Raw genomic sequence first — 223619 nt, forward strand, 5'->3', positions numbered from 1 at the left:
AAGGAGGAGAGGCTTTTTATTTTTTATTTCAAGATGGTCGCCATGAATGTCAAATATCAACTGGTTTTTTTCTGCTGCTGAAATACACAAAACATTAATGAAACAGTTTGGTCAAGGCATTCAGACAAGACATTCAGATTTTTTTTTTTTTTTTTTTTTTTGCTGAGATCATTTAAAATAACCCTTTTTCAAAAAAAAAAAGAAAACAAAAATGTGCATAAAAAACTTAAGAAAAAAAATAGATGTCCTGTAAAAAGGAAGCGGGCGGGGACGCTAAACATTTCTATTTTTCTATTTTTACTTGGCCTAATATTATTATGTTTTGGGTATTTACACACCCACAAAGCCTATTTGAGAATGCCGTGTACAACTCTAATGTTGGTACTTGGTGACCACAGTTGGTAATTTAATCCTTTTATACAGTCAAAAAGTTTTATCTTATACAAAATGACATGTTCTCTAAGATTTTGTTGTTTTCGCAATCTTTTGTTACCTGCTGACTATGTAGACTGTTTTAGAACTGCATTGGTGTGTATCAACTATATATCAGTTAACATATTTAATCATAATCTTGCACTTCTTTGGCCCCCCCCCCCCAAATTTAATCTTTGCCCCCACTTGCCCCACCAAATGAAAATGTCTAGTTACGCCACTGAATCGGACTACGTAGTATGAGAAACGTTTCATGCAGAAATGTTTCTCACTGTTTTTAATTCCTCACTTTAAAACCACATTCATTTGAAGGGTATTAATTCTGAAATATATATATAGGTTTTTCTCGGCCAATTTCGGAAAAAGAGCAGCCAATTTAACCGTCAAGCTATTCTATTTCGCGCGAAATCAAATGCTACTGAAAAGGGTCATTCGACTTCGTTTTATGATTAGTCAAATGTAATGTTGAGTCATTCGATTTAGCAAAATAATCATTCAATTTAACAATTCATCAAAGTAGCATTCAAATTCGTGGCGCTTCTTGAGGCGTCTGTGTATCGAAAAAGAATGACGATACACTAAATTGAACATAGTGCTAAAGGAATTTGGCTCGACTCAAAACGAAATTGAATGGCCGAATTCTGAATTTGAAACGCAGTAACAACTAGAGAGGCAAAACAGCTTTAATTCGATCGCATGAAAATGAAATTGGCTGCTCATTTGCCAAATTTGACCGAGAAAACCTATATTAACATGTAGCTGCAGTGCATCTTACCAATTATGGTCGTTATTTTATTTTATTTTTTTGCGTGATCACCGAAGGTATACCTTCCCTTTAAGGTGTGTACTTCAATTCCTTAATTTACGTTGTTGGAAAATAAACTATAATTGTTTGTAGCAGTTCTTCTCAACTGAAATACGATTCCAATTCATGTTTCTTTCATTTTCACTGTCAAACTTGATATAAACCGAGGGAAGGGACCGTAATCATTTGAAGCTTCTTTTCGTGTGAACACAAGTTTGGATGATATATTGATAAGGGAATCAATGTGTGGTAAAGAGGTTTTCAACTAGTGGTTTAAACCCAACGAGGCCTGGTTCTTGGGTTCTTGATAATTTTACCGAGACGAAGTCGAGGTAAATATTATCAAGAACCAGGCCTCGGCGGGTTTAAACCACTAGTTGAAAACCGATTCAACACACTTTGGTTCCCATTCATAAACACCTTTTTGGTTAAAAGGCGTAATAAAGTAAGAAACTATAAAACTTGTCTGTTTCCGAGTGCTTGAGCTCTGTATGTTTCCACCTACATGGTATGTTCAAATGCGACGTCCGTACGTGCGTGTTTTCTGGTTCCGTTCATGCGCATGCGCGTATAGTCTTGATGCATATTCGCTGGTTTTCCTTTCACACACAGCGCGGCCAACTCGCCGACAGCGCCTGCAACAAGAAACGTCTTGCATCAAGACTAGTGCGGAGTCTCCGCTCACAAGCGGTTATAATCACTGGTCATTACCAACGGTTTAAACACCCCCACATGACGCGCTCTCCACCAATAGCAATAGCGAAACTGTATGAGGTATTTATGAATGTGTGTTAAAAGGGTATAATATTCAAGCCACTGGACACTATTGGTAATTGTCAATATCTATCATCTCATATGCATAAAATAACAAACCTGTGAAAAATTTGAGCTCAATTTGTCATCGACGTTGCGAGATGATGATGAAAAGAAAAAAATACCCTTGTCACACGAATTCATGTGGTCTCAGATGCTTGATTTCGAGACCTCAAAATCTACTTCTGAGGTCTCGAAGTCAAATTTCGTCGAAAATTACTTCTTTTTCGAATACTATGTCACTTCAGAGGGTGCCGTTTCTCACTATGTTTTATATATTCAACCTCTCCCCATTTCTCGTTACCAAGTAAGGTTTTATGCTAATAACTATTTTGAGTAATTACCATTAGTGTCCACTGCCTTTAAATCTGCGAACAATAAAAACATCTTCAGCAGGAGGAGTTCGGGGAAACAAGATTAAAGGAGATACCAATAAGACGTAATAAGTAGGCCCAATGTATTATTATTTAATTTTTTTTAAGCCAAGTATTCACAACCACCATTGTTTTAATATTCTATATTTTGAGGTTTTCTTCTTTGTATTATCATCCTTGGAATGTCAAGGTCCATTTAGCAGGTAGTGAGTGTTTGCAGACGTCTTGACTTTACTCTTGGACGTTAACCATCTTATATTGACCCATCAATCAAATACAATTTCAATGGGTCTCGTCACAACATAAATAAAACCATTGCTAGACGTTAAAGGAAGGGTATGCCTCAAAGACCCTTGACACATTCGGTAATTGTCAAAGGCCAGTCTTCTCACTTGGTGTATCTCAACATAGTTATGCACAAAATAGCAACCATATGGAAATTTGAGCTCAATCTGGTCATCGAAATTGCGAGATAATAGTGATAAAAAAACACCTTGTCACATGAAGTTTTGTACTTACAGATGATTGAATTCGGGACCTTCAAAATATAATTCTGAGGTCTCAAAATCAAATTCAAATAGTTAAGTGGAAAATAATTGTCTGCTTTCTCGAAAACTACGTTACTTCAGAGGGAGCCGTTCCCACAATGTGTTATACTATCAACAGCTCTCAATTGCTTGTTACCAGGTAAGTTTGTATTCTTACGTTTATTTTGAGTAATTACCAATAATATAAGAGCACTGGGGAGCTGTTGATGATGTTATTAATCATTGATAGTAATGACTCATTTGAAGTTGATGTGTAGTTTCGAGAACAAGTAATTTTTTCAACGAACAACTTGAGAAACAAATGCTTCAGGTTCAAAAAGCCCTTCTCATCATAAATCTGAAAGCACACGAATCTCTGCCGCAATTGAATGTTTTTTTTTTCTTCTTTGCAACTTCGATGACCAATTTAGCCCATCACATTTTGACTGATTGTTATGTTATGCACGCTTTTTGTTGGGATACACAAAGTGATGGAACATATGCAAGCATTCCACAGGCAATGGGTTCGAAGCCGACCCGAGCATAATGCCATTTTTTTTTTTTTTTATTTTTTTTTTTTTGGGGGGGGGGGGGGGGGTTGGGAAAGGTGGGGTGGTGGAAGGACGGTAAGTACCAAGTATAACAGTGTTTTGAAACACTCTAGGAGTATGGGCAAGAGCCGCATAATGTTGTTTTTGTCCAGTTCTATTAGATGCAATATATAAATATACATTTGAATACATTTGCCAAAATAGAGCATTCTGTACTTTTTGAATATGTCTATTTTTCCAATTTCTTCCCCACCTCCTGTTTTGTTTTTCTCGACAATGACGTCGCTAATATGTCACCACAATTTGAGCTGGTTAAAAGTGCAGTACCTGAAGCCGACAGGCAGCACCTATAGGCACCTATGACACGACAAACTTTTAAATGGAAAATAACCAAGTCCAGTTCTAAGACTTTTAATACAAAAAACATTCCGAGGGCTCTAACTCGATTATTACATATGTAGCTCGTGATGCCCTTCAAAACAGCTCCACAAATACTTGCATTTAAAACCAGCATAAATATTTACAACTTGTTTAATACCCAATTACAAACCAACGATGCGTAGCAAAAGGCAATTAAAACCAAACTTTATGAGCGCAATACAATTAGTGTTGTGAGGCACGAAGTACATACTCAGGTCATTATGTTCTTCAAACGACATTGTGACGTCAAAGCCACTAGGTTTCAGGGTGTGTGCGTTCATGCTTTTTGTTGCTTCTCTTAATTCAAGCTGATGATATCCGAAGAAAGACAGCACAAAACTCTTATATTAAACACAACACCCCAACCACTAGCTTACAAACAAAGAAGCGAACAAAAAGACTTGCGTTTTGCCTGATTTGTTTTAATGGTTTTAGGTACGTTGTGCATGAAACAAAACACATTGTTATAACTCGGTAACAAACTGTGAAGTTTGATTGGTCGAAAACCAATCATGTGACGCGCAACAAAAACGCAAGTTACATGGCTCGACGGGCCGGGTAACATAAAAAGTGATGTACACCGGTGTACATCACCTTGATCGTTCCCAGCATTGGTCGATTTCGCGCTGTGTACGAAACACCCGCGGGTTCGAGGGAATTATTTCTCGTTCGTCTGCTTATTAAACAATGAATAGTCCGTCGTAATAATGTTTGAAGATGACAACAGAACTTCGAGAAGAGGAATAACAATTATACGAAGGTATAACAAAACAATTGTTGCACGTTGTGACTGGGGTCCATGGGTTTTGTACACCCTCGAGGGAAAATGGCACCCTCGGCTTCGCCTCAGGTTCCATTTTCCCCCTCGAGTGTACAAAACGCCATGGACCCCGTCCCAGCGTGCAACAATTGTATAATGTCCCAGATTTACATTGAACATAATAAGCAATCCCTCGATGTTGAGGAAATGTTCTCCACACAATAAACTAAGTTATTAGGGTTGAGGTAGCTGGTGCCTAAGGTGACTCCGTCGATGACTCAAAAGTCCGATCCGTGAGCCACATACTCTCAGGCAGATGTCACAGGTTGTAGTTATAGGGTGGGTTGGACCATGGAGATGTCTCTCACGTTCCCTCTCCTGTCGATGATGACGCTTAGCTGTTGCCTGAGCTAGTCGATTCATTTCAAAACTAGCCGTGCCTCCGTGTGAATTGAATTAAATCTTATGTTCAGGGGGAGTCGTTTCTCACAATGTTTTGTACAATCAACAGCTCTCCCCTGATCATACCAAGTAAGTTTGTATGCTAAAATATATTTTGAATAATATTATCAATAGTGTCCAGCAACACACCAACCGTTTCGGGTTGTTTTTAAGTGCACCAAATTTAATAAACAAATGAAGCAGCTTATAACACCATAGTGCCCCATGATCGAAGGTGCAACGAATTCAAAATAAAACATACGCATAACTGATATCAAATACAGACATCAAAAATACAAAAATGCACAAATTAATCAAACATCTAGTTTTTGAACACAGGAACCTTAAGCTTTATCTAGAACAAAGAAAAATATTCAGCATGAACGTGTTATCACAGAGTATCCCTAAAACAGGTGAGATTTCTGATTGATAGACCCAAGCGTATAAAAGAAGGTGTACTCAATAATGTTTTGGCATCTTCCTAAATCATCCAAATGCATTCGTCGAAATGTTAATGGTTTGTTGCTTGGTGTGTTTCTTACACCAAGAAAGTACAGAATGGGGTGGATTTTCTTCTTTGGTGTAAAAACATGATTTATTTAAAGACAGTGGACACAATTAGTAATTGTCAAAGACCAGTCTTGTCACTTGATGTATCTCAACATATACATAAAATAACTAACCTGTGGAAAGTTTAGCTTAGTCGGTCTTCGAAGTTGCAAGATAACAATGAAAGAAAACACCCTTGTCCCACGAACGTGTGTGCTTTCAGATGTGTGATTTCGAGACCACAAATTCTAAATCTGAGGTCTCGAGATCAAATTCGTTGAAAATTACTTCTTTCTCGAAAACTATGTTACTTCATGGCAGCCATTACTCACAGTGTTTTATACCATCAAAAGCTCCCCATTGTAACTCGTTACCAATTAAGTTTTTTTGCTAATAATTATTTTGAGTAATTACCAATAGTGTCCACTGCCTTTAATTGAAGAACAAGTCTAACATTGTGGGTAATACCGATTAAGAATAAGTGAAGGTTTGATTTGTCTCTCATCCCTTTTTAAATTTCTTATTTTATTGTTATGTTAATTAGGCCTTGTACCAAATATTGTGTTTTTTAATTTACCTATTGCGCATACATGCAACACCGAGAGAAAAATGCAGTATAGGGAAAACCTCAGCACCTATTTAAAAGCTCAGTTGGTGGAGCTGCATCTGCCCGGAGTTTCATGGGTCTAGGGTTCAAATCTTATTGAATACCATTTTCTCTTAACCCATGTTTGATCGTTGATTATTCTGATTTTCCTACAGTACTTCCTTCACAAAATTCTTCTTAAAGCAGACTTCTGAAAAACAGTCAACTCACTGGCAGTTTGGGAATTCCTTTGCTCCTTTTCCATTTAAAAGTACATGATAAATTACACATGCTTACACACGTAATTGGTTACCTCGTCCTCATGCTCTCTGCAAAATGAAGAATAAATAATATAAACAAATGGAGGTTTTGTTTGTAGAGTTCACTACCCGGAGATGGAGCAATGACTGTCCAGCCACAGTAGGTGATTCATCATCATCTCTTAGACCATCTCTCAGGATGAAGCATCTGTGTTTGCAAAGTTGCGGCCCAATCTCCTTAAAGACACCGGACACTATTGGTAATTACTCAAAATAATTATTAGCATAAAACAATATTTGGTAACGGGTAATGGGGACAGGTTGATAGTATAAAACATTTTGAGAAATGGCTCCGTCTGAAGTGACGTAGTTTTCGAGAAAGAAATAATTTTCCCCGAATTTGAATTCGAAGCCTCAGAATTAGATGTTTGGGTCTCAAAATCAAGCATCGGAAAGCACACAACTTCGTTTGACAAGGGTGTTTTGTTTTCATTATCTCGCAACTTCGACGACCGATTGAGCTCAAATTTTCACAGGTTTGTTATTGTATGTATATATGCCGAGATACACCAAGTGAGAAGACCGGTGTTTGACAATTACCAATAGCGTCAAGTGTATTTAACTCTTTCTTGCTTTCACTCCCTCGAAAGTGAGAAAAGCCGTTTTCTTCATTGATGTCATTGCCGTTGTCGTTGCCGCTGTCATCGTTAGCGTTGTTGTTGTCGTCGCTATTGTTGCTGTAGTTGTAGTTGTTATGTTGTCATTGTCAATGTCGTTGCCAATGTCAACGTTATTGCCATTGTCGTTGTCATAATCGTTGACATCGTCAGAGCCGTCGTCGTTGTTGTTACTGTTGTTGTTGTTTATTTACTACGATTATAACATTATATGTTTGTAAACAAGCCCGTTTTCAGTTTGTTTGGTGACATTTTCCTAAAAATTCTGACTAAAGATCTATATTGACTATTGAGAAAGCATGGGACTCGGTGCGACGGGGAAGAATATGATGTTATTACACTCCTCTATCAGCAGATTGAAAGAGTCTTGAAGGGAAGGCTGATTGCCAAGTTTAGCTCACGTTAAGGTGAGAGCGGCTTGGCGATGATGGAGCAGAATAAATAAATAGCATGGAGGTAACTTGAATAATTCATGGTTAAGAATATCAAAGGGTAGAATACATTCTAATGATGACGGAGAAGAGAACAACAATGATCGTATGTACACCACCATGAGGCCATAAATCGGGGTGGTTTGATTGTCATTATTCCGTCCAATTTAATTTAAGTATAATGCCTCAGTTACTTTCAAATAATTGCATTAAAACTAAAGTCACACATCCTGCCAAACGTACAACGTTGTGCATGCAGCACCATTAATAATGTAACACAGGGAGATAAATTTAACATTTACCTTACTTACGAAATGTAATGTTAACCTTTTTGAAATTCCAAAGAAAGCATAGAAATAACAAACATTGGGGCCAAATGCTTTAAAATATTAAGAACTACACACTGGGTATTACATGATACATTATTAGATATTATCATATCATGAAGTCATCGCCCAATATTTAATACAGATGTTTCACGGCCGATGTTGTACTTAATACTGCGCGATGTCCATGTCAAAGCGCTGCTTGCCGTTATAGCACAAGAAAATGCATGCTAACCTTCCGGTGCTTACTGCACAAAAATGAATGACGTAAAACAGAAATCCATTGTCGACGCTCAAGATGGCCGCCTTATTTTCTTGTTAACCTGTGAAACACGCTTACACCTTAGCACATTGTTTGCCAAGCACGAACATTTGCTTACCGTTAAGATGCTCTGTGCAATTGGACCCTGGTAGCGTTAGCTCGGATATTTATTTATTTACTATTGATTTTAATTCTTCGGACAAAAAAAAGAAAACAATAAAACAAGCACACGCCGTCCAGGGAAGGGCAAAAGTCAAAAAGCTGTCATCAAAAAAGATGTGCCCTCCCAGACCTAGCTCATAAAAAATACACATTTATATAATTATCTGCCTGGTTCAAGAGTAATTGTAACGAAACGTCGTCGTATGTTCTTGGAGTCATAAGTGACTCATTGTGACCCATCCTCTTCGACCCCTGCCTGGGTGTGACCCTCCCTGATAGTTGACTTGCAGGCTGAGGTCAGGGACATGCCTGTCAGCTCCAATTCTCAATCGGCCCAGTGGAGAAGCCCAATTGAGAACCACATGCACACAGGGGACTGGATGGTGGGCTGAGGTCAGAGACACGCCTGCCATCTCCGATTCTCAATCGGGCCGGTGGAGTAGCCCAATTGAGAACCACATGCACACAGGTGACTGGGTGGTGGGCTGAGGTCAGAGATAATAATGCCTGCCATCTCCAATTCTCAATCGGGCCGGTGGAGTTGCCCAATTGAAAACTACGAGCACTTTCTGTAGACAATCAGTGGCTTCCTGGTCGTGCTCTCAAATAACTACCAGGTTAGAATCTACCCAGATACGGGTCCCTGTGTAGCCTTACAATTTTCGGGGTTATTAAGAATCGTAATAAACCTGGGTCAATTTACTCAAAAAAGGGTCAAAATTGCTATAATCTAAAATCCTTTTACGAAATCACTTTCCGGTTCAGCCTGACCCTTGAAATGTTTCACATACAAAAATGGTTTCATGACCTGTAACAATAAACAGTAAGCTTTCAGACTGAACTTATTAAGCAACGTGTTTTTTTATTGACAACAGGCTCACTTTAAAATGAATTCATCTTGTTGTGTTATTTTCTATATTTAGCAATACCCATGGTGTCAATTTTAACACTATTTGTTAAGGGGACTACAGTGGTCTTACACACGTGCCGATTCAAGTCTCGCGCGTATTTCTGAACATTGCGTTTGCACCAAAGTGGTACTACAAATGTTGGAATATAATATGCGCGAGACTTGCACGGTATGTACCAATGACAACATAATTTAATCTGTAGTTTACAAAACAGTGTACAAGAAAGAAATTAGTAAGGGGGTTGTGAACGTGCATCAATCTCCTCTTGTAAGGTTTGGAGGTACGAATGAGATTTTTCATTGATTACGTTGCCTCAAGGTTTCTTCCCCACTCGTTTTGCTCTACATTAACTTTAACCAACTGTAGACATTACCTACCTGTATGCCATACACACTACGCCGTAAGGCCCAATCACATTACCGTGTGTATACACTGTGCACTGATTTTTATAAACCACGTACCCTAAGGGCAGAGTATTGAAAATTAAGGCCAGTGGAAAGGGAAGGGGATACATCAGTTCCGTATTAATATCAGAGGATGTAATCTGAAAACAGAGGAGAAGGTAGACATTGAAAAGAGTTTTGCAATTTCGAAGACCCCGAGGGGAAACAGGCTGCGTTTGAGGTGGTGAATATACAATGCGCACGATGAAGGCGACAGAATCAGATGTGTTGATGGTTCGGTGCAGTATATGTGTGTGGGGGGGGGGGGGGGTGGGGGTGGGGGGGGGGGGTAAGAAGCAAACAAAAACGAAAGGGGAAATAAGCAGTTTGTCACAAAACATGGGAGTTTTCAGAAATAGGCCCACATGACCTTTCTAACATAATAAGATTGTATAGCATTTTTCCAATGCAACTGCGTCATACAGGCTTTACACATCATTGTCGTTATTGTGGGGCTGCGCATACGAATTAAGATCGGATTGAAACATGTAGTAACCTTCATAGGCCTTAAAGTATTTTTATCATTTTTTTTTATTTGTAGCATGGGGAATATATTCACTGCTGCGCATACGTGGTGCTCTATAGCAACAAGACAAGATTTATAGCCTTGGCTAACGGCTCATTAAGCCTCAACATTTTGCTCTCAAAATATTCGTAACAGTGTAGCTATACTGCTGGATGCTATTGAATAAATTTCATAAAGCTGGATACCGTAAGCAAGGGTAAATCCTGGCTATCCGCGATTAGCACACTAGTGACGTAACAATGCAAATCCAAGGTGAACGTGCGTGCGCGACGAGTTATGCTAACTTTAGAACTCATGGTGTTTACATTTTGAGCATACTTGCATTTTTCTGCTAAACTAAGCAGACAAAGAAATGGTTTACCGGCAAAAAGCTTTTTTGAAGAGATTGGTCCATGGAACCGCGTTATGAACTAAATTCCAAACCTCGTTAGATCGAATCAGGACCCCAGTGGGGAGCAAAACAGCCATTTTGATATCAACGTGTTATGGTGAAGCTGATCATATACCAATTATTATTTTGGGTCACAGTCTTGTGACAAAAATCTGTTCCCATCACATCCGTTTAGTTTCACCATTTTTGCTTCATGGTTTCACTCACCTATATACACAAAGTATTAAAATAGTCTGAAATACGGAAGTATAACTTATTACGTCCGGAGAGCGGCACTCCCTCGACTGCAAGCAGCGACGTTCGCTTCTTATTTGAGTAAATGAATCTGAATTTCAGTAAGTTACTTTGTCAAGTGGGAAAAAGAGAAGAGCTTGACGAAAATTCAGACAATAAATGGTGTGTAGACCCTTTAATGTCAGTAAAAGTGTTTTCAATTCTACTGGGCTGATCGATCGGGCAGTAGTTTCTCAGGATTCTGACTCGAGGGTGCAAACTGAAAAGGGAAGCACGGGAAGGATGGCCTTGGGCGTCTCACGGAATCAAATCAAGGTGTAGAGTGAACATAGAAAGAGGTTAGGGTCGAAGGCAAGACGGGAACAAAAGACAGACCTCAACATACAAATTCAATTCGTTCCTCCAATTGTTCAATTGGCTCTCTGTGTAATAGCGTATATTTCTAGTGCATACATGCCACGGGATGTGCTCCCTACTTGCGATGATATTCCTTACCTTCAAATGGGAAACCACTCAAAGCAAAACCTCAACATGATGTCTACAACAGTATAATTACTAAAGCAATACAGTATGAGGTATAGTATAATTTAGGTACACAATGGTTCAACAATAAGCAGCAATTTTAAGACACATTTCGGACAACTCATTATCCAGAGGGACTCCTCCAGACTGGGCACTGGGTGGTCTGTGGAGGAGGCAGAAGTGGCAGCTCAAGACCTGTCTATTTGGAAGCTTCGAATCAGTCAGACAGCCGGTCTAATGCATGATGCTAACCGATGATGATGGTGATGAATTTAAAAGTGGTGTTTTCATTAAAAATCAATTTCCACATCCTATAAATTATAATAATACACTAATCTATCGGAGAAATCATTACTGAGCCTCAAGTTGAATTGAATTCTGTCCAGTGGTACATTTCTAGAAAGCAGTTTTCTACGGCATACTGAATTTTATTGGATTACCAAATTACACCTTATTGCCAAATATACAGACAAGGTTAGCAGTGAGAATATCTGTTGTACAGTTTCAATGCGGCTTGGACGTACTTGCACAAGCAAGACTCGTAGCACGTACTGCAGTAGTGTATTTTTTGTATGGAACAAATGTTCAAGGTTAATTTATTTTCTCCCACGTGCATTACAATTCAGCGTCCTGCCATATCTCGTAGGACATTTTCAAGTTTGAGGCAATCTAAACATTGTAAAATATTACAGAATTTTAGCTTAATTGCTTTACTGGCATTGTTTATCTTGCCATAGTATAGACCTCCGACGCAAGCCTTACTCACCGTGGTTAAAGGAACACGTTGCCTTGGATCGGTCGAGTTGGTCTTTGAAAAGCGTTTGTAACCGTTTTTTATAAAATGCATATGGGTAGAAAGATGTTGTAAAAGTAGAATACAATGATCCACACAAACATGCCTCGAAATTGCGTGGTTTTCCTTTTACCTCGTCGACTAAGACGTCGGCCATTTATGGGGGTCAAAATTTTGACTCCCATAAATGGCCGACCATGTTAGTTCGCACAGTAGAAGGAAAACCACGCAATTTCGAGGCAAACTTGTGTGGATCATTGTATTCTACTTTTAAAACATCTTTCCAACCATATGCATTTTATAAAAAACGGTTACAAACGCTTTTGTTTTGACCAACTCGTCCGATCCAAGGCAACGTGTTCCTTTAAAGGGTAAATGGTACAAAACAACCCCGAATTGTTCATTTGGCTCAAAAACCTACCTCATTAAACTGTTTTAAATTCAATGGGGTCGCCATCTTGCTTTGAGGCTTAAAGACAGTGGACACTATTGGTACTCAACATAATTATTAGCATAAAACCTTACTTGGTGACGAGTAATGGGGAGAAGTTGATGGTATCAAACACTGTGAGAAACGGCTCCCTCTGAAGTGGAGTAGTTTTCGGGAAAGAAGTAATTTTCCGCGAATTTGATTTCGAGACCTCAGATTTAGAATTTGAGGTCTTGAAATCAACCATCTAAACGCACACAACTTCGTGTTTGCAAGGGTGTTTTTTTCTTTCATTATTATCTCACAACTTCGACGACAAATTGAGCTCAAATTTTCACAGGTTTGTTCTTTTTTTTGTGCATATGTTGAGATACACCAAGTGAGAAGACTAGTCTTTGACAAGTACCAATAGTGTTCATTGTCTTTAAAATGAAAAAATATAATTTAGAAAGACAACACAGCACAAACCTACACTTTAAAGACCAATGTTGAAGCAATCACGTATTAACATAAAGCTCGCACCATCATTTTTTCTCTTTAAAAATCTATGCGTCAAATCACCATCAATAGAATCCTTACTCCCAATATGCTTCATATTTTGATATAATCCACCCCTTTTCAGCACAAAAAGAAAATTTAAATAATATAAATGGATCGAGGACAACCTTGTTTTCCCTCTACCGTGTTATGGTAGGTATCTCTCAATTTAACTCCTATACTTGTCCGCTATTGGATATTGCAGCTGCATCAACAAGGGTACCGTAATATACCTCAGCATGCGAGGTAGACAATGACGTTACCTTTATCGATGTTACGACATGATGAAGTTCGGCGCTTTGATTTAATTGAATTTGGGGTCACTGCAAAAGCAAGACGGACCTATGCTGGAAATGGAGATGGGGGATCGATGGGCACATTGCATAGGTCTCTAGAGAATTACGCCAGGATTACCCGGTCATTTACAAATGGGTCTGTCCTGTGCGGGAATGATGTTTAGAGTCGAGATTCTAGCTCATGTTATTAAAGATGTAACCTGGGAATAAAGCGAAGATATAGTGGTGGGAACTCAAACATACCATAAGCTTGTCGAGCATTTCACACATAATTGGAAACCACAGCAGGTGCTGCAAGCGATGGCTAAAACGGATGAATACTATATTATTTTATATGACCACTTTTATTAAATCGAGAAAAAAAAAACTGAAAAAGACAATCCCGTTTAGCGTGAATTGATGTCTTTTTGATTGTCAATAAACGTCGGCAAATTGTTCCCAGTGGTACCCATTTGTATAGTCCAGATAAGGCATGGTTACATCGCTACAGGTTGGCAGCAGTGCCTTCTGTAGTTGAATCATAAAGCGTTTGATGTGACACCATCACCTTTTAAAAATGCCCATCAAGCTTCGACTCATGATGGTGTACGAATTAACGAAGTGTATCGCCGAAACAGAATATTTACACATGGATATCCTTACTATTTGTATGCAAAATACAGCTTTTGGGATAACGGAATCCGCTCTTCAAAATATTCCGCCGGGCTCTCATGCACTCCCAGGACCACTCTAAAGTTGGTTACCCAGAACTTTCATAACTCAAACGAACGATATTATAAACTGTTCCACATTGTAATTTCAGCCACCAAATGGCCAACTTGCCAACACCAATGTTTCTTTGTTCAGTTGTATAAGCGCAGTTCAAACAATGTCATGTTTTGGAACATTGCGTGAACCAGGCTGCCATCTGCCGTACGGAGATCCGGAAGTGCCCTTTCTATACAAAATCAGAAAGTCGTCTTAAAGGATTTTGGTCCTTTTTTTTGTAACATAAAACACTAGGTACACAGGTTAACATCAAACTTAAAAAAACGTTTGAAGATACTGACAGTAGAAAGCGTACCATAAAATATTATTTTTAGTTGCTGAGGCGCTGTAGTGTTTGAGAAATGAGTAAAACAATGTCATGAAAATACGTTTTTACATGCTAACATAATTTCCATGACATTGTTTTACTCATTTCTCAAAAACTACAGCACCTCAGCAAGTAATATTTTCAGGGAAGCTTGTTACCACCAATATCTTCAAACTGTGTTAGTTTAATGTAAATATGTGGACATTGTGCGTGTTGTCTCACAAAAAGTACATAGACCCTAGATATGCTTAATCTTGGGATAACGACACCCTGAAGGTATGGTGTTGTGATCCCAAGATAACTTATCGTAAATGCCCTCCATTTTCCAACCCGAGACAAATCACCGGTTATTCCAAGTCTTGCCACAACTCAAACTTATAGATTTTATGCATGTGGTGTATTCACAAACCCACAAACCTCACCCGGCGGCACTCCAACAACGAACAGTTCAAAACCTACTTGTATACTCCAAATTAATTTGGAAAGTAGGAGATCATTTATCTCGGGATGTCGACAGCTTACTTGCCTGGTGTCGACATCCTAAGACGTCGGGAAGGCGAGATCTTACCTTGACTTGTCGTCATCCTGACATACTTTATCGTGGGGTCGGTAATGGTATGTACCATCTTCCACAACTTAGCGGGGAACTTGCTTGTGAGCACGTATATTTCACGTTTCAAAGCAAACAACTAACATGGTTATTATTATTGTAACCTGGCAACCGTATAAAAGCCAGTGGACGGTAATTACTCAAAATAGTTATTAGTATAAAATCTTATTTGGCAACGAGTAATCGGGAGAGGTTGAGAAAACAATGTAAGAAACGGCTCCCTCTGAAAAAACGTAGTTTTCGAGAAAGAAGTAATTTTCCACGAATTTGATTTCGAGACCCCAAAATTAGATTTTGAGGTCTCGAAATCAAGCATCTTAAAGGAACACGTTGCCTTGGATCGGTCGAGTTGGCCTGGAAAGGCGTTTGTAACCGTTTGTTATAAAACATATTTCTTATCATTAGCATTTCATAACAAACGGTTTCAAACGCTTTTTATAGACCAACTCGTCCGATCCAAGGCAACGTGTTCCTTTAAAGCACACAACTTCGTGTGACAAGGGTGTTTTTTAGATCATTGCTATCTCGCAATTTCGACGATCAATTGAGCTCAAATGTTCACAGGTTCGTTATTTTGTACATATTATGTTGAGATACGCCAAGTGAGAAGACTGGTCGTTGACAATTACAAATAGTGTCCGGTGTCTTTGAGCATGAAATTGTGTCTTGAATTTTTACTCCGACCGAATACATATTTTAGGAACCGGTAAGCCATTATAAGTTCGCGAAGCTCTATGATTCCTATATGGTTTGCTTTGTTTTGTTAATAAAGTACAGTTGTGTTATTGTGTTCGAGTAGAGGCAATATACGGCATTTTACCTTGGCTTAAATATTCGTAAGAATAATTTATTTATCAGTTTTATTACTGAGATTATTGTCAAGGTAAGGAAATTGAATAATGTTTTCTTGAATACCATATACTGAATCCTCCTGCATTGGTTGGATTTAATTCTGTGGAAAACCAAATCCAACCTTGGGGACAAACAACTGTTCGCCCTTTTACGTTGTGATTACTCGTCAGCTCCCTGTTACTCATTGTGTGTGATTTGTTCAGGATCATAATATAGGAGCCATGTTTGCAATGCTGTCAAGTACGTGCTTTCTTCAAGCAGGGATTTAAAATGTAGTGACTGTGTCACGTTCTTAATTTTCCCTGTTGCTGATTTCATGACAAATGTAATTACTTGTGCTTGGGCTGATATCCCTTTACGATGATGACCATTTGCACGGCGATGTGCCAATTTCACTATTGTGTTATCAAGAACTCATTAACTAATTATAACATAGGTTTGCCGATATAACATAGGTATGCCGACAGTATAACGGTTTTAACCTACATACAAAGTTTGGACCTGGGCCCAATTTCATGGTGCTGCTTAAGCACAAAAATTTGCTTACGCAACAAAATCCTTGCATAGTAAAATTAGATAACGACTCCATTGCTAAATACCAGTCACAAGCACCGTTTATGGCATGAAATGTTGGCCAGATAGCATGTTTAAAATAAGCACGCTATTTCCGTGCTAAGCAATTTTATGTTTGCTTAAGCAGCTCCATAAAATTGGGCCCAGAGAACAAAATAAGTCCACATGATGTAGGGACTTAAAACACTGTGTGTGGACTTACGCAGGTCCATGCTGCTTTCAGAGTTCCAGATGAAGATTTTCAGAACAAAGAATTAATGTCCACAGAGTGCCTGCAACACAAGGCTGTGTGTGACCGAGGTAGTGCTTGCGAGTTACTTTTAACATCGTGTGCGGATATGAACATTCCATCTGAGCAATACACCCAGGAATAGGTTGAATGTGTATTATGGAGTGGCTCCCGAATCCCTACGAACTGCTCCGGAGAAGAAAATTAGTTTAGCGTGTACGACCTATTTACCATTTTGTTCGTCTTTTTTAGATAACAAATTACTTCTGTAAATAGAAAACGGTTTTCTGACATATCACTAGCTTCAGGAGCGTGGTATATCTTTGGTAAAATACTCTTCCAAACGAGCAATGGAGAGCTGTTGATACTATAAAACATGTTGAGAAACGGCTCCCACCGAAGTAACGTAGTTTTTGAGGAAGACGTAATTTCTCACTCAACTAATAATAAAATATTTCAGCTGTAGCCTTTTATTATGCCCCTGAAAGCGCACAAAGTAATTCAACAAAGGTGTTTTGTCTTGCATTGTACCCTTACAAATTCGATGAACAATTGAGCCCAAATTTTCACAAGTTTGATATGTTTATTTTGGGATACACCAAGTAAGAAGACTGGTTTTGACAACTACCAAAGGTGTCCAATGCCTCTAAGATGAATCTTAGTGCTCTTCGGCCCCAGCCACATGCGTGCTACGATCATGACGACACTGCCCCTTTAAGAAAATCCTTGACCAGGCATTAGTGGAAGACCATCCTGCGTTATCCAACCGGAAACATCGTCAAGTACCAATTGCATTAAATTCCTACTTGACAACATTAATTGCAGATTAGCTGTATAAGAGCCCGATTCTATTTGATCTCAAACTGAATTTGTCGTATACTGACATTGGAATGGTAAGCTAGAATAATGATGGTGTTTATGTTATGTTGAATATAACTAATTTGGGTACGTCTATAAGTATTTTTATTATGTTTTGTGTCGTAACACCAAAGCAACTACAGGAGAGGTAAGACAAATGGGGGAAATATTAACAAGTATGGAAACATGTTATCATCAAGGATAACAAATTGGATCAACAAAACAGACTTAGCTACTCTTTGTGCAACCTTCCTTTGAGTTGAAGACGGGGGGCGCCTGTTGTTCAAACCATCTTGCATGACAACAAGCTGGTATATTTATTGTGATTTTAATTGGAAATCACTGCATCGAGAAATGCAACGGAGATGACAGCCTTTTTATGTTGCTTTACCACTGTGACGTGTTGTTCACTGAAGATTAAAACTTTAAAAAAGCGAGAAATCACGAAATCAATATATGGAGGATGAGGTTTGCCTTTGCAAAAAGGGTTTGGGGAAATCTACTAAAAACTATTTTTCCTTTTTTTTTCTTTTTTTTCTTTTTCATTCCTTATTAATGTTTTCGTTGATGAATTGTTAATGTTTAACTCACTGGGTATCGATCTTTACTTAAAATAATGTGATGTAAAACTTGCAAGATATTACGTGGTATTGTTGCTACTGCCTCTGACTGATGTTGCCTTCAGTGTTGTTTTCATTGTCGTCGTTGCCATTTCCGTTGGTTGTTGTTGTTACATGTTGGTGCTGCTGCTTGTGGTACTGATTTCGTTGTCGTTGTTGTCGTTGTCGTTGTCGTTGTTGCCATTTCTGTTGGCTGTTGTTGTTGTTGTTGCTGATGCTGCTTGTGGTGCTGCTGTCGTTGTCGTTGTCGTTGTTATTGTCGTTGTCATTGTCGTCGTTACCATTTCCGTCGGTTGCTGTTGTTGTTGTTGTTGTTGCTGCTGCTTGTGGGGCTGATTTCGCTGTCGTTGTTGTCGTTGCCATTGTCGTAGTTTCCATTTCCGTTGGTTGTTGTTACTGCTGCTTGTAGTGCTGATGTCGTCATCGTTGTCATTGTCGTCGTTGCCATTTCCGTCGATTGCTGTTGTTGTTTTTGCTGCTGCTTGAGGGGCTGATTTCGCTGTCGTTGTTGTCGTTGCCATTGTCGTCGCTGTCATTACTGTTGCTGCTGTTGTCGTTGTCGTTGTAGTCATTTCCATAATTGTTCTTCAATCAAACAAAATGTATTGAAATTCGTGGTATAAATTAGAGAATGGATTGTATACCTCGTAAACGGGTAAAAAAAAACTATAATGAAAAATTCCACGTACAGACAGTCCATTGCAACTGAAACCTCGATCAGAAATAATTTGTACTCTGGATTAGTTCTTGTGAAGAACCCTTACAGCCAGCAGGTGTTCTATACCGTCATCAGTGCCTCCGGGCTACACCCATTCCTCTCCATCCGCTCTTGCACAAACAAAATACTCCCTCATCACTTATCCTAACGCTAATGTAAGATTGCAGGCAGGTGAAATGACCGGGACTCTAAAGCTCAATAACAGGATTATAGTATAAGATGAAAACCATGACAAAATTAAAGACATGCTACATTCATGTCGAGATACCGTTTGCATGATGACGTGTTGGATTCCAAGTGATTTGTTTCGTTGCTGAGAAAAGTTCTGTTTGACCTAAGAAGTTACTTTTTGTTTCACATTGTCCAATTACGTTAGCTAAACATTAGCTTCTGGTGAGCATAATTGTATTATAAATTACATATATAAAGGGACTTTTACACTCTAATGGCCTGGGCAACTTATTAATGCGAGCCGAAACACGCAATGGTGATTGATTTAACAAGGGTCTTGATTGTTATTCAATCTTGACTTTAACACTATCTACTACGGGGTTATGTCTCTGAAGTGTTGATAATGGGCCTATCTGCTTTAAAGTTTGAATATGATATTGAACTTTATGTTGGAAAATAATACATATTTCTAGAATCACAAAAGTCGGTTATGCTTACTTTATTTTAAGCAAGTCGCCTGAAGGCCACTAAAGGTGTGGGCTTCAATTGTTGTTGTTTTTGCCAAAGGCCGTTGCCACCTACTCCTAGGACTGAAACAGGGTTACCCCTTTTACAGTCCATACGGATGTAGGCTTTGGTATCATCAATCCGAAGCCTGGCCGGTAGAGCAGAAAGCACTACCTCCCCAATTTTACGTAGCAAGTATCATGACCAGGATTCAAACCCACACTCTGCTGATCAAACACCAGAGCTTGAATCTGGTGCTCTTAACCGCTCGACCACGACACACCACGAAAACAATTTACGAAAATAATTTGCGGATGTTCATTAAAATTAAAGTGCTGACTTGCCCTGGTAGAACAAAACAGTACCGAACTATTTAAGGAAACTGTCACACCATTTTGAGATTTGTATTGTAAGATATGTTGATAATCAATGTTCAGTAAAGCTATAACCGTGCAATAGTGCAATCGTAAAATAGTGAATGTGTTCTTGTGCCATTTGATGCACTTTGCCTCTGTTGCTCACACGTCGACGTTGTGCAGACATTGAGGTATAGGTTTACTCACCAACCTGGAACAATTTTTAAAGTCAGAGCACATTACGGCAAGAAATAAAAAACACATTAACTACCAAGTGTGGGCTACATCTATGGCTGACTGCTCTACGTTACGCACAAACGATTATGACATCCGAGCGCGTCCAAGGGAAGCGTAGAAGAGAACATTGTGCCCGGGGTTACGCATCCCCTGATTTCAATCGGGTCATTATGCCTGTACGCTCTTATACACAAGATCTTGTTTCCATTTTTTATGCCGTTCGATACTCAATCAATCGACAGGCAAGAGAGAGGAAGAGGAAGATGGAGAGAGTGCGACGGGTCTTTTTAATTTGCAGCGGAGCAGGGGGCACATCTCAGTGGGGGAGCGTGCCTTGCTGTCAGGCATCCTGTGCTGACCTGACCCCAACAGCAACTTAAACCGCGATGTCCCATGAATTCACCTAATGGGGGACACAGTTTGAGCACGGAGTAGACACACGTAGACGTGCTAGGGTACCTACTGGGGAAAAGTGATAAAGGTCACCATTTGATGTGTCGCTTCTTTACCATCTTACCTCCGTCCGTAACTCATCTTCAATTCAAAAATAAAAGCCTGTGCGTGTGTCCATATACTCTATGGTGTGACATACGAAGACAGCAGATCACATGGCATATTATGATGAGCATAGCGTCTCAATATACGGGTTGCATTCTAAGGGCCTTGTCACACGAGGCAACTTTTGCAGGCAACTTGCAGGCAACCAACTGCAGTGAGTGCTACAGGACCAGTTTGGAAGCACATGAGTCAATTTTCAAACAATATCTTACGATACAAAAAAAAAAAAAAAAAAATGAACATTGAAATGCGAATCGGTTTCCTTCTTGGAGATTGCCTGGAACTGGTTACCTGTAAATTGCCTCGTGAGACATGGCCCTACACCATCACAATTGTTTAATTTTCTTCAGATACTGATAAAATTGCGCAATTCTTAGAATGTTCACGTGATAACAATGTCATCAACAATAATAATGTGGGAAATGCATGTTATGCAAATCGCTCGTCCCCAGTGCCTTGCTTTAACCAAAGGCGCTGGGATGGGCAAACGTATCAAGCACTTCCTGGTCAAGAAGCTGCCCCAACGGTCATAGATAGACTGGCGCGCTGCGGCCGAGTATAGTCCATATGCGCATGATCGGCGCGCAAAGGATTCTGGATGAAATCCTCGTCCAAACAACACAGGCAACCATTGTGGCTTGCTGGTTTTAAAGCAATGCAGTGCACAACTATAAGCATTACATGTAAACAACAACATGGCGTTCACATTGGAAACTTAATTTGTTTACTAATTGTACGCGATACGTTGCATTGCGGTATAAACGTTAAGAAAGGGCTATTGGCATAATTGTGTTTACAACGGTACTTTGGATTACACGGTGATTGTAATGACATACTTGCATAACGTGTACATCATACCTTGCGGGGGTCATTTGAGTTCGTAGTTTTGCTACACTCTGGGTACCGTTTTCTTGTTTCATTTTCACAGGAAAGTTCCAAGATAATGAGAATGGAGAAACTTTCTACCTACTATTGATTCCTAAATTCATTGATACTGAACGTCTACATGTTTACACGTCTGTGTCCATCCATAGTATGCTAGGGCACGTAAAAGGAACAAAGTGCCACAGGGATCGATTCTTGGCCCGCCACACTAGACTTAAATAAACGGGGCCAGTTGTGTACAGTAGAATTGAGTTTGGCTGCTTCCAACGTCCATATCGAGCACTCCTTGACATTTCGAATAGGTGTGTGTTCTGATTAAAAGAAACGTGTTCTGGCATCAGTCGACGACACCTTGTTATCTTTGTATGTATGAGTATGGCAAAGAAGCCCAGAAGGGACGAACTGTGTTTAAAGTATAAAAATGTGACTGGGTGAAAATGTTCATCAATCCACTCGGTTGGGGTGTTTCAACAAGTGATCGAGGGAATTCCCCGTTTTGAGAGAGGTTCATGATTCTAACAAAAATTACCACGAAAATGCGGCAATGTTGGTGTTTGTTTTTTCTTTTTTTCTTTTTAAATGTAAAGTGCGTTTTGGCGGTGCAAATCGATCAAGTACACGTATACAAAATGTACTACTAATGTTACGTGAAAAACCTTTACAGCCTAAAATGTTGAATTGGCGCTTTGTTGCTATAGTAAGGTACCATAAACAAATCGTTATTCACATAGGTGTGTGCCATACATTTTACATGAACAGCACACGAAATAAATGTAAGTGGTCTTGCATAATCCATCGATACAATTGCGGCGATAAGGTGTAGTTGTCGTTTCAAATCAGTCAATTCTTCGTCCACAACGAGTGCATTGCTTGCGGGGAACTCCATGACTGACATCAGTAAACAAAATAGAAAAACCTACCTATAGGCTTCGATTCATGTCAAGTGAAGTTTGCTGACCGGGTTTCGCTCAGCCCTCGTGATCTTACATCAAATTTAAGGTCTAATGGAAAGGGAATCAGCCGGAATACAGAACGGAGAAATCTGAGCGACATTTCAACGTGTCTAATGAACGCTACGGGGGCTGTTCGGCACCTCGCTCGGCGCAACTACGACGGAGCGATCCACTGCTGACGCTGCACACGGCACAAAACTAAAAAATATCCCCGGGCTTCCAGCTCGGTAAAAGGTACCGGTGCCACACGATCCTGGACAGCGTGGTTCTGAATTATATTACCACCGGCGGTAGAAAAATAATGTCAAATTGAATAACTTTTGTTTTTTGAATCAGCAGTTTTTATCCTGTGTCTGTTGATATGATGATATTGCAAAACTATGTACATATTATTATTCCCATGGCTGAAATGTACTACGTGTTGGTACAGACCTGCTTGAACGAAAATGTCAAGTTGTGAACTTTGCTGAATTTCATTTTCATGCATAAACACACGCAAACCTCTCATTTGTTGTCAACGAAAATTGTATTTATGTGAAGTTGGATTAATGTATTCAGCAGCGATACTTGATTTTTGAAAAGTTCACACCTGGTAGAACAAACCATGACATTTATATCGATGTTATGTATTGTTTGTTATACTCTTTCTTGAAACATCAACAATTTCAAGCTGTAATCGATTGCAAATCTGCTCAACAAAAAAATGTGTGAAATGTTTATTCAAATGCAGTGATTTTCCTTTAGTATGTTATTGTAACAACAGTTTATTGTTATTTTGGTTCTAAAGGAGGGTTAACAAGTGATTTCGGATTATGGTCCTATATTCAGCTTGGGAATCATAATATTATTAGATTGAGTTGTCCACTGAAATGGCACACGGTCCTTACCTGAGTAAAATTTCAATACAAGAGACGCATTGTTGCATTTAACTTTCCTTCCATTCACCATAAAAATAGAGTCAACTTCAAACTGGTAACTTTGTTTTCAATCGGCAACAGTAAAGGAATAAAAAAATCGGATAACCTATAATTCACGCATGACAAACCGCATCCGAATCAAAACACATTAACTCACTGCCGAGTCTCGCCTTTACCTGGATGCGAATAGTTACAGGTTTAACATACAAATGACTCTTCATACGTCAAAGATGAAGGGTAGAAACCATGGGCAACCATTTAGTGGCGTGTGGCACATTTATATATCGATCCGAGTGAGGGGGAGCTAAAGTGAATTTGAAGGAAAACTGAAATATTCTAGGACTTGGAAATGACAAAGCGCAAGTAATTTGATACAAATTGAGAAGTGAAGGTGAGAGACTATTTTGTAGTCAAATACCGTTTCTCCACTACCTTCGAGTCGCAAATATTGTCGCTATACGTCTGAGGTTGACGCCATCTTCATTGTTGAATATCAGCATGCTCATAGTCGAGTATCAAGGCTTATGTACTAGCGGTGCTCTAGTCGACTACTGCAGTCGAGTACCAAGGCTTATAACTAGCAGTGTTCTAGTCGACTACTGCAGTCGAGTATCAAGGCTTATGTACTAGCAGTGTTCTAGTCGACTACTGCAGTCGAGTACCAAGGCTTATATCTAGCAGTGTTCTAGTCGACTACTGCAGTCGAGTATCAAGGCTTATGTACTAGCAGTGTTCTAGTCGACTACTGCAGTCGAGTATCAAGGCTTATATCTAGCAGTGTTCTAGTCGACTACTGCAGTCGAGTATCAAGGCTTATTATGTACTAGCAGTGTTCTAGTCGACTACTGCAGTCGAGTATCAAGGCTTATGTACTAGCAGTGTTCTAGTCGACTACTGCAGTCGAGTACCAAGGCTTATATCTAGCAGTGTTCTAGTCGACTAATGCAGTCGAGTACCAAGGCTTATATCTAGCAGTGTTCTAGTCGACTACTGCAGTCGAGTATCAAGGCTTATTATGTACTAGCAGTGTTCTAGTCGACTACTGCAGTCGAGTATCAAGGCTTATGTACTAGCAGTGTTCTAGTCGACTACTGCAGTCGAGTACCAAGGCTTATATCTAGCAGTGTTCTAGTCGACTAATGCAGTCGAGTATCAAGGCTTATGTACTAGCAGTGTTCTAGTCGACTACTGCAGTCGAATATCAAGGCTTTTGTACTAGCAGTATTCTAGTCGACTACTGCAGTCGACTATCAAGGCTTATGTACTAGCAGTGTTCTAGTCGACTACTGCAGTGGAGTACCAAGGCGTATGTACTAGCAGTGTTCAAATCGACTACTGCAGTCGGGTATCAAGGCTTATATCTAGCAGTGTTCTAGTCGACAACTGCAGTCGAGTATCAAGGCTTATGTACTAGCAGTGTTCTAGTCGACTACTGCAGTCGAGTATCAAGGCTTATTATGTACTAGCAGTGTTCTAGTCGACTACTGCAGTCGAGTATCAAGGCTTATGTACTAGCAGTGTTCTAGTCGACTACTGCAGTCGAGTATCAAGGCTTATTATGTACTAGCAGTGTTCTAGTCGACTACTGCAGTCGAGTACCAAGGCTTATATCTAGCAGTGTTCTAGTCGACTACTGCAGTCGAGTATCAAGGCTTATGTACTAGCAGTGTTCTAGTCGACTAATGCAGTCGAGTATCAAGGCTTATGTACTAGCGGTGCTCTAGTCGACTACTACTGGTAAAGAGTAATGGGGGAGGTTGGTAGTATAACACATTCTCAGAAACGGCGTCCGCTGAAGTGGCGTAGTTTTCAAGAAAGATGTTATTTTCCACGAGTTTGATTTCGAGACCTCAGACTTTAGAACTTGAGGTCCCAAAATCAAGCATCTGGAAGCACACAGCTCTGTGTGACAAGTGTGTTTTTTCTTTCATTGTTATTTCGCAACTCCGACGACCAATCGAGCTCAAATTTTCACAGGTTTGTTATGTTATGCATATGTTGAGATCAGCCAAATGAGAAGACTGGTATTTGACAAGTATCAATAGTGTCCAGTGTCTTTAATAATGCCGTGTTATATTGCTGTAGCTGCACCCATGTCCAATTTAGCAACGCTGCATGGCTTAATAACTTGTAAATAAACGGCTCTGTCATTGTCAGTGAAGTTAACATACATAAAGCTATACTCGATATTATACAGATTGACATGTTTTATTGCGTGGGGTCTATTTCTGATTATTGTAAATTCACAAAGAGAGACTTGGTAGATGGTTAACGAGATGGAGCCTCGAGTCCTTAAAACAACATACCGTTCAAGCATTGGGGGGGGGCGATTCTTTGGTCTTATGTAAATGCTTTATTAAGCGTGAAGGAAATAAACTCCTGCGGTCGATGTTACCAGACGCTAGGATTAATCCTATCGCGAGTTAGGACGAGTAACCCGTCCTTTCTTAGTATGGGTTCAATTCGTCCCAACGTCTTCGGATGCGGAACTGAACTCGTCCTAAGTTCTAAGATAAATTATAAGTTAGGAAGAGTTTGGACACATACTACGGACACAGGCTTGTAAACATGTAGACGTTCAAGTGAATGTTAGAATCGAATGTAATCAGAAAAGTGTCACCGTTCTCACTTGGACTTTTGATTTGATTTGCCTATCTTGGGACGGGGTGGGGGCTGAGGCGTTTTTGTTGTTCGGGGATGTTTTTACTTTTTTAATTTGCTTTCTCTTTTTTGTTAAGGCTGTAATGTTCGTGTTCCGTTGCTTAGGCTGTACGATATTTTGTTGACGCAGTGTCTTCTCACAAATTCTGCTTACTACGTAACACACTTCATATTTGTAAGCTAAACTATATGTTTCCCTCAAATGTTTTCCACTCAAACTTCTAGCAACCCGCGGAGAAAGTGTTGCAGGTCGATGGCCGTCCTCGGGCACGCAAGACCCGCTAGGCCCCCTGCAGGACACGGCACGTCACGCTGCTGCCAGATCACCACGGGAATGTGAACATTGGACATGTCCCTATAAAAGCCATGCCATTGGAAACGAGCTTCTACGTGACAGGTTAACGGGGCAAAATGGATGTTTTTTAATCAGAGATGTCACAATCTTGATATCCAGGGAAGGCAGGGAGCGAAATTACTATTTACTGCGTGGGGGGTGTCATGCCTGGTGCCGATGGATTAAACAAGGAGTGAAACCGCGGTCATTGGCTTGTGTCATCTATCATTCCAAGGCAGTCACCTTCGAGATTCGAAATAATCTTACGGGAGGACGTGCTCGTTGTACACCTCGTTCAAAGTTGTGACTGTTTTCCTACTAAATCATTTGCTTTCAAACCTTCATGCACTCAAACGTCAAATTCATATTATGACCTATGCGTTTTGTGTAGGTTTAATTTGAACAATCGATCACGAGCTGCCGTACCACTTGCCAATACTTCCCTTCATTCTTTGCAGTGTTTATCTTTGCTGTGCAACCGAAATTTCTTGTTAATTTGGTTGTATAAAGGTGTAGATGGTCTGTTTTTGTGTGTGTGTGTTTTTTTTTTTTTTTTTTTTTTTTATTCATTTAAACGATCAAACATGACATTTTAAACCTGAAATATTTGTTACGTTTTTTATTAAATGCGCAAGTATTTTAAAAATGTTTTTTCAAGAGATTAGGGGAACTCACCCCCCCCCCCTAAAAGGGAGCCTTCGTTTGCATAAACGTGACGTCATGTCGGTAACCCGAGCCGTCGGGTCCCCTGGCTCTGTGCATATAGAGACGCGTGCACTTGGTACCGTACATTTACAGGGGTGTTGTTTAGTTTGACAGTTTTCGTGAACAATGCTAAACGACGTCGCCGAAACTAGGGAAGTGTTAAACTGTTTAAGGGGGCACTTCTGATCAGCTGAAAGTACAGTTTTGTTAACATTCCCTAAAAAATACCCTTTGTCAGTGCTCCTAGTATCCCATTGGGGCATGTATCTTGTTTCTATTAGTCGTCTGACGTGATTGTAAAACAAATACAACGTATATGTGCCAATGACATGCATAGTTCTTAAATGAACACATTTTTGACTCCAATAAATGGCCGACCGTGTTAGTTCGCAGAGTAAAAGGAACACCACGCAATTCCGTAGAGAATGTGTAATCTTACTTTTAAAACGTCTTTCTAACCATATACATTTTATAACAAACAGTTCGACCGATCCGTGGCAACGTGTTACTTTAAACATTGAATTTATCCCATTTTAAGCCTATAAAATGGAAACTTTAAATTTGGTAGATCCGGGGGACACACACATCGGGTCGTGCATCCCGCACCGCCCCCCCCCCCCCCCCCAAATCCTCTCTCCCAAGTTTCACCACTGTAAGGCGGTACGTAAATGAGTGCAAAGTTAAAACGTTTTTTATATAATGAAGTGCAAAATGCAAAGCCTAATTGATCACATTGTAGATTTCATTCCCCAAAATAGCAAAGTTCATTACAAAACTAATAAACGTGTTGGTGTACGCACAATTCCGGATTGTCCGCACTTACGTAAGCCTTTGTGTACAGTCCCAGGCTGTCCGAACACCCCAGATTGAACCCTAAACAAGAAACCATGCAAACATTTCTTCACAGGTTTTTTTTTTTATTATTCACTTTCTCAAGGCATAGAATTAATGTGTGAACTAAGTTAATAAGTTGATTACAAAACTCAAGTGTGGGCGAAGGGAACAACCCCGGATTGTATACGTGCGCCCACACATAATAGTTCTGTCGAACCCTCAACCCGACCGAAACCCTGCAAACTTGTCTTCACATTTTTTTTTCTATTCACTTTCTCAAGGCATAAAGAGGGATACACATGCATGTGAAATGGAAGCTAGTCATCACAGAATTAATGTGTGAATTGTGTGTGAGTTAGTTGATTACAGAACTAACGTGTGCGTGAAGGGAACAACCGGATTGTATACGTGCGCCCACACATAAGGTCTGTTGAACCCTCAACCCGAAACCCTCCAAACTTTTCTCAACAATTTTTTCGATTCACTTCCTCAAAAGGATGAGGTACACGTGCATGTCAATTGGAGGCTAGTCAATGTCAGCTGCCATTTCTTCCCCTCTTCGTCTTTTTATCGCGTTCTACAGTCTAATCAAATCACGCCAGCACGGATCGATGTAAATTCCATTTTGCCGAGCCCAGACTGATCAAAGTAGTACCATGGGTGTAATGAGTTTTACAATTGACAAATTCCACTCAATATAGACAGACGTTCCCCAAAATCACGTGCGTCTATTCGCATCGATTAAACGGAACGTACGGATGGCAGCCCCAGTTTAATGAAAAAAGGGGCGAGAACTAAAACTCATACGTTGGGGATGCAAAGTATAATAACACGATTGATTAAGGAATTTGTATATGCTGTATTGACTACATCAATCTCTTTGTTTGGTAGGCTCGTTTGTTGTTTGTTGTGTCAACAATACAGTTACATTGTAATTATTACTGTTTCCTATAATATTGTTGTCACTAATTGTTTTGATATATTATCTTTTTATATTTTTATTTCTTTCTCTTTTAAATAAATATTAAGAATAATGTGGTATTTACCATGCTTCACTATTATATATATATATTATTTTTTTTAATTTTTTTTTTTTCAAATTAAAACTAAAATTAAAATTGATGAAGTGATGAAGATGATCAAATCTTGTTTGATTACCTCCTGCAAGCTGGACCCTCTGCCATTATCTGTTTTTAAGGAGTGTTATTCTGAATTGCTGCCAGTCTTCACAGAGATTATTAATAGATCTTTGTCTTTTGGTCATTTCCCTGATCATCTTAAGGAGGCTTGCATCCTGCCACTTCTGAAAAAGCAACATTTGGACCCAGAGTGTTTGTCAAATTATCGTCCTATCTCTAACTTGATATTCATCTCCAAATTGATTTAACGTGCTGTTGTTAGTCAACTTCATGACTATCTCCATGAAAATAACCTCCATGCTAAAATGCAGTCTGCTTATCGTCCTTTCCACAGTACTGAGACTGCTCTTGTTCGTGTGTATGACGAAATCTTACGTGCACTGGACAACCATAAGGAAGCAATCCTCGTGCTGTTAGATTTTTCAGATGCATTTGACACTATCAACCATGAGCATCTCATCCAACGTTTATCTTCACGCTATGGAATTACTGGAACTGCCCTTAATTGGTTCTCTTCTTATCTGAACAACAGAACCCAGCATGTTCTCATCAACAATGTTAAATCAGATCGCCATCATCTCTGGTGAGGTGTTCAACAAGGTTCCGTAGCTGGGCCACTTGAATTTATATTGTTCAGTGCTCCCTTGCAAGACCTCATTGCTGCCCATGGTATTATTAGTGTTGCTTACGCTGACGACACCCAGCTTTACATTACATTTGATCCAGCTGATCGCGCTTCTGCCATTGCAAAAGTTGAAGTGTGCATTCAAGATGTCAAATCTTGGGCGTTGTCAAATAAACTTGCTTTGAATGACTCTAAAACTGAGATTTTATTTTTGAGATCTCGTTTCGCAAAAAAGATTTCTCCGCCAACAGTACAAATTGCCCAGTCTGTCATTGAACCATCTGAATTTGCCCGTAATCTCGGTGTTATTATGGATTCATCATTGTGCATGAGTAGACATGTTGATAATGTTTGCAAAGGAGCTCTCATGGCTATTAGGAAAATATCACAAACTCGCCGCTACCTGGATGAAGCTACTACTCTTCGTCTTGTTCATGCCTTCGTCACTACTAGACTTGATTCCTGCAATTCACTTCTGTATGGACTCCCCGATAAAGATCTTGCTAAAATTCAACGTGTACAGAACACTGCTGCCCGCCTCGTTTCTTGTCTGCCTCGTTCTCACCATATTACCCCTGCCTCGTTCTCACCATATTAATGCAATTGCATTGGCTCCCAGTTAAGTTTCGAACAGTTTACAAAATTCTTCTGTTAACTTTCAAGGCTCAAACATGTCAGTCTCCTGCTTATTTATTTGAACTTGTTCATCATTATTCCCCTACTCGGACTTTACGATCATCTCAACAGTCATTGCTTTCTGCTACTAGAGCTTCTTCCATTACGCCGCACCGTTTCTTTGGAATAGTCTTCCTGTGCATATTCGCCAAGCTAATACTTTACAATGGTTTAAGTCCCTGTTGAAAACTCATTTGTTTAAAGCTTCTTTTTTGTAGTTTGCCTATTTGTATCTTTCTCTAATTGTTTATTTTATTGTTTCTTTAATGCGCTTAGAGGCTTTTGCATTAGGCGCTTTACAAATGTCTTATTATTATTATTTTTATTATTACTGCTTGTCTGTCAGCAGAACATCATTAACAAAAAAGTTTCTAAAACGATCTAGTAATGACAAATTGATGAGTGGGTTATATCCATTGATCTCCATTATACTGACTGGATAGGACATCGCGTCCAAACGCAGGCCGCGCGCGTATTTTTTCAAACGGGTGAAGACCGTTCGTCACACGAAATGCGTTGTACACTTTTAAACAGAGAGAGATGTTTTCGTCCTTTTAATTGTCATTTGGGGATTAATACAATTGGAATTGGATCAAACAAACTAAAAATGCTGATGGTGAAGTCGTGCGCGGCTGTCAAACACCGGAGGAGGGAAAACTGAGTCGGCAAAGGGATTGTCTTTCCATAAGTAAGTAGGCCTTTGCATTTTTTTTTTTTTAGCGATTCATATTATTATTATTATATCTAACGTTACAAATATTAGGCAGGAAATTTAAACTCTATTTCATAAAAATAATTATTATAGGCCAAGTATTTGTTATTTTTACCGAGCAATACTATTTTTGTTTTCGCTCCGCTCCGTTTTATGGAATCGACGAGGACGGGAAGCCCGGATTTCAAGAGATGTTCGTCATAGCATCAATAATTAAAAGGTTCGGGAAAGCGACAAGTATATGCGAATTATGTACAGACGATACAAGTTCGTTGAGAGGATCAGTCATCTCGGAAATAGCCGACTTCGTTATTTGTGACCAAAATAAAAATATTTATTTCTGGCGGAACAATAAAACGGTTTTGGAAGTTTTGCTGTTAGGTGTTTTTCAATTAACATGATGAATAGAAGCTTAACAATAACAAGTTAAATTTGTTAATTGAGTCAACTCTCAATTATCACATTGTATTTTGTTTTTATCTTTCTTGTTCTTTTCCCTCGATTTTAGCGAGTATGTAGTTCTCACTCTAGTCTTAGTTTGCATCGGCCTACTCGATTTTTTTATTGTAGGAGCGACTGTTGTTTTGTCTTGATATGGTTTGTTGCCATTTTCTCAATGAACTGAAAGAATAAAAAAAAAAAACATGTACCTGAATCCCAATACAGTTTCTAGTCCGAGTTTTTGTTTAGAAATTTAAATGTCATTATCATAATACTAATAGGGCATTTGATAGACACGAATGTAAAGTTAGTTTGCTTTGATGCATTTCAATCAGAAACTTTTTCCCCCATTTATATTCTCAATTTACAACTTTAACTGACACGACAGACTCAAACCCGACCAAGTGCACATTAATTTACCCGTTTGAAGGAATTGCGCCGCCATTGCTGGGCCGCGTGTTTTAATATGCACGCAGCATAGCGCAATGTCCTATCCAGTCAGTATAATGGAGATCAATGGTTATACCACAAACTGAACATGGTACAATGTGAAAGGGTGCTCATAAAAAAAGGTGCACCCAACCTTTTTTGTATATTATTTAAACTGACCTCACCATCAACCACTCACACCCATGAATCAGACTCAGAATCATGTTTCATGTCTGAAATAACTGTCAACAGAAGGAAAGTAAATGTTCATAATTCATAACTTATTAGTTATACGTTTAAAATTTATTGTGAACTACGTGAATTTGTCTAACCAATACTCGCTTTCGAAAGAAAATGTCATAAACGAAGCAGAAATTTTAAATTATTGTGCCTTCGTCTTTTCCTTCCCATGTTTAATGGTACTAGTACAAATGCATAAGCGTAGCTCTTATATATATCTTCGCATTCCGCTTCAAAATTAATAAAAAATTACATAAACTATTGTTGTTGCTGTTGAAGTAAGGACATACTTAATGTTTGGAATGTACTATTGCAGGTACTGTAAAACACTTATGCTTACCAAAGTCCGTTTAATTTATGTTTGCTCGTTGTGATCAAAAACTACGGGAAATTGTATTATGTACTTTCTGTCTGATCTGGAGCTCATTGTTATGCATACGTCTAGTCGCTCCATAAAGGAACACGTTGCCTTGGATCGGACGAGTTGGTCTATAAAAAGCGTTTGAAACCGTTTGTTATGAAAAGGATATGGTTAGAAAGATACTTTAAAAGTAGAATATAATGATCCACACAAATTGCCTCAAAATTGCACGGTTTTCTTTTTACGTCGCGAACTATCACGGTCGGCCATAATTTTGACTCTCATAAATGGCCGACCGTGTTTGTCGACGAGGTAAAAAGTAAACCACGCAATTTCGAGGCATATTTGTGTAGATCATTGTATTCTACTTTTACAACATCTTTCTACCCAAATGCATTTTATAACAAACGGTTACAAAACGCTTTTCAAAGACCAACTCGATCGATCCAAGGCAACGTTTCCTTTAATTTATTATCAATTTTTTGTTTGGTGCTGTCGTTGTTTTGTCGTCGTCGTCATCGTTGTCGTTGTCATTGTCATTGCCAATTTTGTTACTGTCGTTGTCGTTGCCATTGTTGTCGTTGTCGATGCCGCTGCTCAATTAATGTCAATCGTCAATGGTTTATGAAAACTATAAAACTTAACCCATATCCGCCTAAGCGTTTTATTTACAAAGTGGGCTGTGTATTATGTGCACAAGCGCCTGCCTGCACATCATACACTTATTGTTTTGGTTGGGGGTTTTTTTCTCGCACGTCCGGAAACAGTTATCTATTAAATAGTGTATAGAATCACTGGAATGGAATCACTCATTGATAGTATGGAATTATTGACTGCGCTGAGGGGCACAGTTAAAATTAAAGGCCCAAGGTGATTGCAAAATCCTGACTATGCCCGAAGCGAAGCTGCGGGCACAGTCATGGTTTTGACAATATTTCTGTTATATACCGAATAAAGATTATTCTAATCAACAACACTCTGACTACAAATGTATACGGTGAAAGGTCGTCTGCGAAAGAAGGTCGCACCGTGACACGGAACGCTAGTCCTATCATATCATAGTTGCGTTATTTTCAGAGCGGGCATAGTCAATTGACTATGCCTAGGACATAGTAACTATGACGTCATATTGATAGAAAAAGGGGGCATAGCTATTTCCATGACTCTATTTTTAACCAATCAGATTAGAGGATTATACACATGAGGTATATAAAGACGATCATTACATGGTGTTTCCGGCAAACCTTTACTATAAAAACTCATAGTTTAAAACAATATTCAACTATGGAAGCTCGTCAGCTTTTCCCGACAAGGAACCCCAGGGCGTTGCAACCAAACAGGTCCCTCGCTGCAGAGCTGGAACAAAAACTGTTTGGATATTATTGCATTACGTCTGGAATATTGCCAGTGTCAAGTATAGTTAAATGTAACTGAATAATAGCCAAGGATTTGTTACCATCATAACCGTGAACATGGCCGCCATAACGTAATTATTGATGGCTGACCCAGGCAATATGCTTTTATACTTCCAAATAAATGAAATGCAGTTGGAAAAACACAATGCAATTAGACGACCAATACTCAGCTGTTTCCGGAGTGTACAAATTCATTTACTCTCACACAAAACATAAATCAAATGAAATTCAAAACCTTACTCCTTAATTAAGATGTAAAAATACATTTAATCAAAGTCTCAATATACTTCTTACAATTGACAATCAAATCATCTATTGCTTGCGTCAGCCTTTGCTTCATTTAAAGCTTAAAGGCAGTGGACAATACTGGAAATTACTCAAAATATTTATTAGCATAGAACCTTACTTGGTTGTTGGGAGAGGTTGATAGTGTAAAACATTGTGAGAAACGTCTCCCTCTGAATTAATGTAGTTTTTGAGAAAGAAGTAATTTTCGACGAATTTGATTTCGAGACCTCAGATTTAGAATTTGAGGTATCAAAATCAAGCATCTGAAAGCACACAACTTCGTGTGACAAGGATGTTTTTATTTCATTATTATATCGCAACTTCGACGACCGATCGAGCTCAGGTTTTCACAGGTTTTTTATTTTATGCATATGTTAAGATACACCGAGTGAGAAGACTGGTTTTGACAATTGCGAATAGTGTCCAGTGTCTTTAATGTAACATATGCCTATAGTATGCCGGTTTTGGCATTGATGCTGCGTTCCATTAGGCTGTTCAAATTGCAGCTGGTACCACACTCTAAACTCTCCCCGGGTCAGAATTAATCCGGGTATTCTAGGTCACCATGACCCTGATTCATTTTGGGTTTAGTTCAGGGAAAGACTTCGTACAGGCCTGGAGCCTTTCTCGCTCATTTGAAAGCACATAATTCTGTGCAAGGAGTGTGTTGTTTCTTTCACTATTTATTGTAGCCTCGGCGACCAATTGAGCAAAAATTCAAAGATTGGTTGATTTATGCAAAATGATGGGAGAGACCAAGTGGGAATAGTGACATGTCCAGTGCCTTTGGTTTGATTCAGCAGTTGATTGTAGTCTTGAAGAAAAACCTTCGGTAATAATCATCTAATGGCAGACTTTTCGTGACTGCTAGCGACAAATTATGTCTGTCAGCGTGACAAACTTTAAATTCACCTTGGACATAAAACGTGAGAGCGGTTATCACGTCCCAGTCTTTCTCAGTGAGTTATAGTATCATGCATGCACTTGGCCTTCGGACCAACGGAAAGAAACAACAAGACGGCAAGCACGTCCAGGGCTGCATGGATTGAAACTATTGCAAACTGATACATCCTCCGGACGCTCTTTGTATCTTAAGTAACGACTTAAAGATGGAGAGGCCGGGCATTCATCTATGGGTGTTTTGATGGAGAATGCCCTTGGACGTACTTCCCCTCGATTAAACTGAATCTCAGTTGCAAATCACGGGAAGTAAACATAATTTTATACTTACAAATTCAAACATCTACATTTTGTAGCGGGGTTTTAAAAGTAATTACTTCTAAATAAATAAATATGCTTGCAAATATATAAAAATGGTATTCGCCAGCAGTGAACTAATAAAATAATATTGATAAGCAGCAGTATCGACACAATTTACGACAAAATAATATCGAGAACTCCCGATGAAAATTGTAAACAAGATACATTCGTTATTTATTATCTTGTGATTCAGAATACATGTCAACTGGCTCCTACAGGAATACTAAATTACATACACAGTGATTGGCTCACAATGGCATCATGAATATATTATAGACTTAAAGGCAGTGGACACTATTGGTAATTACTCAAAATAATTGTTAGCATAAAACCTTTCTTGATTACGAGTAATGGGGAGAGGTTGATGGTATAAAACATTGTGAGAAACGGCTCCCTCGGAAGTGGAGTAGTTTTCGAGAAAGAAGTAATTTTCCCCGAATTTGATTTCGAGACCTCAAGTTTAGAATATGAGGTCTCGAAATCAAGCATCTGAAAGCACACAACTTCGTGTGACAAGGGTAATTTATTCTGTCACTATTGACTCGCAAATTCACCGATTGAGCTCAAACTTTCACAGGTTTGTTATTTTATGCATATGTTGAGATACATCGCCTGTGAAGACTAGTCGTTGACAATTACCAACAGTGTCCAATGTCTTTAACCAAATGCATATTTTACACGTACAGTCTTCAAATAAAGACACATCGGCAGGTGTTTTAAAAAGGGTGAGTTATTGACGGGGAAATCGCCGTTTTAAAACCCTTAAATATGGGCTGTTAACATTGAGTCATGGAACATGTTATTTACCTCATTGACTTATTCAAAGTACAATGCCCTCTGGGATGGGAAAGCCATTGACAACTATTAAGACTGGACTATTTCAAAGCTAAAAAGGAGTCGTGTGCAAGACTTGTGTGGGTGTTGTGGTTGATCACCCATACTCTTCGTGCACAAGTGCCGACCTCGCAGTAGAGGTTTTTTTTTATATATATCAGAAAACCAGAACCAATACTCGATGAAATAGCATCATCGAAAACCAAACAAATCACCGTGGTTATTTCGATTGCCCCAATCAATATAAGCCGACTAAAAATGTTGACAATATTATATTAATATTAACTTCTGATATATTTTGTCTTACTCAACAGTGCTCCACCTTGAATTCGATGGGTGTTTTCAAAAAGGTTCTGTTCGTGTTTATGTGGTTGTGTTTAAAGGAACGTTACAGACTAGGTTTTTGCTAACATAACATTTGCTGGCAGTGTAACCACTTTATGTACTCCACCAAATACATAAACTGACAAACCTGTAGAAGTTTGAGATCGATCGGCCATCTGAGAATAGTGAGAAACGAGAGAATAGTGAAAGACCGATTACAACTTTTGCATTGCATCGATGCCAAAATAATAAAACGCTCACTGAGCGATAAACTCCAAACGAGAAGTTAGATTATTAATTTCTCATCAAATATGACATCATCAGACAGAAACATTAGTTCAAGGGATGTTTTCAACTATCATCATCATTAGACCGTGTAAGTTTTATGTAAATCTGTGATCTTCACGATTTTGTTTCTTACCAATTCTGTAACGTTCCTTTAAGAATGAGACTTAAAGACACCGGGCACCTTTGTCATTGTCAAAGACCAGTCTTCTCTCTTTGTGTATCTCAACATAAAGCATAAAATAACAAATCTGTGGAAATTTGAGCTCAACTTGCTGTCGAAGTTGCGATAAAAGAAAAAACACCCTTGTCACCCGAAGTTGTATGCTTTCAGATCCTTGATTTTGAGACCTCTAAATCTAATTCAGAGGTCTCGAAGTCAAACTCGTGGAAAAAAACTTCTTTCTCGAAAACTACGTTACTTCAGAGGGAGCTGTTTCTAACAATGATTATTATCAACAGCTCCCCATTACTCGTCACAAAGAAAGCGTTTATGCTATTAATTATTTGAGTATAGCAATATAGTGTCCACTGCCTTTAAGGATACTGAGTTAAATAAAACAAAACGTATAAAATACAATGCTCTGGGCATATGGGCAGATGCAAACAAATTATAACAGGATTACTGTGTACAACAAATATTCTTAAATAATGTTTTGACAAATAGTGTTAAGTAAACAGTATAGTAACAAACTCGATAATCAAGCGCGTCTCATCCCGTGTCGGACAAAATCAATCCAATTTCCTGCAAGACAGGAAAGAGGAGAACTATTACTGAGATTTATGGCGTCAATGATGAAGACTAGCCTTGTTGTATCGCTCATATAAGACCCCAATGACGTTCATGGTGTAAGAGGGGTATGTTTCCGACACCGGATCTAGTAACATACACCAGAGACACCATCAATCTGGAAACATGATGCGGAAATTTGTCGCGCAAGTTAATTGGTTTGGGTTGAAACATTGCCTGAAGGCTGCGGTAGTTTGCAGCGCAATGCGTTTTTAGAATCTAACATTGTGTCCTACGTGGGTGTTAGTTGGAGATTAAGGGAACCCAATGCTCAAGTTGTCACCATCGCTTCATCCAACCGGGATGTTTTAGACAAACTAATCCATTCTAACGTTTTTTGAAGTATTAGAAGAGTTAGTTTTTAGAATTACAAATTTAGATTTTAGATTTACATTTACCACAACATTTATTCAAAATAATATTATAATAAAAATACGAATATTATTGCCTCTAGCTACCGGGCAATTTTGGTGATAAGACACTGCTCTAGAATTGCAAAGGTCGTGCGTTCAAATCCCACCCGTGTAATAAGTCTGTGATTGTTTTCACAGAGCTCGGGAAAGTACTGAGTATGCAGTGCTAACAGTAACACACATCGGTGTGAATATGAGATAAGCCAAAATTAATATTCTTTATCCCCGATGCAAATTTACATCTAATATAATAAATAATAACAAAGCAGTATTTATATAGCGCAAAAATCCACCTAAAAAGACCCCAAGCGCTTTACGGATTAAAGATGTAAAACAAGAAGCCATATGCAAATGAGTATAAAACAACTATAAACAAACACATGAGTTTCATTATACTCTTTAAAACTTACAAATGCTAGAAAGGGGTGATTTGATGAAGAACCCAAGATCAAACAGTAAAGCACTACATTGAGACAGACAATTAAAAAAAACAATTAAAAAATAATAGTTATTAACATACAGTGGACAAAATCAATTTGTCCTTAGTACCAGGCTTTTCAAAAGCAATAATACAAACTATTAAAAATGAATATATTAAAATAAAGGCACATAGCTAAAAGTAATGGGCAAAAGTTAATTTATTTTAGTACCAGGCTGTTCAGGAGCACTGAAATTTATCAATTATTAACAGAAGAATAACTGAATTTATAGTTAAAATTACTATAGAATTTATATGAACAAATAAAATTTAACAAAATTGTTCCATCAAAAAGGGGAATTTATAAACCTTCGCAAGGTAACCATTCATTTTTGTGTTAAGGTAGGGTAGGCTATATATTCATGTTCTTGTAGCAATGGTGTGACTTATTTGAAGAAAGAGAAGGTTTCGGGTACGGTGGTTAATTTGTTTAAAACTACAGGGTAAATAATTTGCTCTGAGCGGTGGCGTTATAAAATTGGTACAAGACAAAGTGTTATTTATATTTTCTTGTTCGCACTTGCATTAAGCCCAATGTCAATATTTGTCTTAATCATCAGTGTCTAGTGTTTGGTCAATTTCTGGCGTTGATGGGGTATTTGCAAGACAGTGGCATCCTTACAAGCCAAGGTAATCGATGGATCAAAATGTTTACTATGACAGAAAATCAAGTCGGCAGTGTTTGATCAGACTAACCTAGGGAGACTAATGACCTGCGATGGTTATTGTTCAAGGGAGCGTCTTGAGATTGCAAGATGCGTTCGGTTTGTCTCAGGAGAAACAAATACTTCTTGTGCAATCCAAATGATGAAAGAAATGGAGAGGCATGAGAGCTAGTATTGTTTGAAGCTGTGTGTTGTGTAGATAAGTACCAACAAAAATAAAAATAGATATTTATTTTTCGGGTATAACCATGTGTACATCTCTTTTGATGAAGTGTTGGCTTATAACAAGGGCCGTTAGGGTCGACGTTTCAGACAGTGTTCCTCCTGAAGAGATTTGGTTGTAAGTTCACTGTGTGCCTATAGTGTATTCTTTTAGGTACGAATGTTGGTGCCAAAGTCGGGAGGTAGAAAATGAGGTGTTGATTTACCTCCACACCCTGACAAGTTTAGAGGGGGGTAAAAAGTTAGACGGTGTCCGAAACGTCGACTTCGACTACAGCTACGGCTAGATCGCGGGCATTTACCAATTATTCAACACTGGCAGACGCATGCTGATCTAGAGCTGAGCTGTTGCCGAAGTCGACGTCACGGACACGGCCTTGGTGATCATTTGAAGTGCCTTGGTGATCATTTGAAGTGCATAAGGGGGGTGCGAGGGTGAATTTGGTAACTCCATGGTTTGGAATAAAGGACAGGGTAAACTGTTGCGATGGAGGAAGTCGGAGCTGTGCCAGTGTAACATGGAAGGACAAAATTAATAACATTTTGTCAAGTGAATGCTGGACGTCATTGTTGGTCCGCTCATGTACAACTTAGTGTGCAGTTCTGTCTGGGACCCTGTGTGTCCAAGTTTGTTTTGTTTTTACCGAAATTGTGTATAAGTGCAAGTTGTTGCATTGCTCTCAATTCACATCTCTGGGGCTGCGAAAGTTTATTGTTAAAGAGCCTGGACAGTGATCATGTAAAATTGATATGAAATTGGCTGTTTATTTGTATGGGTTTCTTTAATTTACCGACGGGGATCGATCCTGCCACCTTAGTGTGGCGTGAAAGAGTTTGATTGAAAGGATTGGTACATTTCAATGCTAATTAATACTGATTGTAAGATTTGCCTAAAACTGAGGGCCAACTTTTTTGAAAAACAAAAACAAATTTGGATTAGTACAGGAGATCATGGCACGGGCAGTACCTGCTTCTGAATGGGCTGAGTGATGCAGGCAGTCAATGGATGGGTATGGTTAATGCTTTTAGAGGTAGGCCTACACATCACGTCATCTGAAACTGTATAGCCCATTGTAATTTCATCCACCTTTATCCAACGTATCGTCAAAGCCTGTTTCAAGCTTACGTTTTCCCAGAGGCTCAAACCGTGAGCCAGGATTGACTGTACCCCCGTCCTAGATCCAGTGACTGTACCATCATGAGAGGGGAAAATCCAGTCATTCGAGCTTGAAACATGATCAGTCGTGAGCTCTTAAATTTCTCTTAAAGGAGTCCTTCTGCAGACCATCGAAAACATTAGCCTTTAAAGGTAAGAAACTTGACGACAAAATGTCCACAGTCTTACCACAGACGGACAAGAAGAAGTACAGGACAACATCGTTCAACGTGTTATTCCACTCCAGTCTCGATCCAGCTTTCTCTATATATCTCTCTTTCCCCTTTGTGCACATCTCAGTCCCTCTCCCCTTTCTCTATCTAGAGTCTATTTGCTTTATATCCATCTCCCCTTAGGGTAGCGAGTGATGGAGACTAGTGAGTATCTTGACCCCATCTTGAGGGCTCTTCGGAGATGAGGCAAGGCACTTTCTAAGAGTCAAACTGATGAAGTGCAGTGGCTGGGCAACAGGGGTCGACAAAAGTATGCTTCTACGTCTCCTCACCCCCCCCCCCCCCCGACAAACACACTTTCTTGCTGTATGTTTTACTTATAGAATGAAGTTAAACACAATGGCGATTCACATTGGACTACGGTACGTACAATGGTTGGAGCTTTTAGGCATGATGTTGATCAGAAGCATCTTCCCCATCCGTGCTTGACCTATTGGGATGCCTCATTGCTGCCTGTGCGAAGCTACATCAATGAATAAATGGTGATATTGGATAATATTCGTTTAACTCATTGATTGTGTTTTCATTGTTTGGTATTGACCGTGTTCATGGCAGGGGCCTCTTGAGGGCGCCATCTACAAAGTGAAGCTGACATGTATGTGTCCAGGGGTCGATTTCACAAAGAGTTAGAACTGGTTCTAACAGGACCAGCCCCAGGAGATATTAAAACGCATGGCTAGTGCTAAGTTAGGACGAGTAACTCATCCTAACTCGAGATAAGACTAGTCCTAACTCTTTGTGAAATCCACCCCTGGTGTTCACTGTGCACCACAGACCCTACCTAGTCTCGCTAAGTGTTGCCTATGGGCTGCCATCTGTTTGAGTCAAATTGCATGTAAATAAATTACGGGCCTAAAATGCTTCATGCACAAGAAATCGTAGGCTTAAGTGACGCAACCAAGGGTTGACAAGTGTGCAACAGCGTCGGCTGAATTGCGTTAATGACAGTCAATGCTAAATTCTTGGAAATAAATCAATAACTTGTAAAGTCTCAGCATTTTGAAACTTGGTGACACCTGAGCTTTATTTCCCCTTTGACTTTGTGAAAGGTAAGCCGATGAAATAGAGAGCTTTGCCAATCCAAAATGAAGTCACATCTGATTGACATCAGGGCACACTTTATCTTGATTAAAGGGGCTCTCTACATCTGTTAGGAAAATGGGACTATTTGTCGGGGCCAACGATGCTATAAGTTTGAAGTCAACATCCTAAGGATGCATTGACCTTCGAAACTTTTTTTTTCCAAAAAGGGTTATAAGTTTACAAACTCATAAGCTTAAAGCATACTTCATTCAGAAATACTTTGGTGAGTGTAAAAACAGTCACCGAAGGTTTCTGAACTGTAGATGAAGTCCCTAGTTTCAGGTTCTCGTATACTCGACCCGCGACACCCCCTCTTCTGAAGCTCCTCCCCCATTTTTAACCCTCGATTTCACACTACCCTCTTCAGTTTTGTATAAATATACATGTTCATGTGTAAAGTACGCAAGGCCGGAAGCTTAATGGTCGCAAACAACTGCCACCACTTCTTACATCGGGAAAACACTTTCGCAGATCCATCATCAGCACTGTCGAACAGCCAGTCCTTTCAACTCGCACAAACTGCTGTTCTCTAGTGTCAACTTGAAAAGGAAAGGAAAAACGAGAAGTTGAAGAAACTACCAGCTTCTGACATCATTGGTTGCCATGACAACGCTGTGTAGTACAATCAGAGCGAGGATGGAGTGGCATATCACATGAAGCTTTTTTACCGAGTTTGACATTTTGGGGAGCTGTTATGTGCACATGCATTATCCCAACTGACTATGATGTACGCGCGTGATACAAAGCCATATTCCGCTGGGATTTATCCCTAAAGTCCATGAACTAAAGAGAGCAGATAATGCATCTGTCGCTATTCTGTCTTCTTCTGTAAATTCAAAACAGTTTAAAGCCATTATGGACCCTTTCGGTTCGACAAAAAAATAATAATAACTTACAGGGTTTACAGAAGGTATAGTGGTGAAAGACTTCTCTTGAAATATTATTCCATGAAATGCTTTACTTTTTGAGAAAACAGTAAAATAATATCAATTCTCGATAGCGAGAATTACGGATTTATTTTAAACACATGTCATGACACGACCAAACGCGTGGATACAAGGGTGGGTTTTCCCGTTATTTTCTCCCGACTCCGATGACCGATTGAGCCTAAATTTTTACAGGTTTGTTATTTGATATAGAAGTTGTGATACACGAAGTGTGGGCCTTGGACAATACTGTTTACCGAAAGGGTCCAATGGCTTTAAGGAGACATCCTGTTTTTACAAGTTATTTACAACCGATGAAGAAACTTGGCACATTTGAACATTTGAAAATAGCTATTAAAATCATCGTCATAATAGTGTTCGCTTAAACTTATGTTTACTGAAAAGTTGTGTGTGGGCATTTATCAAATTTTATTTATTTATGGGCAATTTAAAAACTCTCCATCGAGGCTTCATGTTCAATGATTAAATTTTCAAAACGTCATTTTCTTTGAGGATCCTCGAGGGTACAAAAGGGCAATTTCAAAACCAGTAATTAGTTTTTCTGGCTTACAAATGCTAGTCTGGAGGTTGGAGATATTGAGGGGGATATGTCGACATGACTTGAGTCTGCTCTATAGTGGCGTACATCACACATAGACACCACTGTCTATTTCTTGACTTACACTTTGGATTGAAATAAAGTCATTTTTTCAGATAGACATTTTAATACGTTCGAAGAATGAAGAGTGATGTAATTGTATCAGTGTTAAAGCCATTGGACCCTTTCGGTAAACAGTGTTGTCCAAGGCCCACACTTTGTGTACCACAACTTCTATATCAAATAACAAACCTGTGAAAATTTAGGCTCAATCGGTCATCGGAGTCGGGAGAAAACAACGGAAAACCCCACCCTTGTTTCCGCGCGTTTCGCCGTGTCATGACATGTGTTTAAAATAAATCAGTAATTCTCGTTAACGAGAATTTATATTGTTTTGCTGTTTTCTCAAAAAGTAAAGCATTTCATGGGATAATATTTCAAGAGAAGTCTTTCACTATTGCCTTCTGTAAACCCTGTAAGTTATTTGTAAATCTGTGAACTTTTTTTTTTTTCTGAACCGAAAGGGTCCAATGGCTTTAATAAGTAAAAACAGAATTAGTTTTTCTACAAACGCTAGTCTGTAGATTGGAGATTTTGATAGGAATATAGTGGCGTGTACACATACACTCCATGTCTCTTTCTTGACTCGCGATTTGATATAAATGAAGTCCTGTTTCAGATAGACATTATTGGATAGAAATGGTGATGCATTTGGAGGATGAAGAGTGATGTCTTCGTACGAGTGTAGCTGTGCTTTAATATTATTTGTTTATTATGTTTTTTTAGTTGTTGAACTTTTTTGAAAACAAACTTGGGACGAAGCCCTCGTACCTTAAAATGTAAAACCAAGAATAGTGCCGTCGGTGTGATAGAAATGAAAACTTAACTTTATGGAGATGACGAAAATAAGCTACTTTGCTTTGTATTCGTAAAGGATTTCCCACTCTGAAAATAAGAAGAAGCAAACTTAATTAATTTGAAATTATTATGCCAGATCTGTTTATGGTCTCACCGCAAATTTCAATTACTTCTCATGTAGTCAACAACAACAAACACATCTGTAACAATGTTCGCAACAAATAATCACTGAGATAAGATATAGACTGAATTTGACAAGAAACAAACTAGACCACAACACGGAAATTTTTACAAAGAGAATTAAAAGCTTAATTATGCGTTTGGTTGTGTTACTTTCTTAAAGCAAAAGATATCTTCATATACTCCTTTTAGTGATATATAGACAATTCAGAAATAGTTCAAAAGGGGAATCTTTCCTCTCATAGTTGAAACACAGATGAGCTAGACCACTAACAACAAAAACAAAGAAACTTCCTCCACTAATTGCGTTGTATCTCTACAACATTCATTTATTTATACCATTGCAATTAGTCCGTCGTGCAGACAGTGACACTCTTATCTCCTTGACATTGGAAATAACACCCCTCAAGGTAGTTTTCAACCACAACTTGAGACTTTTTTTCATTTTTCCCCCTCCATCTTCTTTGAAAAGCATGACATTATTTTCGCCGTCGATGCGGTTTTACAGAGAGCTTGATCTACATGCGGCATCGGCTTGTTCTATATTTACGGCTGACTTACTCCTTCAGAGCCCCTGGCACTCGGTAGATCTAGGTCAGACAAAAGTGGACTGTTTTTGCAGAAGATCTGTCAGCTCCTAAAGCCCATTTAATACTTCCTTCGAGTTTGAATGCGAGGCTAATTTTGACGTCACATGGCTGTTTTCGCGGCGAATGTTTTGCAGGAGTAGAGCACCGTTCAGCTGATGCAAATTATTCGTTGCGAATTTTTGTCGTCAAAGTATGTATCGCATTCGCATTCGCAGGATATGAACCAGGCTTGAGGATGGCTTCAGGATGGTTGGATCGTCAGACAAGAAAAAAAATGAATTACCGTGGTCTGTCAAGAAGAACTACCAGTTCGGTTGGTTTTTACATACAGTCCTTTTGCCATTGAATTTAAGGCAGTGGACACTATTGGTAATTACACAAAATAATTGTTGGCATAAAACCTTACTTGGTAAACGAGTAATGGGGAGAGGTTGATGGTATAACGCATTGTGGGAAACGGCTACCTCTGAAGTGCCATATAGTTTTCGCGAAAGAAATAATTTTCCACGAATTTGATTTCGAGACCTCAAGTTTAGAACTTGAGGTCTCGAAATCAATCATCTAAACCGCACACAACTTCGTGTTGCAAGGGTTGTTTTTCTTTCATTATTATCTCGCAACTTCGATGCCCGATTGAGCTCAACTTTTCACAGGTAACAGGTTTGCCATTTTATTCATAATGTTGAGATACACCAACTGTGAAGGCTAGTATTTGACAATTACCAATAGTGTCCACTGCCTTTAAGAACTGTGTTGTAACTCATAACGCATGTATTGGTTTCTTAATTGGTGTAATATCGTAGAATAATATGAACAACAGTTAACCATGTGTATCCGTTAACACTGTGAAGATAGTAACCCCGCTTCAGTCCGTATAGGTCTCATCGCTGCCTCACAGTGAGATTTGATTTGGGTCGACAGCCCAAATCAGAAGTGACCGTCAGGCATTGTGATGATAAAACAAAGTAAAACGAACTGTAAAATGTAAGCTTATAGAAAATTAAGTTGTTAAATAACACCTGCAGTTATGATGTTGGCATTCTTGCATACCCTCGGTTTTATAATGTTGGTTTGCATGGGGAGTAACGAGATAGATAAACCACCAAACTGTCTTAGGTGGCGCCCTCCATTATTAATGACGTCATACAAACGGATAGCAAACAATTTAAAGAGTTGTATCACATCCTGATTTCCACTACATATAAGTATTGGCACCACCAGTCTTTACCTAGCTTACTTTGATGTTCAGCGGGGATATCAAGGACTCATCACACATTAAAAGTAAACCGTAACGATGGGAAAGTTAATATTCACGATGATTAATTACAGCGAGGGGGTCGAGATGTGTAGAGATGATCGGTTCAACACCCGTCAAAGTACGAGCGCATTAACGTAAGGAGGCTGCTTTGCTGATTTCACTAGACGGTTTTTAGTAATGTATCATCCCAAATGCCAAGCAGTGTCCATTCATAACACCATCCCACACACCCGGGGGTGAGTTACACACTCCCTGGTCAGTGCAAAGAAAGAGCCAGTGCAAAGAATGCATTCTTTGAAAATGAAAAAATGGATGCAGTGCAAAGCATCAAAGATTTCCGTGCTGACAAAAACATGAGTCTTAATATAGTATGCTACAAAGACGAGGAACGCGAGTATGGTTTCAACTTACAGTGTCAACAACTGCGCTAGATGAAGAGCATAGAAGCCTACAAAATGAAGATGGAGTATTCGAAATTGAATTTCTTAATAAATGAAATAATAAAGGCAATCACGTTCCATCCTTCTCAATATTTGCAACTCACATCAGCGTCTACTGCGTTAGTGTGAATTAGTAATTGTGTGGGGAGTGTACACTCTTCTTGAGAATTGCACTTTAAAGGGCAGCTCAAATCAGTTGTTTGGACTATTCCATTTGATTGATGATGGTAATTAGTAGGGGTATCACCTAACATTTTAATATTTTTCAGCTTTTAGGACCTGTTGACAGTTCCGATTAATGCCCTTCTGCATTGGAATGTCTGTAATCCTTACAATATTATACCAAACACAACTTTATTTCAATCGTTAAATCACTACGAAATCCTAAAGCTATTAAATCACTCCTGATTACGAGCAGAGTATACTTTTCGAAACGTCGATACTGTTTGAAAAGGTTTCACTGCTTGAAAAGTAAGGAGAGTTTTCCTGAGGTGAGTTTCAGATGTACATTATTCATCGGCAATTCTCAGATATTTGTAAATAACAAATCATCTTTTGTACTATGCAAACAAAGTTGTATTACCTTATTATAACATCAGGGCAAAATTTCATAAACCTGCTTAAGCACAAATTGTCCTTGCTTATTAAAATCAGATTAACGTCCAAGACTCCACTCAACTGTTATGCTAAGTAAACAACAGCTCTTCCCAGTCACAATCAATGTAAAGCATTTAATTTTGGCCAGTAACATGTGTGGAACATAAACAATCGTATGGCATGCTTTTAAGCATGGAATTGGCGTGAAGAGCAAATTTTGTGCTTAAAGGCAGTGGGCACTATTGGTAATTACTAAAGATAATTATTTGCATAAAACCTTTCCTGATGACGAGTAATGGGGAGAGGTTGATGGTGTAAAACATTGTGAGAAAAGGCTCCCTCTGAAGTGCCATAGTTTTCGAGAAAGAAGTAATTTTCCACGAATTTGATTTCGAGACCTCAGATTATTTTAGAACTTGAGGTCTCGAAATCAACCATCTAATCGCACAAAACTTCGTGTGACAAGGGTGTTTTTTTCTTTCGTTATTATCTCGCAATTTTAATGACCGATTGAGCTCAAATTTTCACAGGTTTGTTATTTTATGCATATGTTGAGATACACCAAGTGACAAGGCTAGTCTTTGACAATTACCAATAGTGTCCACTACCTTTAAACAGCTCTATTATATTGGCCCATCCAGTAGCTTTCCTAACTATAGTTTCCAGTTTACATTGTTTTTGTTGTGGTAAGGTGGTTTTTGTTGTTTTTGCTACTCCACTATACAATACAGCCACAGCCTCCGATCCGCCCGTGGTTTCCCATTGCGTCAACCTGTCACCGTGTCCCGTATCTATGACAAGAGAAAATAGACGGGAAAGGTTCCAGACAATTTGTCTAATGGAGTTTGGAAGTAATATCCGTAGCCTCATCATATTATCCAGAGAGTCCAATCAAAGGCATAAGTCACGTATACTGCCTGGGTAGAAGGCCGATATCACTAGGTAAGCGGGCCCCATGTCTTAAAGGCACTGGACACCTTTTTTTGTTCGTTATTCTCTTGCAACTTTCATGACCGATTGACCAAAATAATTTCACAGATTTGTTATTTTTAGATCACTGACCACAATATTTGCAACAAAATATAAGCCGAATCATCTTGAAAAAAGGGTGCTTGTCTAATAGGCGAGTAATGGGTCAAAGACGGGGAAACTGCATAATAGTCGCTAAAATGCAAGGTATTTTGTCCGAATTTCAGTATTTTACTTTTTGCTTAATTTAAAAAAATTATCAAGATTGTAGTTCGTTATTATATCAAGCAGCCATATCGAGGAAATTTCATAAGATTGTCGAGGAACATTCAATTCCCTCAAAAAGTGAAAATGAAAACGATTTTCTCGTGTCTTTGTGCACAAAACTAGGCACAAAGACACCCCAGCAATAATCATTAATTTGTAAACACAACTTGAGAAACGTATATGACAGAAACGTTTCTCAGATTAACATTTTGGGAGAGAACAACATAGCTTTCTTCCCCAACCACAGGGAGTTTATGATAGAATTGATTCTCAAAGGGTTTTATATTATTATTTGCCAATAATGTTAACGTATATATAGGCCGACCTTCCCTTTAAGCAGCTCTTCCTCTTTTTCTACTCTTTTAATTGTAAATTGTTAATATATTAGTTTAGTGTTAGTTTGCCCTTCACCGGAGTAATTATGAAGTGCCTCTAATGCTTTTAGAGTTCAGCCGGAAAGGAATTAACCAAGCACATACGACCTTATCCAAACATCGACGACGGCTGGGAAAACCTTCTTTCAATAACATAATTATGTTACAAGAACATCTACAGGAATATTTCTGCAAATTTGTGTACATGCACCGAGACGGTAGTTCACGTGAGCTATGGATGTTGCATTGTATTTGCTTGAATTTGGCTTGTATTATTGACAAAATAATTCAATTGATTGAAAATGCAGTTGTGGTAATTTGTAATTGTAATGGTCATTGCAATTTCCTGAAGACAAACCATAGCATTATTCATGGAAACACGTTTGCTAGATTTGTACCTCCGACCATACCAAGTTTCCAATTAACTCTCAAAACTTCCGGGTCTAGAATTAAGCCGGATCCCGGGTGCAATAATGTATGGCTTGATCTGTGTCCAGATCAGGTTGACCGGTAAAGGACGATCGGGCGATTATGTCTATGAAAAGCATTTGAAAAACCGTTTGTTATGAAAAGCATATGGTTGGAGAGGATTTTGTTTAAGTAGAATATGATGATCCACAAAAAATCTTCAAAATTGCACGGTTTTCCTCATACGTCGTGAACTAACACGGCACGCCATTCTGTGGAGTCAAATCGTTGATTGCACAAAATGGCCACCAGTGTTAGTTCACAAAATGAAAAAGAAAAAACACGCAACTGCATAACATATTTGGGTGGCTCATTGTATAACACTTGCCCGATCCAAATCCCGTTAAAAGATGGAATTTAATTCGTATTTTGCGTCATTTGGACAATTTTCTGAGCACGTCAAGTCGACTAAGAAATTGGTCAAGCCCCCTAGTACCTGGATCCTTATGAGTTCTGACACGGACGACTTTAGAGTTATTCCTGAAAACGAAAAGGGAAATCGTATTCGAATTATAACCATGCTTAATTTGTACTTTGGTTTCTGTTCAAATTCAAAGAACATCATTTCTCAAACTGAGGATTAGGTTGTCACAACACCTATAATCGACAAACCTATCTCCATTTAGTTATGATAACAACAGACGTTATAATAACAGATACATTAGAATGTTTGTGTTTTAAATTATATTCACAAATACCAGTTTCGATATTCCTATTGGTGGAGAGCGCGTCACCTTTGTTTATGACCAATAAAAAGTGTTGAAACATGGGCGTGACACGCGAGCTTGCGTAAGACAGTTTCTTCATTCCTATTGGTCGAGAGCAACGGCTGAATCAGATGTGCCATATCACGCGATACGCGCGACGTGCACAGCATTCCCTTATAAGGAGTTGTTTACCCAAGGGCGGCGGAGGGCTTTACCATTTCATAGCTGGAGGGGTTTTGTGTTGTGTTGTGTTGAAAGAAATCATTGAACAATTTATAATGTTTGCGTTTATTTTACTTTTTGACCAAAAGTGTTGATGTTTTTTGACCGAAAATGTATTCATTAATGGGAAGTGTGTGGAATCAGTTTTCAACTAGTGGTTTAAACCCGCCGAGGCCTGGTTCTTGATAATTTACCTCGACTTCGTCTCGGTAAAATTATCAAGAACCAGGCCTCGTTTAGCCTTGATCAAGGCGCTCCATCCAGCCAGCCGCGACCGAAAATCCCAGTCCCCATCACTGAATTCCGCCAGCGCACCCCCATACATAAAGGCCCTGTCACACCATGGCATATCGCCTGAACGTAAGCCAACGTATGCGAAATATCGAAAATGCGTTGGTGTACGCTGATATAGGTTTGGGGTTAGTTGGGGATACGTCGTTTACGTTAAGAGCACGCTGTGATACGCTGTTAAAATTTTGAACACGTCGAGCCCGCGAATTTGTTTTGAGCATGTTCAAAATTTATCGGCGTAGTGAACGTGTGCTTCATACGTTCTGCAAAAGTTCCCCGTAAGTTCATGCTACGTTAGACATACGTTGACATACGTTTACATACGATGGCATACGTTAAATGAACGTTACTCGTCAGTTGGTATACGTTGATGTACGTCGGCTTGCTTCTTCTCAGGAGGGATGTTGAGTCCCTTTTTCTTTTTCCCCTTCCGTATTATTTTTCCTCCCCTTTTACTAATGGTCCCTACATGTTTTTGCTGTTCCCCCGCCCTCTTCCAACAGACGTACCACACTACATGCCCCTTCCATCTCCTTGTTCCCACAACGTGCTCTAATAACCTCCCCCAGGGGCCGATTTCACAAAGATCTAAGATTGATCGTAACTGCAAATCACTCGTAGTTGCTAAGTAAAGTGTGATGTCACAATACAAATCACTATGGTAATACTGAACATTTGTCTTGCGATGAACTTTATTGCTTTGTGAAATCGGCCCCAGGGCCCAATTTCATAGAGCTGCTTAAGCACACAATTTTGCTTAAGCAAAAAAAATCCTTGCTTAGTCAAATCAGATTACCGGCCAAGACTCAATTCAATTGTTATGCTAAGTAAACAACAGCTAAATACCAATCACAAGCAATTAATATGGCATTAAATTTTTGCCAGTAACATGTGAAAAATAAGCGATCTATTTTCGTGCTTAAGCAAATTTTTTGCTTAAGCAGCTCTATGAAATTGGCCCCAGCCTTCGTCCTGTCGTCGCGCGTCGTGCCTTCCCTCCCTCCCCCCCCCCCCCCCATGCATTGTTCTTTGCTGTGGGTACGCGCGAAGTTACTGGACGCTCGCACTGTGGCATCACAAAGGACGCCTGCCCTCAACCCCAAAGTTACTACACGCTCGTGCTTTGACTGTGACGTCACAAACAACACATGCCCCAACCCACGGGTTGCCAAACAACAATGGCGGCGCCCATGCAATTTAAGCGCTTTTATAATATAGATAATAAGGGGCGATTGTATAGCGCCGGCATCTATATCTAAGATGCTCTGGGCGCAGCTACATATTAGAGGAAGGGACAGTTAAGCAGTCCTGATTAGGTGAATGATCATAATAAATGCATTATTCAACCCTTCAGAGAACGAGCTATTGTCGTTAAGTTTCATTGCTTCCTTATTGAAAAGAAACAAGAATGAGTTTAGAAAACATCATTAACATAAATCTCAGATAAAATCGATCGACAATGTCACCAGACTGTCCCTGTGAGCAAGATTGAATATAAACCAAGGAGAGGAACACGATGTAATCTCTCACAATCTCCAGCAGATCTTAAAGACACTGGACAATATTGGTAATATTGTCAAAGACCAGTATTTTCACTTGGTGTATCTCAACATATGCATAAAATAACAAACCTGTAAAAAACTTCAGTTCAATTGGTAGTCGAAGTTGCGAGATAATAAATAAATGAAAGAAAAAAAAAACCTTGTCACACGAAGTTGTGTGCTTTCAGATGCTTGATTCCGAGACCTCAAAATCTAAATCTGAGGTCTCGAAATCAAATTCGTGGTGAACTACATTTTCTAGAAAACTACGTTAATACAGAGGGAGCCGTTTCTCACAATGTTTTATACCATCAACCTCTCCCCATTACTTGTTGCCAAGTAACTATTTACCAACAGTGTCCCTGCCTTTAAGGTACGTGACGGGCATTTGGATTGACCTGTTGAGACATACTTCAAACCGTCAACGCACATTCAGCAGCTTCATTACCCGCATTTCGTAAACATGAATTCTACAATGAGCCTATGTTATAGATTGCCCTGCATGCGTGCTTGTGCAATTGAAACCACTGTTTGCGCTTCGAGTTGGGTCTTATGGCGTATACTGTTTATCTCAATGCTTCCCCAAGTTCTGTAGACACAAATCACGGGGATAGTATGCAGGTGAGATTCGACCCCGATCTTTACCGGTAAATGGCCCGTTTGATTTGTACTATCTGCACAACCGATAAATACTGTATTCCAATGGAGCTATTAATAAACCACAAACACATCATTCACACCAAAGTATACCTTGTGTGCTATTTTTTTTTCATGTGCGCGAAATCAGTCATTGAAAGAGTGGATCGGTCAACGCCTACATTTTTAATAATTCCTGCATAGTTTACGTTTGACGTCCTGTTTATTTCATGGCAGCCCGCCGTTATTGTATCAAACATCCCGCGCTTCTTTATTCAACTCACAATAAGGCAAGGAAACATGACAGACTCAGGTTTATGCGGATCTCCCTCGAGAATGTCTCCACTGCATAAAAGATATACAAACAATCAAGTTGAGATTCATGCACTATCATATTCTCCATCACTGAAAGGAATTACTCCCCTAAATCTCCAATCTATATTCCCATCTCCGTCACAAAAGCTTCAGGGGAGTATTTTTCCCCTGACAAAGACTTGTTTGCAGGCGAAGTTGAAAGGAGTGTAGTTTCATATCTACTCCGACAACAACTCCTTGTCTCCTATTTGGACATGAGATCTCCCGAGATTGAGTTTCGATTCCTATTCAGCAATTTATATGATGACAAAGAAATCCTAAAAGAAGCAAAGTTAATGGATCCGGCGTTTCTCATCGTGGGAATAGAATTGTAGCTAACTCAAGATTGTTTGTTCCGTTAATGAAAGTGCTTCTGTGTCCACAAGGAATTTATATACAATGAACTCGAGTTAAAGCACAAGAGAATTAGGAAAGTACAAAATGGATTTGTGATTTTACTTTTGGCTTACTCGGTTGAGATTGAACGCTCCTGGTGAATAAAGTGTTGTTTCTTGAAACATAGTTTGAAACGGAAAATAATCAACCCCAACGCAGGACCCAACACTTTCAAAGTGTAATTATCACCAAACTCATGCAAGTGTTGGATTCAACTCTTTAGTTGTTATAGTCTAGTTGGTCTAACACTGCTCTAGATTTGAAAAGGTCGTGGGTTCGAATCCCTCCCGAGTAATGTGATTTAGTTTACAGAACTTGGGTAAATACTGAGTATCATACAGTGCTCACACACATGTAAGGATAAAACCACAAATTAAAAATGTTTTGTTTCAAACACTGACAGGAACAAAACAGATATGGATTTAGACTAGACACAAATTTTCAATTATAGATTCCTTGAGTACACTTAGCACTGTTCTGTATGGAAGGACCTGAATATGAATGCCTTGCAAGAGACGATTTAGGGTAAAGTCTATGTGTAGCCAAAGGTTTTTTTCTGCGAAATTATCACTTGCAAAACTATCTGATGCAGACACAGAGGGCGCCCTTATGAACCTACATACAGGCCTCTTGTGTTTAGGTCGAAAAGAAGGAAACAGCCTGAACTACGCTCCGAACGTGACATTTTACTTTTACTCAATGGTAGGTTTATATTAAAATACTCGACGACCTGTTTCCTTGCATGCCCACTTCAGATGAAACCTATCAAAGCTTGAATTGCTCGGTGTTTTATGCTAGTCGTAGATGAATCAGGTAAACTATGAACCAGTGGCGTCTCATAAAGCACGTACATCAATTGAGTATAGACATCATGCCAATCTTGTGTCATCAATAATTCACTTTTCCACGTCACTGACGAACCATTGGCCTTCAATCTATTTACCTACAAAATCCTTACACTTGTGAAAAATGTCAACTTAGAAGGTTGGATACAAGTATGCTCCATCACTCTCGTTTTAATTAAAAAATAAAAATTGCCAATACTCCACTCATGCCACTCTACAACTACAAAGGCCTGTACGCAACCGTACGCAACCTGTACGTACGCAATTCAATTGGTTCTTGCATTTATAACCTTCAAAGGAATAGTGATCATAGCAAAATGTTGTATCTTTAAACTAAACTGTAAAACTAATATACTGATCAAGTTATTGAACACCTGTCCTGATGAGGGCAACTTGATTATATTGTGTAAGCTTTTACGAGACTCAAAATATTCATATCAAGTTGAGAGGTTATTAAACATCAGGGTATCATACAGGAAGGTTTTTATTACTTCGTCATTTTACAAAATTTGATTGGCAATATTTGTATCTAATAATTTTTGCTCCGAGGCAAATACGACCTACAACAATTACAAAAAAAAATCAAATTAATCTGAAATTAGCACAAAGACAGTCAAATAATGTTATGCGAAATGCAAATAATTATCTCAAAAATTAGTTGTTATTTATCTCCTTATTAATATCATGATACAAAATAGTATGGTCGTGATAAAACAAAACGCATCGTGAAAAAAAATAATGTGTGCCTGCAGTTCTGCAGTTTTTAAAAAAATGATGTAAAACATTTCATGTTAATTTCTCAAGATCAAACCCTTTATTAGGAAACTGAGTGACAGCACCATTCGCTGTTTCATTGAAGTCCTTTGACCAGGTCGACTTAAAGGCAGTGGACACTATTGGTAATTACTCAAAATAATTATTAGCATAAAACCTTTCTTGGTAACGAGTAATGGGGAGAGGTTGGTAGTATAAAACATTGTGAGAAACGGCTCCCTCTGAAGTGCCATAGTTTTCGAGAAAGAAGTAATTTTCCACGAATTTTATTTCGAGACCTCAGATTTAGAACTTGAGATCTCGAAATCAACCATCTAAACGCACACAACTTTGTGTGACAAGGGTTATTTTTCTTTCATTATTATCTCGCAACTTCGATGACCGATTGAGCTCAAATTTTCACAGGTTTCTTATTTTTGGCATAATAATGTTGAAATACACCAACTGTGAAGGCTAATCTTTGACAATTACCAATAGTGTCCACTGCCTTTAACAACCTCCCTTTAAGTTTACATTAGCTCGTAGCCCATGCAAAAACTGGAGTGTGTTGAATTAATTGTCACGTTGTTTATAAACCGCACTTGACGATGAAATTGAAATTGCTTCTCCAGCAAAGATTTATTGTTGACTGAGCTTTTGTGATTGCCTTGCTCATGGCCGCTGATGATTCAATTCCACGGTGTTTATCTTTCATTAAAACATTCCAAACAAGAACGTGAATCTTGTTTGTTCGTTTAATAATTTGCGTACGTTTTTTAGTTAAAGACCGTCAAACCCCTCAGGGGGATTTTTGCTGCGCTTGATATTATTATATTTATTTGCATTATAAACGGTGGTACGTGTGTATTTTGTTATATATATACATTGATAAATTGAGTTATGTACACGCTTGCGGGTGTGATGGCTGCGGATGGCCTGAACGACGGGGTGTTGGGAAGAGAATGAGAGGGGCAGATGGATCGCTGGTAGAGACACATGGTGTCCGTTATTCGCTGGAACCTTTCATTTTATTTAATTTCATTTATTATGTTTGTAAAACCCCTATCAGAAAAGCGAACGTAATCACAATCCACGAACCCCGGGGATAAGACAAGGAAGGATGAAGGGAGGAAACCCCAGAGATTCTTCCGGGGAAAACCCACGCAGTCAAGTGTAGGGACTGAAAACCCACGCTACATATAGTGCCCCCAGCATTTAGCGAACCGGTGTGGCGGTTCCAGTCCCCCCCCCCCCCCCCCCCCCCGTGTTCAGTTTCCGGGACTCAGTACAGCATTATAACAATTTGAATACTTTCGCTTGCTGTGCGTAGGCGTCGCATGACGTAATGTTACCGTATTTGGCCATTCGGAAATTAAAGTGAACACGGCGGAAAGTTGAAACCGCCACATCTGGTCCTATATGTTGAAGGCGAGGAAAGATACCGCTCAACCAACCCAACCACCCTGGGTTATTGGCGGTTGGACAGCAAAGGAGAGAAGGGGGTGGGTGCATTTGTGGAAAAGATCTGATCCTGATTCGAACGGTTCACAATACAGTGCGCCACCAAGAGTTTGCCTTGAAGAAGTGCCAATTTGACGGTGTATAGGCCCACGCCTCCTAAGAGGCATCCGGGTTAGACTGGGCCTCTGTCTTTAACCGCAAGGCACCCCAAGGATTGGCAAGGGTCCGCAAGGATCCACAAGGATAAGTACAGGTCCCTGCCGCCGCGGCTGCGGCAGCCGCGATATCCAGTGATTCCATTGGATACATTGTTATTGGTAATATTGTCAAAGACCAGTCTTCTGACTTGTGAAAATTTGAGCTGAATTATTGGTCGCCGAAGTTGCAGATGCTCGATTTCAAGACATTTAAATTATAAATCTGAGGTCTCGAAATCAAATCCGTGGAAAATTACTTCTTTCTCGCAAACTATATACGTTATTTCTTACAATGCTTTGTGCTATCAACAGCTCTCCATTACTAGTAACCAAGTAAGTTTTATGCTTAATATGTTTTAGTGTATTTTGTAGCCTAAATAGCCCAAACGAAGCCGGTGTGCCCCTTTAATAACCAATAGGTAGTCTGCCAAAATAGTGTCCACTGCCTTTAAACGTGCAGTGACATATAGTGGTCTTGGTGCAAGACGTTTCTCGTTTGTCCGGGAGCCCAGCAAGGTTTATGGAAGTTTTGAGTGCAAAAGGTTTGAGGTGTGGGATGTATAGTACCCCTTGGGGGAACCTTAAAATGTGAATTCTTAAGTACAGTGGACACTATTGGTAGTTACTCGAAATAATTATAAGCATAAAACCTTTCTTGGTGACGAGTAATGGGGAGAGGTTAATGGTATAAAACATTGTGAGAATTGGCTCCCTCTGAAGTGCCATAGTTTTCGAGAAAGAAGTGATTTTTCCACGAATTTTATTTCCAAACCTCAGCTCCAGATTTAGAACTTGAGGTCTCGAAATCAACCATCTAAACGCACACAACTTCGTGTGACATGGGTTGTTTTTCTTTCAATAATATCTCGCAACTTTGATGACCGATTGAGCTCAAATTTTCACAGATTTGTTATTTTATGCATATGTTGAGATACACTAACTGTGAAGGCTAGTCTTCCAATTACCAATAGTGTCTACTGCCTTTAAGCGCACCCAGTGGTGCGTTGGGAGGGGGAGCCCCTAAACACACCCCAAAATTCAATTTCAATGAAATGTCGAGTGCAAGCTAAATTCCTTCATAAATTGAAATGCCATGGTCTACTGACCAAGAATTCTGTACTTAAGAAAATCAAAAATGGTGCCAAGTCTAATTAAGAAGGCCCTTGTTAGCACTGATTACACGTTCAAAATGTACCTAACACTCTGCTGAATCAAAATCAACTACTTAAGACAATTTTAAGTGGTGCCATCTTTGCTTAAGAAAGGGTCAAAGGTCAACAAAGGTCAAAGGTCACTATATTGAAAATGATGTGTGCAAGCAAAATGTCTTCATATATTGAAATGCCATGGTCTACTGAGTGGGATTTCCATATTTAAGAAAGTGAGTATTGGTGCCAAGTGTAATTTAGAAGGACCTTAATAATTAGCGCTAATAAGACTTTTAAATGAAATTTTGAGTGCACCGATGAGACCTATGTCAAAGTGTACCTTACACTGTGCTGACTCAAAATCAACTGCTTAAGAAAATTTGCCATCTTTGCTTAAGAAAGGCTCAAAGGTCAACAAAGGTCAAAGTTCAATAAAATTAAAATGATGAGTGCAGGCAACATTTCGTCATTGATTGAAATACCATGGTCTTTTTAGGTCTACTGGATGAGATTTCCATCTTTAAGAAAGTGAATATTGGTGCCAAGTGTAATTAAGAGCGACTTTCATTATTAACGCTAACTACACGTTAAAATGAAATTTTGAGTGCAAGGATGAAACTTGTGTCAAAACAAGTGTTCCTTACACTGTGCGGACCAACAATCAAAGCTCAACAAAGGTCAAAGTTTGGTTTTATCATTGATTGCAAGCAATATTTCTTTAAGAATTGAAAGGCTTACCATGGACCACTGAATGAGATTCCAATAGTTAAGGAAATAAATAATGGTCCTCCATGGTTTAATATGGCCCTTTAATCAGTACTAATTACACATTGTGATCAAATGTTTAAGTTCCCTAATTGAACATTGTCGGATAACACTTTTAAGAGCAGTGAACTAACAAAATCCCCAGAAGCCCCATAGGGTCCAAACACACATAGACATCGGATACACCCAAAGGTCTAATTGCTTAGCAACTGTTACCGGGCAACCAACCATCCTGTCACTGGCTTTATTGTTGCAGACATCAGGCAGACACGAGACGACCAGCCCCATGTGTATTGTACAATGTTGAGGGTTAGGGTAGACTAAGTAAATAAGATACAAAGTAAACTCCTCCAACACTTCTCGCTGTGAGTGGTGTCTCACTAAATAATGACTGAAAGAATATGCTAAAGTGGGGGACGATTGGCCAGTAACCTTTAATGCAAATCTTTTCTCGCTCTAGAGATATGTCTATTCATGGGTCCATTGACTTTGCCTGAGGTAGTAGATTTTCACCTTCTGGGACTTGACATCTCCACCAATGCAAGTTGGTAAAGCCACTGCAAAGAGTGCGTCCATGCAAGTTGGTTGTCTAATATCAAGTTCGGAAGGTCTACCCCTGCTGCTATTCTCTATCTCTGTAAGACAACTACTTACGTCCCTAATCATTGTAGGCCTACTTTACATTTCAGCCGGAGCTACTGCCTCTCACTTATCTTTATAAGATAGGGTGCAGAAGTGTATTGTCTTCTTGTTGGTGAAGTACGCAGTGAATACGCAGCGAGTATGAACCGGCCTTTAGACAGGTGAGTCGATGCGGGCGCTGTTGGTGAGTTGGCCGCGCTGTGTGTGAAGGGAAAACGAGAAACGTATTGCACTAAGACTAGTGACAAAGATGCCCAAACAGTCACACGAAACAGTCACACGTCCGCAATAGAAATTGACTGCATGGGTTCGTTCGTTTAGCTTCCCTAAAGGTCGACCCCGGTCTGCCCCGGTTTACGTTCGAATATCTTTGAAAAGGCTCATCCGGGACAGCCCCCCGGTGCCCTGCCTTCTGGAGTGGGTCACTTGGGGGCACCCGCGAGGTGCACGACATTACCACGAGAGGGCGAGTGTGATCGTTAGAACCTCTTGTCGAGGGCTCACCCGAGTGATGAGCACCGCGGCGGGTCGACCAGGGAAACACGAACGCACCGTTAGGCAAGCTCAAAACACACCGGTCACGGGCTAAACATTATTTGTAAGTTTGATTGTCCGCTGGCTCATACTTGTTTAAAATAGTAGTTTTTCAGAGACTTAACAAAAATAATAATTAACTATAAATTTATGTTATTATCATTATTTTGTGTGTAAGGGACGGGTGCTAATATTACACAGTCAGTCTAAAAAAACACTTAGGGAAGAGTAGGACTCTTATTAATAAGCGATTATGAAGAACTAATTTTAGCGAAGAGAGCAGCTATTTAAAGCAATTATGGAAACTTTAAGCATCCTTTGATATGAATGTTTGTGTACGTAAACTGCGCCAATAAAGTATCTAAATACTTACAAATGGTCAGATTTATCGGAACCTGAAATAGTATACAAAAAAATAATTATCAATTTCTATTTCAAGTTCCGATATATCTGACAATTGGCAAGTGTTTAGATACTTTATTGGCGCAGTTTAGTTTGGACGCCGGGCTAGACGCCCAACTTGGTGTCCGTTATCGCTAGAACCTTTCGTTAATAGACCTTATCGCAAAATACCAATGCGCAAGCGCAGGCTGTTGAATGAGGTGCATTGTGGGATATATATGAATCAAATTTTGCTACCAGCTAGACCACAATGCATCTAATTCCAAGCTTTACGCGCGCGCCCCAGTATTTGCGAAAAGGTCTATACCCAAAACGAACTTTGGTCAAACAGCGCCCTCTACTTTAAAATTATAACGCTCATCCAGGCAGCCAGGACAATGTTTTTGTGCTAGAATTTGGCGTTCTTAAAACACGGAGAAAGACTCAATAGAATGAAGAAGTTTGCCGTTTTAGGCGCAACTGGACGAACAGGTGAGCAGTTATTGCAGCAGGCACTAGATCAAGGACATGAGGTCATAGCTCTGTGTAGAAATCCAGCCAAATTGACAATTCAACACGACAAGTTCCAGGTACGTACATTTTATACTAATTATAGGGCCACGCTGCACGCATTCTCACAACGTATCACTACTACTACACTACCCCCTACTGCACGCTCTTACGTGTGTATTGTTGTAGGTGAAGTTCCTTTACTTCAATAGCATCAAGGTAATGTAGCATAGACACTGTAGTGTAGTATTCAACGTCAACGATCCGTGTGCTATTCGCATTGTTCACTTAAGTTTATGATCGAATGTTACGAAACGATTCGCTGATAAACCGTCATAGCGCCCTCTTTGTGGGTTGAGTTACTTAATGGGACATGAAAGATGAAAGTTGCGTTATTTTTTCCTCTCTTAGTCTCTGTGTGTGACCATTATTGTATACCTCCATGGTGTGACAGAGTCACTCAGTTTGTGTCTGCTCAGGTTTTGTTTGTTGTTTGCTTTTCAGCCCCTTAAACAAGACAATTCATGTGACGGCCTATTACTCAACTCATCCAGTTCATTATTTTTAAACCAAAGTGTTTCTGTCTTTGTAGGCTGTTGAGGCAGATGTCTACTCTGCAGACTCTATGATACCGCACTTCAAGGGTTGCGATGCAGTCTTCTCATGTCTAGGGGCAGACAGCGGGTTGATGAAAACAACAACCTTCTACTCAGATACCATGGCAGCCATTACGGAGGCAATGAGAAAAGCAGATGTACAACGCCTGATCTGCATGGCATCGTGGTACACAAATTGTACGTACTGCAAAGTTTGCATTTGCGTTTAACAATTCATTCATAAAAATTTGTTAGCATAAAACTTACTTGGTAACGAGTAATGGTGAGTTGTTGATAGTGGAAAAACTCGTAAGAAACAGCTCCCTCTGAAGTTTTTGAGAAAGAAGTAATTTTCCACTAAAATATCGGAATTTGATTTTGAGACCTCAGAATTAGATTTTGAGTTCCCAAAATCAAGGATCTGAAAGCACACAACTTCCTTGTTGTTATCTCGCAACTTCAATGACCAATTGAGTTTAAATTTTCGCAGGTTTGTTATTTTGTGCATTGTTGCTATACAACAAGTGAGAAAACTGGTCTTTGACAACAACAAAGGTGTCTGTGTCTTTAAGCTAGGTAATAATTACTTCTTAAAGGAACACGTTGCCTTGCATCGGTCGAGTTGGTCTTTGAAATGCATTTGTAACCGTTTTTTATAAAATGCATATGTGTAGAAAGATGTTGTAAAAGTAGAATACAATGATCCACACAAATATGCCTTGAAATTGCACGGTTTTCATTTAACCTCGTCGACTAACACGGTCGGCCATTTATGGGAGTCAAATTTTTGACTCCCATAGATGGCCGACCGTTATATTTCGCGTAGTAAAAGGAAAACCACGCAATTTCGAGGCAAACTTGTGTGGATCATTGTATTCTACTTTTAAAACATAAAAAAAGGTAACAAACGCTTTTTATAGACCAACTCGTCTGATGCAAGGCAACGTGTTCCTTTAAATCTATGCAACTCACTAGGCCTACATGTACACATCAGTTTGGGAGGTAGTGCTTTCTGCTCTACCAGCCAGGCTTCTGATGGGTGATACCCAAGCCTACATCTGTATATTATATGGAGTGTAAAGAGGGGTAACCCTGTTTCAGCCCAGGAGTGGGTGGCAACGGCCTCTGGAAAAACAGTAGCCCACTTTGAAGTGGCCTTGTGTCTGGCGACTTCATACATCACGTTTATGAGAACGAACTCAAAATCCATCTCTTTTGAAGTTGTTTTATCTTCTGTGTATTTGTAGATCAATTCTCATGTGTCAATTTAGTTAAGGGTTTCAGGCCTGATACTTCACGGAGGCAACAGAGGCGATGGCTTTCATGCCCCTGGTCATTACCTTGGTGCCCTTGAAACGCTCTGGCTAGTAGAACGTTACAATTTCCTCATGGGGTGCACTTTACCATGGAAAAAATGCCTCGGTGTCCTTCCCCTTTGAAGAATGAAGCATACAGGCCTGTGGTTTTCTGCGCCAGGAGTGTCACTTTGTGACAGACTTAGCACATACAAGTCTCCTATAGTATTTAAAGAGCCAATAAAGGATGATCTCAATATGTCAACTATTACCTTTTTATGGCCAAATAGACATCGTAGATACCGGTTAAACACAATTTTACTCTAAAAGTTTGCATTTAGTAACGAATAACTCGAGTCAAAAATGCACCCGGTCGCGCGGCTTTTTCAGCCGAGAGTCAAACACAGCTTATCTATTATAATGACCCCTTGACGCCAGTGACGATTTTCCCCTAATAGATTTGAACACAGTGCAAACTGAGTGCGCTATTTTCTACATCAAATAACCGCCACTGACGTCACGATTCCTTTGTCGCGCGGGTTTGTTTGACCCCGTGTTTTTCAGAAATTTGGCTTGGAATGTTCATGAGAAAAACCATTTTTACCATGTTTTAACGTGAGGTAAGAGACTCGTTATAATTTTTTAATGTTTCCTATGGACTCCAGCTATTAGAAAACTGTAATATCTTTATTGTTTGAGATCATCCTTTATCACTTTATATTTATTTAGACAGGAAAGGGGATGGAGGTCCCTTTGCCCAGGAGTGGATATTCAAGCCGATAGCAGGTCTGATCTTAGGACGAATCTTGACCAGTATGTCACTGATGGAGTCATTCTTAATAAAGGACTGCCAAGATATCAATTTCACTATTGTCAGACCTCCAGGTCTAGGTGATACACAAGTCACGGGTGGGTATTATTGCTAGATATACATACCATTTATACGTCAATCTATTAAAAGGCAGTGGACACTTTTGGTAATTCCTAAAAATAATTATTACTCGGTAACGAGTAATGGGGAGAGGTTGAGTGTAAAAACATAGAAATGGCTCCCTCTGAAGTAACATAGTTTTTGAGGAAGAAGTAGTTTTTCCAGGAATTTGATTTCGAGACCTCGGAATTAGGTCTCGAAATCAAGCTTCTGAAAGCACACAACTATATGTGACAAGGGTGTTTTTTTCTTTGATTATTATCTCGCAACTTTGGCGACCAATTGAGTTCAACTTTTCACAGGTTTGTTATTTTATGCATATAATGTTTAGATCCAGCAAGTGAGAAGACTGGTTTTTGTAGTTACCAATAGAGTCCACTGTCTTTCAACATTGTAGGTGTTACAACCAGTCCTGGGAAAAAATTTTCAATGAAACTAAACTAACTTTGTATCTGTATGTGACTGAACTCAACAGCAGCCATTTTGTAACTCAACAATCGCACTAAACAATAACAACCAAGAGAGGGCGCTATGCAGAATAGAAACTTTGCAAGTTACTAAAACAGTAGGCCCAACACATGACATTTTGTTTTGGGGAAATTTTTGTATTCGGATAATGAGCGACTAATTAAAGTTCCATTCATACTTCCTGGGAATGCGATACAAATTTTGACATCACAAATTTGTAAAGAATTTAAGTTTGCATCAGTTGAAACTTTGTTGCAAAAACAGCCATGTGCGCATTTGCAGGAAGAATGAACCGGACTTCAGGCAAGGCAAATCACTCTTCTTCCAGTTATGTGGTACTATTTTGTAAAGGGTTGTATTTAAACTACATTTATTGTCATCCTCTGAATTTAATTACAAAATCATGTTTCTCTTTGCAGATAAAGAGTTTATGACCGAAGAATGCCAGTACGTAAGAAGCCCCTGTGCCACACAGATGGCAAGAGCTGATGTAGCAAGATTCATGTTGTCAGCATTCGATACGTCTCTCTACGACAAAAAGGCAATTGCTATCTCGCTAGCCTAATGAGGCTCCAGAAAACAATAATGGTAGACATTTGTTTCAATTCAATAAGACATTTATTTTATATTGACATCATCAATGACAGGGAATATAATTGGTATAAGGACAATTGTAAACAATAGTTTTTAAAGGCAGTGGACACTATCAGTAATTGTCAAAGACTAGCCCTCACAGTTGATGTATCTCAACATATGCATAAAATAACAAACCTGTGAAAATTTGAGCTCAATCGCTCATCGAACTTGCGAGATAATAATGAAAGAAAAAACACCCTTGTCACAGGAAGTTGTGTGCGTTTAGATGGTTGATTTCGAGACCTCGAGTTCTAAATCTGAGGTCTCGAAATCAAATTCGTAGAAAATTATTTCTTTCTCGAAAACTATGGCACTTCAGAGGGAGCCGTTTCTCACAATGTTTTATACCACCAACCTCTCCCCATTACCGTCCCCAAGAAAGGTTCTATGCTAATTATTATTTTGAGTAATTACCTATAGTGTCCACTGCCTTTAACAGAATATTGGTATAAGGACAATTTTACACAGTAGTTTTTAACAGAATCAATGTAACATGTTTACAGTAATTAATCTTATATTTTTATTGAAGGGCACACTATTGACTGTAAACAAAAACACTTTATATTTTAACATGTAGGAAACAAGGTGAACACGTGACTACAGCAACTCTGCAACGACTCTTTTGAATGACTGATAGCTTTCTCTTAAAGGAACACGTTGCCTTGGATCGGTCGAGTTGGTCTTTGAAAAGCGTTTGTAACCGTTTGTTATAAAATGCATATGGTTAGAAAGATGTTTTAAAAGTAGAATACAATGATCCACACACATTTGCCTCAAAATTGCGTGGTTTTCCTTTTACTTTGCGAACTAACATGGTCGACCATTTATGGGAGTCAAAAATTTGACTACCATAAATGGCAGACCGTGATAGTCGACAAGGTAAAAGAAAAACCATGCAATTTTGAGTGATACTTGTGTGGATCATTATATTGTACTTTTTAGATATTGTACTTTTTATACGCATTTAATAACAAACGGTTACAAACGCTTTTCAAAGACCAACTCGGCCGATCCAATGCAACGCGTTCCTTTAATTTCAAATTATCAGCAAGAAGCAATGTGAAAGACACTAATGGAAATCTAAATTTAAATCAAATCATTGAATGTGAATAATATTATTGTACTTATTTCTTTTCTTTTTTGTTTACTGTGACTGTGTTTTTAACTATTCTGAGAATATATTTTATATAATTTGAGAGCCACACTGTGCACTTTGTATTTAATTGTTTGTGAATGATTGTCTCTTTTCTCAATTGTGTTTAAAAGTTTAAACAGAATAGTATTATTAAAAACAAGAGTTACACAATGATAAACAATTCCCTATGATCGCAATCACACAATTTAAAGCCATTGGACCCTTTCGGTACAGAAAAAAAAAAAAAGTTCACAGATTTACAAATAATTTACAGGGTTTACAGAAGGTAATGGTGAAAGACTTCTCTTGAAACATTGGTCCATGAAATGCTTTACTTTTTGAGAAAACGGTAAAACAATATAAATTCTCGTTAACGAGAATTACGGATTTGTTATAAAGACATGTCATGACACGGCGAAACGCGCGAAAACAGGAGTGGGTTTTCCCGTTATTTTTTCCCGACTCCGACGTCCGATTGAGCCTACATTTCCACAGGATTGTTATTTTATATATAAGTTGTGATACACGAAGTGTGGGACTTGGACAATACTGTTTACCGAAAGTGTATAATGGCTTTAAGGGATTTTTTTTACTTATTCTCAATATTTCCCTGTGTGTTGCAAGACACATTAATACTGAAGCCATTTGGTGTCAATGCGTTTCTCATTCACGTGATAGCCTTTCTCTTTCACCTGGTAACTGGCGACCACCACTTTTAGAAAGGCTCTGGGGATGGACACAACCTTGCAATAATTATATGCATAAAATAACAATTCTGTGCAAATTTTGACTCGGTTGGTCGACAAAGTCGCGAAATAATAATGGAAGAAAAAACACCCTTGTAGAAAAAAAAACTACGCTACTTCAGAGGGAGCCGTTTATGACAATGTTTTATAACATCGACAGCTCTCCATTGCTTATTACCAAGTAATCTTGTATGCTCACAATTATTTTAAGTAATTACCAATAGTGTCCAGTGCCTTAAATAGTTGCAGTTATATACCTCACATATAGAATCCTCTAATCTGATTGGTTTAAAAGGGAGTCATGGAAATAGCTGTGACGTCATATTGACTATGATGCCCGCCCTGGAAAATAATGGTCGCCCTGGAAAATAGTGATCGCGCGCGCGTGTTTTGCGGGAATAGTACCAGAGCGGGCACTAGTCTTTGCAAATAGACCTTTTCGCAAATACTGGGGCGCGCGCGCGTAAAGCTTGGAATTAGGTGCATTGTGGTCTAGCTGGTATCCAAATTTGATCCATGTCTATCCCACAATGCACCTCATTCAACAGTCTGCGCTTGCGCGTTGGTATTTGCGATAAGGTCTATAAGTGCCCGCGGTAACAGCGCCCTCTCTTGACTTGAACCGTGAACAAACTACACAATTCCTTTTTCTGTTCTTATTTGACATTTTAAGACCGAGCTGTGTTATAAAACACATATTGACTGGCACAATTTGGTAACTAGTGTACGTCTATTCCCCCTCGGCTTGTGAGTGACCAGAAGAGGGGCCAATTTCCCTCGGCCTTCGGCCTCGGGAAATAGGTCGCTCTTCTGGTCACTCAAAGTCCCTCGTGGGAATAAACGTTTACTAGTTACCTCGTTGCCAATCAATATGTGTATATTAGTTACATAAGTATGGGCGCCACCTACTCAGTGGCGGCCGTCAGTTGTGTGGAAGCGGTTTTCATATGGATCATTTTTATGTGGATAATTAATTTGATTGAATGGTTGACACTTTCCTTTTGCCATGACAGTTGCAGGGATGTTACACAATGTACAATGGAAGCTTCTGAACCATACCCTGTAGCTCTTCGATACCTCTTTCAAAGAAGACAGCTAAAGATACACTCCTTAACAGGCTAGGTCATTGTGAGAACTATCTGTTACCTTGGAGTTGGAAATCGCAGTTATTGCAATCTAGAACTTACATCATCAATTAATTGTAAAATCCCCAGGGACTTCAATTTTGCATTCATAAATAGCTAAAACAGTTTATCCATTCTGATTGGTCGAGAGGGCATCACGAGGGGTTGTTTGAACGGATGATATATAACAATAGTAAAAAGTGTTGAAACATGGGCGTGACACGCGAGCTTGCACCTGTGCTTATCCATGTATAATACAGTTTCTTCATTTCTATTGGTTGAGAGCAAGGGCCGGGACAGTTGTGCCACATCACGCGATACGCCTGCCTCGAGCTCGGGTATGAGGTTGACAAGAAGCTTACAACTGATGAAACACTACATATACAACACATCACCCTCACTCCAATCCCCAGACCTAAAGAATGGACCGTTAAACTGAACACTCCTCCTCCGTTGTCAGCTTACCACATGTTAACAGCAAAAGTACTACAGGATTACGCCATCAACAAGTACCTAGTCGACTTCAAATTGTGCCAAAAGTGCACGAGCGATATCACTCACTCACTCTCTACTGCATCTAGACAGCTGGGGTCCGCTGTGCTAATCTCCTATGTCCACGCTTAGGAGCTAGGAGCTTAGGAGTATGTCAACCTTGTTTGGTGGACCCAGTTCATCAATCCAAGATGTTATCGGGCGGCCTCGTGCTTGTTGGATTCTGCATCTATAGACAGCTGGGGTCCGGGTTGTGAGGAGGCAGTGGGAACCCAACGAGATATGGCCAGGATGTAAGGTTCAAGAGTATGTCAACCTTGTTTGGTGGATCCAGTTCGTCAGTCCAAGATGTTCTCGGGCGGCCTCTAGGTCTAGGGAGACCACAGGTACTGGTTGGATTATGCATCTAGACAGCTGGGGTCCGTTGTGAGGGGGAAGTGGGGACCCAACGAGATATGGCCAGGATTTTAGGTTCCAGAGTATGTCAACCTGGCTTGGTGGACCCAGTTGCTCCATCCAAGACGTTCTCGGGCGGTCTCTATTGACAAAATAATATGGTGCCGGTGGGATTGGGATTCTGCCTATACACTTTAACATGCGGCCGTGTTTAGTGCCTTCTTTGCCGGGATATTGTCATAAGGCCGGGAAATTTTGGCAACCATTTTGGTCTTGAGGCAGCCATTTGTCGGCCGTCCGAATTTTGGACGACAACGTAGCAAAATAAATTGTAAGAGGGTTAGAAAATTACATTCTAATATTCATTTCAATTTTGCCTGTATCACAGTTTGGGGCTGACATACAAATTTTCGTAAACTGTACCATATTTTTGGCGGCAAAATTTGCGCCAGTGGCAACCATTAATTTAGTGGATTTGAAGCATGGAAAAGGAAGTGGACTGGTAAGCAAAATTTGTAATAACAAACATTTAGAATTACGTTTTTATTAGTTATTTGTTATCTTGTTCTCAATTATTACTGATCGTCGTGGTTCACGAGGGGTCCCCCGTATAATTACTCCATACATTGGCAAAGGCTTAAAGGCAGTGGACACTATTGGTAATTGTTAGAGACTAGCCTTCACAGTTGGTGTATCTCAACATATGCATAAAATAACAAACCTGTGAATATTTGAGCTCAATCGGTCATCAAAGTTGCGAGCTAATAACAAAAGAAGAAAACACCCTTGTCCCACGAAGTTGTGTGCGTTTAGATGGTTGATTTCGAGACCTCTAGTTCTAATTCTGAGGTCTCGAAATCAAATTCGTGGAAAATTACTTCTTTCTCGAAAACTATGGCACTTCAGAGGGAGCCGTTTCTCACAATGTTTTATACCATCATCCTCTCCCCATTACTCGTCACCAAGAAAGGTTTTATGTTAATAATTATTTTGAGTAATTACCAATAGTGTCCACTGCCTTTAAATAGTGATTAAGACTGTTATTTTGACTACTTTTTGTTTAGTCCAATGGGGGCACTTTCCATAGCCTTATTACGCCCTCATTTCTTCATACTGATCATTCGCAATCACCCAATATTGATATTTGGATCCACAGCAAGGAAAATGGCGGTTGTTTGAACTTGATTCAGAGTCACAGTTAATGTGCCCCCCCCCCTCCCAACGATCCCGATACCCCTGTTCTATGGTGTCATTCATTGTGCCTCAAGACTCGTCAGTCATTTCTTGGCCGGTTCCTGGCAACTGTATGACAGCTGGTGCTTGTACATCGTTTACTCGCCGACTCCTTCGCTTCTGCCATACATTGACCAGCATGGTCCTCCATAGATGTCGTACACTCGCCTTGCATGTGAACACAACCATGAGTGATACACCTTGGAAGGAGTTGACGAATGCAGCCAAGTACCACACAGGGACGTACTGCAGCCAGTTGGCAAGAGCAAAGAGAAGCCAGGCGACCCCTGTTATCAAGTAAAGCTGGAACCAAAGAAGTATTTGATAAAATGATAAATTTAATAACTTTACTCTTGAAATAAAGATGGTTCTCAGAAGAGCAAATTCTGAGCACATTATTGAGAAACAGAAAAATTAGAAAACATTATGAGATTACGTGGGTCTTTTAGGACGCAAGGTGGCAGCAGACTTACCATTGCTCTCAGTAATTTTGCTGGAACCAAAGAAGGATTTGATATAATAAATTTAACAACTTTATTCTTGAAATGAAAATGGTTCTCAGAAGAGCTAATTCTGGGCATATTATTGAAAAACAGAGAAATCAGAAATAACAATGAGATTATGTGGGTCTTTTAGGACGCAAGGTGGCAGCAAACTTACCATAGCTCTCGGTAATTTTGCGCATGCTACGGCCCTTTTTGAAACGACGGCTTCGGTTTTGGTTTCAGCTCAGGCTAGCTTAGCCCGGCCGGTTGATTTGACAAATTTGCGTGTGCCTTGCGTATGCGCTACGCGCTCAGGGCACGTTTTATCCAATATCATTGTATCCAATGGAATCACTGGATCTAAATAGCAGGTATCTCTTTTTATCCTTGCGGATAAAGACATGGGCCCATAGTTCCTTACCTTCACACAAACCAGCAGGTCACTTCTGTCTTTCTGTCGCCTCCCATGATTCCTGACACGATTATTAGAGTACACAATGACGCCGATTGTGTAGATAAGGCAAGCTGAGTTAACGGAGAGGATGACGGCTACCGGTAAACCGAACGTGATCAGGGAGTGTTCCAGACTCTCAATCCAACAGAAGGTCCCCCCGTAGTGCATCCCTGTGGATGGATACAGACTCGCCACGAAGCACGCTGTAACGAAGACGAAGGGGCAGCCCCAAGCATACAGGCTAAGCTTGAATAACACTAACCGTTGTTGAAGATTATCACGCCTTCGTGGTACTTGATGAAGCTTGATGGCAAGGCTTCCTGCTATGACGTTCATCCAGCAGAAGACAACCAACCAGGAGAAGTGAAGAAACAAAGCTCTCAATGTACACAACCATGGATTGGTGGTATTCCCAAGGAGGAGTGTAAAATCAGATATGATCAAGGCCACGACAAGGTGGATCACACAGCTACCGGGAAGGGTACGTAGTGATGGGAATATGCAGTAGGTAACCAGAGTGAAAAGAAGACATCCTAGTGAAAGAGTCTCTCCAATCTTACTCAACGTGTACAACGACTCAGGGAACAGATCTCGAATTGATTGGCCGGAGTCTGGGAGATTACACACCTTGACCAGATTACCCGGTAGAAGCCAAAATTCAGTCCAGTTCAGAACGTGACCAGAAGACGTGTGAATAAGTGCTTCCCTTGATTGGTCCATCTGAAAATAACTTTGGTTCGTCACGAAGCAGTCATTCTGGTCACCTGCAAGAGGGCTGCATACCTTTACAGAAGATGACGTAGATACAAATAATACATCGTCAGTAAAATTGCTATTATTGACTCTGAATGTGGTTTGGTGAATAAAATCCCTTTGTTTGAATGGCGAGTCATTTTCCAGATATACCGATAAAGTGTAATTGTCTTCCCGAGACACCTGCTCAAGATTTACATTTTCAACAATGTATCCATCACACTCCGGTATCTCTGGATGTGTTTCGTTGATTGGCTGCTCGGACATGATCAATGTGACGTACGTAATGACGTCATCACTCCCCTCGCATTGAAATGCATCCCCTCGAGGGTCGAAGCTCTGTTCCAGGAAAGTTTCCAAGGATTCCAAAACGCGCGAAGCTTCCTCATAGTGGGCTAAGACAACCAATATCAATGACGGTTTTGCCCGAGAAGGAATCGAGCGACTTGGTGTGGTTCTCGTTATCCACTCTTCCAATCCAATGGAAAATATAGCAATCGGTAAATGCAGGTTATATAACGTCGTCTCCAAATGATTCCTAAGACACAGACGGGATTCATTGAGTTTTACATTGCCAAAGGTAGCAACTTCATCGACGGATCTATACGGAATGGGTCTGCAAAAAAGTTCAAATGGATCAAACAAAGTGTTTGGACCGCACTCTCCATGTCGTTCGATGATGCCATTTGCAAGAAAATTTGTATGAGACTCGCCACCAGGTATTCCACCAAAATAAACCAGAACCAACAGGCTTCGTTCAAAGAAATGTGCAAATTTAAAGGGTTCCGGTATGCATGAGAATGATGTATTGGGAAGTGCGTTACAGTCGATACATGTAGGGTTTTTCACAGCTAAGCGGTTATTGGCGTCAAATAAGAAAGCAGTGATGTCGTGACAAGTGCTGTGGTTAGTCTGTGGCGTGGAGTTATTTCCAGACGTTGAATGGCAATAGTCAATGACATTGGGCTGGCACAGGTGTGGGTCGGCGGACACATCGTCGGGAGGCAATGCCAAAATACATGTACCTTTTTTAGGGCAAACGTACACACCCGAGGACCACATTTTAAGAGTACCAACATCTACCCCATGACACATGGCACAATAGATGTTCCTGAAAACAGTTCCATCCGGACCGGATCCGTACATAGAAAAGAACCGTTCGGAGTTGAGTCCAACGTCCTCACAAAAGCCTCTAACCTCATCCGAAAATGTCCAATGTTCCGGACATCTTGTGACAGCCCAGTAACTATCGGTAAATGAGTAATAATTATCTTCGCTGTCCTGTTGGGTCAAACAGCTCACATACGGGGAGTAGACTGAAGCGGTAATGGGTTGCGTTTCAATGACGTCTTGTTTGACACAGTTCTCCCAATAATCTTGACAGCAGTCATTGTAGAGGACGCATCGGCGGTCGCAGCGACAACTGTAACGAGGCTCTGTTGGTGATCGGGAATAAATAATGACACCCACATTGTCTGAGATTCTGTCTTCGCAAGACGGTCCACAGAGGTATATAGATTCATCACACGGTAAAGTGACTAGCTCCCCTGCAAAATGCAATGTTAAACACAAGTATTTGTAACACATTAATACTTCCTTCTCATAATGAGTCTACACTCACATTATGAGTGGGATACTTTGAAATATTAGGTGGCCTAATTGTCCATTATTCAAATATTGGGGCATCATGAAAAACTACTTTTACATATTAACCGTATTTCTTCGAAATTGAATATTTCTCAAAATTATGTATACTATCAAAAGCTATTGCAGGCTTCTAACCAAAAATTGTCACAGTGATTACCAAATCCCTCCATTTAATGAACTTTGGTACCAGGTAGTTTTATATGCATTACATTGAAGACAACAAATAGTAGTGATTTCCCAAACACCAGGCAGTGCAGGCACCTCCTGCATAGGAAATTATTCTAGCTAAAACCGTTGAGCAAGGATAACCCTCAGGCGCCCGGATGCGATACACACCAGTCCCCATCAGACTAACTCTAAAAATAGCACACTGCATGCACTCTACCAAAAGCACCCGAAGACGATCTGGATGTGTTCGATGTAACACATTTTTGATTTACAGGAAAGAAAAGGGACACATTAAAGGCAAAAACACGACCCAACCCGTTAGAAGTCGTTTTTTTTTTCCACGAACGGCGGCCATGATGCGAAGAACGCCCCATTCGACAGAACGAAGAAGAACCCTCGTCGCGCACGCGCGCATGGGCTGCCGAGCCAAGTCTTTTCAGATTTCATGGTGTTCGGTAGGTACCTACAGTCATGGTTACCAGGGAGACTAGGTAGTAATCGGTGTTTGATAAGTACCATACTTCCAATGACCCTTTGCTGTGGTTAACTACTGACAGAAATGTGGAGTATCGGGTGCTCACCCACACACACAGCGCCTGAACACACACAGGCATGTTTATGGTGCAGACCGAGGACTTCTTTGTTCTCCCATTTTTCAGACGTCCCCATTGGTTTTGTACACAGAATATACCAAAGACTGTTAAAATCACCTGGAAATAGATTTTTTTCTTTCAAACATAAGAGTATATGCTTACGAACAATAGAACAATTTTTTAGTAATTTTTTGTCACGATTTATATGTTTACAAAAATATATAAAGTTGTTTGGGGGGCTGACTCCGCCTACCACTTTTGTGACGTCAATCGAGGCAGACTTTGCCTGCAATGCGTATAGTAAACACACGTGCAAAGTACATGTACGTCCAAGTCGTGAGTTGGTACATTTCAAAAAGTGTTTTTCTGCATTCAGCAGCAATACACCTGGTCGGCATTGCCGGAAAAAAAAGTCTGCCACGATTGACGTCACGAACAGCGCCCTCCCGGGTCGGGGTCTACTCTTAAATTTGTAAATAACATAAGAACTGATTTTTTTAAACCTTAGTTAACTGTTTTTTCACATTCCACTCATCAAAACACACATATCAGTGACAAAAGCTTTATTTTGAAAAAATACCACTTCCAGGTGACTTTAAAGGCAGTGGACACTATTGGTAATTGTCAAAGACTAGCCTTCACATATCTCAACATATGCATAAAATAACAAACCTGTGAAAATTTGAGCTCAATCGTCATCGAACTTGCGAGATAATAATGAAAGAAGAAAAAACACCCATGTCACACGAAGTTGTGTGCGTTTAGATGGTTGATTTCGAGACCTCAAGTTCTAAATCTGAGGTCTCGAAATTAAATTCGTGGAAAATTCTTTCTCGAAAACTATGGCACTTCAGAGGGAGCCGTTTCTCACAATGTCTGATACCATCAACCTCTCCCAATTACTCGTCACGAAGAAAGGTTTTATGCTAAAAATTATTTTGAGTAATTACCAATAGTGTCCACTGCCTTTAAGAATATTTGGTCTTTGAGACAGACCGTTGATTGTTTTTATCCTACACGATTAAGTAACGTAAAACATTTATTTCAAAAGGTGGTCGTATTTATCACAGCGAAGGAGCATTGATATTTGTAATGCTTCTCACATGCACAGCGCTGCCATCCCATAGTGATCAATCACTAATATCCCATGATAGTTATTCACTGATCCCGTGGATGTCCTCTTTGTTTGCCGTCACCCCTACTAGCGTGCTATCTTTCAAATAAGGAGAATGAACTGTCGTGGGTGCGAGGCTGTGGAGGGCCCTTGACCAGCAATCACCACGTTGTTGGGAAGGTTTGGGAAAATACTGAGGGAAAATACTGAAAAGTACATGTATTACGTAATTTGCACGTGTGTAGTTGTGTTTATGAAGAAATCGGAATAAAAATCGCGGCCCCAGCTTTTGGGAGATCACAACTTCCAATCGATTGAGGTACAAACTATTAATTTATTAAATCAGAACCGGTGGTATAAAACCCAAAAATAAAACGTGTGTCGCTGTTTTTATTCCGTTTCGTTCATGAACACATACACGTGCAGGCTACGTAAATACATGTACTTTTCAGTAAACAACGTGGTGATTGCTGGCCAAGGGAATTTCCGCTACACAGCCTCGCACCCACGGCAGTTCAATCTCCTAATTTGAAAGTACAGCACGCTAGTAACGGTGACGGCTTTAGAAAAGCACTTCCACGGGATCGGTGATGGATAACTATGGGAGATCAGAGATTGATGTGATCACTATGGGATGGCAGCGCTGTGCATGTGAGAAGCATTAAGAAATGTCCATGCTCCTTCGCGGGGCTCGTAGTAACGCATGAAAAACAGTTACAATTTATTGTAGAACACACAACAAAACACGCTTGGAAAATATAATTTTGGTTGCAAATTTAATAAACCATGGTTTCGGGCAATTTTTTAACTGCATACACCGATCAAGAGAGTTTCGCCAACTCGGTAAGCGGCCCCCGGTCCCGGGCGTGTGCATTGAACCACACTGAGTCATGTCAATCCGGTCTAATTTTTGTTGCGTTCAGACGCACAAAAATTGAACCCGAACCAGTCTAAAATGCGTTAGACCAACTGTAGTACGGCGTGTGAACGACAATGGTTTAGCGCACTCATTGAAAAATGAAGAGCACTTTTATGGAACAGGCTATTCTGAAACCGTTGCAGGCGTGTTTTTGTTTTAAACGAAAATGTACTGAAGAGAGAGGGAAGGGCGTTTGATGAGTGGTAGGTGGTGGGGGGGGGGGTATTGGTGGGATGAAAGTGTGGTGAGAAACAGCATACATCCTCCATGAAGTTTACAATAATATACGACGTTCCCTTCTCATAACGTGTGATATGTCAAATCTGTGATAATAATACTGCGTGAAATTGAATGCCGGCATGTTTTATGTAAGAGAAGTGCAAGCCATTAGTTCTCATTCAACGATTCGTGTATATGACTGGGTTTAACGGAAGGTGTGGGTTGCGGGGGGGGGGGACAGACAAAGTAAATTATTGCCCAGCCACAGGTTTGCTCAACAGTCTCCGACCAATTAACGTTGTGTAAACTTGTGTGCGGGAAATTTGAAACTGTTTCGGGCGGTGGCCATAGAGAGGCTGGGGAGCAAAACGTGTATGACATCACGGCCAAATGGCATAAGTTGTTTAACCATGCCTGGGGTGGATTTCACAAAGAGTTAGGACTAGTCTTATCTCGAGTTAGGACCAAACTTGTCCAAACTTAACCTCATCTGTGTGGGAAGTGGGGTGTCCATAGGTTATGGTCATATACCTATTCTTTTGAACAAATAATTTGTTTTTTTCCTAAAGGAGAGCTTTGTTCAAGTTCAAGTTTTGTTAAATCGGTGATAATATGCTGAACCCATCAGTAATATCAGCCTTTTATGGGAAGTGTGTCAGAGCATTTTTTGTCTGTGCGTTTATATGCACTTCGTCAGTCACCATTTTTCTTTTCTTTTTTTCGTCCCCTGTAAGGTGTTTGATCTTGGTGCAAACCAGTGTGATCCCATTTTCATTCTTCCGTATGTGCTGGAGTCACAGTTGATGAACATTATTGCCTCTAGGTGGGCTATTGCTTATTGTCTCACCCTTTCACTTGTCTGAGTCTTGCTTCTCGCTGTGTTTATTCAGCCAAAAAAAAAAAAAAAACGGTCTACCATCCTACGCCAGTCGAAACTGCTTTTCAGAAAAATGAGACTACGCGTTTTAATAACAATGGAGGGGAAACAAAGACAGAGCCCAATACACCCCTTCCAAATGCCATCAACATGGAATCATCCAGTCACCTTTAACGCATACCTAGAATCATACATTAAAGGTACACTGGAGGATTTGTCCAAAACAATAATTTAAAAAATGGCATCAAATATGACTCAAGCAGAACGTATCGCACTGACTGGCCTATAAAGAAAAAAACAAAAATTGTCAGGGCAGGGGTGTTTGCGCTTTTAATAAGTCAGATTATATTCACAAGGGGAATAGGCAACTATATCAGTTTCAAATTTCCCGCACAAGTTTACGCGACGTTAATTGGCCGCAGACTGTTTGAGCAAACCTACGGCTGGGCAATAGTTAGAGGAACACGTTGCCTTGGATCGAACGAGTTTGTCTATAAAAAGCGTTTGTAACCGTTTCTTTTTTATAAAATGCATTTGGTTGGAAAGATGTTTTGAAAGTAGAATACAATGATCCACACAAATTTGCCTCGAAATTGCGTGGTTTTCCTTTTACTTTGCGAACTAACACGGTCGGCCATTTATGGGAGTCAATGGCCGACCGTGTTAGTCGACGAGATAGAAGGAAAACCGTGCAATTTCGAGGCATGTTTGTGTGGATCATTGAGTTGTACTTTTACAACATCTTTCTACGGTTACGGTTACAGACGCTTGTCAAAGACCAACTCGACCGATCCAAAGTGTTCCTTTAACTCTGTCTGTCTTTTTCCCCCGGTCCCCAACCCCATCTTCAAGTAAACACTTTCCAATGACTACACCTAAACCATTACAGATATCTGAAACATTGTGAATGTGTACCGTTTTTTAAGTTTTCTGTTTGTCTTATGGCCTCTACATACACTAACAAAGTTGTTTGATGCACCCATGTCTTGGGGGAAAACAATCAAAACTGTCTTCGTGGGTACACGGTCTTCCCTGTCACAACATTTATCTGCAGGCTACATGTATGATTTCGCTATTCCTTTCCACACAACAATTGTTAGTATAAAAACTTACTTGGTAAACAAGCAACGGAGAGCTGTTAATGGTATAAAACATTGTGAGAAACGGCTCCCTCTAAAGTAATGTAGTTTTTAAGAACAAATTGATTTTCCACAAAAATATTTGAATTTGATCTCGAGACATCAGATTTAGATTTTGAGGTCCCGAAAACAAGCATCTGAAAGCACACAACTTCGTGTGACAAAATGTGTTTTTCCTTCCATTATTATTTGATCGCAACTTCGACGACCAATGAGTTCAAAATGTTCACATGTTTGTTATTTTTCTGCATATGTTGAGATACACCGAGTGAGGAGACTGGCCCTTGAAAATTACCAAATGTGTCCAGTGTCTTTAACACAGTTCTCTGTTTGGGTGACAGAATCTCACGCCACACCGGCACGTTAATTCGTAGGTTTAATACATTTACTTAGACCTAAAATAAAAAAATTCACATACCGTGTAGCAAAATCATCAAAGCTGAAAGATGAACCAAAGTTGCCGATGAAAATGTAGTCTTCGCAGTCATTATGATGTAGAGTTTTCTCTCTGCGTCATGAAAATAACAAAACATACCTGTTCAGCTTCACTTTATACTGAACGAGTCCAACTTACTTATAGTATCCTTACACCCACAAGAAATAGATCCTATTGTATAACTGACATATATATCCTTGTCATTTGATTGGTGGAACTTACTTCACGTGACATTCACTATTACTCCCATCCGCACTGGTGATCAAAAAGACCTATTCGCCCATTCAACATTTGGACTGTTCCAGTTCACTCGGCTTTGCCTCGTGAAATGGATAGTCCAAATTTTACCTTGCGATAATATTCCTCCCATTTCCGCTCTGAGCCACTCAATATTTGAAAACTATATATTGACCTTCGCGTGAATTCTATAGCATAGTTCAGTCAATTAGTCTTGTATTTTTTAATGATCTCTTCTGGTTATTTAAAAGCTTATAAACGAGCCACGGTTTTAGTGGGTGCTTCTTTCACCTCGCCCGCATTCTGTTCCATCAGGTTTTCAAATGGTACTGATCACGTGGCTATTGAGGGGCAGTGTCGTCATGATCTAAGCAGGCCCGACTCTGTGCATGAACTATAAATCCAGCCCTCGACGCAACACTCTCTAACAACCAACGTTCCGATTATGCACGGCAAAAACTGTCCACGCCTGTAATGAACGAACGCTAGCGGGCGCTCTGTTTCTCTGATTTAGATACAGGACATAGACCTTTTCGCAAATACTGGGGCGCGCGCGTAAAGCTTGGAATTAGGTGCATTGTGGTCTAGCTGGTTACATATTTGATTCATATCTATCCCACAATGCACCTCATTCAACAGTCTGCGCTTGCGCATTGGTATTTGCGATAAGGTCTCCGTGAGATCCGTAAATCAGAGAAACAGAGCGCCCGCTAGCGTTCGTTCATAACAAGCGTGAACAGTTTTTGCCGTGCATAATCGGAACGTTGGTTGTGTGTGACCGCGCAACACCAATGGTCTTGGAAACAAGACTAAAACATAGGATTCGAACTGCCTCTAGCTACCGGGCAACCTCGGTAGTCTAGTTGGTAAGACACTGCTCTAGAATTACAAGGGTCGTGGGTTCGAATCCCACCCGAGTAACATGCCTGTGATATTTTTTCACAGGACTCGGGAAGTACTGAGTATACAGTGCTAACACACATCGGTGTATGGGTAAAAAACCAAAATTAATATTCTTTATTCCCGATGCAAATTTAACATATATTATATCGTTGAAGTACCCGCTGCCAAAACATAAGATTCAAACTGCCTCTAGCTACCGGGCAACCTCGGTAGTCTAGTTGGTAAGACACTGCTCTAGAATTGCAGCGGTCGTGGGTTCGAATCCCACCCGAGTAACATGCCTGTGATATTTTTTTTCACAGGACTCGGGAAAGTACTGAGTATACAGTGCTAACACACATCGGTGTATGGGTAAAACCAAAATTAATAATGTATTTCAATTTCGATATTTCTTATTGTAGAGTATTATTCCCAATCATCATCATCAACACCTTTCACCCTCGAGTCATTATTGGTGATAATCGCTTCACCATGAATCTATCTGCAAACACGAACTCTTTCCCAAATCGTTAAACTTGACATATACTCCATCATTTCATTTTAATGGTGGTCAAGCGGTTTTGATGGCCATCTTCTTTTATTTATTTTTTTATTTATTTTTTCCAAGCATACTTTATAGCACATTTTGTCCATAACGACACAATTAGGTCACCTTTGGGAGGTATAAGTCACGTTGAATTGTTGGCGAGATGACATTGGCCAGCGGGTAGCAACCGCATAATTATGGCGTTAGCATTCACAAACGGTCACCATGGAATTTCGAATCTGAACTAAAATGCGATCTTTGCATAATCAAACCTTTCGCGACATCGAAGACGTTCAGGAGTTGCCAGGCGAAGTTTTTGTTCTGCAGCTTTTATAAGAAGTGTTGAAGAAGCTTCCTTGTTCAATCTGGCCTTCAGGGCATATGCGTCATCAGACCAGCGGGACATGTAATTATTCAGTCGAGTGGTTAAATCTGCTGCGGGGTCATTATATCATATAATTATGACATAATGAGCCCGCACCATGCAAGGTTGTCCTCGGACATTGGTCTCGGCTATTGTTCCTCAAATGAACCGAACGCATAATTAAGAGAAGCTTCCTAAAAAAGACACAACTCATCAGCAAAACAGAATTGGCTTCGCCTCGAGAAAATATAACGCTCCGGGGATCACCTCGGGAGTCATAGTTTTAACCATAGCACTCAAAGCAGCCAATATTTGTATATCAGTCGAGGGGATGAGACCACATCGGGCATGATTGTCCTCGGACATGTTGTCCATCATTTTGTTCCTCAAGTAAACATAATACCTGATTGAGAGACGCTTCACGGGAAGCAAACAACTCATCAACAAGACTGGGTTATTTTTCCGTTCAACTCTGATGACTGATTTAGTCAGAGTTTTCTCAGTTTTGTTTTTCATTTGATCATCCATATGATGCCAGGCTGCACTATGTAGGATAGTCTTTGACAACTAATGATGTACCAACATTTTTGAGTCAAGTCGATCTTATTCCTGCCTTTCTTTTTCCAATTTGGTCGTTTAGGTTTTTATTTTCCATTTATAATGTTGTCTCTATGTGAAATTAATATAGGTCAATGGTGAAGATGCACGACGGCCGGAGGCCAGTTTCTGGCATTATTCACAAGCCTCGAAGTGTGACGTCAGATGTTCATGCTAGAGTAGACTGGGCCCCTGTCCTTATCCGCCAACACGAAGTGGGGTCCTTGGTTTTCAGAACCAGTGATTTCATTTGATACAATCGTTTCATGGGATAAACGTGCAGTGACTAAAGATATGTGTTTTGATTGGTCCGATGTGACGTTTGGCAGCTGCACTTGCGGTCGTCTGCAATCTAGGTGAAAGGTACAAATAGACAGGGATTGACCGAGGCTAGAAAGTGAGGTGGATTAAGGAAAAGATCGTGACACGGCGGACAAAAGCACAGTATCAGTTTAACCCACAGATATAAAAAAAAGTCATGCTCCAAAAAATCTGAGAATGGGATAACCTTGAATTACGTCATTATGACGTCATAGCCTCTTTCATGTAATAAAGCAAGGAAATGCCTATACTTGATTAAAGTCCCATTCTCGTGTGAGAGGTCCCCAGCTATTACCTCAACATACTATGAAACAACCCCGTAGGATACAGTACAGTGCGCGCTCGCCGTCAAAATGTGGTCCCGAGAATGGGACTTGACGAAGTCGTTTCTTACACTGCACGTTGTTATTGGAAAATCTCCCCAAATGGGGAGCTGTACAAAACCAATGGAAGCGTGGAAGCGCTGACCTGCCGGTAAAATATTCGCATCCCCTTAAGGTGATCCCCTAGCTGCCGCTTCCCAGGTTGTATCGTAATTTGGGTGTGATCCCTGGCTACACGGCAGTTAACGGTTGTATTGCTTCTGACTGGCGGCCCCGAACAAAGATATTGACAAAATAGGGACACCGCCAATATAGGGCTAGATAGCTCAGTTGGTAGAGCGCCGGCACGTTAATCCGGAGGTCGTTGGTTCGAATCCCACTCTAGTCAATTCTTTGTTCAACCCCAAAAATCATTTACAAATTTACCCATTCAGTTTCCCTTGTAGTTTCCCCTTGTGGTTTATATTGATATCTGAAACAAAAGTCGCATCCCCTTAAGGTGATCCCCTAGCTGCCGCTTCCCAGGTTGTATCGTAATTTGGGTGTGATCCCTGGCTACACGGCAGTTAACGGTTGTATGGCTTCTGACTGGCACCCCCCGAACAAAGATATTGACAAAATAGGGACACCGCCAATATAGGGCTAGATAGCTCAGTTGGTAGAGCGCCGGCACGTTAATCCGGAGGTCGTTTGTTCGAATCCCACTCTAGTCAATTCTTTGTTCAACCCCAAAAATCATTTACAAATTTACCCGGTCAGTTTCCCTTGTGGTTTATATTGATAGGTAAAATATTCATTATACTCTGTGACATCACAGTAGTAGACGTTGTAAGGCACGCGTCTACACGCGGCACGCACGTGGGGCGGGTCAACTCATTAGCAGGCAAGGGGTGTCGGTATCATAAGTTGTTTTATTGCACTTCCCAAAATTCAAATTTCGCAAACAAAACCGACCCCAACGTATGTTACAACGTATTACTTAAATTCAAATGAACATTAAGTGCTTTCGTTTTTACAATTAATTGGTTATTAAAAAATGTATTTCAATCATCAACTAAGTACTTAACCCACAAGTGACAAATGAACTAGTCTTCTTTTTGGGTGCGTTTGATTGGTCAAAACGTATCACGTAACAATGTTACATATTCATGAGTAAATACATTTACATACCAGGCGACTGCGACATCGTCAAGTCCCTGTCCCGCAAGCGGAACAGGTTTTGGAATGCAGAGAATCACAAAGCAGTAGTTTTCTTGGGATGGCACGGGATTGGGACTTGAGTCAAGTCTAGGAAATGCCATGCTTTGGGGTTTCTACATGCCAAAATTATGTTTCTAAAGGTCAAGGAATTCAATGAGGGTGGTATTAGTTTGTAAAAACTTAATATCCTTTATGTGGAGTATATTGATGTAATTATGACGTCATCATCATCAATACTACACAAATCACAAAAAGTTTAAAAACAAAATTAATGCCGTGTGGATTCGCCAAAATGCTTATCTTGTTGTGTTCATAATAATGGTAACAGTATAATTACCGTGGCACTGATCTATAAGATATCATGATGTCATTAGCATACCATAAACAATATACTATCGACCAAAACAAAACACATTAACACAATGAAACACGATATACAGGGTGTCTCAAAAAAAAGGTAATCCTACTTTAAAGGGTTTTTATGGCCAGACTATTATGTTTACCAGCAGAAAGCATGGCATCATCTTAAAGCTGAAACCTTGTGCTTTCCAATGATACATTTGGTTACATTCAAGGGTCATGCATCAGTGAGCACCATTGTCTTGAAGTTGTGGTGCTTAAATGCAGTTGGTTCACTTTTGAACCCATGTCATTTTGGCCTTCAGACAGAGTGTAAACCTCAGGTTGTCACAAATGGTTTAGCTAATAACAGCAGAGTGGTCAAGAAAAGGTATGAAACCAGAAGTTTGCTGGGATCTCTCTCACACCGCTCAAGAAGCCACCCACAGAAAGTATGTCTTCTTGCAAGATCAGGAAGCAGAAGTTCATGACGGATGTGAAGATGCGGAACAGATGAAAGTGAAGGTCCAGATGAGTGATCCGATTAAAAGTGGTGTGGCTCAGTCAAACACCATTCCGTCTCGCACTTGTCTCCCGTGGGTGGTCAATCAGTTGCTGTCGTAGGATAGCGATGTTTTCCTGAGATCTCGCTGTCTTGGCCTTCCTGAACTTCCTTTGTTGCGGTTGAGGCTGGTTCCATACTTTCTCACATTGGCCCAGATCGTTTCTTTGCTGGTGGTTCTCGAGTTGGAAATGCTTCTCCAAATGCATCCTGTGTAGCCTGCAAAAAGTTCTGGTTTCATACCATTTCTTGACCACAATTAATATTCTCTGTTCTGCCGTTAGCTGAACCATTGTGACAACCTGAGGTTTACACACTGTTTGAAGGCCAGAATGACAAGGGTTTAAAAGTGAACCAACTGCATTTCTGCATTTCTGCACTACATTTTCAAGACAATGGCAGCAGATGCGCATCACCTTGCGGTTTTCTGGACTCGGTTTCACGTGATCCGTGGTGCCTCCCTGCAAGTTTCTCACAGAAGGTGACTGTTTGTATGCTGAGAGAGCACGTCTCTTATTTTCTATGAGAGGTGACATCTCCTCTGCATGAGCCTCGAACCAATCGGGTGACTTGATTAGCCTCTTGCCGAAATAGCGGCATTGTAGACAACATTCCTGAGGTGTTCCCGTCTCCCGATGACATCGGAATTGACTACTCTTGGCAAGACATCCTCCAAGACCTTGACAAACGCTTAAACCATCTCTGGGTTGTGAGTCTTATGCGTGTCAAAGCGAGGCTTGCAAAGTTTCAAATCCTACTGATCTGAATATTATTATACTCTGATAAAAACGTAAACCCACACACACATGCAGAGTATAGCAAAAGTCATGCAACGCAATTACTGCATGCATTGTACACTGCATGCACAACACTGATTATTATTCATGAGCCAACCGCAACGCAGCCTCTGATTGGCTCCACCGGAAAGTCAGGGGAGATTTGCCGAAAAACAACAAAAAAGTTAAGACCCGTCGTTGCAAATATCCAAGACCATGGCGAAATCTAAATCAGAGAAACAGAGAGCCCCCTAGCATTCGTTCATTTCAAGCGTGTACAGTTTTTGCCGTGCATAGTGACCGCGAAACGTTTGTTGGCTGCCACCAACTCATTTTCAGGCCAATTCTAACAAAATAATTGCATCAAATGAGCTTTTGCCCTAAGGAATTTGAAACATAATTTTCACCCCTACAAAGCCCACCTCTAAGTAAAGATTTTATTTGTATTCTAGCGGGGCTGGGGACTTGGACTGTTCTTCATTGCTGCTACTATAGATTAATTTTTGTGTAAGAAGCAGTGGACTTTTTAGGTGGAGGCATTTTGACCACTGCACAGTCAATATTTTTCTAGTTAACTTTTAACGCTCTTTTTAATACATATTAAATATTTTTCCTCCTTCAGGTTTTCAGACATGGTCTAACATTCCCCGAAAGCTTGTCACTAGTTTTCTCGGACGAATGTGCAAAGCCCGAGGAAGAGAAGCAATATCAGAACTGATGAAGATCCTTTTTACACAACCAACTGAAATGGTCAGTAACATGGGGGGGAGGAGCATTTCGGGATCCTTGTGTGAGGTCTGTGATTATTTATCCAGAAGTGGAGATATCTACCCCTAGCCCAGAGGCATCACAATCTGAGGCGGTAGAGGTAAAAAAGAAACTGTTTGTACCTGACCTGATTGTAGAAAAAGTGGGCAGAGTTAATACCGATTCCATAGAACTCCTTGTGGGTTCAGTTAAATCAGGTCAGTTTTTAACGGCACGTGATCACAGGCAACTCAAATATGAGTTGCTTCCTATACTAACAAGGCAAACATGTGCAGTGGGACTTGTCATTTGTTCTACCGAGGCAAAGTTGATGCATTTCTCTTTTAGAGGCTTTGATGTGAAACTTCAGACTAGATCATATCAGTTTGATGGGGAAGATGCTGCTCAGATATGTATGTCAATGTGCAGTGACACAGTACACTATGCCAGACAAACCCAATTGTTAGTTAATTGAAAATTGCAGAATCTCTAATATATGTTTGCCTGTGGTTGTCCTGCAGCCATGTTTTGTTGGATACATACAGTGTACAATGTATTGTGTAACTCAGAGGTGCTAAACGGTACCATACTGTATGTCATATATAAAATCTACTTTTGAAAATGTGATTGTTGATGAATCTTAATTAAGTTATTACTGATTACCTATAAAGTAGCTTAAAATTCATGTACAGTATTAGACAGCTCGTTTGGGTCACTGTTTCACTGTGTGCAAGCAGCAATGTTCAGAAAAAAGCTGTGCTACACCATCACATATGTAATAGTGATGTCACTTTGTGTAAATAGAACTCTTGAGGTTTAAGCAACCATTACAAGTAACCTTTACTTGAAATAGATAATTTAAAAAATTGCTTTATGAAATAATTATGTTCAGACTATAAGAGTATTTTCAGCATACGTTTAGCTAAGGAAATAAGTTTTCGTCATAAAAGTCATTTCCGTAGATAGTTTCCTTCTTGTTTGGTATTTTTTTGGCGAACTGCAGAGCAGTGCGAGCCTATGTAATACCAATTTCCGGCCGGCCGGCCGGCCGCGTTAAAGTTTTTGAAAATGTTAAAGTTTTTGGTTTAAGTTTTTAGTCTTTGAGTTGAGTTGTTTTTGGTATATATACAAGCCAAAGTGAAATTGTTATATATACAATTGCCAGTCATTTCAGTAATTTTCAGGGTTTTTTTTTTCAAATAATGTTGAAGTTTTTTGAATAAAAAAATGTTAAAGTTTTTGGAATATAAAAAATGTTTAAGTTTTTTTTTCAGGCTCGAACATTGACATCTGGATTTAAAAGAAACAAACTCAAATTAAAATCTTAAAGTTTGAAATAATTTGTTAAAACAAAAATCAAACTCTCTGTCACTGGTTCCAGTTGAATGAGCTGCAACAATGAAGAACATAATGATCATAACTACTGATTGCAATGATGTACTGACTTGAAACTTAAGTCAAACATTGCCTCTTACAAGTAGATTCATATGAAAGGATAAAACTCAAAGAATTAATCACAGGTTTCAGCTGAATGAGCTAAAACAATGAAACATTAAATAGACTTAACTCCTTATTTCAATTATGAACTGACTTCAAACTATTGCTTTTTACATATAGATTCATAAGAAAAGATAAACCTCCCTTTGTGCTTCACTGGTTCCTTCAGACAGAAAAACCACGTACAAGAATTTGAATTGAATTACTATGTGTGGTGCAGTTCTAATTGCTTCTTAAATGAATGTTTTAACAAAACAAAAAAATGGGTCACAGACCGTTGAGCCATTTGATTGATTCGGAGTATGTCTAATGTCTATACAACAAACACTTCAAAGAAGGAATAACATTTATAAATTTACCAGGCATTTCACCTGTGCAAGCTTGCCCGAAGAGTAATTGCCTCCATGACACCGTCTCTTTCAAATGTACGGAAGCGTAAAAAGGACATTGAGATATAATAAAAATTGTGACCTAGCATAAGTCATAACTATGAGATACTAAGTATTCATTCATTCATTCATTTTATTTCCACACCTGTGCAAACAATAGATAGCAGAGGTACATCTGTTACCTGAATTTTAACTAGATCCAAAAGTCTGTTGATGAGCCAGGGTGCAGCTCACAGCAGCTCTGTGTTCTCTTGACAATTTAAACCATCTGTACCAATCATCGACTCTTGTGTTTCCACCAAAGGCTCAACTGGCTTTCTCTATGGTATCTATAGGTTACTTCATATCTAGTGATACTGGTAAAGTTTTCTTGAAACTTTCTCTCTATGCCATGCTATACTAACCACAGTACCTCTCAATAGCGTTCCACTGAGCATAATTATGATTTTAAACATATAGGCTGAGTGACTAATAACAATGAAGCATCATTTGCACACAATATTGTGGGACCATTTGCCCTGGGAGTTATTGGTCTTTGGCTAGGCCTTTGCATGACTTTTTCTAACAACGTGTACATGTATGTAAAGATGAAGTTAAGTTTGATATGGAGCCTCATCCCCATAAGTAGTAAATCATCTTTAGTACAACATAGTCAGCAACCAAGGGACATTTTCTTGGAACAAGAATCCCATATTGCAATAATTCCAGTGCTACGTTCTAAGATTAGTTATTGATGGTGGTGTGAGCCCCAATCCTGGGCCTAACAAATACACATTTAATGAGCATGCTTATCAAAACTCCAACTAGCAAAGTATCAACTGAAAATCCAGCATTTCAATCGAGAATGACACTTATGATGGAGGACAGCTTCTCAATTTCCGAACTGGTAAGTCTGGAGTTCCGCCTAAGGTTTGGTCCACATCACTTGGACCTACATTGGTTGCGTTCGATTAGCTTCCCCATGGATTTACACTCGTGGTATCCACGGAACGCATTTGGCATTCTGCAAAAATTAAGGTCAAAGGATGTTCGACTGGAACTCCTTTCATTGTGTTCATTAGGTCCAAAGATGATCTTCGTTGATTAATGAAAAGATCGTAGACTAATTATTTTCATGGTAAAACTGCAACGTTAAACTATTTTACTTCTCAGCAGTGGACTCTACTGGTAATTGTCAAAGACTAGCCTTCACACTTGGTGTATCTCAACATATGCATACAAAAACAAACGTGAAAATTTGAGCTCAATCGGTCATCAAAGTTGCCATATAATAATGAAAGAAGAAAACACCCTTGTCACACGAAGTTGTGTGCGTTTAGATGGTTGATTTCGAGACCTGAAGTTCTAAATCTGAGGTCTCGAAATCAAATTCGTGGAAAATTACTTCTTTCTCGAAAACTACCTCACTTCAGAGGGAGCTGTTTCTCACAATGTTTTATACCATCAACCTCTCCCCATTACTCATTACCAAGTAAGGATTTATGCCAATAATTATTTTGAGCAATTACCAATTACCACTGCCTTTAAAGGCTTTATGTTTTGTTTCATTCATTATGCCTGTTATTGGCCGAAGATTGCACCACAGAGCATTATTACTATAAAATGCAACCCAAAATTCCAGGGCTCTCGAGCAGCGCGCGTTCGCACTTATGCTCCTCCTTAAATAGATTTGTCGTCTCCCCCTAAAATGTCTTGTCTGGATCCATCCTTGACGATGCTGGTGATGATTGGGATGAAACGCCGTCTGATGAGCATTAACTGTGCAGAATTAATATGGATGAATTGGGTTTTATTTGGGTGTTTTTTTTTAGATACAATTAATATAGCAAAAAATGGCGCATTCTTTATAACTTGACATTTGTAGGCCGTTTTTCGCATCCGGCCCCCAGTTTTGCTTTGCATGCGTTCTGTCACCAATTTTTCCCTGCAGTCTTGGTTGAAAGACCTTTGCATGGATTAACTTCCCATCAGCCTCGCTAACTTTGCGCATCTCGAGTTGGGAAGAGTTAATCGTCTGCTCTATGGTTATAGCTAGTAATTGTCTCACGTCCTAAAGTTCTTTCTGAAATCGACCCCAACTTCGAATTCCAGCATGAAATTAAGAAGAAAAGCGCGCCCTCTATTATGTTTACGTTACCAGTATGAGATAGTACGTCTCGGACTAAGACCAATTTTGCCCCTGGATTGGGTATAGTAATTAGTATGGTGCTGTTTTCCGTATGATGTGCTTTATGTCGGCGGAGCTGGAAAAAACCTTCAAACAAGTTCAATCCAATAATTCCCATGAAAAGATGGGTAAATTTGCCGTATTAGGTGCGACTGGCGCTACTGGTCGGCAGTTACTAAATCTTGCCTTGGAACAAGGGCATGAAATAGTGGCATTGTGCAGAAACCCATCCACACTGACGGTGAATCATGAGAACTTACAGGTTTGTATATGGTATTGGTAATAAATGGTATACTATATGCAATGACAGCAATGGAATCATTAAAAATTGCACGGTTTTCATTTTGTGTACAAGTTGACCCGTTTGGCTTCCGACGGCGGAGCCGACCCATGCTTGAAAGGCAAACGGAAATCTGGTTCCAACATGTACAATTTGGACAGCTACAATGTAGTCAACAGATTTGCTCCATTTTTTTTACCACTTTCGTCTCGAAAATCATGACACGACAAATTCTACATGTTTGTAGGAACACGAACTTAATCCTCAATGTCAATCAAATGAACACTCGAAACACCATTGAGAAAATAATTTTGAAAAAAAGGACAAAATCTTCCCAGATCCCTGAGCAAAACAGTTCGACAAATTTCCCAGGTTGAATTTTGAACCTGCCGCATTGTATGTTTTTTGACTTTCCGATATGTTCAACACTTTATTTTTTGGTCACCAAGCGTTGAACTGCACGTACCAGCCTATTGGATCGATGAACTGCAGAGCCGCAGCCTAGTTGGACCATGGAGGAAGGAAGAGAAGGAGCTCGAAGGAAGGGACTTCAAAAGTCGAACCTGTGGTACCGCGGTCGTTTAACGACGCCTCGTCAATCACCCACATACCTTATACAAACAATTGGCGACCTGGCGTATGTGAGTTTGCGCTTAAAAACAGTTTTTTTGAAACCTGATAAAATTTGTGTACACTTTCGCTCACCAAATCGAAAAACACAATTGAATACCAACCACCCTCGTGTGCTAGTACCCAAGTTTTGAACCACCGCTAGTGACAGGAAAGTTGCAAAAAATGTAAAAATATGCTATGATATTTCCATGTAAACACCACAAACGGTAAATGAAAACGTGTGTATTCACAATTCTTGTCTCCAATAATTCAACTTTACACGAAGGCAACAGTGCAGACTGGCGGTACAAAGAGATCTAATCCCGCTCGTTAATCGGCCGTCCAGCTGGAGGTCTCCTATCTTTTTCCACTAGTTAGACGGGGGCATTGTCAGGGTACTCTTTTGTTATTCTGCAGTTTTGCGGGTCGTTCGAGCTCCTTCTCTTCCTTCCTCTCTGGTTGGACTAAACCATTCTGTGAAAGGGCTTTTACAAGGCAGTGCGTGTGCGCCATTACAATGCCTTGCGTTCACTCATAATAGCGCGCAAGCACTACCGTGCTGCCTTGTAACAGACTTTCTTGTGGGCTAATTTACTGATTTTTAGCCCAAATTTCTCTGATTCCAGCTTCACCAAATTTTAATATTTTTTAGATTAGAGATGGCAACTTTTGATGACATCAAACTTCTGCGCAACAAAACAGCGTAATAGGGGTTATCATAATTACCTTTTAGTCTACTTTTAGAAGTGTGTGTTTCCCCATCAGCCATGTCGGCAGGACAGCACTTCTCAATTTCTGCCCGGCAAAAGAACTAAATTGAGGCTGTACACAATGTCTACATATACCATCGTTTAGGGATTGCCACATACACCATGTACATTTGTACATGCATTTTCTGATGTGTTGTTCGTTGAAATGTCACTCTGTGAGCAGATTCTGTTTTATAAATGTGTTTAGCCTCACACCTCTTAATGATTTCTCTAAATCACCAAAAAGTCAAGTTTGTATAACAAACAGGCTTGAACTGTGTTTGAAGACAAAAATGTTGTTCTTATTTTTCTGATGAACACTTTTAATGTGGATATCAAACATGTATCACTATCATGTCAAACAAAATAATGAATATTTTCGTTATGTTTGTGACTACAACGGTTCCATCGGCAGCTACATGTACATATATGTAGAAGCTTCTCTTGAGAGCAGTTCAATCAAGAGCGGAAACCTGGATCAATACTCCACCACTAAGACTCAACTATCTCACCGAGGCAGGCCATTAACACTTTGTCCGAAAGTCTGTCATAACAAGAAATTTTACTTGTGACAGTGAATTAATTGTTTGTTTTTAAATTTTCTTCAAGGCAGTCCAAGCTGACGTGAATTCATCCGAATCAATGAAAGCCCACTTTACAGGATGTGACGTCATCTTCTCATGTCTGGGTAGGTCAGGTGCTCTGGCAGTCAGAGAAATTACATTCTACTCGGAGACAATCAAATGTATAACACAAGCTATGGAGGAATCAGGAGTGAAGAGACTTGTGTGCATGTCGTCATGGTGTACTGACTGTGAGTTTGTGTTGGACTATTTCCTGCCGAAGTTCTGTATAATCTTGGTAGAACGTCAGACCTGGAATTTCATCTTTGCCTGGGCAAGGCCATTTCCATTTCGCTACGGGCACTTCGGTTGGAAAATCTCAAAGTCTATGGGAAAATTTTGAAGGGGCAACAAGGTCAAGACCAGGCAAGAGAAGCCACGGCCTCCGCTGCCTCCAGGAAATTCCAGGCCTGGAATGTCATATATTAGTGACCACCATGACCTTTGACCTTTTCACCCCCAAACAACAACTTTTCTGTCTTTAAGTTTGGAAGTTATAGTTCTGAAACCCCAGACAGACAGACAGACAGAGGTCCAAACAGACAGAAACAGGCCATTTTAGGCGATTCAATGGTTTGTGTTACCAATGCAATTACCATTCCTAACAAATAAGGACATGAAAAACAAAGGGCATGACAAACGTGATGTCGGCTATTTCTATACATCTGGAGGTAGGCTTAAGGCACTGGACACTTTTGGTAATGATTCAAAACATTTTGCATAAAAACTTACTTAGTAATGAGCAATGGAGAGCTGTTGATAGTATAAAACTTTGTAGGAATCGACTGTCCCTCTAAACTAATGTAAGTTTTGAGAAAGAGGTAATTTTTCACTAAAATAAAACACTTGAATTTGAAAAAGACTTCAGGCCTGATCGGGCATCTCAAAGCACACAGGTTTGTGCAACAAGCTGACAAGGGTGTTTTTTTCCTTCATTATTTTCTTGCAACTTTGATGACTGGTCTTTGACGATATTACCAAATGCGTCCAGTGCCTTTAATAGCCTTTAACTGTTTTTCTTATCTCTTTGCAATATTTCAGTCCGAGGCAGGTATCCAGGCTCGTTCTTCATGGAGTGGATATTGAAACCGTTTATGGGACTGACTATAGGCAGACTCCTGAGTGACATGGCTAGAATGGAACAGTACCTGATGCAGAGGAGTCAGGATACTACATGTATTAACTACACAGTGGTCAGACCACCAGGCCTATCAAATGGGCCAATCACTGGTGAGCAATATTCTCAAGGAATACTGTGCTACTTGTTCTCACTTTACCTGAACATAGTATAAGTGCATTAAAGGCAGTGGACACTATTGGTAATTGTCAAAGACTAGCCTTCACAGTTGGTGTATCTCAACATATGCATCAAATAACAAACCTGTAAAAAATTGAGCTCAATCGGTCATCAAAGTTGCGAAATAATAATGAAAGAAGAAAACACACTTGTCACACAAAGTTGTGTGCAGTTAGATGGTTGATTTCGAGACCTCAAGTTCTAAACTTGAGGTCTCGAAATCAAATTTGTGGAAATTTACTTCTTTCTCCAAAACTATGGCACTTCAGAGGGAGCCGTTTCTCACAATGTTTTATACCACCAACCTCTCCCCATTACTTGTCACCGAGAAAGGTTTTATGCTAATAATTATTTTGAGTAATTACCAATAGTGTCCACTGCCTTTAAGTTTTAACTTTAAACAAGCTTTCAGCACATCATATTCAATATAAAACTTAAGCTAAGCTCATTTATATAACAGCGAGCTCCTAAAGTGTTAATATTAAAGGCAGTGGACCTTATTGGTAATTACTCAAAATAATAATTGGCATGAAACCTTACTTGGTAACGAGTAATGGGGAGAGGTTGATAGTATAACGCATTGTGGAAAACGGCTACCTCTAAAGTGAAGTAGTTTTTGAGAAAGAAGTAATTTTCCACTAATTTGATTTCGAGACCTCAGATTTAGAATTTGAGGTCGCGAAATCAAGCTTCTGAAAGCACAATTGGGCTCAAATTTTCACTAGTTTGTTATTTTATGCATAATTGAGGTACACCAAGTGAGAAAATTGGTCTTTGACAATTACCAATAGTGTCCAGTGTCTTTAAGAACACAACCTGCTGAGATGTCCATCATAATGAAATCCATTATTGGTCAGTCAAGAACATATTTGGCCTCTAGTAATTGAAGTCAGTGCGCTTGTTATATGTTTTGTGTTTGGCTTATAACAGAGCAAGAATCCTGTGATGACTACATTTATGGAAGACCTTTAGTTCCCTTCCCTTTGGCCTTGGTGCCCTTCAAAATGTGCACCTATCAAAACCAAAACGGCCTTGACCTCAAAATTACAAAGTTCCAGGCCTGTTAATAGTTGGTATGATTGTTGGATCTGCTCTACTCTAGATGTCAAGACTACTTCAAAAGGGTGGGGCAAACATTAATGTTTACCTCCATTTTGAAAATAAGGTTTTTTCACTGGCAGGGTACAGGGGGACAATGCTTCTGGTGGGGTAGGGAGGGATGGGCAGGGACCATTTTTAATAACCTTTTAGTTTAGAGCACTACATGTATCTGAGTGCACCTGGGTGTCACATTCCCCATCCCCCTCTATCCATGGCTTTACATGTAGTTATGATGCTGTCCTAGTATTATCCTCTTTCCATAAATCAAACTCAGAAAAAGGGAGGCCCAAATGATTTGTAAATTGAACCATATTGCCACCATTGTGAATGAAAAGTCAAAAAGAAAATTTACCAAAACTTAAAACCACCTGTGTGAATGTCAAATAATCGTCATAAGTTACCTCTTTTACAGTCCACAAACCTAATCGATTGAAGTTTGAAAAGCATTGAGACAATGAAAAGTGTTGACGATTATGTCAAATTCAGGTTCTGTCTGAAAAATTGGGACACAATTTTCCGTCATTTTGCCCATGTATTCCGCTATCAGGAATTGGTTGACTTGTAACCTTTTAAATTACAGTCTACAAACCCAACTGCGATTAAAGTTTGAAAAGTATCAAGACACAAATTACACGTCACATTGTCAGCCTATGGATTCCACATCTGAAATTTGTAAACTTATAATTTTGAAAATTTGTTTAATTTTGTTTGCAACAGATAAAAAATTCTTCACCGAAGAGGGGCAGTATGTGACCAGTGTTGGTTACCAAAGCACCTATATTTCCCGAGCTGATGTTGCCAGATTCATGCTGGCATGTCTTGAAACTCAAGAATATGACAAGAAAATCATCGCTATTGCTGTGTGAGATTCTTAAAGGCAGTGGACACTACTGGTTATTGTCCAAGACTAGCCTTCACAGTTGGTGTATCACAACATATGCATAAAATAAGAACCCTGAGAAAATTTGAGCTCAATGGTCGTCAAAGTTGCGAGATAATAATGAAAGAAAAAACACCCTTGTCACACGGAGTTTTGTGCGTTTAGATGGTTGATTTCGAGACCTCAAGTTCTAAACTTGAGGTCTTGAAATCAAATTCGTGGAAAATTACTTCTTTCTCGAAAACTATGGCACTTCAGAGGGAGCCGTTTCTCACAATGTTTTATACCATCAACCTCTCCCCATTACACGTCACCAACAAAGGTTTTATGCTAATAATTATTTTGAGTAATTACCAATAGTGTCCACTGCCTTTAAGGTCAACCCTCTTCTGCCATTTCCCATGTTGTATTGTGTAACTGTGGTGGTGATCCAGTAACACTGCAGGTTGAATAGCTTCTGACTGGCACCCCTGAACAACGATACTGACAAAAAAAGGGGGACAATCCCGCCCCCAAAATGCTTGGGCCTTCCATTCGCAACGTCACAATAAAAAAATTCCTGTCCACTTCCCCCTGCTAAATGTTGATAGAAACGCCAAAGACCGCACACAATTTTTCAGTGTGACTTTCTTTTTTAAATATTACAAAAAAAAGGCTTTTTAAAAGGCACTGGACACTTTTGGTAATTGTCAAAGACACTTTCAACATATGCATAAAATAATGTGAACATTTTAGCTCAATTGTTCTTCGAAGTTGTGAGACAATAATGGAAGAAAAAACACCCTTGTTGCACAAGTTGTGTGCTTTCAGATGCTTGATTTCGAAACCACGGAACCATATTTTTGTGAGAAATTGAGGGAGCCGTTTCTCACAATGTTTTACATACATGTAATATCAACAGCTCTCCATTGCTTGTTACCAAGTAAGTTTTTATGCTAACAATTATTTTGAGTAATTACAAGGTGTCCAGGGGGGCAAGGGGCCGTGGTGCGGGGGCCCAACAAGACAACAAGATATGGCCGGGATTGTAATAGCATAGTTGATAGAGCTCCAGAGCTTTTGGAGTTTGCAGGTTCAAGTTTCCACTCTTCACAGTTTGTCTGTACTCGGCCAACGCTGTTTTAAGATATACCCATTCAGTTTTCATTGTGGTTTTTTTATTAGTTGATGACAAGGAAACTACCTGAAATATTCGCATTGGCTACATTGACCCCCCCCCCCAATTTAACAAAGACCTATGGTTGATCTTGACTGCAAATCAATCAGAGTTGCTTAGTGAAATGATCTGATGTCACAATACAAATCACTATGGTGATACTTACAACTTGTCTTAAAGACACTGGACACCTTTGGTAATTGTGTATCTCAACATATGCATAAGTTAACAAACCTGTGAAAATTTGAACTCACTCGGTCGTCAAAGTTACAAGATAACAATGGAAGAAAAAATACTCTTGTCACAGGACGTTGTGTGCTTTCAGATGCTCGCGTTCGGGACCTCAAAATCTAATTCTGATGTCTCAAAATCAATCTCGAAAACGACGTTACTTCAGAGGGAGCAGTTTCTCACAATGTTTTAAACTTGTTTTGTTAACAAGTAAGTTTTTATCCTAATAATTATTTTGAGTAATCACCAACAGTGTCCAGTGCCTTTAAACCTTAGTGCCATGTGAAATCGAGCCCAGTGCTACCGACCTACTGGGGTGGTGGAAGTTTCAATGTTTTGTGTACATATTATTTTATATGCGTCTAGACAATTTTAATTGTCTATAAGCCATTAAAATGTTTAGGTATATGGGCAGAATTTTTATCAGAATAAAGTATGTTTTTCTGTACTATTTAAGTGGTCTGCTTGTGCAAAAGTTTTAAAGACAAATTGTATTTGTTATTTATTTGACTCATTATAAGTCGTGTAAGTCAGTGTCAAGTTATAATGTTGTTTTGTTTGTATGCTTTGAGCTATACCCACCTAAATCATTTTATGAAAGTTTAAATTGTCGGTTATTTAATGGTTAACTATCTGAAATAGCTGACTTATTTTACATAACTTGTATGTTAAAAAACGAGATATGTTTTTTATTAAAATAATATTTTGAATTCATTAAAATTGATGTTAACGAATCAACTCAGTTATCACTGGAATCGTTTGTTTATTCATTTTACCTTTAACTCAAAGGAGGTATACGATATTTTAATACAAGCATTTTTTTTAACATTATAATGAAAGTTCAACAGCACTGTTAATTTTAGTCAAGTATGTTGATGTAATAGTGTTAATAACCATTATATTGTGTATCACAAAAACCATCATCGATAAAAAATTACTTTACACAAAATACACAACAATTAAAAATCACACAAAAAATCAAAATCCGTTACAAACGCAATACATTTGTAGGTTGGCTTTGTGATTTGAATTTAGCCGAAAAGATCTGTTTCTACATTAATGCAGGAAAAGAAAAGACAAGTTATGATTAAATTAATACTCGGGGGATCAGGGCCCAATTTTTGCTTTTTAGCAGAAAATTTGAAACAACATTTATCCTGCAATTAAGCATATTTTATGCAATTGGCAGCAGATTTCCCAATTCTTAATTTTTCTTTTTGGTCATTATAGAAAACTGAAAACAAAATTTGTGTAGGGGCCTACATAATTTTGTTTGACAGAAAATGCCCTTTTTATTGTTTTGCATCAAAATCGTTGTACGGGCTACCTGGAACAGAGAAGATAAGTCAACAGACAGGACGAAGGAAATTTAAGAGATGAGACATGCAGCTTTTTAAATTGCAATCCAAATATAATTAATATGAATATTGGCATCAGAAACAAAATTGGCAAATATTTACATACAATGTAGTGTTGCTGCACACAACATTTCTGAAAGCGCATAGAGTTTTTTTCTCCCGGTGTATTTACATTACACAATCCTGAATTCAAGTCTGATTATACAGAGTTTTTGAATTCATGTACTACCTTAGGCCTAAATGTCTAGTAGTCTTTCGCTACAAAAAGAAATTAATAAAATACTGACAGACCTTGACATGAAATCAAGTCCGGAGTTGCGTTATCATTTTAAAACAGTATAATGAACTTCGTTTAAGGGCTTTGTGTGGTGGAGTGGTGTTTGGATTTGATTCTTTTAATTTTTTGATCAACCATTTAAGCCAACCCGACTGGCTTTTTTGTCAATTTCTAAGCCAGTGCTTTGCATACAAATTCCGACGGGATGTTTGCAAACACCGAATATGCGAGAATAATTTTGGTTATATATTATTATACCTTCCCTCGCTCGGCTAGATAGGGGAAATTGTTTTACTCAAAAACTCTCTTGTTCTCTTTTGGTTGAATATTCTTAACTTCAAGTTTTACTTCAACCAAATAGTGTGGACATAGAATAATGGGCTAATGATACATACCAAACTTAAAATGACATGTAAATGTAGTTAACTGTTGCTCGCGCTCGCGGTCTGCGTTCTTATGTAATGTCCATTTAATTTTGCCCGTTTACAATGATTAAATGACAAGCCTAAATGAAAGGCAGTCTCCTAAAAACTAGCGCATTGCAGACAATTGCATGTGTCACAACATGTTTGGAACAAGTTACAATATTAACACATTAGCTATACCTGATGGATAAAAAAAATGATATAATACAAATATTGAGTGGCTTAGAGTGGAATGGGAGGAATATTATCGCAAGGTAAAATTTGGACTGTTCCATTTCACGAGGCAAAGCCGAGTGAAATGGAACAGTCCAAATTTTACCGAGCGATAATATTCCTTCCATTCCACGAATTCAAGCCACTCAATATTTGTTTTATATAACTGACATAATAGGCCCTAGATCCTTGCCATTTGATGTATTTAAAAAGTATAACATTATGAAAAATCACACAAATTACTGACAACCAAAAATCATATAGCGCCGCGTAGCGGCAACAATGCACAAATCGGATCATAACCTTTTGCACAGGTGCTCCTTTAATTTAACAGCGGCGCCGCGGCGCTGTACTGCTCAAAAACATTGGGAACAAGGATGATCCTAAATGTTGAATGGGAAATGCTATTCCCATGGGCGAATAGGTATTTTTGATCGCCGGTGCGGATGGGAGTAATAGTGAATGTCACGTTAAGTAAGTTCCACCAATCAAATGACAAGGATCTGTATGTCAGATATATAACAAAATATATGTTGTGTGTTATATGGTCCGTAAAAGTGCGATAAAACTTGGTTACCTGCCTAGAGAATGGTGCGCTGCAAAGGCCTACGTCTCATACTTCAGGCATAATGAAAACAGTACACTCATTCCAATCCCCAGCTTTACTCTAAGAATACCGTTATTCAAACCAATTTTGTTTACAAGTTTGGAGAAAGCACTGAATGCCACGAACATTCCACTAGATGTCGTGGGGTTATTAAAGGAACACGTTGCCTTGGATCGGTCGAGTTGGTCTTTGAAAAGCATTTGTAACCGTTTCTTATAACATGCATATGGTTAGAAAGATGGTTTAAAAGCAGAATAAAATGATCCACACAAATTTGCCTCGAAATTGCGTGTTTTTTTATTTTACTTTGCGATAACACGGTCGGCCATTTATGGGAATCAAAAATTGACTCCCATAAAATGGCCGACCGTGCTAGTCGACGAGGTACAAGGAAAACCACGCAATTTCGAGTGATACTTGTGTGGGTCATTACATTCTACTTTTAAAATATCTTTATAATCATATGAATTATATAACAAACGGTAACAAACGCATTTAAAAGACCAAGGACACCGATCCAAGGCAACGTGTTCCTTTAATTCTGTCCGAGCTGGATTTTCAAAAAGAAAACAACAATGTCGGAGATGGGTGGCATCACTGCATGCCTTGTTTCTTAACTATCATTATTGTTTGAAGTTGCACACTGGCAATAGCTAATGTTATTGGTTAAATATGAGGATTGAAATTATTTTACTTCTCCACAAACAACAGCGATGCCTTACATGTTGGTAAATACAAATCTATTTGACCAGAGCATAATGGGGTTCGGCAGTTTGAACAAACGCCCTCTCTTGACAACTATCAGGCGTTTCCGTTGGGAAACACGCACTAGTTGGCGACAAGTCCAAAGCACATGGCCGTTTGTTTACACCGTCCGAACTCTCCTTAGCATCACCGACTGAGCCGCTTACACGTTTAGGTTTTTGAACCCGGGCGTACTGAAGTGTCCCGTCTTTGTTCAATTTGGTGTTTTCTTGGTGAGTGTCTTTGAGGGGAGACACAACTGTGTCCTCACAATCCGAGTCCATAGGTAAATCGCATGTTAACTTTGGCTGTAAGGTTGGCGATGATTGGTTGCGAAGATCATTGATAGAGTCTGATTGGTCTTCACTTTCATCAACCATTGCGTAATCATCTTCGAACACAACCTCGATCTCAAGTGATCCCGTATCTTTACTTTCTGAGTCAGAATCATCAATCCCAGTGCTGGGGGTTTTGGCTTTGTTTTCGTTGGTCTGATAGTTTGAAAGGAGGTTGTCAGTTTCAGTTACGTCCTGGTCTGAATCTATCTCCGCGTAGTCCCCTTCACTTGCCGACGTTGCAGCCGATAATCTCTCCAGATTAACGTTGGCTGGTCTTTGGTATTTCTGTGGGACATCGCGTAATTGGAATTTATGTGTTTTAGTGACGGCACTGGGGCGGTCACTCTCGGCTCCTAGGACGGCTACAGCGGATGTCTCACTAGATAAAAATGGAGGAATGTTAGCGAATAGGGAGTTAGGGGCGCGGTAAGGGTCTGGAGTACGGTGCCCAGGTGTGACTGCATCATCTTTGGGTTTGGCTGGTAGAGGTCGCTTAAGACTGTTCGATCTCGCCATTGCGCCGACTGCTGGTTGGCCGAGAGACTTCAAACTACCGAACCGGCGGAACGGTTGCTCCTCTACGAATGTCACACTAGGTGCGCGGTACTCATTAGGCCTTGCCGGCAGAGGGCGCTTGAGACTTCCGCCGCGATGCTTTGCGTCTGATGTTCCTGACGGGCGTGCCACGTCCGTTATGGCATACGCAGCAACAAGGGACTCCACCTCGGCATCGTTGCCTCCAAACTCAGGTGGGATTATCATTGATACCTGAGGCAATGCAATGGGTCCCGCTGGTACCGGGGGTGGACGACTCGACCCAAAACTAAACCTGCGATTACGAGCGGTCAAATCGCAGTCCGGAGTAATGGTTTCCGACACTTCGATACCGTCAAACTCTGAACATTGATTCTCAGTATCGACACTGCTTTGTTCGAGCTTCGCCTGTCCTGGTATTCCTTCGTAGTACGGGTTTGAGTACGGGTGTTCCAGTGTGAAATACTCGGGCTGACATTCAGGGTCCGTATCCAGTTCAAATGTGTCCACTGAACCACAGCCGGCTGGGTTCTTATATCCTTTCAAAGTACCGATACTAATGGATGGGGAATCGGTAATCGTGTTTGCGACATAGTCAAGCGGCACACAGTCCGATGGCGGACCACGTGTGTCAGTTGTCTTGGAATCAGTGACTCTACGGTTAGACGCCCTCTGGCGGGAGAGAAATACAGTCAAGAGTACAATTACGGTAATGAGTAAGAGCCCAACAACCGAAGCGCTGATTACTAACGGCATAATAAGTCCATCCCATGTGTCTTCTTGTGTTTTCGCGTTCCCCTGGTTTTCAAAGAGGGCGTTTAGCAGGGATGTGGATTCTAAACCAGGGGACAACCCACCTCCAAAAGTTGAGGTGCGTGGACGGGAAACCCCGCCAGTATCGGGGGACATGGTACTAGAACCGCCGTTTCGTGTTTGCTGTAAATTAATTGTTACGCTATCATTACCTTTAAAACCAGTGGAATGTTTCACAGCACACTCTAAGATACTGGCGTTGTGCGATGCATTCACGGGTCCAAAGGTAAATTCCTCAGTGTATACTTCGGTGTCGTGACCGTTGATGAACCAGTTATAGGCTAGGGGTCTAAGGTCTTTATTTGCCACACACCTGTACGTTAAATTGTCTCCGATCATTGGGTTTTCGTCGGCAGCTTGCAAGAGTACTGGAATATAACGACGTAATGGGATGAGAAAGCATGTTCGGCTCTGCTCAAAACACATAAAACGTGCGTCGTAATCCTTGTCTGTCAACACACGCGTCACGACGTTCCGCAAAACCGGGTTACGAGATGTGTTACCAGTCAGAAATGATGGCAATGATTTAGCCGAGTACATCCACCTCAGTTCCCCCATATAGTTCGGGTTACGTGATTCACACACTAAATCTACAGTGTCTCCTACCATAGGTATACTGACCGAGGACTTCACGTAACACTGGGGATCGAATGGTGCAACGGTCAGCTCTGCGGTGTGAGAGAATTTAAAAAATCCCTCGTGGGTTGACGCCGCAAACATCTGACAGCGGTAACTGGCGGCGTCTGTGGCGGTAAAGTTCACTATTTTAAGGTTGAATTCCCCCCGAGATGCGTCGCCTGAAATCGAGTACCTTTGGAGCTGGTCGGTGTTTAGACTGGACAATTTCAGGTCTTTGTTGTGGCTGATGACCGAGTCACGGCTCCACCAAACGATGGCCGTGGTGTTAATGTATTGCTCAACGGAGCAGTGAAGCACCACTGTGCTCCCCGGCAACGCGCTAGTGTCCGACGGTTGCTCGCGAAACGTGTAAATCGCCAAACTCCGTTGTAAAGTTATCCCCACGACAAAGAAGAACATCCATAGAGACGCCATGTTGCCACGCATAGCAGCAGTCATTGTAAAATTAAAGACCCGGTCCGAAATTATCATGTCCTTTTAATGACTGCGACAAAAATGCTCTTGCGTTAACAAGCTGTTAACTATGACTCACACAGGCTTATTCCATCATCACCAAGTACTTAGCATCAAAATACAGATAGCACGTTCAATGGGTACACTTTCAATTCGAGCACACTAGACAGTCCAGTTTAACCTCCACCGAAGTAATGAATCCAATTTTCGCAAACTCTGCTATTTTATATATCCACGATGTCCAATGTTCAAATCGGTCTGATGGGACAACCGATGTACCCAGAGTATGTGTTCAGACGTTGATGTCTATTCATATTGTGCTGTCATGTTCATGTGACTCGTTCGTCGGGTGGGTGGGCTGGTTTTCCCAGTTTATAATTCTAAAATAGGCGTAGATCTTTATAGGCAGGAAGAGAAAACGCCACCCGTGTGTGAGCGGGAAAAGTCACCGGTTTCCGGCCAGACCAATGGTGTAGACCTTGGTTGAAGAGTGTACCGTGCACTGTCTAGTCTAACCATTGAGCAGTGAATGGTCTAACAGCACATACACATTTGATACAATATCCACTAATAGCACATCCCTCGAATAGAGCAAACCGCTTTACCACCGCTTAACCAGTTCGTAATGAAATTCACGTACATCAGTTTGTTGACATGGTTACTGAGTCACTTTAGCCATAGAGCAAACTGCGCATACAATGCATAATGCTCAGTGAGTCAGAAAACGCGGGTAAAATTATCATTCTTGATCCATTCATTATTCCTTACTTCTACTTGACATCGAGTAGAATATCAAAACACTTTAAATAACTGATGTATTTTAGATTTCTAATTGTCAGGGTATACTTCGGCACAGAGTCAGAAAAAAATGATGTCATGAATTACTTGCCGTGAATCAATCACTGCGGTGGTTTGAGTCCCCGGACTCTAATACTGGGCGTGAATTGCTGGATGTGATGACGGGTGCCATACGGCATGCCCCACGGCTACGACACGCTACACCCCGTAGTCCATCTCGTAACTCCAAAATGCCATTCATGTTGTGCACTGTACATGTTCATGTGCAGATAGCTCTGTGTTCACAATGACCTACACTGACAACTGTCCTGCTACAAGACTGACACATTAAAGAGGGTGAAGAATTACTAGTTCAGGGAAGAAACTCATAGACAGATGTGGTCCGATGGCAACCGAAAGCGAGGAGTTACTGACGACACGTAGACACCCAAAGCACAATACGTCTTCAAAAGTTCACACTGAAATCCTCGGACCACAGCACACGTAATTTCAGAGCCATCTGTCGCCTATTCGCCCTCGCAAATCACATGGGACTGCAAGGGCCTGGGATAGCACTTCCGCTAAATCGTGAAATTGGAGATTTTCTCCCGAAATTAAAATAGTTACCTCGCCTCTCACCATGTGCGTTACGACATCTAAACAATGCCTTGAGATAATGAGAATGCTTGCATTGGCTCCGTGGTTGTATTTTGTAAACAGACGCCGGTAACCTTGCTGCCTCATTACCCGCTCATCCGCGCACATCATTACGTCCGAATCGTATACACGCACTGGTTGAAACTGTACCCTAAAATGCCTAGAGGAACGTGGCGAGAGAGAGGGTAGTACGGTTTATTTTGACGGTGGCTGTTTCATGTCTTCAAACACAGCCGGTTTAAACATTACTGCAACTCCCAAATCACTGCCTGTATACCGCAGTGATGGTCTAGCCATGGTCTAGCTACCTCCACAATACCATTCCTTCCCGTAATGTAGAAGTGTTTTCCCAATATCTGGCCGATAAGTCATTGCACCACCTAATGTACCCAGGGAAACAATTCAAATTCGATGTTTCCAACGGGATTAAAGATAATTGAAATAACATTGACCATAAAGCAAGCATTAAACGCAACATTGATTCAAGACGGAGCATCTTGAAGTTGAAAGTGTTGTCAATGTTATGAAGAATGAAACGCAACTTTGATGTAGGTGCAGTGTACATGGGAATTATACATCAACAATCAGGGTTCAATCACGTTTTTTTCTTGGGATGTCTTGTAATCACTCTATTCTTACTGTTTGTAATATTTTTTTATTTGTGTCCCCAACTTTGCAATTTTTGTAATTCTGGTTACCATGGATGTGGAATTCTACCTCATGCTTGTACATGGTAAGCTGGTTGGTACCCCTGCTAAATACATCAAAGCATGGGGAATAGTGATCAAGGCTATGCACTCGCCTTTCTATGCTTAAACACATGAAACAGTCGTAAACCAGGAACTAACTGGAAGTTAACAAGCACCCCCCCCCCCATTACATTCCTTCAAGATGTATCACTCATGAGTGAGTGTAGGAAATTCGTCCTCACATAGAGCCGTCCTCCATACATGCATAGAGCGAGTGAAGAGGTTTTATCTCGTATGTCAACACTATCCCATGACGGGCATTTTACCAACCTCGCCTCCACGATGTTTACTTATGTTTTAACATTGAATTGTTGTTTTGCTCAAGACGTGACATCATCGCATTAACTGTACTTTCGGTTTCTAATGAACTAACCCCACCCAACCTCCGCAGGCAACCTTCCACACGTAACGGTCGACATAATTATTGTGTCCGAGACTGCGGACACAATTTAATTCAGCAAAACACCACCACTTTCCACGGTATTAGGGAAACTCCGTTGGTTATGCTGGCCGTACATGTGCCCATCTTCACCCGGCATGCGCGGCAGGTAGACAATGTCAGGCGTGTGATTTCTCAGGGCCTGTCCTGATTTTGGGATTTTCTCAAATATTATTTTCTTGAAATTGAAAGAAGTAAAGTAGTCAGCAAAGGATGAACTGAAAGAAATTGTCCACCAGTTGTGTTTAAACCTAGGGTTCGGTGATGCACATAGGCTGTAAACCTCCTGCGTTGTAACATGGGAGGTTCCGGCTCTAGAAAAGGGGGAACCTATGAAAACCCGTAAGCTGTTTATTGATGGAATATTGATACTTGGCAAAATTTAATCCCTCGTAATGTAGGCCTACACCCAATATAAGGTTTGTGATCCTTTCTCTATGGTTTGTCAATCAACGCTCCTGATGGGCATATTCGCTTTTGTTCGAAAACACTATTAATTTGGGCTCGGCACCGTTATTGGTTTAATAATCCATATAGGCCTAAAGCATACGAGCCAAATGAAGTAGGCCTAAATCATATCCGATATAATTTCTCTCTCCATTTATTTTATATAAAAAGCTCTAGAGGGAGATAAAAATGTGAAACTAATAAATGTTTACATAAGTGTTCTATTTTAAGGGGGAAAAGAGTTACCAACTCATGTTCAGACCTATGGTGTATCATGTTTGCTATAGCAGTAACCTTCGTGCAGATCTCAATCAACACCTAGAGTTGTTGTGCTCACTGTGTTTTCACCTAAACACCAAGTTCAAGCGACTCTCGTCCCCCGGGAAACCTCGTTAACCACTCACCGTCGGGCGACCTTGTCATGGCACTGACCCTGTGACCCTTTGGCTTAATTTCAACAGATTGGAGATGCTGGTACTATACTTCAACATAACGCCAAATAAGTAGGCCTTTTCAAAATCCTAGTATGGACATGCGACAGTCCCCGTATTGAAAGTGATTCTATGAAGCAAATAAGAGACCAGATGACCATACATGCATTCGCCATGAAGACAGTCAGACAATGCTAATGAAACGTCGAGAGAAATCATCTGGCTCCTTATCAACCAATGTCATGCAATGTTTCAATTCCAAAGTAGATAGGAGAGGCCAAGGCCCCAAGACAAACCAATCGTGTTGAGGACGTAAAGGGCGTAAGCAATCATGCAAAATTGTGTTTCAACCGAGTGTGTGCAAGTTTAATTGGTTTTCTGCCATTGCGCACAAGGAACAAATTGTAATTGAAGAACTCCGGTAAAATGTTCTATTTCGATGTATCGATGATCATGTTTCGGAAACCATTTACATTAATATAAGAACTGCAACCTTTTTTTGAGTAGGATAAGCCTAATTGGATGTGGTGATGTTTTTTAAAGGGAAGGTACACGTTTGGTAATTGTCAAAGACCAGTCTTCTCACTTGGTGTATCCCAACATAAGCATAAAATAACAAGCCTGTAAAAATTGTAGCTAAATTGGTCATGGAAGTTGCGAGAAAATGATGAGAGAAAAAACACCCTTGTTGAACGAATTTGTATGCGTTCAGATAGGAATAAAAGACTTCTGGCTAGAAGTCCTTTATTATTTTAGTGAGAAATTACATCGTTCTCAAAATCTATGCTACTTCAGAGGAAGCCGTTTCTACTCATAATGTTCTATACCAACAGCTCTCCAATGCTCGTTACCAAGTCAGTTTGTTTTTAAGTGTACATTCCCTCTAAACAATACCGGAAACATGGGTTTTAGCAAATGACCTTTTAAAGGCAAGAAACAAGACTGACTCCTAAGACGTGACTGGATCGCATCACGTTTTCCTTATTTAAGCGTGGGAGAGCGGGTTACTAATGGTGGGAAAATATGACAAGATTTGGTCCACATGTGGTTTTTGGGTGGTGAAGTCCCAAACAACACAACCAAGACTGGAGAGGGAAACCTTTTGCGGTCGTGATGTGAAGGCCGCCACATCGTATATAGGGCAATGTAAAGACGAGCAGAATCGAAACGGTGTGGGGGAGGAAGACGGGGGGGGGGGGGGGGGGTGAAATGATTTTAAAAGTGTCGACTGTTTCAGGGAAAGTAGTGTACAGCTTGATTCAATACTAAACTTTCCACACCTGCAAACTTTTTTGGGAAATAAAACTTTTATAGAGCAGTTCATTTTGAAAAATAATTATTGTGCATGTCACCATGGATGGTGTCGCTAGTGCTACCACTGAGGAGGGCAGGATAAAATGACCACACAGTATCTTTGGTTTAGCATAATTATTTAGTTTTCCTCCTCCTAAAGCGATGGTCAGAACGGCATAATTTACAATTGGAACAAGCAATACATTACGCAACATGTTTCTGCCTGGTAACCTGCTCATCCCACACTTAACTGCCTGATGAAATGCCACCTGGGCAATGTACAAGTATAATGCAGATGGTTGTTTACCGTGTTTAAACACGTCCCGAGAATTTGGCGGGAAAATGAGCAAGGCCAGAGTTTGATGTAACAATGCACAAAGCTCCCGTTCCCGGATGTTTGGTTGGACAGTCATCTCACACATAGAAACAATCAGTTTTTTATGGTTTCTTATCTTGGACAGACATGCCCACTACAGGAGGAGAATACGACAGAGGAAAGGAACAATTGTATTACATCCCGTTCGTAGGAAAGGCTATAATTAACACAGACGGTGCCACTGCACTTCGCTCCAAACCGAGTGTTAGGCCGAGGGGGAATTAAAGGGGCACTACTGGTCGCATTGCACTTGCCATGGTCTGTGCGCATGCTCCATGCATAATATGGTGCAGTGATATGTACAACGACCTAAATAAACGTGTTATTACAAACCGTGTAACGTTCTTTTTAAAATTAACGTCACAAATTTCAAACGTAAAGTAGTTGTGAAACGTAAAGTAACCTTTAACTGTAACATCCTAAGATTTGATTATTGTTTGGGCGTAGGCGTGGGTTTCATAAACGTTTTAGACATTGCCCCCAACTTTTCGCCGCCTGGTTTGACTTTTAAAAGTACAATATTGGGTTTTTTAGTTAACGATAATGATGGGGTTTAAAAAAAAAATTAAGCATGGAGTTTGAAGTGGCAATAGTTTTTCCATCTTCATGAAATACCACGATGTTTGTACAAGAACCGCAGTCCAGTTTGCCATATCTTAAACAAAACTGAAAAACGTAAACTTGAAACCCAATGAAATGTTCAGAGAGACTAGAGTGATAGTCACGAGAACTATGATTTGTATAGCATTTAGGGTCGCCGTGTTTTGTCGGCGTATGTTGATTTGATGGGTAAAATCGAAGTCATCTGAATGTTCCAGTTACATTGTCTTAAAACTGCTAATAATTAGGCCAGAATTCAAACGTACACCGTGCACATTTCAAAAAGTTTATGAGCGATCTATGGGGATTCTGTTTATATCCTTTTTTCTTAATTACAAAATCAACGGGGCATTTCAGACGAAATAATTTCGCCTGATGCTAAATATTGTGTAATTTTTTTTCTGGATGAACGGGACACAATTTCTTTTCGGAGCCGTTACAAAAAGATGACCCTAACGTGGCATTTACTACCCAAACGATGGTTTATGCTTTCCCATGAAGACGATCAGACTTGGAGCACGCTGATCGAAACGTCATTGTCTTTGATATACCGTTGTCCATTTCATGTTGTACCATGGTGACACCATGGATGAAGCCAATGTCTTGTATTAGACTCAGTCATCTTCAGCATAAGATCAGACACTAAAGAAAACAATGATTATGTGTATGGATAAGGCGCCTGTCTCCGCCAAGTAGGCAAAGTATAGGTGCTTGAGGGCCTTATCTCGAGACGTATAGACTCCTTTAACCGCAGGTCATGACCCATTAGCACCTATCGGACACAAACAGTCATCTTCACTTTGTGATCCTATTGTGGTCAGCTATTTGTGGATGGAGCTCTGGCGACCGCATATCCGGTGCCTCACTAATAGAAACCCGAGGGAAATGGCCAAAAACAAACGAATTTAGATCCTCAAAGAATGCTTTGAGAAACCATTTTACGATAAAAGTCACCAATGCAAAGAAGACAAAGGAAATGAAATCTCTCTCGATATATCGCCTTGACAAGAAACACTTGGAGGTGTGTGTGTGTGGGGGGGGGGGGGGGTACGTGTGGCACGTAAATTTCGTCACCAATTGATGTCTGTTCATGTTTGCCCCACCCTCCCACATTTTTACTAAATTCTATTCAGTTTAAAGCGATTCCAAGCACAACTTTTAAAATAACTGATAAAGCACCACAAATATTGTGTAGATTTTTGCTTTTATCGCGAATATTCAAATTGTAGCCACTTACACCATAACCAAGGAAGGGACAAATTTATAATATTTAATTGATCATACTTATTATGTCATCAATCACCACTATTCTGAGGTACACTGCCTCCCATCACACTAATTACACTATCCGTTTCACGGGGAGTCACCGGAATTTTGTTTATTATTTGTGGGTGATTTTTCGCCTTGTCACCCGTCAAAGACAGATGTCCCGTGGAAATTGATTTCTTCCTTCGTGTTATTTCGTGTTATGAAATCGTTTGATACTAATTACCAGAACCAAAAGTGACAGTATGATTTATGTTTACAACAAGTATAGCGTTATCGTTATGAACGAGACTTCTGGTAAATTAATTTTCTTCTTGTATTTTTACTAACTGTTTGGAACTGCATGTTGAAGGCATTGTATACGCCTGGTAACCACTCCTAAAATCAATGACAATCAAAACGTATTGGTTAGAATAGAAGTACCGTATCTTTCGACAGCATACATCACGTTGAGATATTTTTATCGCGAAGTTTAGGGTGCATGGTTTTGGAAAAATTAATCAGTTTGTATCCCCGAAATTTAAGTTTGAGAAACGTTAAGAAACGTTTCTCAGAATTGTGTATTCCAAGTTATTATTCTTCCTGCGTGGACTAAAAACCGCTCTGGATTTTTTTTGTATTTTAGGATTAAAGGCAAAATAATTGCATGACAACTTACTTGCTAACGAGCAATTGAGAGCTGATGAAGTATAACACATTGTGAAAAAAAGTAGTTTTTGAGCGGAGGTAATTTCTCACTCAAATATTAAAATATTTCAGTCCTGAAGCCTTTCATTTGGTAACTGAAATCACACAAATTTTTGCAACAACGTTGCTTTTCTTTCTTTCAATACTTTCTTGCAACTTCGATGACCAATTGAGCCCAAATTTTCACAGATTTGGTATTTAATTCATAAGTTGGGATACTGAGAATACTGGTCTTTGACAATTACCAAATGTGTCCAATACAAAACAATCGAACGAACTCTAAAGGTGAAGGCCTACGTACTTTATGCAATAAGGCACGGACGAGTTGGATGCAGTCTTCCATAGCGGAACCAACGAATTACTCCGATGCACAACAACTTTGATATTATCAGTGATAAGAGAATAATTGATTGTTTTATCAAACCAACCGTAAACAATAGGAACTATTGAACGCTGCCCAAGCGAGAATTGCTCAACATCCGACAAATATTTCCACGGACTCGTTGTATCAGCAACAGGACAGTCTGAAATGAGGTTGCGAGTCCAGAAATAGGTGATTATAAAACACAAAAATGATGCGAAGAAGGGTTTTAGGAAAGTGGTAGGTGAGTTTTGGAGCAAAACGAGAAGCAATGATGACAACCTCATGTTGGAGTGCTCCTGTTCTCATGTTCTCCCTGCCTGTGGTATACGCTTTCCAACAATGCCAGGTAAAACACATGAGGACCAGTCAGCAATGTCAACCAATTAGGCCTACGCCAGTAGACTGATTGTTTAGCTAGACATCAAACAAGTACACGAACTGTAAACCAGTCTGCAAACGGTTTACATTATAAGTATCGAGCCAGTGTTGGTTAATTTGATTGACAATATGGCGCCTGTTCATGTACCGCCACCAATCCGACGACGACGGGTGTCTGTATAGTCGTCCGTTGAGAGTGAATGTTTGGGTACGTTTAGTAAAACACAAACCTGAGATCACCTTAAAGGAACACGTTGCCTTGAATCGGTCAAGTTGGTCTTTGAAAAACTTTTGTAATCGTTTATTATAAAATGCATATGGTTGGAAAGATGTTTTAAAAGTAAAAGTTTTAACAGCTTTAAAACACAAATTGCATGGTTTTCCTTTTACCTCGTCGACGAACACGGTCGGCCATTTATGGATGGCCGACCGTCTTAGTTCGTAAAGTAACAAGAAAACCACGCAATTTCGAGGCAAATTTGTGTGGATCATTGTATTCTACTTTTAAAACATCTTTCCAACCAATGCATTTTATAACAAACGGTTATAATCGCTTTTTATAGACCAACTCGACCGATCCAAGGCAACGTGTTCCTTTAACGCACGCAATACAATAGACCATTCCCATGAAATATGTTAATTGAACATAGCGCGTGCGCTCTAAAGTTTTGGTTGGCAAAATGAGGGAACATCGAGTTGTTTTGAACACGGCTAATGGGTGCGTGACGCAGACGCGATTGTGCGTCTGCTTAGTGCACAACTCAATGGTGTTTGCCAACCAACAGGGTCTGTACGCATGCGTGAATGTAATTAGCATATTTCATGGGAAGGGTCCATGATTGTTGTAACTTTGAGCCAATCACGTTTGAGTGGTTCGACTCTTTCAAATTCCCCCAGATTTCTCAGTTCCAGCTTGAATAAAACTATCAAGTCAATCTTTGAAATGAAACAGAAAGAAGGATCTTCAAAAGCCATAAACACCGACACCTTTCACAAATATTGCTTGGCCTCACGCACAATGCCCTTTCCCTTCCAGTCTAAAATAAATGCATTGTTCAGCCTTGTTATTTCACACGGATAATACATTTTCTCACAGTTTTTGTCAACAAATCCACATCCCCTGAGTGCCAAACATGAGGTCATTCCAGGAAGTTGTTATTTTAAACTGCAAAAATTATAGGCAAAGGTGGTTGAAAACACCGGGATGTTTCCGAACTGGGTGTCATCTGACATTCCGTTTGTTTGTTTTACACAATTTTAGCTCTTTAAACTGTTTGGTTTAGAACCCGTGGATAACTTACACTTTCGTTTTTAGTCACGCTTCGCGTGTGAGTGGCTGAGTCAACGTGCTGTCAGCTTATAAATCGTTTACTAATTTGCCAATCATGCTTACCAAGTCTCATTGATGAACACGCGCCGTTCGCTAACGACCAAAGGGAAATCCACAATACTAGAAGTTTAGATCGCACAGCTTTCAAGCTAACACTGCATATTAATTTTATGCGAGGATACCAGCCGTCGGGTTGGAGATATCTTGATCTGCAGTCTACACGCCTGCCCTGTCCCTGATGGGATCGTAAATTATTCATTACGGATAAACCCCGTTTGCACAGCAGCAGTTGGTGAAGATGCGACAGAGAGATTGCAAGGTGTTGTAATTTTAATAATACAAGACGTGGTAATGGCATGACGTTTCGACTCTGAGCAGAGTCTTTCTCAAAAGCTAAAAAGACAAAGGTTTTAAGACTAACCGGCAACCCTTTGCGTCTATCTTTGGTTGCATCTGTTTGCCGCAACACAGGCATTCTTCTTGTCTACATGAAGATAGGAGTACGAAACGGTGTTAGACGTCATGTTCAAACGAGTAACCTGAAGCTAAATGAATTTTGGCTCGTGTTGTATAATTGTATTGTTCCCTTCTGGATATATTTGCCACTTGTTTTCAATGCTATGTTAGCTATTTTGTAATTCTGTTCAGCGAATTTGCCTGACTCTTTACTCGTTGTACAGTCAGTCTATCTTCCTTGCCCTATGCTATAACAATCCACACTTTCAGGCGGTGACCACTACCCTGCATTGCCCCACCCTTCCACCAAACCCAATATACATCTTGATTGAACATCATTGGATCTTAATTATCACTGTAGCACGGTCCTTTCTCTATGAGCCAACATAGTCAGGGATTTTTGTTTTTGTTCAAACCGTTGGGACAGCAAATGTTTTACAAATTCAGGGGGGTGTCGTGTTACTTTTTCAATATTATGTGAAGGGCATAATGGTTTAAGGTTGAATAAGGCAGTGAGGGTGCTCAGGTTTTACAAGTTGGTGATGAGTAACTGCAGGCACGAGTCCCATTGCACTGGAGTATGTCATCACCCAAACACAAAGGATTCAACTCCTTTATTTCACTGTCAATAAGTAATTAAGTTCCCTATTCACGCTATGGCAGCATTAGATCACCAAATGATTGCTTTTAATGAAAACAATAAGATCATTCGGCACTATGATCCGCTGCTTGTTCGGTTAAAATGGTACTGCATGGTGAGACAGAAAATATATATTTTTTCGATGACAGTTTACTTTTCGACCAGTGAGTGTGTTGTGATAATATTTTCATGAAGACAACTCAAGCATAACCCGGAATGGTTACATGTGGGATTTAAAACCGGACTATGCGTCAGTTTGACAAATTTCTGGGACAGTTTGACGTCATGACTCAGAAATGAGTCAGACCCCAGGGACCCATCTGGGTCATTTCTGACCCGAATTCTGTTTAGAGTGTTAGTAATCGAAGCGTTTTATTTTCTTGGCTCTGTGTTGATAGTCATAGTTTGAGAGTTACTCATTCTGTTTTTTTGTCACATTATTACAACGTAGTCACAACACTCATCTTCTGATGAGTGTGACCGATGGGCATTCCCGCAGATTGATCACTGGCAGAGCTGACAATAACACATCGTTCAACCCGGAATATGTTGCACATAATTATAACACATTATATATGATATAAAACAGTTTCAATGATCAGGAATATTTTCTACATGTGTTCAACAACACATGAAATGATTGGTTTATGTGCAGATAATTTTCTGCAGAATCAGATAGAGTTGTCAGCTCTGTCACTACAAGACCACCTGAAAGGTCAAATAAATAATAATGAGACGTGGGCTGCCCACGAACTTATCGTCACAAGTGTGCAATATTTAATATTATATAACTGACATACAGATCCTTGTCATTTGACTGGTGGAACTTACTTCGTGACATTCACTATTGCTCCCATCCGCACCGGCGATCAAAAAGACCTATTCGCCCATGTCGAAAAGCATTTCCCATTCAACAGTTAGGATCATCCTTGTTCCCAATGTTTTTGAGCAGTACAGCGCCGCCGCGCCGCTGCTAAAACAAAGGAGCACCTGTTCAAAAGGTTGTGATCCGATTGCTATTAAATTAATTGTGCGTTGTTGCCGCTACGCGGCGCTTTATGATTTGTGGTTGTTTGTTCCGAACCAGTAGTTTGTATGATTTTTCATAAAGTTATACTTTTAAAATATATCAAATGACAAGGATCTACATGATGTCAGTTATAAAACAAATATTGAGTGGCTTTAAAGGAACACGTTGCCTTGGCTCGGGCGAGTTGGTCTATAAAAAGCGTTTGTAACCGTTTGTTATAAAATGCATGTTGGAAAGGTGTTGTAAAAGTAGAATACAATGATCCACACAAACATGTCTCGAAATTGCGTGGTTTTCCTTTTACTTTTCGAACTAACACGGTCGGCCATTTATGGGAGACAAATGTTTGAATAACTTGTTGATGTGTAGTCGCACAAAATAATGGGTAAATCGCAAGAACAGAACACTGAACACAGCATCTGCTTGTCTGCCTTGACTTTAACCAGCCTGATTTGACGGTTTCACCGTGGTTTAACGCAATTTCTCATAAAAACATTCTCAAGACGTCTCAAAAAAAAAATCTATGGTCTTTAATAAAGACACTGGACAGTACTATTGGTAATTGTCAAAGACCAGTCTTCTCACTTGGTGTATCTCAACATAAATAACAAACCTGTGAAAATTTGAGCTCAATTTGTCGTTGAAGTTGCGTGATAATAATGGAAGAAAAAAACACCCTTGTCACACAAAGTTGTGTGCTTTCAGATGCTAATCCGAGGTCTCGAAATCAAATTCGTGGACAATTACTTCTTTCTCGAAAACTACATTACTGCAGAGAGGGAGCCGTTTCTCACAATGTTTTATACTATCAACCTCTCCCCATTACTCGTTACGAAGAAAGGTTTTATGCTAACATTTATTTTGAGTAAATAGGGTCCACTGCCTTTAAAAGTCTCATTTATTGTTTGGCAATTTCAACTAGGAGCAATATTGTTGTGATGATTTGTTGGCTCATTCTGCGCACGGTGCCTGAACTGCAATAAAACATCCATGTTTTAGTATGGTATACATGACTCTAGTATCGCTCCTGTACGCTACAGTCTGTCTTCATAGCGTCTTGTGTTTCATCCCTTATCAGTCCGTCTGGCTACAACAAGCGTCCCACCGGTCTCATCATCGTCAAGCGCCAGGCCAGATATCAATTATTATTCAGGCATGACATTTCCAGAGTGGGCTGGCCATTACGGAGCCGGACCCAAGTGTACTAAATCATGTATTTTATCCCGTCTCGTACAAAAATAGACTCAGGCTTTTCATACAGCCAGTTTTTGTATATTTTCTGCACTATTTTACTGACACTTCAAATAAATAAACGCACTATGTTTATTTTTTACTTAGGCAATGACTTAAAGGCACTGAACACCTTTGGTTGTTGTAAAAAAAGAACTGTGAAAACTGTGCTCAATTGGTCATCGAATTTGCAAGAGAACAATGAACAAAACACCCTTTTTACCTCTTTCTCAAAAACTTTGTACTTTAAAGAGAGCCGTTTCTCACAATGCAACAACAGCTCTTCGTTGCTCGTTACCAAGTAAGTTTTGATGCTAACAATTAATTTGAGTAATTACCAAGTGTACAGTGCCTTGAATATCGTCACGGCAATGCAAACTACAATAGTACAAAGGGAAAACATGAAATAACTGTCGCGAGTGAAAAGAGGCAAAAATGTATTTGGAAATAAAACAGGTTATTGAGTAACGTCTGTCCGCCACATTTACTTGAATACCAACATGATATGCTACAATTAAAAATCCCAATCCTTCAATTGCTGTGTAGGTTGGCCAATAAAAAAATATGCCAAGGGGGTTTCCTAAAGTTTGCAACATTTACAAAACAGGATGCACCCTTTGCCAGCAGAATCATAATCCATGACCACAGCCGGAGTAAAGCAGACCTTTTGGAAACCAATATTGAAAGTGCAACTCATATTTTTTAACTTGTTTACCATAACGATGATCATGGCACGGAAGTGTCATGCAACAAATTGTTGTCCTTTTAACTTCTCTGAAAGTTCCAGTAAATTGTAAATTATTATTAACTGTAGGAATTGCATGCTTCTTCTGCCAATAGCCTCGAAGTAAAGTCAGGGCCTACTGCACTTTGAGTTTTAGTGTCAACTCTTGTTGTATTTGTAAGCTAAGATCATGAATACAAGTAGGTCTACTTAACACCATAGAGCAAGTTGATCACATCCGATAGGGTAGCTCTGTCCCTCTAATCATGAACGCTCTAATATTGTCACACGAGGTAACTTTTGCAGGCAACTTAGAGGCTTAGAGGCAACCAACTGCGGTACATGCTACAGGAGTAGGACCACTTCGGTGGCACATGAGTCAATTTTAAAACATTGATTCAATTTGAAATGTGAATGATGTTTCTTCTTGGAGATTGCCTTGAACCGGTTGCCCGTACATTGCCTCGTGTGGCATGCCCCTAAGGTGCATGCAGCCCCAACACGACGAATGGTTAAAATATAGGTAATATAACAAACAAGGGAGGTATACCACCGACTGAAAGTTTTGGGAATGGTGGTAATTAAGATCGTTCATCTACATTGCTGCACCGTTACACAACTCTCTAACCAATCAGACCTTGATCAAAGGAACTTTCAACCTGTACGATCTCAACATCGAGACGACAACGATTAGCAAAGTGGCCATAGCACATGGTTGCCATATGCAAGTACAGAACGGTGTTCATACTCGACAAAGAACAAACCAAAGCCAAATGCACAATTCATATCCAAACCACTCATAGTCACTTTAAATTTATTACAACCCGCAAGGACAAGGGGGAATGAAACCATTTGAAGCCCCAAGGGAAACTGTGTGGTCCATTAGTGGATAGAAGCTGTGAAGAGCTACACAAACAGGCAATATGGGAAAGCCATTGCTTTGCCTCTACTGATGGTTCCATTACCTATCAAGATCTTAGCAATATGAAAAGAGGTAGACTTTTGGACAAGTCGTTTATGGTCCCACTCGGTGAGATAGTCGAGTTGCAGCGGTGCTCTCCGCGCAAACTGCTGGTTGAGCGACTACTTCGCGTTGCCCGACTTCTAGATCTTAATACAAGGAGTAGAAGTCGGCAACCAGCAGTTCGCGCAAGAGCAGTGACAACTCGACTATCTCACCGCGTGCGACCATTAACGACTTATCCACAAATCTAGATAGAAAAGAGGTAGAAACTCCGGAAGCAGGGTGTGGTTGATGAGCTATGGTACAAAATATGTGCCGAATATAAACACAAACTGGAACCATTCAACAGCTATGATATTGGCAGAGAACAAACTTGTTTTATTCAAAAACAGTGCTTTTTATGTTAATGTTTAACATAACAGAAAGTAAGCACCAAGTCCATGGGACTGAATAAGCAACATTAGTTTATCCGTTCACATAAAACAAGATGGAATTCAGACTTTAAGTGAGTCTCTCGAAAATCACTAGATTGTGTACAGAACTTTTAGATTACAACCAACATCATGTTCTGGAAACGACACTAGGATTTTTTTGCAACTTGCACGATTTCGTTTTATAGAATAAATAAAAGTTAACTTGCGAGTACAACCATGTAAATAAAGTTTGTTTTTTTCCAAAAGAGAATTATTACATGGTCATACCCGCAAATTTATTATTATATTATGATATTTGTATAGTTACTTCTTATCCTTCACACCATGCAAAGCTTCAGCCACCACTTGGAATATTGATTAATATCATAGGTTTTACTGACATGAATGGGCTCTCGTTCACTGAAACCAGTAATGTATCACCCAAATCACGGAATACGAGAAGGGACGAGATTGAGAAGTGTCTAAGATACATGATGGATTGCAGGGTTCTAGTAGAAACCTTGAAACACAACCCTGGATCGCTAAATTGGCATGGTCCAAAGATAAACACCACTACTGTCATCCAATAAGAAACATTATTTATGGCTTGCATTATAAATTCCCTTGAGGAACTGCTAGATGAGTCTTAACACCTGCTGGCCAAAATGGGAATGAAATATTGCACATTTCTTTATGTTCTTCAGGATGACACGTTGGGGATCTAATTCCATATATAGATTCTGATATAGATAAGAGAAGGGTGTTTGGTTGACAATATATTAGGCCATCTACCCCCATTACAGGCATGGGATTTCATCTTTGATGGAGCAGGGCCATTTTGACCATCCGAAGGGCACTGACAAAGTATATGGGTAACTTTTGAAGGGGCACCAAGTCCAAGACAACTGATATCAGAGGCCATTCCAGACCTACCAAAACAAAACTGGTGTTCTTTGAATTCTGGAAAGGCTTGGATCCCTTATAAACAATGGTTACAATCAACTCGCCTATAACATTTGGCAAAGCTAACTTATCTTCAGAAAAGAAGAACTTTCAAACAATTTAAACATCATTATATGTTAGAACAAGCTTACAATACAAGTTTCTTTAAAAGGAACGTATATATTTGGAAGGCACTCATAACATTAATGGCAAGAATACAATACAAACTTACTTGGTTAAAAATACAGCAGCAGCATAAAGTAATTTGAAAAGCATTTCACTTTCAAGTAATAAATATAAATAAAGATATCAGTTTTAATTTTATGCCAACAAATTTGAGTCAATGAAGTGTTACTGTCAGCTAACTTCCCAGAATACGTATTACAACTATGAATCTTTCTTCCTGAGTGGAACAAACTAAAACTCAAAAATGCGAGAACTTTTTGCAACAAAATTTTCACAAATTTGTTAAATTGCATATTATCTACATTTATATATAGAACAAAATTAATCAAACGGTCCCAAAAACAAAAGGTATATTTTCCCTTAAAAGCAATACTGAACTTTTTGAAAAGACAAAAACTGTTCTTGAAGATGTGGACATTTAGCACTTGTGTTTTTGTTTTGCAAATAACACTTGATAATAACATTACAGCTTTAGGATATGCTGTCGATTTCTTCATCTGAGTTTAGTCCGAAGTTGTGAAGCTATTGAGAATTTATTCTTCCAGATTCCCTTTCAGTTTGTTGTTTTCAATCTTAGAGAGAACATCGGTGTAGCTACTGTTCAGCTGCAAACAAAAACATAGGAAGTAATAATTAATAAATACATCCAAACAATGGGTTTTGAAAGAAGCATAACAAATCCTAGGAATAGAGATAGACCTGGATAAAACTTGCAAAAAGAAAGGGTTCTATCTAAAGCACAGGCGGTAACAAGTGACATAGAAGCATAACAAATCCTATGAATAGAGATAGACCAGGATAAAACTTGCAAAAAGAAAGGGTTCTATCTAAAGCACAGGCAGTAACAAGTGACATCGACCATCTACTTAACACATTTTTCATCAGACCATGGAGGCTATTCCTTCCTACATGATCAGACTAAGGAATGATGAGAATGACTTTCACTTTGGTGCTAAACAAACAGATACCTCAACTCCTTCAAACCATAGGCTGTCTGTATCCTCAAGAATCAGCCAAGACGTTAATTGCATTAATACTTTCTGCCAAGATGTTCTTAAACTGATTTATATTCAGTATTTTATTTTGAGTGTGTAATAATGTTGTGTATGGCGTATGCAAGAAAAAGTTCCTCCATGGTAGGACCAATAAACTGAATTGAATTGAGTTGAATTTATATGTTGCGTTTATGAAATATCCTACAGCACCTTACAATAGAAACTATAAAAACCAAGGCAATGAAATACTGATAAATAAACACATTTTTTATTTAAAATATTTGCACAATTTTGCAACCGTGCTAAAATTTAGCTGTTGTTCTGTCTTGTGAAATGGCTTTAATTAATACAGTATGGTGAACACATTACAAAGGTGTAGTGCACTAAAGTCAATTGCACATGGCACTGGCAGCATATTATCTCAAAAGCCTTTTCAGATATGGTAGGCACGTGCATTGGATTGGGTAAGTTTGTAGGCCTACATGTTAACTTATGAGTGTTCTCATTTTGAATGAATGAAAGTGTCCTCATTTTATGTCCAAAAGGCTGGAATGGATTGCTCATGAGCAGTGGCCATGTCCTCTGAAAGATAGTGCAGCTGCTAAGGTAACAATTGTGCACTTTGTGGTAAAAGCATAAATTTGCTATGATGGTTGGTATTGGGCTAATTAACAATTTAAGACCGGGACCCACCTTGGGTCTCGCCTGAACTTTGATGTGTTTTTTTTTTTTTTTTTTAAGGAGTGCCCCCTGAAAAGACAAACATAATATCCCATAGGGATAGCTAAGAGCTTGTTTCAACATACCATTCCACGATAAAAAAAAAAAAAAAAAAAAAAAAAAAAGGAGATATTGGTTACTGGACTATGCCTCACTCACTAGAAAGTGATGAGAGACACAACAACTAGCATCACCGGAAACAGGACGTTACTTGTACAATGTATATGGTATACATAATACATTGAATTGAAGAAGGTGAAACCCTCTAAAGATGTAGTGTACATAATAATGGTTGTGTGAACACCTCTTCGATAGGAGTGGAGGACCCTCTTCAGACATGGCTAATTGTGGAGGGTGAGTAGGGGGGGGGCTTTCAGGATGTCCTTCTAATTGACTCTAATTGGAGGTGATGAACTGTGTTGTCTGGCAGGTGCCTTTTATGGTGTTATATAACAGCTGCCAAGAGGCTTTATGGAAGTGTTACTAGTGTGCACTTCACACCTCTCAAATTGATAGAACAAGGAAGGGCTTGTTACCAACATGTGTAGGGGAAAAGAAAACATCCACAATCTCATCCTGTATAGTAGTCTTGATTCAAGACTGAAGTATGTTACATCTAACTTAATGGTTACATCAAATAAGTCAAAGTTATTTTTAAGCTTTTTTGAAATTAGTTTCAATCTGAAAGCTCACTGATCATAAAGTCGACACCAGTGAGTACCAGCATGGGCTAGTTAAAGGGAGTACTATTTGAAAAACCCTGGGACAGTTGGTATTTTTTGATTGCAACAATCTCTATACAGGTTAGAACATAGAGCAAGGGCATGAAGGATATTGCTCTATGTTCAGAAATAAACAAGCACCAATTATCTGAAAAACATCATTGCTTTATCGTTTAAATCAAGACCACGGGATGGAATTTTAGTTCTCTTCCATCGGTGCATTAAGCTGCAGTCACATAATGTAAACGATTTAAGCAATATTGTTCATTACATGTTCATTTCTGTATGTTATCTTATGTGAAATGTTTCTGACCTTTTCATCATAGTTTGATTTGAGTGTAGTCAGGTAAGGCATAATCTTCATAGCGAGGCCACACCACTTTCCGGCATCAGTGAAGTGTCCACCACTGTAAATAAAGTCAACCATTGTAGTCATAAATAAACACATGTAAATCATAGAGGGGAAATATGAGAACCCAATTATCTGAGCCACATCAAGATGGTTCAAAGATCCAAATTTAATGTATAGAGCTGTTCAACATAAAACTTTCAAAGCACTCTTTAATAAAATTTCAATGTTTGAAGTTTTTTGGGTGCATAGATTGACTTTAGAGCCCTTTCCACACTACTATATTTCATCCGGAAATAACAAAAAAGAAATTAGTAAATAAGAAAATACATTCATTAGTGAAACACTCTCACACTCACTAGGTCGCCCACAGGCGGGCTAAAATGTGAATAAGACTGACTAAAAATAAGGATATCTGTGAGAAAAGGAGAAGGCAAAGACAAAAAGTTATTCGCCATTTTCTTCTTGGATGATTCAAACCATGCATGGTTGAACGGTCTGAAGACGCCTTATCCTCAATTTCTCCCTACTCAGACAAACAGTCAGTTTCTCCTACCTAAACAGTCCTTGAGTAGCATGTTTTAATACAATTTTGTCAAGTGGTTACTTTGTCAAGTCAAGGTTTGCAGTGGGATATGACAGTTAATAACTGTCTGGTAAGTTACTTAGTTGTGCTTCAGTGTCCCTCACAACCTTAGTAGATTCTTCAATGATCAGAAATTAATTTGGTTAACCGATCAATTTCATAGCAAATTAGTTACAGATGCATAGCTGTGAAGCCACCTGTGTCTAACCATGACTGAAGCCAACGGTGAACATTAATATCACCATTCCAGTCATACTCACGGTAGTTAGACACAGTTCATGTAGAAGTATTAGCTGATGCGTAGATCGGTCCTTGCTCATGGCTGATTGCACTTCACATCATTGCTGCATTCACACTTTATATTATAAAAGCTTTATAGCTATTCCCTACCTTCGTCATTATTTAGTGCAGTTAATAATGAAACAAAACATATTAATAATTTACTCAGCTACCAAAAATTGCTAATTTAGATTGTACTACATTGTTATAACAAATGCCTAATGTATAAACATAAGCCGATGTGAGATGACAACTTGATAAAGCTGGGAACAGCTTTAAAAGGTATACATGTATACCGGATTAGTGAGGAGAACCATTATTGTATTACTTGGATGGTTAACCAATTGTGAAGTTCATACTTTTATATTTTGTTTTCTTCTGTGAAATGTTTCCTTCTGAAATTAAGTCATTTGAGAAAACTGTATTCATAAGTACCCCAGACAGTTTCTTTACTCCTATTGGTGGAAGAGCGTCATGTGGGGGTGTACATTTAAACGGTCGATAATGACCAGCTGGAGCTGTTTATAACCAGCTGGCTTTCGCGTGTTGGGCGCGCACGATTGTCACATGGAACGTAATTCATAGCTACATGTTTAGTAACAGTGAAAAGCGCGTAATCTATTTCTAAGTGCGCGCGCGTACATACAACTCACGCGCATTGTATAGGTTCTTCACAAAGTTTTTTGAAAAAATATATATCAAACCTCGAATTTTCAACTGTCAAAGTGTCTATAATTGTATTACATAATTGTAACAAAAGGGCATTTATCAAAATAGTAAAAAGCAAACAATACAACACAAAATCACAAAGAAAAAATGACTGTCTCAAGTTAAAGACTGTTTTTTGATACAAGTACCTACAGTCCATTTGGGCTAAGTGTCTGCCCAACTGCCCAGAACAACTTGCAGATAATCTGAGAATATTTACATGTATACTGAGGAACTTTTGCAAACGTATCAGTCCTGAAAAGATCCTTCACTTGACCATGGAGGAATGACAAAAGCTGTTATGGCATATTTAACATTGTGAAGGCCTGGACAAACTGAATCCAAGCTGGGTGTGACCATGGAGGTACATGTAGGTATATTTCTACCTCCCTGGTGTGACCATGGGCCCACCAGGCAAGTTGGCCCATATGGTGAGACAATCCTCCATAGTGAGATAATGGGCTGTATGACCTGTTTTGGAGGCCATAGACCAGAGTCAATAAGACATTCCCTACACAACAGCTTACAGCTTGAAGACAAATGATGGAAGATTAATTGGACAATGTTATGTATGAGACAGTCAAACTGTGGCTACCATCACAGGCATGGTGAGACCACGGCCTCAACATGCTGGGGGAATTCTTGCTGCAATTGGTTAATGGTACAAACCCTATGTTGAAGCATAGACACACTTGTGCAGGCAGAACTTATACTTATCTTATCTTACAAAATGTACAACTACATGTACATCTCACAGGTCCTCTTGGTGTGACCATGTTGTGACACATGCGCTTACTGACAGTATGTTTCCATACACATTACATAGTACAAGAGTTCAGATGAGTGGTTTGTATATCATGTGAGCCACAGGAGTCCTGGACAGCCTTAAGGCAAAATACATAGACAGCCCAAATGGAAGAAAACATCAAACCTATATTTCATGGAGATTGCAGGTTGGAATCCTGACTAAACGATTGTTTCAGTGAGACTCGATGTAGCAGTGTTTATCCCACTGTATTGAAGAGTAATTTTATAATATTATAATAGATCTTTCCCTACATGTGTCTTTCACAGTCATAAGGGGACTGTCAATCAACAATCACAATGTCTCTACTTGGGTTAGTGAAGATCCATGTTGTGTAAAGAATGTGCTGATTAGTTCTGAAACAGTTTGAATCTTCAATAATGATTTCTACAGAAATCTACCTAAAGGGGCTATGTTGTCATGATCAAGCAAGGCCTGTGGCTTTTGGCATCACCCAATTACTGCATGCGCGCTCTCCATAGATAGTGCGTGCGCATGCAGTAGAGGGGTGAGAGTTCAAGTTCATAATTACATATTCAGCCACAGGCCTCTTAGATCATGAGGACACATCCCTGTCAAACCACAGGGTACATATGTACAAATGTTTGTAGAATCATTGATTCATTGAAGATTCAGCTAAATGACTTTAAGAACAAATCAGCACATCTTTACCAGACCTCGATCTTCACTAACTCAAGTAAAGACATTTGTGATTGAGTCTTTCACAGCCTTTGATAAAATACATTATCCTATAAGACACATAAAACCACACTGGATGGACTGAAACTTTCCAGATATAATGAACACTAGACTATGTCTTTAATCAATGTAACACAAGTCTATAATTATTTCCAGGAGTTCATTCAAGCACAGAGTGAATTATATTAATATCTGCATGCTGTATTATCAGACCCTATCTGTAAAAACATCTGTATGTCATTCACTGTGCAATAAATCTATGACACATGAATGAGTGTACCATTCCTCTTGTATAGTAGTGCAAGTATTGTAACTGATGCCACAAAATACAAGTTCTGTAAAAGATACATGTACCACAATGTTGAGCAATTGCTTACTTGTTAAAACAAGCTTGTAGCAGTAGAGTGTCTAATTTCAGGCATATAGCAGTTTGCACACAAATAGAAATTCCCATTTGACAAGGGGAGGGGCAGTACAGCCAAGACAAGGGCAACACAGGACATTGTGGCAGCTGCAGAATGCCTTCAGTTTTGTAATTCTCCCCTTTTGTACATGTATGTTAACACAGTTGGGACACAATCCACAGATCTTGGGGTAGGGGTGGTGGTGGGGATATGAATATACTAAACACCCTTATCCAAAGGTTTTTGGACTTTAAAATATGTTTAACTAAACCCTTGTTAACGTTGGTAATTTATATTGGTGTGTTTTCATGTAAACAAAACGGCAAAGAACTTCCCATGCAGGGATAAAGTGTTATGTTATGTTATGTTATGTTATGTTATTGTATTGTATGTTATTGTATTGTATGTTATTGTATTGTATGTTATTGTATTGTATGTTATTGTATTGTATGTTATTGTATTGTATTGTATTGTATTGTATTGTATTGTATTGTATTGTATTGTATGTTATTGTATGTTATTGTATTGTATGTTATTGTATTGTATGTTATTGTATTGTATTGTATTGTATGTTATTGTATTGTATGCTATTGTATTGTATTGTATTGTATTGTATTGTATTGTATTGTATTGTATTGTATTGTATTGTATTGTATTGTTTAGTATTAGATTATGGGTGTGAAACTACACTATACATGTAGATGCTTTGCATTGGGATAAAGAATTTAATTTGTTTGCTGCTAACGTTACACGTATAGGATTTGAACTGCTTCTAGGCACAAGGCTAACTTGATGGTCTATAGTGGTAAGACATCTGCTCTATCAAGGCAAAGGTCTTGGGTTCGAAATCTACGCTGTGGATCAATCCTGTGGGTTTGTTCATAGGACTCAGGAAAGTATCGAGTAACAGTGCTTAAAGGGCAAAAACAAACTACACACACATTGCTAACAACTTTACAACGAAGACAACTATTTCATGGTCTAATCGAGTGATGATTTGGTTCAACCCTTTGCCCAATGTAGACTGATGATCAAGTGTTATGCCTTCAATGATAGACAGCTAATGCAAGATGTTTATGGAGTCAAGTCTCCAGGTTATGGCAATCTACTTAGTTTGTGGTTAAGTTCCCAGGGACCATCCTGAGCTGTAACTTTGAACCTGAAGGATTGGTTTGTACAGCGCTCCTCGTTGCAGTAGTTTTTTTTTTAAATCATCAAAAGATTGATTTTTATTTTTTTTTATTTACGTACACATATTTTTTTTCAGGGAGTATACCAGTAGTTGGTTCATATCGGTTCTCATGAAACTTGAGATTTGTGCTTTCAGACTTGATTTGATACGTGACTCTAGAAGGACTCTTAAATTTACTTACATGTACAGCCAAAGTACAGTACAGTATGGAATATGGGAATCGTTTACCCGAGGGCGGCGGAGGGCTTTACCATTTCATAGCTGGAGGGTTGTTGTGTTGAAAGAAATCATTGAACAATTATAATTTTTGCATTTATTTTACTTTTTGACCAAAAAGTGTTTGTGTTTTTGACTGAAAAGATATTTATGAATGGGAATCAAAGTGTGTTGAATCGGTTTTCAACTAGTAATTGAAACCTGCTGAGGCCTGGTTCTTGATAATTTACCTTGACTTCGTCTCGGAAAAAATTATCAAGAACCATGCCTTATTGGGATTAAACCACTAGTTGAAAACCTCTTCACCACACATTGATTCCCTTATTAATACAAAAAACACGATCTTTAAGAAGTTAGTGTACTGGGCTCTTTTCACAACACAATGGACCAACAGCTTTAATCCCATTCGAAGGAAGCAGATAGTTTCCATGTCTTGCTTAAAGCCATTATACACTTTCGGTACAGACAAGAAAAAAAAGTTCACAGATTTACAAATAACTTACAGGGTTTAAAGAAGGTAATGGTGAAAGACTTCTCTTGAAATATTATTCCATGAAATGCTTTACTTTTTGAGAAAACATTAAAACAATATCAATTCTCGTTTAAACACATGTCATGACATGGCGAAACGTGCGGAAACAAGAGTGGGTTTTCCAGTTATTTTCTCCCGACTCCGATGACCGATTGAGCCTAAATTTTCACAGGTTTGTTATTTGATATAGAAGTTGTGATACACGAAGTGTGGGCCTTGGACAATACTGTTTACCGAAAGGGTCCAATGGCTTTAAGGACACAATGGGTTATGACCAGGACTTGAACCCATGCTCTGCTCAATAGAAACACCAAAGCTTGGGTTTGCTGCAGTCTTTTCTGATCAGCCTCGACAATAATTAGAACTGGCTCCAAAATGTAATTCACAGTGTAAAACAAGCTGACAAAAAACACTCTGTATTAAAGGCAGTGGACACTATTAGTGATTACTCAAAATGATTATTAGCATAAAACCTTACTTGGTAAAGAGTAAAGGGGAGAGGTTGATAGTATAAAACATTGTGAGAAACGGCTCCCTCTGAAGTGACTTAGTTTTTGAGAAAGAAGTAATTTTCCACGAATTTGATTTCTAGACCTCGGATTTAGAACTTGAGGGTCTCGAAATCAAGCATCTTAAAGCACACAACTTCGTGTGACAAGGGTGTTTTTTTCCTTCATAGTTATCTCGTAACTTCGACAACCAATTGAGCTCAAATTTTTACAGGTTTGTTATTTTATGCATATGTTGAGATACACCAAGTGAGAAGACTTGACTTTGACAATTGCCAATAGTGTCCAATGTCTTTAAACACCACTCAATTTAAGGTGAGAAATCCACAAGATTAGTGCTTGTAGCTCGACACTTTTACAAGACAAAATTACACAAACGACAAGCACAAAACAAAAATGAAACAAATAATAGGCCTTCAGTACACATAGTGACTGTGTAGGCCTATGTAGTAGTAGTAACTGTGTTTTAAAAGCACTACTAAAGAAGATTACCATTTGTCTCATGGGTAAGTACATACATGTAGGTGTATACTTTGTTTTTGATGCTCAACAAAATTTGAAAGATGTTTATCAGACCCAACTTGACAACATTTTAACCTTTTTTTATTCCACAGCTGGGAATTTTTTGTGCAGTTTAAGAGAAACAAAATTCGTTGAAGTAGTTTTTTTTCTGAAATCATCAAAATATACCAGTAGTTTGTTTATATCGATTCTCATGCAACTTGAGACTTGTGCTTTCAGACTTGATTTGATACGTGACTCTAGAAGAACTCTAAATTTTCTAACAGCCGAAGTACAGTATGGAATATGGGAATATAAAATATATCACAAGGTTCAATCTGAAAGCTTCTTGATTATAAAGTTTATACTAGTTCCTAAATCCAAGAGAAATGAGTCCATGGGAACAATACTAAGTCACCAATAAGGTAGGTAGCAGTCTAGTAGGGCTCTGATTAATCACCATTGCTTATTTTGATATGTGCACTATACGTAGTATGAGTCAATGATCGCAAAACCCCGATAAGAGAAACAACATTTTTTCTTTGTTTTGTCTCATCATCAATTGTCATAGGCTGCTTTTACTGCAGGGCAGCTGCAGTTAGTTCAGCCATGCAAAGGCCACTCCCCCTGTGTTGTCACTAACATGATTACCGTTTTACTGTGAAACTGTTTTTAAATGATTTGTTTACCATCCATACATACATGTAGGTTTTAATCCCAGATGCAATAATATTATTAACTAATTGAAATTTGGATGGTATGAGTTTAAGGATGGAAATAAACTTCCCTTCCAAAACCAAAGATGCAAAACTCCTTCAAATATTGGCTCAAAATGCAGAAGTCACATATGCCTTGAACTAGGACCTTGAACCAATCCAAACTAATACAATCAACTGCCAGGATGGGAGGAATTACTTTGGATACATTCCAAAGCCTTCTTATCATGAATTCAAAAACACATAAAGAATTTCAAGCTACTTTTAAAGTAATTGTGTAACAGTGTTTTATTGAATTTCTTTGCTCATTCATTGTCACCCAGCCAGTCTGTCTCCTTTTCAATTGTTATGTACTCCAAACCCAATACTTCACAAATAAAATAATTATAAAACTTGATCACATTAAACATAAATTCCCACAAAAAGGGCTGAGTCGGCCAAAATTCACACAGTATGTGAAGTTTGATCCTTAATTGGCAGCCATTTCAACACTCAACTGACTCAGCAGCTGTCCCATGCAAGGCCATACCTTGACTTTGGATTATCAGACATCACCCCCAAATACTACACAAGTTTTAAATAAATAAACAAATGGTCTTTAATAGTTTTACCATCTTACTTTGAATTGTTAAAGGGGCAATCACTTTCTCTGACACATTCAAGGCTTTCAAGTGCTTCCAGCTCATGTTTTGGCCTTGTATTTACAACAAACCATAGAGGAAGGACAGACACAAGCTTTTTATAAACTTTGTTTACAGTTGTTTATTTGTGTTATGTATGGGATATTGCCCAACATCTGATCACAAGGTAGGACAGCCACTTCAAAGTGGGGGCTACACTTTACTGATTTGGGCTATCAACCCTGGGGCTGAAACAGGGTTACCCCCTCCACAGTCTGTAGGGTATCCATTTGGAGACTGGCTGATAGAGCAGAATGTACTACTTTCCAGTTTTTATTGAAGCAATTATGGTATAGTCCTTTGCTTGAGGGCCCAAGTGACATAACTAGGATTCAAACCCTCACTCTGCAGCTGGCAACACCAGAGCTTTGGTCAGGTCATAGAGCTACTGCTCAGCCCCAACAAGCATAGCAAAATGTTAAACAAATTATATTAGTTCCTACTCAAAAATCATTGTTTGCAACTAGTCGCATTTAGTGCACACATAACAATATTTTGCTTTGCAAAATTACAGGACGAAATCACAGTACCGTTAAATGGTAAAATGTCAGCATTGATTGGATCGCCAATTGACATTCCCAACATTACATGTTGTCAAAGAAAACAGAAACACCAAGTAAATTCCATGATAGACTTAGGCTAGATGTGTTGTGCACAAATATGAAAAAAAAGCATTAACTGTTGAGAAGTCTTTGCAGTTATACTAGCAACGTTCAAAAGGTTTATGGTTGAATAAAGAAAAGTTGACTAGAAATTTACACTAGGTTACAAAGTTATACTCAAATATTACAGGGATGGGATTGGATGAATGTGAACTTTCCTGAAAGATGGCTTGCAGTTCCAGGGTTTTCCTGGGTGTAGGACTTAAACATTTCTCAATTGTTACAATACAGGAGGTTTCACAGACTTAATGCATCACCACAAAAACAAAACTGGTGGTACAGGTCAGGTTTGGACACAATGTGGACTATTGCTGTCTCCCTTTGTGACTGATTCTTTAACTTCTCTTCAAAGAATTTCAAGCCTGACAAAGGAGATTTTCAAGATAATCTAGAAACCAGTATCAAATCACTGTAATTTTTACAAAAACATTTTAATGCAGTCCTCAAAAGCTAACTGGATGATACAAACCATGCCTTTCCTTAAACTCAAAGTGACAGAATTGTACTACGGAGCTGGTAAAAACATCTTCATTAATTCTCCAATGGTTATTTGAGACTAGACCTATTTCTTTTTGGTAAAATTCCAACACTGGTTCAAAGGGCACTGTCCTTCCATACACCCCAAACTGGGATGACTCTCTACCTCAAAGAGAGTATTCAATTGGTACCCAGTTGGGTGACTCTACCACTTTCTGCAACCTTAAAGGGAAACCAAAATCTTGTCACCACCCAAATTACCCTTATTTGGACAACCCTAGATGGAACTTTGCCCCAATCAGGGTATAAGTGGTACCTAATCGGGTGACTGAGCAGCCGAAAGAGCTGTTGCCACTGACAACAGCAGTTTTTGCATTTGAGGTATCATCTCTCAAACCACCTGGAATAAATAAGGTGCTTCTGAATCACTAAAACACACAAGAAAGGTCGACAAGAAACTGAAAGTAAAAACAAAAACTAAAAATCTAGATAATTGAGGCAAAAGGGTACACAAATGTAAAAAAACATCACAGAACCAAGGTACCTGAAATTATAAACATGAGTTAATTGTTAATGGACACTATTGGTAATTACTCAAAATATTAGCACAAACCCTTACTTGGTAATGAGTAATGGGGAGAGGTTGATATAAAACATTGTGAGAACTGGCTCCCTCTGAAGTGATGTAGTTTTTGAGAAAGAAGTAATGTTTATCGAATTTGATTTCCAGACCTCATATTTAGAATTTGAGGTATCGAAATCCAGCATCTGAAAGTGCACAACTGTGTGTGACAAGGGTGTTTTTTCTTTCATTATTATCTCCCAACTTTGATTGTGAGCTCAAATTTTCAAAGGTTTGTTATTTTATGCATATGTTGAGATACATCAAGTGAGAAGACTGGTCTTTGACAATTACCAATAGTGTCCAGTGTCTTTAAATATTAACAAACATGTATAAATACAAAGGATTACGCCATCTCCCATAAGCAATTAATCAGTAGTTATTGTCAGTTGACCTCAGACGACCCCTGGCAATATGAAACAAGAATCAGACATGGATTAAGGATCTATAGTGAGAGGGGGGGGGGGGGCTTACCCAAGCAGATGAACTCCTGTATTCCAAGCTCGAGTCAGAAGCCACAAGATCTCCATTTCAGGGTACTCTGTAACACCCTGAGAAACAATAAATAAAGTCTCGTCAACCACAGATACTTCAAAGACGTCTCAGTTAAAAATAGATACTCAAAGTTAGGGCTGTAAGAAAAATGCATGTGCCCCACATTTAAAACGCAACTAACCCTAAAAATGCAGAGACCCTAAAAGTGAAACTGACCTAAATACAAATAATTAAAGCATTCAAAAGGTAAAATACAATGACCATTTTCTGACCTTTACCGAAGATGAAAAAAAGGTTTACTTCCAAATATTTCATTAATATTATTACACTGTTGCAGAGCAGATGTCAGAGTGACCAAGACAGTTTAAACTTGGAGGTATTTCTACCTCCATGCCAGTTTAAACATACATAAAAAGATCCAATCTACCAAAGTAGTTTTTATTATTTTTATCTTATGGCAAACATGGTTTTTGTTTAATTTTAGGCCATATTTTGTTAGAGTTCTTTGGAAATAATTTGGGGCGCAGATCACATTGGTTTCTTCATGGAGAGATTCCTTGATACATTACATGTTGTAAACCTAAGACAGTACTTTCTGCAACTGAAATGGTGCATCTGATTGTAGCTTTACTTGGATCACCAACCCATGTGCTTGGATTGAGGGATAACAATGGCACCATGAGTACTGAGCCGTAGGAAGACCTATTAGTAATTGCTACATGGTTTTTATTAATATGACTAGAACATCAAATAGACTGCAGGCCCTATATAGACTGATGCACCAGTCTGTTACTCAAGTCAAACATTTCTGTTTGAGTTGTAACTTAGTGTTTTAATGAAAGGCATAATGATGGTCCATATCTAAAAATGCTGCATGTACATACATGCACATGTACAATGGAACAAGACATTTTAATCTTAAAACATTTTAGTGTCCTTTAAACTGTTTCAATGTCATTTAAACTGGGCCAAATAAACGGAATGTAATGGCTTCTTTGAAGAATGGAGTAATTCCCATCTTGTTGTTTTGTTTTGTCACTTACCACAACAAACCATCTATCAAAATATGTTTATCATATCAGGTCTGGAATTACACAAAGGCATGACACTGGTCTTGGCACCCCCTTCAAAAGATTTTGCAGACATCTGCTGCCCCTGGTCTTGGCATCCCTTCATTTTGCAGTGGAAGTGCCCTTTGCAAAATGAAATTGGCCTTGCCCTTTCAATATGATATTCCATATCTTTCATATTAGTATTTTATTCAAGTATTTTACTCCTGGATTGTTTCCTACATGTAAAATAATTGATACAAATATGGAGACTTCATTTGCTATCTGCTTCGACTGTGACAGTATTACAATCAAATTAAACTATCAGATTTCAACTTGATTCAAACCTGATTTTTAAAATAATAACAAGAACTATACTTTTTCTTTCAACTTTTGCCAGCTGTACGGTTTTTCCCGATTCATTCGTCGTGGCCATGCGGTCTAGTCTTGGTTCGGTTCAACGGACCCAAGCTCCGGTGTTGTCAGCAGCAGAGTGTGGGTTTGAATCCCCAGTCATGACACATGTGCCTATATGAGCAAGGCACAACCATAACTACTTCATAAAAAGTTGGGAAGGTATTGCATTCTGCTCTACCAGCCAGGCTCCTAGTGGATGAAACCCTTGCCTACATGTACATCCTTACGGACTGTGAAGGGGGTAACTTTCAGACCCAGGCGTAGGCGGCAACAAGAGATTTGGGTTGATAGCCCAAATCAGTTAATGAAGCCCTCACCTTGAAGTGGCCTTGTGATGTTAGACACTATCTCAAAAAATATAAAGGCTGGACAAGTAGTCCTGGGGTGGATTTCACAAAGGTAGTCCTAACTTAGGACTAGTCCTAGGCAATGCTAAGAGATAGGACCAGTCCTAAGTTAGGACTACCTTTGTGAAATCCACCCCTGGCCTGCTTGGTATTGTAAAGTCAAAGATGTTTGTGATAACCTGTAGTTGATTATTGTGTTAGCGCCCTCTATTGACTGTTTGTAGAAAAGGTGTTTTGTAGTTGTGTTGGCATCCATCTTGTTGTTTATTAAAGTCATGTACACATGGTTTCGTTAACCTAATCCAGTGAGTTAAGTCAGTAATTGAAGTTACTACATTTTGGCGACGAGGATGGGATCCTGCTAAACAGGGAGAACATCCAGAAGAAATCTCAGTATGAATACCTTTGGGAATATCGGTGAATTTCAAGATGAAAAGGACAGTGAAGCATGGCCTCTGTATGTGGAACGATTGAAGCAGTTTTTTGAAGCAAACGATGTAGAGGATGCTGGTAAGCAGAGAGCTATTTTGTTAAGTGTTTGTGGTGCTGACACATATAAGTTGATATCAAGCCTTGTAGCACCAGCAAAACCAGGAGAAAAGACTTTTGATGAACTAATATCGATTGCTAAGGATCATTTCAACCCACTACCCTCGGTAATCGTTCAGCGATATAAGTTTAACACACGCATTCAGCAACAAGGAGAGACAACTGCAGAATTTGTTGCTGAATTACGCCGTCTCGCACGACACTGTGAGTATGGGTCTACACTAGAGGATATGTTGCGTGATCGCTTAGTATGTGGCTTAAAGGATGAGCGAGTGCAACGAAGGCTGTTATCAGAGCCCTCCCTTAAATTCAAGAAAGCGTGGGAAATTTCACAAGCCATGGAGCTAGCCATGAAGAATGCCAAAGACCTTCAAAGAAACCTCGAGTCTTTGCCCGTACCAGTGGCCGCTGGACCCCTGCAGCAAGCCAATAAAGTTGCTAGTAGTACCAGCGCCAGGGGGCCTAACCAAACAAGGCCATATCCACAACAAGCACAGCCCCACAAACAAGGTACACACTTCACTAAATGTTATCGATGTGGACGCACGGATCACTCTGCAAATGATTGCAGAGTACGTTCGTATATTTGTCATAACTGTGGAAAACAGGGACATCTAGCCAAAGTTTGTCGGGGTGGTAAATCGTCTTCCACCCCAGTAGAGTCAAAAGTCCACAAGGATAAAGCGTACTGCATGGAACCTGACTTCGAAAACCCTGTGAATGCAGAAGCTAACTATACAATGTATAAAACCTCGGCACAAAACAAAGAGCCACCGCTTATCGCAAATGTACTGATAAACAAATGTAAGGTCTCAATGGAAATTGACACTGGTGCTTCTGTCTCCATCATGAGTGAGACCACTTATGATTCCATATTTAAGCACAAGAAACCTTCACTTCGTACCGGGGAACACGTCGAGTTACGAACTTATACAGGCCAGAAAATACCTGTGGTTGGTACGTGTTCAGTCACAGTAGAACACAACGATCAGAAGACTCAACTCTCACTTCTCATTGTGTCGGGTCAAGGACCAAATCTTCTCGGACGAGATTGGCTGCGCCATCTTAAGTTAGCGTGGCAAGAAATTCACCATGTCAGGCACACTGATTCGACTGCTGAGATTATGAATCATTATGAAGAGTTATTTCGGGATGACTTGGGTAAACTAAAAGGACAACCTGTAAAAATAAATATCAAAACAGATGCAAAGCCCAAGTTCTGTAAGGCGAGAACCGTGCCCTTCTCCATGAAAAAACAAGTGGAAGATGAACTCGATAGACTCCAAAAGAGTGGTGTCATTGAACCAGTAACATTCTCGCGTTGGGCAGCACCCATTGTTCCAGTGATTAAAGAAAATGGGCAAATCAGAATCTGTGGAGATTACAAGGCCACAGTAAATCAGGCTGCTAATGTTGACTCATACCCCCTTCCTCGAGTGGAGGAATTGTTCGCTGCAATGTCTGGTGGTCAAACATTTAGCAAGCTCGATCTCAGTCATGCTTACTTGCAACTTGTGCTCGATGAACCATCGCGTGAACTTGCGACAATTAACACTCACCGTGGACTGTTCCAGTATACGAGAATGCCTTTTGGAATTTCAGCTGCACCCGCCATTTTCCAACGGACCATTGAAAGTTTGTTAGCTGACATTCCCCAAGCAGTGGCATTTCTCGATGATATCCTTGTTACAGGTAAATCTGAATCAGAGCACATTGCTAATCTTGATCGAGTACTTACCAGACTACAAAGTGCAGGCCTCCGACTGAAACAGGAGAAATGTAAGTTCTTCGCACCAGAGGTAGTTTACCTCGGACATCGCATAAATGCAACAGGCTTGCATCCCACAACGGAGAAGGTGCAAGCGATAAAGGATGCGCCAGTCCCCCGTAATGTAACTGAGTTAAAATCCTACCTGGGTATTCTCAACTACTACGCAAAGTTTTTGCCCAACTTGTCGTCGCTCATAGCCCCTTTGCACTGTTTGTTGAGGAAGGACACCCGCTGGTCATGGGACACAGCCCAGGATAAAGCCTTCCGTGAATCTAAGGAATTGTTAGTTTCAGCTCAAGTTCTGGTGCATTACAACCCAGAGAAGGAGTTAGTGCTATCATGTGATGCTAGTCCATATGGTGTGGGCGCAGTGCTGGCCAACCGAATGTCCGATGGAACAGAACATCCAATTGCGTACGCATCACGTTCCCTGTCTCCACCAGAGCGTAATTATTCGCAACTAGACAAGGAAGGATTAGCAATGGTCTTTGGAGTAAAAAAGTTCCATCAGTATGTGTACGGTAGGAAGTTTGAGATATCTACTGATCATAAGCCGTTGCTCGGTTTATTAGGTGAAGGGCGAATGATACCCCCCATGGCATCATCCAGAATTCAGCGGTGGGCACTTACACTTTCCGCTTATGATTACCAGTTGGTCTACAAACCAGGGTCATTAAATGGTAATGCCGATGCACTGAGCAGATTACCATTACCCCATACACCTTCGCATGTACCAGTTCCAGCGGATTATGTCATGGTCATGGATCACATGGAGTCAACACCAGTCAGCCCAGAGAAAATTCGCCTTTGGACAGGCCGAGACCCGGTACTGTCACAGGTGCGATCATTTGTGATGAATGGTTGGCCAGCAGAATGTGCAAATTCAGCATTGCAGCCATACATCTGTCGTAAAACAGAATTAAGCATCCAAGACGGCTGCATAATGTGGGGGTCACGTGTTGTCATCCCCCCACAGGGTCGCCAGCGTCTTGTGGAGGAGTTACATGAATCGCACCCTGGAGTGTCACGCATGAAATCGTTGGGTCGCAGTTATGTATGGTGGCCCTGCATGGACAAAGACATTGAGAGTAAAGTCAAACAGTGTTCGCCATGCCAAACCTCACGTCAATCGCCACCAGTTGCACCACTGCACCCATGGGAGTGGCCCCAGCGTCCATGGTCACGCCTTCACGTGGATTATGCAGGTCCGTTTATGGGACGAATGTTTCTCATAATTGTTGATGCACATAGCAAATGGCTAGATATACATGCTATGCATAGTGCAACGTCACTGGCTACAGTAGAGAAGCTGCGTCAGACCTTCGCGACACATGGATTGCCAGATATTATTGTTTCCGATAATGGCAGTAATTTCACCAGTGCAGAGTTTCAGGAATTCTTGAGAAGGAATGGCATTAAACATGTCCGGTCCGCGCCATTCCACCCATCATCCAACGGGTTGGCTGAGCGTGCAGTTCAGTCTTTTAAGGCCGCGATGAGACGTATGAATGAGGGTACTGTTGAGACAAAGTTGTCACGATTCTTGTTCACATATCGCACCACGCCACACGCCACGACAGGAATTTCCCCAGCTCAATTGTTGATGAATCGTCGACCGCAGACAAGACTTGATTTGGTCCGTCCGGATCTTCGACGTCGAGTAACCAACAAGCAATGTGCACAGAAGGAACATCATGATAAACACGCAAAACCTCGCTCGTTTAATGTGAACGACACCGTTTATGTGCATAATTATGCGCCTGGCCCTAGATGGATGGCAGGGCGTGTAGTATCATTGTGTGGCCATCTTATGTACACAGTCCTACTTGAGGATGGTCGTGTGTGGAGACGCCATGTTGATCAAATGCGTTTCCGAGATGTGTCAACCACACCCAGTTTGGAGCCAAATTGGCCCATTCCTTCATCGGAGAGGGAGGAAATGGTTGGTGAACAACCACTTGTACAGATTGACAGTACACCATCAGTGGAAGAGCCAAGTCCAATGCCAGCAGAGCAGACAGGCTCACAGAACACAGAACCAGACATTGAACTTCGCAGATCCACACGCGTTCGCACCAAACCTGAACTCTATGGATTTCCAGATCTGTGACTCTAAAAAACACAGTTCTTCTTTTGTTACCATGGAAACAGTTGTTGATTAATAATAGTTCCTCATGTAACAATGGAACCAGCCAATAGGTTAATGTATGTTTTCCTACAGACCCGTGGGTGTTGGTTCTGAAACTAATTCTCTTGGATTTAATGTTCTAGTGTTCAAGTTGTTGTTTCCTTAAAGTTGTTGTGTTAAGTATTATCTAAAGGAGGAGGAGTTGTGATAACCTGTAGTTGATTATTGTGTTAGCGCCCTCTATTGACTGTTTGTAGAAAAGGTGTTTTGTAGTTGTGTTGGCATCCATCTTGTTGTTTATTAAAGTCATGTACACATGGTTTCGTTAACCTAATCCAGTGAGTTAAGTCAGTAATTGAAGTTACTACAATGTTGAACAGAAGAAACACAAGAAAAACAGCTGTCAGCATTTTAGAAATGCACACAATATTTCCAGAATTGACTTTTTACTATTTTGATTGCTGATTTATAAATTGAAACAAGTCAGGAAGGAGCCTCTGCATTTATCAGACTATAATGAAATAACCTCAAGCAACTTAGGAGCAGTCCATACAAACTGACCCCTGTCTGTAATCATTAGGTGATGCCCTCAATCAATTACACTTCTGAGATGGATGAGCTCAGAGGGACAGTTTAACATAAAGATGTATTATCATGTATTCAAAATACAGTGTAGCTATGGAATATAAAAGCAGTTGTTACCCAGCCAGTTAAAAAAATGCAGGATAAAAAGTACAAAAACCCCAAATGATCACATTCAATCTTAAAGCTCACTGATTGAGTTATCCACAGATAGCTTATTTTGATTGCCAAGATCAGAATAAGCTCATTATTTGACACATCTTGCGTGTCATTGCTAAATTACACTGTCTTCATTTTCTCTAAGCATGAAGACATTTTGATTGGTTTGATACTATGATGTTACAGGTAGGTATCACTTCATCTTTTGAAAGGTAAAAAATAAACTGTGGTATGAGCTTTTATCTCTGTAAAAATAAGAGCTTGCAGATAATTCATTTCTCAATTTCGTGTCAAAGTAAGCATGATGCTTTTTTTTAATGGATTTCTCTATCTTTCCTTTTTTGTCACATACATTTTACTAAGGTATTGCATGAAGGGATGGCCGTGAGCAATGTTTAATGGTTAGTTACTAAAAATGATCGCAAGTCAAGGCAAATATAGTATGCGCAATATGCTTCAGTGGTTTGGAAGCTTAAACAAAATTAAAATAAATGCTGGGCAGATTATAAATCCTCAAATTTGTCAAGAAATTATTGAAATTAATAAGCAAACCACATTGCCATGACTAGCAACACTTGTTTATTGATAGAGTTGTAAATTTAAGTATCGCCAATATACCTACACACTTACAAAAAAAAAATTAAAATTAAAACAACCCAATTGAAATTCTTTCAAAATGTTCCATGGAATTGTAATTAAACATGATCAGTTTAACTATAAAACCACAAACAGTTGGTGATAATTCAATTGATTTTAATATTGAGTTTCAGAAACATTAGTATCTTCTTACACCTCAGACCATCTGTACAGAATTATCCCTGATGGGAAATGGAGCAATTACTTTGTATCAGATCTCGTTTGAAGGCTGCATTATTAAAATATGGCTCTTAAAGTTACATTCCCAGTTGAAGAACAAAGTTATTTAGCCAATAGTTGTTTTCAGAACCAACACAGCTGCATAAAGCAAGTGTTGTTCTGCAATTCTTAATTTTCTAAAATGAAAAGCTGCATCCCCTTTCAGGTGATCCCCTGGCTGCCGCGTCCCAGGTTGTATCGTTATTTGGGTGTGATCCCTGGCTACACGGCAGTTATAGGTTGTATGGCTTCGGAGTGACCACAAACAAAGATGTTGTCAACAAAACAGGGAGACCACCAACAAAGGGTAGCTCAGTTGGTAGAGTACCAGCACGTTAATCTGGAGGTCATTGGTTCGAATTCAGCTTTAGTCAATTTGTCTTAGTTCAACCGCAAATCATTCAAAATGTACCCAGACAGTTTCCCTTATGGTTTGACAATCAGTGAAAGGGACCTTTTTAGAATCCCTAAGTAGCCTTTTCACCTCATGGTTGCCTCAGTGAGGCTTTTTCCTCTCTCAGTGGAGTTGAAAAAACCTCAGATATATCAGAGATATCCGGTATCAGAATACTCAAACAATTTGGATCAAATTGAAGAAGATGATAACGATGAAGAATGTCTAGACGCTTCAATTTGGGGGAATTAAGATGAGGATCCTTCTCCAAGTGGATGCGCATGATCAATTAAGGAGAAGATATCTTTGTGGCGTAACTAAGCGGGGCGCACTGGAGGTTGAGTGCAGTGTGCCATTCCGATGTTTTTAAATTTATTATCTCCATTTACATGAAGACATTATATTTAATTTTACACTCTCGTCCGTTGTCAGATTATGTTATTAAAACTACAGTGAATGGCACTGAAAAGGGGCTTGTCTAAGAGAAGTGTTAACAGAAAACAAAAGTGCCCCCTTAGAGATAAAATGGTGCTCCCTGTTGTGCCCACACCCCTAAAATGTTACCCTAGTTTTGGCGATGTAAGGTATTATAACAAAATTGGATAAAAATACTTAGATTTATTTTTTAATTTGTTGGCTTGAAGATGTGCCAACAAACATTTAACTTTTAATTGATAAGCCTCAATGAATTCTTTAGAAAAATTGATTAAGGGTTTTGGTCATCCACTCGAAACCTTTGTTTAAGTCCAAATTTCTTTTTCTTCACATAATTTGTAGCTTTTTGAATTTGTGGTTTTATAATCTTCATTTTTGGTTATACCGGTACTTGGTTTTATTGGGAGTAGATAAATGATTGCAGGACTCATGTTTGGTCTGGTAGACTATAGCCTGAACATGTAACATCACACTTGGAGGCTCATACATGAACACTAGATACCAGCCTTGAGCACCTTGAGGGATCCTGCTAGATGTAAATTTGACCTTGCATCCCATGCACACATGTAAACACATTACACTTGATACAAATATTCTAATGCACGTACATGCAGAAGTACAATTAACTGCTGTGGAGTACAACGTGTAGCTTATAAACTACATCACTTCGGAGCAGACCAATCACAACGCAGAAATTGAAAACTTATGTACAGTACATCACTGCATGGAGCAATTGCTCCATGATCACTGCAAGTGTACCCACTGATATTATTTGGCCTACATGTAGAAGACTAGTGTCTGTTGCAGATAAAGACAGGGAACCAGTCTAGGTAAACTATGGAGGCTACCTCTCCATGGGTAGACTGTGGCATGTATGATTCATTGGTGATGACAGATTCCATGACTAGAGCATGAACCACACATCCCAGGGCAAAGCTGCCTCAAGTACTAGAGATTGGATTGTGCATTAACAGTAAACAGTAGGGGGATCAATGCAGACAGTGTGACTTTCACCACACCACAGCAGCAATCATCACTCTAAACTATGTACACTCATGATGCTGAGAATATAAATAATAGTGGCTTCTTGTAGTGCGCTACATTTTTGAAGTACATGTATGAAACCAATTCCTTTACATGTAGTACACCTGTACCATAGAGATCTAGAATGTGCTGTGGTGCAATATGCAGCCAATCAAACCAGGAACACAAGGGCAAACCCCTTCTCTTTTTTTATAAGTGTACTGGGTTCATTACATGCATTACTCAACACACACAAGACCAATGGCTTAACGTCCCATCCAAAGGCTGCACTCTGGTGTTGTTCATCATATCAAATAGAATCAAATAGATAAATGAAAGTCTGGTCATGATAGGGACAAGTCTTATTCATCTTCCAAGCAAATCAGAAGTAAAATCCTTAAATCCAGAAACATCCTGATAACTCTCGAGCCTTCTATATAAACGGTCTATCAAAATAATACGCTTATTTAAGTCATGTGTCAAGTTTGGTTGAAGATGAATTCATTATCGCGGCACACATGGAATATGGAAAGTAACGCTTCTACATTGTACATCCCATACCAGGTTAAGGGATCAGGTTGACTCAGTGGTTTGTTCTTCGTCCACCTCTGTGGCCCTCAGTTCCAATCTCACTTAAGACAGGAGCCTTACATGTGGATTGGGTTTTAAGTCCCTAACTAAAGTGATTATGTGGGTTTCCCTTTTGGGGTTTTCCTCCCACATCTAAACTGAGCATTTCTTCTTCTTTCCTATTTATCCTCTAACTAGCGCTAATGGTGCTGTTGGATGTGTACTGTAAACAGACTCAAATAAAATAGATAACATCCAACTTAGGCTTCCTTGATGGAGGTGTAAACAAACTAATATAATAAATAATATCCAACGTCTTAGGCTTCCTTGCAATAATATGGCATGCAGAGGCACTATAATATTAATCTGTATTCCAGTCATGCTTGTGTGATAACTATCCGTTATAATATACAACACATTGTGCTTGGCATTTGAAGTTAATTCCCTCATAAATTAATATCTCCCTCAGCCAAAGGAGCGGGATGGTTAGTACAAATTGGCCTGCCGCCACTGTAGCCGTATCCACTTCGCATGTCTCTTCATAGACAGACCTGCTCTACATGTAGCGCTAAGGTTCAAATTTATTGTTCACCACACAGTACAGATCCAGTTGATCATTAAAGGGAAGGGTATAAGTTTGGTAATCTTTCAAATTATTGGAATGAAAACTTACTTGCCAGTTTTCGCAAAAGCATTCTGAGAATTATTTCACTTTGAAGCATAGTAATGTGGTTATAAAAATGGTGGAGAATTCCGTTTTCGAACTATTCTTCCTGCGTGGACTAAAACCATCTGAGACTTTTTGCAATACCTAAAAACACTACATGTACCTGCCTTAAAACCTGATTAAAACAATCTAACGGTGCCAAAAACCAAATACTTTGCCTTTAAAAAGCAAACAATCAATACTGTGATGATAGCAAAGGAGTCCAAATGGTCAGGCAGTTCCTTTAGAACATGGGGGTTTCAGGATGACCAGCCCCCCCCCCCCAACACTTGCATTGTTACATCTGTTTATAACAGATGTTTGATGTTTATACCAGTGACCATGAGGACAAGAAGTAAAGCAAGGCCTTTATCAGTAACTACCATTAGCTATTTCCTCAAGAGAGGTTCTGAATTTACTGTGTTTGGGTCAATGTTAGTGCTAGGTGTTTCCTGGACTTGTGAAATAACCTGTACATGTTTGGCCAACAGAACAAGAGAAAGTTTGCCTGCTATACATGTACCAGTGAGCTAGATCAATCATGTCTATGGTTTAGGCATATTACTTTAAACTGCACTATACTTTCTGTGAACTTAAAGATAAAACTTTGGGGCCCAGTAAGTCCAGTCTAGGTTACCATGAGCAGCGTGCCTTCACTAACCCCTGTAGGGATGTACATTACTGAAACAACATCGCTGATTGGCTCCCATAATGACTACTTTGCGTCCAAGCTACATGTACAGTGTACAGGTTAAAAACTGTTGAGCGTTTGTACGCCACTTGTAGTCCCTTTGTGCGTGCATGCTGATTGGCTCTCATAATGACTACTTTGCATCCAAGCTACAGTGTACAGGTTAAAAACTGTTGAGCATTTGTCCGGCACTTGTAATCCCTTTGTGCGTGCGTGGGAAAATGCAGGCATTTCATTCAAATGAGTTATGTTTTTACATGGTTATCTTAAACTGCATACAGTTTGACATATCACAAGATCAAAAAATGAGAGGGGACCAGTTGCTCTTTGACTTGATGCATCTTTGAGGGTTACATACTAAAGCGGGCACATAGAGTGGATCGGCCACAGGCCTTAAATTATTAAAATGTGCCAGATGAACTAATTTTAGAAGTTACAAGCGAGCAAGGCATGCTGGGAAAAATGGCGTGGGGAGATAGATCACCCCTAAGAATGAGTTTGCAGAAAGTCACTTGCAGGTTAGATTTGAACGATGTCTGGTACATGTACATCACCTAGTTTGGTCATAAGTGAATGCTAAATTTGAATTCCTCAAACTATATTCAGGATGTCACATGGTTTGGAGGTAGACCCACTAACGAGGGCGCTGTACTCTTTTTGATGAAACTCTACAGTTGTACTAGCCTCAAAGTCAAAATTGCAACCTTCAGATTAGCAAAGACAGGTATCCTTGTGCCACACATTTAATGGAAAATTGTTTGTGCACATGAGCGTTTGTAGTTTTTCTCAAGTCACTATGAAAAACTTCCATAAACCCTTTGGTTCTCCATAAAAAATAAAAAGTCAACAAAAAAAGTATAGAAATTCTTTTTATAAATGAAAGCCTCAGGAAAAGTGCCCTGTGGGGTTCATAATTTGACAGTGAATAGGGCAACTTCAGAAGTATCTCTGTTTATCCACACCATACAAACATCGATTAGGGAAAGTTCTGATCAGAGTATGAAGCCAATTCTGCATCAGATTATTTTGCTTTACCGAGTTTCTTATAAACCTTAATCTCAAGTGTCCAGCTGTGTCAACTGTAAAGTTCTGCCTGCCAGAATATGATATGGAATGCCAACACTAGGTAATAAAGATGATGGTCACACAAAGCAGATCCAATTTTTTTTCTTCCACAAACTAAAAGAAGATAGCGTTTTATTTTTAAACAATACTTTGATTAATATCTTACTGGAAAAGCAGACACAATTATGGTGTGATTGCAAAGCTTTCAAACCACCGTCAGGAAGGATATAATGATCGTTATGACTAGAGGGAAGAAAGAACCGTCAGCGGTTGTTTAGACAATTCAATAACAGGAACGAATTAATGACACTTTCAAGTTGACAATGTCTGCCACAAAAGCCTGTCCAGATTTTTCATCTAGTACAGGGAGTCAAGGGTTTAATTACCAAATGTATACCGATCAGTGCAGGGTACCAAGGATTCAAGGTAACAATGTAACAAAAGTTCATCCAAATGTTTAACAGCTTCGCGTAATGTCCATGATCATGAGACTTGATAGGATGTCAATTGTTTAGCATTTCATCAGTGAGTTTGGTTTGTGCTCTGATGAGGTAGTTTGAAAGTGAATGTCAGGCTTGGAATTTCATCTTGGAGAGGGCAGGGCCAGTTTTTTATTTTGTAACGGGCACTTCTGTTGGAAAATCTTGAAGTCAATAACTTAAATTCTGAAGGGTCACCAAGGTCAATATTATCGTGCCAATAGTTTAATGTCCCATCTTAAGGGCAGAGCAATTATAGTTAAGTGTCTTTATTAAGGACACAAGTGCCATCTGGGACTGGAATCCGACCTCTGCTGATCAGAAACACCAGTGCTTTAGACCTGTTAAACTTTTCTGCCCTGACACGCTACTTGCGCTTGATAATGTTTAATCTGATCTTACCTTTTCAGGGTCTTCCAGTAAGCTGAGAGCTGTATTGGAGTAGCTCCATGCCTCTTCCCTGCTTGCCTTATCATAAGATACACCACTGCGTAGGCACAAGTCCACCATACTATGGATGGCCTTACTGCAATAAAACAATAACACCATTCCGAGTTATATTTGAATGATGTCTGAGTGAATATCTCGTTTTGAGTTCCTTAGAAAAGAGACATTGCTACGTGTACATTACATACAGTGGTTGGAAAGATTTTGCATTGTATAAAAAAAAAACTTGAGAGAAATATATTCATGCTGCCTGGTTGCCAGGATGCCCTTAAAAATACAACCTTCAAACATGAGACATTAAAATAACTGTTTTTACTGTTTTTAAAAATTTACAACCAGCTCAGTTATAAAATGTTTGCATTACTTCTTTACAGTTTATCTATACATGTATGTTGATCAACAAACATAAACATTTTAAGACAGATTTTTATAGGGACCGGTGCCTTTGATTGGTCGAGCTGGTCAATGAAATGTGTTTGAAACTGTTTGTTATGAAATATGTATGGTTAGAAAGACGTTTTAAAAGTTAAATATAATGCATTTCATAACAAACGGTTTCAAGTGCTTTTCATGGACCAACTAATTCTTTTAAACACTGAGACCAATTTATGTAGCACTCCCTTACAAGGGTTAAGAAGGTGCTGTGGTATTCAGCAAACACTGCCAGAAACACTGTGGCAAACAATAAGTGTACTTGGGTTTCCAGGCTACTCAGTAACAATTTCCCTGATATTTCTGAGAGCAAACCAATGTGAAATCATATTAAAGTAGGAAGAACGTCAAGCCTGGAGTGTTTTGACTTTGATTTGAGTTTTACGTATGTCTGGCCCCTAGTGGTCAGGCATCACATCAGTCCATCATATGAATTCAACCAAAACCGATAAAGTTGGTTTTGGAGGATATTGGTTGCTTATAAACCAAATAGCAATACAAACAAACAAATACAGCAAGGCCACACAAAACCTTCCGGTGTTTAGATATAATAACGGACATTATGCACAGGAAATGGTCTTTGGGGCTCTCACACTGTAGATAGCATCAAAACCACAGTCGGACAAAACAAAGGAAATGAAAGAATGCAGACTTTTAACCCAAGTACTAAACAATAGACTGATACCGAATCAGGGCTTAAATTGTACACTGGACCACAGGCATGATCGAGGCCACTGATTTTAGTGTCGGGCTGTTAACATGACGAAACAAGTCCAGCAATCTTGTGTTTGTCAATTGAATAATAAAACCTCTGTGCAATATCTTAACAAAAACAAGTTATGTTCAAATATTCACTTTATTGAGTCAGATCCTAAACATCTTTTCAATTATCCTGCCTTTCAATGGACCCTTCCCATGAAATATGAAATACTTCATGGTAAGGGTTTATATTAAGTAATGAAGTAGAAAATGTGTGTGCATAATGTTCGGATATCCTTCGCCATGTACAGTAATATTATGTTTACTTTGATGCAAATTGATTGTGAATCTTTGTGTTAAATTATTTTGAGATCAAAGGAACATGTACATGAATGTACATCTGTCAGGATACCGCTAGCTGCTTGTAGGTAGTAAGTGTAACATTAGATGTTCAGCAGATTTCAAGAAATGCTAGGATTAATCCTATCTCAAGTTACGAAGAGAATAACTTAATGTAGGATGGGTTCAATGCCTCCTAACTCAAAGTCCTAGCTAGGATCCCAAGTTAGGAAGAGTTTGGTGAAATCCTTTTGAACCTGTTGGCAGAGGGCGCTGTTTCTAAAAAGGTAACAACATCTATCCACTTTTCTTCCTCCATGCCACAATTAAGGCAATCAGCTGCTCAATCTCTATTAGTTGGTTTGCCAGAGGCACCGTATTAAAAACTATGGGTCGCCCAAATTCAGGTAGTTCGTGGAACTTGGCAAAAGCGCTAACATTTATGGTAACACTTTTGTTTAGCAACAATGATTGCCTGACATTCAATTTGTCATACAAAAAAACAAAAATCATGAACTTTTGTTTTGATCAATAATAAAAAATAATAAAAAGTGTTTTTTTTTTTTTTTTTTTTTTAATTGACTCTGCCGATCAATAGGCTGGGTTGCAGTCAAGGTCCTGACAATTTCATTGGGGTAGCTCGGCTAAAAGTTTGCCGATTGCTTGTTTAAAGGAAATTGATTTTATCTGATCCTTGAATCAAGAACATGTGATCCCAAATTCATTTCCAATGAATGTGTTTCACATCAGTCAAGGTTTGGCACAGGTCATTGTTAACTATTCAAGGCTTCTACGGAAGAGTCAGATTCAATTTCAGGATTTCCAGGGTTTTATTTTACCTATTTTTGTCGCTAACCTCAAGCAAACACATTTAATTGGCCTCCTTCCTTCTCTTATTTTTACTGTATTTCACTATTTTATGTGTACAATTTAGAGTGTATTATTGATTTAGGTTAATTGATTCAGCCTTATTATTTTCCTTCAAATAAAACAAAAGGTAATACAACACTGTAAATTGTAACTTTGTTGTTATTCTGCTTCCTTTTTGGTGTTACCGGGTTTGACAACACTTCCCTGAATTTTGAGCTTCATTTACGTCTGATGCACTTCATCAAGCAAACTTTTGAAGCACTGATAACAGGCATGATATTTGGATCTTGGTAAAAGTAGGCATTTTTTATTGAGTACATTGGACTAAACTACATGAACAATCATTGTGTACCTTTTAGGCTATTCAATTACAATTTTTCTGATTAACTCCAAAGGGCCAAAAACATCAGAAAACAGACTTAAAGGCAGTGGACACTAGTTATTGGTAATTACTCAAAATAATTGTTAGCATAAAATCTTACTTGGTAACAAGCAATGGAAAGCTGTTGATAGTATACAACATTGACAGAAACGACTCCCTTTGAAGTATCGTGTGACAAGGGTGTTTTTTCTACCATTATTATCTTGCGACTTCAATGACCAATTGAGGTCAAATTTTTACAGGTTTGTTATTTTGTGCATTATGTTGAGATACAGCAAGTGAGAAGACTGGTCTTTGACAATTACCAAAGGTGTCCAGTGTCTTTAAGTAGGAAGAGAAAACAAACTTTCGAAGCACTTACTTAATCAAGCAAGCAAATGCATGCACACAAATAATTATTAATTTTACCAACTAAAAAACAAATTAAATGGTTTTGTTGCTGTGGACATTTTCTGGTTTACAGTGGGACTCCCAGTCCATACTGGGTGCACCAGTACTTATTGAATACCCAGGTTTGAACAAAATAGTTTCCATACACCTTCACGCCCTGCAACAGCTAATGGCCTAGGTATGGTTACATTTGCAACTTTTTTAAGCCTCTGAATGCACACAATTTTGTGCAAAAGTGTGTTTTTCTTTCATTTCTCTTGCAACTTCGATGAACAAATGAGTTCAAATTTTCACAGTTGTGTTTTGTTGATACATGTATGTTGGGAAACACAAAGTGAGAATACTGTTTTTTTTCACAATATTACAAAAGGTGTCCAGTTGCCGATTTCAACTCTTTCTAGCTTCTAGGATTAATCTTAGGACTTGGGACGATTTTAGTTCCGTATCCATAGATGTTAGGACACATTGAACCCATCCTAAGTTACATGTAGGACGAGTTACTCGTCCTAACTCGAGATAGGATTTAATCCTAGCGTTTCCTGAAATCGGCTGCAGTGCCTTTTATCATGCCCCCCTTAGTCAAAGTTACTACCAACCTGCATTTGTTGAGATCGGTGCCATTAGTCTGTAAGTATCTCTGTATAACAGCCTGTAGTGCTTTCTTACATACAGAGATAGCCTTGAAAGGGGGCTCCAAGGCAAGTGCTGAAACAGAATACAACTAAAGTCAGTCTCAGTAAACTGAAGTGCATCATCTTTTCTAGGGGAGCACTTCTGGCCCAGAGTAAAATTGTAGTTTGTATTTGCAATGTTCTTAAACATGTTAAACAATCCCCTCTTTCAGTGCCCTTTCTATGCTTTCTACAATCTGATGTGGGCGTAAAAAAAAACAATTAAAATCTTTGCGTGCAGAGAGAAAAATGCTTTAAAACATTTAAGTTACAGAATAATAGCGAACAACCAACAATTAATATCAATCGGGTGCAACCCATCCCCCCCCCCCCAATCAATTCACCAGTGGTCAAAAATCACAGCACTAATTGTCAACGTTTGAAATCACCTTAAGGGGCTTCCTATACATTTGTACAAATTAATTTGTGTAAATTCTTTTTTAGAAAGTTTTGTATTTAGCTACTTTTTAATTGTCAAGTAAAATTTTTTACACACATGTTAATGTATGTACAACCCCTATGTTCAATTAAAATACCTTGTCAGTTCCCCTTGTTGTTTATCATTTGATATTTGTACCAAAAATTTGCATCCCCTTAAGGTGATCCCTGGCTGCTGCTTCCCAGGTTGTATCGTAAACTTGGTTGTAATCCCTGGGTACAAGGCAACTAACGGTTATACGGCTTCTTGACTGGCACACCCTTCCCAAGACAGTATTGACAAAATAGGGAAACCAAATCAAGTGTATACTTTGTTTGTGGGTTTCATCATCAATAGGGTGTGATGGCCGAGTGGTTTAGAGCATCCAATTCAAATTCTAGTGGTACATGTACACATGTAGCTCATCAAGGTGTGGGTTCGAACCCCGGTCGTGACACTTGACCAAGATACTTTACTACATGCATACTTGCTTCTCTTCACCCAGGGGTATAAATGGCAGCATGTGAGGGTAGAGGTTGATATTGTGTATGAAAAAGCCTTTGGAGTGCTACGGTTACCCAGGTTGTATACTCCCCGGGGAGCTGAGAATGATAAACGGGATGTTATTTGCCCAATGGAAAAAAAAAAATTAAAGCGCATTGAGACAGTTTTTGTGAAATGCGCTATATAAGAACTTGTTACTATTATTATTGTTGGTTTTACCCATACTATTGTTTTTTATTTTATTTTATATATGTGCCCTTTTGATGCTAGTAGCTATTTGTCCAACCTACCAGCCATAGATTCCAGCATTTTAATCTCTGTAGCAGGATTAGACAGTACCTCCCCCAGGATTCTCTCAAGCTCTGGGGTATTCCCTAGGTTAGCTGAAGCTTCAAACTCATACAGAGTTAGCATTGCTAAAGCTGTGTCTCTACTACTGCTGCTACTGCCACTGCTCCCTATAAAACAAGAATATACGTGTACCACAATGATTTCAATTATTGCCTACAGTACCAAAACAATAGTTACCATTAGAAGAAAAAAAAATAGATCTACGTAATTTTTTTTGTGGAATTCTTGTCATGTGTCATTTTTCATTATACAATTTCCCCTTGGGTGCCATTTCCCCCCTTATACATGTAGGTGTACGTAAACAACACAATGGACCCCATCACAGCATGCAGAAATGTGTTCATTATGACACTGTTCCTGGTGGCACAATGCAGTGGAATATACAGGTGTATAGCGAAATGTATCCTTAACAAAAACAATTGTTTTAATTACAAACGTTTGGCACTACATGTACACAGAAGTATTGATGGACCAAGGTCCTAGCTTTTTATAATTTCTACCAAATAATCAATCCTCAGCTGTTCAGCATGAGTGGACACAACATGTATTTACTTCTACCAGAGATTAATTAGCTTGGTGTCACAAGAGGACGATATTTTTGTATTTATATTCTTATTCATGATGTCATCCAGCAGAGCTGGCACTCCCTAAGTTAGAATGTGTTTCAAGTAGAAGTAACTTATGTTAAATATTCAACAAGTGACGGCCGTCATTCTCCAATCCGGTGGTGGTTGGAATTTGTTTCAATTATCAATAGTTATGGAGAAGAAAGATTGTTTTGGCTACCTATGGAAATATTGGAGGGGCAGACGGAGAGAGCGACCCAACGAAGGAGGGTTGAGAGCGTTAGCTCTAGTCAAAAGTCGATATAAATGATCCGAATTTGAGCAAGTTTTGGAACAAGTTCCCACAGTTATCTAGGCGATAGCCTATAAACAGGTTTTGTCGGAAGACACAGAGTTGGTGATAGCCAAAGTCAGACAGCGGTAGCTGTATAGTGAGGAGCAAGCCGGGTGAAGAGCCCTGGGGTTGCTTGACCACCCCTAACAGCCAGAATTAACTGGCTTCTTGTACGGACTTGCAAGTCCTATATTAGTGGCCGGAAGGAAGGCAACCAATGAATAGAGATAGTGTAGACGTAGGACCAGGGTAAAGACACAGGGTCTCGTGAGCCAATCCAGAGTGACGATGGGAAAAATATACCCCGCCGATATTGTGCAGCCCATGGGTGAAGATTGTTAATGGTGGTAGGATTTAGTATGAGTAAAGGATTATTCGATATTGTAGCTCATAATTAATTTCGTAAAGTTAGTGGAAACGCAAACGATTAATTAGTTCCAACTGTGATTCATAAGCAATGTTTCTTTGTTTGGATGTACATAGTGTAAATAAATTTAAGTTTTATTTTCTCAGTTACTAAACAAAGGTTTCTAGGTTCATTTTGTATGGTTGTTGAGCAGCAAAGCGAGGACGCATTGCGCGTGAGTGTGCATGGGACTCGGGGTTGTGACACTTGGGCACAAAAGTCAAAGGGGTCAGATAAACAATAAAATGGTAGTAGGTACTGTTAGGCATGTTCACAAATTTTCAATGATGTGAAATACATGTAGCAGAATGTCATGCTATGGTATAAAACTGATGGTCATCTTTGTACATCCCATCATTACTTGCTCTATGCTTGAGTACAGCATGGTTTGTCCACAGTACACACCACAACAGAGGTTCTTTTTGGTATCAGAGTACCATTGTACTAACAGTGTCTCTGCAGTGCTCCAAGGGTTCCGCAGAGTGCCCAAACGTTCGATGCCCAACACAAGTAACAGTTTACAACATAGGAAGTACCAAACTACTGGGACAAGTCGGAATCTAAACATTATCCGGCCGACCCAGAACTGGACGACCTGCTGCAAACATCCAAGCTATTCTTGATGCCCTGGAAGAACAGCAAGAAGCAGATGATGGTGGCAGGTATGGTGGGAGGGTTAGCTGTCGTCGTAATCGGGTAGGGTTGGACCCGTCAACCTTCAACAGGATTTAGCGTTGTGATCTGCACCTATACCCTCACTAAATCATGAAACGGCAACAACTGTTGCAGCATGGGGATCAACCAAGGAGGCGTACATTTTTTACATTGCTTCTGGCACAGGGACCATGGCACAGGGACAAGGGTTCCTTAATGATTTAATCAAGCCGGATTTTCCTTGAACGCCATGCTGAATTGCCACAACATAAGGGAGTAAAAACCTGTTGATTTCGACTACCAATGAAATAAACGGCCGGCAGACACTGAAGTCTGGATTGGGTTGCTTGGGAATGGCTTAATCATTGACCCCTTCTTCTTAAATCTAGGGGCCCGGTCCTTTTCAGTTGCTGGTCCCCGATGCTGGAACGCCCTGCCAAGTCATATTCGAAACACCAACACACTCCAGACATTCAAAAGTAAATTAAAAACACATCTATTCTCTTCTCGCTCATAAACCTACTTTTTCGTAGCTCTCTTACCAGCACATTGTATCTTGTAAAATGCGCTTTATAAGCCTTGTTATAGGCAGTGTATGTGCGCTATACAAATCTGAAATTATATTCTGTAGCAACATCACATTCATCCAATATGGGTATTGTTTTTATCCTTCCTTATAAATTTGTAATTCACATAAAGCATAACCACAAAGACAGTGCATCATGGAACAAGCATGCTTCCATTGCAAAGTAATACAGAACAGCGTTCACTTCACATTACTACATATAGGCATTCTTTGCTTACACGGCTAGCACACTAGCCCTGTGTTATAGAATAATAGTAATTCAAGAGCAGAATTCGAAGGTGAGCAGCGCTTGAAATTGAGCCGTCATCTTGATTCCTCAGTGGACATTACAAAGAACTAAATAACTCATGGTACCTTGTTTTTGCTGTAGCTCCTGTGATAATGTCCTACAAGCTTTCACATGGTCAAGGCACTGTTTGAAGGCAGAGATCTGTAAAAGAGGCAGGCAACAGGAGTCATACAATCTTGATCGTGGCGGCACATGAATTGTCTTATTTTTATTGGAAAGGCGCGCGAACGCGACACACTCTATTACACAGCAAACAATGTAATATACCCATGGCGACCAATGTACTGTACCCATAGAAACCAGTGTACTCCACCAATAGCAACAGCAGCTACTAGGTACCTCAACGTCTAGGAGTATGTAGGGGGTGTTATCTAACAAACACGTTAAAAAGAATGCTCCGCTAACAACTCCAGAGTCCTAGTAATAAATCATAGCACTCCAAGTGGTCAATAAGGGAATAAAAGGGTAGCAGCGTGTTCTTAAAACTGCTATTTAAAACCAGCAGGGTCGTGTAGCCGTGCGATAAAGGCCCGGGCCGAAGGCGAAGGCTTTTATCGCACAAACACGACCCTGCAAGGTTTGAAACGGCCGTTTAAGAACGAGTCACTACCCTTTTATTCCCATCCACCGATGCCTTTGTGGTTAAAAGGCGTTATACATTGTAAAGTAAGAAACTCTGTAAAACTTATCCGTTTTCCAACGTCCTTGAGCTCTGTACATGTGTTGCATTTCTATGACTGAGACAGTTTTCGGATATGCATTAGTGTGCATAGTATGTATCTAAGCGTATCCTTAAAAAAAGAGTAAAAACAGCTCCAGCTGGTTATTATCAACCGTTTAAACACCCCCACATCACGCGCTCTCCACCAATAGGAATAGCGAAACTGTCTGAGGTATTTATGAAAAATGTTTACTATACCTTGTCCTGTTGATCAGGGTGCTCCCTAGCCATCTGTAATGCAGCAGCTGAGGCCATCAGAAGGCATGTCTTTTGACGGTATAGATTACTGAGATCACAGCCACATAGCTTGGTAAACTGTATCAGGAATTGTAATGTACATGTACATGTACATTAGAGACTTTGAATACTTTGGGGTTGAACAAAGAGAAATTTACAAGAGTGGGACTTCAACCACTCACTTTTTGAATAACAAACTGGAACTACATGTAATGTTGGACCTCTAAAGGCAGTGGACACTATTGGTAATTACTCAAAATAATTATTAGCATAAAACCGTACTTGGTAACGAGTAATGGGGAGAGGTTGGTAGTATAAACATTGTGAGAAATGGCTCCCTCTGAAGTGATGTAGTTTTCGAGAAAGAAGTTATTATCCATGAATTTGATTTTGAGACCTCAGATTTTGAATTTGAGGTCATGAAATCAGGCATCTGAAAGTACACAACTTTGTGTGACAAGGGTGATTTTTCTTTCATTATTATCTCGCAACTTCTACGACCGATTGAGCTCAAATGTTCACAGGTTTGTTATTTTATGCATATGTTGAGATTCACCAAGTGAGAAGACTGGTCTTCGACAATTACCAACTGTGTCCAGTGTCTTTAAGGTCTCCCGATATAGAGGGTTTCATGGGTTACACAATGTACATGTAATAATTGTTAGGAAGAGTTGATGGTTCTTGGAAGACGTGATTGGTTTATTCACAGCGCTTTGGCAATTAGAGCCTTTTGGTGACACTAGGTGGCAGTAGACGTACCAGAAATAACACTTGTTCTCGGAAATGTGTGCATGCTCAAAAAACATTAATAATGGTAAGTAAGTCTGTTCCACCTACACTGTAGGATTCTTAAGTGGCTCACTGTTAGAATAAAGCAACTGAACATGTTCCACATTGAGGTCATTCTTTGTATTCTAGCCTATTTCATTAAACATTCATAAAAAGTATACATTAATTAACAAGTTGCAGTAAAAAAAGAAGATATGAACCTAAGGGTGCAAGTTTCAACATACAGATTAAAAGTAGGAAAGGAATCTGAAAGATTCTAGGTCCAATTTGACCTGTAAATTTAGATGTAAATTTAAAATAGCTGTTTTTGACTACTTTGATTAAGTTTTCACTGAAAGTATTGCACGAAAAAATCTGCTCAAGCTCTGGAGTTTCTGATCAGTAGAGTGGGGGTTCAGGTCCTAGTCGTGACACGTGTGACCCAGCAAGACATTTTCAACATTATTGCTTCGTCCAGATGCGACTATGTACGCCCTTGGTCCTGTGTGTTGTTCAATGTGGGTAAAAGAACCCAGTGCATTAAGAGAAGGAGGTTTCTCCCAGTGTGTTTCTAGCATAGCTGGCTTCAGACTGTGCTGCAGCACCTTGTAAACCATTATACATGGTGCAACATAAGCATGATTTAAGTGCAGGTCTAAATAGTTCAAAAGCTTAGCATACGCTGTGTCTTAAACATAATGAGAGCCGACTATTAATATCATTTCAGTTTAACATTCAGTGATTTTTTTACCTTGCCACAGAAGATGAAGAATTCATGAGTCAATGTACAATTCTGTGCTGTCTCCAGAGCCATGTTCCAAGCTATAATCAAAAGGAGAATCATTTCACATTAATCTCACTTTGTCTTCTCTATTAATTGTTCAGTGCTTTTTAAATCCCATGATAAAAATCCAAATCAAGTTCTTATGGGGTAGCACATTTCACAATAACCGTCTCAATGCTCTTTACATTAGTGCCCTGCCGTCGATTTCACAAAGAGTTAGGACTCGTCTTATCTCGAGTTAGGACGAGTAACTCGTCTTAACTTAGGATTAATCTTAAGGTCTGCATGCTACAGTGCAGGGTTGGGACTCGTCCTAAGTCCAGTCTTAAGTTAGGAAGAGTTTTGTGAAATCGACGGCTGGTCATTAGGACAATACCATTCCTTTTTAATCTTTCTCAGCTCCCTGGGAGTATACAACCTGGGCAACTGTGGTGCTCAAAAGTTTTTGCATACACAATATCAACCTCTACCCTCATCTGTACCCATTTACACTTATGTGTGATGAGAAACAATTTTAAATAGGAATGAATCTTGCTCAAGAACAAGTGTCAAGACTGGAATCGAACCCATACTCTGATGGCTTAACCACCAGAACTTGAATTTGATGCTCTTAACCACTCGGTCACAATACCCCATTTAGGATTGCTCATTTTGGTTTTCATTCAGTGTCCCATACAGTACATCCATTGTACATGTGTAAAGACCTACATAGGCTGAAGCCATGGCTAGAATTTGACCCCTGTTTTGCCACTTTGGACGACACAAGCTTCCCTTTTGCCTCTTTTGATTTATAAGCCTTGTTATTAACTCACCAATCTTCATGAACCAAGATGCTTCATTTATGTTTGATACACCAGAGTCATTCATTGCAGAGTCTGCTTGAGTGCAGAGGGTATTGTAGGCTGAAGGGAAATCAATAGAAAGCTCAGTGAATATCACAAACACATGTGGTCAATAACAAATGTAAAGGCAATCTAAGAAACCACACACACACATTTAGTCTAGAAACTAACTAATCAAAACTCAAATTGGCAATAAAAAAAATTATAGCATCTTTTGATAGTATAAAAAGCATTTTGAGAATCAATGCACTTCAAGGTAATGTGGTCTTGTGGAAATGGAAAAAATTATCGGTTTTTATCCCCCAAAAAATTAATTTTAGAAAGATTGTGTTTTCCAATTACAAATTATTCCTTGGTGTGGACCCAGTTGCATGGCTCGGTTCACCACAAAATTATGCACTTACGATCAGTGATTGGTTACCATCACCATTCCTCACTTCTAGAGGATATAATGCCTCGTAATGTGGAGTACTCATGCACACAAGCACAAAATTCCCTGCTAAACTCGCTAACTCTGTATTGCGAGATACAGTGAGTAAGTTCACTTACAAAAGACATCCGTGGTTTCATTAGGGAGCGTCTCAAAAGTCGGGCACGTTCCTAGCGCAAAAGAACAATCCTGCGGGCATATGCCCGCAGGATCGCAACATCATGACATTAGGAACGTTCTAACATGAGATTGGACGAGGTCACGCATTTGGAACGATCCAAAAGATCGCTCTGGCGGTCCAAAGGACCGGTCCAAGTAAAGCAGCGGGGATACTCTTGCGATCCAAAAAGAACGTTCCTACCGTTCCGACTTTTGAGACGCTCCCTTACCAGAAATGTACAATAAAGAAACAGACTTGCACACAAAACTTTGGTTCCTGAACAATAGAGGCCTACATTTATGTTTTCAAAATAACAAGACTAAAAGACAATGTTTTTAATAAGCTGGTGAGCTGCGAGTCTGGCTTGTTGCATGTAAAAGATTTTAATAGTAGTTCTATCCTGGCTAACCTGTGGTCAAGTACGCTAACACTGCTCTAGCTTCTGTCCTGGATTTACAGCAATATAAAGAAATCAAGGGTCAATTAAGTCCAGTTGGGTTTAAAAGTTTCCAAAGGCAAACATCAGAATTCAAAGATATGTATGAACAAAATAATTAGCAACAAAAACTAGAACTAATATGGTAAAGATCCAAATTTAACAACAAACTTTTATAACTGTCTGAACACACGTTTTATACAGGTAAACTTACAAGTTATGATTTTTTTTCTTTTTTTTTCTATAAAGTTGGTCAACATGTCAACAACAACAACAACAAAAACAATTAGAATAACTGATAAATAAAGGTACAACAAGGTAACAATTCAGCCTTAACGCACGAACCTTTCCCAAACAGTAATACAAACCAACACCAACAAGGGTAACTAATATTCAAATAAAGTTATACATAAAGTAAGCTAGATATTAAGTTAAGAAAAGATTAAAAAGTGAATTATGTAACAAAGCAATCACCGAGAAAAAAAGGAGAAAAAAAACAATATAACGCAAGACAACATTTCAAACACGCTTATTTAATTTAAGGAATTTTATTTAAAAATCATTGTTAAATTAATGCAGTTTTCTATCCAATAAACTCAATGGTACATGTAACAATCATTAATAGAGGACCAGATTTAAACATTTGTTTTCATGTTGAGTCACACAAATTGCAAAAGTTTGTTTTATTGTTGATTCTTGTTTATTGGGTGGTTATTGATGATATATCCAAAATCGGACGCTCTTTAGGTATTAGTTACCTCCCCGGTTTACCCTTAGTAAACATGGCATAGACATTTCAGGCTATTTAAAGACAATGGACACTATTGGTACTTGTCAAAGACCAGTCTTCTCACTTGCTGTATCTCAACAGATGCATAAAATAACAAACCTGTGAAAATTAGAGCTCAGTTGGTTGTCGAAGTTGCGAGATAAAAAACACCCTTGTCACACAAAGTTGTGTGCTTTCAGATGCTTCATTTCGAGACCTCAAATTCTAAACTTGATGTCTCAAAATCAAATTCGTTGAAAATACCTTCTTTTTAGAAAACTACGTCACTTCAGAGGGAGCCGTTTCTCACAATGTTTTATAATATCAACCTCTCCCTATTACTCGTTACCAAGTAAGGTTTTATGCTAATAATTATTTTGAGTAATTAACAATAGTGTCAGTTTTTCTATTGGTTGCAAGAAAACAATTTTAAAATATCAGTACCCCAAGTAAAATAGGCAATATTTTTAATAACCACCATATGAAAGAGTGGGTGACCGTTGCAACGTTCCAGTATAAAAAGCTTGATTTTCATCATAGAAGTGCCCCTTACAAGAGGAAAGTTGCTATGCCCTCTCAATAATGAAATTCAAGGCCTTCAGTTTTCTCAATATAATTAAATCAAAACTTGGAAAAGAAATTACTCACATATTGTCTTTACCATCAGTGAACGTCAACTGCAAACGAGTTAAGCACCTGCAAGAATACCAAAACAAGTTTTATTTTGCTACACACATGTCGAGCAAGACGGACCTATTATCGAAAATAGTATGAATTTTTAAAATATTTTTTTAAACATATTTTGGCATAGGCAAATTACACTATATTAACCTTGTTCATCGTGTCCTAAGTAGGCCCGATCCTTGGCCTAAACCATGGCATATTTTCGGCCATGGTTGTTGGAATATCAGACTTGCCTATGCCCTAAATATGCAAAATACAATGAAAAGAGGTGGCAACCTATCAATCATTTAAAAAAAAAATGTTTACAACAAGAGGAAGGTCTGGTATAACGCCAGGGAAAAGGGACATTTTGAGATGAAGCTACAGCACCCTTTGTCCCTCTTTGTACAGGAACAGGGTAAGTGAATGACTTTGCACACTACTGAATGGATTGTCCAGAGCATGATTACATGTCAGCCGGTCAACTGACTGCAACCTAAAGAGGACGCTCCATATTTATTGCAGGCATTTATACAGGTCAACCCCAAAACACCCACCACTACTGGGGAAAAAAGCTTCCACGCTGCTGCCCCCAAACTCTGGAATGATTTACCTCACAGCATCCGCCACTCTAGCTCACTAGCAACCTTCAAGAAATCTCTCAAAACCCACCTGTTCAACTGATTTGCTTGCTTTTATTTATTCTTTGCTCTTTGTTTATTTTGTGTGTACAGCGCTGTGGTACTTTCCCCTGGTAGTTAGAGCGCTTTATAAATACCTTGTATTATTATTATTAACCCCGGGTTTGCCCCTAAGTTTTTTAACGACTAGCCAGCAGAACCAAATTGCTTGCCATTTCACAAGTCCGTCAGCTTTTTGTATAGTTCATACAATGTGTTTTAAATACCAATCCACATCATCCTAAGCAGTAGTCAAATACTAGCAATAGAAGAACATGTAATCCAAGTGCCATCCAACTGACCTTAGTGAGGTTAGGACCTGCTGCTGATCACCAGAATGTTGTACAAGCTTCTCCAGGGCTCTCACTGCAACAATGCGATTACTCTTCTGTAACAACAAAAATTACATCAGTGAGCTTAAAAGTTAACAACATTCAGGTTAAATGGAGAAGACCTGGGACAACTAGCAGCGGCGGAATACAAGGCTATTATTATGTTCATTCAAATTGGATTACACATTGAACACCTCAATTAGCACCAATAACAGGTTGAATAGGAAACTAGAAGATTTTTACGTCACAGGGCTGAATTTGGGACATCAAAATTCGTATTGCATTCACATTCGCATTCTCTAACCTCGAGAGCCATTTGAGCAGCCAGGCAGATGAGGTTAAGTACAGTCTCCTTCGTATCAATCCCATCTCCATCTTGTCTTTGTTTACTACTGTCACTGAGTCTCTGTATGGCCTTAGTAGCTAAAGAAACGAGACAAGAAAAACAAATTATCATCAAATCATAAACAATGAGCAACACAGTTGTAGAGTGTCATGGCCGAGTGGTTAAGAGCATCAAATTCAAGTTCTGGTGCGGTCACCGGAGTGTGGGTTCGAATCCCGGTTGTGACACTTGTGTCCTTGAGCAAGATACTTGACTATAATTGCTTCTCTTCACCCAGGGATATAAATGGGTACAGTTGTACCTGCGAGGGTAGAGGTTGATATTGTGCATGAAAAGTCACAAGCGCCTTACAGGCAGCTCAGGGTTGTATACTCCCCAGGGAGCTGAGAAACATTAAAGGGATCAATGCAATTACATTAGTGCCCTGGTCATAGGGCCAATAAGGCCCTATGACCAGGGCACTAATGTAAGTGCATTGATACGATTATTGTGAAATGCGCTATATAAGAATTTGTTATTATTAGATCAAACAATGTAACCTGCTCTTTATCAGATTCAACAGAAACACAACCTATGGAAGTTGCATCCAGCCCGTGAAAGTACGAGACTCTTCAAATTAAACAGAAGTTTTCAATAGCTTTTGTATCATACCTAAAATTAGATACTCCACTGAGCTGGAACAATGAGAAACAATCAGGTCAGAGATTAGTTAAAAGAAATGATGATGAAGATGTGAACCAAGAAAGCACCCACTAAGTATGCACAGCGCTGTAATTTGCTACCACACCATACCAGAAACAAAGAGCCCCTTCTCTTACATGATGAGGGCTCTGTATTATTTTTAATGTGTACACTTTAATGTGCATTCCATACAAAGCATATATATATGATAAGGTGTGGTACATGTACCTTGATCAACGACAAATGCCAGGACCAGGATTTGAACCCCCACTCTCCTGCTGACAAACATCAGTCACAGAGAACTAGACTAATACATGAAGGCCACAACGTGACCAGGGCCCCATTTCATAGCGCTGCTTAACGGTAAGCAAACTTGTGTGCTTACTGTAGCAGAAAAATTTGCTTAAGCGCCTTAGCGTATTTCACAGGTAAGCAGAAAAATTGGGCGGCCATATTGCGTGTTTAACGTGGATTTGCATTGTGACATCATTTATCTTCGTGCGGTAAGCACCGGAAGGTTAGCATGCCTTTTCGTGTGCTTGCGGTTAGCAGCGCTATGAAATAGAATTTGCACAGTAAACACTAAATCGGCCGCTAAGCAGCGCCATGAAATTGGGCCCTGGTCTACACGCGTCATGGGGGTCTCAACTAGACAAGTTTTGCTTTTTGGAGACCCCCACCACTTAATCACCTTCTATTCTGTATTTAAAGCCATTGGACCCTTTCGGTACAGAAAAAAAATAAAAGTTCACAGATTTACAAATATTTTACAGGGTTTACAGAAGGTAATGGTGAAAGACTTCTCTCGAAATATATTAGTCCATGAAATGCTTTACTTTTTGAGAAAACAGTAAAACAATATAAATTCTTGTTAGCGAGAATTACGGATATATTTTAAACAAGAGTGGGTTTTCCCGTTATTTTCTCCCGACTCCGATGACCGATTGAGCCTAAATTTTCACAGGTTTGTTGTTTTTTATATAAGTTGTGATACACGAAGTGTGGGACTTGGACAATACTGTTTACCGAAAGTGTATAGTGGCTTTAACCATACATGTTTGTATAATTGGTTGATTGAGTGGAAATAAAGTATATAATTGGTAAAGTTGTAGGTTCTAGCATTTTAGCAATGTACAGGAATCCTATTATTAGACCTACCTTCATCTTCATTTGTCTGCCACAGTGCCACCTTGAAGAGGATGTATTGTGTGAACGGACTCATTGGATCCTGTGTCTCAGCTTCTTTGACTGCTTCCCTCGCCTGGAAGGAATTGATCAACATTCATCTCACTCATTAAACGCTAACCCTCACACTTACAGATATGACATGATTCATTCCAACCCTTCACTATGAATTCATGCATTTTGTTTGATACCTAGTACATCTTGTATGTACAAAGGGTATGTTCAGACAGCGTACTAACTTAGACCCGAACCGGTCTAACTTTTACGAGCAGCGGGGGGTGGTCGTAAAAATAAAAACCCATTGCGTTCAGACAGCACAGAGTTAAACCCGATCCGGTTTATCTTCGGTTTTAAGAGGTCAAAGTAGACGCGACCCCGTTGCTCTAACATCCGGTTTTATTCATCAGATTCACGCACCGAGTATGCCGATATACTGAGTGCCCCATGCCCTGGATGATCAGACAGGGCACAATTATTGGATACAAATGGCTCAATCAAACGCGGTAACAGTTTTACCGTTAGGAGGATATGGGCACTTAAAACAAACATGAACACGACTCGAAATTATTTTTTTAAACAAACAAAATATTGATACAAACCGCCGAGAAAACTCACCAAAATATTGTCCATATTCCATGAAACAGAACACGTCTCATTTTTGTGTTTTGTTTTATACCACTGTTTCCGATTTAATAAATACTTTTAGTTTGTACTTCAATCGATTGGAAGTTGCGATCTCTCAAAAGCTGTTGCTGCGATTTTTATTCCGATTCGTTCATAAACACAACTACACACGTGCAAGTTACGTAAATACATCTACTTTGCAGTATTCTCCCAACTTCCCAACAAAGTGGTGATATTGCTGGCGTAGGGAATTTCCCCTACACACAGCCTCGCGCCCACTGCAGTTCATTCTCCTAGATTGAAAGTACAGCACGCTAGTAACGGTGACGGCAATAGAAAGGCACATCCACGGGATCGATGATGATAACTATGGGATATCAGAGAGTGATCACTATGGGATGGCAGCGCTGTACATGTGAGAAGCAATACAAAATATGCTTCTTCGCTGCGCTCGTAGTATACGCATGAAAAACAGTTTCAATTTATTGTAGGACACTCAACAAAAAAAGCTTGGAAAATATAATTTTGTTTCAGAATTTAATAAATCATGGGCGTGGGCCTGTGTTAAACTGCATACACCGATGTGATCGAGAGGGTTTCGCCAACTCGGTAAGCGGCAAGAAAGTAATATAAATACTCGGTGCTTTCCAGCATCAGAGGCAACAGAAACCGTATACAAGCACTCCGGGTCCCGGGCGTGTGCGTTGAACCACACAATGGGTCGTCCGTTGTGAGTTAAAACCGGATGTCATTCTGTCCACACGCAGTGTTAAAAGATAAACCCGAACCGGTTTAGACTTAGACCGCCTCGCTGGACGGTTTAAGTTTTGGGGTTTAAACCCGATCCGGTCTAACTTTATTTGCGTTCACACGCACAAAAGTTAAACCCGAACCGGTCTAAGTGGACTTAGACCAACTTTAGTACGGCGTGTGAACGACCCCAAAGAGCCCACTGCAAGAGTCCAGTTACATTTGTATCGTCCACCTGGGCGATACCATAACTGACTTGATTGCAATAATGAGGGGTGTCAGACAAAGCTCTTTACAGCAGCCCTGGAAGAAGTTTTTAAGAACATCAACTGGAGTGATGAAGGGATCGTGACAGATGGAGAACACCTCACCCATCTAAGATTTGCTGATGACATTCTCATCTCCAGTCACACCCCTGATGAACTCCAGGGAATGATTCTGGAGCTTGCAGAAGAAAGTATTAAGGCGAGCCTTCACATGAACATGAAGAAACAAAGGTTCGAGAAACAACACTCAAAACCTCAAAATAGCAGTTCAGGGTAAAGATTTGGAGATACATGTAGTAGACCTTTTCCATGATCTATCTGGCCAAGAAGAAACTGGGACAGGCTTAATCATGAGTATGAAACAATTTAATATAGACTTGAATGAAATAGTGTTTTTTTCTGAGTTACATGGCTTGGCTTGATGGTGGGAAATGCATATTCCTTATGGGGAGGGTTTGTTTGGTCCTTTTTGTGGTTTTAGAACCAAATTGTCAGCCATTTTGAACTTAACTTTCTGTCATTATTGGCATTCCCTGCCAGAGTTCTTGCTTTTTGTTTTGTTTGTTACAGTTGTAATGTACCACCCGAGTGGAGGTTGTTTCCTATTAAACCTGCCTTCCAAGCCGGGTTCCTCCTGTCCTCGGTACCTTTCTAGGTGTGTATACATTAATTAAGTCCATGAGCCAGACCAGATATTGGAACCACCCAAGGTGGCAAACATTAAGGGTGCCAAATGCTTTGCAGGATAAGTACCTGTCAACCTGTCAATGCAATGAGCTGGCTCAACGAAATCATTCATTGCAGGCTGATTTATACAAGATTTTAAATCTGACAACAATGCAGATAATATTGTAACCAAGGCTGCCTTGAAGATAAGAGCTGACATTAACCAGCAAGATGTTGGTCAAGTATGGCCACCTATTATTCAAGCACAGCACAGCCCATATTCCGTCATCAGTCCTCCAGCTCATGTCATGCCTGTACAGAATGCTTACAGAAGAAGGGGCAAGTGAAAGTACAATTCATAGAGTCCATCGACTTGCCAATAGCTGTAGACAAGACTTTGTTTATGCTTTTACCCATGGAAAGGAGAGGCCACCAAAGCACATCCTCCAAACATTTGCTGTAAAAACACCGACAGGAAATGTAGAATTGATACATACTCTAAACCGACTTGGTCAGAGTGTATCTTACTCATCGCTTGAAGATATTGACACATAGCCCTGTGCCTACATAAACTAACGCTGGCAGAAGGTGATGCTGTTGTGCCAATTAACATAAATCCTGGTGTGTTTACAACCCTAGCCTACGACAATATAAATCGCCTCGATCAGACAGTTAGTGGTGCGAGGACGTCTCAGAGAATTCAAGCTAAGGTCATAGGGCCTCAGCCATTCAAGCAAATACCACAAGTTCCCAAAACAAAGGAAAGAATCATCAGCGCAGAACTACCAATGCAACATGTACCAACAATGCTGGACAATGAGTGGGTCCTCCAAAAATATAAAGAGTTGATGTAGTCAACAGTGCTTAAGAGAAGAACCTGGTCTGGAGTTTTGCTTGCATGTCTGATCCAGAAACCCAAAGTGTGATGTCGTCAACAGTTCTAAGGAGAAGAACCTGGTCTTGAGTCTTGCTCCCATGTCTGATCCAAAAACCCAACAATCAGTAGTTGGATTGGCTTTAACACCCTCATCCCCAATAATGTCACAGTCGCTCAAGACACAGTGGTTACTTACCAACAATCAATGCCTCTGCAACACAGATGTCTTCTGTGAACGAAGTGCTGAACCAGTCATTAAACATCATGCAATCCTACTCCTACGAGATGGTCACCTTCAAATTCAGGGATACTCTATGTTCACTCAGAGCAGAACAGACAAAAGAGGAGGAGGTATAGGGTTATACACCCACAATGAGCTCAACCTATCAACAATATAAACATTCCCGCAGAGCTAGAAAGTACATGGGTCCACAAGCCCAACCAAAGAGATTACCCCACACTGTCAGCTCAGTGATTCTCGGTACAGTATACAATCACCAGCAAACCATAATGCTGTGGTCAATCCAGTCCCAAAAACCAAACCATCAGCCATTCGACAAACTTTGACCAATTGCACTTACGGACTACTTTGCATAAGTAGCAAAGAACTGCCATTGAATGGATTCTACAAGACACCCTTCCCCAGCTTGACCCCCAACAGTTTGGTAACAGAGAGGGTTTCTTGACCACTCACTAGCTAACCAACATTTCGGATACTTTGGCTCGCAACGCCGACACTCCAACCACTGTATCTACAGTAGTTGCCACAGACTACAGTAAAGGATTTAACAGGGTAGACCATACTCATCACCAAGTTGTTATCCCTAGAAACATGCCCATACCATGGATCTGTGAATTTTTCTGTGAGCGCCACCAGTGTGTTGGCGCATTGACCCAATTCACCTGACGTCATCATCAGAATAATCTTGGGTGCGCCATTTGGTAGGCAATGTCACTATGCGTTGTTCAGTGAAGTGCGCATTTTAGGCTACGTGGCGTTAACCTATTTCCCACCAAAATGGTGAGCGTGGCACAGTCGCTACATGTAATGTGCGTGCAAGGGGTCAATTGTCTGATTGGCAAACAACCATTACTACAGGTGTATCACAGGGAACACGTTTGGGCCCAGTTGCATTTCTTGCACTGATTAAAGGACACAGCATCAGACATTTCAACTCATCGATGGAAGTACATGTGCGTGGATGATATGACTCTTGTTGGATCAAATAAACTCCCTGAACAGGGTCATATCCAAGAAGGTCTGATGAGCTCCATTAAAGTATGGTCCATTGACAACCGTCTAAAACTGAACCCACATAAATGTGTAGTAATGAGAATGCTTAAAAAAAAGCATGCCACACACGAGCAAACTGATATTATGCAACCAGACAATTCAACAACAAACTTCATTGAAACTCCTTGGCCTCACTATCCAGTCTAATCTGAAATGGGACCAATGGGTAATGGACATCACTACAAAAGCAAGCAGATGCATGTTCATGCTCAGAAACATTTTGCACTGTCTCTAAACGATTTGCTCACTATATATAAGGGCTACATAAGACCAACCCTTGAATATGCAGTCCCAGTTTGGACACCTGGACTTAACCTTTGAACAACTCCAACAAAGAACATGCAGAATAATACTCGGATCTCAATACAATGGATATGAAAATCACTAAATGAACTTGGACTCTGTAACCTTGCTAATAGGAGAGAGGAACTGTGTTATAAATTTGTATGTAACCATGGAGGAAGAAAATATTGTCTTCCGATAAAAATGTAACCTACTTAAAGGCAGTGGACACTATTGGTAATTGTCAAAGACTAGCCTTCACAGTTGGTGTATCTAAACATATGCATAAAATAACAAACCTGTGAACATTTGAGCTCAATCGGTCATCGAAGTTGCGAGATCATAATGAAAGAAAAATAACCCTTATCACACAAAGTTGTGTGTGATTATATGGTTGATTTCGAGACCTCAAGCTCTAAATCTGAGGTCTCAAAATCAAATATGTGGAAAATTACTTCTTTATCGAAAACTATGGCACTTCAGAGGGAGCCATTTCTCACAATGTTTTATACCATCAACCTCTCCCCATTACTCGTCACCAAGAAAGGTTTTATGCCAATAATTATTTTGAATATTACCAATAGTGTCCACTGCCTTTAAAGACTGCTTTGGGTCTCCTATACCCTCAGTCACTTATGCCTCCACACCATTATTTATTAAGACTGTTTTGGGGTCTTCAAGACCCTCAGTCCCCTAGGCCCCACACCCTCACTATCCCCTGTGCTTGTTCCTACTGACACAGTTCAGTGAGCACACACTCCCCACACACTACCCCAAGGCTCCAAGAGATCCGAGATTTACCACGCATCACCGAGATCCATTGCCCAACTCTATTTCCCGCCTTCATGCATCACCAAGCTAATCCGCCTCCCAGTACTTAAGCAGCATGCCGCATCAGAGTCTGGCTTTCTCCAGAAGACGATCAGAGGATACTGATTCACGACAGTGCGGGAAAAAGGTTGGTAGCTAATACATACATTAGCAATGTTGTGCTAGCTGTACAGATATCAGTGAAACGGACAATAAACAATGTTGTCCTTTGACACCTCAGAAGATGAAGGTTCCGAGACACGGGACATTGGTTTCTGCGCTGTGTGAAAGGTCCTGTTCAATTTTGACCAACGTCCTTCATCAAGTCAACTAGACTCGAGACCAAGGACCCTACGTGAAGTTTGACTTTGTCATGTGAAAGGGATAGAGTGTAAAAAATTACACATTTTATTCAGTGTCATGCTGATATATTACTGAAAACTTTATCAATTAATGTCACCTTTGAGACAAACATAATTTTCAAGCAGGATATTTTGCCCTTGCAAAAAAAGTAGGAACAGTTTCTGACCTACATACACAAGGTGTAGGCTTTCATAGACGTTTCACTATTTTTCCAAGGAAAAGCAGACTAAAGTAGAAGGAAGAGTATCATGCCTGAACTGTACATTTCTTCACTTCATTACAATTGTCTTTATTGAGGTCCGTACCTGTTCAATCTGTTGCAGATTCAGTAAACATGATGCTCTGTTTCTCTGAAGCTTGGCCAGGTTTTCAGTCTCAATCTCTGTGCCTTTTAGGAGAGCTAATGACTGGTTGTACCATTCAAGTGCATTGGCGCTGTCTCCTGACTGATCAAAACAATTATATGGATAACACAGATAGATGTTGTATTTACATTTAAAATTATGTTTATCAGACTTACACCTGTTGTGGTTGAAAGAAAACCTTAAAAACAGGAGGGAATTACACAATTTGGGGTGGGTAAAAGGGCCATCCAAAGTGATCGATGTTTAACAAATATTTTTCCTAATTTATTTTGAACCACCAAACATTTGGATTTTTTTAATATTAACAGACTATTGCAGGGGTTTCCCTTAACTTTTTTTTCACTGGCCCGCCGGGTGAGTCAACCAAAATTCTAGATCGCCCGCAGGTTGTTTTACTAGTCCGCATGTATTGATGATACACAGAATAAAAAAAAAAAATAAAAAAAACGTAAGTGAAGTCATTAAAATGGTGTTTTTTAAAGATTTTTTTTCTCTTAATTTATGCCCTAAATTATCCCTTTTCCATCAACAACCATTGTAATGAATTCGTGGTTCGAGGATCGGTTGTTTTCAACATGTTTTGAACTCCGTTTGCAAATAAATCTTCATGAATCAATGATCGGTCAACAACGCACATTAAAAGGTACTATGCCCATACTTTGACATCTTGGCAAAAACATATATTTGTTTGCTTTTACTCCTGCAAATGGTTAAAACTACAACTCCCTAGGTGATCCCCATAATATTCTATTTTCCCTCGGCTCCGCCTCGGGAAAATAAATGGCGCCGACGATCACCTCTGGAGTCCTAGTTTTAACCATAGCACTCGGAGCTGTCAATATTTGTATTATAAACCTTACATCATAAGCTTCTGCTGCCTGCTCCCATAGTATGGTGTGAAGATGTCTAAGAGCTTGAACATCGGCACTGAAGACTGTGGGTTGGACTAAAACAAAGAAAGAAGAGAAACAGATTCATATTAAGTATGCAGAAAAATAAACATGATACTTGATAAATACTAGAAAAATGAGAAACTTGGTGGAGACGCAAATAAATGAACCGCAGTGTTCGAACGAGTTGGTCTTTGAAAAGCGTTTGAGGCCATTTGTTATGAAATGCAAATGGTTAGAAAGATATTTTAAAAGAAGAACATGATGATCCACACATACATATGCCTCGAAATCGCACGGTTTTCCTTTTACGTCGCGAAGAAACACGGTCGACAATTTTGTGGAGTCAAAATTTTTACTCCATAAAATGGTCGACCATGTTAGTTTGCGACGTAAAAGGAACACAGTGCAATTTTGAGTGATACTTGTGTGGATCATCTACTTTCACATCTTTCTACCAATATGCAATTAATAACAAACGATTTCAAACGCTTTTCAAAGGCCAACTCGTTCGATCCAAGGCAATGTGTTCCTTTAAGACTCACCTTTAACACACTCCTCTACCAGAAGCTTGGCCTCTGGAATCATCTTGTTGCTAAGCAACAGCTCTAGATGCTGGAGGTAGATTTTACTGACTTTGGGGTCCGAAGAGAACTGACCAGTAAGTCGCTTGCAGGAACTCAGACTCAAGGCAAGCCTACAATTAATCAATTACACAAATAAACCCTTTAAATGTTGTGCTACAGGTCATGAAGATCTCAATGCATTATTTTATTTATACATGTACTGTAGGCCTACTAGACAACAACAAAAGTAACTAGTGAAAATGGCATATAGGATAATCTTCAAAGATGTAGGTGTAAATGTTACATACTAGATTGTCCTTTATTGCTTCTGATAATCTGTTGATATGAAAGCTTACGCCTTTTTGAGCTGTAATTCTACAAAGTGCTACCAACATCTTGTTCGCTGAAAGTCGTGACTCAAATAAAAATGGTTTTGTTAAATTAAACATAATACATGTAATACGACTCCGTACCATACACATACATGTACTCCGTCGCTGAACTTCTAACTAGAAATTATGCAAATTAGCCTCATTTTGATCTGCAAGGCAGCTTCACCAAATTTGCCAAGACGCTAGTTTGGATCCAGTTTTGAACTGCCCAGCCAAATTAGACAGCCCATGTTACGACTAATACGAACACTAACATCACCAATCATGACTAGAAAATGTTGTGATGATGGGTTAGCCCTTATTGTTTAAACTATGATCGACAGCTTTGAAGACACTGAACACTATTAGTAATTGTCAAAGACGAGTCTTCTCACTTGGTGTATCTCAACATATGCATACAAAAAAAACTGCGAAAATTTGAGCTCAATTGGTCGTCGAATGTGTGAGATATTAATGAAAGAAAAAACACCGTTGTCACCTGAAGTTGTGTGGCTTTCAGATGCTTGATTTTGAGACCTCAAAATCTAATTCTGAGGTCTCAAAATCAAATTCATGGAAAATAACTTTTCTCAAAAACTACGTTACTTCAGAGGGAGCCAGTTCTCACAATGTTTTATACTTTCAACAGCTCCCATTACCCGTTACCAATTAAGGTTATATGATAGTAATTATTTTGAGTAATTACCAATAGTGTCCAGTGCCTATAATCAGACTTTAGTAGATGTTTTGACAGAGATAGAAACACTTTACTTATCATATTGAGCCAGCATCTGTACTGTATGGATGGCCAGATTCACACTGAAGTCACTATGTCCCATCAGATCATCCATAGCTGGTCATGAAACAATCAGAATGAACAAATGCTCATCAGCATATTCATAGCATCATTAACATTAACATGATACAATTTAATTAATAATTCACATTATTTAGCATGAGCATGACTGAGCCTTCACACTTCCTGCAAATGCGATACGAAACTTGAAGTCACAAATTTGCAACAAATATTTCGCCACAGTTGACTGTGACGTCAAAGTTTTGCACTCACACTATAGCAGGAAGTTTAAACCAGGCTTGAATGGTTAATGGCTTCTTTTAAGGGCTAAATTAATGTTGTCTTGTATGCACGCATCTCCTTTGTAAAAGAAATGAAATAACAGAACATTAGCCATATATGTACAGGACTCTTCCTCTATGCTTTTAACATGTATACAGAGTCCTAGATATGACTACATGTATGCTGCCAAGGAATGTCAACACAGTGAAATTTGAGGCCTGAAATTAGTGGCTTCTTGCAGGTAAGATTAGAGTTTTGAAGCTTTGAAAGACTGTAGTATATTATGAAAGTGAAAGGCCACCAGAGCTAAGACAACGAGAGTTTACTATCGTTACATACCTCCTTTAAGTCTGCTATCACTACCATTGGTACACAGAAGAATCTTAATCTTCAGATGCAAGCCGGATTGGTGGCTGTGTTCCTTCATAATAATCAAACATAACAAGAATAGTTTTAGTTGATAGCCTCTTGTTTGACCCAAGCAGAGTCTTTATCAAAGGCGGGATTGGTCCAAGGCGGGACAACAGAAAGTGAGTCATGGCCAAGCAGTCTACTGCGTAATTCAAGTTGTGTCGGTTGAGTCATTTGAGAGTTAGATGATTCCAGGTCATGGCACTTGTGTCTTTCAGGAAGGCACTTTAAATACCATAATTGCTTCTCTTAACCCAGGTGTATAGACCATGTGACCTTTATTTGCAATAAGTGTGACCTTGTACATTCTTTGGCTAGTCTGGCAGGCAAGATACATATATATGCACTGATCATATGGGAAAGTTGACAATTTGTGTCATAATTTCCACATAAAACCAAGAGTTATGAAAATAAAAGCTGGACAAGTTTTGAGATGTGCCCCCTTTCATCATATCAAAAGTTTATAAGAATTTGACAGTGCAATCTTCATAAAACATAAGATTTTGTTTTTTCTTCCATTGAGCTGTGTACAAATCGTGCCTGCAGGAAGTCAAGGCTCTGTGGCTCTTTTGTAAACATGTGATGTCAAAGGTCACATCATCTTTCAATGGGAGCCTAAGAAGGTCCAAACAGGATTAAACCCTTGGTGCTAATTCAAGCAGCTTGCTGTAGTTTGATCCCCCAAGTCGACTTACTCAACGTTAGATGATGCAAGTAAGTCAACTTAGCGGTTTAGATCTTCACATGATGAACTATTTTGTTATCTGGAGTGGCACTTGTGGAACTCCGTAGTTATCATATTTCAGGCTAGCATAGTTTATGCATACCTCAAAACCAGGATGAATAATATGAAGGCTCAGACTGTAGGAGCATTAAGTAAAGACAAGCTTGGGAATGGTATACTTACTGCATTAGCAAGGCCTACAGCATTCAGAGCTTTCTGACTGTACTGAGCAGCATCCCAGTCTAAGTAAGCACTGGCAAGCAAGCGCAGTGTCCTTGCCTAGATAGAAACACAAATACAACTTGTCTTAGTTTACAACTTGATTTAGTTAAGGTCATAGCTGTTAGACTTTTGCAAGAAATATGCAAATTGAATTTATGCACGTAAATAAACAATATAGTTGTTTATCAGTGTTTACGCACATGCCAGGCTAGAGCTGCCAACATTTGCATCTTGCAATCAGGGAGATTTTGTACCACAACCAGGGAGATACATTCAACATATAAAGCCGGTTCTTACTGCTCACAAAAGCAAAAGCAAAAGCAAAAGCAAAGCAAAATACCTGTATGCCCCATTTTCCACTTGTGACTTCAGGGAAATATGCCTCTGGGACAAAGTCTCATTATGAGGGAGACTTTAAAATTTGTTCATCAGAACGTGGAAAGATTGGTTTATTTTTAGGGAACTGTTTGCAGAATCAGGGAGAGCTGGGTATCAGATTATTTCAGGAAGGGTTCATGTTTAAATCAGGTGATGTTTGCATTGACAGTATGTGCACTTTTATCTCTTTTGAGTAGTGTTCTAAAAAGAACCGGTGTTGTGACAACTCAACGTTTCGATCAGTATGCTCTGATTGTCTGAAGGGCTCATTGTGTTGCCTGAAGGATCCATAATGAATCAAAATATCGTTTCTCGTTTTTTGCTCTTAAACGCTTTATCATAGTTTGTTTCATTGCCAGCACAGAGCGTATCTATGGGAGCCTTAGGGGGATTTGAACCCTACACCTTCTCTATATAATTGTGTACTATTTATTAATTCATGACAAACATAATTCACCTGAAACTCTGGCTCCAGTGGGTACTTGCCTTTACCAAGCTCAAAGCTCTCCCTGTAAAAAAATCATACAAACTTTCAACTCCACATCAAAACTGCCATGTCTGCTCATATAACTGTACAACCTTAGCAGGCCAGGGGTAAATTTCACAAAGAGTTGGGACTAGTCTTAGGTTAGGAGTAGTCCTAACTTAGGACTAGTCCTAGGTTAGGACTAGTCCCAACTTAGGACTAGTCCTAGGAAGTATTTAAAACGCATGGCAAGTCCTAAGTCCTAACTGGAGATAAGACTAGTCTTAACTCTTTGTGGAATCCACCCCTGGAGTATCATCTTTGAGAGGGCAAGGCCATTTTAATTTTACAAAGAGCACTCCCATTGGGGAAAAAAAGTTGTCAATTGCATAAAATGAGTTCAGCCCCAATCATGGGTACACATTTTTGTTCCCCATTTCATGCACAACAGTTTGAAAACCATTGATGTACAGTAGCAAGAAAACCACTAATGTAGCAGTTATTCCAGCGGTATTCTTATATCATTTAACAATCGATGATGAATAACAGTGATTGAGTTTGTCGAATACAAGATCTGAAGAGGGTTACTAATAACAATAATATTTCAAATTTATATTGCGCCCCTTACATACAAAATGATCAAAGGCGCAAAACACATGTTAAAAAGCACAGAGTGGCAGAAAAGGACAAAGAAAAAAGACTGGTCACCAGTCCAGTGCCCAAACAAAAGTATGGGGATCCGTCTGTCCCGCCAACAGAGAACTAATTAATTACTTATTACATAGGCCTATCTCTGCTGGCATCGGTAATGTTTTGACCTTTTCAGGAGCAGACGCCTCTAACCCTCTCTATGCTATATTAATCTGTTGTTAATGTTGTGTCTTTGTACCAAAAAGTGTTCCCATGATTGGTGCTGTGATCTGTATGAAAAAGTTTTTGTACTTTTTTTTTGAAGCGGCCTCATCATCTCATTTGGGCCATTAACTTAGGCACTGAACACTATTGGTAATTACTCAAAATAAGTGTTAGCATAAAAAATTCCTTGGTAACAAGCAATGGAGAGCCGTTGATAGTATAAATTATTGTGAGAAACGAAGCCCTCTGAGGTACAGTAACATAGTTTTTTAGAAAAACGTAATTTCTCACTCGGGTAGTTATTTAAAGACTTCAGGTCTTGAAGCCTTTTTTAGGCATCTGAAAGCAAACAAATTTGTGCAACAAAGGCGTTCTTTTTTCACTATTCTCTTGTATTTTTTTATGACCAATTGAGTCCAAATTTTCACAGATTTATTCTTTTATGCATATGTTGGGACACACCAAGTGAGAATACTGGACTTTGACAATTACCAAAAGTGTCAATGCCTTTAATAAGGTAAAGGGAGACTAATGTAAAAACCTGAGAAACGTTACCTGAGCCAAGAGACGATTGCTTCATAGTTACACTTCTCCAAAGCATCACACCCAATGTTATAACACAGCATGGCCAAGAAGGGAGCCTGAAAACAAGCATTCATAAAAACCTCAAACAGTTAATCCATTCTGATTGGTCGAGAGGGCATCACAAGGTGCTGTTTGAACGGATGAGATAACACCAGTAAAAAGTGTCGAAACATGGCGTGACACGCACGCTTGCACCTGTACGTATAAGACAGTTTCTTCATCCCTATTGGTCGAGAGCAACGGCTGAAACAGTTGTGCAACATCATGCGATACGCACGACGCGCACAGCATCTCCTTATAAGGAGTTGTTTAACCGAGGGCCTAACCATATCATAGCTGGGCCTGGAGAGGTGTTGTGTTGAAAGAAATCATTGAACAATTATAATGTTTGCATTTATTTTACTTTTGACCAAAAAGTATTGAAGTTTTTTTACCGAAAAGGTGTTTTCTTAATGGGAATCAAAGTGTGTTGAATCGGTTTTCAACTAGTGGTTTAAACCCGCCGAGGCCTGGTTCTTGATAATTTACCTTGACTTTGTCTCGGTAAAATTATAAAGTCCAGGCCTCGGCGAGGGGTTTAAACCACTAGTTGAAAACCTGTTCACCACACATTGATTACCTTATTCAAACACCAAAGAGCTAAGGAAGAACTTTGACAGATCTACATGTACATGTATTATAAGTGATTGTCATTAACCCAATGGTGCCCATGTAAGGGAGGAATGCACAACGATAATTCAGGTCTGGAATTACATGGAGGCAATTGCCTATTTTAAATGTACTCATAGACTTCTAAGATTTTCCTATAGAAGTGCATCTTGCACATAAAGATTGTTTTGACCTCTCAAAGATGTGACTCCAGGCTTGAGAAGTAACATGGAGTTTAACTTTGGTGCAACCCATAGAAATAGAACCCGAAGAACACCGAGTGCGTCATTGTTCATGTGATTTCTTTGTGAGACCATTTTTATGGATACTCGTACGCCATTTTTTTTTATATGTGTATGGCAAAATATTTTGCAATACAGTGATGTCACGAACATTGACCAATGAACACACTAGTTTTTGCTCTTTAAAACAAATGAGAAATGAATGAATCGAAACACCCCTGTACAATGTAGGGACCCACTTTTCTCAGAATGGTGTTTTGCAATTGAATGGTATCAAACACAAGTGAGTGACTTGTAATTTGTTCATCATTAAAGGATTTGTGTACTTTTTCAAAATTTCCATAGATTTACATGTACATTAAACTTACAGGGTTTGAAGATAATGATAGTGGAAAGCTTCCCTTCAAATATTACTCACCAAGGTGCTGTAGTTTTTGAGAAATGAGTAAAACAATGTCATGAATTATGTTTGTAAATGCTTAAAATAATTTTGGTCTCATGAGACCAAAATTGTTTTCATGACATTGTTTTAGTCATTTCCAAAAAACTACAGCACCTCAGCACGTTATATTTTAAGGGAAGCTTTCTACTATCATTATCTTCAAACTGTGTAAGTTTAGTGTAAATCTGTGGACATTGTGTTTTTTCCTACAAAAAGTACATACATGTACACCATTTAACCAAAGTTGTTATTCATTATTAACATGGGTGGGATACCTCTTTTGGGAGCTTTGGTAGAAGTGCTTCAGCTTTCTGCATCCACTGGAGTCCATCCTGGTGCTCATCTTGCATCACTGACTGCAAAGGAATGCTCAATGATTAGAACTTAAGACATTTTCACTGAGGAAGTGTCGTGGCTGAGCAGTTAAGAGCACCGAATTCAAACTCTGGTGTTTCTGATCAGCAGAGTGTGGGTTCGAATCCCTAGCCGTGACACTTGTGTCCTTAATGCCCCGTTCACACATAGACGCCGCTTCTACTACGATGGAAAAGTGGCCGAGAGCGTGGCCAATCGCGGGCCAAACTTGGGAGGATCTCCAAACGTTGGTCGGGAAGCTGCACGCTCTCCCCACGCTTATTTCGAACATGTTCAAAATAATTGTAGCCAAGTCGTAGCCAACAATTACCTAGACAAAGTCGCAGTGGGAACGCCATTATCCTGCAAGCAGCGTGGTAGCACCGTGGTGAGATCTCTGTGGTCGTTATAAAAACACAGCACCGTCAGCCACCATTTTGAAGTAGAAAACCGCTTGGTCGGCATTGGTCTTGGTGTAATCGTCAGTAATCGTAGTGGCAGAGAGTCAGAAACACTTTCTACGTAGAAGCAGTAAAGTTGGGCGGAGTCTTCAATTTGCCAAATTGCTCGATTGTGACGGCGATCATACCACGACTTGATAATTTTTTTAGATTGGGCTGATCGGCATGGTCTTCGTAAGGTCGTAGAGCTGTGTGAACAGGGTATAAGGAAGACACTTAACCAAGAAACTTAACCATCGGAAGGGACGTAAAGCCGTTGGTCCCATTTGTTGTGTAACGCATGTAAAAGAACCCAGTGCCCTTTATCAAAAAGGGAACGGGTTCACCCCGGTGTTCTTGGCTGTGGCTGCTGTATGTGCCATAGCACCTTGTAAACCCTTACCAGGTGCTACATAATTGGGTCTCAGAATTCATAACTTTCAAATTCCCATTTTCATTTTTTCATTATTTTTTTCATCATGAGAGATCGCCTATGTAGTTTCAAAAGGCCAGATGGTCACTTTAAGGTGAGGGCTACACTTTACTGCTGCCAACCCAAATCAACTGCCACCCAAATTCACCAGCGGGATTCACCACCTACTCCTTTGGCTGAAAAAGGCTACACCCTTCACAGTCCCCAAGTATGGGGTATTATCCACTAGGAGCCTAGGGTGGATTTCACAAAGAGTTACACTATACTATTTCACTAAGACTAGTCTTGTCTGTAGTCAAGACGAGTTACTCATCCTAACTTGGGACTAGCCATACGTTTTTCATATCTCCTGGGACTAGTCCTAGTCTCAACTTTTTGTGAAATCGTCCCCTGCTGATAGAGCAAAAAGCACCACCATCCCAGTTTAAAGGAACACGTTGCCTTGGATCGGACGAGTTGGTCAAAACAAAAGCGTTTGTAACCGTTTTGTATATAATGCATATGATTGGAAAGATGTTTTAAAAGTAGAATACAATGATCCACACAAGTTTGCCTCCAAATTGCGTGGTTTTCCTTCTACTGTGCGAACTAACACGGTCGGCCATTTATGGGAGTCAAAATTTTGACCCCCATAAATGGCCGACGTGTTAGTCGACGAGGTAAAAGGAAAACCACGCAATTTCGAGGCATGTTTGTGTGGATCATTGTATTCTACTTTTACAACATCTTTCTACCCATATGCATTTTATAAAAAACGGTTACAAACGCTTTTCAAAGACCAACTCGACCGATCCAAGGCAACGTGTTCCTTTAATGCCATTCACCCTTTCATCCTGATGACCCTAAACATCTTATACTTACACATTCTGCCTTGGTAGAGTAAATCCTAAGGGCTTCCCTGTCTACTTCTAGACAGCGTTGTTGCTTATCAACCATCCACTCATCTGAAGAGCCTACAGGAGAAGTCTCAAGCAACCGGCGGATTTTCTCCAATCCCTACAAACAAAACATTCCAATGGTTTTACCTTATTTTCAGTTTTTAGATAACAAACCACAGGACAAACTGACTGGGAATTGTAAACTTACACAGTCAGTTTCCCTTGTGGTTTATTAATTGCCATTAATAAGTCGCATACCAGGTTGTATCGTAAACCTGGGTGTGAACCCTTGCTACATGGCAGCTAACAGTTGTATGGCTGTGGACTGGCACCCCGAACAAGAAATTAACAAATAGATAGACCACCTACATGAGGGCTAAACAGCCCAGTTAGTAGAGTGCCGGCCTGTTAATCATGAGGTCGTTGATTTAAATCCAGCTAACCTTTTCTTTATTCAACCCCAAATCTTATTTTCAGTTATCACAAAAACAACATGCCTGTATAGTATTTTATCGATGTAAAATTTACAGTTGTAGTCAGAAGCCATCTGCAAGCAACACTGCATCTTCCAATAAGTAGTGCAAAAAGCAGTTTTCTCAGGAGAAACAGTTTCCTTAGTGACCCATAAATCAAAACACAATTGTTTTGTTTCCTGACAAGAGCTTGCCCAGCTTTAGCTTCAAGACAAATTACTAGCAAGGAACTTCCACTGTGTATTTTTACAGAATGTGGTGTATTAGATAATTGGACATTTTACAGCCACAAGAGGGCCTTGACATGAGTCCACAATCAGAGCTCTTTATTTGGAGAGTCGTGACAACTAAAGCCACTTTCAGACAAAAAAGGCATGTGCACAATGTTGCACTTGGATCGAAAATGGTTTCCACCAACTTCATGACCAAAGAAAACTGGTTCCTCTGTGTTGCAACTCTCTCACTATAAAGCTCTGACCACAGTGGAAAAGAAATTGAGTGAAGGCCAGTGTTCATAAAGAACATGTTTTGGAAGAAAGCCATGGGAATGAATAATTGACTCATTATAAGCATTCAAAAGAAAAGCTACAAACTATATTTTTGTGGTAGATGTTAATTGACTGTGTGTAAATTAGAAAACCTTGTCACCCCCTCTCTTCCCAGTCCCCCCTCCCCAGACAGAAAGGCGTTTCACATTATTTGCATATCAGATACACTGCAGTATCTTGAACAAGGCATTTATTTGTTTGAGTCTGTACAAACCTGTAGTGCTAAGCTTAAAGACTGGTCTGCCATGGTAGGTTTTTCGCAATCTATGAAGAAAAACAAAATAACAACTGTTCTGTTTATTGAACAGTCTATATGAGAAAGTGTAAACTTCCTACATGTACAAAGGCAAATATTGATGAGGTTTTAACTCTGTGTTATTTGACCAGGTGGCTAATGTATACGCAGCCACTCAGATTTTAAGTAAAATGTATCAAACTCAAGCTCTGGTAGGTGAGTCATTGGGCATGTTGGGAAGTGGATTGGAATCCCGCTCTGGACACTTGTATCCTTCAGCAAGACACTTGACTATACTTGCTTCTCAACGCCTAGAAGTAAATGAGTCACCGGGCTTAAAATTAACACTGGGTCGCAGGCCCGAAGCCAGTGATGATAGTGAGAGCCAGCCAATGATGTTAGTGCGGGTCAGTAAACTTACATCATTACAAGTCTGGCGGTCTTGAGTTTTTAATTTAAACTAATCAATAAAATCTTTCAATTCTGTTGAGTATTGAAGTATTTTGATTCCAAATTCTCTGGTCCAGTAAAGGTTTTGAACTACACGCCCAGCAGTCTTGTGGATTTGTTTTCCAAATTCTATTCCTAAGTCAGACAAAAACAAGGACAAGTTTGAAACTGCAGACCTTACCTAACCATGCACGTGCGGTTCTCCCTGCCATCTGAGAATAATCACAACAAAACCTTTTACATTTTATCCTTCTGGTTTTATGTAAATCTTAACAGTTTTAATTTCAAATTTGACTTTAAATTATTTCACGACACAGTTCTCACATTTTGGGGTAAAGGCGAAGACAGCTTTTGATTACTAAAAAATATTGAAAATCTACAAACTTTCCAAAATAATTTTTGTAGTAGGCTGCACAATTAACCGGGTAGTTGAAAAACTGTAGTTGCACTAGTCACCAAGGCGTAAATATACTGGATTGAATCTTCCCAAAACAATAATTTACTTATTGTTTTATAAATATGCATCATAGAGAATAAACTTTCATTTTAAAATTAATAATCAACACAAACAATAAATACTTACAGTAATCTGGTTTTTGAGGGAAGCAAAGTTCTCTCTTGAGGAGGCGAAGGAAAACGTCAAATTACAAGCCAAGTGGCGTACTGTGAATAAATGCATGTTCAGATTTAATAACTGGAAATAATGTAGATATACAAAGTGATGCCCCTGTCTACACAGATGGGGCTGGTGCAACTGTATAATTTGCATATTTTAATAAAACCTTAGAGAGGGTAAACCTTTAAGAAGAAAACAATAAATTAATAAATAGCCATGAAAACTTACTTGGTAAGAAACACTATAACTAAGGGAATAAAAGGGTAGCGACGAGTTCTTACACAGCCGTTTAAAGCCGGCAGGGTCAAATTGCCAAGTGATAAACGCCCAAGCCGAAGGCAAGGGCCTTTAGCGCACAGCAACGACCCTGCAAGGTTTTAAACAGACGTTTAAGAATGAGTCACTACTCTTTTGTTCCCATTCATAAATGCCCTTTTGTTAAAAAACTAAAGCACTAAAAAAATTACAAACACTTTCACAATTGAAAATTCGAGGTTTGAAATATTTTTTTCAAAAACGTTGCATGAAGAGTCTGTTGCGCGTGGGTTGTTGCCAGCCGATCATAAACACTGGTCATTATCAACCATTTAAACACCCCCACGTGACGCGCTCTCCACCAATAGGAGTAGAAAAACTGTCTGGGGTATTTATGAACGTCTTATAACATATAACATTTGGGGGCAATGATTCTCTTATAAGAAATGTGGTTTTAGAAACAGAAATTCACAAACATTTCAATCTGAGATAAGTTTCTGCAATAAACATTTCTCAGATATAAACTTTAAGGTGAAAGTTTGATTGTTTTGATTGTGCACTACCAATCCTAGTATAAGTGACTTATGGCTTGTGTCCCATCCAAAGGACAAATAATAAATAATAATATCGAAGTCTTATTTAGCGCACGTATCTACCAAACAAGGTACTCAAGGTGCTGAGTATATACAAACTTTCAGAAAGATAGGTTATTGCAGTGATGGACTCTGAGACCCAATTATTTAGCACCTTATAAGGGTTTACAAGGTGCTACGGCCCATTAAGCAGCCACAACCAGGAACACCTGGGCGAACCCCTTCTCTTTTCGATAAGTGCACTGGGTTCTTTTACATGCATTACACAACACATGGGACCAACGGCTTTACGTCCCATCCGAAGGACGAAGCAATGGTTAAGTGTCTTGCTCAAGGACACAGTGTCACGGCTGGGAATTATGGTAAATTATATCCTCCTCCAGGACATGTGGCAAGAAAAATATCAGAGAACACATAACTTGTACAGTGGTGTGGTAGTACGTGACTTCATACAGTACATGAGGTTATAACTTATTCATAAATACCTAAGACAGTTTATCCATTCTGATTGGTCGAGAGGGCATCACGTGGGGTGTTAAAACGGATGATATAATGCCGTAAAAAGTGTTTAAATATGGGCGTGACACGCGAGCTTACACCTGTGATTATAAGACAGTTTCTTCATTCCTATTGGTCGAGAGCAACGACTGGAACAGTTGTGCCACTACGCGATACGCACAACGCGCACAGCATTCCCTTATAAGGAGTTGTTTACCCGAGGGCGGCGGAGGGCCTTACCATTTCATAGCTTGAAGGGTGTTGTGTTGAAAAAAATCATTGAACAATTATAATTTTTGCATTTTTTTACTTTTTGACCAAAAAGTGTTGATGTTTTTTTACCGAAAAGGTATTGTGGCGAAACAGTCGCATGAGGGCGCAATTGTTGACCTAATTCCAGAGTTCTTGCCAGCGGTGCCGGGCACATGAATGATGTAGCAGTGGGCATTTTAGGCTGCGTTTGTTAGAAGTGATTCATTTGGCGGGCTGTGAGGAAGGAACGTTTGCAGAGAACAGGTCAGTAATTGCGAACCCAGGGCTAGATTTAAGATTTGTGTTAATAAAATGAGAGAATTGGACCAAATCATTAAAAAAATAGAATCAACAAGAGAGAATAAGGAATCAAAATAAACCACTATCCTTATCAACGAGACATTTGGCTTCAAAACAGTTATTTGTTTTATTTTGTCTGTTATTGTTATTTGTTAAGCTGCAGCGAAGACTTATAGACCGCTCAAGTCAACGTTACAGTATTTATGAATGGGAATCAAAATGTGTCGAATCTGTTTAAAACAAGTGGTTTAAACCCGCCGAGGCCTGGTTCTTGATAATTTACCTCGACTTCGTCTCGGTAAAATTATCAAGAACCAGGCCTCGTTGGGTTTAAACCACTAGTTTAAAACCTCTTCACCACACATTGATTCCCTTAATAACATGGCTTTATGTTTATTTCCAGACCAACCTTTAGCATCCAGCTCCTGGTGCAGTGATCCTCCAGTTTTCCGTGCCACTGCGATGTTCCACAACGATGCCGCACAGTTCTGCAGCTGTTTGGTAACAACATCAAACAAATACATGAATGAACAAACATCTAGTAGAATTAAATGTGGGGGTCACCAGAAGGGTCGGACCTTGCAGCACAAGACTACGTGAACTGCTTCACTTCTTCAAAGATCTTCCAACTACAATTAGGAAAACAAAACTAAAGTATTTTGGGCATGTGAACAGAATGGGCAGTTTCCGATACCCCAAAATTATCTAAGAAGTTCACATTGCAGGTAGCAGACCCAGAGATACATGGGGTACGTGTACACATACATGTAGACAGGGAAATTGATGGCTGGAAGATATCAAGCACTTCTGTGATGAGACTGACATACCATCTGTGGCAGCAGCAGGGCACCTACAATGTAGCAAGGAACAGAGACCTATGGAGACTCATAGTTAGGCAGCCATCTCCGCGATCTACCTCGGGAGGACGGCTATGATGATGACGATGAGAATGTAAAACGTTAATTTTGTAAGATTAGAAAGGCACTGGAGAATGAGACAAATGTGTTTCCTGTACATTCCAAAACTGATCATGATTGTTCAAAACAAATAATAAATTAAACCTTAATCCAAGGTCATTTGCAAAATGTTGTATGAACAAAGAACAAATGGCCTGGAATTGGAAAGCGAAGTTAACTTTACTTTAATGACAAAAATATTGTGCCAGTAACTACATGTAACCCTAGAAGATTGTACACTGAGATTGCCGTAAGTACTAAGGAAACAAGTTATGTAAGAACATTGGACAGACAGTTTTGCAAAAAGAAATCCGTCCCCAAGGGTCTGTAGCATTGTATCCAAATCTTGATTTGAGAGAATCAGAGAAGACTATTATTTCTTACCGTGAATACATGTACATTTATTTATGAGCTTAAGGTGCAGGCAGTTTAGCATTTCAGTTATACATGTAGTTTATTGTTGAGTCATCATTATCGAGCAGGCCATTACTCGTCACCAAGAAAGGTTTTATGCTAATTCACTGCCTTTAATGTATGATATGGAAACTGCATGCGTTTGAGGTCTTAATTTCATGTAACAGTGTAAAGCCAGAGGTCTGCTTGATCATGACGAAAACATCTCACGTAAATTAACAAGGTTTAAACAAAAACTGATGAGAGACCAACTTGATTTTATGTTTAGTTTGATGCCACCAAGGACAGGGTTTTGTGCATCAAGAATTACCTGTATTTCTGCACTCTGATTCTGTGGTAGTCTGGTGTCCAACCCTATTATTGACTGTGAGATGTCTAACAGCTGGTCTATTATCTGATCACATCTCTGCTCTTCTTGTTCTTGACATAATTGATTCACAAGATCTGTTGATTAAAGAAGCTGGGCTCAATGAACAATCTTTACTCGACATAAATGATTGTCACTCAATACTTTCACTGGATGAAATTTCCTTTTCCAAGGCAAACAAAATTGCTTGCTTTTTTGTTTCATTTTAAAACAAGTATGGTGAAACTTCAAAATCTAACCAACAAGTTCATCGAGAGTGTCACGAAGGAAAAATGTAGTGCATGATTCATGTTCTGTTGGCTGAGTCATTGGAGTGTGGGTTCAAATCCCATCCAGGACACTCTTGTGTCCTTGTGCAAGACACTTACATGAAGATTAACTATTATTGCTTCTCTTCACCCAGGAGTGATTGGGTACCTGCAGCCGATTTCACAAAACTCTAGGATAATCCTAACTCGAGTTAGGACGGGAGGATAGGTTCAATGCTTCCTACAGATTTGGATACAGGACTCAACTCGTCCTAAGTCCTAAGATTAATCCTAAGTTAGGAAGAGTTTGGTGAAATCGACGGCTGTACATGTAAGTGTGAAGGCAGAAATGGTTCTTGTGATGGATTAGCTCAGTGCAAGGCTACATGAGGCCTTTTAAGACTATCGACCTTCAATCCGTGTCGAACCTTATCCGGATAGGGTCTGTGTTGGTTCGGGAAAATTTAACCACGGATATAAACAGCTTCGCTTTCACACTAGCTCTGCGCGAAATCAGCTTTTTGGTTACATGTGTAACTTTCAATCCGGGTATTTCACACTGCAAAATCTTAAGCGGAGGGAAGCGGGAAGCAGCTACTTTTTATGCGCACAACGCCTTATGTACGCGTGTTTTCTTTACGCGCTGGACAACTGTAGTGTGCGCGGGTGACGCCACGTACACTCAACACGGATCAAAAATTAACTCGGAGGTGTTCACACTACGGCTTTTGATCCCTGTTGGAATCTTTGACATGGATAGAGATTTATCAACCCAACCCCCGGGCAGGGTTGGTTTCGACACGGATAATGCGCCATATCTGAATCGACACCGTGTTGAAAGTTGTAGTGTGAAAAGGTCAGTGCACATTATCCGGATCGTATCCGTGTCCAAGATGGAGATTTTTTGTAGTGTGAAAGGGCCTACACATGTTCCCTAAACATGTGCATACAGTTTCAACAAAAAAATTGCAAAATTCAGGCATTGCTATCCAAATGTGATGTCAGCAAAGCTACTTGGAGAGAACTGTACCAGTCCTGCAGGTGTTCTACATGTAAATGGCATTCGCAGACAACGGACCACTGAGGGTGAATACTTCACACTTTAATGAGGTATGTATATTTACCATCAATCTTCTTAACTGCACTTGTGATGTCACCAGCGTCTGTTTCCATTTTCACCGACATTCTTGCTGTACATACAGAGCAGCGCTCAGCAGATTCTGGTTGCTAGGGGTTCTCTATGAAATCAATAATCTGTCAATTTGAAAACCCACAGTGATATTAATATTATTATCAGAAGGAACATAATTCATGGAAACACACTGTCAGCATCAGCTATATAGTAGATTCTTTCACCAAAAAAACTAGTCGCGTGGTTAAAATTTTACACTGGGCCGCAGATTGGTAATTTACCGGTAGTTTCGGGCCAGTAAAATTGTGACCAGACAAGTCCAGCGGCAGTATAGTGTATTTTCACAATTGAATAACAGCAATGTTCAGTGTAATATGTAATTCACAATTGAACAGAACCAAACATTAAATAAATAGACCTACTAAGTACTTACGTTAGAGTCTGAAAAACACAAAAAGGGACAGTTCAATAACTTGTCATGACTCAGTCTCATTTTGAATATGGTTTTGTTATAATAGGTACAAACATTTTGGTAATAATGTATAAATAATACATCAATCATGCCAAAAAGTGTCTTCTGCTAAATAGTGTCCGTTGAGCATGCGCAGTGGAGGCCAGACACTTTTAAAAATCAATTAGACATGTTATTGTTAGAGCCTAGTTTAGTCTTATCATACTATCATCGAGTCCCGCCAGTTCAACTACAATACAAGAGTGAAATTTAAAGTACTCTTCACGGGTCTTAGTTTAGCAGGCATTATTATGGAAAAGTTTCCGTATGGCGCCACCACTTTTTCACAGTATCTTTTAATTTGCCTCAATGCAACCTAAGCGCCCCCCTGTTGTCCATGTTATGCAAGCGCTGTAAAAAAAACAGCAAGATGGCAGCCAACCGAGAATTTTTTTTTCACCCAGACAAAAATTCAATTTTTATACTGAAAAGGGTAGGCCCCCCTAATAAATAAACTAAAGCTTATGAAAATTCCCCTTTAGTATTCATAAGTTCTTTGCCTCTTTTGTGGATTTTAAATAAATTTGGAGGAGTTGACGGCAAGGCATGCAAGGAAGTAGTGTAGTAGGTCCCTAATAAAGTGAAAGCAGGAGTCATTTATTAAATATAGGTGGGGGATAATTTTTTTTTTATAGGATACGATAACGAAACAAAATCCAACAACATCCGAAAAGTGTGTTCTTTAATATGAACAGATAGAGCCAAGCACCTACTGCCTTAGCCCCACTTGTGTGGCCAAGGAATAAGGATAGAATGAGCTATCCTTTCCTTGGCCACACAAGTGGGGCTACTACTGCCTACAATTACCTTCTCCCCTGTTGGCCTCCTGCAAAAGATCGTAAGAGAAGAGAGTAGTAAAGAAGAAAACTCGTCGCTGAATGACAAATAAATGACACATTGACAGTTATAGCATGCATGGCATGCATTCAATCTTACCGCGGCCATCCATCATGCATCAGGCACAATACATACAAGTGGAGTGTGATGTACACTTTTTGTACACACAAGTACACCGCATGCGAAGTCGTCGTGCGTTGCACCCTCGTCCTCAAGATGTGTCAAGCAGTTACATGGTTAGTTACAAGGTTACTACTGTAAATGGTCGAAAATAAAGTTATTTTATTACAGATTATTTTGTTTGATAGCGCCCTCTTTGAGAAAACCTTATTAACAGCCCAGACTCTTGGCCGAATTCGGGCGGTGTGTTCTTGGATGCTCGAGAACAAGACGGATCGCTGTTCTTGGTTTATCTGCTCAAACGACGATGTGATAAAAGCGCCACGAAAAGAGGTTCGGTACTCGTCATGTGACAACGTGGTTCGTCAGTTAAAGGAACACGTTACCTTGGATCGGACGAGTTGGTCTATAAAAAGCGTTTGAAACCGTTTGTTATGAAATGCATATGATTGGAAAGATGTTTTAAAAGTAGAATATAATGATCCACACAAGTATCACTCAAAATTTCACGGTTTTCATTTTACGTCGCGAACTAACACGGTCGGCCATCCATAAATGGCCGACCGTTCATTAGTCGACGAGGTAAAAAGAAAACCACGCAATTTCAAGGCATATTTGTGTAGGTCATTGTATTCTACTTTTACAACATCTTTCTAACCATATCGATTTTATAACAAACGGTTACAGAACGCTTTTCAAAGACCAACTCGACCGATCCAAGGCAACGTTCCTTTAAATAGGATGTTTTTTAACAGTTGGAAACCCGACAGTAGAAAAGAGACCACACTTTCATTGTTTTCTTTGAGATGACAACTTTCAACCATTTTGCATCTAATTTACTTATTCTCTTGATGTTGTGCTGCCATTTTGTAAAGTGTTGTTCTCGAAACCCCCGATGAAAGGTGGTGTGTGATCTTGTTCCGAGTGAATCATTCTCGGGTCATGAGTTCATCGTTCGGGCGTGAGAACAGCCCACTCGGGCCAAGAACACACCGCCCGAACTCAGCCGTGTCTTAATAGTAAGTGATATTAATGAAAGAAAAGAACACCGTACGAAGTTGTGTGCTTTCAGATGCTTGATTTCGAGACCTCAAATTCTAAATCAGAGGTCTCGAAATCAAATTCGTGGAAAATTACTTCGTTCTCGAAAACTACTTCACTTCAGAGGGAGCTGTTTCTCAAATGTTTTATACTATCAACCTCTACCCATTACTTGTAATCAAGAAAGGTTTTATGACAATAATTATTTTTAGTAATTACCAAAAGTGTCCACTGCCTTTAACCACCATCATCTTGTGTTTTATTTCAAGCTCAACTATGGAGGGCATGTACCACCTAGTTTGTTCACTTATGAAAAACTTTAAAGTCACCTGGAAGTGGTATTTTTTCAAAATAAAGCTTTTGTCACTAATACATGTGTTTTGATGAGTGGAATGTGAATAAACAGTTAACTAAGGTTTTAAAAAATGTTCTTATGTTATTTACAAATTTAAGAGTAGACCCCGACCCGAGAGGGCGCTGTTCGTGACGTCAATCGAGGCAGACTTTGCCTGTAATGCGTAGAGTAAACACAATTGCAAAGTACATGTACGGACCAAGTCGTGAGTTTGTACGTTTAAAAAAAAAAGGGTTTTTTTTCCGGCAATGCCGACCAGGTGTATTGCTGCTGAATGCAGAAAAACACTTTTTGAAATGTACCAACTCACGACTTGGACGTACATGTACTTTGCACGTGTGTTTACTATACGCATTGCAGGCAAAGTCTGCCTCGATTGACGTCACAAAAGGGGTAGGCGGAGTCAGCCCCCAAACAACTTTATATATTTTTTAAACATATAAATCGTGACAAACAATTATTAAAAAAATTGTTTTATTGTTCGTAAGCATATACTCTTATGTTTGAAAAAAAAATTATATTTCCAGGTGACTTTAGAAGTTTCTAATACCGTTTTCATATGTGAGCAAAGCTAGTAGAAGTCGCACCCCTTGTAGGCATTGAACTCTACTTTTGGTATTTTCGTTTACCCCAATGTCTCCCATCTCATTGACTTTTTACTCGAGCAAATTTCCCAAAGTACCAATATTATTTCTGTTCCTCTTTGCGCCGAGATCATTTTTTTTTTTTTTTTTTTTTTTGGGGGGGGGGGGGAAATATTCATTTTTGGGGGGGGGGGTTTACAGTCAATCTTTTTTTTCTAACAGTTCGAGTCCTATTTCTTGGGTAAGTCTTTATCTCAGATCCGCACATTGTCTTGTATCCATCAAAATGCTCACTCTCCAGTTTATTCCTGTACTGGGTTTGAAATTCCTAGTTTTATTGTAATAACATGTTATCAAGCGTTGTTTTTGCGACTCTTTTTTTCTGAGTTTGCTGTCTGGAGTTTATTTCATGAAGTCCCAAACTTTGTTCTGTCCCCAAACCCCTCAAACAAATTCATTTCTACCAATAGATGCAAGGCACATGACGTCATTGACCGATATCTCCCCCCCCCCCCCCCCACACACACACACACAATTTTTTATTGAGGATTCATGCAAAACATTAACACAAAGGTTGTTTTAACCATCCCCAATATATTTGAAAAGCGACCTCAACAGACAAAGTAGATCGAATTATGTCAGCAAGCAAAACTACATCCAAATAGTCACGGGATGGTATATGTAATACCCGAGACCATACCAAATCCCATGTGGTTTACTTTCACAGCGTTTCTCAAAATAGCTAATTAATTTGCTAAAGAGTATTGCCAGGACAGTGCCTACTCAGTCCCCTTGTTGCCCCCTTCCCATCCCACCTATCCGCCATACTCACACAACCCCCATCCCCGTCCTGTTCTTTTAGACCAATTCTAAAGCTTTAGAATGTTACTTGTTAAAGGCAGTGGACACTATTGGTAATTACTCAAAATAATTATTAGCATAAAACCTTTCTTTGTGACGAGTAATGGAGAGCTGTTGATAGTATAAAACATTGTGAGAAACGACTCCCTCTGAAGTGCCATAGTTTTTGAGAAAGAAGTAATTTTCCACGAATTTGATTTCGAGACTTCAGATTTATAACTTGAGGTCTCGAAATCAACCGTCTAAACGCACGCAACTTCGTGTGACAAGTGTGTTTTTTTCTTTCATTATTATCTCGCAACTTCGATGACCGATTGAGCTCAAATTTTCACAGGTTAGTTATTTTATGCATATGTTGAGATCCACCAACTGTGAAGGCTAGTCTTTGACAATTACCAATAGTGTCCACTGCCTTTAACTATGGGAGGTACATGCAGTAACTGAACATGAGTTAGTACAGGCCTGCTCGATAATGATGACAATTACCATCAATGTCCACTGCCTTTAATGAATAAAAAAAATAGTAAAAACAAAGAAAACAGTTATTTTCACGCACGAACACGGTGCATACAAAACGATCACACATCGTTGATACTTGTTATGTATATTGGCTATACCTGTCTTTATTATAGATTATCTTAATACAACCCATGTGACCTTTCTCTGACCAATCATAACGCATAAACCTTCGGGGGCGTGTAATGAATTAAACATGACACTTTGTTCTAGTTACCGAGTTTCTATTTTATCAATAGTGCAGAGCTATTATTTTAATATAATTTTGTATTAAGTTATTATTCTATTAAAATCAATTTCCTCCTTCTTTACATAGATCAATTTAAGTTAAAATAATTATACCAAACCTATATTTACACTAGCTAATCACTAAGTTTACACCACAATCCACAGTTTTGATTATTATTGGTTCCATTTATTTTGAATGATGATCATGACCCCTTGCGTTTCCTTTTCCAATATTGTTCAGAAGAACAATTATTTTGTTTATGATTAATTACAAATAGCTTGTGACCAAATCATTAATTAACAACCTTGCTTGGGAGGTACTATTTACACTAGAATCTAACAGCTGCAATTATTTATTTTTTCTTCTCCATTTGTCTCGAATACAATCTGAATATTATTTACAAACTTACATATTTGTTTTATTTAACCAAAAACTAAAAGGAAAAAAATACAATAATGTAATACCCTTTGACATTGTTATAGGCGTACCCTTTGAAAACTGAATAATAAGAATAACGAAGGTACAACCTTTATACATGAGAGAAAAGCCATTTGGTTCCGTCTTGCGCAATCGACGTTGGCTCTTGGGTTGGGGTTTGGGGGGTTAGGTGGGGTGGGATTGGTGAGGTGGGGTGCGGGTTGGTGGGGTGCGGGACATAGATGTTATACCCATTGCATTATCCATCATCGTTGATGAGTTTCTCACGAGTTGAAGGCATTGCAGATCAGTGGTAAAAGACTACCATTGGCTGAAAGTCTGCACTTTTCCCTTGTTTTTCATCAGAGAATGTGGTCATGACGTCACATCATGCGGTCAATGACGTAATGTGCAATACATCCATAGATTCCTTGCACATGACGTCACCATCCAAAAACAGTCGTCTTACTGAGGAAAGGGAAGAGCTGCCATTGGCCAAGAGATGTGCGCAGCTCGTGTGTAAACATTATTTCATCGCGAACATCGTGGTGGTCAATGCAAGAGGGTCTAGTTTACCATTTTGTTTTAGTTTGTGTGACCGCGCAAGTTTAGCTATCGTATTCGACAGTTTGAACCTTTGAATCCTATTGCGCACACAATTGTTGCTTTAATAACTTTGGAAAGAAACAACACTGCACACGCTCATTAGATCCCTTCTTTCTTCGTCGTGCGAATCTTACAAAAATATAAAGTTTAATCTTAAAGTCGACTTAAATCAACGAGTGATAATGTCTGCTGCCACCTAGCGTTTCAAACTCTCACTAATTTATTTGACTCTCTTAAGTGACGACGTTTGCCATTGGTAAGGATACTGGTATGACGCTTGGCACGCTGATTCAATAAGGCCTTCAATAGTTATGACTGATCGTTGCAGATAGGGTTATCTATACCATTCGGCTCCGAGATCTTAAACAGCTCTGCAGCATTCACGATTCCTTCATTCTTTGAATCTGGTTTAAATAAGAGAATATTGTAGAGGTCAATAGAAGAGAACACATAAAATCTGACGAATTTTTCCGTACACTTTTTATGAAATGTTGATGGAAAGAATAGTTAGTAGCCTACAGCAACTCAACTCTCCCTCAGGTGGCATTAGTTTACATTTGTACATAAAAACTTTTCTTGGAAATATCAGCAGACAATGTGATCTTCCTATGTGCATTTATGTTAGGTATTTTTTGTATCGTAATTATGTTTATTTTATTTTGCCAACAGGGACCGCCACTCAATCATTTAATAACCTTAACCCCTGTCCAATGTGTAATGACATGGGGGAGCAAACATGATATCATGATATCCTATACTGGACCATTCCACATACGGGGGGACTCGGTCCCAGATTTGTTTTCCTTGTTTTTGTTTAGGGGCATTAAACTATTTGCAATCATGTGCTAAGCACACGTCCCCGACTACCAATATATCATTCTTGATGTGGACAAGGTGACAGGGATCTATAAATACCTTTTCCACAACTGGCAGATGACTTTGTCGATGAACTAATATCCCCATGTTGCATTCCCAATAACCTCATCCACCGTTGTCGAATTGACGGCTTGAGGAGACACTGGAATACGAAGATGTTAAACCCCTGTGTCGTGTTGAAGATGACGAATAAGTAACTGAATGCCAGATTCGCCTCACCGATGCCAAACAGAGCAAAGAACCACGTGAGGCCAAACAGGACCGTGATGCTCGCACACGCCTTGAACTGCGCCCTTAGATCAAAGTTGCGCCGTGATTGGCTGATGTTGCGCCTGCGCATTTTACAAAGCTGCAACGTGACTACCAGGAAGATGACGAGGTTGAAGAGGAGAACGACTGAGACGGGTGCGAGGAAAGATGCGTAGAAAGGAATGCGCGATAACCAACATCTGAACAAAACATATAAAACAAGAAAGTTGTTCATAAAATATAAAGCTTAGGATATAATTGTTGATAATTTTATAGCCAGCACCATTTGGCAGTTTTTTATCGGCACACAATGTACAATGTTTTCTAACACAAAGATTTCCATTCAATCAAAGAAAAGCCCATTAAGAGTTACCTTAACATTTGTCGAGACACACTTATTGCCAGGCTGCATCAAATAACCCCCCTACCCTTTTTTTTATTTTTTTATTACCAATAATAGATGAAAAAATGTACATGGTGAATATAATTAGCAACCGTCACTTTTCTTTTATTTGCCACGTATTAATCAAAGTAACTGTAGGCCTATGGCTGCACCTTGCATTATGAAGTCTCACTGCACGTGCACGCACCTTCCATAAATGAAGATGAGCACGTCTGCTGTAACTGGTCTACTGGGCAAGATTTCATAGTTATTCTATGTACACGGGCATACTTTGATCATGTGGCAGCTCTCCCAGTAATTCACTTTCATTGACCTTTAGTACAAAAATAGCATAGACTTGTATCGTCTCCTGACGATGCCTAGAGCAAGCCAGTCGAAACGTTGATTGAGACAAATTCAGAACTGACTCCGCGGTGGTGCAGTTAATCACGATCCTATAAGATTAAAGTAGTCCCAGCCTATTGTCTATACCATCCGCCCTGGTAAAGAAGGCAGGACAGTTCCTTTTCAGAACTGAGCAATCTCCCGTATAGTGGAATAAAGCAATACAGTTCTCTAAGAACAAACTCTACACATGGTGTTACCGCAAACCCAAATATACATTGTAGTGTCTAGAAAAGATCCAAATGAACTTACAAGCCGTTGTAAAGTCCGTAATTCTCTGGGAAGTTGATACCGAATGTTACAGCCACTATGACAAAGGGTGTACCTGTGGTGTTAGAAACCAAACGAATAAGGATCAGAGAATAGTTTCCACGCAGGAGGGCGTGTTATTTTAACCAACTGCCGTAGGTTTTGAATGGTTGGCAACTCTTCTTTAATTTTTTAAAAGTCATTATAAATTGATAACCATATATATGTTAATAACCATTCTGTTACCCCCACCCACCCCCCCCCCCCCCAACATTATTTTGTGTGCGCGGAAGAATCACACAACGCCCTTCTACAAGGCACATCTAGCAATCTCATGACCCAAACAATGTGACATTAATGTTCCATTTATGTTGCTAGAATTACCCCAAGAAGTGTTTTCTCATGCAAAATTTGACCTTCTTTGTATGTGATTTATGAACGGCAGAAAACTGATCAAATCTTCACGCTTAGTTTTCTTGGAACACGGTGTTGCACAACTATGCTTTCTTTTCTGTGTCCAGTAACTTTTCGTGTTGACCTTCATTTCATAAAACCGTGGACTTTAAAAAAAAATCTTGCATGTAGCTCACATTATTACTTTGTTCTACCATGTTGAATCTGAAAATTGTGATTAAAAATCTAGCTGCCCAAGAGTGTCGTTATCATAGCATCAAAACCCAAATAATTGGTTGCCCTTACCCCATCCAAACAGACACATCTTCATCATGAATCTGCTGTAATATTTATCGAAGACCAGCACGAGTGCTAGATACATATTGAATGCTTCGAGTGCCATCCATGCCATCGATGCTAGTAAGCTGTAGTGAGTAGCCGCAGCCATACCGATGCAGACGCTTTCCTCTAGGCCAAGTTCAACCGTAAGGGTATTAACAAGAAAGGCGATGTTTGAGAGAGCCAGCGCTACCGAGAGATGGACGAGGATGTTCGTGTGCCGATCGGCTCTCGCTTTCCCGTTTTTGCCGGTGTTAAACGAACCACTGAAAGTCAAAGAATTTGCCAAATATTAGTAAAATTTGTAGTTACTTTTTATGATACTGAGAGAGCGCCTTTCGGACATTGTACCCATATCATGGGTGTTGAGAGTGTCCAATGGATCAATTTTATTTAGGCACGTGGTTGATGGATGTCACTTTCGGTCTTTATGCAGCATCCGTGTTTGCTCACATTATTTATTTATTGTTTGTTTGTTTATTTTCTTCCTTGTTTTTTAACAGAAAATGTTTTTGTCTCTTTCTATCATACAGTAAAAAAAAAATTATGACTTTTTTTTTCTCGAAAACACTTACCTCCCATCAGCTCTGTATTTCGGCTCTTCTCTGCAATAAATAAATAGAATCATTTAAAATCAAATGAGATTCACTCATAAAAGTTCTAATTTGTTTTCTTTCTTTTTTAAATGATTTTTATGCACATGAGGTTAATGTGGAGAGCAACCTCATTGGGGTTCAAAGGAGGCTGTGCATTTGGCCAATGTGTACCATGTGTCCAAATCTGTACGTTGCAATTATTCCGTCATCGCTGTACGACTGGGTGACGTCATTGCATAAAGGTCATAAGTAAAACGTAATCAAAAGGATGCGCGATTTTACCTGAAACAGCCCAATGTCAAGATGGTCAAAGCCAGTGCAACGATAGAGATACTGCAACCTATATAAGATAACACTGACAGGATTTGGGCGTGTACTGGATCCAATGGTTCACCTTTGTTGTAAATATCCTGATGAAGAAAAAATAATAATAGAAGGAATTGTGACAATTTAGAGATGGGGCAAGAACAGTATACACATGGAGGTACAAGTGCCTCCATGGTATACACAAGTGTTGCACGCTATGATAAGGTCAGTGGCAAAATGGCACCCGAGGCGAAACCGAGAGCGCCATTTTGCTCACGATTGCACACATAGTTGCATTGTGACAACACAGTGACGATGGCATGATGGCAGAATTGCACCGAGACAGCAATTTGGTAGTGGCAAGAAGTTAAAGCTGACAAAACAGTGATAGAGTAAGGGGTTGTATTCTGACAGCACAGTGACAGTATAGTTGCAATGTGAGCGCACAGTGACAGCGCTGCAATGACATATACTGCATTGTGAAAGCACAGGGGCACGATGACAAAACTGCACTGTGACAACACAGCGACAGTGCGGATGACAATACTACTTTGTGACATCACAGTGGTAGCATGGTCAGTACATTGACAGTACTTTGTTAGTGCAGCGGCATTTCACACTATAGTAGTCCAACCCCCAAAATCTATACAATAGTATAGATTTTGGGTGTTAGAACGAATTTACTAGGAGTGGGATTTGAACCAACGACTTCCAATAAAGATTGGTACACTGGTACATAATACCTCACAACAGCGGTCAAATGACAGAACAAGAACACAAAAAATTAGAGTATCTGCAAGGTGATGGCACCAATCTGTAATGTCCACTGTGTCACATTAAAGGAACACGTTGCCTTGGATCGGACGAGTTGGTCTATAAAAAGCGTTTTGTGACCGTCTGTTATAAAATGCATATGGTTAGAAAGATTATGTAAAAGTAGAATACAATAATCTACACAAGTATGCCTCGAAATTGCGTGGTTTTCTTTTCACCTCGTCTACTAATTTGACTCCCATAAATGGCCGACCGTGATAGTTCGTGACGTTAAAAAGAAAACCGTGCAATTTTGAGTGATACTTGTGTGGATCATTATATTCTACTTTTAAAACATCTTTCTAACCATATATATTTCATAACAAACGGTTTCAAACGCTTTTTAGTGACCAGCTCGTCCAATCCAAGGCAACGTGTTCCTTTAATGTACACATGCTGGCAATTAAAGCATGTTTGTAATGTACAGTCTAATGATTCAAGCATGAGTAAACTCACCATTAACATTGCGAAGTTTGTGAGATGGTCACACTCACAAACAACAGTCTCAGAGTTGGTCAACTCACTGATTAACGAGCAGCCTTCTGTTGACCAACCTCCTTGGAAATCTATCGATGAATCACAGACAGGTGGTTAGGACTCTTCGAATGTTGTTATTGGCTAGCTTTTTTAAATCCATACAGTTTAATAATTAAATACCCAGACATCTACTTACCGTTCGCATTCACATCCCAGAAAACACACTGAGGATTGTCAGCACTTTGCTGTTGTCAACAAATAAAGGAAGAAGAAAATAAATTTGAATGAAAAGTAAAATACGCCAGTTGTTTTTATTCAGGTTTTGTTGTATTACAACTGAATTGCTTTAAACCCAACTGTCTCCTGGAGACGACCATAGCATACTCATCGAAACGTCGAGTTGTTATTAGTCTCGGGGCTTTTAAGAACCACACGGTTCAGGGTGAGTTTTTTCTTTACACAAATGATTCTATATCTCCATAATGCAACGTTGGAAATTTTACTAAATATTGAGGCCTTCTGTTGTTTTTAAGCTACTTATATTATTGATATCGAATGTGGTTTTATTGAACAGTTAGACCCATTGCATTATCCGACACTTTGTGGACAGGACACGCATGCGTGTACACGCTGCGCACGACTCTCTGCCAATGATAGCTCTTCATTGGTGCACGTGGTAGCGGCCAATGCAAGTGGTCTGGTCGTCACGATATCAACCGACTGTTACCAAACTTACTGTTCGGAGTACTTGGAGGTGTATCCTGACAGGCTTTGCAAGGTCTGTTAAGGTTAGATTCCCGACAGACGCCGAGATCACAGCACTGTTCAGTACCGTGCCCGTGACGTTATCAGATGTTGATTTGAAGCCGTCGGTTTGGCTTTCCACTGATGTTGTGATAGCCTGTGAAACCAAGGGCAATAAAGGTTTAAAGACACTGGACGCTAATGGGAGTTTTTACTGTCAAAAAACCGGTCATCTCACTCTTGATGAGCTCAATCGGTCGTCGAAGTTGCGAGATAACTATGAAAGCAAAAACAACCTTGTCACACAATGTTGTGTGCGTTCAGATGCTTGATTTCGAGACCTCAAGTTCTAAATCTGAGGTAATTATCAATAGTATCCACTGCCTTTGAAACTAAAGTATGGTAAGCTTACATAACAAAGTAATTTTGTTTGCGGGTTTTCGGGTAGTGAAGTCTGCCAGCGAGTAAGGACAGTGATACTCACATTGAAATAAGTTGTTTGTTGGTAAAGCAGGAACTGACATGTACTCAGGTACACGCCTGCATCTTGCAGTAGCCTTGATGGTACGTGTATGTAACCGAGTAAGTCCGTTCCGTTTCCTGGTGAAGTTTCGTTTCTCAAAATGAAAGGCTGCAAAGTAGACACAAAAAAACAGTGAATGGTTATTGACTGCATGTGATAGCGGTAGAAATCTTGCAAAATGGCGCTATAGAGCATTTCTGCGCCACTTCAAGGAACGCATGCAAAGCCGTGGACTCGACTCAACCCAAATCCTGTGCCATGCCATCACCAAAAAAACTATTGCATTTCCCAACCTGTTTCGCACGCGGGACCACATTTTGACGTCGAGCGCACACTGTCCTAGTGTAGTTTGCGCGATGTGCTTAGAATCTCTCACAGAGAGAACGGAACTTGAATGCGCGTGCAAATCAACTGATAGATTTTTAAAGGACTCCGACGATTCATTTTTACCAAGTTCTGTAATGTTATTAGAAAACCATGTAAATATTTTCATAATGAAGGTGACGATGATGATGTAAAAAAAGCTGCACTCCTTTAAAGACGTTTACCTAGTTATTCCAGTAGAAATGTAATTTCTTTTATTCTTTAATCAATCAAAGTCAACTTATTCATAACATGAACGGAAAATGTCGAAAAGTAAAGTAACAATAAAGTGTTCACCTTGACGTCATCATCTTCGCCCGATTGCGATCCTCCGAATAGGATGCTCTCCTCGCTTTGATCACGTGCATCGACGATGATGACGTCAACGGCACGTGACTCTGACGTCAACTGTGTGGAGTTGATTAGAGGTACTTGAATTGTAAACTCATTGATAAGGTACAGCAATCTGTGAATGATTAAAATAATTTTATATACGTTTTGATTTATTTTGTGTCCAAAAAATATTGTGTTAAAATATGCAAGTATTGTGATCTAAATGTAACACTGCCTTTTGATGTAGAAAAACCTCTGAAATTGTTGTGGTTTGAATTTGTGAACGCTAACAACATTCACGCATGCGTATGACACTTTTGATTGGCAAACGCAATAAAGTTGTGCACTTGGCAGAAAAACGCGCATGCGTGACGCCACCCGAGTCGGCCACATCAACATGAAAAGGCGCATTGGTCCCTCATTTTGAGAGCAAGAAGTGTGAAGTGCTTAATCGCGATGTGTGACTCTACATTCATATAAAAGGTTATCAAATAATTTATATCAAATACAAATAATAAAAACAAACCTGCTTGTGGTCCTGTTTATTATCTGACTATTCACGAGTTCTTCAAATCTCACCGACGTCATCTGAAACGCTGTTGCCATGGAGTCCTTGAAGATCTCCCGCCCTTTTACTGGGTATAATTTGAGAGTGCGCAGAAGACTCGACAGGACACCAACAGCATTTGTAACGTCATCGGCTTTGAGTGACGCCGGATATGACGTCACCGATTCCAGCGTAGATGATACATCTAAAACATTTTCTGAAAGTAAATCAGATCAATCATATTCCCTTAAAGACACTGGACACTATTGGTGAATGTCAGAGACCAGTCTTCTCACTTCGTGTATCTCAACATATCCACTAAATAACAAAGCTGCGAAAATTTGAGCTCAATTGGTCGTCGAAGTTGCGAGATAATAATGAAAGAAAAAAAACACCCTTGTCACACGAAGTTGTGTGCTTTCAGACATGTGATTTCGAGACCTCCAAATCTAGTTCTGAGGTCTCGAAATCAAATTCTTGGCGACTTACTTCTTCCTCAAAAACTACGTTACTTCAGAGGCAGCCGTTTCTCACAATTTTGTAGACTATCAACAGCTCTCCATTGCTCGATACCAAGTATTAGTTTTAACCCAAAAATTATTTGGGTCCACTGCCTTTAAAGAAACCATAAAACTTCGAAGGAAATATTGGTGCACCAAACTGTAACTATATATGGATTAAATGTATATAAAATTATATATTTGTATGTGTATTTTTGTACAAACCAATAGCAAAGCAAACTCCCGTCGTTATGAGATAAATCAAAGAACCAACCTTCGGTGATTTGAATATTGATGAGTTCTTTGAGAACGTTAGACGCTGACGAACAATTATCTGTATCAGGATCTTCCCAGAATGACGGGCCGTTACTGTCGTTCCAAAAACTATAGTGTTAGAGTAAAAAGTAATAATTGTTTTACTTTAAATCTTCCGTGTGCCATTTGACTGTCTACATTTGAACATAATTGTATGATAAACACGTCGGTCTTGTCTATGTGGTTACACACATTGTGAAGTTCATTATACCTGTTACATTGTAACACGTTGTTTCTTCCCTGCTGATGCCTGCTGCTGTTGTTGTTGTTGTCATTGTCATTTTCGTTTTCGTTGCTGTTTTTGTAGCCGTCGCCGTCGTCGTTGTCTTTGTCGTTTTGTTTTGTTTTTGTCTAGTTTTCACATACAAACTAATGTTGTAAAACGGGGCTTTAGTACAACGATCTACCATGACTCTTTTGCGCTTCCACGCACAGTACATTATGCAAAGAAATAAGACGCACAAAGTTACTATTGTTGCTCATCATTCAGATTTAAACAATTACTTGATTGTTTAAACAAAAAACAAACTAAGGATTGCTTACCAAGTCCTACAAGCAAAGCTCATACCAACTCCAATAGTATTGTACGGGCACGGCACTGTCACTGTTTGGTTCACCCCGGTCGCTGGCCACGTGATCACACCAGTATCCCCTAGCGTTACTTCGCTAAAACACGTACTATCTGGCGAATTCGTAATTGGGATATCATTCGTGATTGGGATAGTAGATTGTTCAGTCGTGCCGAGGGGTGATGGCGATGTCATGGGTGCCGTTTCTATACAAGAACAGGTTTTAAACCAAAACATGACATAAATAATTGCCCTTTTGTGGTGTTTACTTTAAATTAAGTCCGGCCTGTTAAGTGATACATTTTGTAATTGTTAATTTGCCACAGACGTGAATCTACTTGAGCGCACCATGATTGTCAGAACGTTGTTTGCTAAACTCTCTACCAGTACCTTCCAATAGTCTGAAGTAGGGTCCTTTGCCTATTAGTGTGCAAGCCACGGCGGCGTGTTGGTGAAAGGTATAGCTCGGTTCGATTTTATTTTGGACCCCAACCAAAATACAAAATAAAGCTGCCAACATGCTTAACGGGGTATACCGGTTTACAGTTTACGTAATTAAGTGAATTAGAACCATAACAATTAATGTTAGAAATGGTATAGCTAACAAAACCTGTAGAAAATCAGTGTATCCGCTTTACCGGCTGTAAAGTGTCTTATTGACATGACAATGTTGTGCAATGTTGTTTATTAGTAGTCTGGTGCCGAGTTGTTACGACCACATTATAATTAGGGTGGGGCATGAGGATCCAGTGTATTTCCATTCAGAAGAAATTCACGTTTGAACAGTCGTGGTAGTTGGCAGACGTCTGTCGCTGACGCCAATGTCAAGTTTAGATGCATCTATCAATGACATATTCATCTCCTCATCTTGTCAGTTTGTTGGTGATCGTGTCTCATTCCATCATACAGCATTGACCTCCAGCTATGGAGCGGTGGCTAGGTAGCTGAGGCCATGACCTGGTGGGGATGTTAAATTCTACCAAATCTCTCTTTAAACGGCCGTTACCGTGTCAATCATATCTACACCAAACTGATAATGTTCCATTGTCCGGAGAAGCATAGCCCATTTGATTCTTTTATGGCGATTGAACATTGGGTTTATTATTAGTCATGTTGAAAGAGAGCCATAACATCCCTACAAGGTGGGTTTGAACACAGTCATGTTCAGGATGTAGTGAAGCATGATGGGAACGACTGGACATAGGGCCTATCAGCTGGTCAGCGCAAAGTGCAGGACCACATTTTGATATATGCATGAGGCTTAAATGTAAACGATTCAAACCCCAGTTTCAAGAAGAATGTTGTAACCAAGCATATATATAGACCTTTATCATGCTGCCTCCATCCTGGTCATGTTCCTCGTGTAATGAATACCAATAATGCATGCTAATAATCGTCTTGCAATTAGGAACCAGGCTTGTGTTTTATTCTCCGGTTTGGTAACCTCAGATGGCTGCACCGTTGATAAATTTCTCTATTATTTAAGGCAAAGTATGGCGGTAAGAGTAGTCTTGCACCAAGACTTCGCGCACGAACGGATCCGGAAACTGTCAGTCATAACAATGCAACACACGGACGTACAGAGCTCAAGCACGGAAACGGATAAGTTTTACAGAGTTTTCTTACTTCATTGCGCCTTTTAACCAAAAAGGCAGCTATAAATGGGAATACAAGAGTAGTGACTCGTTCTTAAACTGCCGTTTAAAACCTTGCAGAGTCGTTGCCGTGCGACTATGGCCCTCGCTTTTGGCTCGGGCCTTTGTCACACGACAACGACCCTGCCGGTCTTAAACGGCCGTTTAAGAACTCGTTGCTACCCTTTTCTGTTTGGCTCACCAGTGCTTGGGGGTTCTGTCGCTACTGGTAGTGGTGCTCGGAACGGGAATGTGTAGTTCGCTGAAATATAAAAAGATAAATTATAAACTCAGCTTTGGTTGCCAAAACAATGCAAACTCTGATTATATGGTCACTCTCATTGCCAGAAATGTGAGAGACTGGATGGAAGGCATATTGCACTTAAACCACTGTTACGATGTTCTGCTCGTCTGATCGTGAGTGACCTTATGGTTGACCTCAAGCTGACACTGGCAATGTTGGTCATTGTCAAAGACCAGTCTTCTTAAGGCCCGGTCACACAGGCCCCGATAACGAGAACGAAAACGAGAACGATAAAAATGCACGCTCGCGATTGGTTGAATTGCTCCACGCAGAATACGCCCACGCTCATTCAACCAATCGAGGGAGTGCATTTTTATCGTTATCGTTTTCGTTCTCGTTATCGGGGCCTGTGTGACCGGGCCTTTACTTGGTGTATCTTGTAAAAAATTGAACTCAATTGGTCGTCGAAGTTGCAAGAAAATGATGGAAGAAAAAACACTATTGTCACACGAAGTTTTGCGCTTCCAGATATGCTTGATTTCGGAACATCGAAATCTAATTTGGAGCTCTCAAAATCAAATTCATGGAAAATTAACTTTTTTTCTCAGAAACTTCGTTACTTCAGAGGGAGCCGTTTCTCATTCTTAATACTATCAACAGCTCTCGGTTGCCTGTAACTAAGTTTTTATGCTAACAATTAATATAACTTTCCAAAAACTAGAACTAATGAGGTTAGATTTTACTTATATTGAAAGGGACAGGAAATATGTCTTAATAAAATTAATGGATGTACCGTTAATTGTGTTCAGTTCTTTGTTACACAAAGTCCCTTGGCAGCAGTAAACGCAGACTGAAGTCGAACCATCAACTTGACGACAAGATTCTCCGTTAGTAGCGGCGGCAGAGCTCAAACAGTCCTTAGTCAATTCGCACGTCTTATTGATATTGACTTCCCCGTTTGCTTGGAATATCACTTTATTCTGGCAAGTAGTTCTCTGTTTAATAGTACCAGAGAAAACTGACAAAGGGTTTCGTGGTAGGACAGTGGGTGAAGTGTGAGTGAAAATGGCTGGAATTTCAACCTAAACGGGATGTAAAATTCTTAAAATACATCATGGGGCAAGTGATGAGTCCTCGGCTAATAGAGCTATTTAAAAATCCTGCAGTGAGCGCCGTCTTAACCACTTCGTACACACACTGGTAATGCGATGATATCCCAAAATGGACCGTGCCGCACGCCCTAACTGGATGCAAAACAAACCCTTTGAACCTATGAAAAAAATCTTTATGGGCTGACAACATGCCATGTTGCATCCGAACACGTCCCGAGCACTGCTTGAAAGTTTTAAGCGCAAAAAGTAGCTGAGAGCACAACAACATTTTGCTCATCAGAACAAGGTTACCCGTCAAAATACAATGTACCGAGTGTGAAATGAACCAAGTGTGACTGTATATTCTGCTTATTGTTGCTTTATTAGGACACATTATAGCAATGTTTCTGCATGTTACAAGTAGAACCATTATAATAAGGTCTTCAGTTTATAGGTCTTCACCATCTCTGGGTTTGATGTTTCCATTACTTACTCACCGGGTAGCATTGAGATATTGAGGTACAGCCATCGTTTGAAGTTGCATCATTACACCCGTAACAATTGCGGTCTATAGTCAAATATAACAACAATATCCAAATATTTTGAAACAATACAAGTCATGGTTTTTTTTACCAGGGGATTGTGGATAACAAAATTTGTTGATGACAGTTTTTAAACGTTTGTACTTCCCTGGGCTACAGTAGTTTAAATGTGTGAATATTTAAAATAGAAAAAAAAAAAACAGAAATCAAAGTTAGCTGCAATTTAACTGTAACACTAAAAGCAGCAACATCATACCGGGCCTGAGGGTTATGTTTTTGGTTGTTTTTATTTTTAAAATTGTAGATTTGGAATAAGGGATTTTACAGGCCACGTGAAGCAAGCTTGTTTTGATATAAAAATACAGCTGAAGTCATTTGACCTTGGGTTAACACTAAATAGTTTATTCTGTGCACCTTTCTAGTTTCGTTTGTGCTTCGTTTCTAGTTTATGTTGTGCTTAATACCTCGAGGTCTAGCTTCTTTTGTGCTTTCCTCTCAAGTTTCTTTGGTGCTTTCATCACTAGTTTCTTTTGTGCTTACCTGCCTAATTTCTTTTGTGCTTACTTTTCAAGTTTGTTTCGGTGCTTACATCTCTAGTTTCTGTGCTTACCCCTCTAATTTCTTGTGTGCTTGCCTGTCTAATTTCGTTTGTGTTTACCTGTCTTTAACCTCTCTATAGTTTGTTTTGTATATACCTGGTAAACCGAACATTGCTTCGGTGACTTCCTGCCCACTGTATATGCTGTTGTCACAAATAGCACCCGTCACAATAACCGATGACGTCACACTCTTTAGATTAAGGAGCCAGCTTTTAAAGTCCACCAATTGGTCATCGCATTGAAGCTCATTACCAGTCAGGATCCTGGCAGAAAAATTACCTTCATAATAATTTTAATACTTAGAAATCATCACATTCGGGAAATATAGGTCAGTTTGTTGGTGTATGTTAATAAGGCACCGTATGATGGCTTTGGAGGAAAATCGTACAATATAACCGCTGTAAAACCACTGATGCATGAACGGCAAAATTATTAACGTGTGTAATCCTCCATGGTGCAATTAAGAAGCAACCTCTTGGTGGCGTGCTTTGGTTTTGAATGCCACGGCAATAGACCTTATCGCAAATACTCGGTACTCTAACAATAGACGTGGAATGAGGTGCATGCTGGTCTAGCTATCAAATTTGATCACTAGCTAGACCATGCAGCATGCAACTCATTCGACAGTTTGCGCTTGCGCAATGGTATTTGCGAAAAGGTCTATTTACATATATACAAAAATAAACCCCAGATAAGAATGCGATTACTTACAACTCTTGAAGGTGGTCTAGTCGATCAAAGTCCACATACTCGATCCGGGTGATGTTGTTGTGCGTAAGATTTCTGCCAAACAAAAGGTACGGGAATAGCGGGATAATATGGGTTTTTTTTTATGAAAGGCGGCCCACAGGAACGCAACAACACAAATACTCTATTGTTTTTTGTACAATGACTATTGAAGGAACGTTACAGAATTTGTAAGAAGAAAAATCGTGAAGATCACAGATTCACATAAAACTTACATGGTACAAAAAACATCCCTTTAAATATTTTTGTCTGAAATGTCATATTTTGATGAGAATCAAACAAACTAATTTCTTGTTTGGAGTTGATCGTTTAGTGAGCGTTTATTCATTTTTATTTTGGCATCAATGCAATGCCATATTTGTAATCGGTGTTCACTTTTCTCTCGTGACCCAGATGACCGACCGATCTCAAACCTCTACAGGTTTGTCAGGTTATGCAAAAATGGTGGATTACATAAAGTGCTTACACTGCCAGCAACTATTTTGTTAGCAACAACAAATTCTGTAATATTCCTTTAAATGAAATTTAGTGTATTGTTTAATTATTTATCTCTGCAACTATAAAACATGTAAACACGCTTTCCCAATGGCATCACACTCAGCACCAAATCATTGAGCGTTAATTCGAACACCTGTGTGAAATGGCTAATTAAAGACACTGGACACTATTTGTAATTGTCAAAGACAAGTCTTCTCACTTGGTGTATCTAAACATATGCATAAAATAACAAATATGTACACAAATTGAGCTCAATTGGTCGTCGAAGTTGCGAGATATGAGTGAAATAAGAAACACCCTTGTCACACAAAGTTGATGTGTGCTTTCAGATGCTTGATTTCGAGACCTCAAATTCTAAACTTGAGGTCCCGAAATCAAATTCGTGGAAAATTACTTCCGTCTCGAAAACTACGTCACTTCAGAGGGAGCTGTTTCGCACAATGTTTGATATTATCAACCTCTCCCCATTACTCGTTACCAAGTGAGGTTTTATGCTGATAATTATTTTGAGTAACTACCAATAGTGTCCACTGCCTCTAAAAGGGAGGAAACTTACAACACCGATGTGTCGATGGGGAAGGGGTGGATGGAAACCCATCCTCTATATGAACAGTCTACGGTTAGATTCCCGTCGGGTGTCCTCCAGCAATCGCATGGTTGACCATTGCCACCATCGCCAGTCCCATCTTGACATACGTCCGGTATAGCCCCATGTAGTCCACATACGAACCACAGTAATAGAAGTACTACGCCGGGTACCAACATCCGGATAACAGTGGATACGACGAGGTATTGGGGTTTAGTTCAATGGAGAAACTAAAAGACAACAACAGGGAGGGAAAAAAAGTGAACATTATTTATATTTTTAAAAGTTCAGTTTTTGTTGGGTTTCCCCGCCAACAGCAAAAAAACGTTTTCAATTTACACATGGCTTATTAACTTTGTTTGTAAGTGACAGCTCCGTCGACAAAGCATTCAACAGTAGTGAAACTTAGGAGTGAAACTTATGTTTAGCATTCGATGGTAAGAGTGAGACAATAAGGTGGTCAAATTCATTTGAGCTCGCAGAGTTCATCGTATTCCAACCAGTCACATTCGGCGTAAAGGTGCTATGGTGAAATTACAGTCTTGAAGAACCAGCCATGTACCGTACATGAACTAGTCTAGTGGCTGAAAAGTACTTGAATTGGAAGAACGAAATCACATGTTCACTAAAACGTAATAGTAGCTAAATAACAACCATACTTTGATCGGATAAAGGGGTTAATCGTCAAATTAAACGCGTTCTAATTATTTAATTTTGCTAAAACCGAACGGGAAAACCTGTACTGTTGTTTTTAATTTTGCTTTAATATTAATTATCAGAGAGAGTTAAATCCCTTTAAGGACTCAAAAGTATTAAAGAGTAATCTCCAGGGTCTGGCATTAAAATAATATTTATTTTAATGAACAATGAACAACCGCATTATTTACAGCCTTAGTTGGAGAGCCGTATTTTCATCATTCAGTCATATTCCAACCCATTTCTAATTTGTTATCCTGACCCAAGGATAAGCTCCTCGCAGCATTGATAATAAATCAGTGTTATTTCAATGATTTATGATTAATATCCAATAATTTCTAATCCATCGAAAACGCTGAGGTACTCGTTTTATCAGTATGTGATAGATGACTACCGGCTTCCATACGAAGTATATTGAGCCTCCCATCTACTGGATCCTAATCAATCTTCACATCTACACTTCATTCCCAGTGCGTGAACCTTCTTCACAGTATAGACACTTGAAGTTAATTGAGTCCCAGAATGAAGTGCCTCTCAACCACAGTTTGTGTTTTTACTTTGTTGCGGCGCCAGAGTAAGAAAGCGAAACCCCGTAGCGTTACCAGTGTGTTTGTTTTGTTGGTTTGTTGGGGTGTTTGTTTCTTTGTTTGTTTCAAAACAAATTTCACAGGCATCATCCAACCCAATTGCTTTACATGTGATTGTTTTCATAGAGGTCGGGAGCACAGTACAGTCTTCTTCTTCTTCTTCTCCAAACCTGTGAAAACTTAAGCTCAATTGGTCATCGAAGTTGCGAAATAATAATGAAAGAAAAAACACCCTTGTCACCTAAAGCTGCAGTTTTGTGCTTTCAGATGCTTGATTTCGAGACCTCAAAATCTAATTCTGAGGTCTCAAAATCAAATTCGTGGAAAATTACTTCTTTCTCAAAAACTATATTACATCAGAGGGAGCCGTTTCTCACCAGTTCCCTTTAGGCCTACTCGTTACCAAGTAAGGTTTTATGATAGTAATTATTTTGAGTAATTACCAATAGTGTCCAGTGCCTATAACCAGACTTAAGTAAATCTTTGACAGATATAGAAACACTTTACTTGTTACACGAAGTTGTGTGCTTTAAGATGCTTGAAGTTGAGACCTCAAATTCTAAACCTGAGGTCTCGAAATCAACTTCGTGGAAAATTACTTCTTTCTCGAAAACTGCGTTACTTCAGAGGGAGCTGTTTCTCACAATGTTTTATACTACAAACCTCTCCCCATTACTCGTTACCAAGTAAGGTTTTATGCTGATAATTATTTTGAATATTACCGATAGTGTCCACTGCCTTAAAATAAAATAACCGTTCGCCTTTAATTATTATTATTATTATTAAGCATTTAGGTACGCTATTCATGGTAAAACCATATCACGGCGTTTGCAAAGAGCAATAAATTAAACATTATACAAACAAACAACAATAGAACAAAACAAAAAATCAATTAGGAAAGAGGTAGGTTTTAAGAATCTTCTTAAACACATTCACTGTTTCAGCAGATTTAATATAGGAGGGAAGTTCATTCCACTCTTTAGCTGCTGAAACAGTGAATGTGCGATCTCCCGCCTTACTGTGAGTCATGGGAAAAGTAAGGCGAAATGGATCTGCATTGGAGCGAAGATTTGTACGCAAAGGTCGATACAACTGAATACATTCATTAAAATACACTGGTGCCTGATTGTGAAAGAATTTGTAAACGAATAAAAGAATCTTAAATACAATCCTCTGTTTAATTGGTAACCAATGAAGCGATCTTAGAAGAGGCATGGCATCATGACGGCGATCCAACCTAAAGATAACACGAGCAGCCCAGTTCTGCAAACTTTGAAGTCTCTTAATATGCACCTGTGGGACTTCTGTAAGCAACCCGTTACAATAGTCTAACCGGGAAAGAACATGGCTGCGAATCACATGATGACATGCCTCTTCAGATACATACTTCCGTATCTGTGACACATTTTTTAACTGAAATCGAACAGACTTGCAAAGGGGTTTATTTGGTAAGACATAGACATATTGCAATCAAAATATACACCAAGGTTCTTGACTGATGTTGATGGTGCAATCTGAGTGGTACAGAGGTAATCCACTTGAACGGCCTTAAAAAATGCGGAAAATTTTTGGAGAATCTCTGGTCATGCCAACTCTCCGAATGCCGTTTTTCTAAACCAATGCAATAAACGCTATACAAATTCAACGATCATTAATTGAAAAACGGTTCCAACTGAAGAGGCAAAACATTTTAATACGAAAATGCATGAAAGTGAATCAGGCTGCGTTTTTGCCAAACATGATTAGTAACCTATATTTATGTATTGAATTATCAATTGATGTGACTTGTTGTTGGCTGTGCCATCGCTAGGCCATTTCACCCAGTAAAACATTGAGCAACCAACGACACGTAATTGCAAGATAGCTGTGAAAATCCTGATTTATGACTGAAATGCTGCGACATTTCGTTATAGATAATAACAACACCTAAATAAATGAAGCTATAAATTTAGCAATCTGATTGCTTTTTCATGTATGAACTTCTGCATACACGGGAATATAGGTTGACGTAAATCTGTACGATATGTCAATATCTTGATGATAGACAATCACCATTCAAGCATGTCACTATTAAGGCATAATGAAAAAAGTATGACTCTAAATCAAAGTCGACGTGATGTAAAACGTCCACATTGATGAACAATATGAACAGGGTGTTATTATTTGATTGTGGTTTAGTTTTTTATTTTAATCAGATTTCAAACTGAATCAAATTTATTTATGAACTGCTATTGAACTAAAAGGATGTTGCCCTACTGCCATTTCCCGTATTCGTATGTTCATAAAAGTCAGTTTGTAATATTCACCACTTTCCATGTTGCTAAGCTTACGGCACTTGACACCTTGTCAAAGGCCAGTATTCTCACTTGGTGTATCCCGATATTGCACAAAGTAACGGACTTGTAAACATATGGGCCCAATTGGTCATCGAACTTGCAAAGACACAAAGACTTAACTGAAGTTTTGTTATTTTGAGTGAGAAGTTAATCTTTCTCAAAAACTATACGTTCCTTCAGAGTGAGCCGTTTCTCACAATGTTTTATCATCAACAGCTCTCTATTGCTCGTTACCAAGTACGTTTATGCTAACAATTGTCATAAGATTACCAATAGTGTCCAATGTCTTTAATTACCAGTAACAATGTTACAATTTGAATTGAACGACATGGGCCTTATACGCAGTTTTCCCGCAAACATAAGGACATCCGATTTATATTCTGGTTTATATGTTATTCAAATGACAAAACAATATGTTAAGTAAAAAATACTTCATATTATGTCATAAAAATGTATATAATTTTTGTTTCAAGGAAGGTTCGACCATGAAGACTTTTTCGTAACGTGCCTTCTGGCAAATTATACCTTCATTTTTTTGTTTACCATTCAATTGTTTTAATCCTATATGGATACACAATACAACCAACACGTGGTCGCGTTTTTTGAAATATCACCGAAAATCCGCAGCGATTATTTATGTCAACGCAGGAAGACCAAATCCGTAACTGAAATACACAATCTCAGAGATGGATTACTGGTAGTAACGCTTTTCGGACCATTGGAAGATATTAACTGGTACATTTTTCCATAACCACTTTAATTCAAAGTGAAATTATTCTCAGACTGCTTTTAAACTATCTAAAGCCGCTGTACTTTTAACCAAGTATTTCTTGGTTGTATTGTCATTAATTTTCAATTGATTGCTATATCAAAGTACCGTCATACGTCCATCAAATATCGAGAACTGAAAGGCGTGCAGACTCAATTTCTGGAGGTTTTATCAGCAGCGTAGTGGTTTTTAAACTGCGCTCAGTTCATAAAATAAAATAATAAAAAATAAAAAACGAGTACTCCGAGTGTCGGTACGTGCGCACTATCGCCTGTTAAAACACTTCCCTAAAAAACTATAGCTAGACATGATTGCATTTGTCCACGAATTCCAAGCTGTTTCGCCAATAACTTTCAAAAATTACTCTACTCAATTACTCGATATGAAAATCTATTATGACGTATCCAGCCTGTTAAAAAAAAATTAAAAATTACAATGACAAAAAAATAATTAAAAATGTGTGTGATTACGTCAATATGATGTCATTTCATAAAACATTCCTCAAGAACTTCCCAATATCGAACACCCATCTAAGTTTCAGCACGATCTCACCATTACTAAAATAAGAGCTGTTTCGCTACACTGCGCTACGAAACAGCTATAGATTGTTCATGTTACACTCTGCAAAATGTCAAAAACAAGGACTTACCCATTGCCGTTCAATGTCTTGGTTACCTAGTTTGTTTATTTAGGCAGGTCTCGGTTAATGGTGGGCTGTTTGGTCTGACGGAAATAATCAATGTTACTTTGAATAGGTTTGGTCTACTTCATGAAACTAACAACATTTTGCATATTAGACCTTCGTTTCTGAGAGAAAAATCCCAATATTAGACGACAAAAGCAGGAAACGTACATGCGGGAAGTCAAACCAATGGCGATTTAGGGACTTTCAGTACTGCTACTGAACTTTGTTCGTTAGATGTTTGTTTTCTTCCTCGACTTGTCAAAGCATAACAATTGGTAGATATGTGTGTCCTAACAGTGCATTTTGATCGAGCGTTGATATGTTCATGTGTTTACACTGCAATTATAAATTGATTTGTGTCAACAATCAGACAATTGAAATAGGTCATGGTATTTTGTACTTTGCGAAAGATCGAAAATCTCGGTGTGTTATCAGTAGACATTTGACGAACAAAGAATTCAAGATATTCACCCATAACCGCCAAACGAGTAACAAGTGACTATGTTAACCTGCAGAAAGCCAAATTGTCTGTTTCTAAAATTGAAATACAAGCAAGGTAGTCTGAATAAGATAAATTCCAATACGGTAACAAAAGACATAACCTATAGGTATTGCTTTCTTTGTCATGTACATAATTGGTTACATGTTCCATTCTCAGTTCAAATGTTATGATGCATGAAAGCAATGATATAATTCACGAATTAATTTATCCGAAAAACTCTTTAAACCGGTAATTTCTTCACTGCATTTTTGTATTTTGGGGTTATTTTTCAATATGTTTAGCTTGAAATTGTCATTACAGTCCGGAAATTGCTACAAGACTATAAGGCAACACATTTTTCTTTAACCATTTTCTCAACCAAATTTCGAAAAACATGCTCGAGATTTTGCAAATCAATCTACTTTTGTTGGGTTAAAATTACTCAATTTTTTTTTAATTTGTCTTTAATTTGTTAGCAATATATAGCACATTTTTGTTATGTTTGAGTTTTAAGGGAAATACACATTTTATCCATTTCTCGTGTTCGCTTGATTTTAGCAGTAATTGAAAACGAATCTATCCCCTTCAACTTTGTGCACCCACTTCGTATGTTGTTCTCCCATAAATAAAGCACAATTTCATTTGAAAACATCTGCAAGTTGCTATATAACCAACAAGTAAACATGAAATCTTGTAGTTCAAGATGGACCTGTTATTTATAACTTAAAAACAAAATGATATAGACAATTTTCAAATCGATACAATTATTGTTCTACAACTATTATAAAATGTATGATACATTGTGACACTACTGTATCCGAAAACTTAGTTTATAAAAAATATATATTATTTTAAATATATCTTAAAAAGGAGAGAAATTTTCCATTCAAGGACCTGCTATGCTTTCGATGTAGTCGGAATATTAGCACATACATTTCCAAAAAAATATTCTCTCTAACATTTGGTTCGATTGTTGCTATTAAGAATTTGTTGTTGACCCAAGATTTAAAATGCACGAAAATTTTACGAAATACAAATATCAAAACAGTTTACACACTAACCAAAATGATGATCCACTTACCGATTTTAAGATAGCTTAACTTAGTATGTCACCTTCTTCACAGGAGCCGGATTGGAGACAACTTTCAAACTGAGCTGCAGCCGTTGCTAGTCAGAAATGACACTACTGCAAAGATTGTAGTTCTAACATTTTATTTCCTTTAGTGCGTGGAACCAAAGCATTTCATATCTTATCAAGCCTTGGTACTTGATACGCAAATGAGTTATAGTGACGTACTCCGAATGGGCGGGGCTGGGAATTTGCTAGATTTTGCACTGTCGGGTGATTGAGAGCAGTTAAGAAGTGCGTTTTGACAAAACGTTTCTACGTTTAGTTTTTTTTTTTTTTTTTTTTTTTCTGTGTGTGATTGGGATCTGAGATCAGAATATTGAACTCTTCAAATAAGCCTACTCTGCAACCAAAGCCCGTCGTTTTAACCCATACCCTAACAGCAGGAACTGCTATCGTGGAACACACACGTTATGAGCAAGAAGTTAATGTCTTTTTTCAATTACCTGTGATCATTTTGCCTTTACTGATAATATGAGTGGGGAAACATTAGTTTAATGTTTCCATCATGTACGGTCTCAAACTTAACACAACATGTTATGTTTTCTTATCACCTTTCGTTCTCTTTTTCACCTGGTCACCATCCACGATCAGAGGTCTCAATTTTAACACTAAAATCTTATTTAATCTTTACTTCACCGAAAACCGAAATTGTTACCAACGGTATTAATACAAACAAATGGAGTCTTTCTAGAGATGCAAAATGACAACAAAACGTAACAAACAAAAACAGGTTTACGGCTGTAACAAAAGTAGTCATAAAATAGATGATGTGAGAAGAAAGGGCACAGATAAATAAGAGGATGAGCAAAGAGGAGAGTAACAGCAGGGGATTCGGGAAGGAGCTTGTTTGACCTCAGGGTGAGGGAACACAAAATACTGTAAAATCAATGATGGGAAGAGTGAGAGAGAAGAGTAAACTAAAGGGGATATCTATTGGGGAAAGACAAAGGGTTATTAGTCATTTCCCTCTTGCATGTTTAGACCATGGGGTTAAATTGGCTGAAGGCGCCTTATCCACAATTTCTGCCCATTTCGACGAACAGTCTTTCTGTGGTTACCGTGTGCCTCAATGCCCTGTAAAATCATGTCAGAAATAGAGTGATTGTGAGGATTGAAGTGTTGTCCTAACGGTTAACTGAGCTTGTTGGGATTTATTTATTTGCAAGGCAGCTGGTTATTTATTATAATACAGCAGTGCATGTAAGCGCTACATGGGCTTGACTTGACATTCAGGCGGATATGGGTTAATGGGTGAAACGAATAAGGAATAAGGAGCCACACTAGTCATGTAAGTTACATTCAAGTACTAAAACATCCTACTTTACAACACGTTGTATGGTCACATGGTACTTCAATGTACTTTGTAAATCGAGGTTGAGATGACATGAACATTATACATGATGTGTTGATTACAACTAGAATTACTTCAAGAGGTGTAAACACCTTGTAAGTTCACATAAATGACAAAAGCAACATCCCACGTGATGTCAAAGTCTTGTCATTTTGACGCACGCCGTCAGCGGCAGAAGTGTTTCTTTATAGTTGTTCACAACCATGAGGTTTGGCCCTTTTGTATTGATAAATGACGAAACATCCAGAAGTGTACACAATATCGAAACTAAACTCAACTGACAAGCACACCAGAATATAAACAAGTTTAAATAGCATTCCCGTTAAATGTTGTTAGTTCAAGTATATATAGGCGGTTTCAACGGGTATACAGATGATGCATGCAGACAAATCATTCATCTTCGCAAAACCATCGAAACCGCTAAAAAACGTGTTTACACAATGTAATTGGAGTGAGATAGTTAGGCCTATACTCGCAATAACCCTGGGGACATACATGGTGTATAGCTCGCCAGGCCAAGCTGAGTTACGAAGCATATCAGTAACTAAGCTTTTGGGCACGAACTGGTTATCTGGATAGGTTTCAATTATGAGGAAGAAACTTATGATATCATATTTATAACCTACAGAAAAAGTCATATTTAAAACTTAATGTTTAAAGAGTATGAGATATCCGAAATTATGACATCGTGTCATGGGTCATTTCATGGGTCATGTCAGACCATGTCAGACCGACGCACTTGTTTACCTCGTGTTTTCCGATTTTGAAAAAAATTGCTGTGCTTGTAGGTCCTAATGAGCAATGAATGCACACCAATTTTGAGCACAATCCGACTTGTGTGGTCAGGGCAGAGACCGCTAAAATCTGCTAAAACCTTATTGGTAAAAATAGTGTCATACCATGTAAATTTTCATCACATATGCAAATTTGGTTTTAAATAATTAGAATGGCATACATTTTACCCCCCCCCCCCCAAAAAAAAAAAAAAAAAAAAAAAAGTTTCAACAGTAGGTCACCGTGACCTTAAAATATGTATGTTATCTTGACCTTTGATCAATTTTGCGCTGATTGACAAGTCCTGCAAGCTCTATATCTTTTCTTTTTTACAAAAGTGTTGCTTGTGATTTTTGATTACTTACCTCCATGATACAGCAAACTTTCAACACCAGTGAACACAAACCCAACTAAAGATAGTTTCACAAAAAAAGTTATTTTTAATCAGTTATGAAAATAAATTGTTGAAAAGTATATCATGCATAATAAATGGTATCAGTATTTGCTTATAGAAATGTACCAGTTTCGTTATCACGCACATGGGGAGCACTCCTGTTTGATATGAACTTACCTAACAGCGCATCTCTACCCAAAATTGTCTGCATTTGAGGCACCTTTACCTACGTTCTCTGCCCTCCCTTCAAAAACAAATATTAAAGAAATAAACAAATGGCGAAATGAAATGAATAAAATTAATTAGCCCCCCCCCCCCCTCTCTCCTAGTTTGTCCCACCCTGATCGTTCCAGCCCCGTAATGTGGCTTCCACCAGTTTGTACCACCTCCAGCTGTGAAAAAGGGACAACAAATAACACTCGACACAAACCGATTTCAGTTAATTACGAGTTGTAACAATCCACAGTCTCGCACGTACAGAAAACTGCAATTTGTCTGAACGCGCTCACCAATCACACCCTTGAGCTTCAAACCAAACTCCAAACTATTGCCAGAGTTAAACATTTCCAATTCAATTTCGATCTATTCCAATAATGGCGGGGCAAAGCGAGAGTGTTATAAATTACGAGCTGTTAAATTCGATTGCAATGGATAAATATTTCAAGTGGACGTCCTCTCTGACAAGTGTTTTTAAAGAGCAAATTGTTTCAAGCGATTGGTCGCAATTTGAGTTCTGTGTCCTTAAAGAATGTGATACGGATTGTAACAAATTATTTAGGGAAACAAAGTGTAAAAAACTGTGAACCATCAAGACGTATACATTACAAATTTATAATAATGATTTCCCAATGTCGTACCATATCTTGATTCCAGAGCGTAATCACCACCATAGATGTAAACTTTTGTCAATTTGATTGCCGTAAAACGCTAGCTTTAAACAACAATGTATTGTTCGTATAGTAGGAAAAACACTTAGTACACCAAAATTAGCACACATTTTGTTTGTCGCATCCCTGTGGATACATATTTTTGTTCTTTTCATTCCCCTATACGAAAACATTTTGTGTTCCCTTTTTCTGATTTGTTCCCTGTCTTCGTAAGGCAGTGAATATGAAACTATACGCCCATACTTATGCATGACGTCATAATTCTTATCCAAAATGAGGCTATGGGCGCATTTCCCCCATCACTTGCAGTGGCTGCGCCCATCGCCTCGTTTTGAGTTAGCATTGTGACGTACCTCATGCATAAGTATTAAGAGAGGCGTATGGTCAGCTTACCTTGTTTGATCACAAAAGAGCAACAGAAGTATCCATTTTGTTAGCAAAATGTCCACCTCTGTTGTTCAAGAATAGAGTTCAAGCGTAAATATTAAGGTACTCGTTCAGTGCAGACCCTTTTCTATGAAAACCAACGATCTTCAACTCTGTATGCGTGAATCGCTAGCAAGCAAACAAACCTTTCACGAGCCCCGATACGAATGTGCTCAACCAGCACTCTCATTGAATTATGTGTTGAGTTGGATAAATAAATCAAATCAAATTCAATCGAAGAGTCTAATTTTGGAAACGTGTGAGTCGTGAGTATTGTTTACTTGTGTCTGAATGTGTGAAGGGTTTGGTCATCAAGATGTTTACACAGTGTCTGATGTCGTTAAGAGTATCGGGAATTTGATAACAATTCTGTGTATGAATATGAGATGGAGAATTGCCATGGTAAATCCGAATCCAATCGGTTGGGCACGAGCAATGGTCGTAAACCCAGGATGAGGGGGTGAAGACACACTCATTTCATAGGGCAGAGGGCCTTCAGTACTTCCCGTGCAGTGAACAAATCATTTGACAAAGGAAAACAAAAGAATAGACTTTTCTCAAAACAAAATGCAGCATTTCCACTTTATTGTCTGCTGTTAAATCCCGCCAGGTAGGACACATACATAATTTGTTTACATCAAGCCGGGTAAAATGGGCAGTTAGTTTCAAACGAACACCATGAATCTCAGAAACTGGTAGCCGATTTCTAGAGTGATTATTGTGTGAAATGTTTTCATTTATAATTCCACCAACAAAAAACATCAGTAAAGGTTTTAAAACTGTTTGTAATTCTTCAGGCCTAAATACTTTAAAAGATACATTTCAGTTTGAACTGTTCTGTATACAGTTATTTCTTCTTCCTCCCCTCCCATTCCAGTGTTGTGAACTACACATCTGTTAAAACAAACTTGACCAGTGCCCGTCGTCAAACAATTCGAGTGAACTGCTGCTTAGAAGCGATGAGACAGGAGACCCACTTCATATCGCAGACCTCTAAACCAGAACTGCACCCACCGATGTATACCCAAGTTGTATCCATTATTTTCAATTTTTTTCAACAGAATGGTCAGCCTGTTAAAAGGCACTGGACGTTTTTGGTATTTACTCAAATAACTGTTACCATACTTGGCAGTAAACGATCAAAGGAGAGCTGTTGATAGTATACAACATTGCGAGAAACGGCTCCCTCTCATGAAGTAACGTAGTTTTTGAGGAGGAAGTAAATTCTCTCGTTTTGAATTGAAAAGGAAGGAGGACATCGAGGTCTCGAATTCAAGGCATCTGAAAGCACACAACTTGAGCGACAAGGGTGATTTTCCTCTATTATTCCCTTGCAACTTCGACGATCGATTGAATAAAAAAAACTAAATTTTTTTATTATTTTTGTTTACACATAAATTTTTATTATGTTGAGATACATCAAGTGAAAAGACTTGTCTTTGACAATAATACCAATAGTGCCCAGTAAGTTTTTTTGGCTTACGAGAATTGCGACTTTCAGTCTGCCAGGGTAACTTAGGCCGTGTCCGAAACGGCGACTTCGGCTACAGCTACGGCTAGATCGCGCGCGTCTGCCTATTCTTCAACACTGGTAGACGCGCTGATCTAGACGTAGCTGTAGCCGAAGTCGTCGTTTCGGACACGGCCTTAAAATCGCCAACGGACTTAGTCTGGTCCCCTGACCAAAGATTCCTTGACGTCTCTTGTTAAAAAGCTTAGGTCAGGTATCACCCACGGTTAAAAACAGAGCATGACGCAACTTGTCAGGGTCGGGGTCATCTCCAGGGAAACCATGTATGCACAAGTTGCGATAACGTAACCCTCCTCCCGACGGCCGCCAGGCCGGAGGGTGTCGAGATTATTTTGATCGGCAATTAATGACAATCTGGTTTAACACGTATAATTTCGACAGCTAGTCACCAGATTTGCGCCATTTTTACCACTTTCAAAAATCATGAAACTTTATCCTCAATCAATGTCTAATTAACACTCAAGTCAAAGCACCTTTGAAAAAATATTTTTGAAGAAAGAGGACGAAAACTTACTAGATCCCGGAGCGATTTCCCAGGTTTATATATTTTGAACTTGCATTGGCTTTAAATAACAATAGCTGGCATAAAAACCCCTGGATCTACGGCCGACAGGACTGACATTATGATTCCATACCGAACATCAACGATACTGTCCGAATGTCGACGACAACACGTTCGGAACATTTCGGATAACTTCGAAAAAGGAGGAATTCCTCCTTTTGGTCACGTGATTTTGGGTGATACCGGACCCTAAATTCGACAGAGCCTAGTTGGACATTTTTGGGTCTGGGAACCAGACTACAACGGACTGCACTCAACTTAGAAAAGGGCGCCCTCTTCCACTCGCCCAGCCCAACTGGTCTCGTTATATTTTGGGTGGCACGGTTGGCTTGTGCGTAAAGCGCTCACCTCTCACCAAGGTGACACCGGTTCGATTCCCGTCGGGGCCATATGTGAATTGAGTTGTGCGTTGGTTCTCTGCTGTGCCACGAGGGTTTTCCAGACTATCCGGTTTTCCTCCCTCAGGAAAAAAATCAAACACTTTCGATCTTGGCTGTGCTCCGTGGTCATAATGGGTTGATGTGGCTGGCAGCTGAATGCGCCCTTGCATGCCTGCTTCTCGAACACGTTGTAGCCGCGTCCTTCGCAACTCAGCTCTAGCTGCGAGTAAGGACGATTAGCCCCCCAAACTGTTATTATCTGAATGAGGCGCTCTAGTGACCATGCGAGGATTAACATTGCTTCACATGACGTACTTTCCGTCCACATTCATCGTTCAAAGCACGGCAGGTTCCATCCTCCCTAAAATACGAAGAACAAGTTTGGTTCATTACCATGAATAGGTATTCGATCTCAGTACCCGACAAAGCAATGATCAAGGGGAACGAAACCTATAACGGTTGCAATTTAGGGGAGAAAACTACCACGAAGAATTGTTGTTGTTGTTGTTGTTGTTTGTTCTGTAGCGAGATTTCGTTGGAAAACAGACACCCTGGTTGAGGGGGGGGGGGGCGGACTTTTTACAAGATATTCTGTCAGTTGTGGCAGGTATTCTTTTTCTAATAGCGCCCGCTTTTGAATTATCATCCTCCAGTTTTATCCACCTCACCTACATTGAGGACAGAGTCTCACGCGAACTGATGTAGTCGTGAGGGCACTAGTCTCGCGGGGCCAGCAGTCTCGCGAGAATACCGCGGGAATCGCGTTGAGATTCGGGATAGAGTCGGAACGCTGCCACTGCGACAGACATTTAACGACTTGTCCGAAGGTCTATATGGGGACCTATACCAAACCGGCTAACAACAAATGCAAGTGCGACCTCTTGTGGAACATCGTGGGCATTCGAAGTGGTTTGCTCAAGTCAAGCTAGATTCCCCACATGTGTAGGCAGTAGTTATATCTCTGTCCTTACTCTATGGTTATAACAACCTTCCTTGTTCGATAAGATCATCCAATTATGCTAACCTTTTATTGCAAAAATTAAACGACCTAATTTTAGCCCGAATTCTAAAAGTAACGTAACTTAAACGAGACTAATTTTTGGGGATGATTGATATGAAGATTAAACAAACAACACAACAACTCAACAACGCAAAGGCAACCCCCCCCCAAAAAAAAAAAAAAAACACGAAAAAATTAAGAAAAAAACACAAGCGACAGCCACACACCAGTAGGCATTTTGTAAAAAATAAACGACATAATTTTTGATAATGGCCCTATCCCACCTTGACGTTTAAGTCAGCGTATGACGACGTATGAAAATTGTGGCGATTACGCCGGCGTACGTCGAATAAGTTGTGGGTAAGTTTTGTATACGTTAGGAGCACGCTGAAACACGCTGAGATGCGTCGTTGTAAGGCGAGGTCGTCGTGAAAGTTTGCGCATGCACACACATTCTCAACGTATGCAAGTGTGCGGCTCTTACGGCCCTGTCACACCATGGTGTATCGCCTGAACGTATGCCAACGTAAGCACAAAATAGTTCGAAAATTGTCAAAGTCCGAGATTGTCCAACTTCCCAACGAATTGCATCGAAAAAGTCGACATCGGTGGTGGAAAGGACGTATCCATAGCGTATCCATAGCGTATTGAACGTCGACTGTACATAGCGTATTGATAGCGTTTTAATAACTAATAACAAAGTTATGACAGCGTATCACAGCGTATGCAAGCGTATTAGTAACGTAACGTATGCCTAAAGCCAAAGCAGTGAGATATAAACGAAATATTGTTCGTGGATTTTTAAAGTGGTAATACTTTACAGTAGAAATAGTCACCGACGTACATCAACGTTTACCAACCTACGAGTAAGGTTCCTCTAACGTATGCCAGCGTATTTCAACGTATGCCAACGTATGTCTAACGTACCATGAACTTACGTAGTAGGGTCATATCTTTGGATACCGTGACCATTTTTTGCTACCTTTTTTTCTCGATTGATTTGGCTTCAGGAACCGTTTAAAACGAAAATTAGCTCCTATGAACCTCTGAAATGTGATAGGAACTTTTTTTATTGCGCAATACTCAAAATGGCCGCCGACGCCATCTTGAAAAACATAAATGGTAATAGCTCTGGCACCAGATGACCTAGATGGACAAAGGAGATGTCCTTTTCCACTATATCTGACATGACAAATACACTGGAGTGGTAATTGTAAGGTTTGGGGGCCATCTTGACCTCTAAATCCAATATGGCCGCCGACGCCATCTTGAAAAACATAAATTGTAATAGCTCTGGCACCAGATGACCCAGATGGACAAAGGAGATGTCCTTTTCCACTATATCTGGCATGACACATACACTGGAGTGGTTATTGTAATGTTTGGGGACCATCTTGACCTCTAAATCCAATATGGCCGCCGGACGCCATCTTGAAAACTATAACTTTTATTAGCTCTGGCACCAGATGACCTAGACGGACAAAGGAGATATCCTTTTCCACTAAATCTGGCATGGCAAATACACTGGAGTGGTTATTGTAAGGTTTGGGGACCATCTTGACCTCGAAATCCAATATGGCCGCCGGATTGCATCTTGAAAAACATAACTTTCATTAGCTATCGCACCAGATGACCTAGACAGACAAAAGATATGTCATTTTCAACTAAATTTGGCATTACAAGTCTACTGGAACGGTTATTGTAGAGTGTGGGGATCATCCTAAACCCCAAATCCAAGATGGCCGCTGTCGCCATCTCACAAATTATGAATTGTAATAGCTCAGGCACAAGAAGAGAGCTGTACAAACAAATATGGTGTAATTTTCCACTATTTCTGGCATTACAACTGATTCTAACTGATTCAAGCACTCTCGATACATACGGGCAAAGAACTCGCGGTGTAATCCTTGCATTGGCCCAGGGCCAAAGATGACCAAGTGAGACCTAAACCA

General features: G+C 39.5%; 5 protein-coding genes across 12 annotated transcripts; 2 read left to right on the forward strand and 3 right to left on the reverse strand.

Moving 5' to 3' along the window:
• The first annotated feature begins 60952 nt into the window (after nt 1–60952).
• On the forward strand, nt 60953–66210 carry LOC139947058 (flavin reductase (NADPH)-like). Its single transcript, XM_071944885.1, has 4 exons — nt 60953–61168; nt 61681–61882; nt 63709–63888; nt 64798–66210. The coding sequence occupies exons 1-4, from the start codon at nt 61031–61033 to the stop codon at nt 64941–64943; spliced, it is 666 nt and encodes a 221-aa protein (XP_071800986.1). The 5' UTR covers nt 60953–61030; the 3' UTR covers nt 64944–66210.
• A 23740-nt stretch (nt 66211–89950) lies between these two features.
• LOC139946977 (flavin reductase (NADPH)-like) lies at nt 89951–97506 on the forward strand. Its single transcript, XM_071944776.1, has 4 exons — nt 89951–90154; nt 92143–92347; nt 93198–93386; nt 95272–97506. Exons 1-4 carry the CDS (start codon nt 89957–89959, stop codon nt 95418–95420), a joined length of 741 nt encoding a protein of 246 aa, XP_071800877.1. The 5' UTR covers nt 89951–89956; the 3' UTR covers nt 95421–97506.
• A 1115-nt stretch (nt 97507–98621) lies between these two features.
• Nucleotides 98622–104772, reverse strand: LOC139946976 (uncharacterized). Its single transcript, XM_071944775.1, has one exon. It carries the CDS (start codon nt 103238–103240, stop codon nt 100442–100444), a length of 2799 nt encoding a protein of 932 aa, XP_071800876.1. The 5' UTR covers nt 103241–104772; the 3' UTR covers nt 98622–100441.
• Nucleotides 104773–118412: 13640 nt separating this feature from the next.
• Nucleotides 118413–189592, reverse strand: LOC139947286 (testis-expressed protein 11-like). 6 transcript variants are annotated; one of them, XM_071945175.1, is made up of 33 exons: nt 188988–189592; nt 188163–188282; nt 186672–186801; nt 185243–185376; nt 183972–184056; nt 181632–181711; nt 181230–181260; nt 180578–180627; nt 179326–179460; nt 177513–177593; nt 175876–175961; nt 174457–174508; nt 173583–173678; nt 172604–172685; nt 171958–172039; nt 170795–170946; nt 170220–170305; nt 169300–169440; nt 163036–163138; nt 161155–161273; nt 160821–160906; nt 159824–159871; nt 158380–158417; nt 157351–157440; nt 156506–156576; nt 154948–155064; nt 154094–154169; nt 151133–151300; nt 149846–149954; nt 146093–146216; nt 132450–132526; nt 122352–122445; nt 118413–120206 (listed from the first exon to the last, which is right to left on the reverse strand). In XM_071945175.1, the coding sequence occupies exons 3-33, from the start codon at nt 186730–186732 to the stop codon at nt 120135–120137; spliced, it is 2826 nt and encodes a 941-aa protein (XP_071801276.1). In that variant the 5' UTR covers nt 186733–186801; nt 188163–188282; nt 188988–189592; the 3' UTR covers nt 118413–120134. The 6 variants fall into 6 exon arrangements, with proteins under 6 accessions (XP_071801276.1, XP_071801277.1, XP_071801274.1 ...); XM_071945176.1 differs by lacking the exon at nt 188988–189592 and adding an exon at nt 187998–188016 and having other exon boundaries at nt 188163–188477; XM_071945173.1 differs by lacking the exon at nt 188988–189592 and adding an exon at nt 187998–188016 and having other exon boundaries at nt 188127–188477.
• Nucleotides 189593–190980: 1388 nt separating this feature from the next.
• Nucleotides 190981–214445, reverse strand: LOC139947500 (adhesion G-protein coupled receptor G6-like). 3 transcript variants are annotated; one of them, XM_071945427.1, is made up of 21 exons: nt 214344–214445; nt 207647–207906; nt 206557–206628; nt 205942–206108; nt 205202–205272; nt 204407–204608; nt 203572–203631; nt 201710–201941; nt 201126–201235; nt 200331–200568; nt 199769–199937; nt 199070–199216; nt 198578–198742; nt 198038–198086; nt 197821–197930; nt 196528–196655; nt 196225–196254; nt 195617–195915; nt 194921–194993; nt 193672–194081; nt 190981–193160 (listed from the first exon to the last, which is right to left on the reverse strand). In XM_071945427.1, the coding sequence occupies exons 2-21, from the start codon at nt 207853–207855 to the stop codon at nt 193066–193068; spliced, it is 3036 nt and encodes a 1011-aa protein (XP_071801528.1). In that variant the 5' UTR covers nt 207856–207906; nt 214344–214445; the 3' UTR covers nt 190981–193065. The 3 variants fall into 3 exon arrangements, with proteins under 3 accessions (XP_071801528.1, XP_071801526.1, XP_071801527.1); XM_071945425.1 differs by having other exon boundaries at nt 214312–214441; XM_071945426.1 differs by lacking the exon at nt 214344–214445 and adding an exon at nt 212714–212928.
• Nucleotides 214446–223619: the final 9174 nt, after the last annotated feature.

Source organism: Asterias amurensis, chromosome 14 (assembly GCF_032118995.1).
Source record: "Asterias amurensis chromosome 14, ASM3211899v1".
NCBI lineage: Eukaryota > Metazoa > Echinodermata > Asteroidea > Forcipulatida > Asteriidae > Asterias > Asterias amurensis.

Excerpts from the sequence above, each read along its gene's own strand:
- LOC139947058 (XM_071944885.1), top strand. The coding sequence starts at position 61,031 with ATGAAGAAGTTTGCCGTTTTAGGCGCAACTGGACGAACAGGTGAGCAG. Across the intron at positions 61,883-63,708 it reads GGCATCGTGGTACACAAATT|ACAGGAAAGGGGATGGAGGT; the intron begins GTACGTACTGCA and ends ATATTTATTTAG. Across the intron at positions 63,889-64,797 it reads AGGTGATACACAAGTCACGG|ATAAAGAGTTTATGACCGAA; the intron begins GTGGGTATTATT and ends TTCTCTTTGCAG.
- LOC139947286 (XM_071945175.1), bottom strand. The coding sequence starts at position 186,732 with ATGTCGGTGAAAATGGAAACAGACGCTGGTGACATCACAAGTGCAGTT. Across the intron at positions 169,441-170,219 it reads AGGCAGCAGAAGCTTATGAT|TCAGGAGACAGCGCCAATGC; the intron begins GTAAGGTTTATA and ends TGTTTTGATCAG. Across the intron at positions 132,527-146,092 it reads TACTGGAAGACCCTGAAAAG|GGTGTTACAGAGTACCCTGA; the intron begins GTAAGATCAGAT and ends ATTGTTTCTCAG.
- LOC139946976 (XM_071944775.1), bottom strand. The coding sequence starts at position 103,240 with ATGATAATTTCGGACCGGGTCTTTAATTTTACAATGACTGCTGCTATG.
- LOC139947500 (XM_071945427.1), bottom strand. The coding sequence starts at position 207,855 with ATGTTGGTACCCGGCGTAGTACTTCTATTACTGTGGTTCGTATGTGGA. Across the intron at positions 204,609-205,201 it reads CAATATCTCAATGCTACCCG|AGAACTACTTGCCAGAATAA; the intron begins GTGAGTAAGTAA and ends ACTATTAAACAG. Across the intron at positions 195,916-196,224 it reads AAATACAGAGCTGATGGGAG|TGGTTCGTTTAACACCGGCA; the intron begins GTAAGTGTTTTC and ends TTTGACTTTCAG.
- LOC139946977 (XM_071944776.1), top strand. The coding sequence starts at position 89,957 with ATGTCGGCGGAGCTGGAAAAAACCTTCAAACAAGTTCAATCCAATAAT. Across the intron at positions 90,155-92,142 it reads TGAATCATGAGAACTTACAG|GCAGTCCAAGCTGACGTGAA; the intron begins GTTTGTATATGG and ends ATTTTCTTCAAG. Across the intron at positions 93,387-95,271 it reads ATCAAATGGGCCAATCACTG|ATAAAAAATTCTTCACCGAA; the intron begins GTGAGCAATATT and ends TGTTTGCAACAG.